We start from the raw sequence: 288,358 nt of genomic DNA on the forward strand, positions 1-288,358 counted from the left end.
TCCCAGATTCCTAGCCCCACATAGAGACGCTAATTCGGTAGGCCTGGGCTGGTTTCCAAGAATCCATTCAATCGTTCAGCAAATATTTAATAAGTTCCTACAACATGCCAAGCTCTGTTTCTGGGCCTGGGGACATGGGATTGAACAAATAGCCCTTTGCTGCCGTGGAGCTTACATTCTAGTGAGTGCGATCTGCATTTTTAACAAGTTGTGTATGTGTTTTAGGTGCAGGAAGTTCCAGATCATGCTCTAAGATCAATCAGCATGCTCGCATTATAGACGTGGAAGCTAAGGACCAGACAGGGAGGTAACTCACCATGAATTCCTCTGTCCTGACTGTGGGCCAGTTCTGCCAACACCAGCCCCTCCTCTTAGCCACACTGTCTAGAGCCATCCAAACATTTTGCAGATGAGACTTTTGTTTTAGTTACTCCTTTCCATATCAGAATCGAATAAAGGAAACACCTGCATTAGCTGTTAATCTTGTATGTCTGAAAATCAAACGACCGATGGTATGGTTGTCTGATCAGCAGTCACACAGCAAATCAACGCCAGAGGTGCCAAGAATGTGAAGGGTGTACTTCCCACCCTCTCTCAGAAGCGCAATCCCTCCCAGGCCGACTGCAGACTTCCTCTGGCTTTAGGATCACCACACTCATTGCACTGTGGCGTGGTGCAGCAGTTCCTGTTACTGAAAGGCTTCTGCAAAATGCTGATTCCCAGGCCTGCCCCCGCCATCTCTGGGGATGGGACTCAAGAATCTGTATTTTATAAATGCTCGCTGGGTAGTGCGGATGTTATTTCCAGGTGTGGAAACCACCAATAGAGGAGGAGAAGCACAAGATTGTATTATGTCAGAAAGTTACGGGATCAAGCCCCAGCTCTGCCACCTATTGGCTGCGTGGCCAGGGATAAGTTGTTTGACTTCTCTGAGATTCAGTTCCTTTATCTGTTAAAATGGAGTAAATATACCTCCCTCACAGAGTTGAGGGTGAGGATGAAATTTAAGAGTGTTTGCAGGTGTCTGGCAGGGGGCCCCGTGTGCAGTGGGGTGCAGTCAACAGCTACATTTACTGATAAATTGCAGCCCTGACCAGGCCTGGGAGTAGCTCAGAGTAAGGCTCTAGACCCACTCAACTTTGGGCAAGTTATTTCACTTCTCTGAAACTCAGCTTTCTTATCTTAAAATGAAGATGATGCTAGTCATCACAATGAATTATTGAGTTGTTTTGAAGATTAGACAAAGGGTGAAGCAAATGTTGACTGTTTTTATCCCATGCTCCTTCTGTACCATTGCTCATTCCATTAACTCTTTTTTTTTTGTATTTTTTAAATTTTTATTTTAAGTTCCAGGATACATGCGCAGAACGTGCAGGTTTGCTACATAGGTATACTTGTGCCATGATGGTTTGCTGCACCTATTGACTCATTCTCTAAGCTCCCTCCCCTCACCCCCCACCCCACAACAGGCCCCAGTGTGTGTTGCTCCCCTCCCTGTGTCCATGCGTTCTCTTTGTTCAACTCCCACTTATGAGTGAGAACAAGCAGTGTTTGGTTTTCTGTTCCTGTGTTAGTTTGCTGAGGATGATGGATGAAGCTGGAAGCCATTAACTCTTTTTAAAGCCTAACGATTATTCTACCACCTCTGTTTTCCCCAGCCGGCTGCAAGAAGCCATCAAGATGTAATGGGAAAACCAGAGGCTAAGGAAACCAAAAGTTCTGGGTTTGAATCTCATCACATGACCTTTGCAGTGTGTCTCTGATTGTTTTCGTAACATCTCTGAACCTCAGTTTAAATGCCATCAGTGAAACAGGCATACAAGGTTCTCCAGACTTCAGGAATAACCTTTCGATACTGGTCTAATGCAGTCTGACCCCTCTGCTATGACTTTTATGAGCTTCGTCTCTCATTGTATTCCTGAGAGCCTGTAGGGAGCCTTTGCATGTTACCAAAAGCAGCGCCTGCCGCTACTAGGCAGCCCTCACTTCAGACCCCTGAGCCAGCACCCCTGCTGCTCCCCTCTTGCTGTCATGCTATAATCATGTCTTCAAGCCACTATCCTCTCCATTCTACTGTGTCCCAAGCATTGGACATCCCCTTTCTATTTTTCCTGCAAGCACCAGTAGCATAAGTTGTGGTGTTTTTATCTTGACCAAAGGCCTGAACAACACATCAAGAAGTCTCAATATTAAAAAAGACCGTCAGTTTCTATCAGCTCTATCAGCTGCCGCTGCCCCCAAAATCCATCAGCTTTGTCCCTTCTTGGGGACTCCACTGAGAAAGGAAAAGGGACTAGAACTTCTTGGAGGATGGAGGGACGATGTCTAAAGAGGCCCCGGTGGTGGAGCAACAGCCTAGAACACACACACTTTGAGAGCTGATTCTGAGATTGTCACCCAAGAAAAAAGAGGGGTCTCTGCCCAGGAAAAGCTGAGTAAGGGGATCCAGAGAATGACCACTGCGGAGGCTTTGTGGAGGAGGCCCAGTGGCCACATGGAAACCAAGAACTCACTGCTGTCAATGACCACTGGCTCCACAGGCCCTATGGCTCTTGTCAATGCAGGAGAGGACAGGTCCCTAGCCACTGACTGTCCAGCCAGAGTGACACCTGTCCACGCCACAGCACTGCCTGGCATCATCCAACCCCCCTGTGAATACACAGGAATACCCCAAGACACCTGGGAACACAAAGGTTGATGGGCAGGGACATTTCACTGGGTGATGAGAGGACAGAAAGCCTCCCTACCTATTTCAAAGGGAATTTCACACCTCTCCTAGTGACCTCTATCAGGGGTTAATGACACCACTCTTTGTGTCTGAGGCCAGCTCTGCTCTTTCTCCACCCCACAGGGAGAAGCATCATTGTTCTCTGACACTGGGCACCCAGCAGACAAGGGCTCTAGCCAGAACCAATGTGCTGCTTGGCGGAACAATGTGCTGCTCGGCGGAACAATGTGCTGCTCAGCTCCCTGCTCTCAGGAGGTCTCTTGTTTCTGTAGGATATTGGAATAGTGGATAAAAGACATCACACATTTGACAAGAACTATGGAACTGTTCACAGAGTGAACTCTAACATAAACTGTGGAGTTTAGTTAATACTACTGTACCAGTATGGGTTCATCAACTGTAACAAACATCCCATACCGAGGCAAGATGTTAACAGTAGGAGTGCCAGCTGCAGTGGCTCACATCACTAATCCCAGCATTTTTGGAGGCCAAAAGTGAGGATTGCTTGACCCCAGGAGTTCAAGATCAGCCTGGGCAACAGAGTGAGACCCCATATCTACAAAAAAATAAAGCAGGAGGATCACTTGAGCCCAGGAGTTCAAGACCAGCCTGGCCAGCATAGTGAGACCCCCATCTCTACAAAAAATCAAAAAATTAGCCAGGCATGGTGGCACACACCTGTGGTCCCAGCTACTCAGGAGGCTGAGGTGGGAGGATACCTTGAGCACAGAAGGTCGAGGCTGCAGTGAGCCGTGATCCTGCCACTGCACTCCAACCTATGCGACAGAGTGAGACCCTTCTCAAAAACAAAAATAATAGGGAGAACTGGAGAGAAGAGGGCACAGAGAATATGCTGCAATCTCTGTATTTTCTGCTCAATTTCTATAAGCCTCAAACTGTTAAATTGTAAAAAGTGGGGGAGCATTGGCCAGGTGAGCTTCCCTTGCAATGGAACGTATGGTCTCACCCATCAGAGTAAGAATCAGTTTAAATGTCAGCCAGGCAAATATATAATCATCCCTGTGCAGAAAAATGAAGCCCACCTGAGCAAATACACACATGTGCACCCACCCCCTCCAGCCCTTCTGGGCCGTCAGCACAGTGGCCCCACAACCAGACCACTAATTCTGGGGGTGTGGGGCCACCCTTCATGCACTGCATCCCTGAGGTCAGAGAGGCCCTGGCACCTCCTTAGTTGTAATAAGCAGTAAAATCCCCACTAAATGCTCAGTTTCAAGTGTAAATGAACCAGCCCACAGGAGACCACCCGTGGGGGCTTTGTATTATATCCCAGCTGCTCTCAGGGCTGGGGATTATTTACTCATGAAGGTGAATACTTTCTCTGGGGCTGCTTCCCGCCAGCAACATTTCCCCAGGTCTACCTCCTGATAAATATGTACAGAAGATCGCAGCCGGAAAGTCTGCATGCCCCAGTGGGCGAGCCCCCGTTAAATCTATCCAGGGCTGATGAAAGCCACGTCTGCCCACCCTGACTTAGTCAATTTGTCGGCTCTAGGGGAAAAAAAATTACATGGAAAAGAATGGCCAATTTTAAGACAGAGGTTGCTTTTTCATTATTGTAAAACATTTAGTATACAGGGGTATTTATCACCCTTTGCTTACTGCATTCCGCTCTGCTTGCTAAAAATAAGGAGCACAATGTTCCCATTATCCTGCAGGTGGTTACGTTTGCCTTAGCAAAGCTACCAGGGAGTTGAGTGGCATCCCCCCTTTGCCAGGAACACGGCTGAGGGAAGTTTCTGTGCAGCGACCCCACCAGGCGCCTTAACAAACGCAAAATGACACCACCAGATGACAATAACCAAGCAGGAGGAAAGACTTTGGTGGTTTTAAAAAGATGAAAGCATCCCTAATGCAAAATTTTCCCTCTGTGCAGAACACCAAAATAAATATTTCCAGGAGATGCCTGTCCTCTCGGCGCCTCCAGATCACCCCTTTGCTCACCACTTTCCCGATGCCCCTCACACATTGCAGGTGGGTATAGGATTCTCCACTCTCTGCTCACATACGTGCCCTTATAAGAGAAATCAGTAGTGAGGCATTTACTACAACTTCCTCCCCGCCGTCATGTCCTGGAAGAGCACTGCACCTCACAGGTCTCACCCACAGACGATGCTCAATAGATATTTGTTGCCAGAGCAGAGAAAGGAGGAACAGTAGCAGAGAAAGGTGGGCAACTGGGGCACCATATACAGGTAGGGAGAAAGCAACTCTCTCCCTAAGCAATCTGGTCATGGTGACATCCCGGGAAAAGTGCTAGTGTCCGAGTAGGTGGCTAGGCTGACATGAGCAGGGCAGAAGAGGCACCCTGCCGTGCCCCCACTCCGGCCCCTGGCCACCAGGAATGTCAGCCAACCATCAGGAACTTATGGCCGGTTGGTTGTTAAACTGTCTCTGTAAAGTAACTGGTTGCTGCCACTGCCAGTGAAAGGCAGTCTCCTAGTAGATAGAAAACACCTGAAGCTGGTGATCAGCAGCTTCCCATAAAGATCTCAGCAGCTGGGCAAGTGGGCTCAAGCATGCACACTAAGAGGCAAAATGGCAGCATTTAACTGGTACATGAGCTTCCTCTAGGAACACTGAACTGGTAAGGGAAGAACACCTCAAGTGAGCACATGTACAATTTCCATAAACACACTGTGCGAGTGGCCTCTCCCAAGCACCGGCAGGCCACCACGCCTGTAGACAGCCTGCTCCGAGGGAAGAATCAGGAGAAGAAACACAAACCCCAAAACCACGCCAATGTATGAAACCCCAAGTCAAGGGTGGGATGGGACACTGGGATCTCTCTCATCACCCACACCATCCTCTCCCAAGCATACTTCGCTTCCTTTCATTCTTGCTCTAAAACTTGTTAATAAACTCTCCCCACTCCTCTAAAACCTGCTTTGGTCTCAACCTGCCTTATGCCCCTTGGCTGAACTCCTTCCTCTCAAGAGACAAGAATCAAGTTGCTGCAGACCAGTCCAGATTCGCCACTGGTAACAACGGAAGGAGACAGATACAACCAAGAAGACTGATCTGGCCCATGATCTCATAAAACATGGCTCCACCTGTGGACTGCTGCTGGCTTTATAATGAGATAAAGCAGCTACTAGTTGCAGTAATCAGTGCAGACCAGCAGACGACCTCTAACTGTGAGCTTAAGAGGCCTTCAGCACTGATAGATTTTTCTCAGGTGAATATATTAAAGGAAATGTCTCAAATTTGCAAGGTATCCAAAACTGGAGTGGTAGATACCAAGATCAATAATGACAAAAATAATAATTTTTATTAGTAGTCAAAGACCACCAGGAACACACTTGTGATTGGGTCTGTCAAGTCATTGCAAAGAGAAAGACAACACACCACAGAGGACCTATGCCCCATCTCAGCAAGACAGTGATAGAAAGGCCTAGTTTTAAGACTGGGGTTTGTATTGGGGGATGGTGAAAAGGTTTCAAGGAAGCCAGGCTTTGCTCTGGAGACAGCTAGAGGGAGCACTTGTGGAGCTCACAGCCCGGGGACATGGGCTCACGGGAAGACTCAGATCTAATCACAGGAGTATAGAACACTGCCCCTCCCCCAACACCTTGCCACGTCAATCAGAGCTGGAGCCACTTAGGAGAGTGTCAGGAAGTGGGAGTAATTCTGTGATTGATTATCCTCATCTAAAAGGCAGGAAGAACAGGGTTCCCTAAAGACACAGCAATCATTTGCATTGGCCAGGAATGGGGAATGATTGGTTGTTGGTTGTGGTTTGGACAATGTCCTCACTTTGCTCTCAGTCTCATCTTGGTCATGATTTCTTAGGGTCATAGCATGGCTGTGTTGTCTGCTGTTGATGTTCTGTGAAATTGTCTGTGTTTACAGGGAGAGCACTGTGGCCCTGTTTGAGTGTCAGGCCAACTTCTGGCTGACAAGAGCTGCATTTTTCTTTCTCAGCACCACTAACGACTACCATTGAGTTATTCATTCAACAAATATTTACTGAGAACCCACTATGTGCCAGGCACTCTTCTAGGCACTAGGAATACAGGACCAAGAAGACTAACAAGGTCCCTGCCCTGTGGAGTCTGTAATCTGGTAGGGAAGAGATACAATTAACAATGAGCAAATAAGCATAGGTGAGTATCATGTAAACCTAAGCGCTCAAGAGGAAAATAAAGCAGGATGGGGCTAGAGAGAGACATAGACTATTGTCATGATCAGAGGAAGCCCCCAGGGGATTGACATTAGGCAGAGCCTAAATGAAGTAAAGCAGTCAACCATGGGAATGCTGGGAAAAGCCATCTCCACAGCAGAACAAACAAAAGCAGAAGGCCTGAGCATGGAGCGAGTGTGGCATGTTTGGAGAAAAGCAGTCACCAGTATGAGTAGAGGACGGTGAGAGGAGCAGTGTGGTAAGAGGTGAGGACTGGAGACATAGGGGTAGGCAAGGGCTAGGTCAAGGCTTCAGCCAGAATTCTGACACTGCACTTAGGGTCCTGCTCAACTGAGTCTTTAGTGACTTGCATCTTGTCACTCTCTGTTCTCAACTTCTAAAGATTTCCATCACAAATAAAGCTTGAATGGGGCAGGAAGTGGAGCATCCTGGATTAACGAAAATGCAAATTTTCAAAAGGAACCAGGAGCAGATTGAAATAAGTTTGTTCGGTTCAACTCTGAGCCCCACATTTAAGAAGGACAATGGCAAATCAGAACACAATCAGGGAAGATGACTGGGGTGTCAGAGAAGAGTCTAAGAAATCAGATTATGTGAGAAGCTTGTCCAAATGTTAGAGGCGTGTGAACCAGAGTAACTCTATCTTGAATAGGGACTAGGTAAAATAGGGACTAAGACCTGCTGGGCTGCATTCCCAGACAGTTAAGGCATTTTTAGTCACAGGATGAGACAGGAGGTCAGCACAAGATACAGGTCATAAAGATCTTGCTGATAAAACAGATGGCAGTAAAGAAGCAGGCTAAAACCCACCAAAACCAAGATGGCGACGAGAGTGACCTCTGGTCATCCTCACTGCTACACTCCCACCAGGACACGACAGTTTACAGATGTGATGGCAGCATCAGGGAGTTACCCTATATGGTCTAAAAAGAGGAGGCATGAACAATCCACCCCTTGTTTAGCATATCATCAAGAAATAACCATTAAAATGGCTAACCAGCAGCCCTCGGGGCTGCTCTGTTTAGGGAGTAACCATTCTTTTATTCCTCTACTTCCTTAATGAACTTGCTTTCACTTTACTGTATGGACTCACCCTAAATTCTTTCTTGTACAAGATCCAAGAGCCCTTTATCGGGGTCTAGATCTGGACTTCTTTCTGGTAACTCAAGTACCTGAGGCTACTTATTTTAAAAAGCAGAATGGGTGTAAAAAATGGAAATAATCCCTGATCCTGTGCAAGCAGAGAAGTCGGTGGACCGGAGAACTTCTCTTGCCTCTGACTTAAACTCTTGCCCAAAGACACCTACATCTGTTGGGTATCAATGGGACAACCAGCTTGCAAATCCTATCTTATTCAATCTCAACCAGCTATTATGATCTCGTCATCCAGATATCAGAGAAACTACTTGAAGAAGTTCATATTACCATAACAACAAACATTGATTAAGCACTTATGCTAGGTCAAAGCATGTTCTAAGCATCAGTCAAAAATCATTTGCTCTTACCACTTTATGAGGTGAGTTCTTCTGCTGTCCCCATTTTAGAGACAAGAAAACTGAGGCTTAGAGGAGTGGTAACTTAGAAATAAGATATGGTTCCAGGATTTGAACCAAGGCTGTTGGATTCCGGGATCCTTATTCACAGCCACTAAGCAATACCGCTGCCTGTTTGGGTGAGGGAAAAGGGACAAGATGGAGGAAGGTGAACAAGATGGAGCAGTCCCTATTGTTTCCGGGTTCTTCATCACAGATTTTCCCGCGACCGGGAAAAGAACCAAATCAACTGAGCATGCGCAGAATGACGTCAAGCCGGGGACACCGAAATTCAAGAAGCCACTCCTACACACACGCCCCAAACTCCTCCCCTTCCAGCTCCCAGGCACAAAAGCCCGCCGCCGGCAGGAGCCGGCCTGACTTCTTCGGCCCCCCACATTCGTGGACCGGAGAACATCACCCGAGAGCGCCAGCGCGACTTCCCTGGCCCCCTACACCTGAGGACCAGAGAACCTCGTCTGAGAGTGTATGCATATTTGCAATAAAAGACTGCCACTTTCTTATGTACTTTGGCCTCATGTTTAATTACTTAGCTCTCCTAAATTAAGTTACATTAAATTAAATTAAATCAAAACACTGCCCATAAGTGGAGGGAGAGTGTTAAATTTGGAGCCCTAGAGTAGCTAGCCATCGTCCCTTCACTCCTCCCCACTGCCTTCATGCCAAGTGACTAGCTAGTCACCATCTGATTCTAAGAGTTCTAGAAAGGTTAATAGTCACGGAAAACGGGAATGGGAGACGGAAGAAGGAGAAGAAATTTAAAAAGAAAAATAGCCCTGTATGGTTAGTGGTTGCCCAGGGCTGAAAGGAGAGTGGTGCTCCATGAACATGGGGTTTCCTTTGGGGATGACGGAAATGTTCTAGAACTAAACAGTGGTGATGACTGCACAACATCGTGAAGGTATAAAATACCACTGAATTGCACACTTTAAAACCGTTAAAATGTTCAATGTTCTGTTGTGTGTATTTTATCACAATTTTTTAAAGCATGGCATGCACTCATTACTAAGCACCTTCAAATTCCTGCCAAGTCCTTTCTTGCCCTGTAATTCTTCTCCAGTTCCCTCCTTAGGCTGCGAAAGAGAAGCAGTTGACTCTTCATCAGGCTGGCTTCCGCACCATTTCAGGAGTAGTCACCAAGACCCTAGCAGAGTGGGCAAATGTGGGCTGGACAAATGCACAGAACAGGAGTCCTGCCTTTCTTTTAAAAATGTTTGGAATTTGCTTCTTGCCTTAAGATATGATGAACAGTTTATCCTATTAATATCCGCATAATATTCCATTTTGGGTTATATCTCAATATGCCTTAATGTTCTGTTTGGTTCACTTTTACAAACGCACTGCAGTGAACATCATCATATACATCTTTGTGCCCTCCTCTGGATATTTTTAGGCTCTTTTTCATGTCTACAAAAGAGCCAATCTCCTTGGACTCTGCCATCTGTCTTCCCCAGTTCCCACCCAACAAGGAGCCCAGAAGCTCACTTCGGCTTGAGCACACAGAAGAAGACCCTGAGAGATTTGCGCAGAATTTCCTGTCAGCCCTAGTTCTTCATTGACAACTATAGTCATTCTTTTAGAGGGCATTTATTGATCTTCATTTGCAATTCGAATTATTCATTTAGAAAGCATTTGCACACATTGTTCTAGGACATTAAACCAGGGCATGGGCAGCAAGGAAGGTAAATCCACTATTTAATCAAAGGAATTTAATCAAAGGGGAAAAAAGGAAAATTATTTTACTGGGGGTTCCCTAAGCTCACTGGACAGTTTCTTTCTTTGTAATAAATTCATCTGAGAATTGCACTCAGCCACGGTCGTTTCTGAAGCTCTTTTCCTTTTAAAAAGAAAAAGGGAAGGGGATGTGCGTTTTATGCAATGAGATCGCTGCAGAAGGTTTGTATTCGTTCTGCTCAGTGCTAATCCCCACATTCAACCTCCACGCTGCTGTCGCTGAGTCAGCGCCGTTCCTTTAGGTGACCTGATTCTGTAATTCCATTATTAATATTATGAAAATGGCTTTCCTCTACACTATTTTCTGCTATCAATGGAAAACCACAGTTCCAAAATGCATTAGCCGTTGCAGGCTCCGGCAGGATTATTTGCATCAATATAAACCGAGTTAATCATCGGCCCATTTGAATAATCAGTCACGTGGCGCCCGCCCCTCGCCGGTGGCTCTGCGGCACCCGCCGCGGGGAGACGGGGAATTTCATTTGGGTCCCGCATTCTCCTAAGCACTGCAGATTTTCCTGCTCGCTATCGCGGCAACATCTTGCCATTTACTTTGCAATTTTTCCTCTGCTGCCCTGACAGCGATGTAAGCCCGTTTCCAGCCCCCTAATCAGTGGGTCGGAGGTGGTAAATGGCATGTGTTAAAACCGATAAGCGTAAGGAGAGAAAGAAACGTTCATTAGGAAAAAATAACGAGTCCGGGAATAATAAATGTCAGAACAGCAAAGATCCCTCTTATTTTTCACGGTATTAAATTGCCCTTGCTATCTGAGGCTGTGAGCTAATACTTAACTGATTTACAATTTTTCAAAACCAAAATTAAAGCAGAAGGGGATCTGGGGCAAGGTGGAGGTGCAAATTAGACAGAGAGGGAGGCTTTTGATGCGCTCCCACCTAGACATCTCTCCTTGCCTAAGCTTCCCTATATTGCCAGGGATTTGCCACCGACAATATTGTTGGCAATTATTACAAAATTAGGGAGTTGAAGGCTGGGGAGGAAAAAAAACCAAAATACAAAAAAACCCAAGAGCCAAAGAAATCTTTTTAAAATGCAAATCAGATCACTTTACTCCACTTAAAACCGTACTACAAAGTCCCATCGCTGCCACCGTGGAATCCAAAGCTCTGCACAAGGCCACATGGGCTGCAAGATTGGAAGCCACCTGTCTTTCTGTATTGCTCCACTCTGTGCCCCTCCACGGCCTCCACAAAGCCTCTGTGTTCCAGGCACGCTGGGCTTGCCTCTTACCCTGGGAGCTGTTTGCTGTCTTGGGCCTCTGTCTTTCTTTGGGCCTCTCTGCCTGTCTACAATTCAGCAGGGGCTTACTCAGTCTTCTGCTTCCAGATGATACCACTTCCTCTGACGCCTAAACAAGGGGTTGTCCCACCAATTTTTCGAGCACCCTGCGAGTCCCCTTTGTAACCCTCTCCACACTAACCAGTGTTCACCCTCTGTAGATGGTGGAATGGTGGCTCCCAAAAAGATTTGTCCATGTCCTTACCTCTGGAAACTGATCATATGACTTTATTTGGAAGAAGGGTCTTTGCAGATATTTCTCTTAAGGAACTCAAGATGAGATCATCCTGGATTATTGTGGCGAGCCCTAAACTCAATAAAGTGCCCTTACAGGAGACACACAGAGAGAGGACGGAAAACACCATATGAAGTCGGAGGCAGAGACTGGAGTGATGCAGCCACAGCCAAGGAATGTCTGGAGCCACCAGAAGCTGGAAGAGGCATGAAAGGATTCTCCCCTAGAGCCTTCAGAAGGAGGATGGCCTTGCTGACACCTTGATATTGAACTTCTGACCTCCAGAACTGTAAGCAAATACATTTCTGCTGCTTTAAGCCTCCAAGTTTGTAGTAACTAACTTGCCAGACACAGACAACAAATCTACTCTCTCTCTTCCACAGACCATAAGCTTCTTGAGGCCAGGTTATGTCTACACTGCTCACCAGTCCCTCTGAGGGGCTAGCACAGTTCCGGCACAGAAGTGACTCAAATTATATCTATTTAAAATCGATGGATGGATGGATGGATGGATGGATGGATGGATGGATGGATGGATGGATGGATGGATGGATGGTGGATGAATGAATGAACAGTGGTAAAGTGCACAGTAATATAGAAATAAATCATTTTCTTCAGTATAGATCTCCAGCCTATATGTATCTAAGTAGAATAATTGAGTACCCTAATGGAAAAAGCTATTTTGTTTGCTAGTGACAGAAACTAACCCAAGCTATGGGACAATGTCTTGAGAACAGAAATGCAGCCAGACCTCAGACGACCCAGGAAGAGGAACTGGGAGCAGTGTTATTGCACTATCTCTCGTCTCAGCATCCCCTGCCCCAAAATACACACACATAGCTGCTTCATCCTTCTCTCTTGCAACATAAGTTTTTTCTGCTTCTTCCTAGGAGAATCCGCCAAGCAAACATTTTCTTTGGGGCAATCCAACTACCAAAAAAGAGTGACTCTCTTTCTCCATCCCAATGTACATTCTCAGGGAAAAATCTCTGGTTGGTTAAACTTGGGTCAAGTGTTCACCTTTTGTTAATCAGGGGCAAAGAAGCAAACATGGCTGTAATGAGTGGCCCACCTTTGCAGTTCTTAAAACAGAGGGACTGGGCAGGTAATGCAACAGACGCCCTCTCCAGCTACTCTGAGCTTGTCCTATATTGCAACTATCTGGGTGGCCTAACGTCTCTGGAGGCACCACAGCCTTCACAAGATAGCAGTCGTGTGAACAGACAGCCATTCAGTACATGAGAGCAGACTTTGATAGTCAGCTTGCACTCAGCTCTAATACACCCAGACTTAGGCATGTTACCTTTGAATAACTGCAAACCACAGCGGCACATGCGGTGAGGACATGTTGCTTGGGAAATCTCAAGGAAGCTACACCCAGAGCTGCACCAGCCTGAGCAGGAACTGGAGGCCGGCCCTAAAGCTGGAAGATGATTTCCTCATGCACGGCACACTCACGGTTAACTGGCCAGTGCAGAGTGCAGGAAACATGACCCGCAAGGGGACATGCTGGAAATGATGCCTCCCTGAGAAATGAAACCCCCAGAAGCCTTTGCAAAGGACTAAGAGTGAAGTTAGTTTCTGTCCACACAAGCCAGAGACTCAGGCTTTTGCAGGTATGATTACACAATAGGCAAAAGCCACATTAAAAAAAAAAATCCAGAAAAAGAGGAAACAACTTATAGGCACTTATCATGATGAAGCTACATTAAATTACAACAAATAGATATCCTCTTGAAAGAACGTGCACAGATAAAAGTCCTCAACTGGCTGAGGGAGACTAAGAGTGTCAGAACCAGAAATGTCAAAACCAAAAGGGAAACTAACAGGAATCTAATTCAGGGGCCTCGTTTGACAGATGTTGAATTTCCAAGGGGATGAATGGACTTGCCCTGTCTCATAATAGCTAGCGAGAAAGCCCTGGTTAGAAGTTAACTCTGCCAGGTCCCCAGTGGGTCCTATTATTACCTCTCTTCCCCCATACAACAGTAAGTAAAACCAAGAGAGAGGGTAATTAAAGAGTGTTAAAGCAAAGGAAGAACAAAAACGAAGTGAAAGCAAACAAACTCATCCAAACAAACCAGAATGTAGTAGTCAAGAAATGACATAGTTGTTCCCTCTGAAACCAGCCTGGGATATGGTAAGTGTGCAGGGAAGAGCATTTCATCAATTGCTAATTGCTGGTACAGGGTAGGGCTCATCGCATACACACAACAAAGTCTCTTTTGAAAGGACGACAGTCAGCTTAGAAGAATATTCCGTAAGGTCATTTTCTCTTTGCTTCTTTCACAAAACAACTATGTTCTTTTATGCGTGAAGACAAAGACCAACAAACTCTTACTAGAGGGAGGAGTGGCCAGCGGAGGGGGCTCTTTGAGGGAGTGCCCGAGCCATCCTCCCAGTACGCTAACTCTTGATGACCTTTCCAAAGAAGATAGGGCAGGTCCTCAGTGTGGACGGTTGTTCTACATTAGCTGAATTAAAACAGGAACACCCCCAACCCAAGCCTGTTCCAGCCGGTCATCGCCACTGGAATCATGGGTCAAGATGAGTTAGCTAATGAGCTGCATGAGCCAGGCCTAGACATGAACTAGGAAATGTGTCCATAGAAATTAATGTATCCATTTTCACCAATGAAAATTTAAAACGGTTCACTCCAGTCATCAAATCCACTTGGTGCACACTGATCCTATTGCCTTCCAAACCAAACTTCCCTCATTTCTCTTCCGATTAACTTCCCAGAGGGCAGCTGTGGTTTGGGTAGAACTTCAGAGAATCAGCTCCTCTCTAAAACCTAAACAGAACACAAGCTGAGCTCTTGTCACTACATTTTGCCTGTCTGGGAGTCAAGGCTGCACACACGGAGATGAGAAGGAGAAGCTGCCACCAGGCCCTGTTCTGTCTCACGTTGCACAGACACTCAGGATAGTTGGGTGTCAAGTGTACAGAATAGGAAGGCACCATCCGTGTTGTGTCTGGTGCTCTGGAAATAGCCCCCTTACTCCCGTATCTTGCTCCTAAATTTCTGGGTCCCATTCTCTTGGCACCTTCGTTTTAATTAAAGAACTAAAGCTTAATGAAGGTCCTCAACATGGAAAGAGATAGGACCCCAAGGAAACAGAAAAAAACCAGATGCATTTGGATGGGCAAGGAGAAGCAGGGCCAGAGGATAGGAGGTCAGCAGGCACTAGAGGGTGTACTCACAAGAGAGTGGGAACAGACAAAGCTAATGGGGTTGAAGTTGTGAGTCTACCCAGAGGCAGATGGAAGAGTCTGACTGTCAGGAATCCTCTTCTGTGCTGTGCAGAATGGAGGTGATAACCTGTGAGGCGCACTGGGGCCATAGAAGACCACACAAGGGCAAAGAGAATCATAGGAAAAGTGTATCTTACTTTCTTGCCATCCACAATAGGAAGGCGGAAGATGCTGCTAAATCCCATACAAGTTCCAGGTCAGGTTCCAGCAACCATGACATCTCAGATCCAGGATGACCACGCCTGATTCTTCCTTCTTGATCCTGGCTGGCCCACTGATCCCAGGTCTCCAGCCTGTTAGTAAAATTTTTCAAGGACCCTGTTGCCCTTCACTGTCCCTGGGCCTTGGTTGGAATCACCCTCCCCTAATGTCAACTTTTGAGCAACAGAAGTTGAAGTATGGGTGCTCTAATGCCCAGAAGGCAGCTGGACTGCTTGTCCATGCAGGCACCTCTCCTCCTAGAACTATGAAGGGGGAGGCAACATTTGCCAAACGCACAAAACAATAGTTATAACCAACTCTCAGGAAAATGGGAGTGTCTTCCCATTACTGGTTCTGTGATCCCTGGATCTATCAAAGAAAACAATCTACTGAGTCAGTTTTCTTTTTTGCCAGATGAAAATAACAATAAATAGTTATTTTGTAAATTTGGATGAGATCATCCATGTAACGCACTGAGCACACACATGCTCAGTGAACGCTGGGTATTATATAAAATGCTGCATCAGTCCAAGCGCAGTGGCTCATGCCTGTAATCCCAGCACTTAGGGAGGCCCAGGCGGGTAGATCACTTGAGGTCAGGAGTTCAAGATCAGCCTGGCCAACATGGCAAAACCCTGTCTCTATTAAAAATACAAAAAAATTAGCCAGACGTGGTGGTGCAGTCCTGTAGTCCTAGCTACTTGGGAGGCTGTGGTGGGAGGGTTGAGGGAACCTGGGAGGCAGAGGTTGCAGTGAGCTGAGATCACACCACTGCACTCCAGCCAGGGTGACAGAGTGAGACTCAGTCTCAAAAATAAAATAAAATAAATGCTGTATCATTATCATTCACCTACAGTTGCGTTCAAAAGACCCTCTGCGAATGAAGATCTGCTTCAAACTGGCTTTATGCCTCAGACTATTCCTTTCGCAATTGGCATCTTCCCTTAGCTAACGCCTGTCCTCTTCAACACATGTGCCAATTAATGGCCCCAGCACCCTGGCTACATCAAGAGTTAATGCAGACTTTTCACTAGATTGCTGTCTGGAGGTTATGCTGCATATCTATGCACTTTGCCATTCATTCATCTCTGACCCCCTTCCACACTCACAAGCACAGCAGCTACTTAAAAAAGAAAATAAATGAAAGGCTTTCAGGAGACAGAAAAAATGTCTCATGTAATCCCTGTTCTAGTCTCATGATGCACTGACGCAGAGGAGTGTACTGGAGCCCATGTTTAAGTCCATTTGAATTAAATCGTGCATTTGCTGTGTCTCTGTATTACCTAGCACACAAGGGTCTCTGTCCAATAATAAAGGTTGCCCACACTTCTGTAGTTCAACCCTGGGGATAGCAACCACTTTGTAAGCGTCCAGGATCACCTATGCATTCATTTATCTCCTTACAAAATAGGTCCTTTGCAACTGTCACTTAAATCTGATTAGGATGGGGAAATAAAAGGAAGCCCGGATTTAAATAGGCTAGTGAGCTTAAATGAGATTCTATCGAACACACAAAATCATTAGCAAATGTGAATGTGATTGATGTAATATTGCATTAGGAGCTGTTTTAAAAAGGGTTCATTTTGCAGTGTTTATTTATGGGAAGGCCGTTGGTCTCCTTCCCCACACATTCCCTCCTCACCACCCACTTCAGTGTTTGATTTGTTTTCCCTCTAAGATGTTGATACAAGACAAGCATCATTCATTCTAACTAGCTTCTGTTAGACCCCTGTGATATGCTCTGAACTGTGCCATCGCTGAGACCCAGAAATGAAAACATCACGGACCCTGCCTCATCGGGACAGTGGTGGAGTGTGCAGTTGTGCATGCTAAGGGCTAGAATGCAGACATAGGGAAAATGTTTGGGGTTGCAGACAAGGAAGTGTGGCTCATTTCAGAATGCTGAGAAGCCATCACCGAGAATACATTTCAGAAAGCTTTCAGGGGTGAGGAGTTCACCAGGGAGAGAAGAGGCCTTGTATGTGGAGGAAATAGTAGAGATTTGAAGGAGAGAAAGGGCTTAATGTTTTCATGGATGGCAATCCCAACAATAAGTCTAAAAGGAAAGCGACTCACGTTATGTATCAGGTAAGTTAGTGACCACAAGTAACAGGAAACAATACCAAAAGTAAGTTGCTTGAACCATGAAGACAATTATTGTTTCTTTAAGAAACAATCTGGGAGTCCGTGGTTTCTACCTGGTTCCAGGGTCCATTCTGTGCCTCAGCTGTCATCAGATACCCAGGCTTTGACTATTCTTTTCTTCTACCATCCTCAGTGTGTTGGCTCTCTGCCTTCTTGCTTTTAATCTGCACTTGCCTTGCTTGTCACCTCATGATTTCAAGATGGCTGCCACAGCTGCAGACATCACATCCTCGTGCTACTGCCCCAAGAAGGAAGGAAGTGGTGGAGCCAATAGGATTTTTTTTTAATCAGAAAGTAAAAGCTTTCCAGAACCATGACCTCCTCCTCCAACTGACTTCTTCTTAGGTCTAAAAATAGAAAATACAAAGGGAGAAGGGATAAATGAGTATATGGCAAAGGGAAATGGAATACCGTGACTGGATTGGATCAATCCTGATTTGTCCCTGAGGGGATACATGTTTGGGCTGATAACCAACAGTGCTGTTGAATTTATTATGGAATATCTAAGACATAAAAAACAGCATGAAGGATAACGTAATAAATAGCCCAGGATTCATCATCCACCTTCAAAACTAATTCATTGCCAACATAGTTAAATCCCCCATATAGGATCCTTCTAGATTTCTCCCCTGTTTCTTTCCTCCCAGGAAGAACCCCGTCCTGATTTTAGAGATTTATCATTTGTTTGCATTTATTTTTTTCTTCTTTCTCTCTCACTCGATAGCTCTCTCTCTCTCTCTTCCATCTGTCTACCTATTGAGAGAGAGAGAAAGATCTCTACTCAACTTACAGGATTTTTGAATACATTGAACTTTCATGTAGATATTATACCACAAATATTTATTTGCAAATTGCTTTCTTTAATCAACATTATGTCTGTGTAATTAGTCCACACTGATTCATGTAAGCTCTAGTTCATTCCTTTTCACTGCAATATGAAATTCCATCATAGAGCTTAATTTATTTCTCCCCGAATGGACACTAGGAAGTTTCCAATATTTTACTATTGTGAATCATACATTTATGATTATTATTTTTAATGTTTCCTGACACATATGTGTGTGTTCGTGTGTATATATATATGTCTATATGTAGATATATGTATAGGTATGCACATGTAGCTATATGAATATGTATATATGTATGCATGCACAGTATAGATATCAATTCATATCAGGTATGTATCTAGAAGTATAATTCTTAGTAATAGTGTATACATATCTTCAACTTTAGTGGATGTTGCCAAATTTTTCTCCAAAGTGGCTGTAACAATTTTCATTTCCAACAGCAATGGATTAGATGTCCTATTACCCCACATCCTAACCAAAACTTGATACTGTCATACTTTTTAGTTTGAGTTTTGTCAATCTGATGGTGTGAAATAATGTCTAATTTTAGCTTGCTTGCTTGTTTTATTTATTTATTTATTTATTTATTTTTGGGCGGGGGACAGAGCCTCGCTCTGTCACCCAGGCTGGAGTGCAGTGTTGCAATCTTGGCTCATGGCAGCCTCCACCTCCCGGGTTCAAGTGATTCTCCTGCCCCAGCCTCCTGAGTAGCTGGGATTACAGGTGCACGTCATTACACTAGGCTAATTTTTTGCGTTTTTGGTAGAGAAGGGGTTTCACCATGTTGGTCAGGCTGATCTCAAACTCCTAACTCTGGATAATCCACCCCCCTCGGCCTCCCAAAGTGCTGCGATTACAGGTGAGAGCCGCCGTGCCTGGCTTAATTTTAACTTTCATTTGCATTTTCCTTATTACTCGTAAGGTTAGCCATCTTTACACTTGTTTATTAGCAATTGATGTTTCCACTTCAGTAAATTATCTCTTAACCGTTTTGCCCATGTTAACTAACGTGTTTGTCTTTTGCTTTTTGAATTTGAGAAGTTCTTTATGTATTCTAGGTATTAATTATTTCTTCCCGTGAGTTATCTTTTTATTTTCTTAAAGGTAACTTTTGACAAACACATTTTGTTTCAATGCAAATCAAATGTTTCCATTTTCGCTGTGGTTTGCAAGTTTGGAATGTAACGAAATTCTTTTCAACATTAAGTTTACAAAGATGTTCTACTTTCTTGTAACCATATTTAAAGTTTCATATTTAAGTCCTTCCATAACTAGGTCTTTAAGCCACACGATGTTAGGAATCTCATTTGATTATTCTCCATATTAATAACCAATTGCCAAGAAATAAAAACACATTATTGATAAATGCTCAGTTTCCCACCAATCTGTAATGCCCACCACACATGCATGGAATTGTGTCCAGGTTCTCCCTCCTGTGCCAGTGACCTAGTTACCTGTGCCAACACCCTTCGTCTGTACTCCAGATTCACCTCGGTCTTGCTATCTGGTAGGAAAACTCCCCAGGCCTTGTTCTTCCCCTTCATAGTTGTCTTATTCAGGCGTGGCCTTTAGCACAGACTAGAATGTGGAGGCACCCCTGTTCCCATTCAGCCTCTTCCAGCAAGTCTCCACCACTCTGGCTTCTTTACCGTTTAACCCATTAAGAGCCTCCCTCACCTTTTCATTTGCACATTAAGCAAAGAGTAGGTCATTTTGTACTTCTTCAAGATGAAAGATTCGTTTCCCATTTGAAGCCCCATCTGAAAACCTACCCCATAAGCAGAACTGCATTCACCAGTACAACGCCAGCATAGCAGTGAAACATGGCCTGAGCTCACTAGTGAGAATTCAGGAGGGGAGTCTGAATTCTCTCATGCTTAACTGCAGCATCCCCCCACAATAGCCAAGCGAAGCCACCGTGTAGGGGGACTTCAGGAAATCTGAGTCAGATGAATAGCAGGAAGGAATGGGGATTGGAGTGGAGGAGTTTTATTGCGACTCCATGTTTCCTCTCTGTCATCATGGGCTAGCCCAAGCCCTACCAGCACCTTCAATTCGCTCTCTCCACATTTCTTCTTTTACCTGATTGGGCAAGAAAGAACTTTCGGGTCTACCTCTTCCAGGCCACCCCAGGATGTCCAAGGTCTCAGGATCTAATTTAATGTACAGCTTTTCTAATCCGGTTCCCTACCGTTAATCTCTGTTCAATTCTCCTAAGAAACTCCTCATTTCTGTTTATGTATTTCTAACTTCTACTTGACAAGTATTCAAATTATAAGCATCTTCCAAAATGTTTTAGGGGAAGAAGGTATAATCTAGATACGTGTTCCATTTCACAGAGAAGGAGCTGAGCATCAGGGACATGAAGCAACTTGTTCCAAGATTTGTGACATATCCGGTGCTGGAATGTCCAGGCCAAGCTCTTTTCTCTTCTTACACATCCCTCCTCTCTCGTTGGCCTTCTGGCCCAGGGAACAAAAACTCCTGGGCCCAGTTTGGCTGACAAGGACCTGCCATGCCCTTCTTTGCTAAGAGCTTTCCAGGAAACCACAGTGAAGTGGAACTTGGCTTCAAAGAACAAGGAACTTGTTGCCCCAGCTGTGCGGGGAGTGTGCGTGCGTGTCGTGTGTATGCACTTTCATAATTAAGTGTGTGCCTGAAACTCTGCAGCAATAGTGACCCCTCACGCCAATTCCCTTTTAATTCCTATGCCCTTAGCACTCCACCTAAGGCAAGGAGTTTTTTAAGCTTTTCAGGCAAGGAGGAAAAATCTTGACACCAACTTCAAAGCTCTATTTACCCAGCAGGAATCATCATTTTGCTATTGGTGCAGAAACCTTGACTGATAAGCAGGGCCAGCCGCCCTGTCCAGAGTTCAGAAGCAAGAATTGTGAGGTGTGTTAGCGCAGGTGACAAAGGTCGCAGGGCAGGCATGCTCAAAGAGCTCAGCGGCCGCAGGTCGGCTCTCCCAAAGGGCAAGCAGGTCGAACTGGTTGCAACATGTTCATCCCAGCAAGGGCAAGGTGGTCCCTTCTCGTTTGTGTGTGTGCAAATGGTTATCAGGTTCCCCAGCCCCGAGTTCCCTCTCCCATGTGCATCTCGTGTCTAGTCCAAAGGGCTTGGGGTGAGGTCCAATAATTTGCATTTCTAGCCTGTTCCCCGGAAAGCAGATGCTTCTGGAACATGAGCCACCCTGTGAAGTCCACAGCTCCAATTAATCCAATTAAACATGATAAGCACCTCAAATCTGATGATAGCTCTCAGGTTCCGTGGGAACAGATAAAAAAATAGGACACAGTCCATTCCTCTGGAAGCCTCAAGAGTCAAACACTTCCCCTGTCTGCTTGTGGGGTTGCTTCTTATGCTTTTGAGATAAACCTGTGTTTCCAAATCCCAGCTAATCAAAAGAGTCATCCAGGAAGTGAGTCCATGAGCAATTATAAGGGTGACTACACCTGTGAAGCTTCAAGGGGTCTGAATGAGGATAGGCATCATCCTTACAAACTAACACAGGAAGCTGATGGCCTGATGGCCAGGAAGCTTGAAAATACACGGAAGCCCAGGCTTCTTCCAGAAAATACAGAATTAGTACATCTGTGATGGAATCTGGGAATCTATATTTTCAACAAGCTCCCCAGATAATTTTCATGATAGTGAGAATTTAAGACAGACTTGATGACTGGGTGTGGCGTCTCATGCCTGTAATCCCAGCAGTTTGGGAGGCCGAGGGGGATAGATTGATAGGCCGAGGTGGATAGATTGATTTGAGTTCAGGAGTTCAAAACCAGCCTAGGCAACATGGCAAAACCCCATCTCTACAAAAGAAAATTAGCCGGGCATGGTGGCTCATGCCTGGTGTCCCAGCTACTCAGGAGGCTGAGGCAGGAGAATTGCTTGAGCCTGGGAAGCAGAGGTTGCAATGAGCCAAGATCATGCCATTGTACTCCAGCCTGGGTGACAGATCAAGACCCAGTCTCAAAAAATAAATAAATAAATAAATAAAAGACAGACTTGAATTAAGGCACAGTGTTTTTAAAAGCCCAGGACTTCTACTACCAGGAATGTTTTAAAGTAACCCGTTGGTACTCTCACTTCCATTATCTACTACCTGGCATGAATTATTTCTCAAATAAGCTAGATCCTTCCCCTAAAATAAAAATCATTAATAAAGAGCCCTGGAATAACAGGGAGAAGACAAAAAAAAATGGGTGAGACCAAGGATAGGTAACTCTTAGTAGGCCTGGGTGGAAGGCACTGAGAGTGGTGTCCATAGGTCACGTGGTAGATTACAGATGGCCACAATGCTTCAGAGTCCCTCCCAAAAAGAAGTGAAATCTACCCACCCCTTGAATCTGCAATGTTCTTGTGACCTGCTTTGAGCAATTGAATATGACAGAAAGGACACTGGATTAAGTTCCAATCCTAGGTCCCAACAGGTCTGACAGCTTCCCTTTCTGCAGGACTTGAAACCCTGCTGTCACCCTAGGAACAAGGCCAGGCTAGCCACTGGAAGATGAGCAAGACCTCATGGGGAAACTCCAGTCAAAAACCACCCTGATCCTTCCTAAGCCAGCAAGCCCCAGCCTCCAGCCACAAATGCTTGAGCAAGATGGACCAGACAAGCTGGAGCCCAGTCCGAATTACCGCAGAGTCAGGAGCTACATGGACGGCCCTTGTTTTAAGCTACCAAGTTCTGGGGTGGTTGTTACATAGCATAAGTTGACTGATACAGGAAGGAGGCCAGGGAATGTCAGGGCAACCCTGAAAACCAGTTCCATCACTGGACCATTTGCCTTGGGCCAAATCTAAGCATTGTGCCCCTGCTGTGTGATAAAACCACCCTCTGGGTCTCCCACTCCTTGCTTCCCCAAAAGTTCAAAGCTTTTCTCTGAGTGGTAAACTGGAAAACCCATCCTTCTAATACCCCAGCTTGCTCATTGCCCCATTGCCTTAAACCCAGCCATAAGATTCAGGAGAGAAGGGAAACAGCAGCCATTACACCACTTGCTTCAATTTCCATGTTAGAAAATAAAGCAGGTCTGTCCCCCAGTATACACACATATGAGTGTCCTGCAGCTTCTAGTGTATAACTGAACCCTCAAAGATTCTCCATGCAGTGGGGCATTCATGCTAGGCTAACTCTTAGCAAATGGGATTGCTGCCTAAGTAGATGGCAAGGTGATATGGTACAGTAAGCAGTGGACCAGGGATCTGGAAACCTGGGTTCCAGTCCTGCCTGTTATCTTTGGGCTCTCTGGATGGGCACTTACCCTCCCTGAATTCCAGATCTTCAATGGTTGGATCTGATCACCAACACATTTCTAGGGTACTGTAGAACAGGACATGAAGCTCAGGTCAGAGATCTGAGGCCCAGTTCTTGACAGAGCTGGCTTTGTGTATGTGCAACTGTCATGCCAGGCCCCTGTTGATTCCAGCAGGGATGGCACCATGTCCAAGAGGCCAAGGAAGAGACCTGGAGCTGGCAAACGAGACATAGGGTATAAACAGTGCAGTCCAGGACCAGCAAGCTGGACAGGAAAACCGCTCCTGTTTGTAAAAAGCATGCAAGTTATATGGCATTTTCACTTAGGAACCTCCACCTGGCAACTTCTATTTAACCCCAAACAAAGGGCCTCAATCCCCTGTCCAGCATGTGTTCCAAGGGATGGGCCTTAGGAGTTCAGATGGCCTTATAAATAAGGAGTGAGTTCCTGGGTCGGTCACTCCTGGATTCCTTAGCTCAGAGCTCTGAACCCACATTCTTCCAAGACCATAGGGTCATTCTCAGGGTATGCTTGAGTTATTGCTTTCAGGTGTATCTGCCATACAGTCATCCAGGCAAGTTGCACAGGGCTCCGGGCTCAGAAGATCCCCATACTTGGTTTAATACCCAATTGTTGCTATCTTATAATCTTAGTGATTTTATCTTTGAACTTATTTTTTTTGTTTGTTTGTTTTTGGGGGTTTTTTGTTTGTTTTTGGTTTTTTTGTTTTGTTTTTTGCTTTTTTTTTGAGACAGAGTTTCGCTCTTGTCGCCCAGGCTGGAGTGCAATAGCACAGTGTTGGCTCACTGCAACCTCCACCTCCCGGGTTCAAGCGATTCTCCTGCCACAGGTGCCCGCCACCACACCTAGCTAATTTTTGTATTTTTAGTTGAGATGGGGTTTCACTATGTTGGCCAGGCTGGTCTCGAACTCCTGACCTCAGGAGATCCACCCGTCTCGGCCTCCCAAAGTGCTGGGATTACAGGTGTGAGCCACCGTGCCTGGCCAGAATTTGGGTTTTATAAGTTAAGTCTGAAGAGACAGTAGAGCATGCACATGAGCCCAGGAAACACATGAAATATGCATATCTGCCTCTGTTCCTTGATAGCACATTTGCATACAGTGTTCATGGTTCCCTGTGAGCACAGAATTCCAGTGCATCCAAGGTATGTGGGACACCAGCAAAACTCAGGTCTATGAATATGGGAGACACTGACAGCCCTGAGAAGTCATGCTTTCTGTTCAAACCACAACTTGCTTCAAGAACAGAAGGAAAGCAATAGTGTTTTATGACACCCAAACAACCAAGGAGCTTGCCATGGGTTAAATTGCGTCCCTTGCTCCCCCAGAATTCATATGTTAAAGCCCTAACCTTGAGCACCTCTGAATGAAACCTTCTTTGGAAACAGGGTTTTTGCAGATGGTAATTAGGATCAATTAAATCAGGATGAGCTCATACCAGGATAGGAGGCCCTAATGCAATATGGCTGGTGGCTTTAGGAAAAGGGGCAGTGTGAGCCCAGCACATGGACTGGGAGAATGGTGTGTGAAGATTAGAGTTATGCTGCCACAAACCAACCAACTGCCAGGAGCTAGGAGAGAGACCTGGAAGATCCTTCCCTATCCCCTTCAGAGGGAGCAAGATCTCGTGAACACCTTGATCTCAGATTTCTAGCTTCCAGATTGTTAGACAGTAAAGTTTGGTTGTATAAGCCACCCAGCTGATACTTTGTTATGGCAGCCCCAGCAAACAGATGCAGAACACACTATTTTTTCTTCCTCACATTACTTCCCTGTTAGGCAACCACTAGTGCAGAAAATGATGACACAGAAGGAAAGAGAAAGACATGCAGCCCATAAATCCTTTTCCTTTCTGTCCTTCCGTAGGCATCAGTAAGCAAAAGGTGGAGAGTGTCGGTCGAATGTGTGCATATCAAACAGTGAAATAGCCAGGTGCGGTGGCTCACACCTGTAATCCTAGTACTATGGGAGGCCGAGGTGGGTGGATCACTGGAGCCTAGGAGTTCGAGACCAACCTGGGCAACACAGCGAGACTCTGTCTCTACAAAAAATCAAAAAACTAGACGGGCATGATGGCATGTGCCTGTGGTCACAGCTATTCAGGAGGCTGAGGCAGGAGGATCACTGGAGCCCAGAGGGTCAAGGCTGCAGTGAGCCCTGATCCCACTGCTGCTCTCCAGCCTGGGCAACCAAGCAAGACCCTATCTCAAAAAAAGTAAAAAAAAAAAAAAAAAGTAAAAAGTAAAAATTAAAAAAATTTAAAAATTGAGTTAGTTTTGTGCAGCATTTCTACTGTACTGTTGAGAACAAAATATATATGCATTTACAAGCTATGAACGAGTTATATAATTTAAGTGATTCTACATTCAAGCTAAATGCTATTATGTTTGCATTTAAAAGTGGCATGGTACAATATAAAGATGAACAGTCAAATTCATGTGAATAATGCAACTTTTAATTTTTCTTTCCTTAGAACAACATTAAAGAGCAAATATGAAACCCTGTGACAAGTTCAAAAAGAGACCAAGGAAGACAGGAAAAAGCTTTTTCTATTTCACTACTTTTAACAGCACACTTGCCCCAGCTTTTGAAAAGGGGGACCTGCATTCCATTTGCACTGGGCCCTTCAAATTATGTAGTCAAGAACTGTAGGAGGGTCGGGTGCAGTGGCTCATGCTAGTAATCCCAGCAATTTGGGAGGCCGAGGTAGGCAGATCACCTGAGGTCAGGAGTTCGAGACCAGCCTGGCCAAGATAGTAAAACCCAGTCTCTACTACTAAAAGTACAAAAATTAGCCAGGCATACTGGCAGGCACTTGTAATCCCAGCTACTCAGGAGGCTGAGACAGGAGAATCGCTTAAACCTGGGAGGCGGAGGTTGCAGTGAGCCGAGATCATACCACTGCACTGCAGCCTGGGCAACAGAGTGAGACTCCACCTAAAAAAAAAAAAAAAAAAAACAAAAAAACAAAAAAACAAAAAAAAACACACACACACACAACTCTAGGAATTGCTGTTTCTACTCAGGTGCTGTAAACTTTGCTCTTCTCCACCTCCTAAGTCTGGATCTTTCTGATTTTACCTCTTAATAACTTTACATTCATATAGAAAACAACTGTTAAATAATCACAATGTTCAGGTGTGCAAAAATTCACATTTTTTTTATTTCTCCATGACTGATACTAAGTTCTTGAGACTCCATTTACCATTTAATGATAGAGGGAAAAAAAGTTGAAAACTCAAAGAAACTCAGTGATGTGGAGATTTGAGTTCGGTCAATTCAGGATACTCTCTCTTTTGCTATTTACATGAATTTCACTGTTCATCTTCGTATTGTAAAATGCCACTTATAAATGCAAATATAAGAGCATTTACTTGGATGCAGAATTACCAAAGTTATATAAATTGTTCCCAAGGGAGAGATTAAAATCTGAGATGAAATCCCTGGCCTCCCACATTTATCCATGCTGATTTATGTTGAGATCTACAATTCCAGTTAGCCTATAGTCATCAGTCCCCCTGCCACCGCAGATGTGGTGAAATGCTCACATCCTGGTCTGTGCTCCAGTCCGCCCAGGTCCTCTGCATCCTTTTCTCGCTCACTGAGAGGCCAGATCCAGCAGTTTGTCTCAGCTTCTTCTCGCTTCCCTTGGGTCTGTTAGAGATTCAGGGGTTTGACTTAAGTCTTCCTATCCTGGACCAGCGGTTGGCAAACGATTGCCCAGGAGCCAAATCTGGCCCACTCCCTACATTTATAAATAAAGTTTTACTAGAACACAGTCACGCCCCTTCATTTACATTTTGTTCTTGGGCAGCCATGGACTACAACTAGTCCCTACAACTAGAGTTGCAACTGAGACTATATAGCCCACAAGCGTAAAATACATATCATCTGTCTCTTTATAGAATAAGTTTGCCAGCCTGTGACTTAGATACACTGACTGTTATTTTACCTACTATCATTTCAATGAAATAGCTCTTTTCTTTAGGAAGCCTTCTGCTTCCTTGAGAAGCAAGACTTAAGTTTTTTTACTTTGCAGAATCCTACAGACTTACCAGAGTTTTCCATCAACTCTAGGGACATTTGCCTATGTCCCAAGATGAGGAACCATCATTGCCTTAACCCGAGTGACATTCTCTCTGCCTGTCGTCTATCACCAACAAGTCATCAGGTCTTTCTCAACACTTTGGACAAGAAAACTGGCTTTACATCACTGTGCATTGGGCACTTGTATTAGTTATCTATCGGCATATAATACATTTACCCCAAAACGTAGCAGCTCAGAAAAACAAATGCTAATGATCTCATGGTTTCTCTGGGTGAGGAATTTTGCATGACTTGGCTGGAGGCCTCTGGGGCTCATTGTCTCTCATGAGAGTGCATCAATCTGTTTTTGGCCCTGACACCATCATCTCAAGACTCCATTGGGTGAGCATCTGCTTTCAGGACTACTAGCAAGTCTCAAAAGGTCTGCTTCCAAACTCACTCACATCTTCTCTCCACAGGGCTGCCTCGTGACACAGCAGCTGGCTTCCCCGAGACAGAGAGACAGCTCCCAAGATGAGAGCCACAGTCTTTAAATACTCTACTCTTGATGTGACATCCTGTCACTTCTGCCATGTTCTATTTGTTAGAAGAAAGTCGAAAGTCCAGTCCATACTCAAAGGAAGGGGAATCGAGCTCCACTTCTAAAAGGAAGGCATATCAAAGAATGTGTGGACATGGTCTTAAAACCACCACATCCCAGCACTCTTAGGCTCATGACCAACTCTGGCCTCAAAACACCTTTTCCAAAAAACCCTGGGCTGTCAAGACAATTGTGTCTACCACGATCTCTAAAAACTCCATTCAGAAACCTGTTTGCAAACCATTTCGGGGCATCTTTTTTTTTTTTTCTTTTTCTTTCTTTTTTTTTTTAAGTCAAAGTGTGGCTCTATCACCCTAGCTGGAGTCCTATGGCATGATGTCGGATCGCTGCAGCCTCTACCTCCCAGGCTCAAACCATCCTCTCACCTCAGCCTCCCAAGTAGCTGGGACTACAGGCGAGCACCACCATGCTGGCTAATTTTTTTTTTTTTTTTTATAGAGAGAGATAGGACTTCATGATGTTGCCCAGGTTGGTCTCGAACTCATGAGCTCAAGCAATTGGCCAGCCTCAGCCTCCCAAAATGTTGAGATTACAGGCATGAACCACTGCACACAGCCCATTTGGTGACATCTTAATGCTCCCTTCATCTCACTCTTCCCATAGAAGCAATGAATAGTTTGGGGGCCAAAAAAAAAAAAAAAAAAAAAAAAAAGCCAGCAAGAAGAGCCTTGGTTATTATCTTCTAATTTTATCCTATGGTATTTACTTGAAAAAGCATTTTGGATGTCTAAAATCTATCTGCTCAGACAAAGAAATCAAGCTGATAAGATGAAATAAATGAATACAGGTAGCCATAGCAATGCACCATAAATCCTCCACAGTTCTAAGCACATGACTATTTGAGTAAACATTTAGATCCACATAAAAATATTAGCAAGCCAGTCTTTCAAAATCAGATCACTGGAAAGAATTAACTGAAGAAAATCAAAGCCACTGTTCAAATAGAGTCCATTCTTTACAAATATATATATTTTCTTCTGTCTTCCAGGGTACTTGCTCAATCCCACAACAAGGACCCTGGAATTGTAAAAGTTTCATAATGTCCAATTTTAAGATCTCAGCCATGATTAAGACTAGAGTAATCAAGAAGATTAAAAATACGTCTTCACTTTCCTCCTTCTAAGTTAGCATAAAAGTAATAGCTGCTAATTCCTATGTGCATGTTACCAGTTACTTTGTTAGGCACTTTACATACATTATCTCAAGTAATTCTCATCCTCACAACACCCGCGCCAGAGAAATATTGTTATCTTGTTGGGTTTTTTTTTTTTCAGATGAGAAAACAGGCTCAGATAAATTAATTTCTTTTCCCCAGGTCACATGCTATAAAATAATGAAGCCAGATTTCCAACCCACATCTATCTGAGTCCTGAGTCTATTCTCTTTACAGTATTACCACACAAGGAATAAACCTGATACATACATCTTCTTGGAACATCAGTAATATATGAAGATGAAGGGGGAAATACTGTTTCCATATTAAAATAAATATGACTATATTATGTATAGGAAAAATTAATATGCATTAAGATCAAATAAATGTCATGCTTTCAGCCTGTGGATTTGGACCACACATCAACATCTCTGAAAAGATTGGTTTCCTCTGGGTTGCAGTAGAGGTTTCCTGCCAGAAAAGAAAGATCAAGAAGTCCAGCACCCCACACCTCTCCCAAGTAAGTAAATAGCAAACTGAGAAGAATATCAAGACACTACATAAAGTTTTCTGATTTTTCATTTTAAATACTGTCTTGATTCCCCATGGGACTTTCCCAACGCGGAAACAGCGACGACTGTACAAGGGAAAACAGATGATTGTTTTGCTCACTCCTGTCCCATCCTGCCCTTCTTGCCTTTGAGTTCTCATGCAATCCTATTGGGATCTTTGCAGGGGAATGAAACATTTTGATTTGCTTGTTGATTTCAAAGGCAGCTCCCTGAGAAATACGACAGCGATTGTGTTCAAATTCACCTGAGTAAAATGTTTTTGCTTATTAGAAAACAATCTTTGCAGCAGGAGCAAGTCATACATGAGATGCAGAGATCAGAAATGAGAGTCTTTCAGAAGGTTACTAATATTTCCTGAGATGTGCTAATGTGTCATATTTGATAGGAAAGTGAAGAGAGCGAAGTGGGGCCACCTGAAAGAGCACAACTCAATCACTTAGACCCCCATTCACTGAAAATGCAGACGTGCCTGAGCTAATAGACAACTGCCTGCCATTTGGAGAATAAGGATGTGTTACAAACACTGCAGACATGGACCTCATCTATTCCTCATGACAACCACTGTGGGGAAAGAATTGCCATCCCCATTTTGCACATGAGGAAAACCATGTGTTAAAAATGATGCAAGAGATCTGGGAATTTCCATAGGTCACTGAGCTAAAAAGTAGCAAGGCTGAGCCCCCAACTTGTTCTGCAGGGCCATCAATCACAGAGGCCTGCTAGACCCCAGAAGGTCCTGTATTATAACAGTCATGGCATTCTAATTTCTGATTTAATTGGAAGTCTTTCCTACCAGAGGCTTTCACACCCCTTGGAAGGCCTGGGGAAGCAGAGGCCAGTGAAGCCACAGCTTCAGTTCCTGAACCCATGAAGTGCCAGAGCCGTGGAGAAGCAGCAGGCAGTCCCTGGTGTTGTCACCACCAGGGCAGTGTATTTTCATGGCAACATCCAATTAGGAGATAAATGCAGATTTGCTGTTCTAAACAGAATGCGCTTACACCAGCACTCAGCTCTCCTTCCCTTAGCAGCTGAACAAATTCTCAGGGAAAGCTACTGGGTATAGAGGAGCCTTTGCGATCACTTTCAGGTATTATTTGGTGAGTGATTCCTGGAGGCTCACCCAGAAGCTGCTGCAAACCCCATGCCGATCCCACACTTCTCCTGACAGTAACCCTGAAGGATGATAGCTTCACCCTTTCTTCCACTTTCCAGACCTCATTCCAGTGCCTCTGATTGGCTGAATATAACCCAAAACCATGTAGGGAAAAGAACTGGGGGGAATGTAAGTAGTCCCTGATTCTTCCTTGTAATGCAGAAGAGAGTGGACAAAGAGGCAGTAATGGTATTGAGTTGACCATAGCCAATGGTATTAATAAATAGTATATGCATCACCAATTTATTATCCCAATGGATAGGTCTGGGAGTGTTAAAGGGAATTTTTTAAATGGCTGCCACCATTGTATCATTAATCTATGGCTGCATACGAAACCACTAAAAAATCAGTGCCTAAAGCAACAACTGTTTACTTGGCTCACAGTTCTCAGGGTCAGCAACTTGGGCTGTGCTCAGCTGGTCCCTCTTGTGTGCCTGTGATCGGCTTCCATAAGTCAGGTGGCTACATTTCTCAGGGTGCACGTCTGTTGGCCGGGACAGTGGGGATACTGGGCCACATTTCTCTCATCTTCCAGAAGATTACCCAGGCTTGTTCCCATAGAAGCTGGCAGAGTTCCAAGGGTGTGAACAGAAGCTGCCAAATCTTTTGAGGGCCAGGCTTAGAATTGCTATCATGTCGTTTTTGTCATATTCTACTGCACAAAGTGAGTCACAAGGCCCACCCCACTTCAGAGGACAGAGAAACAGACTCCACTCCCTGAAGAGAGAAGCCACAGACCCACATTCCAATGGGGTGGCATTCACTGAGTGGAATCATGGCGACTTTTGCAAACATTTTGGGAAAGACTAAGGTAAATAAAGTTCAACATGTTTTTCAAGCCCCTTGCAGGACTTTTACATATGGAAATAAATGATCAGCCTCCAAGAAGAAGGCGTAATGTGTAGAGTCCCCACAACTTAGGTAGCCACAAAGCCCTTTTGGTTTGGGGCATCTTGGGGGCCAGTTGCTCTGGGAATCATCTCTGCGAAATACCACTCAGCCGCATTGTGAGTTTCCAGTCTGAATTAAGGAAGAGATCTATTTTCATCACTGAGGGGGTGGAACGTCATCAGTGGGGTAGAGGTTGTGTGGGGAGAATGCCTTGTTTCATAGCAGGGCAGAGTGGGGAAATAAAGTGCCCTATAGGACCTTAACCTTTGGTTTCCAGCCTGGAAAGACCACAGCATGTGCTCAACAGCCTCCCCGAAGTCATTATTGCTTCCGAGCCAGCTGAATTGCTCCATAATAACAATTCTTTGCACTTATGGAATGCGTTTCCTCCGAGGAGTGCCAAGTAATTTAGAATCACTTATTAATTAATCCTCAGCCCCCACATGAGATGAGGATGGGTTATGATGCATCTTTAACAGATGTGTGAAGTGGGCAAAGGGAAACAAAATGACATTAAGCGTCTGTCCAAGGTCACTGTGTTGTCAAACTCACTGGACATCCTCCCAGCTGCCTAGATCTCACTCATCATTTTGGGCGCCTCTCTCACAGTGGCAGCGGAACTCCTCCGAGCTGGGCTCCGGCCATTTCAGCAAAGTCTGTGTTTACTGAATCAACCATGAGGATTTCGCTGTTTCATTTCATGGCGGGGGAGTGGGGGGTGCGGGGGTGGGGAGGAGTGGGGGCTTCATTTTTACCATTCCGCTTTTGGGTTTAGTGTTGATCTGAAAATCTAGCGTTCGGATGTCCAAGAAGAGCTGATTCTAATTGCACGTATCTTGCATTCTGTTCACAGAGACATCACTTACTCGGGGAGAATGTGCGTTCCTCAAGCTGACACAGGATGCCGCTGTCCACCGCGTGCGAAAGCGGGACTGAGAAAGGAGGAGGGAAGCATGTGTTTTCTCCACCAGGGCCGTGTATTTTCACAGCACCATCCAGTTAGGAGATACACGCAGACTGGCTTTTCTCTACAGAATGCACTTACCCCAGCGCGCAGCTCTCCCGGGGTCCACTTCCTTTAGCAGCTGAACAAGTTCTCAGGAAACCCCCGACCACGGAGGAGCCTTCGCCATCACTTTCAACCACCGTTTCCCATCTGTTTCCGAAAGGAGTTCTTCCCTAAATATGTGTTTTTCCACATATACAAACCAAAACAACATTAGTGGGTTTATTTTTGTAAAGGGAAGGGAGAACCTGCCACATCGAAATAGCTACAAAGCCCATCGAAAACTTAGACGCTGTGAGGCAAATATCCCCATGGCCAGGTAATGAGAGCCAGGGCCAGCCCTCTGAGCTGCACAAAGCTGCAGCTACCCCTGGTGAATGAGAACAGGCACCTCAGAGGACACAAAAATCTAGGAGCCGGTAAGGAGCACTTCTTGCACATGGTCACTTCCAGGGTCAACTCGAGGGAAGAAAATTCTGTAACGTTTAGTACTTGGAGAAACACTCTTTTGATTCGAGGCGGTTTAGGTTGTGCAGACTGAGGGAACTGCCTCTGTCCTTCATTCATTCCCTCTTTCATCAAATGTTTATTGAGCACAGCTTTGCTGAAGACCTGGCTCTAGGGCTCTTGGAGGATGGATCCAAAACCTGCGGCCTGGAATGAAACATTCAACGAATTCCTTTTCTCTCTCTCTTCAGGCCTCTGTGCCAGGCCCAGTGCCAGGCTCTGCCTGGGTACCTTATGAGTCCCACTCCCAGAAGCTTAGGGTGTAAATCAGAACTGTCTAGGAAGCAATCTAATTCAGGCCTCCTGGTAGACCCAAATGCCCCGGGTCTCAAAGGAAGAAGACAATGATGGTAGAGTAGGAGTTAGAAGAGTAGAGTCCCCCGTGCGTCCAGATCGTGATGTGTTGTAAGAGGGGATCTCAGGCAGACGGGACACTAGAGGGCCAGGGGACAAGTGTGTCATTGTGCCTGAGGACTGGCCTGCAACTAGCAGCTGTTGGCTCACATCGTGAGCTTCCCACGGGACTACACCAGCATCCTTTCATACTTTCTCTCACTGTGAACCACAACACTGCTTTTTTTGTTCCTGGGTCCTGAGATTAATCTTGCATGTCTGTGTGTGACAGGCGGAAGTATGTCCTTACACGTGTTTTAACTAATGGCTCATTACTGGCTGAAATTTATCATCTTTCAGCCCATCCTTGTCCCTCCCATCTGCCTTCACCTGCTAAATCCTCTTGATCATATTCCAAAGCTATATTTTACTGGTTTGAATCTTGTCTCTGCCACCGCATGGCCCTGGGTAAAAGACTTAACTTCTGAGTTTCACCGCTTGCATCTGATAGCATTGTGAATAAAAAATGAAATCACCTACATAAAGCACTTGGCACAGAGTTGGTGGCCAGTAAGTGCTAATTCTTTTTTATCCCCCTTCCAACTTCTTCCTCTGTGTTCCCACCACAGGTTGCTCATCCAGCTATATTTGACTTAGGTTAGAGGCTGCTTTGTATAAAAGTTAGTGACAACTGGTCCTTTACATTGACGATGAATAATTTAAAGGGAAGAAGAATCTATATTGACTATAAGGTAACAGAGATAGAAATAAAAGCACAGCCTTGGAGTGGGGAGCAGAGCGGGAATCATAGCTGATTTGCATATGTACATTCACCAGGGAGTTAGAACCAGTCATTTGTTTATAACCCAATCCTATAATTTTGAATATTTACAAAGCATTCATCAAATCATACACAACCCTATTTTAGAAGAAAATCTTCCGGACATTGGCCACATAAGAAATTTACTCAGTGTTCTAAGGGACAAAGGTAAGTGATGGATGATGGTAAAACAAATTGCTACCAAAAGGGGATATAAATGTGGAACCAAAGAACCCACAAGAGGATGAACATGTGACACTGCTGAAGGATTTGCTGGCTTTGGCTGGATCCCCAGGTGACTGCCAACATCAGTTATATGTAAGTTACTAAAATATGTACCACATAGAGTGCAAAGTGTGGCAGACACCTGAGAAACAGCAACTAGTGGATAATGAATTAACACATACACCGTTTGGAGACAACTCCATTTTTTTTCTGACCCATTTGGAAATGAAGCATTAAAAAGGAGATCCTGTAAGAAGCAAAGAGAAATGCCAGCTCTCCACCGATGTTCTCTTTCAAGAATTCTTCCAGAATTTAGTGTGTTCATGACTTGTTAAAAATCAAGTGACCCAATATAAGACTTCACTTACCTCCTAGTCTAATTTTTCAAAGACCACCCGTTTCATGAACCAAGTTGAAAAATATCTTTCCCTTATGAGCAAATAAGACTATTTGGGGAAAACGATAAGGGAGTAAAAAATTTAACATCTTTTTTGACCCCACTTTTTTTTTTTTTTTTTTTTTTTTTGAGACGGAGTCTCGCTCTGTCGCCCAGGCTGGAGTGCAGTGGCCGGATCTCAGCTCACTGCAAGCTCCACCTCCTGGATTTACGCTATTCTCCTGCCTCAGCCTCCCGAGTAGCTGGGACTACAGGCGCCCGCCACCTCGCCCAGCTAGTTTTTTGTATTTTTTTTAGTAGAGACGGGGTTTCACCGTGTTAGCCAGGATGGTCTCGATCTCCTGACCTCGTGATCCGCCCATCTCGGCCTCCCAAAGTGCTGGGATTACAGGCTTGAGCCACCGCGCCCGGCTTGACCCCACTTCTTACACCATGAAGAATGTTTTTGCATCTTCAGCAGGGGAGTTCCTGGTCTAAGTCACCAACCAGGTGCCTAAAGCCAGAAAAGTATCACAGAAGGACTAGCCAGCACCTAAATTATCCACCAGCCGCTCCCTGTAACTGGCTGGAGAAAAACCAGAAGCAAATCTTCAAATATCTTCCCACTCTGAGCCCCGCTCAGCACAACAGTATTGCTATAATTCCATGCACTTAGTTGAAGCAATGTACCTTCACCTGCATTTTATTTTGAGCCAAATACACTTGGGGCAATCAAAACAGATGATTGTTAATTGCCCCCACCCTCGCAATGTCTTAGGGCTTAATTAAGAACAGTAATGGCTCCGGGGATAGAAAACATGTTCGAACTCTTAAGTCATCCCTAGCTTAACATGTTCCCTGACCTAACAGGAATCAGGAAAAATGGTGAGATAGCAAGACAAGCCACAAGGTCACCAGAAGGCAACCTTCCAGTTGGAGGAAGGTGACCACCTTTCAGTGGCGAGGGAGAGGTGACCACCTTCCAGTTCTAAAGAGAGCAGCAGAAAAAGCGCGAATCAGCGGCTGGTCATTCACAGAGCTGAACTTATATATAACCAGGGAGACAGAGACACACAAATTACAGATATACTCACACGTGTAATACACACGCTTAGCAGTGTGAACCACAATAAGGGTATCCCTGTTGGTAAGATGAGTGGGCCACACACACACACACAGAATTCATGCTTTCTGATACACGCACATGTGCACAGATCAGAAACATTTTCTTTAAAGAGATGTTCATAAATGAAGAAATACGCTTTGTCTCTGCAAATTTGGACCTCTCTGACCTTTGGCATTGAAGGCATGGTATGACTGATCTAAGCTAACGCAAGCCTGGTCACGTTAAGGGTGTGTGCCAGCCTCAGTTCCGGGACCTCCACATTTTCCATAATAATAGGAGATCCTTATATCGTTGCAGCTGTACTTAGCATTCGGGGTGTCAAAATCCCCTAGGATCCCCAAGCCCCCCTTGCTGTCACTTATCACAGTGTAGTGGGGCCAAACGTAATAGATTTCATCCAAACCAACAGAACAACTGGGAGATGGTTTTTAAATTTTATTCAGTAATGAGAGGGGTTTTATTGTTGTAGATACTGGAGGAATACAAATCAGCCAGATTTCTCGTCCATAAAAAAAGCCAGCATTCGAGTCGGGACGAATGTGAAGTTGAAAAGAAGAATTCTTCTCAAGATTTATGTGTAAATAAAGTTAAAGCACAAAACAGGGAAACCGGACTCTTTAATATGGCTCTCCTTTAGAAATATTTATACAAGCCTTTGAACCGAGCCCAGCAATTCGGAGTTGATGCCATGCGGTGTTCTCAACATCTTATCAAATATTAAAAACCCCATTCTGCAGAACAATGACACTTTACATGCCAAAAAGGCAAAATAATATTTAAGCAAACTCCCCTTTGTTTTCTACCAAGAGAAACTTAAGCACTTTTTTTTCAACTTTTACGTTTTCGGAAGAGACATGTTTTCCTGTGCTGCAGAATCTGTAAGAAGCTGGCAACCTGGAAATGTTTATTGCACTCATCCTGGTTCTCCCCACGGGACCTCAGGATCTCAGGCTCTGAGCAGTGCTTGAGCACAGTCCCAGGGCCTGGGCCAGATATGGAGGAGGCAACTGGTCTCCACAGCTGTGCTGTCTCCTGTCCTGTCTCACACAGTAAGAATGAGACAGGTGCACTGGGCGCGGTGGCTCAGTTTGTAATCCCAGCACTTTGAGAGGCAAGGCGAGAGGATCACTTGAGGTCAGGAGTTCAAGACCAGCCTGACCAACATGGTGAAACCTGGTCTCTACTAAAAATACAAAAGTAGCCGGCCATGGTGGTGCACATTTGTAATCCCAGCTACTTGGGAGACTGAGACAGGAGAATTGTGTGAACCTGGGAGGCAGAGGTTGCAGTGAGCCAAGATCGAGCCACTGCACTCCAGCCTGGGTGACGGAGCGCCTCTGTCTCAAAATAAAAGAACGAGACAGGTAACAACAGTGAAAGTCACTGTGACCTGAGATGATCTGGGAAAGCGCTCTGAAGAAGGCAGGAATGTAGCTGAGCCTAAAAGCAAAGGGCGTACCTAGACAGCTGTTTCAAATTCCACTTCTTATGTATAGTATTCCCTCTACTGAACGGCCTCTTTTATCTTCTCAGAAAACGCCTACGTAAGTCTAAACTCAGGACGTCTCTCCACTGACCTACTTCTCAGCCCAGTTCTTCCCTTCCTGCTCCCTCCAGCCATTCAACTTTTGCAAATTCTGCCGATTACACAGTGAGCATTTTGACAAGAGAGCTGGATTTCACATGGGGCCTCCAGACCTGAGGTGAGAGGAGATTGTCCCCAGGTGGAAATAAAGATCTGGTGCTTCCCATAATAAGTTCTCATTAGCCAAAGGCTATAATGTTGAAAATACATGCTATGTATAAAAGGTGACTTGTCTTCAAATTTTTCTTGTAACTAGAAATGTCGTCAGAATTTTAAATGTTCCACCAGCCTAGCCAACATGGTGAAACCCCATCTCTACTAAAAATACAAAAATTAGCCAGGCATGGTGGCGCACACCTGTCGTCCCAGCTACTCGGGAGGCTGAGGCAGGAGAATCACTTAGACAAGAAGCCGGAGGTTGCAGTGAGCGAGAGATCCCACCACTGCATTCCAGCCTGGCAACAAAGTGAGACTGTGTCTCAAAAAAAAAAAAAAGAGAGAGAGAGAGAAGAATGTGGATAGTTATTGGCTTGAATTTAGAATCCATTTACCTGGAGTTGAGGCCTATGAAAACCTGGACAAAAAGATCACCAGGCCGCATGCCTGTCGATGGAATCTTTGGAATGGTCACTAACGGGGTGGGGCTGGGCGCTGGAGGCACTGAGCGGAAGGAGAAATTCTGTCACAGAGACAGAGGTGTGTCCAGGAAGGCTTGGTGAGAGACACACAGATTCGGCACGGGTCCTGAAGGACGCACAAGGGGGAGGGTGGCGGAGAGGAGGTGAGAAGGGCGTCTGGAAGGACCAGGAACAATGCGGATGGGTCGGCATGATCCCTGGTCAGGGATGAGGGAGGAGCCTGTGACGAGATTGGGCTGCTTCTCCATGTTGGCAGACTGGGCTGCTGCTCTTGCTAACAGGGGACATGACCGAGAGCAAAGGTTACTTAGGACATTTTTCTAGGCATCTAATATGAGTGTTGCCCAACTGGAACCACAGGCCAGAGTCCAAGTAGGCTGTGAGAAGAGGGGGATGGCCATAGTGGAACAATGGAGAAAACTGTCTAAGATTCGGGGCATTTAACTTACAGGTAGAGAGGAGTGTCGCCCTGAACCCCTATTCACTCCAGTGGGGACAGTACCAGGTTCAAGAGGCTGGAGAGGAGACCCAGCGCCAGCAAACGAAACATGAGATTTGGGGGGGAGGTTTTGAGACAGAGTCTCCCTCTGTTGCCCAGGCTGGAGTGCAGTGGTGCCCTCTCGGCTCACTGCAGCCTCTGCCTCCTGAGTTCAAGCAATTCTCCTATCACAGCCTCCCAAGTAGCTGGGATTACAAGCGTGCGCCACCATGCCCGGCTAATTTTTGTATTTTTGTGGAGACGGGGTTTTACCATGTTGGCCGGGCTGGTCTCAAACTCCTGACCTCAAGTTATCTGCCTGCCTCGGCCTCCCAAAGTGTTAGGATTACAGGCGTGAGCCACCGCAGGGCCCATGGGATTTTATTCGAGGCTTACATATAGGGGAGAAGGTCCAGTGGTCGTGGAGTGAACAAGAAATCTGCCTTCCCTACAGTAAAGTGGTGGCAGCTAGGCAGGAAAACCACAGCTCCTTGCAAAAAGCACGCAGTTTATGTAGCATTTCCACTTAACACCTTCCCCCCTTCCCCCGAACAACCGCCACCTGGCAATCCTCATTCAACCTGAAACTCAGGGCCTGGATCCCCATGTTCCATGGGATGGGCCAGCGACTCAGATGTTCCTGATAGACATGGAACAAATCTCCGAGTTCGCCACTCCTGGATTCCCTAACTCAGAACACACATTCAGGTGCATCTGCCATGCAGAGTCCTTCTCAGAGTACACTTAAATTATTGCTATCATGTGCACTTACCCACGAGGAGTCAGGGTTCAGCAGAAGTAAGGATGTCTTTCTCATAATAGAAGGGCCAAGTCATGGCAGACTTTGCACCTGGGTTAAGTCGTTTCGATGAATCCAAGAAGGCAGAGAGGTTTCGTCTCATGTACCATTTCTGAGGAAATCATAGCACCTGCCTGGAGGGCTGTGCTGAGAAGGACATCAGCTCCTCAGACTTTCCTACAGACCTCTGCATAAACAGCCCTGTTCCCCTGCCTGACTGCATTTCCCACCACTGAGCTCAGCTGGGCTCACCATGGGGAAAAATGGCCCAACGGTTAGCCCTACCCCTCAGTGGGGCCATCTGTACGTTGACACAATGCCAACCACAACATTCCCATCCCTGAGCAAGTTTATGCAGCGACTGTAACACTTGAGCCCTGGCTGGGAGAGGTCCTTGTGGAGTTTTTCCAACTCTAACATTTTAGGATGGAACCAAGGTGATAAAAACACAAAAGCTTAAATCCTACTTAGGTGGGTCCAAGATGAAATTGACCGGGCTTTGATAACAGAGAACTACAGCGTCCCTGTTCACACTCAGCTGTCAAGTGGATTAACCAGGACTCAAAAGGTGTTTCAAAACTCAAAGCGCCACACCAAAGAATTCAACCAGTGAAATATTAACGGGTTGTGCTGGAAGATAAAATTAAATACTTAGTATTTGTCGAATACCAAAGCAAATTACACCAAATAACTCAAAATGAAATATTTAATTAGCTGCTCTGAAACGGATTTGTTCTGAAACCATTAATCTCATTAACACACACAACTTCCCTTTCGCAGTACCTGCTTTGTTTTTGTATGAGGCTGACACGCAGCTCACATTTGTCTACTTGTGTATGTGGATATCTCTAAGAGCCTCCTCGTAATACAAACTGTGTTTCTGCTTCCTTGCTTCCCATATTTGTGGGTAACATTCATTATCCACAAAACAAAATAAAGAAATTGCTCCAAATGAGAAACAGTCGATGTTTCCAACTGCACAGAGAAGGGGCTATTTTTCCAGCATGCACTGCAGATGTGGCAGCTGAATGCATGTGCACACGAAAACGCTAAATGAACAGCCCGCATAATCGTGACAATTATACGTTGCAATATGTTCTGTTTCTACTCATCAACTCGGGAAGTTCCAAGGAGGGGTAAAAAGTCGGTCGTTCTGTTCTCTTAAAACTGCAGTTTTGTGGACTCTACCTGCTTACTGATAAATTTGACATTATTGAAAAAATACTGTAATAAATTTAGAAACAAAGATTATTCCCACTGAAAAATTACATAATTAACATTTGGAAAGCAGCTGGAATTGGGGAGTATTGGAAAAATAACAATACAATACTGCCATCTAGAGGAAATTAGGAGAAACCACAGCCCTTTTTTATTTTTCTGATTGCCATCTTCCAGTTGTAAAATCAGCAGCGTAATACAAGGGTTTGCTGGCTGGTATATGTGGTAACGATGAGGAAGGAAGACTCACAGTTCCAAATAATGCAATCTTTAAATGAGAGATTTCAAAATTTTTCTTCACGTCCCTGAACTCTGAGGCGTCGGAGAGGTTGAGGAGGGGCACGTTAACCAGAAAAAGAGGGGCAAACTCAGACCTCCACAAGGCCCGCCAAGAGCCTGCATGCATGCGCAGCCCAGTCTTAGTACTGCCCTTCCTTTATTTTTTATTTATTTATTTATTTATTTGCGTGTTTTGGGTTTTTTTGTTTAAGGAAAGCTGAAAATATGTGCATATGTGTGAAATCTGCAGGTATTTTAATTTGGCAACTTCTAAAAAATTTAGCTGCGCTGTCTGAATAAAACATGTCTGAGGACCAGCTTCGGCTCAAAGCCAGCCAGTTTGTGACAGCCAGTTTGTGACCCTCGGAATAGAAGAAAAAATATTGCCAGTGAATACTGACCAAATGAAACACGAAGAGAGAACCCAGGGGCTGTTACCAGCTTAGAAATGTGTCCAGTGCTTATGTGCCACACTGAAATGCCAGTGTAGTCAAGTGAGAAGACAAGATTCAAACACAGCATTGGCTTTAGCTGTCCTGCCCTCTGTAATTTATACACTTGTGCACAGTAAGGCTTAATGAAACCATGCACCGTCTTTTTTTTTTTTTTTTTTTTTTTTTTGGAAGGAGTTTCACTCTTGTCGCCCAGGCTGGAGAGCAAGGGTGCGATCTCGGCTCACTGCAACCTCCGCCTCCCAGGTTCAAGTGATTCTCCTGCCTCAGCCTCTCGAGTAGCTGGGATTACAGGCGCATACCATTCACGCCTGGCTAATTTTTGTATTTTTAGTAGAGACGGCGTTTCATCACATTGGCCAGGCTGGTCTCGAACTCCCGACCTCAGGTGATCTGCCCACCTCGGCCTCCCAAAGTGCTGGGATTACAGGCGGGAGCCACTGAGCCCGGCCTGTGCACCATCTATCTGCAAATGCAGTAAGCTGTTTCCCCACTCACATGCTGATTCATTAGTAGGTTAGGCCAGTCATTTCTCTAACCCTGATTACGCCTGAGAAATCTCCCCCAAGAGTTCATCACCAGGTGATGGAAGACACAATGGGGAGAGCAACAAAGGAGAAGAAAGCACTAAAATAAAGTCAAAGACAGAAATTGCCAAAGAAGACAGACGCTATTGTTCTGATGTTTTCAAATAATCACATCGTTAAACAAGGAAAAAAATCATAACTAACAATGGCCACAATGTCAAATAACCAAAAGAGACTGAGAGAAAAAAATGTGTACGAAGTGATGCCAGGCTCTGTGTGTGTCTCTGTTGAGTAAATAAATTTTTGCTCGTAGGGAGCACAATGCCAAACAAGTTGAGAGGTTGCCATTGATTTGCACTCTCAGCTAATTTGCACCGAGGTGCCCCAGCTTGTTTTCCCTCTTGGTTAAATAATTGAGGGGTTATAACTGTCCCAGAATAAAGAAAACCATGACATGTGCATCACAATTTTTATATCTGATTCCACATACTTCTGATAAACAGATTAAGGAAGGACATTTCAAATATGTATGAGAGAGCCTGGGAAGGGAAGGTTCATGGGGCATAGCAGTCAGAGAGGTGAGGGAGGGGCAGCCTCCCAACTTGCCCTTTTCCTTCTTGTTCCATTGTTTCAATGTACGAAAAAGGAGTGTTGAAATGTACTCTTGTAATTGTGGATTGGTCTGGTTCTTGCCTTAATTCCACGAGTTTTTGTTTCATGCATTTTGAAGCTCTGTTATCATGTACTTCTTATATAAACACACGTATTTAGGATGTTTGTGCACTGTTGGTAAATTAACCCTTTCCTCATTATGAAATGTCCCTCTTTCTATGTAGTAATAATGTTTGTCTTAAAGGCTACTTTGGGTGAAATTGATATAAGCATACCAGCTTTCTTATGCTTACTATTTTCTGATACATAATTTCCCCTCCTTTTTTACATGTCTATTTATACTTAAATTTCATCATTTATGGGCAACACACTATGGGTCTTACATTTTTATTCAGTCAGAAGTTCTCTGCCTCTTGAATGAAGAGTGTAGTCAGTTCACTTTAAGTAATTATTAATATGACTGGGTTTAATTGTATTATCTTGCTATTTGTTTTGTGTTTTTCCAGTCTTTTTTTTTTTTTTCTCTTTTTCTGAGACGGAGTCTTGTTCTGTCACCCAGGCTGGAGTGCAGTGGTGCAATCTTGGCTCACTGCAACCACCGCCCCCCAGATTTAAGCAATTCTCCTGCCTTAGCCTCCAAAGTAGCTGGGATTACAGGCACGCGCCACCACGCATGGCTAGTTTTTGTATTTTTAGTAGAGGCAGGGTTTCACCATGTTGGCCAGGCTGGTATTGATCTCCTGACCTCGTGATCCGCCCAACTCGGCCTCCCAAAGTGCTGGGATTACAGACATGAGTCACCGCGCGTGGCCTTTCCATTCCATTTTGTTTGTTCTTGTTCCTCCATCTCGTCTTGCTTGCTTTCTTTTGAATTAACCACATTTTTAATATTCTGTGCCTTCCATTGAGGTTTTAGGTATGTCTTATTTTTTATAGCAGCTGCTCTAGTGAGCACATTAACCCTTACCTTACCACACACTACAGAGTAATATTCCACTTCATGTGAAATGCAAGGTGCTTTCAAGAGTACAGTTTCATTTTTCTCCCCTGAGCTATTATTGTCATATTTTATTCAACATATATTATACATTTCAAAATGCAATATTACTTTTGCTTCAAAGTGTTATATGTTTGTTAAAGAACTTGAGAAGTAAGGTCGGGCATGGTGGCTCACTCCTTTAATCCCAGAACTTTGGGAGGACAAGGCAGGAGGATCGCTTGAGGTCAGGAGTTCAAGGCCAGCCGGACCAACATAACAAGACCCTGGATAAAATTTCTTTTCATCTTCCAATTGATCTCAACTTTTAAAAATATAAAGAAAAAAGAAATTGAGAATAAAACAGATAGTACTTTTTATATTTATCCATATATTTAAAACTTCTGGTGCTTTGCTTTACTTTCCATAGGTCTGAGTTTTCATCTAATATCATTTCTTTGGAGGCTAAAGAACTTCTGTTAGCATTTCTCTTAGTGTAGCTCTGCTGACAACACATCTTCTCAGCTTTTTAGAAATGGATCTGCAAATCTATTTTATTCTAATTTTTGAAGGATATTCATGCCAGATAAAATTAGCATGAAAACACCTGTCTTTGTGACAGTTTTCCTTCTTCTTTCAATGAGTTTAAGAAGTTCTTTTGGCCGGGCGCGGTGGCTCAAGCCTGTAATCCCAGCACTTTGGGAGGCCGAGACGGGCGGATCACGAGGTCAGGAGATCGAGACCATCCTGGCTAACACGGTGAAACCCCGTCTCTACTAAAAAATACAAAAAAAACTTAGCCGGGCGAGGTGGCGGGCGCCTGTAGTCCCAGCTACTCGGGAGGCTGAGGCAGGAGAATGGCGTGAACCTGGGAGGCGGAGCTTGCAGTGAGCTGAGATCCGGCCACTGCACTCCAGCCTGGGTGACAGAGCGAGACTCCGTCTCAAAAAAAAAAAAAAAAAAAAGAAGTTCTTTTATGTCTTCTGGCCCTCATTGCTTCCTAGGAGAAGGCATTTGTCATAGGCATTATTGTTCTCCTGCGTTGGATCTTTTTTCTTTGGCATCTTTTAAGATTTTCTAAGTGGCGTTCTCTGTGTACTTATCTTGCTTGGGATTTACTGAGTGTCTTGGATAAATATTAATTTTTTTCTACCCAATTTTGGGGATTTTCAGGTATTGTTTTCTCAAATATTTTTTCTGCCCATTCCCTCCCTTCTCCCTTTCTTGAATCCCAATTATGTGGATGTTAGACAACTTAATAATCTCACATGATCACTAAGTCTCTGTTCGTTGTTTTCATCTTTCCTATTTTTTTCTCTTTCTTCTTCAGATGGAATAATTTTTATTGATTTCAAGTTCACTGTACTTTTTCTTGTGAAGTCTCCAATCTACTGTCAAACCCATCCAGTAAAGTCTTCATTTCTAACAGCGCACCTTTCAGTTATAGAATTTTCATTTGTTTCTTTTTATAATGCTTATTGCTCTATTGAGGTTTTCCATTTGAGGTTTTCCACCTATTCACTTACTGTGTCCATTTTTTCCTTTTTACCCCTGAACACATTTGCAATGGCAATCTTAAAATTTTAGTCTTTACAACATCTGAGTCATATAAAACTCTACTCCCATTAACTGGGTTTTGTTCCCTTGATCGTCAGTAACATAATGCTAATTTCTTATATGTCTAGAAATTTTTTGTTCTATACTGGGTGTTGTGTGTGATACATTATGAAGAGTCTGGATTATGTTGTCTTCTTTAAAGAACATTAGTTTTGTTCTGCAAAGCAGTCAGTTGCTGCCAAGTTCCCCTACTCTGGCTTGGTTTTATTCCTTTTCTAGGGTGGTTCTGTTTTACATTTATTCCTAGTCCAGGACATTATTGTAGGAGTTGGCAAATATTGTCTGCACAGGACCAGGTAGCAAATATTTTGATCTTTGTGAGTCAAATATGGTCTCTGTCTCATTTTCCTTCTTCCTCTCCTTTCCCCTCTTCTCCTCTTCCTTCACCTATCTTCTCCTGATGATGCTACTTCTAAAATGCAGAATTATTCTTGGCTTGTAGGGTGCACAAAAACAAGCCCATAATCCAGATTTGGCCAGTTTTCTGACCTCTGCTCTAGAGCATGATCCTACTCCTAGCATGTGGCCTTTATGAGGTTTGAAGCATTCATTGAAAACGTTCCATCTGGTCTGGCCAAAACTCCAATGTCTCACAGTACCATACAACCCCTAGCCAATCAAAAGCCACTCTCTGCTAAGCCTCATGAAGGCTCACTCGGTGTATGTACCACCTAGCCCTGAGCGAAGGACCCATAAGAAACCCATATCCTCCTTACCTGCACTAAAGTTCAAAAAATGCACCAGACAGAAAGCTGCAGTGACTGTGTGGTTCACTTGATGTGTTTCTCTTCTCTCAAGGAATATGGTTTGGCAATTTGTTTTTCAGTGTGTGAAACTAACTTCCTCGTATGTACTGACCTGTTTTATATTTGCTTATGGCAGAACAGTTAACCCTTATCAGAGTCAGAAATGGAAGTCCCTACACGTTATGCTTCGAACAGGTTGTGTTTTATTGACTCTGACACCTACAAGTGGAGCTGTATGGAGGGCAGATTATGAGGAATGGGCGGGATGTATAAAAATACAAATTGTTAGTACAAGACACTTGACATTACATCAAGGGGTAAAATTTCACTGGGTAAACACACAATTGATAAGAGAAAAGGGCTAAGGACTGGATCAGGGTCAACATAAAGATGAGAGCTACCTGAGAGCTAAATGGGGAGAGTTGTCCAGTGGAAGAGAGCTCAGCTTTCTCTGGCTTAATTTTTTTCTCAGAGATTTTATATTTTAGGAATGTCCCAAAGAGTTTTGTGTGTCCTCACTTTCTGTAATATGTCCTTACCCTCAGGGGGACATAGCGATGCAAATCTTATAAAATGGTTATCCATTGCATCTTTGCAAATGATTTTGCTCTCTTCCATTCCAGTATGATCAATCACTGTAATAAAAAGAAGTCCCACCACCATTGAGTCCTATCATCAACTTCTGGCTTTTCTCTCATACTTCCCTGAAGGTTCTGCTACAAGCCACAAGCTGAAAAGTAGTCTTTGAACAGACAGACATCCTCAGAACCTCAACGAAAAGGGTGAGGTACTTTTACCCATCAATACTTTTAGTTAATAGACTCATTACTTACATGAGTACAGACTTCCAAGCAGATACCACTTAAACAACTACAGATTGCAGCAAGGGAGTCAGGATTTTTAGGGCTCTGTTTTATTATGGAAGCAGCAACTTTGTAAAAGCAGAATATAGTTTCAAGAGCCAGTGCAAGTAATAATTACATGAGACTGAATGAACTGATAAAATGAATATAATTGTGATTGTTTGTGATATTTTTAATTTACTTATTGTGTATTAGCATTATTTTTAATATTCTATTTTATTATAGGCATACAGTGAGCCCTTTTTCTTTCTTCTTGACCTATCCCTGGCCTTTAAACTAAGAGTCATTGAACTATGGTCCATGGGCTAACTCCAGCTCACTCCACGTCAAATGCAGCCCATGACAGGCAAAATCCAGATATGCCCCCTTTTTACATACTGTCTATGGCTGCTTTCATGTTACAATGGCAGATTTGAGCAGAAATCTTACGTCAGACACTCATGGCCTGCAAAATGCCTGTAGTCCCAGCTACTCAGGAGGCTGAGGCAAGAGAATCGCTTGAACCCAGGAGGAGGAGGTTGCAGTGAGCTGAGATTGCACCCCTGCTCTCCAGCCTGGCGACAGAGCGAGACTCCATCTCAAAAACAAACAAACAAACAAAAAAACTGAAAACATTTATTATCTGGTCCTTTACAATAAAAGTTTGCTGACCTCTGTTTTAGACTATGCTTTCGCACACTAAAATGAAATATTATTTAAATAGTATTATATTCTCACGGACCCCTCAAAATTCAGGGACAAATAGTTTTAAGTCTGTTTGCCTTTAAAAGCAAGGTAGTTTTGGCAAGGAGCCAATAAGAAGCTCTTGTTGTTGTTGTCGTTAATCAAGATAAAGTGAGGGAAAAAATCAATTGTCTAACCAAAGCCTTAAAGTGTTATATTAGAATAAATCTTATTTAAGCAGGTATGGCAAGCCCCCATTGATAACAGGAGTTGTGTTTCATATGTGGAACCAAGGCTCACAAAACCCTCCCAGGAGATTGGTCTACTCTATGGCTTTTGGAGTTCTGGATATTTAGTTAGAGGAGAGAATCACTTCCTGGCAGACTAAGTACCTTAACAGATTGGAAGTGGGAGGAGGAAGAGGTCAAGAAAATAAATTCATCAACATTTACAGGTACTCCAAGCAACACTGGTAGAAATTAATTTCTCGGGGTTGGTTTCCTAGCTTCAGGACATGAGCACAAATAAGAGTGATACAAAGTTCTCTGGAGTAATACAGCCTGTTGAAAACACAACACTAGATTCCCTGTTAGTTCTTATGACAGAGGTTAATTTTTGGCCTTAATAGTTGACTAACACTATATGGCACTGAATGTGCTGACCATAGTTCAAGGAAATTTACATATATTAATTAACACTTCTTGCTGCATTGTTAATTAACAGGACAAAATAAAATAACAACAGCTTTTGAGATCAAGAATAATATTCAGGGATTTTTTATGATCACAGAGGATGGCTGTTAGAAAAGTGTCCAAGAAAGAAGAAAAATGGCAGCTAGGAGGCAGGACTGTCAGCCCCCACTTGAACAGATGGAACAGTGTGTGGAGACTCACATTGTGAACTTTGACTCCAAGAACTACTGCAAGAACATACCAAGAAAACCAAAATAATTCACAGACACTTTGGAGGAAGCAGCTTGCTGCTGCAAACTCCATAACTAGCCATAAAACTGTGAGCACCCAAAGTGTGAGAAGGGGAAGGCCTGCCTCCAAACACACAGCCTTACTAGAGGACCGGAAAATCCAGATCACCAGAGAAGGATTTAACCTTACCTAGAGCTGAAAAAAACTTAGAGAGCCCAGTGAAATATAAAGGTAGAAGAAGCAGTGAGAAGAGCCCTGTGGGCACTCCCAGTCCCCAGTGAAGCCATGTCTGACTTTGTCTCACAGGGGTCCTTGGGGAGGGCTGCCAGTAGAATTGAGGAAGGACCATAGGCAGAAGGAAACTTCTAGATGAATTTTGTAATAATTTCATGAGCATGAACCTTCCTGGGCAGAACCTTCCAGGGCAGCAAACAGGAAGTGCAGATATGAGCACAGAAACAAGTGGGGAAGGGTGGGGCCTGAAAGCCCTGCCTGCATTCTCAGTGGGGAGGCTTGTAGCCTGGGGTGAGATCTCAGCCCTGCTCACCCGCTGCCTGGATATAAATTTGCTGCTGGTGGCGAGAGTGAGACTAGCCGTATGGTTGTGTGGGAACTGGGTGAGGCCTATCACTGCTGGCTTTCCCCCACTTCCCTGGCGACCTGTATGACACAGCCAAAGGCAGCCATAATCCTCCTGGGAACATAATTCCGTTGGCCTGAGAACCATTCCCCCATCTCCCATAGTGGCCACAGCAAGCCCCACCCAAGGAAAGTTGAAGTTCAGGCATGCTTATCCCTGCCCCGACTCGATGGTTTTTCTCTACTTGCTGTGGGTAGCCCAAGACAAAAGATAGAATCTCTTGTGATTTCTATGACCCTGCCCATTACCTGAGAAACCTGAATACTTATCCAGGTGACCTCAGGGCAAGCTTGTATCCGCTGATGCCCTCTTGAAAGCAAAACCACCTGGCTGGAGGCCAACCAACTGCTACCACAACCAGCCTTTGAGAAAACCAGTGCACAAAACAAAACTACAACCAAGGACCCTCACAGAGTCCACTTCACTCCCCTGCTACCTCCACCAGAGCAGGTGCAAATATCCACAGCTGAAAGACCTGAAGATGAATCACATTACCAAACTCTTAGTACCAGCCCAGAGCCCTGTAGCTCTGCTGTGTGGTAGACCCAGAAAAGCAATAACAATAACTGTAGTCTGGTTCTCAGGAAGCCCCAACCCTAGTGGAAGGGGGAGAGTGCCACATCAAGGGACCACCCAGTGGGACAAAAGAATCTAAACAGCAGCCTTTGAACACCAGATCTTTCACCTGACATAGTCTACCCAAATGAGAAGGAAGCAGAAAAACAAATCTGGTAATATGATGAAGAAAGGTTTTTAACAATCCCAAAAGATCAGACTAGCTCACAAGCAATGAATCCAAACCAAGAAATCTCTGAGTTGCAAGAAAAAGAATTCCTAAGTTCGATTATTCAGCTATTCAAAGAGGAATCAGAGAAAGGTGAAAACCAATTTAAAGAATTTTTTTAAATAATAGAGAATATGAACCAGAAAAATCTCCAGAGAAATAAATAGCACCAATAAAAAAAAAATCACAACTTCTGGAAATAAAGAAACACTTAGAGAAATGCAAAATACACTGGAAAGTCTCAACAATAGAATTGAACAAGCAGAAGAAAGAACTTCAGAGCTCCAAGACAAGTCTTTCAAATTAACCATTCTGACAAAGACAAAGAGAAAAGAATCAAAAGAAATGAACAAAGCCTCCAAGAAGTTTGGAATTATGTTAAATAACCAAACCTAAGAATAATTGGTGTTCCTGACAAAGAAGAAAAATCTAAAAGTCTAGAAAACTTATTTGAGGGAATGGTTGAGGAAAATTTCCCTGGACTTACTAGAGAGTTAGGCATCCAAATAGAAGCTCAAAGAACATCTGGGTAATTCATTGCAAAAAGATCATCACCTAGACACGTAGTAATCAGATTATCTAAAGTCAAGACAAAGGAAAGAATCTTAAGAGCTGTGAGGCAAAAGCATCAGGTAATCTATAAAGGATTATCAGATTAACAGCAGATTTCTCAGCGGAAACCCTACAAGTTAGGAGGAGTAAGGTCCTATCTTTAGCATCCTTAAACAAAACAATTATCAGCGAATAATCTTGTATCCAGTGAAACTAAGTTTCATAAATGAGGGAAAGATAAAGTCTTTTTCAGACAAACAAGTGCTGGGAGAATTCACCACTACCAAGCTAGCACTAGAAGAACTGCTAAAAGGAGTTCTAAATCTTGAAACAAAGTCTCAAAATATACCAAAATAGAACCTCCATAAAGCATAAATCCCACAGGGCCTATAAAACAATAACCCAATGAAACAAAACAAAACAAAAAACAAGGTATTTGGGCAACAACTAGTACAATGAACAGAATAGCACCTCACATCTCAATACTGATGCAGAATGGCAGAATGGATAAGAATTCACAGAAATTCACAAGTATCTGCTGTCTTCCAGAAACTCACCTAACACACAAAAACTCACATAAACTTAAGGTAAATATAAACTTAAAGGTAAAGGTGGAAAAAGATATTCCATGCAAATGGACACCAAAAGCGATCAAGAGTAGTTATTCTCATATCAGACAAAAACAGACTTTAAATCAACAACAGCAAAAAAACTCAAAGAGGGACATTGTATAATGATAAAAGGACTAGTCCAACAGGAAAATATCACAACCCTAAATATATATGCACCAAATACTGGAGCCCCCAAATTCATAAAACATTTACTACTAGACCTAAGAAATGAGACAGATTGCCACACAATAAGTGGGGAAGTTCAATACTCCACTGACAGCACTAGGGAGGTCATCAAGACAGAAAGTCAACAAAGAAACAATGTGCTTAAACTATACCCTGCAACAAATGGACTTAAGAAATTTTTACAGAACATTCCACCTAACAACTGCAGATTATACATTCTATTCACCAGCACATAGAACATCAGCATATGGTCTCCAAGATAGACCATATGATAGGCCACAAAACAAGTCTCAACAAATTTAAGAAAATCAAAATTATATCAAGTACTCTCTCAGACCACAGTGGACTAAAATTGAAAATGAACTCCAAAAGGAAGCCTCAAAACCATGCAAATATGTGGAAATTAAATAATCTGCTCCTGAATGATCGTTGGGTCAATGATCTCGAAATCAAAAAGGAAATTTAAAAAACTCCTTGAAATGAATAATAATGACACAACCTATCATAACCTCTGGGATACAGCAAACGCAGGGCTAAGAAGAAAGTTCATAGCATTAAATGCCTATATCACAGAGTCTGAAAGAGTGCAAAAAGACAATCTAAGGTCACACCTCAAGGAACTAGAGAAACAAGAACAAACCAAACCTAAACCCAGCAGAAAAATAGAAATAGCCAACATCAGAGCAGAACTGAATGAAATTGAAACAAAAAAGTACAAAAGATAAATGAAATCAAAAGCTGGTTCCTTGAAAAGATAGATAATATTGATAGACCATTAGTGAGATTAACCAAGAAAAGAAAACACAAATCCAAATAAGCTCATTTAGAAATGAAACAGGAGATATTACAACTGATACCACAGAAATACAAAAGATCATTCAAGGCTACTATGAATACCTTTAAAAGCACAAACGAGAAAACCTGGATAAGATGGATAAATTCCTGGAAATATACCACCCTTCTAGATTAAACCAGGAAGAAATAGAAACTCTGAACAGATCAATAACAAGCAGTTAGATTGAAATAGTAATAAAAAAAATTGCCAACACAAAAAAAGTCCAGGACCAGATGGATTCGCAGCTGAATTCTATCAGACATTCAAGGAAGAATTGTTACTAATTCCATTGAAACTATTCCAAAAGATAGAGAAAGAAGAATCCTCCCTAAATCATTCTATGAAGCCAGTGTCACACTAGTACCAAAACCAGGAAAGGACATAACAAAAAAAAAGAAATCTACAGACCAATATCTCAGATGAATATAGATGCACAAGTCCTCAACAAAATACTAGCTAACTGAGTCCAACAGCATATCAAAAAGATAATCCACCATGATCAAGTGGGTTTCATACCAAGAATGCAGGGATGGTTTAACATACGCAAGTCAATAAATGTGATACCCCACATAAACAGAATCAAAAACAAAAATCACATGATCATCTCAATGGACACAGAAAAAGCATTTGACAAAATCCAGCATCACTTTATGATTAAAACCTTCAGAAAAATCAACATAGAAAGGACAAACCTTAAGGTAATAAAACTATCTATGACAAACCCACAGCCAGTATTATACTGAATGGAGAAAAGTTGAAAGCATTCCCCTGGAGAACTGGAACAAGACAAGGATGACCACTTTCACCACTTCTATTCAACATAGCTCTGGAAGTCCTAGCCGAGCAATCAGACAAGATAAAGAAATAAAGGGCATTCAAATAGATAAAGATAAAGTCAAACTGTCGCTGTTTGCCAAGGATATGATCATATATCTAGAAAATCCCAAACACACATCCAAAAAGCTTCTAGAACTGATAAATGAGTTCAGCAAAGTTTCAGGATACAAAATCAAGGTACACAAATCAGCACTGCCATACGACAACAGCAACCAAGCTGAGAATCAAATCAATAAATCGATTCCTTTTACAATGGCTGCAAAATAAAATAAAATACTTAAAAATATACTGAACCGAGAAGGTGAAAGACCTCTACAAGGAAAACTACAAAACACTGCTGAAAGAAATAGATGATACAAACAAATGGAAACACATTCCATGCTCATGGATGGGCAGAATCAATATTGTGAAAATGACCATACTGCCAAAAGCAATCTACAAATTCAATGCAGTTCCCATCAAAACACCATTGTCATTCTTCATAGAACTAGAAAAAACAACCCTAAAATACATATGGAACTAAAAATGAAGCCACATAGCCAAAGCAAGACTAAGCAAAAAGAACAAAGCTGGAGGTATCACATTACCCAACCTCAAACTGTAAGGTGAGAGTCCCCCAAACAGCATGGTACTGGTATAAAAATAGGCACATATGGCTGAGCACAGTGGCTCACTCCTGTAATCCCAGCACTTTGGGAATCTGAGGAGGGATGATCACCTGAGGATGCGAGTTCAAGACCAGCCTGGCCAACATGTTGAAACCCCATCTCTACTTAAAATACAAAAAGTAGACTGGCATGGTGGTGGGCACCTGCATTCCCAGCTACTCAGGAGGCTGAGGCATGAGACTCTCTTGAATCTGGGAGATGGAGTTTGCAGTGAGCCGAGATGGCACCACTGCACTCCAACCTGGGCAACAGAGTGAGACTTTGTCTCAAAAATAAATAAATAAATAAATAAATAAATAAATAAATAAATAAAAATTTAGAAATAATAATAATAATAATAGGCACATAAACCAATGGAACAGAACAGAGAACCCAGAAATAAAGCCAAATACTTACGGTCAACTGATCTTCAACAAAGCAAACAAAAACATAAAATAGGGAAAACACAACCTATTCAACAAATGGTTCTGGGATAATTGGCAAGCCGCATCTAGAAGAATGAAACTGGATCCTCATTTCGCACTTTATACAAAAATCAACTCAAGATGGATCAAAGACTTAAATCTAAGACCTGAAACCAAAAATAGTCTAGAAGATAACATCAGAAAAACCCTCTAGATATCGACTTAGGCAAAGACTTCATGATCAAAAACCCAAAGGCAAATGTAACATAAACAAAGATGAATAGATGGTACTTAATTAAACTAAAAGCCTCTGCATTGCAAAAGAAATAATCAGCAGAGTTAACAGGCAACCCACAGAGTGGGAGGAAATCTTTGCAAACTGTGCATCCGACAAAGGACTAATATCCAGAGTCTACAAGGAACTCAAGCAAGTCTCCAAGAAAATAATAATAATAATAATAATCCCATCAAAAAGTGGGCTAAGGACATGAATGGACAATTCTCAAAAGAAGATACACAAATGGCCAACAAACATATGAAAAATGCCCACCTTCAGGGAAATGCAAATCAAAACCACAATGTGACACCACCTTACTCCTGCAAGAATGACCATGATTAAAAAACCAAAAAATAATATATGTTGGCATGATATGGTCAAAAGGCAACACTGTTACACTACTGGCGGGAGGGTAAACTAGTACAGCCACTATAGAAAACAGTGTGGAGATTCCTTAAAGATCTAAAAGTAGATCTACCATTTGATCCAGCAATCCCACTACTGGGTGTCTACCCAGAGGAAAAGAAGTCATTATATGAAAAAGACACATACACACACATTTATAGCAGCACAATTCACAACTGCGAAAATGTGGAACCAGCTCACAATGAGTGAATAAAGAAAATGTGGTATATATATACCATGGAATATACACCAGCCAGAAAAAGGAAACAAGTAATGGCATTTGCAGCAACCTAGATGGAGTTGGAGACCATTATTCTAAGTGAAGTAATTAGGAATGGAAAACCAAACAGCATATGTTCTCACTTTTAAGTTGGAACTAAGCTATGAGGATGTAAAGGCACAAGAATGATTTAATGGGCTACGGGGACTCGGGGAAGTGTGGTGGGGGGTGGGGGATGGTGCGGATAAAAGACTGCACATTGGGTACAGTGTACACTGCTCGGAGGATGGGTGCACCAAAATTTCAGAAATCACCACTCAAGAACTTATCCATGTAACCTAACACCACCTGATCCCCAAAAACCCATTGAAATAAAAAATATATTTTAAAAAGAAATTGACATAGGAGCCTAACATCTGCCCCCTCCAAATCTGGAGTATAGGCAGACATGGATGTCAGGTGGGGAAGTGGTTTTCTCTAAGTGGCTGTGTTGGTCCGAATTCAGATTTCCTTTACTGAGCAGTGAACTTTGGCCGGCTACTAGGATTCATGGAGTGGCTCCTCAACTCTACATTTCATTTATAAAAATGCTTGCAGGTTGCTTCATCTCAGAGAATTTTGAACTGGAAAGAAGCTTATGAGGTCATCCTTTTCCCTTACCCCAATGTCATCTTTTCATCTTTTGGAAGAATTTCCATTTAGTGGTCTCTGACCTAGAGTCACCTGTACTTTCTTCTAAGATCTTCCTGGAAACTGATGTGCAAAATCAGCAGCAGTGGCAGCAACTCACCTTTCTCCTGTCCACATTGGTGCACATTCGAACATTTTACCGAGTAGCTCCATAGCTATTCTTTTATCTAGATTAAAGCAATTTTTTATTTTTCTAAAAAAAGAAACAGCATCCAAAACCTGGAATTAAGCAAAAGAGATTTTTACATGTCCTTTTAGTGCGTGTTGAACATTGCATAGCAGGCCTGCCTGGAGTTCTGATTCTCTAGGAGTGTATGCTTTATTTGACTTGCTATTTACTATTTAGGATATTTTTCAACTTTGTAAGGGTGGATGTTAATTGTAGAAAGCTGATAGAAATGTAAATTATTCTTGTTCAATAGGAAGGAAAATGAAACTCATCCCTGCAGAGATGCAAATGAAAATATTATAACCCAAAGGTTATAGTTTATTTTGTATGTAATTAAACTATCTTATTGCAATTACTTTATATGCCCAGTCCTTTATATTTTCTTTAATTCAGTTTTACCATGCTGCTGGCCCTTTCATTAATAAGTTTAATGATTCTTTGACACCACTTCCCTTAAAATAAAACTTAGATATATAATCACTGGCTATCTTCCTAGGTGCTTAGATAAGATATGAAAGCAAGAAAGTTAAGAGTTTTTTCCGGCCAGGCGCGGTGGCTCAAGCCTGTAATCCCAGCACTTTGGGAGGCCAAGACGGGTGGATCACGAGGTCAGGAGATCGAGACCATCCTGGCTAACACAGTGAAACCCTGTCTCTACTAAAAAAAAAATACAAAAAACTAGCTGGGTGGGGTGGCGGGCGCCTGTAGTCCCAGCTACTCGGGAGCCTGAGGCAGGAGAATGGCGTGAACCTGGGAGGCGGAGCTTGCAGTGAGCTGAGATCCGGCCACTGCACCCCAGCCTGGGTGACAAGGTGAGACTCCGTCTCAAAAAAAAAAAAAAGAATTTTTTTCTTTTAAGATAAAGATTTGAACTTATTTCGAGCTTATTTCATAATGTGAAAAAAAGCCATGGAAAGAGAGATGTTAGAGGAACAGTAAAGATAGGACAATTAATGAGTCAAATCCCAGAAAGAGCAGGAGGGCAAAAAATTCAAAACACAAATGTCTGGATGACTCTTGGTTACAGAAATAACTTTTCTTCTGATAGTGAAGAAAGGAGGAAAGGCTGGCTGTGTGTATACACACACACACACAAATTTTGTAAGTAAAGGGCAAGAATTTGAAGATGTTCATACCAAATGAGCAGTCTTACTGAGAGTCAGGATTGGGTGGTGCAGCAGATGATGTGAAGAGATCATATGGATTTGAATATTCACTGATGGAAACAGGAAAGAGACCTATTGGAACAACCGCGGAGTCGGGGGTAAAAAGGGAGTTGGCTGTACTCATCTGTGGCGGGAAATCAGGGATGTACAGGAAAAGCTCGGGTGCTTGCAGTGATGTGCTGTGGGATTGAGGTAGGTCAACGTAAGGAGGAAAGCCAGCGTGTGGCGAATGGACACAGAAAACATGGGTGATATCAAGAGTAGGATCCATGACAAGGCTGAAAAGGAGAAGTGGCAGCAAAGGAGTTGGCCCCTGGAAGAGTAGGCAGTTTTGGCCAAAAAGGCACAGGAAGAGGTTGGCGATAATGAGTCCACAGGTAGACAGTTCCAGAAGATGACAAGATTTCCATGTGAGCATCATTGGTGTCTGTCACTCAAGTAACACAAAGGTCTCATCTCAACCTCTCAAAAGATTTTGGGAAGGGATGCAGGGACAGGCTAGGACATATGACTTCATTGAATAACATCAGTGTGACATGGAGCTCTCACACACTGGTAAGGAGTAAGAGGTGCTTTTTTCATAGAGTCAGCACTTGACCTACCCTCAAGACATTCCATGTGACACAGGGCTGAAGATCACAGGGAAGGGGAGAAGGGTTCAGTCAACTTACTTGCAAAGGACCCACTTGAGAGGGACCGAGCACTGCGTTAAGCCTTTCTCAGGCATCATCTCATGTAATACCCATAGCAACAGTGAAGCAGCATTATTAGCATCCCTACTTCATCCATGAGAAAACAGGCTCTGAGAGGTAAGTTATTTGTTCTATTTCATAGGTAAGAAATGCCAGGGGTCTCGTGCTCAGAACTATCAGACTCCAAAGTCTATTTTCATAATGACTACAGCACGTAATCCCCACCCCCCACCCCCCCCAAAATAAGGAAACAGGATTCAGAAGAGGGAGAGAAGTGGGAAAAGGCACTTAACAATTTATCAAGATGAGCATTCAGGCACTTTGTTTTTTCCAAAGGGGGAGGAAAGCCCTAGCAAAGGGCACCCACTACAGAGGTGCCCTTCTGCACGTAGTGAAACTGTACCCGTGTCCACAGGAAGAAATAGTGTTTTTAAAAATGGAGAATCCATTAAACAAACATACACCAGGAATACAAAGTAAACCCAAAGGCTTTGTACCTGTTGTTCCTGACTGTTCCATCTCTGCCTGGGATGTTCTTTTCTAGGTGTTTCCATGACTGTCCCTCACTTCCTTCATCTTATTACTCAGATCTATTTCACACAGGTCTTCCCTGACCACCCAAGTTAAAACTTAGACCCACTATCTCCACCATCACTACTTGGACACTCCCTGTGACCTTCATCTAACATATTGCATATTTTGTTTACTGTCTGCACCACTACATGTAAGCCCCATGGGTGCGGGGCTTTTTGTCTGTTTTGTTTACTGCTATACTCCTGGCATCTAGAAAGATTTCTGGCCCATGATAGAAATGCAAATATCTTAAAATTTATCTCAAGGTCAAGCAAGTGTCCACTGACACCCCTACATTCATGCACATGCAGTCATGCACACACACTTGTCCTGAAGAGCAGAGCTCCCAGGTAAAGCTAGACATGAGAACACGGCTTGTGCCTGTGGCATACATTTCTAACTCTACTCAAAATCCTCTCCCTCCTTCTTTCTTATCAGTAGAACCCAAATTATGTTTGAGGGCAGAAGCATACAATCAGTCAATCAATGAATCAGTGCTAACCCGCTATATTTATCAGCTTCTCTAGCTGAGAATGACTGCATGGCATCTCAGTTCTGGTCAACAAGCTGAAAAGTATGGTTTTCGGGTGAGGCTTCCCAAAATGCTCTTTACAAGGGAGTAGCATCCACTGACACGCACCACCCTGCCTTTGCCCTTCTTCTTCCTGCCATGTGAATGTGATGTCAGCGGTTACCTTGGGCCATCAGGCAATTCAGGATGGATAAGTCTGCTTAGTTGTGTTTTCTGTGACTTGCAGCTGAATGCGATCCTGTCAAAAACCCTGAGGTCAAAGCTGTGCTTTCCACTCTTATCTCTTTAGCACAAATGCCACTTCCTCAGCAAAACCCATCCCTGCCTTCAAGTTAGGCCTCCTTTAAGTAATCTCACAGCCCTGTGAACCCTTTGTTCATAGCACTAATAACAAGCATGGTAATTTAATTACTTATGGATTTAACAAAGTAGGAAAGGGCTATGCTTCTTGTATTGTTTGCCCTGCACACAGCACATTGTATTCTCTCACTATATAATTATTGAAATAAGATCGAATAAGAGATCACATTAATTATCAGATATGCAGCATAGCCATTAAATGCTGAGTGAGGGAGAGGTGGTAGAGACCAAGAGTGGATAGGCTAAATCACTTTACTAAGCAAAAACCTGAAAGGAAAGAATGTGTTCCTCCTATTGAGCCTATTCAGACATCACTCATCCTTCAGAGTTCAGCTCTGAAAATATGTTTCTCCAAGAAAATATACTGGACATACTAGTCACTTTATGCCACTTTGATCTCCTCCTTTCTTGGAATCCTCCCATAAGACAATGAAAATAGAGTATATACAAGTGAAAATAACACTCACTTGTATTGGGTAATACTCTTGAACTGTTTTCTGGTCATTCCATTTGTAATGGCCTTTAGCAGCCTGGCGCTGGAAGGCAGCAATAGTGTCTGTTGTTCATTTATTCACTCATCAGGCATGCAATGTATTCAGTGCCTACCTAAAGTGCCGGTTCTTGGGAGTTCGAAGCTACACAAAGCAAAGTCTCTGCTCTTATGTAATTCAGTCTATTGGGCAAACAAGTAAACAGGTCATTGGAATATGATGTGTCAAGTGCTGCAATAAATACAGTAAATTCCACACATTTAATGGCTTCAGTACAGGAGTTCAAGACTAGCCTGGAGAGCATGGAGAAACATCTCTACAAAAAAAAGAAAACACAGCAAAGACGTGGGTTGGGCAATGTGCCCTCACGCCTGGTAATCCCAGCACTTTGGGAGGCCGAGGTGGGTGGATCACCTCAGTTCAGAGTTCGAGACCACCTTGGGCAACAGAGTGAAACCCCATCTCTACTAAAATACAAAAAAAGAAAAGAAAATTAGCTGGGCATGGTGGTGCATGCCTGTAGTCCCAGCTATTCAGGAGGCTGAGGCAAGAGAATCACTTGAGCCTTGGAGGTGGAGGTTGCAGTGAGCCAAGATCGCGATTCACTTGGCTTAATAGAGGAGACTCCTGTCTCAAAAAAAAAAAAAAAAAAAAAGAAAGAAAGAAAGAAAGAAAGAAACTGGGTGTGTTGGCGCACACCTGAAGTCCCAGCTACTCGGAGGCTGAGGTGTGAGGATCACCTGAGCACCTGGGGAAGTTGAAGCTGCAGTGTGTCATGATCGCGCCATTGCACTCCAGCCTAGATAAGAGTAAGACCCTGACTCAAAAAAAAAAAAAAAAAAGGAAAGAAAATTCTGCACATCACAGAAGTGGTATCCCACCCAGGTTGGGGGCATGCATGGAAGGCTTCCTAGAGATATGGGAGTTGAAGGTTCAGCATTAGTTGCCTAAGATGGAAGGGGACGTTCCAAGCAAAAGCAGCAGCTTGCCTTACTTCAGAAATTGCATGAAGTTCTGTGTGACTGATTATGTCCACAAAAGCCATGAGGCCAGAGGAGTAAGCCGGGCACAGAATATCAAGGACCATTGCTAGTCTTGGTTAAGTTTGTATTTTATCCCACAGGCAACAAAAGGCATAGAAAAATTTTATTCAGAGAAAATCCACTGTGCAACTTAGCGAGCTCACCAATGAAAGGATGAAGCAGGTGGTGAGGCTGGGTTCAGTTTGCTTTTTGAAGTGAATAATATGAGAAATGGAGAAGGAAAGTCCCAGGGCAGTAGGTAAAGAAGTGGGGCATTCACTGAGATATTCGGGGAACAAAATGGACAAGATTTGGTGAGTTGACAACAAATGTACCCTTCTGCTCCTCTCTCCCTCCCAAGGTCTCATGCCCAGGCCTATTTACATGTTCATTTTCTTACCTTTAAGTCAAAGGCAGCCTCTAGCAGAGCAGTTCACGGTTGCACCCAGGCTCCGTTTTACACCCCACACTCCCAACACCCCTTTTCATTTCTTCTCATTGTACTTTTTGCTACAGATAAACATCTTAAATGATAACAGAAAGCTTTTTTGTGGAGAATAATCAAGCAACAAAGCCACATTTCTTATTCTGGAAACGTTTTCCAGTACCTTAGAGCTGGTGACTTTCAATTTCCCTAAAATCTGATGCCACCACACCCTAAAAGCCAGAGGTCTGTAGAAATATTTCAGCAGTTGACATTTTCACACACGGGAAAATTAGCCTATGTAGATATTTTAGAGCATAAAGAGGTGCTTAAGGAGTACACAGATGTTCTTAAGAATGAGAACTGCAACACTGGATGGCTGCTAGCAATAAAACCCTATCAAACTGAGTGAACCTGAAGCACGAGATGAAGTATTTTGACCCACATAAGATTTCTGAGTCCCACTTTCACAGGGAACTAGAACCTGGCAGGGCAAAACAGCACCATGTGGGAAGCGGATGCTTGGCTGTTGCTTCAAGGACTGGCGATTGAGAATGGCTGAGCCACTGTGACTTCCTGGGGCAGAGCAGCTCTCACCAGGAGGAGGTGAACTGCACTCCTTCCCTTCAGCTCACTGCTCTCCGTCACTTTTGGAGGTTAATGAAGACACTGCAACATATCCAGTAAAAACTGAATCACCTGGATGCTGGAGACTCTGGCCATCAAAATGCTGCAACTCATGAAAGACTGTGAGGCGTCTGTCTCAATCCCATCACACTAACAGGAAATCAAGATGTGGACTGAGGCTTCTCCATGATCTATCTAGGCCTACTGCCCTAGAGAAGACCCTTTGAGAGCCACTTCAGACTTTGCAGATACCCAGAAAAGCCCAATCACGGGACTGAGGTCAAATCCTGAAACTTGGCCCGAAGCTCACTTGACATCAGCTGAGTAAAGATAACATCAGGGCTACCCTGACAAATCTGAAGGGCAGTGTCTTTCAACAAAGTCTACCCTGTTTGAGAGCTGGGAATGTGGGGAGGGAACTCTCTTTAATCAGTATTATCTGGGTTTACATGATTGCTCAAATGCGGTGCTTCTGGCAAACACTTTGCTCCAAAATAAGCACCCCCACAGCTAGCAGCAGGTGTTTCCCTGGAGCTCAGTAACTGCAAGCTCATTTGCCAGAACCAGACCACTAGTGAGTAGAAACCCTAAAACCAACTTGCCCTTGGTCCTGTATGTCTCTGTCACAGCCAGTCTCTCCATGTCCTCGACAAAGCAGCACCATTAAATTATCCTTGATTTAATACATACTTCTGAACTATACAATCCCTCTCCCCACTGGGTCCCACCTCCCTGATATTCACTTTTCATTTCTATCACCCCACTCATTACAAGGACTTCTGACTGATCTGTCTCCTCCATTAGATGCCAAGTTCCTTTAAAGAAGGCACCTGCCACCTTAGTCTTTATACCTTCAGAGTTGATCATGGTGCTTGGCATGTGGTAGGCTATTAAACATTTGTTCGATGAGTTAAGCAGATCCCATATTGTCTCTTGCCTGTAACTTTTTGGGGAAAACCCACCTTGACCATATCAACAAGGTGAAACTCTCCCATTCAAGACCCCAAATCAGGAGATCAATAAGACTAAAACTTAAATCTAGGTTTTCTTTCATTTACTTCTAAAATTGGTAAGAAAAATACACGTATCATTTTTTGAAATCACTGATTAGTTAGCAAATGAAGAATATAAGAATAGCTACATTTGAAAGACTAGCTAACTGTGCAAAAGATTTAGAAAAACAGTAGGACCCCAAGAACTTAATGGGCACAAAAACAATTCACTAAAATAAAAAATACACAAGGCTAAGAAAATATGAAAAAACTTTCCAATCTTATTGGACATTATTTGCCTATTAAATTAACAAAGTTTTAACCAGAATGGTAATTGAGAAAAGGTAGTGTGAAGTCAAAGGGCACTCATACACATTCAAACATTGAATGGAGGGTGGTTATCAACATGGCTATATGAAGAAACCTTAAAACCAGCTATGTCCAAGGCATGTGAGACTACATGTGTGTGTATATATACATACCTATGTACATATATATTAAAATTTAAGCTAAAAATCTTATATTTTTCTGTAAACTTCTAAAATCATATGCCCTAGGAAACCAAAGTGTTGATTAGACTTTACGCAGTATAACTTAGAAAATAAGAACATGGCTCTATCACTAGCTATATGACCATCAGCAAGTTGACTTTTTGGGCTTAGTTTCATCAGTAAAATGGTAATAATAATAAAAGAACCTACTTGACAGAGTTGGTGTAAAGATTAAATGATAATATAAAAGTGTAGAACAGTGCCTGGCATACAGAGTGCTCAATAAATGTGAAATGCTCTTACTCCACATATCAGAAATTTAGAAACAGCCAAATGTTTAATGACAGAATACTTCAAAAGATTATGGTAAATCCATACAATAGCATATTAGTATACAGTCATTAAAATGTTGCTCATGAAGAGTTTTTTAATGATGTTGGGATAATGCTTATATTAAGTGAAAAGGCATGATATAAAATTGAATATATAGTATGATTTCAATTATGTAAAATATACATCAATATGTAGAAAAAGATCTAGCAGAAAGCATACTAAAATATTAAAAGTGATTATTTGGGGTAGCAGTATTTGACCTGCTTGCTATTTTCTTCTTTATACTTTTCTATCATCGACTTTTTTTCTTTTTTTTTTTTACAGTAAGGAAAATATTACTTTTAAAATCAGGAAAACACCGTAATTTTAAAATGTTAAAGTAACAAATGGATAATTTTGAAAACTTATAGAAATGCCCAACTTTTCACATATAAATGATGTAACACAGAAATTACTGTAGCTTTCCAAAACTCAATTATTTCCTGTTGAATTTACAAATGTGTATACTCCATTAATGCAAAATAATTATCACAAGCAACATAAAGCAGTAAATATCCCTTGGTTGAATTTGTTTATAAATGAATGTCTGAAATTGAGCACAAACAATGCACGTGCTCCCTGACTAAAAACGACCCACAGTCCCTTCGGCCAGCCTCCTCCACTCTAAGCAGCAGTGCTGGCCCCCAGCTGGTTCTGCTCCAGAGCTCCCTTCTAAGCCAGGAGCAGCAGTGGGCCTTGCTGGCAGCTCCTCCCATCTTCACTCCGTGCTCTGGCAACTTTTCCCTTTTCTATTCATCCAACTGCAAGGTTCTCATTCCTTTTGCAATTTTCAAAGGGAAGAACGCCTCCTGTCTGGTTATAAGAAAAAGAAGGTTAAGGTTTTCCCTTCACTCTGAGTAAACACTCCAGAACCCTTTTCAGTTCTTTATGCACTTTTCCCCTCCTCAACAGCTTTCAACCCTGTGTTCCTCAACCCTACCTCTCAGGTTATCTTACCTTATCATTAGTGCAAAACACTATGTTCATTTCAATCCGTTTTTGCCCTTACAGAACTCAATCTATTAAGTATATAAATATCAGCCAACACAAACACCAGTCAAGTTTTTAACAATAGTAATAAAGAGAATAAACAATCACAATTTACAGGAAACATCAGGAAATTGTTCATAGTCTTACTAAAGCATTTCTTTGAAGCAAATCTCAAAAGAAACCTCTTGTTTATCAATTAGGATTTTCACCTAAATAGCACTGGGTTAGACATACATTTCAGCCATAATGCTGAAAAAGTATTCTAATTAAAATGTATCAGTTGTTCATCCAAACATCCATCTGCATTGCAGTAATCAAATCATTTATGATTGCATATTTTTAAAGTGCTATAAGCGCAACTCCCTAGATGTTAACATACTTTGTTGCTATATGGAACTTAACTCTCTACTGTCTTTTTAACAATAAAAGCTACCCTTACACAACCCACCAGTTTAATGAACACCATACTTTATAAATTAATACAACACAATCTAAATGCACCATAAATTTATATTTGTTAATCTTGATATTAGAACATTTATACATTTCAAACTACATAAAAATAGGACAAACAATATAAAATAGAAATTTGTTGACAACTTACGTCCAAAACATCACTATTTCTTATATTGCAATTAAGCAACAAGACAGCTTACACAGCTCTCCAGAAAACATAGTGTTTTTTGTGGAGTGTTATCAACAAAAATCAGGACAATCCCACACAATAATGTCTCCAATTTATTATCTTTTCCACAGTACACATTTTTCACAAATCATAAATCCTTTGCGGTTATTCAAAGTGTGTAAACAATTGCCTGAATCCCCATATCTCCCCACCTCGGCTTAAGGTTATGAATGTTTTAAGTCCTTCAATCAAGTTTCAACTCTTCCACTTGCATAAGGAATCAAGAGCCTTCTCTCTTTAAATTATGTATATTTTATCATACAGCCTGCAATGCAGTAAATCACAGTGAAAGCCCTGGGGAAAACAAAACATGATCTTTACAGCGGGACTTGAAACTTCACAATAGTAAAAGCAGTTAAAGAAGCTTCCCATAGTAAAAGCGTGGGTTTTCATTTCCAGAAATCAAGTCAATTAGAAACCCTAGGTTCTACTTAAAAACCCATTTTGATCTAAAAGTGAAAACAGTCCCCTATCCATAGTCATTTTATAAACTCTACACAGTTTCACTCGCAGAGATTTTTTTTTTTTTTCCAGTCTGGAAAACAGTAGTGCAATTAGTTTTACTTCTTATAAGTTATTTAGTCCAGGATGTAAATAGCTCTGTGGAAAGATAAGAAGATGCTCTGGTAAACAAGAAAATTTTTGCAAGCCCATGCTGGCTTACGAGTCCATTAAAGCTTGTAAGTCCATAGTGGCTTTCAACAAAATGTTGTATATACATCACTAATAACAAAGCAGAAATAAATAGGCAGAAATGACTGTAAACTGTCTCATTTCAATGATTTTTCGGTAATAACTGGCTTGATGAATTGATTATATATAGTCACTTAAATAAGCAGACAGTAGACAGTCGCCCTCCTGGACGTTCCACTCTGGCATCTGGCCTGGAAAGCCCCGATGGAGTTACATTCCTAAAATTAAAAGAAACCCAAAAAAAAGTGGGGCGTGGAGGGCGGGGAATAATAGTTTACAGATGCCATTTGAATGGGATTCCATCAAGTCAGCCAGTTCACTTAGATTTCTTCTTAAAAAGGCTTTTGATTTTTGATGACTTTTTGCTTTTCTCTCCATTATGACAAAGGTCATGTGGGATGCTGCTTATTCTGGCAACACTTGGGGCTTCCTGAACTGGTTTACTGTCATTGCCAGCTGAGGAACACGATGTGTGGCGAGGTTTAGGCACCGGGATGCCACTGGAAAGCTGGTTCATGCTACAGGATTTCTCCAAAATTCCATTGTACACTTTGCTTGCAGGACTGAAGATCATACTCTTAGTTTCTGTCAGACCTACACAGTCGGGAGAACCCCAAGACACATCCGCAGTTACAGGCGAATCCCCTCGGGAGGAGTCCTCTAGGGACACCTCATCTCTTGATATCTTTCGAGGCGATAATGTTTGGTATATCTCGAGGCTTAAAGGAGGAGACTGTTTCCTTCCAATGGAAGAATTTAAGGAGTCACATTCTGAAGCTGTGTCTGGCACTTCCCTGAATGGAAACACAAACAAAGGTACAAATTTTAAATCAGTATGTTCTTAAGAGTACTAGCAGACATTCTAACTAAAACAACTTTCGTTGCTTATTGAAATTTAAAAGAGGGAAATGATACGATTCTATATACATTTTAGCAAAATGAGAACATTACTTCTTTAAATAATATGGCTTCTCAAAACTCAATGTTGGATTTTTAACATAAACCATAATAATGAAATCTTACAAACTACAGACAATATAAGTTATACCTTCTTTTTGTCAAATAAATTAAAATGTTAAATTTTACAGGTGATTCAGCTATCATCTCAGCTACTTTTATGTTTTATTTCAATACTATGTTTCTTTCTAAATCGGAGTTGACACTATTTTAAAAGATGAATTTTAGTCACTGCCTCTCCCTTTTCATTAACTTGATGAGCTATAGCTTTGTTAGGAAGGAAGGAATATACATGAAAGGAATTATACTAAAATATAAGTTCTACCAAATTTAAAAGGGGGCAGGGAATCGAGGTGCATCAGAGTATGGCAGTGGAGGAGGGGGCAAACATATGATGCTATTTAGAAAAAAAAACAGACATTCAGTGAATTCTCACAGCATTCTTACTCTTCAATGTTTTCCTCCTTTTCTCCACAGTGGAAATATAAATTTTGTAACCCCACAACCAACATATAGTAAATGCCATCACCCATTCCTTCAAATCTCTCTCAAATCCACCATTCCTTATTACGCCCCCTGCTCCCATTCTTCCTCTGAAACAGCAAGGAACTCACCTAAATGATTGCAACGGCTTCCTAACCGGTCTCCCTGCTTTCATTCTCGCTCTTCCCTCCCAGTTACTTCTCCACACAGCCATTAAAGTGATTTTTTAAAAACTCGAGCAAAATATATCATTCACTTACTTGAAACTTCCCAGTGCTTTCTCTCATACTCAGAGTAAGATCCAAAGCCCTAGTCAAAGAGTACCAGGCTTGTACATGTGGTCCCTGGCTATCTCCAACTGTACACTCCCTCGTGTTCCTGTAACATGCCACCCTCAAGACTCCTCAGGGCCCTGCACTTGCTGTTCCCTCTGCTTGGTGTTATCTACCCTCCATCTCCACATGGCTTACTTCTCCAGGGTATGCAGGTTACTCCTGCCTCCCCTAACCACCTTATCTGGAACAGCATTCTCTTTTGTTTTACCTGTCTTTGTTTGCAACCCCAAAACTTACCAAAACCTAAAATGATATTTTATATTAACTTGTCTATAGGCAGTATCCCCAGAAAAAAGGAAATAAATAAGGACAAGGAGCCTTATTAACTTCTCTGCACTAGAAGAATGGCAAGCTCACGGTGGGTACTTCATAAATATGTGTTGGACAAATGAATGGAAGGGTGGGTGAATGAATCAATGAACAGAATGAGATATTAAAGAACAGGGATCACATCTCACTCACTTTTTTTTTTTCTTGAGAGCTTTACTACTTAGTCTCATTCACTTTTGCATGTACGGAGCCCAAGGTGAATACTGTTCACTCCATGAAAGGAAATGATTAAGAAATGAAAGGGAGAGTCAAGGTAAAAAGTGGCAAAAGAAATACGGTGTGAGAAGGGAACAGAGCTGAAGACAGAACAGAAAGGCAAGAGTACACATGACTATAACCCAGCAGCTGGAACCAGGCTAGGGCCTTGTCTCACTTGTCTTGGCAGCTCATGCTATTGGCAAAGGCACCTCTCATAGCAAGGACTAAATTCGTATTTAGGAAATGAATAAACTGAATGATCTCTTACCTTAGATGGCCTATGAGTACTATCATTTTCATGTTATTGATGTACACATTTACTGGAGGTCTGGCACTCACTTTTGATGAATATTCTATGTTAATACCACATTTTAGATACAGACTAAGATTGCTTAGTCATTTCTATGTACTTCACTCACACATGTCTATGAAGATTGTCTTTACTACACTATAAGCTCTCAAAAGGTACACAACCCCCTAAAGACCTAACTAATGGTTTCATATAATACACCTGCGTGTGCTGCATCATTCTCAAATGCTTTTACAATTCGATAATGGGTAGTGCTAACAGAAAGTAAGCAGCAGTTCAGGTATGAGGAAATGATCAGACTCAGAAATCAATCATTGGTAGAGGCATTTCTGCAAAGCTTTTTTTTGGAATGGCTGTCAATTAATTGAGCAGAATATATCATGTTCCCTGGAGCTGTTCAGCTTCCAAAGAGCAGAAGCTGATTTAGTTACAATTTTACGAATTTATTTTCTTTTCTGTTATGTGGCTTGGCTGCTTTGTGCGTGAAATTCTAAGCTAGGCTAAAAATATTTTAAAAACTAGCCTCTAAACTCTGAACAATGTGTGAAAAGAATACTGATTTAAGTCAGGAGACTTGGGTTCCTAAGCTGGTCCTACCATTAATCAGTTGTAAAAGCCTCAGCAAATCACTTGGTTTCTTGAGGTCTCAATTTTCCTATCTGTTAAAGTAGGAAAATTTGATTAATCACTAATGTTACCTTCTAGTTCTAACATTTGAATTCTGTAATGACAAGAATCCAAAGTGTTGCTGCTTCTGCATAACTAATCTGACTTGGATAATAAGATTTAATACAACTTCAAATTTTATTTTCTTGCAGAGTACATATTCTTTGAAATGTTGAACTTAACTATGTGTACCACTTATGCCATTTTTTCTATTTCTTTTTTCCCCAGAGTGACATGGAGTTGAATTCACACTATACTTGTATAAGAAAACTTGAAGTGAGGTTTAAATGAGCATATATGTGCATAAGGCATAGAACATTAAAAAATCAGTAAATATTTAACATTATTATTTTGTAAGAATTCTGGTGGTTCAATAGAGGACAGACTGAAAATGAAAAGGAAGAAAAGTTTTCCAAATTCAAATTCTTCTCTTATTTATGACAGCTAGCTATGAAATTTTGACATTGCTGTTGAAATGAGAACTGAACGCTTCATCAATGCAGAAAGTTTGATGAGACAGTGCAGCTCTCGAGTTTTCCTTCTGATTTCCAGAAACCACACAAGATCAGTTCTGTCAGTAAGTCATCTTGCTGGTGACTACGTTCATACTGCAAAGACAGACGAAAAGCTAGTCATAAAGTGTTAACCAAGCAAAGCTGCATCAGATTCTCCAACTGCAATGAGGGTACAAAACCTGCATTATCTCCTTAGGAATATGCTGCACTGATCACTTGCAAATCATAACATTTCTTTTACTACTAGATAGTTAGGAATGAAAAATTATTATTTGATGATAATGTCGCCTAGAGTCACACGATAAAGAGTGTGGACCACTCCCTTTCACTTCTCAAAGAAGAGGGTAAAGCCTTTGGGGCCACATAGCTACTAAGTGTCAATACCTGAAACTAACACTCAATACCATACTGCTTTTAAAGAGGAATGCAGTTCAAGAACAGAGATCCTCAAATTAACAGTTTCATGGAGCATTGATGTCATTAAGTTGGACTGAAATACACTGCTGCTACGCCCATTTTGTTATTAATTTACTTTTCTCCTTTAAGTTCCTGACATTTTCTTAAACCTTTGGCATATGATACTGCTTATGTGTTAGCAAGCACCAGCACATAACAGAATAAATCATTAAGTGACAATAAATATTTTTAAGTCAGTCATATTTGATATTTCTTTGTGTTCAAGTATATTTAAGCTCATGCTTTTCTATTTTACATATAAAATTGTTCTCATGACAAGTTTATGCTCTGAGATCTGAGTCAACTGTGTCCAGTGACCTCTAAGCAGTTACACCTCAAAATATCTACCTACATGTCTGTGGCAGGCAGAATTCTAAGGCGGTTCCCAAATTCCCAGCCTCTGGTGTACACCCACCTTCTTCAAGTTTTCCAGTCAAACATAAATATAGATGCGGCTGTAAAGGGATTCTGAAGACAAAATTAAGGCTCCAAACTAGTTAATCTTAATATAGGGAGATTATTATCCAGGTGAGCCTTTGAAATTTTAGTCTAGAGATCAGAGAGACAGAAGTTGGAGACTCAAAGCAAAGGAGGAATCTACAGCAGGGAAATTCTCTGTTGCTGGCTTTGAAGATGGAGATCCTGTGGCAAGGAACAGTGGGCAGCCTCCAGGAACTGAGAGCAGCCGCCATGCGGCTGACAGAAAGCACAGACACGGGGACCTCCGTCCTGGAGCCACAGGAAATGAAGTTCACCACAATCACATGAGCTTTGAGAACTGCAAGCTCCAGATGAGAATGCACCCTGGCCAACACCGTGATTTTACCCTTCTAAGGCCCTGAGCAAAACCCCCAGTCACACCAGGCTTGGAATTCTGAGGTACAGAACTAAGAGCTAAAACATGGGTGATGTCTGAGGCTGCAAAGTCTATGGTACCTTGATATGCAGCAACAGAAAACGGAAACAATGCACCACTCCTCCTGACCCCTCCTCACACCTTACCCCCAACCCAGCCCCAACATGCCCTGCAGATTATTCACTGCCAATACCATTGCTTTTCAGCAGAGAAGTAAATGGCCTCTTCCTCCTCTTCATTTCGATAAAGCGCAGGGCAACTTGACACTGAGAGGATATCTGGATCAGGGGAAGGCAAGGAGTGCGGCGTGTGCTGGGGGTGGTGAGGGTGCCGGGGGTGTGACGGGTGGGGGGCGTGTGGAGCAAGCTGAGCTCGCTGAGGCTGAGGCGAGGACGGCACGATGCTGCGGCGCGAGCGGCACAGGCTGCTGCTTCTGGCTAATGATCCAGGAGGTTTAGCCATGGTCCCTGAAAAACACCAAGAAAGAAAGATGCTCATGAAGTCCAGGGTCCCCTTTACAGTCACCACAAATACATACACACAAGAGAACTGATGTCACTAATATGTCACTATTTCATCTCCCTTTATTGAAAGTTACTGTACAGTTATTACTATTCTCTACCACCTACACTCAGAAAGTTAAGAATAGAAACAAACAAAAAAAACAGGTCTAAAAAACAAACAGAAGTGAACATAAACATGAGGCTTTAAGAGAAAATCTAAATGTACTAACCAAAAAGGCTTAAAAATTTACCTAAGACAACAAATCTTTAAATTTAAAAACCTGTATTGTATCACAAATTTTTATGACTGTTAACACAAAGACAGGACAACAGAATAAAGTGGACTTTTACCAATGGATATCTCTTGAAATATCACAAGTTCTTTGAACCTCAATCAGTTTTAAGTCAAGGAAATCACTTAACTACTGTATGCACAGTCTCACAGCTGGTGAGGCAGAGCTCAGACCAAAACTTGTTTCTTGAATACCCACTACTGTGGAACTAAACAGAAATCTTAGATCCAACTGTTTCCGCTACCAGTCTCAGTCGAGACTCATGCAGGTGGGTAAACAAACTTCCCCTACATCTTCAATGTCCTCACTAAATGGGCATTCCATTTCTTACTCTTAACTGAACGAACATAGTTCACCTAATAACAACCTTCTCAAGCTGAAGCTGTTCGCTCCTGCATGGTTCAGATGCTATAGCATCAGGACAAAAGGTGGGTGGCTTTGCTCCCTAGTACTGTCTGCATACCCTTACTTCTGCATCCTTTTATACAAATGCATTCGTGCTGAAGCGAACACTATTAAGGGACATGACTGCATCTTCCACCTCCATTTCACTAGTCACTTCCTGGATGGTCTCTGTCTTACCGGTCCTTACAACCCATCATCAACGCGGGCAACTTCACTTGTAAGACCTAGCCAACACCCTGACCAATCAAGGTTTCACCTCTTCTCCCCTGACCTTCACTTCTGCACCACCACACACTCTCATGCCTTGTCCCACCATCATTCAGAACTGTGCTGTCTTTGAATATAAGTCAGACTGGGCATGGTGGTTCACACCTGTAATCTCAACACTTGGGAAGGCCAAGCAGGGAGAATCACTTGAAGCCAGGAGTTTGAAACCAGCCTGGGCAACATAGCGAGATCCTGTCTCTACCAAAACAAACAAACAAACAAACAAACAAACAACAAAAAGACATTAGACATTTAGATTCTGACCATGGTCCACCTTTCCATTTCATACAGTGTGTTCCCTCCACTTATGTATCCTACTGTCAACCCATGCTCAAGGACCTTACTCTACTGGTTATTCTTTCTCTTGCCTTGTCATTGTCTGCCTTTCCCCCTCTCACAGCATTTAAAAGCAAATTCTGAAAAGACAAACGTAAAGAATGAGCAAATGACAATAACAGCAACAAAAAACCCCTCTACCCCAGACTGATTTTCAGCTGACATATCTCTGTTCCTGTTTATGAAGAATTGTCTATGTTACTGTCTCTACTATTTCATCTTCACTCATTCACCAAAGAAACTGTACAGTGCTTACTTACACATTCACAATTTCACTGAAACCATTCTCAACCAGATCATGATCTACCTCAAGGTTGCTAAATTCAATTAGTACTTCAATCCTTCCTTGACATCTGATCAGCATCTAACAGTGATTATTACTGTGCCCTTTGCTTGTCTTCTCCGAGCATATTCTCATCTCCTCTTTCACCCATCCCTTGACTGCTGGTCTTCTTCAAAGTTCTACTCTAAGCCTTGTTCTGTTCTCGTTCCACTTAATCTTCTGGAGTAAGTTCATCTACTCTCATGACTTCAATGATCATTTGTGGTCTACAAAAGCCCAAATCTGTAACTCCAGGTTTAATCTTTCTCCTGAACCCTTATATCCAACCGCCCAATGGACACATGAATGTGCCACACGTGCCCGAACTGAATTCAACATTTTCCTTCCCAAACTCACTCCTCCTTCTGTGTTCCTTAGCTCAGTAAATAACACCACCACCTACTCAGTCATCAGAATTGTCAACACAGATATTCTTGACTCTTCTTCCTCCACCATAATCCACCTCTAGTTAACCACAGGGTTTTTACCTCTCTAATATCTTTCAAATCTGTCTGCTCTCCTACACCCTCACTGCTGATGGATTATATTGGACTACTGTACCCATATTGTATTATAAAATCCTGATTTCCCCCCTCCAATTTATTCTCCAAACTGCACCTGCAAGTTCACTCTAAAATGGAAAAGGAAAATGAAAGTGTATTGCTTAAAACTCTTAAAGTGAAACCCCTTACCACGGACCAGACTGCCCTCCTTACCCAGCCTCTGTTTTAGAGCTCGTGTCCCTCTGTTCTGTTACAGGAATATTAGAAGCAGTATATCTCTCCCAGCTCCTCAGAGGTATCACATTCTCTCTCACCTCCACGCCTCCTTTCCCCAACTCTCCCTTGACCTACAATTTCAGGTCTTGCTTAAGTGGCATTTCCTCCAGGAAGGTTCCCAATCCCTCCAAGTTTGAGGTCAGTGTTTTCCCTTGTGTCTGCCCAGCAATACCATAGTATATTTCCCTATTGCATAATTTATCTCAATGCACCGCTCCACTAGACTCTAAGTTCCATAAAAGCAGTCACTGTGTATCATGTTCAACTTTGCATCACAACACCAGTCTATCATAGTGCTGGGTAAAAAGTAGATGCTCAGTAAGTATCTGCTCAGTAAATCAACGAATGATACAAACAGAAAAAGCCACGGAAATAACGTGATGAATTGAAACAAAGAAAAATAAAGTAAAAGTAAAATAAAGTATAATTAAAAGGCTTTTTCCAAACACAAATAAATATAATATGGAAATATTTGTAATTTAGCTGGCAAACAGAATTTTCTCTCACTTATTTAAAGGATTCATAGATTAGAGAACTATAGGGCTCCTGTAAATCTTTAGTCGGATGTTTTCTCTCTGCCAAAGAAGAAAATATATCTTGTAAATACTAAAAAAAAAAGTGTCCAATGTCACATAGATAATTAAATTCTACAATTCTCGACATATACTGCAGTCATCTGAGTAATCACTCATTACTTGGAATATACAGTAAAACCAGCAAGATTCAGTCATAACTGTAAGTATGGTGGGAGAGGAATCAGGTCTGCGAGGAATCAGGATTCGCTGCTTGGAAAAATGAATACTATCCACAGAGATATATATATATATATATATACACACACACACACACATATATACACACACACATATAGATATATTGCATAAGGAAGTTTTAAAAAGGAAATCGTTTATGTAAGAAAAATTCTAAGTAATGCAATAAAGAATATAAGAATCAGTAAATTTGTCACATCTGTAAGTTGTTTACAACTTGACAATCTTTTCCAAAAATATCTTCTTACATATTTTGCCATCTCTTTTGCCTTAAAAAATCTGTCCGTTAAGAGTTATGCACACTTAAGAGTTGAGGGTTGTCCTTCCTCCTTGTTGCTGCTGGAAGAAGTCTATGTAGGGCTGAAAACATTTGCAACATCACAAACTTTATGGAAGATTAAAAAGCAGTGCACTTTGGCCTTGTAACAAGTTATCTTTTACATAAAGCAAATATGAATCTCTTATAATACTTCCAGGCCATTAATCATTCCTAATGCAGATAAACATTCATTCATGTCTGTGATTTATCACAGTAGGTAAATGACACATTAAAGGTCACTGTATAGGAATCTATTTCTGGGATAACTTTTCATTCTAATATTGATAATTACCTATAGAAGCAGAGCAGTTTAATATGACCCTGTATTTATAAACTATATTTTGTGATGTTTCTTAGTTGAAGAGGACAAAATTTTGTTTTCAATAAGGCATTCCCCTACTGACAAGAACCAAAAATAAACAATGTATATACTTCTGGTTCTAACAACATAGCAGTCAAAGGTAACCTGACAATTATCTCCCAATATCCAACAACACAGTTCAAATACCCTCAAACATTCTTATATAATGGATAAAATATAACAATTGCTTTAAACACATAGCTGAGTTTGTAAGGAGAACAGAAAACTCTCAGAGGCCAAAACAAAAACTAAAAGTAAATGCTAATATGATGCAACTGTTATGGGAGGTTATCAGTCTCATTAATCTATGGGTTTGGGGTTTAATTTGGGGACAAAAGATTAGGCTTTGGGCCTATGTTAGGTATTGGAATAGTGAGTCAGTGTTCTGGATAAACGCCTGGACCTAGAAGGGCTACACTCCTCTGTGAAAGGGTAAAATTCTAACTAATGAGCAAGCAAATTTCTTTTATTTCAAGATCTCTAAATATAGGGATTTTAAAAGGGCTTCTGTGAAAAACTCAATACTCTGGGCCTATATCTCATATGAGATTGGAGTGCAAGTTCATACTACCAAAAGGGTCTATGAAACTGTATTCCAAAGAGTTAACATAAAAAACTGGTCCCAACTTGGTGATATCCAAGTTGAAACTACTGCAGGAAGCAAAGAAAGGCATTTGAGGGGCACTTTACTACTTACACAGTTTTCTCCAGGGTGGAATAATGGCAATCTCCTTAAAAATAGCTACGTAAGAAATTATAAAACAGGAGAGAGAAAGCAATCTGCTATGCAAACACAGGAAACTGCTGTAACAATTGACCAAGAATACCAAATATGAGGATGATCAAATGAAAACTAAAAAATAGGGATTCTTTTTACATCATGAAACTATATAACAATAAAGAGAAAATATGAGAAAAGAAAGCATTAAAACATAGATTTGATGAAAAATCAAAGAGAACTAATAGAAATGAAAAACAATAATTAGAGTTAAAACATTCAGAGGATGAGCTAAAACAAAACTAGAACTGAAGAAATAATCAGTAAGCTAGAAGGCAGATCTGAGGAGATGTCTCTAAATGCAGTGTAGATAGATAAAAAGACTATAAAAAGAAAAGTTAAGAAATGTGGACGACAAGATGCAATATATAACTAATAAACTAATACTAGTCCTAATATTTCTACATAACTAATATTCCAGAAGGCATGAATAGAAGAAAAAATAATATTCAAAGAGATAATGGCTAATGTTTTTTTTTTCCAGAACTGATAAAAGACACATCCTTCAGATTCAAGAAACACACCAAATATTAGCAAAAAAACCGGTTAAAATCCACACCCAATCATATTACAGGGAAACCACATGACAACAAAGACAATGAGAACATTTTTCAAGCAATCGGAGAAATGGCAGCTTATCTACTAAAAAGAACCTGAACCAAGCTGACTGACTACAAACTTCATAACAGCAACAATGACAACCTCAAAATAACTGAGAAATAATTATTGAAAACTAATTGTTAATCTGGAATTTTATATCCAGATACATTATTACTCTCAAGTGAGACAAAATAAAGATATTTTCAGGCAAAGACTAAGAGAATTTATCATTCCCAATTGCTCACTGAAGTAGCTTTTTTTTTACTGAAGAACATATTCTTAAGAAAGAAAAAAAGAAATGAATAACAAGCAAAATGCAATGATAAACAGAGAAATAAACACATAAGTATATGTAAATTATGACTGAAAGAAACAACAAAAACAGTGACTGTTTTGAGAGACTTTCAAAACAAAACAAAATACTAGACAACGTTAACACATGATTTAAGATGGGAGAGCAGTGGCTAAAATTAAAGCCTCTGAAGATGCTGAATTGTCCAAGAGAATGAGAGAAGATAAGAAGAGGTGTGTAAAACAGAAACCACAAAACAAGATTGCAGAGATAAATTCAAACAGATCAGCAAGGAGAGTAAATAATATTTGCATTAAATTTGCCTTAGCCAGCAACATATTCTCAAATAGGATACAAAATAAAACCAGTTACTGCTATTTCTTGTAGAGATATATCTAGTGTCTAATAATGGAAAAATTTAGAAGAAAGTGAAAAAGATACGTTAGGCAAATATTAATCAAAAGAAAGCTATTATAGGTATTTCAATATCAGGTAGTATAAACTTAAAGGCAAAAAGTATTAGCCATAAAGCAGTGTCCACGTAACTATAAAAGGAACAGTTAATCTGTAAAGAAGATATTATACCTGAACTTGTATTCATCAAATAACTTAGTACAAACTATATAAAACAGAAATGGGCAGAATTGTAAGGAGAAACTGACCACCATGGGAGCAACCGATAGAAGAACAGACAAAAATGTGTAAGTATACAGAAGATTTTTATCATAACACCTGATTTAACAGACTGTATAGTACCCTGTAACTAACAATTAAAGAAAACTAATTTCCCGATATAGAAAGAACCATTAAAATATATGACCAATAAATACTAAGTCACAAAGCAAGTATCAGGAAATACAAAAAAAGTCATACTGACCTTTTCTCTAACCACACACAAGTAGAAATCAATAGGCAGAGATGTTTTTAAAAACCAACAGACAACAAAAAAACAAAACATACATGCATATCTGGAAATTAAAACATATGCTTCTAGGTAATTCATATTGCAAGGAAGTGACAAATTAGTAATTAAAAACCTTTTAATATTTGATGATCATAATCAAATTAATATGTCAAAACTTGTGGAGGTGGCTAAGGTGGTTCTTAGAGAGAAAATTCATAGCCTTAAGATAATATGAGAGAAAACAAAGACTCAAGATTCCTGTGGGAGGTGTATAAATATTAAAACAAACAAGTAAAAAAGTAAACTCCAAGAAAGTAATAAAAGAGCAGAAATAAACAGATAATATTAACAAAACAAACAGGCTTTTGACAAAAGTGAAATAAAACAGACAACTGCCAGCCTGACAAAGGAGACGAAAGAAGATATAGATAATTATTAGGAACAAAAAAATTTTAAAATGTAACTGAGATTTTTAAAATCATATAAAATAGTATAAACAACTAAAAGCCAATAAATTTTAAAATTCAGATAACACACAATATTCTAGAAACATGTAACTTCACAAATCTACACTTTTAATCATTAAATTAAATTAATACTACAGTTTAAAAATCTGTTCCTTGCCAAAACATATACATCAAGGTCAATTCATAGGCAATGTATTTAAAATCCTCAAAGAACAAATAATCCATACCTTATACTATTTCAAAGTATAGAATAAAAATCATACAATTTACTGACTGATTATTGTAGCCCAGGGGCTGGTTCCAAGTGTCTTACAGGTACTACTTAATTTAAATTTTAACATATCTCCACAAAGTAGGCTACATTTTACAGAAAAGGAAGCTGAAACTCAGGAAAGTGCCTCCGACTCAGTGCCCGGAGTAAAAGGTAATACAATTACTACAAGGTGAAGTAAAGAATCAAACCCAAGCAGTCTTGTTCCAGAATTCCACATCTTAACCCTACTTTATATTGCTGCCTCTCTAAAAGCAGAAAAGAATGGAATGAAAGAACAAGGAGTATAGTATTCCTCCTTATGCTTGGCAGATGCATGCTAAGACCACAGTGGATGCCTGAAACCATGGATAGTCCCCAACTCTCTACACACTATGCTTTTACTATGCATACATACCTATAATAGAGTTTAGTTGATAAATTAAGCACAGCAAGAGATTAACAATAACTGATAATAAAAAAGAACAATTATAATAACATACTGTAATAAAAGTTAAGTAAATGTGGTTTCCAAACACCCCCACCTCGAAATATCTTATTGTATTCTACTCACCATTTTCAAACCACAGTTGACCACAAGTAACTAGAAACCATGAAAAGCAAAACCACATATATGGGCAGAGGGGGACTACTCTTTGATTTATTTTATGATGTTAATATAATCTTGATACCAAAATCCAAGATAGTGTCAGGAAGAAAAATTACTGGCTAATCCAATGTGTGATTACAGATGCAAAAGTCCTAAATAACAAACCAAATCCAACTCATTCTAAAAATAGCACATTGTGACAAACACAGTTTCACTGACATTTAAAGGATTTACTTAAACAGATAAAAACTCAGCAGAATAAAAAATGAATGATCACCTAAAATTATGCAGAAAAATAATTTGGTAAAATTTAATATCCACTGATTAACAAAAAAAAACATTCTTAGCAAAACAGAAATAGAAATGACTTTCCTTAACTTACAAGTAATCTACCAAAAACATAAAAAAAAAAAATACTTCCTGGTGAAATTCTGGCAGCATTCCCTTCAAAGTCAGAGACGGCAATCCCTATTGCCAGCAGTCACCACTTTCATTCAATGTTTTACTGGCGGTCTTAGCTTGGGCAATAAAGAGGAAAAACTTACTAGTATTAACATGAAAAAGCCAAGACTACCATAAAATACTTAAATATATGTTTCTGTATTTAGTATTCTGTATTCAGCATACTAAATCCAATGGCATTTCCTCATCAGCAACAAGCAATCTGAAATACAGTTTTATAAGAAAGGTAATGTATATAACTACCAAAAATTTATTAAAGTACCTAGAAATTAATCTTTTTTTAACAAAAAGCAAGACCTGCACAGAGAAAAAAAATTATCAATTTTATTTAAAGATATAAAAGATCTCGATAAATGGAATTTATTAATAATTCACTGCATACAAATTCACAAATTCAAAAAAAATTTTTTTAAACCCAATGGAGCCTTTCATGGAATTTCATAAGCTGATCTTAAAATTCAGAAGATTAGTTAAGAGTAGAAATTCTGAATTTGAATAATAAAGGAAGACTTGGTCTTATCAAATATTAATACTTTTTACAAAACCCTAGAAACTAAAGCAGAACGGGGCCAGTGAAACAAAATGGGAGAGCTGGGAGCACTTATGTATCTACGGAGGGAAGTGGTATTATAAGTCAGCAAGGATAGAACAGGAATGAAGCTGAGACAACTGTTTACCCATACCTCAAGAGATATATTTAGATTCCAACTTCACACCATGAACAAAAATAACTTCTAGGTGGATTACAGGACTAATGGATTAAAGAAAAACTTAAAAACTCTAAGGAGTGCAAACAACAATCTATCATCTTCTGAAAAAGACACAAAAAGCACAAATTAGATTCACAATTTGCCATTAAAAAAGCCAAAGTCTGGAAGATATTTGCAACCCTCAAATAACCAGGAAAAAAAAAAAAAAAAGAACACTTCCACATCAGTACGGAATCTTGCAGGGACTCCACAGCAAGAACAAGCAACTCAGGGAGGAAGAAATCTGAACAACAAATGCCAATAAAGGAAATGGCACTCAACCTCAACAGTCATCAAGGAAATAAAAAGTTTAGTAATTGTGAGGTATCATTTCATACCCATTCGAGTTGCAAAACAAGAAAATCGGATTATTCCAAGCACTGATGAGGATACAGGCACACAGGCACTCTTATAAAACAGTGTAAACCATTTTGAAAGCAACTTGGCAATGACTAGTAAAAGGTGCCTTCCCAATGACCCAGGAGTCCATTTCTAGGTGTCCACACAGAGAAATTCTCAAAGTTATGCACAAGGAAATACAGGTAAAGATGCTTGTTGCACATTGTTTGCAAGGGTCAAGAAAGTAGAAAGAACCTATGTCAGTAGAAAAACGGACAAACTATGGATTTTTAAATACAAAAATTAAATATATAAGTTATGGTTAACTCATTAAGCAGTGACTTTAATTCATCTATACATAAACATGAAACATGTTTGAAATGTTAACTTTTGAGCAAAAAAAGTTGTAAAATAACACCTAGTTTGATAACATTTATATACATTTCTAAACACGCAACAATTGTATATAATGTTATGGATATATATGTATGTAATGAAAGTACAATAGGCTTTAGCATAAGTCACAACTTCAAAACAGTGGGGAAAGGGAGGCAATGTGGTTTAGGTGTATTTGTAATAGTTTATTTCAGAGAAAAAGATAAAGAAAAATGTTGAAATCTGTTTATCTTTTTGGTAGGTGGGTATATTATTCTCAGTCACTTTAAGTGTGTGTAGACGACTTTATAAGAAAGTTTAAATAAATTGTTATCACATTCTCACCAAGGAAAGCACTTAGCAGATATTTAAAAAGTAATAGGAAAAGATATTTTAAAAAGTAATAGGAAAACAACAATCACCCATTCCCCTAACTACACAGAGTTAACCATTGATATTTCCATATAATTAAACATAGACAATATTATTCTATGTATATTGTTACAATCTTTTACTGTGTTCTTAACACACTACAGGCATGTTTCCTTGTCATCATTTCAAACTTGCAAAATTTACACAAATCCATGTTAAAAAAAAAAAAAAAAATTTAACTGCTCAGGAGGGTATAGAAATGAAGAGCCTTCGTCCTTTCCTAGACTTCCATTGCCGAGAGTTTTCCATTTATCAGGTCCAGAAATTAGGCTTTTCTAACTAAGCAGAGTGGAGTACCTCTGTGGTGCCACCGGGTGGAGGCAGAGCTCTCAAATTGTAATCTTTGGCATGAGTTATTTTTCAGAGATAATAAATTTGATCACGCATTTCTTTTTGAGACTGGGTCTCACTCTGTCGCACAGGGTGGAGTGCAGTGGCACAATCTTGGTTCACTGCAGCCTCTGCCTCCCGGGTTCAAGCGATTCTCCTGTGTCAGCCTCCTGACTAGCTGAGATTACAGGCACATGCCACCACGCCCAGCTAATTTTTGTATTTTTAGTAGAGACAGGGTTTTACCATGTTGGCCAAGCTGGTCTTGAACTCTTGACCCAGTGATCTGCACTCCTCAGCCTCCAAAAGTGCTGGGATTACAGGCATGAGCCACCGCGCACGACCTGATCACAGCATTTCTAAAACATTAAATTTATAACCAACTCTCGTACTTTTTTCTTATTTAAAAGTTTAAATTTGCCTATATGACACAATCACTTACAACTAGAATAATTATTCACATTTAGTACAATTGTTCCTTTTAACAGACATATGGATATCCAATACCTCTGCCCCCACCCCAAAAAGTGTTTTTAAAAAGCAAAGAAAAAAACTAGTCAATCTAGAGAATGCACCTTCAGGCACAATTCAGATATTAAACATGGATTTTAAGGAGGAAATTCAACTTTTAAAAGCTACAGTTTTCAAACAAAAGCATATACTTATGAATCAGTGTTGCATTTGGCAAGCTTAAGGGCATATAATTCAAATAAACAAATACAAACTGACAATATTCAAACTGCAGAGCTGGCCCAGATCTAGACATGACTTTGCAACCATCACGACCTCGCAGTATGGAGCAAGCGAAATGAATGCAGTCACACACTTCTAGTTTTGCTGTATTTACAATCTGTCCACTCTTCTTGTCTCCTTTAAGAGTTGAGTGCCGCCTCACTCTCCTTGCATTAACTGTCTGCCATCAAACCAGAGAAGTAAAACCAGCAAAATAATACAAGTACATACCTAGAGTGAGTGAGTGGCAGAGCTAGGATTCAAATCCCTGTTTCCAAGATCTTCCCCTAATTTTTATTTCTACTACACATTAAGCGGCCATTTGAAAGGATATTTTCCCCAAAAGCTCAGCACTTCATTCCCATACGGATTTGGCATTTATCATGTGCTATCTTTACCGTCAATTATGTTTTTATGTGACTCCTCATTTCGATTTAATTACAAGCATCGTTTTAAAAAAAGTCTTATATTCAACACTTAATATAATGTTATATGAAACACTTGCTCAAACATTTAATAATCAAATTTATAAAGCACTCAGATTAAAGTGTGTATAAATATATAATATAAATATACAAAAAGTATTTATATATGCGTTTCACATGGTTTTCTCAAATCGTAAATATTTAAATTACTAACAAAAAGAAAGAGAAAATGAAGGATAACCCAAATTTTTTCTCATAGATTTCAAAGTACATGATTCCTAAAAGGACACAGGGGAAAATTACTATAAAACCTGTATCAACACTTTTTGTTGAACTCACCACTTACCAGGAAATTGTGACACTATTGGGGGTGTGTCTTCATCTAAGTCATCAACTCCTCCAGCAATTGGATAGGGTGGAATGGAGACTCTGGGCATCACCACCCAGCTGTGATCAGAATAAAGGGAAGAGGTCAGGCTGGGGAGTCCTGAGTTATGGGCTATCTGAAAGCCACAGATCTTCTCAATTTGTTGCCAGCGAAAAAGTCGTTCTCGTAAACAAGTTGTCAACTCAGAGAGGGCTTTCCTGGAAAAGCCAATAAAGAAATTACTTACTGCATCAAAAGATCTTTAATATGGCACTGAAAGAAGGCAATACATGAACAGACCGTGGCAATTAACTAATTTCAAGAAGAAATAACTCACTTTTAAAACTAATGTAATTTATGTAATTACATAATTAAATGATAAATGTAAATTGTTTATAAATTACTCATTTCAACACAATAATAATAAGGCAAATAAAAACTAAAATAACATTCTTACTTTGCTTCCAGAATTTTGTGGTCTACCTCATCTAGGGAGGAGCTGTGTGCAACGTGCAGAGTCCCAAAGACTGTGCTTCTCTTCTTTTTAATTTTTTCTGCCTAGAAACCGAAAAGGAATAAAATAAGGCTAGGTTTGAAAAAAATACAAACATTTTTATATACATAAAATAATAAAGTTTATTTTGGTTTTTAATATATTAACAATCATAAAACCAGTAGAGAATTACTAGCCAAGATATCCCTGCATTCCAAAAAAGAAAACAGATGAGGGAGAAAATGTGCTTTCCTAAGCCAATCGATGTAATTCAAAACTTGATTCTGGAGAATTTTTCTTTTATTTCTATGGTTCAGGAAGACCCGAATCTTGTACTAAAAGTAACAGAAAAACATTAACTATATCCTACTATAATGGTGCTAGTGAGTGAACTAAGCTTTTAAATTCTTTTGCTAGAATTCAGATTAACACTTATTCTCATTCCACACAATGTAAGTGTCAAAATTAATTTCCAGTAACTACTAACCTGAATCAGATATGAAGCAGCAACCTAAAGGAAAAAAGCTCTGTATAAAACTTTTATGATAATGATAAAAAAAAAAAAAAAAGAATGTTTAAATCACTAAGGTCACTTCGAAAAGTACCCAAATGCAGTAATTTTAATTTAAAGCTTATGATTACTAGAGTCTATTTACACAATAAGTTCCAGTTTGAAAAAGGAATCTGCAATAATAAAACTTTTATTCAGATCTGTGTATCCCAGTTGAGTAATCCCTCTAAGAATGCAGCCTAAGAAACAAATTTAGTAAACTTTGAAATACAAGAGAGTACCTCATCTTTAGCAATAGCTAGCTGCATTTCAGCGTTTTGTCTTTTAATATTGTAGTATTGCACTTCAACTTCATGTGTTAACTGAAGCCATTTCTGAAGTGCATCTGGAACAGACCAGCTGCTTCTCAGTTCAAATTCTTTTTCCGCCTTTTTCAGAGCCATGCGAACCTAGAAGAAGGAAAGGAAAGAGGCAGGAAAGGAGAGAGGGAAGAAGGAAGGATTAAAATATTTTTTAGTACCCAAACTAAAAGAAAAGGCTATTTTAATTACGCTCTTTGTAAACATCGTTTTAAACTGCAAAGTCTAAATACAATAGATTTCTAGCATTAAAATTAAGGCTGAGCTTCAAGTGCATCTTAAATCCACGAGGCAAAGTCGTGAAGTCAAGGAGGGCAGAGAGGTCTTATTTATATCTTAAGTTGCAATATTTAGTTTTGTATGTTATGAAAACCAGACTGAGGGGGAAATAATCAAGACTATATACAAACTAAAACTGATCATATTTTTCCCATAATGCATATTTCATTTATGAAGTATTATATAAAGAAGTGTCCAAAATTGGGTGGATACACGTTCTACTCCTTCTCCAAATGTTTCCAAAAGACCCTACTGTAGCTCCTTCAGTATACACTGATTTTTTAAAAATTGTATTTTTCTGTAGTTTTTCATGACATCTTCTTTATGGCTAGTTATTTCTTATTGTTGCCAAGTATATCTACCTATTATTGTCTGTGTTACCACTTCTGCTACATAATTCCCTGCTTTGAATATACCAGAAAGTAGCTAAGTGAACATCTGCAGAGCATGTACAGATTGTGAGGAAACAGATTCTGAGTGAGAATCCACTTGATTTTTTCATGAGAAACTATGCATAGTCTTCAGTATAAGGATGTCATAGTATTTCTTCCACCTGCCATTTAATGGAGCCAGAAAATAAACAGAAAAAAACCAAAAATGCGTGGTGGTTAGTTGATAAGCACTAAGAAAAAGTATCATAAGGAAAGCCTCACTAAGGAAAGACACAGAAGGAATAGATGATTCATTCTTGGAACGATTTACTTAAAAACTAGCAAGAGTTTTCAAACTAAAGATGTGTAAAGATACAGGATGTAATTTATGAAATTGTGCACACTCACTCACACTCAAGACCTTGAGGCAAAGCAACGAGCGACTACAGAGCATCCTGCGTGTCGAGCACCACCCCACAGATTAATTTTCCCCAAAGCTAACTAAGGACACTGAAGAGCAAAGGAATGTTTGATCTGAACAAACCCAACTTATTTGAATAAACTTTATAGTGTGCCAGAATAAACCAGCAAGAGTACTATATACAAACTTCTGATAAAGAAAAGGAACAGCTGTCAGTTAGTGTGAAAACAAAGAATTGTGTAGAAAAATATCTTTTAAGATTCCAAAATTAAAAACAAAATTCACAATGCAACACTAGGTAACAATTCAAAAACACATTAAAGTAAGGGGAAGAGCATTAACTCACTGAAAACAAATCCCAGGCAACATATCTGCCTACATAACTAACTGCAATGGCTTGGGACAATACTGTGTTTAACAAGTCAGTTGGGTAAGCTGTGTGGCGTTCCTGCTAATCTCTCAGGAAGATAAAATTTAAGCTCACGTTCATGCAGACCTGCATAACACCACAAAATGTATGTACACAAGCCCTTTTTCTCAGAAGATTTTAAAGTTAAAATTTCTATACAATTTTCACTTCCAAGGAATTATACAGAGAATCTCAACAAAATTCATTCAAGTTATGCTCTTTAATCATAGATTTTTCTTAATATTTCCATAAATGTATTTCCCCTAAAAGAGCTCAAACACATTTAACATAAAAACTACTTATATATATTTTTAGCATAAATTGAAGATGAACAATGTTTAGATTGATTGCCAAATAATGACTCAAACTTGTGGAAAGTCTGACCTTCTGATAGTAGCAACTATTTAACTGTTTTCTCTGCTATTACTCATAAATGTTTCATTTAATCTAAATCCCAACCCTTAGTTTAAATCACATTGTTGTTTATAGGGGAATGAACACAGAAAAAATTGAATAATAAACAGCTTTTGCAAACAATAAATAACTGTTTAAAATGTAACAATTATTTACATAATTTTTGTATCTTAGAATAAAACAACAGTAAGTAAAAACATGATGTCACAAAAACAGCCTAAATATCTGAAAACTTGGTTTCTAGACCCAACTGTATTATTTATCATCTGTGTAACCTTAGTAAGTTCCTAAGGCTTATTGTCTCATGGAGAATAGGGGTATTTCACTTGCCCTGATTAAAGGCTTCCTGAGACTTTTTCTAATAAACAAATTTGTGAAAACTATTTAAATCACACAAAATATAAAGTGGTACTTAGTCACCCAAAAGTCTCTGTTCTAGGAAAAATAACACTATATAAAAAACCTACCGGATTTTCCTGACTTCTAACTTTATGTTGATTATTCTCCAGACAAAATACAGTAATTCCCTGAACTATGTGGAATTGTGGGTTATGTCATACTATACATCATTTCTCAGTTAAACTTATTTCTACAAGCAAGGCTTTTAATAGCAGTATGAGAAGACACAGACTTTGGAATATGACACGCAAAATCTTGCCTTTACCAGTTAACAGCTGTGTAACCCGAGGCAAATAAGTTATCTAGCCTCTCTATGCAGCTCATTTGTAAATGAAGATAATATCTATGTGCTGTGAGGATTAAAATTTATGAGCAAACCACTGGCAATGTTTGTGGCATACACTTCTGGTACAGAGTAAGCCCTCAGAAAATTGTGTTTCTTATTAATATAATCATGCCAGACAGTGTTCTTTTTAAAATACCAATTTCCTTCCTTTAAATCACCTTTTATTGACCCAGGATCTAATGAGATTACATTCATACCAATACATCATATTTTGGTAACTTCAGGGTCTATTGAGATGTGCACGGTCTCTCTCCCAAAGCTTTAAGTTAGAATGTCCATAATTCTTGGGCCCTTTTTTTATATTGTCTCTTCTCCCTCACTGTGAGACAATCACCTGTGAAGTACTACCATCAGTTTATATCTCTGTAGAAGAATTCCAAACTACTGTTTTCTGATTCGCTCTTTCTTATGTACAAAGTTTAGAAAGACAGAAATATACCAGAACAAACTGCGAGTTGGACGTCTTGGTGGAAAAAGGCAGGAGGGTAAAGGGCATAGTACCCAATTCCTGGATACAGTATGATTTCGACTAGGTCTTTTTTGCCAACTCCCTGATTCTTTGCTACATTCTGTGCTGCTATGATTTGTTAGGTGAATGGGACATGACTGTAAAATACATCTAAGAGTTCTTAGAGGGAAGAGCTCCAAAACACAGACATCTAGGGGTGTCAGAGAAGGAGTGGTTAACAGTTATAAAAAAGATGGCTGCGTTCAGTCAGACATATTCTCATAAAATGGCGATCTTGAAGGAAACAGTAATGCACAGTGCATATTTTCTCCTGAGTTGACCTTAAGTCATTCATCACTTAATTTGCATTTCTTTCTTAGCACTCTATTAAGAAGGCAGCAACAGTGCATAAAATGAAGTGGAGGCAGAATACCTAAGTTCTTGCCCCTGCTTTATAACTGAGTCACCTCTAATTTTGAGCAAGTTTTATAATCCTCATTTTGTTCTTCAGTTTCATTATCAGTAACAAAATCATCAAAGTCAGAAGGAGGAGATGGGACCACAGAAGTAGAGGCTGGAATGACATACTTTGAAGACAGAGGAAGGGGCCATGAGCTGAGAAACGTGGGTGGGCTTTACCAGTGGAGGAGGCAAGGAAGCACATCCTCCCCTACAGTCTGCAGAGGGAAAACAGTCCTGCAGGCTCGCCTCAGCTCACTCTGACCTCCAGAACTTTACGATGATAAATTTATGTTTATTTAAACCACTAAGTTTGTGGCTTTTTTTTTTTTTTTTAAACAGCAGGAACAGGAAACTAATGCATCTGCCTATAATTAAATTCTCCCAGCACCTCACCCTCTCCAAAGGACTCTGTGCAATGCCTAAATGCCTATATTCTATCTTAAGTAACTGAACAGGAGAAGCAGGTATTGGAAAGGAGCTTCAGAATTTTTAGCAGATTATGTTCTAAAACTATTTAACAGGATTCAAATGGATGTTTAATAGAGATCCTTTACCTTTGCAGAGAAGTTCAAACCTAGATATACTTTATCTTACTACATTACAGTCAGAAACTTAAACATATTACAGATGTTAAACACCTTAAATTTACTCAAGACAATGAACATGGCAAGAGATAAGATTTCATGAATGAGTGAACATGATGGCAACTTTATCTTTCAGTTACTGTGTTATTTTGCTATATGAACTTTGATCAATGCTAACAACATAAATGATTCTTTTATCAACTGAGGAACAGTAGACAATGGAACTAAATGTAGGAAACTGAAGAAAAACAGGACCTGCCTCCTCAGAGTGGCAATGTTAACATCTTCACAAGTGACTTTTTTTTAATGTAAATACCTGTTCCAATTCCTGTTCTGCATACTGACGTCTACTCAATTCACATTCAGCTCCCTCCCTTAGCTCTCTCAGCCGACAAGCCTCCTCCTTTGCGTAATTGATTTCATCCATCATTTTGCGCTCTAAATTTTGCTTTTCTACAGCAACATTTCTGTTTTCTTCCTGTGCCTTTTCAAGCCTTATAGAACAATAAAAATAAAAATTCCTCACAAAAATTTCCAAAGTTTTATTTTTTACAAAATAATAAATACTGTGTCAAGCAATTAAATACATATTTCAATCAGAAATCATAGCATTTTTCATTAGCCCTAAGTTTGGCTAATAAAAATATCAGGCAACTTACTATACAGCTATTTTGGTTATCCTGGGCTCAAAAGACAGGGAAAACAGGGAAATACTCTTCCGCAAAAAGCTTTTTAAAAATTCATAATTATTTAAATCAAGTTAAAAATAAAACTTAGCTACACATCTAATCCCACTATATTTGACTTACCTCCACTGTTCTTCTAGTCATTTATTCTCAAGTACACACATTTATAATAAATCTGTAATTATAAAAATATACTTTTCTAAAAAAATGTGAAATCAAATATGCATATATTCCTGATGTGTATAATAACCTAAATATAAGTGTTTAAGCACATGCCCATATTACTTTTTTTACAAATTGTATTTGCCTACATACATAACATGAGTTATGATTTTTCTGAACTTACCTCTCTTGTAAGTCCATTAGACTTTGCTCTGCAGTTTGTAGGCTCTCTAAATCTTTCATCATTTTTGCAACATGTTCTTTTGATGTCTTATTCTGCGTATAAGCAAACCAGCACCCTCCAACACCAATTACTATAGAAACTGTGAGGATAAAATCTTTCATCCAGTTATGAGGTGGGCCTATTAAGAGAATTACAGACGATTAAATTAATCTTTGAATAGGACAGGACCTCAATACAAAAAGACACTTTTTAAGTAGTTATCTAAAATAAAACCAAAAAGTGGAGATCTCTTTCCTATGCACAAGCTCTAGCCTTTTAAAAATTCTTTCTTCAAATAATGACTGTGCTTCTTATAACTCTTTGATATACTAGACTTATAGAAGGGTAGAGGTAAACTCATAAGGACACACCATGCCCCTGCTGGTCTTAGACGGAGTGGCTAAAGTCATGGGGACCCTTGAAAAAGCAATCGCACCTCCAATCATATGCTGCCAGAATGGTCCTCTGTGGGGTGAAGGGAGCCATCAAAAGTATCACCACCATCATCCCAACTCCCTTCCTTCAGTGAAGCCAGACAGCCGTCACGTTTTTGACACACTTACAAACCTGATCACTCACCAAAATGTATTTTCCCCAAGGAGGTAGCCATATAACTAATTAGGTTAGGTTAATCAGTGGTTCTCAAGGCTGGTGGTAATTCCTCACCCACCCCTAGCAGACATTGGACAATTTTGGGTTGTCTCAACTTTGAGGAGTGGTTACTGGCATCTAGTGGGCAGATGCCAGAAGTACTGCCGAACATCCTACAGTGCACAAGACAACCTCCTCCCTGTGTCCCCCCTGCTGATAACACAGACTTATCCAGGAACTATCCAGCCCAAAGAGTGACTAGTGCTAAGGCTGATAAAAGCCTGGGTTAAATAGTAATAACAATTACTCAATTTTAGGTGTCTATATGCCAGAGATACAGGGGTTACTGGCATGATGCTAACCCCCAGCCGTATGTCTAAAACAACAAGGGAGGAGCCAGGGCCTACTGCCTTCGGTGATACAAAACACAGAAATCACTATTCAAATTTCCTAATTCAGCCCAGTCAGTACACACTAATTTTCACGGGGCTCTCTGGAACAGAGACACAATGATAGCTAATATATTATCGTAATGCTCCAAAGAGATACAGCTCACAGTGAAAAACTGCCTAAATGGCCAGGCCTCCAGCAGAAACATATTTTGAAGTGTGGTGACATAAAGAATTCTACAGAAATCCCAAGTTCCTAGGCTGACAAGTCTGGGGTTTGGCTATGTTTGTGTAGTATGATACGTAGCATGCTCTACATCGGAGACTCAGTTCTCCATATTGCCAGAGTGCACACCCTCACCCTTCCACCTGTAGTGGAAGAAATGTACTGCTGAAAGCTACAATCTCAAAAGCATTTTTTATTTCTGCCTCACACTGAGATGTTCAACTCAGGTTCTCCTTCAACTATGAGCTCTATTCTCTGACCATAAATAACAATAAATAGATAAATAAGGTCCCACACTCAATAATAAGCACTAGACTAGAAAAGATTTTAAAGAAAAAAAAACTCCTTTAAAATGTATCTCTGTTCATTTCACAATGTTGGTTTTTAAAATAAATCTAACATAAGTGTTCTCACTATGGGGCACATTCACTCAACTAATCATTCTAAGACAAACATTTAAAATCATTAACTTTTTAAATGGTTTACTTAAGTATTTGTTTACAATCTTTTTGCGACTAGTTTGATTTCTTTTCAAATGACTTGGTAATATAATTTTTGGGGCTTAGAAAGGTGTTAGTTCCAAGATTAATAAAATATTAATATTCCTGATCAAGTTGTAAATAGAAACAAATTCTATACTTTAATTCCTATTTTTACCAACCACTCACATGAGAAAAATTGGACAGAATCCCACAGAAGACAATCCCCCAATGGATTCAGTCTGGAAGTGAGGACAAGGAAAAGGTTGGAAAGGGCATCATCTCTATGGAACGCTCGGCATTTCAAGTAGTGTTCTGTTTCCTAGGGTTTGTAATTTCCACCAACTCTCATAAGGGGAGTTCCAGCTGTTTCACCAGCTGCTCTTTTAGTCCAAGCCAAAAAAGAACCACCAGTAAAGTCATGAAATCTATTCAACCAATTCTAGTTACCCTTTTTTAGAAGGGCCATTCCCAAGATGGTATCATAGAAACCGGAAAATCTAATTCCAAGAATTCAGGGAGAATAAACATTAGTTTCCTACTTTATAACTTGTGGAAGCCATTTTTCTTGTATTAATTTTGTTATTCTTTTTTGACTTAAAAAAATAATTCCTTTAAAAGGTGTACTTTTCAAACACTTTCTCCCAAAGCTTTCTGAAAAATTTGAAATTAAATAAAACAAACATATTAAACTTCTCTTCTGGGGAAAAAAATATTCCTGTCAAAGTAAATAAATACAAGGTTTATTTTCTTTACAGATATTGCATAACACTTTCTCAAATGTTTCTCTTCAAAACAATCAAATAACATTGCCTACTTCCTGCTCCTGCCAGTATAGTTCGTTAATTTATAAAGCTTCAAGTGAGTCTTTGCTTTCCATCTATATCTAAAAAACCCTTTTCTTAGTACTTAGTGAAACTGTTAGGCTCTATTGCTTCATGCCATCAAGATGGTTAGATTGTGTTATTTTTTAAGAGATTCCTCAGTGAATATCCAATTACAGTAACAGCAACATTAAAACTGCTCCAAAGATCCAAAGTTTTAAACCTAAAAATTCTAAATTAACTGCTAAATATAGTTTTTTTATATATAACTTCTTACATTAGTAATCAGCTTTGAAAATTTCACACTCATGTTTCAGTGACAGAAAATCCCATCCTATAAATCTTTTAAGAAAGTATTAAGTATTATACTTCTTTCACAGCTAATAGATGATTCTTCTTAGAGGCCTACTATCTTATTTTTTTCTTTCCTTAAATAACACAGAGATGATCAGGATATTATTTTACATCATCCTCTGAGTGAGAGAGAATACTAACGTGTTAGAGGTCCAAACAAAACCACATCCAATGCCTTGAGCTGAAGTTTTTGTCTGTGACTCCGGTCACTGATTTTCAACTGGGAGATCATAAATGAAGGTTCGTGCACTGCTATCCTGTTTAGTTGAAAAACAAATATATATATTAAATGAAAATATTTCTAGTACATAAATTTAAATATTTGAGCAACACATTTAATACTTTACATATTACTGATGATGACTGTTGGAGCTCATCCCTGTGCGATTTAATAATTTGTTACACGTTTCAAAAACCTCTTCAGAGCAAGCTTAGCTACAGAAAGACTCCTGTATGTTAATCATTTAGTAGCTACACTGAAAAAGTTTTTATTTTCTAAGGTTACTTTCTGTTATGACCTACTATGATTTAGAAATTTATAAAGTTGAAAAAAAAAATATTTTTTTTTGAAACAGTCTCACTCTGTCACCTAGGATGGAGTGCAGTGGTTTGATCTTGGCTCTCTGCAACCTCTGCCTCCCGGGTTCAAGCGATTTTCCTGCCTCAGCCTCCCGAGGAGTTGGGACTACAGGCACCCGCCACCACGCCTGGGTAATTTTTTGTATTTTTAGTAGAGATGGGGTTTCACCATGTTGGCCAGAATGGTCTCGATCTCCTGACCTCGTGTTCCACCCGCCTCGGCCTCCCAAAGTGCTGAGATTACAGGCGTGACCCACCGCGCCCAGCCTAAAGTTGAAAATATTTTATAATCATTAATTATTTCTGTCATTTATTATCCTTTCACAAAGGATAATAAAACCGTAAATAATTTAACATCTACAGCACACTTTAAAAAACAGTTTTCAATTTAGAGCATATTGATTCTTTTTTAAAGTATCAAAAAATCTGTATCTTTAACATTCTAATGTTTAAACTGTTTAAAAATTGAACAAAGTACATTGAAGTCACAAGTGGGAAATAAAAAGCCTTCACGGATTGAGGTAGGTGGGTAAAGGAATTTATATAATAAGAAGTACTAAACCATTTTATTAGCTATGAAGAAAGCATGTAGGGGGCACAGGTAAAATAAGGAAATAAAATCACTTTATTATGGACTGTAAATACAAGCAGCCCAGTACTCAACTAAGATTTCTTAACCACCAAGTATGATGCTAGTAAAGATTTCATTACAGAAAGTCTAATAATAATAACAATGACAATAAATACAGACATATAATATATGCTGGGTCCTGTACCAATGGCTTCATAGTCAAGAAAACCTTATAACAGTACTTCCATTTTATAGCTGAAGATACTTGTGAGAGATTAAGTTGCCTAAGGTTACATAATTAGTAATAGGTAAGGCAAGAATTCAAACCCAAATACGTATGATTCCAAAGACTACTCTGAAACACTACATTTTGTAGAGAAAGGTATCAGTACTCTCTAAGTATGGAGAAATTACAGGAACTCCTATGAGGCTTCTATAAAACCTTAAAGAGCAAAGAACTCTAACATTCCCTCTCTAAAATGCCTTCCTTTATCTTCACAGGTACTTTCCTATAATGCTTCCCTTACACCTTTAACATGACATTTATCAAACAAAGGCAAGGCCTATGTCTTATCTCTGTATCCCCAAAGCCTAATGTAGTACTTGCCAAAAGTAGAAGCTTGATAAATGTTTGTATAATAGCTGAATGAATGGATGGATGGATGGATGCATGAATTAATAGCAAACTATCAATAGGCTAAGAAAGACAACAAGATGTAGTAAAAAAGAAAATATATAACAAAATTTTATGCAAGATTCAATATGAGTCCAGAGGTAAAAATGATTCCACCTGAGTGGGTGAGGGTATCAGGGAAGGCATACAGGCCTGAAAGAAATGAGGTGGTATGTGTTGGGTGAAGAGAGCCTTAGTATAATGTTTGGTAGTAACAATTACAGAGTAGAAAACACAGTGAAAGGTTTAAGATCACCACTACAGTCAACATAAAACATAGTTTTGGCTACCTTTAGCAGATGTAAAGGGTTTTAACGTCACAGAAAAGAAACATCATAATGGACTGTTGTAGGCCAACTATCTAGAATACGTAATACATTTTCTTATACATTCTTCTAACTAGCTCTTATGTCTACAGATACCATACAAAGAGCTCTGGAACTTACATAATAATTGAAATTAATAGATATTGCTCCTTTAAGCTGACTCATCTAATTTCCATGACTACATAACGGGGGCTTAAGAAAGAGTTTATTGTTTTCCTTTCTCCTCCCCTAAAAAAGGTTCCAATGGGCTGACCTGAAAACTGAGCTTATAATGTTTTTCTATAGTAACATGTTCACTGTTTAAGGAGTTATCTTGACAAGTGTGCGATGTCACAATTTTACCAGAATTGGAAGCATCTCTGATCATCTTTACTTAACCAAAAGAAATGATGTAGCTATAACATTGATTGTCAAAACACAGATTAGCCTATTTTATTTCATGTTGTTGTTATATAAAGAAGTTTCTCAAAAGGCAACAAGGAAATTCCTACTGTTCCTCATACCCAGGGCAACATATATAAACTAAAAAACTCTAATTTTATTTTAATGTTTGACTCTGTTTTAAGAACTTGTTTTAATTAAAAGAACTATATTTTATTTGATTTTTGTCTTCTTTCGAACATCTAGTTGTACTATAAACATGAAAGATATTCAGGAAGTACTTATCAAATTGACTCTAATCCCCATAATTTCATCATTCTAGTCATGTATATAATAAAATCAGAAATATTCATGTTGGTGTTCAGAATACATTTAAGAGAGATTTGAAAACTTTCAACTTGATCCAAAATACAAAACTCAAAGCAACAAAGGATACTTATCTAAATAGGGCATGTAAGGAAGTTGACTAGGGACACAATGTATATATTTCATTACATATAATGATCAGATTGTAATAACTGATTAGAGTCTTTTTTGATGTAGGAAATCATCCAGGGAAAAATAAAACTTAAGAAGCAATCTTGTAAGGGTAAAAAATTCTGGTAGAATTATTGCAAATTTTGACATTTAAATCCTTCAAAATTATTAAGTTAATTAAATTAATTAGAAATTATAATTTCTAAATTATATCATTTGGTATTTGCAAATGATACAATTTAGATATAATTTAGAAAATAAAATTTAGAAAACAACTAGATTCAGACATCTAAGGGAAAAACTGGCAACCTGGACTTTGCTATCAAATCTATCTGGGTTTAAATGCTGCCTTGGGCGAAATGTTTAACTTGTCTCTGACTTGGTTTTTTTAACCTGTAAAATGGGAAGGACAATATATAGCTCATTTTAATCATGAGGGTTAAATGAGATAATATAAAGTACTTGAATGTAACATACATTTTTAAATGGCTGCTATTTTTTATTAGTTTCATTTTTAAAATTCAGGTATAACGTATAGACACCATAACTCGATGGTTATTGTCATTTAAAATGTCACAAGAAAGAGATGCACATCAATCCATTCAAGTAGGTGTGTTCACAACAATGAATCAGTATCAAATAAAAAAGTTTTTCTTAGATCGGTCAAAAGTTGACGTTTGATGTTATTTACAAATAATATAGTTGACCCACCATCTGAAACTCAAAATCATGTTCCTTGGAAATAATTTTTTTCAAGAGCCTGATTATTTAGACAAGAAAAATTGATTAAAACTTGAAAATGCATTATTTAGAAAGATTAAAGAATGGATACATCTATATTTCCTTTGTGCCCTCAGTCATGGAAGTAACTTGTAGATTCAGTATGGGAAAAGACATCTAGCATATAACTCTCCCTGAGAGGAAAATACATTTGCATAACAAAGACTCACCTGGGAAGTGTCGTTCCTTTGACATTGTTGTCTCTAAAATTCTTCTCATATTGGGGTAGTTCAACAAACTCTATCAACCACTGAAGAGTGTCTTCAAGGGTCCAATTATGAACTGCAGGAGATAAAAGGGGAATGCGTATTTTAAACACACCTGCTTTCAGAAATACATATTCTATAATTTCAGAGAATATAAAGATGTTAGATTGCATTTTCAATTTAATCAACATTAAGTACTAAAATTGTATCCAGCACTCTATAAGAGAAGAAAGCCTTACAATCAAAAACAGAAGTGATAGATAAAAGCAATTAGGACAAAGATTAGCATAATTAATTCTAAAATAAACACCTATACAAAGTTTGTAAGGATGAAATAATCTATCATTCTGGTTGTAGAAAAATTACCAGATACATACTTGTTCATTCTTTCATCTAGCCATCCACCCATATAGTATCGTAATACTGAAAACATTCTGAATACCAGATTCCATTCTAAGCACTGGGCATATGGCAGTGAATAAAATGGATAAAGTTCTTGTATGGAAATTAAATTCCTTTGGGTTTGGGGAGGGGCACTTTATGAAAGAAGGAAGAGGAAGGGAAATTTCAGACAGTGATTAACTTAAGAAAAGAAGGAAAGATGTCAGGGTAAGCCTCTCTAAGGAGTTGACATTTGAGACCTAAAAATTGCAAGGAGCCACATTGTGAAGATATGGGTGAAAAATATCCCAAAGAGAGGAAAAGGCTAATAAAAAGAGCCTTCAGATGGAATGAACTAGCAGAGTTTGAGAGACTAGCAGAAAGTCAGAGAGGAGCTAGGTCATGAAAGGCTTTCAAGAACTCTGGATAGTTTTCTAATTTCAATAAAAAGAAGGGGAATAATCTTTTTTTAGAATATTGTTCTTCAATGTGGAGAATGGATTGTTCAAGGTAAGACTAAAAATGGTCCAGTCTTATCGTGAAATACAGAGAAATAAGAAGACCATTCATTACATAATTGCCTAGGACAGGAAAGGATTATTGTCTTAGACTATGATGGTAGTAGATAAGATGACAACAAGGAGTCAGATTCAGGATATATCCTGGGGATAATGCTATTAAGATGTGCTGATTAAATGGACAGGGGCTGGTAGCTAAACAAAAGCCAGAAGTACAAAGGGTGCTACCATTAACTGAGATAGAAAAGAATGGGGAGGAAAAGATTGGGGAAACGAGCAGGGGCAGGTGATAGAGATCAAAAGTTGTTTTAAGACATGTTATATCTGAAGTATGCATCTGACATTTAAGTGTAGATAATATAGTAGCAGTCAGACCTACAAGTCTGGAGCTTAGGAAAAAGTGAGGTTAGGAACAGAAGTATTAGTGGGAAGTCATCAGCATATAGACAATCTTTAGACTAAATGACATCAACCAGAAAGACAGCTATTAATAGATTCTAGAAGACTGGACTTAAATCAAGAATAAAATGATAACTAGCATCTCTTCTCCTGAATATTTATTTTAAATTAAGTCCTTTGTATGCATTTTCTTACATCTTAAAAAAAAACTTATGAGGTTCTAACATATTTATCTTTATTTTAGAAGTTAAAAACTAAAAAAACTAATGGAACCAACAAAGTAAGTAGCAGGACTGGATTTGAACTCAGGGACACTGTCCATAGAACAAGACTTTATACTACTCTGAAAGTAGTAATACTAAAAAACAGTAAAGATATAAACAAGCAGTTAAGCACTGGATGCAGCTCAAAGGTTTCTGCTTATGAAGGGTAACAATGAGTTTATGCAAAGGGAAGGATGCAAGTGTGCTTAAAAATGAGAAGTTCTATACTGTCTGCATTTAATTTGAGGGTTTTGGAAAACATGATGCTTATAGACTACAGAAGAGGTCAAAGGAGAGTGAAGAAAACGTGAGCAATAAAAGCAGATCTGGGAATCTATCTGTATATAAATAAATCTGAAAAAATCTTTCTGAGAAGCTACATAAAACTATGAATTCACACTTGCAAGCAAAGCTAGGTTTCCATCAATCTGCCTTTTTTATTAAGTGTTCTTTAGAGAAAAAGCTTAAATCGACCACAAACAAAAACCAAAAACATTTAAAAACTAGATGTGGTAACTGATAGTTTTATACTGAAACAAAGCTTTCACTGTTCTCCCCTTCATGTGTTCCTACCATAAAACCTGGACATGGGTCTGAGGCTGCTGTATCCATTTAACCAAATAACAGGATGTCAGCAGAAGGTTCAGGCCCTGGGTGTTTTCCACTGAAGTTAGTGCATTCAAAGTAGACTTTTTACTCTTAAGTTTCTTCCTATTCAAGATGAACTGCATTGAGAAGTGCCCTGTCCTGACTGCCAAGAAACTCATGGTGCAGCTGCACCTCAGACACCCACACAAAATCCCCAGCCAAGAAAACAAGATAAGATTCTCTCTTTCTGTGACTGTTCAACAGTGAAAATTACTGATCTAAACACTTCAGCACATCAAAGTCATCCCTCAATTTCCAGTAAGTCAGTATAGAAAGGAATAAAAATCAAATGAAAAAGAATACATTAAAACTGCCCAAATCTTAGTAATACTCTACTTAGCAAATTAAAAATTGTAGTGTTCTTGACAACGAATCTTTGAAACAAAATTCTAACAGCACAGTTTATTTTGGGGGGAGATTCACTTCTCCTTTTGCTGTGGTTTCCTTGGTGATACTTAGTAAACACCTTCACTTCTCTTCTCATGACTGGGATTTGCATTTTTTATTAGCTTTCTCTGTTCCAAATACTCTAGTTGTCTTTCAATTCTTAGGACAGATCATACTATGTCCTTCTTCAGGGCCTCTGTACGTGCTGTTTGCTGAGTATAAGCTCCTTTTCTCTATCCCTCCACCTTTTTGTTTCATTAAACCTTCATATCTCAGCTAAAACTTTAACTCTTTAAGTGAGCCTTTCTGAACATTACTATATAACCTTTTTTTCTTCCTTTTTTATAGGGACGGGGTCCTGCTGTGTTGCATAGGCTGATCTGAATTCCTCGGCCTCTCAAAGTGCTGAGATTACAGGCATGAGCCACCACACCTGGCCCCTGATTATTAATCCCTTAGTAGATTTTATGCATAGCATTCAAATAACTATAACTACTTATTTGTATGATTATTACTTCAACAACTGTTTATTTCAATAAAGTATAAGTCTTCTGCTCATCACTTTAACCCCAGCACTTGGTATAAAGGCACTCAACAAACGATTTGTTGGATGCTGTTGAATGAAGTAGAACATGTTTAATTAATAAGTCTTACAAAAATATATTTTTACATTTTGGTGGTGAGACAAACAGAAACAGGGATTTGTATGTATAAAGAATTCTTTTTCAACATTAAAAATTTCAATAGCTTTTGGGGTACAAGTGATTTTTGGTTACATAAGAAATTCTTGATGGTAAAAAAGTTACTCATTTAAGAATTATCTGGTTCCTTATTACCTGCCTCTCACTGGTCTTTTACACACGCTGTTGCTAAACAGCACTTCCATCAGAGGGCACGCAGAGAGATACACCATTCCTTTTAAAGGTATCTTTCCCAATCTGCAGAGCTACAGAAATGCCAGTTTCTAAAATGTTAACTTACATTGTTTCTGCTTGAAATTGTGGCCAGTGCTATAGGTCAGTGTCTCAAAGCAATTTTTGGCAGTTATTTTTAAGACTAATGAAAAAAACTCTGGAATGGAAACAGACCCGATTTTACCCCCAACTGTGCCACCGATTCAGGATAATATCATAGCCACATTATTTAACTACAGCTCAGATTGTCTTTTTAAAATTGACATTATACTTATTTTGGGAGTACATATGGTTATTTTGATACACGTATACAATGTGTGATAATCAAATCAGGGTAACTGAGATATCCATCACCAACTTTTCTGTGTTGGAACCATTATAATTATCTTCCAGCTATTTGGAAATACACAATAAATTATTGTTAACTTTAATTTCCCTACTTTACTATCAAATACTAGAACTTACTCCTTCTACCTAACTGTATTTTTGTACCCATTAACCAACTTCTCTTCATTCTCCTCTTCCCTTCCCAGTCTCTGGTAACCACCATTCTACTCTCTACTTCCATAAAATCCACTTTTTTAGCTCCTACATCTGAGTGATAACATGTGATATTTGTCCTTCTGTGCCTGGTTTATTTCACTTAACATAATGATCTTCAGTTCCATGTTGCTGCAAATAACAGGATTTTGTTCTTTTTTATGGCTGAATAATATTCCATTGTTCTTTATCCATCCACCTGATGGATGGATTTTCTTTATCCATCCACCTGATGGTGGACATTTCTTTATCCATCCACCTGATGATGGACACTCAGGTTGATTCCACATCTTGCCTATTGTGAATAGTGCTGCAGTAAACATCAGAGCGTAGGTATCATTTGAAATAACGATTTCCTTTCTTTTAGACATATATTCAGCAGTGAAACTGCTGAATTATATGCTAGCTCTATTTTTAGTTTTTTTGAGAAACCTCCATACTACTTCCCATAACAGTTGTACTACTTTACATCCCCACAAACTGCATTTAAGAATTCCCCTTTCTCCACTCTTTCGAAAGCATTTGTAATTTTTTGTCTTTTGGTAAAAGCCATTCAAACTGGGGTGTGATGACATCTTATTGTAGTTTGGATTTGCATCTCCCTGATGATTAGGTATGCTGAGCATTTTTTCGTATACCTGTGGGCCACTGGTATGTCTTTATGCCTACTCAGGTCTTTTGCCCATTTTTAACTCAGATTGTTTTTCTGCTACTGAGCTGTTTGAGTTCCTTATATATTCTGGTTATTAATCTCTTGTCAGAAGGACAGTTTGCAAATCTTCTCCCACCCCACAGGTCGTTTCTTCACTTCATTGTTTCCTTTACCATGCAGAAGATTTTTAGCTTGATACAATCCCATTTGTCTGTTTTTGCTTTTGTTGCCCATGCTTTTGAGGTCTTAACCCCAAAAACTTCTTGCACAGACTAATGTCCTGAAGCCTTTCCTCAATGTTTTCTAATATTTTCAGATCTTACATTTAAGTCTTTAATCCATTTTGAGTTGATTTTTGCATATGGTGGAGATTTAGATTCATTCTTCTGCACAGAGATATCCAGTTTTCCTAGCACCATTTATTAAAGAGACCATTCTTTCCTCAAGGTACATTCTGGGTGCCTTTGTTGAAAATGAGTTGGCTGAAAGTGTATGGATTTATTTCTGGGTTCTCTGTTCTGTTCCATTGGTACATGTGTCTGTTTTTATGCCAGTACCATGATGTTTTGGTTATTATAGCTTTGTAATATTATTTGAATTCAGGTAGTGTGATGCCTCCAGCTTTGTTCTTTTTGCTCAAGATTGCTATAGATGTTTGTGGTCTTTTGTGGTTCCATACAAATTTTAGGATTTTTTTTTTTTTCTATTTCTGTGAAGGATATAATTGGTATTCTGATAGGGATTGTATTAAATCTGTAGATCACTTTAGGTAGTAAAGACATTTTAACAAGATGAATTCCTCCAGTCTGTAAGCACATCTTTCCTTTTTTGTGAATCCTCTTCAATTTCTTTAATCAGTGTTTCATACTTTTCTTTGTAGAGATTTTTCACCTCCTTGGTTAAATTCATTTCTAGGTATATTTTTTGGTACCTATTGTAAAGAAGATTGCTTTCTTGATTTCTTTTTCAGAGTGATCTCTGCTAATATATAGAGATGCTACTGACTTTTGTAGGTTGATTTTGTATCCTGCAACTTTACTAAATTCATTTATCAGTTCTATGAGTTTTTTGGTGAAGTCTAGGTTTTCCTAAACATAAGATCATGTCCTCTTCAACCAAAGATAATTTGACTTCTTCCTTTTCAATTTGAATGCATTTATTTCTTTTGCTTCATTATTCTCGCTAGGAGTTCTGGCATTACGCTGAATAAAAGTGGTCAAAGTGGGCATCCTTGTCTTTTCTCAGATCTTAGTGGAAAGGCTTTCCATTTTTCCCCATTCGGCATGAAACACACGGCTTTTGGGCTTGTCATATATGGCCTTTATTGTGTTGAGGTATGCTCCTTATATATCCAATTTGTTGAAGGTTTTTATCATTAAGGGATGCTGAATTTATTATATGCTTTTTAGCATCTATTAAAAAGATCATATGATTTTTGACCTTGATTCTACTGATGTGAGGTAGCACATTTATTGATTTGTATGTTGAACAGTCCTTGCATCTTAACAAGCAAAACAATAAAATTGAACTAGATCACTTTTAAAATTCATTTAAACTGGGCCGGGTGTGGTGGCTCATGTCTGTAATCCTAGCAGTTTGGGAGACTGGGGCGGGTGGATCACTGGAAGGCAGGAGTTCGAGACCAGCCTGGCCAACATGATGAAACCTTGTCTCTACAATACAAAAATCAGCCAGGCATGGTGGTACATGCCTGTAATCCCTGCTATTTGGGAGGGTGAGGCAGGAGAATCTCCTGAACCCAGGAGACAGAGGCTGCAGTGAGCCAAGACTCTGCTACTGTACTCCAGCCTGGGAGACAGAGTGAGACTCTGTCCCCCACTCCAAAGAAAAATTTCATTTAAACTGTTTCTATGATTCCATTATAATAAACAAGCATTGGTATTTATTAATAAAACATTGCTAACTAAAGTGTTAGCCTAGAACAGTAGATTACAGAATACTGAGAGGGAAAGAATGGCCCTAAGAACTTTTAGGATAGCCATGAAAACTGCTAGCATTTATTAAGTGTTCATTAAATACTAGGAGATTTGCAAACATTATTTCAAATGATCATTGCAATAACCCTTTTAAGTAGAGACTTTTATCATCATATTGAATCTAAAAGTTTATGGAGGTGAGGTTCTTAATTAGGTATAAAAGATTCGTAAATAGTCAAACCAAGTTTCAGACCAAACCTGTTTCTAGAGTTGTTAAACATAGTGCAGTCACACTGCCTCTTCAAAATAAGATACGTGGTCCTAATAATCAGATTAGGTACCACAGATAGTTTATGGTCTAGTCATACTTGCAGCCATATTTCCAGCTTTCTGTACAATATTCCCCCAGGCCCCACTGCCTCTCCTTCAATGTGGAATGTCTTTCCTTTCTTCCTTCTATGCCAGGCTTGCTCTTCTTTAAGACTCAGATAAGAAACTCCCTCCTTCATGAAGTTTTCTCTATCTACCCATTTCCAGACTAGAGCTGCTCTTCTTTGTGCTCCTTGATCACCTATACTTATATTTGTCATAGGATTTATCATATCCCATAATTGTCCATGTTCATCTTATTCTCTGGATGATGAGTTCTTAGAGGGCAGGAACTTGTTGTTTTACCTAACACAGTCATTATTAACACACACAAAAATGCCACAATCCTTTGGGACTATGGGGCTTTATATTTTACTATACATTTTTACATACATTCTCATTTAACCCCCAACAACTATCTTTGAAAGGTACCTATTATCTCTACATTCTATACAAACAACCTAGGCCAAGAGAGGCCAAGTGATCACACACATGGTCACACATCTAATAACTGAGAGAGCTAGAACTGAACTCTAACCTTCTGACTCTAAGTTCATTACTAATATAGACGGCTGATTTAGAACAGCTCACTGTTTAAAACTTGAAACATATTTTCTCTCAGAAACAAACCTTTCAAGCATATAGTACTAACAGTAATGCCAAAGTTAAATGTTATATATGAGAAATCTGCCACAGGCAATTACATGAATGGACTCTTGATTCTCCTAAAAACATCAAGTATACATTGGGGCCTACTAAAGGCCTGGAGGGAGTAACAGAAAAGCTCAATGGAGCTATGTCAGTTCTTCATCATGGAGGTGATTCCTACAAGTTGGAAGAGGGGCTCTAACAGCCTGAAAGACAAGATTTCAAACAGCCAAGAGATTCAGAACTGCAGCTCGGCTCTGGAACAAAGGAGATGGTGGGGGATGGGAGAGTGGGGACCGGATGGTGTGTGGAACCAAAATTCCCGGAGATGAGAGGGTACGGGGAGGTAGAATATGGGGAAGGGCGGGACCATACATTTGTGGATTTCACAGGAACAGAGTGTTCTCCTTTTCATTACTCGTCACCCATGCTGCTATCGAAAGGGCAATTTCTACAACAGAGAATAAGATTCCTGATTCTGCACCCAGTTTCCCTTTCTTCTGCCCATCTACTTGCTACTTTCAGTCCCACCACCATGTCACTATTTTGGATCAGCGCTTAAAAAGGGATGAAAACTGTGCCTAAGAGCAGAAAGCTTTTTGACAGCAGTGGGGTCCTAAACACGGGGAGAATGAAGAGATTGTAAGGGGTGAAAAGAGCCACCAATAGAGAAGAGAGGCAACTGGCTATGGCCACCCAGCTGAAGCAGCCTTCCAAAAAAGACACGAGTCATGCATAGGTACATCCCAGTTGTACAACTAGGTTATAAGTGAATGAAGTACTCTAGCTGAAAGCAATCTCTTCCTCCCCTGAATTACTGTAGTGCTTAACTATTTCTACCAAATGGCACATCATACGGGCTGCCTTACTTTGTAACTGTTTGCTTATATCTTATGTTCCTACTATACTGCAAGCTACTATAAGACAAGGACTGTAGAAAACACGTCAAGTTGCCATTTAAGTATTAGCTGAATGTACAGCTGACTTTTTGTCTTCCTTAAATAAAAGAACTTGTTTTGTTTTTTAATTATCAATTTGCTATCCCATAGTTGTGTGAAAGATAAACAATACTGCCTGCCTGATATCTCACTTTAAAGCAGCATTGGTGAATCCTTGGCTCCAGAACAGAACCAATGAGTTACAAGTTACAAGCCTAAAAATACAAAACAGCCTAGTGAAGTACTGCCATTAACTTTTCATTTGTTATATTTAATATAAGTATATACTATCCAAAATATCTTTAAAGATGATCTGTGAAATCACCTAAATACTGTGGGGGGGGGACCTAATTTCTAATAATAAAGCACTTTTGTGTATGAGACACGTTAATAATAGTAGTACCAAACATTTTGTGAGCACTCGGCAATTTCCAGTAACTGTGCTACACGCTTTACACAAATCATCTCATAAAACTCAAAAACCCTATGAAGTAGGTATCAGATGTAGTATTATAATCCTTGGTTTATAGATTAGGAAGCTGAAGCTCAGAGTTTAAGCCACTTGCTCAAATTCACACACCAAGTAAGTAGTGGAAACAGGATTTAGAACTACGCCCACTGAGTTCAAAGGCCAACTCTTAACCATCTCCTGCGTTCTGAGGAAACCTCAAACCTCAAGATACAGCTGTATTCACCATCAGCTGTGGCAGACCTTGGATATAACAAACATACTCATTACATGTATTCTGCTCTTCATGTTTTAATAGCTTTCATACTACTTTTTAAAAACTGCTATGTCCTAAATGAATGATTTTTAAAACATCTGTAATGTCTTTCTTACTGTTAAGAAAGCAACTGGCTTGTTAAGAATTTTTCTAATTAAAAAAAAAGCAACTGGCATAAAAGTTTCTTTGGGAAAATTAATGTACTTTAGGGAAATCAACTTCTGATATCCTGAGATAAGAAAGTAGAGTTAAAAACAGTACAGACTGTTACAAACAGCATGTGTTACAAACATATACTGCCTTCTCTTAAAGCATGAAAACATCTTTATATGCACCAAATGGTTTGGTAAGGGGGTCAGGGAGAAGACTGACTAAACATTATGAATAAAAGTAACTATATTTAAAGTTGGCTATATGAAATGTTTATAGAAGCTAAAAACGTATTAGCAGTTTGAAAACTATTTGTGTTATTTGAATATTTATATAAAATACCATACTCTAAAACACAGGTGTACACCAGTATTCACTACTTTTAAACCCAATTTCAATTGAGTTTTACAAGTTACAAAAATCTCAGTTTCTCTTTACACTGATACACATAATTTGTCACAGGAAAACTGAATTAACCTAAGGTTCAATATTGCAGGGATTTAAAAATAAGAATTTGTAAACTAATATAAAAGAAATAAAATAATAACTTTTCAAATCTAAAAGTTGAGTAAGTTTCAGGCCTTTCACATTTCACCCTAACTCAGCTGGTTTTACAGACTTCCTGGTGTCACTTCTGAACAAGACTTTAGATGCTCAGCTGCTCAGCACAGTCAAGACAGGCTTATGTTTAGAACAGTGCCAGAATGTGAGCTCCTCATCTGCACAGTGGTCAGCAGGGCATGTCTTTGTAACACGGAATAAATTCCTGCAACATGCTATATTTGGATACCTAAAGCCACACCCTGAACTTGAGTTCAGATATTAGTAATTGCACCATAGAGAAATACACACTTTTGCTCATGAGCTCTTTTTCTTTAATTATGCAATAATTACATGTAATTTTTAGAGACGCTAGGTAGATGCTGGCAAATGTTTGAACATTCATAACTTAAAAATTACCAAGGTGTTTTGCTCCCAACAGTGGTACAGGGGACACTAAGGGAAAGCTTTACTACCTTTTCTATTATAAACTCCAATCTTATTATCAATGAAACTAAGTGTATGATCAATACCAAGTTCAATGAAGATGGTGAGAAATAACAAAGATGTATCTTAAAATTAGAAACTGAAAGCTGGGTGCGAGTGGCTCATGCCTCTAATCCTGGCACTTTGGGAGCCAGAGGCAGGCAGATCACTTGAGGCCAGGAGTTCAAGACCAGCCTGGCCAACACAGCAAAACCCCATCTCTACTAAAACTACAAACAAAATTAGCTGGGTGTGGTGGCACGCACCTGTAATCCCAGCTACTCAGGAGGCTGAAGCAGGAGAACTGCCTGAGCCTGGGATGTGGAGGTTGCAGTGAGCCGAGATTGCGCTACTGCACTCCAGCCTGGGCAACAGAGTGAATGAGACTCCATCTCCAAAAAAATTAAAAAGTTGGAGAAATAATGGGTTTCAAAATCGTATGGCTGTTCTGCAGACAGTGTTTCTTATTCATTCTATAGTCCCAACATGTTATACAATGCCAAAAATACAGCGGGCACTTAACAAACATGGAATGGCAGGTATATAGTAGGAACTCAATTCGTATTTATGGGGTGAGTAAATGGATGACAAAATGATTCTGTTAACCAAGACTGCCAAGGAAAATGTCACTTTCATTGATTCTTTTTAGAATCATTTCTAGATAAAACAAACTTTCCAAAGTGTGACTAGGCTTCATAAAATGAAGAGAGTGCTATTTTCCAAAGTATAACAATAAAGAAACATTTCAATTACAGCTTTTCAATTATAGCTTTACAACTGTTTGTTTTAATTTTCTGCTGTTAACACATTTTTCTCTTAGAATTTGAAACTTTCTTCAAAAGATTTTCTGTAGGCAACCTGAAATTCCTTCATCCAGCAAATATTTACTGACTGCATAGTAATTACTTCGGGCACTGGATTAAATAAATAAAACATCAGAGTCAAGGAATTATTACCAAGACTACCAGAAAGCATGATGTAATAAAACGCATTAACTTTTAGAGGGAGTTCAACAAAAAATGAATACAAAAGCCTAGTTAATAAATACCTTCTTCATTATATCAAAGGCCTGCTAAAAAATTGAGCTTTCACTGCTAGTTGCCAAAAAACTTCCAGGTAAGAAGATACACTACATTCAAAACTTGTAAACCTTGGTTTCTTCAATAATAGAAAAATTCGCCATTTCCAATGGTAGAAATATTTTCAAGGCAATTTTACTCAAAAATTTGTTTGATCTTCAATTACATATGATTTTTCCTAGTGCATTTAGCATTTAAAAATCTAGTAATTCACAAATATTACTAGCTACATTTACCTAGTATATAACATTTTCTAACTTGGGCTTCAGCTGGTATACATAGTAGTGGTTTAACTAATATTATCAGTGGCAAAAATAACCTTTAGGAAAGTTTAATTGCAGCACTGACACAACGGTTAAAGGATTAAATTACTACATAGGCTCCCCATTCATAGGGGACCTTTGTCAACAGCCAGAGAATTACATGAGAAAGGCAAAATGTGAATAATGTGCTTCAGTAATCAAGATAAACTCATAAAGACTGACTCATTTACACCAAGTTGCTGGATAGTGTATATTCAGATTTTTCTCCCAAGTTTTTTTTTCAATTTTCAAACTCATTTCAGTGTCTTTCAATTGCCCAGAAGTAATCTGGTCCTACATGGGGATGAGATAGGCTAACAGCAGCCAGTGTCTCTATAATGCGGACAACACGGTGGCAGCCTTGTGAAGGCCAAGGCCGACATAAGGCAGGCTCTGGAAAGAGGTAGCAGCCTATGGGGTTAGGACCCTGGCTATGTACAGAGGGACTGAGCAACTAAGTAAACATATTAAGATAACAGACTCAAGTTTTCACTGTCAGTGAAGGGAAGTACAAATAGAAAAAGGAGTTAAGCTAGAATTAACCCAAAGTGTAGGACTGAAATTGGAGTTTATCAGGTATCAGAGTGAATTCATGATTTTCAGCATAAAAAAGAAATACAAGGTGTGTGCATGTTTCTTAACTCTGTCCACTGAGGTCTGGGAACAACAATATCTCAGCAGCAACAAACATACCTAGGGCCTAAATATTAGTTTCTAAATAGCACTTCAGCTAAAAATAACCAGGGTTCCTTGGAGAAATGGCTGTTTCCAGGATTGAGGTTAAGAAGTAACACAATGAGCCTGGAATACCTTTTTGTGCCTAAAAGTAGGGAAGGGCTAAAAAAAAAAAAAAATGATGGATATAGAAGGATATATAAAAGAATAAAGGATATCCTTTACCTTTATAAAAGGATATAGGAGGATATAGAAGCCAGTTAAAAAATGATATTTAAAAGAGTATAGAAGCCAGTTAGAAAGGATATAAAAAGATACAGAATCCAGTTAGTAAGGCCTCCCATTAACTAAATTTCGGACAATTTGAGCATCAAAATCATAATAGTAACAAACCCAAAACTGACTGAATAAAATAGGACATAAATGAATAAATGCAGAAGATCAATCTTCAAAGCATTCATAAGTTTTTGAGAATCAGTCTTTCTCCAATTCCTAGTTTCAAAATATGTCCTTGTTATCTCCCATCATCTTCACGGACAAGATGTTGATATACACTCTGTTTAAATCTCTTCCTTATAGTAGAACGTCAACTAATAAATAGAAGGAATGATGGAATTTAAAAAGTTACCATTTAACAACCATGTGAGTAATAATTAAGTCAGGCAAAAAAATATTTATAGATGCTAGAACTAAAAAGTGAAATAAGGAATGTGATTTTAAATAGTCTTCGAGTATCACTCCACCAAAAAAACACAAAGTATTAATTACACATTTGTTGGGCGTGGGGGAAATACCTTTATAGTAACACAGCACACACTATCTTCATCAAACGACAAAGATAACACCATTGGTAATAAGGTAAATGATACCAAGTGGCACCCAAAATGATACAATAAAAAGAATCACTACTGTGACAGTCCAGCCCAAAATGCATAACCTGGGTCTAACAATGTAAAAATATCAAACAAACCCTAATTTAGTTATTTACTACAAAAGTGATGTTTTTGAAGATTACTGGCCAACGTCGTGACAGTCCAGGAAGTATTATGAAATTTTTCCATACTGAAGACAACTAGAGAGACAGGAAAACTGGGTACAATGCATCATCCTGCATCCTTTGGCTATAAAAGGCCATTATTACAGCAAATGGTGGCACTGGAAGGGGAGGGGAGGGTATCTAGACATAGTGTATATGGGAGTTCTTTGCTCTGGTCCTGCAACTTTTCTCTAAATCTGAAATTACTTTCAATTAAGAAATTAAAATTTTAAAAAGAAATCTTTCAGTTCTTCTTCAACTATGCAGGTAGAGAATTCTACTAATTGCTAGCTTCTCCATTACTTTGTAGCTTGTGATTTTCTCCAAGAAAGTATGGTAGCCTTTTAACAACACTAATAACAGCAAACGTTAGGCTTTGTTAGCTATCAAATACTGTTCTAAACTCTATATACTTGTTGACTCATTTAATCCTCAACACAACCCTCTAAGGTTGGGGGTGGGGTGGGGGCGGGGTACTTATTAGCGAGATTTCACAAATAGGGAAAGTTAGGGACAGAGAGATCAAGTTATTTGTCCGATATCACAAATCTAGTAAGTGTTATGTAGAGACTTGAATACAGGCAGTCAAGCTCTGTGTTCTTACTCACTTCTGGATTTTGTCTATCTGGGAAAGAATAGCTGTAACTTGGAGTTTCTTATTAGTATTTAAGAGGCCTCAGAATCCCTAAGTTTACTTGTTGCTGGATATTCATTTAGTTCAAACATCTTTTCGTGCCAGAAAGGAAGGAAGGGCTCCTTATCCACAATATTAGAAGTAAAGCTTCTAATCTGTAATCTCGTAAACCCACAATATTGAAAAAGCTTCTAATATGGATTTAAGATGTTTATCTAGCAAAAAAATTAATAAAGCATTATAAAAATATGTATGATACCTTTTGAAAACTAGCCTTTAAAGGAAACCTGATTTTTTTTCTTGACTCTGTTTGCATGTGGAAAAATCTGAAATTTTAGTAGTCTTTTTAGAAACACAGAGATTACATTAGTTTAAATTACTAAAACACTTAAACTTTTCCATTTCTCAACTTTTATGGGCTAGAATTTCTAACAATCTTCCCTCAACCTGTTTCAGATTATTTTTCTTTTTCTAATTGCCTATTCAATAATTCCCATTTATATTCCTTGGTAATTCTTTGTTCTATGGCAACTGATTTATTTCCCAGATCCAGAGGTACGATCTGGTTTTAACTTTTTTTTTTTTTTTCCAAGCTCCCAGCTATGCTAATGAGGAAGAAAGTATTCTACTTACTCTAGCCTAACAATGTTGGAGACAAACCAACAAGTTATTAACAAATAATTAAATTCAGAGTCCTTTTGAAAGTATAAACTGCCCTTTCTTATATTTGATGTTATTATGCAAACAAAATCTTTATTATCTAGGAAGTAATGATTATTTGTTTTAATGGAAGTGTTGACAAACTATAAACGATCTCTAAATCCTGCCTGAACAATTTACTTGCAAAATAAGCAAATTCTTATATTCTATAAGACAAAGATAAGACCTATTTGTAATTTATACACGCCTTTAGTCTACACTAAATACTGTACCCATTTGGCATTTTAGATAATTATGATCCTCGCATTCTATTAATTTAAAGAAAAGTGAGGCTGGGTCCAGTGGCTTACGCCTGTAATCCTGGAACTTTGGGAGGCCAAGATGGGAGGATTACTTGAGGCCAAGAGTTCGAGACCAGTCTGGTCAACACAGCGAGACCCCTATCTCTATAAAAAAATAAAATAAAAAAGAAAGATAGAAAATGTTCATAATAACATCAAATGAATTTTCAAAAACATACTACCCAAATCTTTCATTAACAAATACAGAAAATGAAGACAGCACAATAAACTATAAAACTACCACTTCTTACAGCAAGTGAAGTCATATAAAAGTATTGCTTTTCCCATATTTGAAAACAGCAAACTATACTTAAAATTTAACAAAACTCTTTGTAATTCCATAAAGACATGCCCTCCTAGATAATTATCTGGATGCCTTTATATGTTTTAATTATACTTGCTTTAAATGAGTATATTTAAATATACTCACTTAAATATACTCTCTAAATTTTATAGTTGTTCCTTTTCCTCTTGAAAAGGCCTCATTTGGCAAAAATTCACCAGAAACTCAAACGACAAGAGCTCTAGTACAGTATGAAGACGTGGCACTGCAAAAACCTTCCACGTTCTTAAGCTTTATTGTAAAGTATAATAGTAGTTGGTATTCTTAGATATTACTAAAGTGTGAAAAACACTGTTTCTCTTTTGAGGGTGGTTAGGTCATGAAGAATCATCTACTCCTCAAATTTACCAGTATTCAGAAAGCATCTCTTTCTCAAGATTTCCAAACTAACTCAGCACAGACAGTGCCTACTTTTTGCTGCCTCAAATTCACTTTTCTCCTCCTCCAATGGATGCTTTTAAAAATACCTATATTTCATCTTTAACAATGCAGACATGTTTGGAGATTCTAGGTAAACTCACCTAGGGTTTCAAAGTAAAAAGTACCAGGCAATAGTACAAATCTGTAACAGCCAGGAAGATTTTGGAAGTTTCCAGTGGTGAGAGTTATATTAGCTCATTTCATTAAAATACCAAAATGGGATTTAATAAAATGTCTCTATTTAGGAAATGATCCACTCAATTACCACAAAATTCAGAGTGGGACCAAAAGAGGCCTTTGAGAAAATCCATTTATAGTCCAAAAGTTTTGAACTGCAAGTTTCAGGAAGTTAGAGATGTTCTGAAAGAGTAGCTATATTTTGTATCACATGACCCATGCTGCCAGATACCACCCAACCCTGCATCCTTTCAAAGTTTTCTTCTACCTGCTCTTCTCAAAGACTAGTGATTCTTAGTCATCAACCTGTAATGGCTGGCTGGCTGCTAGGTTACTCCTCTTCTCTCTTCCTTCTTTGGAGACAAGACTCCTAATCACCTGGGGTAGGCAGATGGGGAAAGAAGTAATCACAGGATCCCATTCTGGAGGTCACAGCAACAGATCTAGATTTGGCCACATGACCTAAGCCAGTTACTTTCTGGCATTTCTCTAACTAGAACAGGCAGGGAAGACTCCTAGTTCTCTTTGGCCATGATCCTAGGAAAACATAAGCCTACAACTGCCACCAGCCACAGAACTAGCCTCTAGGAAACACAAGAGGAGAAAACAACATCAAAATCCAGAAAGAAACAGAGAAAGAGAGGACCTGGGCCAGGGTGGATTAAGCCCCTGACTATACACCAGCACTCTCCTATTAAATGAGGATAGTTTTTAAATTAAGATAGTTTGATCTTCTCCTGTATCAATTATTTCTTAATTGGGTCATTCCATATATCTATACACACACACACAGACACACACACACGCAGAATGTGTATATATATATATGATTTAAATATATATATGTATATGTATTTATGATGAAAATCTCCCATCATTTAAAAAATTTAAAAAAAAATCATTCCCATCATTATCTCCCTTCATGTATCAGAGTTCCATTTCTTGACTCTTCTTTTTTAAAGTCAACAATATTTACTGTCTTTACTTCCTGTTTAATCCATTCCAATTAGACTTTTACTTCTACCTCTACAGTGAAGTGAAGATCAATAAACTTAACTTCGACTTTGCCAATCCAATTGTGAAGTCTCTGTTGTCATCTTATTCAGATTTCTGGAACATGTGACATTGCTTTTTCTTAAAATGCTTTCTCCACTAAGCATCTAGGTCCCCACATTCTCCTGGCTCTCCTATCTCACCGGCCATTTCTTCCCAGCCTTCTCTCCAGGGTCCTCCTCTACTTCTTGACCTCACAGCACTCAGTCCTTCACTCTTTGCATCATGATCTCAATCAGTATTTTTCAGTGTTTTCCCCCATTATTAACAACCTCCCCATGAGCCTGTTCAGATTTCTGGGTTTTTTCCTAATTACTCCTATTCCCAAGAAATTTCAATACCAAACAAAACCTAGGACTCAACTTTTATTCCTGTCCCTGGCCCCCACTAGCATCCTGAGTTCAATTCCACAGCAAATCCTGCCAGCTATTTCTTCAAAATATATCATGAATCAGACTTCCTAGCCATTTCCTTCTCGCCAGATTACCATCACCTCTCACCAGTTCACGTGGGGCCTCAACAGGTCTCTACTTCTACTCCTGACCCCTTCTCCTCAAGAGTCTAATATTCACACAGTAATTACAATAATATTTTGAAAAATAAATCACATCACTACTTTGCTCAAAACTCCTAAATGGAGTTATACTTGCAATATACTTACATAATCCATATAATAAATCTCATATTCCTTCTTGGCCATACCAGGTCCTATGAGATTTGGCCCTGTCTCCCTGATCAATTTAATTTGTCTCCCACCACTCTCCCCATTCCTTACTACTTTATAGCTACATGAGCCTTCCAACAGTTTCCTAAACACTTTAAGGTTGTGCCAGTCATAAGCCTTGGCCTGGCTGGTCGCTAAACCTGGAATATACTTCATCCAGATTGTCTCCTGGCTCACCCTCTAGCGCCACTCAGATCTATAACCAAAAACTTCTTCTTGGGGGACTTCTTCCTTGACCACATTCTCTAACTAGTCCTTGTTCCATCTGCTCACTAACTATACTGTTACCCTGCTTTATTTTTTCACATAAATAACCCGTTCCAGCAGTTGTGTGAGTGTATATTAGGCTACACACACACATACATGCAAACTTGTTCACTGTCTGCTAAAAGAGTATTAACTCTGTAAGGGCAGAATATCTATTTTGTTCAATGCTCTATACCCAAAGCCTAGAATAATGCCTGTCCTGTCTCACAGGAAAAATATTTTTTTTTTGCGGGGGGGGGGGGGGGGGGGGGGTGGGGACAGAGTCTCACTCTGTCACCCAGGCTGGAGTGCAGTATTATGATCTTGGCTCACTGCAACCTATGCAGCCCAGGTTCAAGCAATCCTCATGCCTCAGTATCCTGAGTAGCTGGAATTACAGGTACGCACCACACCCGGCTAATTTTTGTATTTTTAGTAGAGACAGGGTATCATGTTGGCCAAGCTGGTCTCAAACTCCTCACCTCAAGTGATCTGCCTGCCTAGACCTCCCAAAGTGCTGGGATTACAGTATAAATTTTTGATTACACATAAATAAAGCAGGTAAGTCTGATTTTTGTAACTTACAATCAATCAAATCATTGGTGATCAAGCATCTTTACAATGAACTTCTCATTACCTGAGGTAATTTGAGTCTCCATCTCTTGTCACTAAAAGAAAAAAAAAAGACTCCCAAGATGGCCGAATAGGAACAGCTCCGGTCTGCAGCTCCAGCGTGATCAAGGCAGAAGATGGGTGATTTCTGTATTTCCAACAGGTACCTGGTTCATCTCATTGGGACTGTTTGGACAGTGCGTGCAGCCCACAGTGGGTGAGCTGAAGCAGGGCAGGGCATCACCTCACCCGGGAAGCACAAGGGGTCAGGGGATTTCCCTTACCTAGCCAAGGGAAGCCATGACAGATTACCTAGAAAAACGGGACACTCTGCCCAAATACTGCACTTTCCCCAAGGTCTTAGCAACCGGCAGACAAGGAGATTCTCTCCTGTGCCTGGTTCAGCCGGTCCCACGCCCATGAAGCCTTGCTCACTGCTAGTACAGCAGTCTGAGATAGAACTGCCAGGTGGCAGCCTGGCTTTCGGAGGGGCGTCTGCCATTGCTGAGGTTTGAGTAGGTAAACAAAGCAGCTGGGAAGCTGGAACTGGGTGGAGCCCACTGCAGCTCAACAAGGCCTACTGCCTCTAGACTCCACCTCTGTGGGCAGGGCATAGCTGAACAAAAGGCAGCAGTCAACTTCTGCAGACTTAAACATCATTGTCTGACAGCTCTGAAGAGAGCAGTGGTTCTGCCAGCACAGCGTCTGGGCTCTGAGAATGGATAGACTGCCTGCTCAAGTGGGTCCCTGACCCCCGTGTAGCCTAACTGGGAGACACCTCCCAGTAGGGGCCAACAGACACCTCATATAGGCGGCTGCCCCTCTGAGACGAAGCTTCCAGAGGAAGTATGCTGTTCTGCAGCCTCCGCTGGTGATGCCCAGGCAAACAGGGTCTGGAGTGGAGCTCCAGCATACTCCAACAGACCTGCAGCTGAGGGACCTGACTGTTGGACGGAAAACTAACAAACAGAAAGGAATAGCATCAACATCAACAAAAAGGACATCCACACCAAAACCCCATCTGTAGGTCACCAACATCAAAGACCAAGGGTAGCTAAAACCACAAAGATGGGGAGAAACCAGAGCAGAAAAGCTGAAAATTCTGAAAATCAGAACACCTCTTTTCCTCCAAAGGATCGCAGCTCCTCGCCAGCAAGGGAACAAAGCTGGACGGAGAATGACTTTGATGAGTTGACAGAAGTAGGCTTCAGAAGTTTGGTAATAACAAACTTCTCCGAGCTAACGGAGGATGTTCAAACCTATCGCAAGGAAGCTAAAAACCATGAAAAAAGATTAGATGAATGGCTAACTAGAACAAACAGTGTAGAGAAGACCTTAATTGACCTGATAGAGCTGAAAACCATGGCACAAGAACTTCATGATGCATGCACAAGCTTCAATGGCCAATTTGATCAAGTGGAAGAAAGGGTATCAGTGAATGAAGATCAAATTAATGAAATAAAGTGAGAAGACAAGGTTAGAGAAAAAAGAGTAAAAATAAACGAACAAAGCTTCCAAGAAATATGGGATTGTGAAAAGACCAAACAAAGTCTTTTCACAAAATACCTGAAAGTGATGGGGAGAATGGAACTAAGCTGGAAAACACTCTCAGGATATTATCCTGGAGAACTTCTGCAACCTAGCAAGGCAGGCCAACATTCAAATTCAGGAAACACAGAGAACACCACAAAGATACTCCTCGAAAAGAGCAACACCAAGACACATAATTGTCAGATTCACCAAGTTTGAAATGACGGAAAAAATGTTAAGGGCAGCCAGAGAGAAAGGTGGGGTTACCCACAAAGGGAAGTCCATCAGGCTAACAGGGGATCTCTCGGCAGAAACCCTATAAGCCACAAGAGAGTGGAGGTCAATATTCAACATTCCTAAAGAATTCTGAACCCAGAATTTCATATCCAGCCAAACTAAGCTTCATAAGTAAAGGAGAAATTAACTCCTTTACAGACAAGCAAATGCTGAGATTCTGTCACCACCAAGCCTGCCTTATAAGAGCTCCTGAAGGAAGCACTAAACATGGAAAGAAACAACTGGTACCAGCAACTGCAAAAACATGCCAACTTGTAAAGACCATCAATGCTAGGAAGAAACTGCGTTAATTAACAGGCAAAATAACCAGCTAACATCATAATGAAAGGACCAAATTCACACATAACAATATTAGCCTTAAATGTAAATGGGCTAAACGCCCCAATTAAAAGACACAGACTGGCAAATTGCATAAAGAGTCAAGACCCATCAGTGTGCTGTATTCAGGAGACCCACCTCACATGCAAAGACACACATAGGCTCAAAATAAAGAGATGGAGGAACATCTACCAAGCAAATGGAAAGCAAAAAAAAAAGCGGGTGTTGCAATCCTAGTCTCTGATAAAACAAACTTTAAACCAAGAAAAATCAAAAGAAACAAAGAAGGTCATTACATAATGGTAAAGGGATCAATTCAACAAGAAGAGCTAACTATCCTAAATATATATGCACCCAATACAGGAGCACCCAGATTCAAAAAGCAAGTTCTTAGAGACCTACAAAGAGACTTAGACTCCCACACAATAATAATGGGAGACTTTAACACCCTACTGTCAATATTAGACAGATGAACGAGACAGAAGGTTAACAAGGATATCCAGGACTTGAACTCAGCGCTGCACCAAGCAGACCTACTGACATCTACAGAACTCTCCACCCCAAATCAACAGAATATACATTCTTCTCAGTATCGCATTGCAGTTATTCTAAAATTGACCACATAATTGGAAGTAAAGCACTCCTCAGCAAAAGTAAAAGAACAGAAATCACTACAAACTGTCTCTCAGACCACAGTGCAATCAAATTAGAACTCAGGATTAAGAAACTCACTTAAAACCGCACAACTACATGGGAACTGAACAACTTGCTCCTACTGGGTAAATAACGAAATGAAGGCAAAAATAAAGATGTTCTTCAAAACCAATGAGAACAAAGATATAACATAACCAGAATCTCTGGGACACATTTGAAGGAGTGTGTAGAGGGAAATTTATAGCACTAAATGCCCACAAGAGACAGCTGGAAAGATCTAAAATCGACACCCTAACATCACAATTAAAAGAACTAGAGAAGCAAAAGCAAACAAATTCAAAAGCTAGGAGAAGGCAAGAAATAACTAAGATCACAGCAGAACTGAAAGAGATAGAGACACAAAAAAACCCTTCAAAAAAATCAATGAATCCAGGAGCTGGTTTTTTGAAATGATCAACAAAATTGATAGACCTCTAGCAAGATTAATAAAAACCAAGAGAGAAGAATCAAATAGACACAATAAAAAATGATAAAGAGGATATCACCACCGATCCCACAGAAATACAAACTGCCATCAGAGAATACTATAAACACCCCTACGCAAATAAACTAGAAAATCTAGAAGAAATGGATAAATTCCTGGACACATACACTCTCCCAAGACTAACCCAGGAAGAAGTTGAATCTCTGAATAGACCCATAACAGGTTCTGAAATTTAGGTAATAATTAATAGCCTGCCAACCAAAAAAAAGTCCAGGACCAGATGGATTCACAGCCAAATTCTACCAGAGGTACAAAGAGGAGCTGGTACCATTCCTTCTGAAACTATTCCAAACAGTAGAAAAAGAGGGAATCCTCCCTAACTCATTTTATTAATGAGGCCAGCATCATCCTGATACCAAAGCCTGGCAGAGACACAACAAAAAAAGAAAAGTTTTTTTTTTTTTTTTTTTGGAGACGGAGTCTTGCTCTGTTGCCCAGGCTGGAGTGCAGTGGCCGGATCTCGGCTCACTGCAAGCTCCGCCTCCCAGGTTCACGCTGTTCTCCTGCCTCAGCCTCCCGAGTAGCTGGGACTACAGGCGCCCGCCACCTCGCCCGGCTAGTTTTTTGTATTTTTTAGTAGAGACGGGGTTTCACTGTGTTAGCCAGGATGGTCTCGATCTCCTGACCTCGTGATCCGCCCGTCTCGGCCTACCAAAGTGCTGGGATTACAGGCTTGAGCCACCGCGCCCGGCCAAAAGAAAAATTTAGACCAACATCCCTGATGAACTTTGATGTGAAAATCCTCAATAAAATACTGGCAAACCGAATCCAACAGCACATCAAAAAGCTTATCCACCACAATCAAGTTGGCTTAATCCCTGGGATGTAAGGCTGGTTCAACATACACAAATCAATAAACATAATCTATCACATAAACAGAACCAAAGACAAAAACCACATGATTATCTCAATAGATGCAGAAAAGGCCTGTGACAAAATTCAACACCCTTCATGCTAAAAACTCTCAATAAATTAGGTATTGATAGAACGTATCTCAAAATAATAAGAGCTATTTATGACAAACTCACAGCCAGTATCATACTGAATGGGCAAAAACTGGAAGCATTCCCTTTGAAAACTAGTACAAGACAAGGATGCCCTCTCTCACCACTCCTATTCAACATAGCATTGGAAGTTCTGACCAGGGCAATCAGGCAAGAGAAAGAAATAAAAGGTATTCAATTAGGAAAACAGGAAGTCAAATTGTCCCTGTTTGCAGATGACATGATTGTATATTTAGAAAACCCCATTGTCTCAGCCCAAAATCTCCTTAAGCTGATAAGCAACTTCAGCAAAGTCTCAGGATACAAAATCAATGTGCAAAAATCACAAGCATTCTTATACACCAGTAACAGACAAACAGAGAGCCAAATCATGAGTGAACTCCCATTCACAATTGCTTCCAAGAGAATAAAATACCTAGGAATCCAACTTACAAGGGATGTAAAGGACCTCTTCAAGGAGAACTACAAACCACTGCTCAGTGAAATAAAAGAGGACACAAACAAATGGAAGAACATTCCATGCTCATGGATAGGAAGAATCAATATCATGAAAATGGCCATACTGCCCAAGGTAATTTATAGACTCAATGTTATCCACATCAAGCTACCAATGACTTTCTTCATAAAACTGGAAAAAACTACTGCTCATATGGAAACAAAACAGAGCCCACATTGCCAAGACAATCTTAAGCAAAAAGAACAAGGCTGGAGGCATAACACTACCTGACTTCAAAGTATACTATAAGGCTACAGTAGTCAAAACAGCATGGTCCTGGTACCAAGGCAGATATATAGACCAATGGAACAGAACAGAGGCCTCAGAAATAACACCACACATCTACAACCATCTGATCTTTGACAAACCTGACAAAAACAAGAAATAGGGAAAGGATTCCCTATTTAATAAATGGTGCTAGGCAAACTGGCTAGCCATATGTAGAAAGCTGAAACCGGATCCCTTCCTTACACCTTATACAAAAATTAATTCAAGACAGATTGAAGACTTAAGTGTTAGACCTAAAACCATAAAAACCGTAGAAGAAAACCTGGACAATACCATTCAGGACATAGGCATGGGCAAGGACTTCATGATTAAAACACCAAAAGCAATGGCAACAAAAGCCAAAATTGACAAATGGGACCTAATTAAACTAAAGAGCTTCAGCACGGTAAACGAAACTATCATCAGAGTGAACAGACAACCTACAAAGTGGGAAAAAAGTTTTGCAATCTACCTATCTGACAAAGGGCTAATATCCAGAATCTACAAAGAATTTAAACAAATGTACAAGAAAAAAGCAAACAACCCCATCAAAAAGTGGGTGAATGATATGAACAGTCAATTCTCAAAAGAAGACATCTAAGCAGCCAACAGACATATGAAAAAATGCTCGTCATCACTGGTCATCAGAGAAATGCAAATCGAAACCACAATGAGATACCATCTCACGCCAGTTAGAATGACAATCATTAAAAAGTCAGGAAACAACAGATGCTGGAGAGGATGTGGAGAAATAGGAATGCTTTTACACTGTTGGTGGGAGTGTAAATTAGTTCAACCATTGTGGAAGACAGTGTGGCCATTCCTCAAGGATCGAGAACTAGAAATACCATTTGACCCAGTCATCCCATTACTGGGTATATACCCAAAGGATTATTAAGTCATACTGCTATAAAGACACATGCACACGTATGCTTACTGCAGCACTATTCACAATAGCAAAGTCTTGGAACCAACCCAAATGTCCATCAATGATAGACTGGATTAAGAAAATGTGGCACATATGCACCATGGAATACTATGCAGCCATAAAAAAGGATGAGTTAATGTCCTTTGCAGGGCCATGGATGCAGCTGGAAACCATCATTCTCAGTAAACTATCACAAGGACAGAAAACCAAACACCACATGTTCTCACTCATAGGTGGGAATTGAACAATGAGATCACTGGGACACAGGGTAGGGAACATCACACACTGGGGCCTGTCAGGAGGTGGGGGGCTGGGGGAGGGATAGCATTAGGAGAAATACCTAATGTAAATAAGTTAATGGGTGCAGCAAACCAACATGGCACATGTATACCTAGGTATCAAACCTGCACGTTGTGCACATGCACCCTACAACCTAAAGTATAATTTTAAAAAATAATAAAAATACATATATACACTAAAACCAAAACAACATCCTAAAACAGATTGGATACAGAAGCAGCTATGAGAATCTAACTACCCTCCAATGAGTCAGACATTGAAGAGGTCTGCAAAAATGCAAGACAAAGTTAGTCTTCTCATTATCTTTATTTTGGAAAATATAATTTATTTTAAGTAAAAAGATTACTCATATATTTTAAAAGACTTAGACAAACTGCTCAAATTTTAAAATAAAACTTTGTAGTAAAAAAGAAGATATACTCTACTGTAATTTCAAGCCACTCAACAAAGCGTGTTGAACCATCAGTTATGCACAGGAATTTATTAAGCATTTAGTTTTGTGATAAATTCAGCCTCCTGTACTTAATATACTGTAGTTCCATTAGAATCTAGAGTGATTACTCTTTTGGGCATTCTTGAAAACCACTCAAAGAATCCAGACACAGTCCTAAAGCATACATTCACTAACTGAAAACTTCACCTTCCCTCATTCAAAAGCTTCCAATTACACATCTAAAAGATAATGCAGTCTAAGGATACCAACAGATTCATGCAGTTGAGCATGCTCATTAAAAACAGATGACAGAAATTTAGACCACTAACAAAGCAGATCAATCTTCAACTATCTCACACTGCAATCTGGGATATGCTTACCTTTGCTAAGGTCACAGGCTCTGGATCAGTGGGAATGCAACTAGCACACAGAAACCTATTATTATTCATTGCAGTAGAGCTGTAGCACTATCATTAAAAGTCTCCCACAAAGTATTTGGTACTGGTCAAAACAGGGAAAATAATGATGTTAGAATTCTATATGCTTACAATATATAATTCAGAAACCAAACAAATGCATAAGCCAATTTAAAAGTGAAGGAATCTCTTGGGCCACCCTTCTCTAATTACTTGCCCCTTCACTGCAGCTCTCCCCATCCTGCCTCTATCCCCTTCCACAAAGTTCAAGACATTGTTCAACAAGGATTGTCACACAAATTCATCACAGAAAATGAATTCTAAGAAGGATTTAAAAATTGTTAGTGATATGCCTGTGAGTCACTGCCATCCAGCAATGGAGAATTATTCTGTCAACAAGTTTCTTGCCTGTCTGAGTTTAAATTATTTTATTAGCCTAACAAAATCTTTTCAATCCATAAACTGATACAACTATCCATGAAGAAAAAGAAAGCTGACATGAAACAAAATATGTAATAAGGCTGACATGAAACAAAATATATAATAAGACTACCTCTAATGCATAGTAGGTGTTCAAAAAGTAATTGCTGAATTATTTTTTAATGTTCAAGTTTAAAAATATCAGTCCAGTGCTTCCCTTTTGTCTTTTAAGTAGCCTAGATCTACAAGTTCTTAAGAAAACTTTCTACTTGATCAGACAACCCATTTAAAACTACCATTACATTTCCCTCCGTTTTCTCGCCTATTCCTTAAATAGGGGGTCACCCACTGTTTCTACTTTGTACACACTCATTCTCTTAAATCCTTTCATTGTGGTGAAATACCCATAACATAAAATTTACCATCCTAACCAATTTTAAGTATACAATTCAGTGGTATGAAGGATATTCATATTGTTGTGCAACCATCATCACAATCCATCTCCAGAACTCTTTTCAATTTATTACACAAAACTGAAATTCTGTATCCATTCAACAACTCTCTGTTCTCTCCTCCCCACAGACCCTGGCAACCAACATTCTACTTTCTGTCTCTATGATTCTGACTACTCTAAGTACCTCGTGGAAGTGGAATCTCACAATATTTTTTACGTGACTGGCTTTCTTCACTTAGCATGATGTTCTCAAGGTTTATTCATGTTGTGCATATGTCAGAATTTTCTTACTATTCCCTTCTATGTATATTCCACATTTTGCTTATCCATTCATTCATCAATGGACACTTGGGTTGCTTCCACTTAAATCTTCCTCAGGATTTGAGTGTGTGTGTGAGTGTGCGTCTCTGTCGCTCCATTCCCCATACCAATATTTAAATTTCCTGAAGGTTACTGATTTTTTTTTTTTTTTTTTTTGATACAGGGTATCAGTCTGTCATCCAGGCTGTAGTGCAGTGGCACAAACATGGCTCACTGAAGCCTTGACCTCCTGAGTGCATGTGATCCTCCTGCCTCAGCCTCCTGTGTAGCAGGGACCACAGGTGCATACTACCAAGCCTGGCTAATTTTTTTTATTTTTTGTAGAGATGGGGTCTCACTTTGTTGGCCAGGCTAGTCTCAAACTACTGATCTTCCTGCCTGTTAATAATAATTTTATTCTTCCCAAATCTAATGGGTTTTTTCACATACATAGTATTTCTCTGTGTCAAGCTACTAGCCACTCTTCATCTTTCCTCTCTCTAACCCCCACTTGTTGGAGGAGAGGGGTGGGGGAGGAGGAAAAGGGAGAAAAGAAATCACTTACGAAGATGCATACAATGCAAAGAAAATAAAAGATGAAAGATGTCGCTGGACCAGAAAGATAAAGTGAAGCTCCGTTAAAGGCACTTACAAAATATATGAGATCCTTAATAACAGTTACAAAAGGCAGACAAAGGAGGAAACAAAATCAGTCACAGCATTCACAATATAAACACAAAACGTCTGCTCAGCAGTACATCTATTCTTACTACTGAGACCTAAATGAAGAATTCTTCAGGAGGACTCTTGGCAGACACTTTGCAATATGGTAAGTCTATGCGCCCTACTATATAACCGTCTGTCCCTCCCTGAAAACACTCCCCTCTCTAAATGCTGACACTGTGCCTTCCTGATTCTCCCTCCATGTCTCCGATGGCCATTACTGATTTCATTCATCAATTCTTTGCCTTTGCCTTAATGCCAGTATTCCCCAAGGCTACTCTCTCCCTTTCCTTCTTTTAGTGAACTCTCAATTTATATGACTTGAATTATTATACCTTTACGTGAGGGAATCACAAATCTCTGTTTGATTTTAGAACATTGCCCTTATGCAACTATAATCTCCTAGTGATAAACACCTGTTTTGCATTTTTTAAGCTGATTACTTGGTAAGAAAAGTTGATGGAAATAAAAATTATAAATTTCCTTCTATGAAAACTGCCATTCTGTTTCATTTTGTCAGACTGATCTAGATGCTTAATTTCAAACTAGTAAGTAATTATCTGATTAAAACACTGAAATCAAAAGTATCTAAATGATCTATTATTTTCAGCATCCTGAAAGAATTAATGTTGATGCAAAGAGTGGGAGAAACAGAAGATTATCCAAGGGTTGGAAGAATGCTTTCTGAGGACCTTTTATTGAAGAGGTTCTTATCTTTAAAATATAAAACCAGATGAGATGAGAAAGATAGAAAGCTATAAGTTTTATTAGTGCTATTCTATGCAGAGTAACCATCCAGAGAGTGAAACGGTTTTTAAGATACAAAAACATGCTAAGTGATTTATTCTATTTTTTATCATTCATTTCCCCTGAGCTATATATTTCTATATGTAATATATACATAAATACACATATCAGAATCATAGAAATGTTTAGAATTTTTAGAAAGAGCAAAGGTCATATTCAAATTGAAAGGGCTGGCTAATACCTTGGAAAGTTTTAGTTTTCATTGTATTAATATTTGTAATTTACATTATTTCTATTACGGTCGCTACTAAAATGCTAAGTAACATTCAGTTAAATGGGGGGAAAAGACTCAAGTAAGCGTAAGATTTGTCTGAAAAGAAAAAAAAATTTAACTGACCATCTTTGAAGACAATGTCATACTCAACAAACAAGTCCCTTATTCAAAAGCAGTGGGAATAAAATATTTGTTCCACATAAAGTAGAATTTAATATAGTGACTCTCCTGCAATAACATATATTTGAAAATCTAAAACAATTTCCTGAGTCCCTCCTTCCCACCCCTTTCCCAAAACAAAGACGGATAAAGGAAAATGTAACATATATGCATATGCAACTGTTTTCCAACTATCAGGAAAAGGGTAGAAAGGACAATATGATGTCCAAAAAAGGCTACTGTTTTCTAGATAGTCCATCACAGTGAAAAGTGGACAGCCCTCATTTTTACCTTCTGCAGAAGGTTCTGTTACTGTACTCCAACCTTGAGGTATCCCTTGAGTCTGTGAACATAGCAGAGAAGAAATGTAGAATAATTCAGGTGTATAGAAAACCATAAGGCAAACTCACCAACAATCTTAGAATAGTATCTCCTTAAATCACAAGAAAAGCTTCATATGTTGAATTATATACTGGAAAACTTGTTATGTGAGAAAAAACAAGGCTCAAAACATTTATTTCACGTGTTCCTACAGAATAGAATTGTCAAGTTTTCTACAGGACAGAGAGATGTGATAGGTAGTTGGTCTCTGCATCTTCTTCTGAGGGAGTCTCTATTTCAGAACAAAACCAAGAACAATCTATGTAAAGAAGGCAGGATTGTCTCAAAGTTAAGTATCTTCCACAAACTAAAAAGACAGAATTAATCCCAGCAAATCAGTATATGCAATGATCCAAAATCTCCAAAACTCAAGTGTACTTAAGTAAAAGAGGAAGAGCTGACAATAATAAAACAGAAAGAGAAAGAGAAAAAGAGGAAAATTAATAAAACCGCAACAGCCCTGATGGGTAGATTTGAAGTGAAGGTAATAGAAACTAAAAAGGCAACATAAGATCATGATTAAGAGCAATGAGCAACTTACTGTGAGTGCTCTGAACTCATTTGGATAATTTTACGATAAAAAGAAAGCTATTTGATAATAAAGGGAAAAGGGCGCAAACTCTGTATGAAGTACAAAAATCCATTCTAACTAATGATTAATACAGAACACTGTTTGCCAAATTTGTAAATTAATCAAGAAAGACTTACACTATTTTTCTAGCAAACCCATGTTAAAATCCCTTAAATGTTGGTTGACAGAGCGAATGAGCAACATACTGGTGTCACCTATTCTCTTCACAGAAGAAACTTGGACTATTAAAGACCTTTTGTTAGTGGTAGAAATGATGACATCTGTTATTCTGAAACTACACTCTACCTCAAGAATGGGCCTTCCCTTGCATAAGCTCCTTTCTGTGAACAATTAAAACTCAATCCCTCCACTGTGGCTATAACAAGAGCTTCTCCTAAAGATAAAAGCACTGTAGGAAAGCTAAAAAGTGTTAAAACCTGATTTACTAAAATAGCACAGGTATTTGTAGCATATTAACAGCCTTGAGTTTTTTCAATGCGCTATATTAAGTACAATTATCCTCCTAGCTATTAATCTAGCACAGTGTCTCTCACTGAAGGGGTGACAAGAGAGGAAAAGTAAATGTCCCTTGATGCAGCTCGTCTGGCTTTACTTCTGCAGGTGGATGGACATGCTTTTCTTCTTATTATCTCATAGTGCCTTCTACATAATCTCAGTAGCACATCCCTTAATTACTTGTTAAAAGATCTTTCTCCAACGGACTGTAGACAGGTGGAGGACAGAGAACATATTCTTCATCTGTGTATCTTTTGAACCTAGGACAAGGACTTTCTCATAATAAGTATTTACTAAAACATTTTTCCTGTGTGAATCAGTTAAATAAACTCCCCTCCAAGCCCAGTGGATCCAAAAATCACAGGGAGAAAAAAACTGGAATTCATTCTAAACACAAGGGAAAAGTTAACCCAAATCTTCCTTTAAGACACTGCTCAGAATTCACGTTTCATTCTTCCCACTCAAAGCCACATTATATTCAACTCAATGCTAATGTTCCTGCCAACAGTGAATTTGTCTTTTTATAACTCTTCTACATTACCAGGCCTTCTAAAGCAAGAAGCTATAGTAGCTCTTACAACGATGATAAAACGCTAAAGTACACTACCACCTCCCACACAGTAAAATACTGCTAATAGATAATTGCTAAAATAATATCCTTTTTTGCTATCAAGACAGATACAGACCAAGCTTCCTTAATACAGTGCTCCAGGGAATCACTATGGACTGGTAAACACTGGAATATGAGTGGAATCATACTTGCCACTCTTGGAGCTGCTCATCAGATTTACACAGAGACTCACTATAGTCTGGTCTCTTTTTCTGACCCAATCTCCCAGTATTCTCCAACTCAGCTGCCTCTTCCAGCAATATGAGTCTGCAATATCCCATAAATGTGCCATGGTCAGATTTACCTTACAAAAACAGTAATAACAGATATCTGTTCATCACTTACTATGCGGTAGACAACTTTTACTCCCATTTAACAGATGACAGAACTAAGACACAAGATGGTTACACACTACATGTTAAGAGCAAATGACAAAATTTTAAGTGTTTATTATTATCTCACATACACTAAAAACGTATTATCTCTTGTATAAATTATGCTTATTGAAGGATTTAGCATTTACATCTAGACTCATTTTAATGTGCTAACTTGTATATCCCTCTCTTTCTTATTTCTATGAAAATTTTATCTTTCAAAGTCCTGTTGAAGAGCCATCTCCCTAATGAAGCCTTCCCTGTAATAAATCTGTCCATTCTCTTAGATTCCTACAATCATGTCATTTACATAGTATTTAATCAAACCTTCTTGAATTGCTATTTAACATTTCATCTGCATACATGCAAAACATTGTTAAGCTCCTGGAGGAGAAAGGTTGTCTCTCATACTTCCTTATTTTCTACTAATGAGTGTGATGCATGTTGTAAATATAAAAATAAATATTTTGTTGATGGATGCCACAAAGGTAACACTACCTTATTATCTGCAAAGCTTATGTTTTGAGTTACTCTTCTGATAATGTTAAACAATACACACTTTTCTATTTATAATTTTTTTTATTCCAGTCTCATTGTAACCAACATCATACACTTTAAAGAGCTGCTGGATTTTATCAACACTTAGAAATCCCTTTATACTTTCACATCCAGAAGAAAAATCTTATGGATATAAAGGTTCTATATATTTTTTAAATATTTATAACTTCCCTTACTTTTAGGAATTTTGTATCTATGGTCAGAATTTTTTTTCTTTATATTTTCTTTTATAAAATACTTATATTTTCGCTGTCCTAAACAAAAAGAAAATACTCTTGGTCATTTAATCTCTGGCTAGCCTTTAGGTACTCTTGAATATAACCACTATTAAGTGCCTGTATCTTTCTTCTCTCAGACTATTTCAGTTCCTTTAAATTTTTAATCCTTAAAAATAAATAAATAAATATTCTCTAAAATTTCCAAATGTCAATTCAATTTGTAAAGCCTAAAATTAAACAGCGACCTTAGGTAGGTTAAGATTTGTGCTGAACAGGATGGAAAGATTACCTCATGGTTGTCACATGTTATAATAACTAACCCAGTGACTTTTCATTTTAAAAACAGTATATTACTTAATCAGTTTTTTATCTATTACAGTTCCTAAATCTTGTATATAACCAATAATTTTCTATCTATATTTTCCTGCATTAGGTATCTGGCTACTATTTAAGTACATTCAGTAATTCTCACAACGTATCTAGTTTATCAAAATCTATCTGAAATCTAATACTAGTTTTTAAATGGCTGTCATTTGCATTAGACAGTTGCCATGTGCAACTTGACCAAGCATTCTCTCTACACACACACACACACACACACACACACACAGAGCATTAAAGTCACTGTTGAAATTCTATTTGAGGTCAGGATCAACTTCTGCATACAATAATTTTACTTTTCCGCAGTTGACAATATTCCAGAAAGATTTTGGGTACATTTCACTGTCCAGAGTTTGCACACAACGATGGTACATATATAGCTTAGTCTGTTCATTTCATAAATATTGTGAGACCAAGTCAAAAACAGTATAAAACTTTGAATATGGCTGAATTTTTCAGTTTATTTCACATTATTACTGAATGAGAGAATCAACCTTTACTACGTGCCTAACAGGTGCTGCCAGAAATTACACCAGGTACTTTTACTACATTACTCATTTATGTCACACAAGAATTACATTTTATAAGTGAATTTTCAAAATCTGTCCAATGTCTCACTGTTCATAAATAGAAGAGCCAGAATTTAAAGCGGTACAGTTTGAAAGCCTACATACTCCCTATAGCATGCCACCTCCACTTTCACTTCTAGCAAATTTTCAGGTAACTAAAGAAGGAGGCTGGGTGTGGTGACTCCCATCTGTAATCCTAGCGCTTTACAAGGCCAAGACAGGAGGGCTGCTTGAGGCCAGGAGCTGGAAACCAGACTGGGCAACATAGTAAGATCTCATCCCAACAAAAAACAAAAAATAAGCCAGGAGTGGTGGTGCACGCCGACAGTCTCAACTACTCCAGTGGTTCACTTGAGCCCAGGAATTTGAGACTGCAGTGAGGTATGATCACACCACTGCACTCTGGCCTGGGTGACAGAGCAAGACCCTGTATATTTCAAGAAAAAAAGAAAAAGATGCCATGGAGGAGCTACCATTTATGTTCTACTTCTTGTCTCCTTCTAGAACTCCTGGGTCAACCTTCAGAGCCCATCCCAAACGTTATCTTCTGTGTATAATAGTGAACTAATCACTCCCTCCGGTGAGCTACCTCCATACCCTAAATTTACTGCTATTATTGTACATATCACCTTATAGTGTAATTATTTTTTTCTTTGTCTTTCCTACTCAGCAATTTGCTCTGTATACCCCAGATCCACGTTTAACTCATCATTAATCCCCAGGATCCAATGCAATGCTCATTTAGCACCTAATAGATACAGTCTATTTTGCTGCATGTGCTTCTGTAACATGAATTAGTTTATGTGCCACTAGTAATCAGGGGTCACGTCAATGCAAAAGTCATATTATTTCATATGTGACTTTTCCAAACACGGTTTCATTTCACATCACCAAGTAATATCAAATGGATGCAAAGTATACTAACTGCCAATACAGCAAGCTACAAACAGGAGCTTCCACTTACCCTCCTTCTTCATCTTTGCTCAATTTGGCCAGAGCCTCTGTCTTGGAAATGATTGTTGCTCGGTTCTCACCTTCATGCACTTTGCCCTTGTCTTCATTTTTTAGCAACCTCAACTCTACTAGAACGCCCCATCCATCTTTCTATAAAGTTATCTTCATTATTTTTAATGTAAATTACTCCATCTACTATATAGTATGTATTGATTAGGAATTTAAAATTCTTTTTAGTGGTACTAGTATATACATATGTTTTTTGAGATGGAGTGTAGTAGCACACTCCCGGGTTCAAGTGATTCTGCTGCCTCAGCCTCCCTAGCAGCTGGGATTACAGGAGCGTGCCACCAAGTCTGGTTAATTTTTGTATTTTTAGTAGAGACAGGGTTTTGCCATGTTGGCCAGGCTGGTCTTGAACTCCTGACCTCAGGTGATCTGCTCGCCTCGGCCTCCCAAAGTGCTGGGATTACAGGCATGAGCCACCGCACCTGGCCTGTACTAGTATTTTTATTACTACTGTTAATGCTATGGCTAACAAGGTTTTGAATATTCTCCTTCAGTCCCATTTTTCCCCTAAACTGTCATTTTTAAGTTCATAATTTTAAAAAACAAATATTTTTAAGAAATGCACGTAATGTCTTATAACAGAAACGCCTGTACTCAAAACATTTGACCAACTGAATTACTGAGCATCCAATACTTATCAGGCATTACACTTTCATTCATTCAACAATGATTTACTGAATATCAAAGTGAATATTCACTATTGAATACTAAGTGAATGCACTGCGCTAGGCACGGGAGACACAACAATGATGAGCAAAGAATGAATGCATATATTTGCACGTGTGTGTATGTGAGTGTGTGTTATATACATACACACCCATACGTTTTTGTATATATTCAAGTAAACAACCTTGAATTACCTGTTATTGTTAGGTGTACATTCTAATCTGCAGTTTTCAAACTTTTTCAGAAGAACTACTTTTCGTTTCTCAAGATAAATTTTAAACAGAAACTAAATATAACAGATAAAAGCAGAGCCCTGCACACTCAACATGCCCTGTCCCTGGGACTCCTCCTGGAGCCTGAGTGTTCTAAAAATCAGTGCTATAGCAACAATGCCCAACCCTTACATGACCCCTTTAATAAACAGAGTCTGACATGGGTTGAGAAAAATCAACTAGGTCATTATAAAACTTCTAGTGAAAGTTTATTATTACTTGACTCCTCTCTCTTTCATCCCATACAGCTGCATTAGTAGGAGTCCTGAGACTACTTCTCCCAGGCTCTGTAAGGTTATATAGCCAACTGGGGCTTAGAGAAAAGGAAGCAGAGAGGAGATAACTTAGGCCAACTGTTTGAACTGGGGAAATCCCTCATTATCATGATGGTCAGATCTCAGATTAAGGTGAAAGCCTAGGGAAAAACGTTTAAGAGGTCATTCAGCTTGAAAAGGCCTTAGCTTAAAATAAAAAATGAAAAATAAAAAAAAACAAGCAAACAAACATTCTCATAGATCACAAAAGATCTCACCAAAGTCACTAGGGTGGGAAAACAAAAAGGAGTTTAAGAATAGAGTCCTCTTTATTTAGGATACATTAATAAACAAAACACACAAAGTTCCCCTGCTCTATAAAACTTATTCTTGGGGGTGAAGCAGAGAGAGAAGGGAGATATATATATAATGAATAAGCCAATTATATAGTATCTTAGAAGGTGATACATGATAGGGGAAAAGGAAAGTGTGAAGCTGAGTAAGAAAGATCAAGAGTACCAGGAAAAAAAAAATGAGTAAAAGGGGAGGTTAGCAATGTTAAACAGGGTGGCCGGAGAGGTTTCACTGAGAGCATAGCCCTTGATAAAGACTTCAACAAAGGAGGTGATGGAATTAGCCACGAGGAAGTGTGCATTCCTGCATTTGTGGAATAGCAACAGGTCCAGAATGAATGGAGCACAGTGAGCAAGAGAGATGGATGGAAGAGAAGAGGTAAGAGATGAGAGAGAGGTGGAAGTAGAAGGCAGAACATGTAGAGGCTTACAGGTCTTTGTAAAGATTTGGACTATTACTCTGAGCTACTACAGGGTAATGGGCAGATCTAATTTACATTTTAGAGTACTCTGCTAGGTGAAGAAGAGACTACAGCAGAGCACAAATGCAGGGAGATGAATTAGGTTGCCACAATTATCCAGGCAACAGATGATGGTGGCTGAATAAAGGTAGTACAAAGCTAAGTGGTCAAATATTTTTTTTCTTCATTCAAACATAGTCAAGTGGGTTCCAATCAATGTATTACATATTTTAATCCTTAAAAAAATACTAATAGCAATAGACTCTGTAATAGATCTCCACCTCCCTTCTTAGTATCTATGGATTGCTGAGCCATATCATGTCAATAAGGTAAGTTTGTTGCTGAGTTCCCCACCATTTTCACTTTTCTTCATGAAACTGGTATTTGTTTATTCCTATTCCTATCCAAGCTCATGTTATTTTTAAATGGTGTAGGGAAGAGAAATGGAGAGGTTTTTTAAGTCTATATATTTTTCTTTTAAGTCCTTAATTGTTTTCTTCTTTCTTCCCCTAACTCAAGTATATTTCAACAGAAAAACATGTAAGCAAGCTATCTACCATCTTTTACACTAAGAAAAACACTGAGCATTGGTGGGACAGTTTTATTTTCCCACTTTTAAATGTTATCATAATGACTCAAGTAAACTTTATTATTTCTTTACACTCTTAATTGGTAATCTGTCCCTTTAATTTCCTTTAATTATTCAGAGAAAAATATATGCTTACAATATAATTGCTGACTTTCATGAAAGAACAGAAGCATTAGAAAGAAGGAATTTTAGTTGAGTTACTGCAAAAAAAAATGTAAGCTTAGTGGACTTGTAAAAATTTTTTTTATTTTAGTAACTGCCTAGTATTAGGAACCAAGTTGAGATTTTTAGATCACAGACTTTTCTTGTACTAAACAATTACTGTCCATAATACAGCTTGAGAACTTCACAGTAGAAAAGGGAATAAAATACCAATTATCCAATTTTATCATGCAACTATTACGAGACGTCGTAAAGGATTTACTTAAGAAAAAGCTGAACAGTAATAGCCTCCTAAAAACATTAGGAACTATTCTCCACAACTAAAAAGAAAACTTTGTGTTTCCGTATATTTATTTGCTAAACCTTTTATAATAATGTCATGTAATAGCTGAAATAATGCTTTACAACTTTAGGCTCTCAGACATGCATTATCTTATTTATTCTACTATAATTATATAAGAACAGCCTGATGCTTAATAACTCTCAGAAAGACAAAAATCATCTTTCAAAAACAAGAAGGGAAAATTATTTACTAAAATTTAAATATCCTCACAAAAATGTTATTTTGATTTTTTTGGTAAAAACATACGCATAAGTGAGTTAACAACAACTAAGCAGGCTAGATGTGCAGAAGGGGAGGGAGCCAGATCACGAAGGCAGTCTTACCTTCTGATGTTTTCCATCGTTTCCACAAATCCTCAATTGTTATATGTTTATCTTCTCTGTGCAGATGGCTGTGTTTATTAGTAGCATCTTTATATTTCATATCTTCTCTGATGAACTATAGAAGAGAAAACACTAAGATAAATATAAATTCACTACCTTACTCTTGATAACTGGAGAAAAAAATAAAATCTGATATCCAGGGGGTGGCTATTTTCAAACAGTAACTGGTAAATTTTTGGTATTGTAGTCATATTATTCATACATGTTTGTAAAATGTATTTAATGAAATGTCTTCTGCTACTAATCATACCACCACCACCAGCAGCAGCAGCAGTAAAAGTACTTAATTCAATGTTTATTATTTACCAGATATTATTCTAAGTTATATAACAAATAGATGTCTACAGTCACCCCCTCCATATCTGTGGGTTCAGTATTCGTGGGATTGAGAATATTAGGGGAGAAAACGGATGGCTGTGTCTGTATTGAACATGTACAGAGTTTTAAAAATCATTATTCCCTAAACAATATAATACAACAACTATTTACATAGCATTTACACTGTATTAAGTACTATAAGTAATCTAGAGACAATTTAAAGTATATGGGAGGATGTCTGTAGGTTACATCCAAATACTGGAACATTTTATATATGGGATTTAAGTATCCATGGATTTTGGTATCCACAGGTAAGAGGGAGTCCTGAAACTAATCCCCCATAGACACCAAGGGACCACTGTATATCTGTCAATACAGTGAAAGTCATTTAACTTTACGACAGTCCTATAAGGAAAGTATTATTTTTCTTCATTCTATAGATGAGAAACCAAGGCCCAAGAGGCTAAGCAATTTGCCCAAGATTGAAAAAATAACGAATATCAGAGCTGAGAGTCCAACGCAAGCCATTTGGTTATATTCAACAGCATAATATACTGCCTCAATATCACTGCATTCATTTTTACCAAATACTTGGTGACAGGGATGTTTGAAAACAGAACAATCTTCTCAATTACTGCATCATATTTCTATGTTCTCCTGCCTTTTTTAAGCTACTGCTTTTAATTCAAAGACATTTGATTATGGTGTTTAGAGCTAAAGCATACTTTACAAAACTGAAGTACACCTTCTATTGGTCTTACTTTAAAATATATAGAGAGATAGGCTGAGGCAGGAGAATTGCTTGAGCCCAGGAATTTGAGGCTGCAGTGAGCTATGATTGCACCACTGCACTCCAACCTGGGCAACAAGGCAAGAACCTGTCTCTTAAAAAAAAAAATAGAAAGCATTAAAATTATCTTTGTTAAAAACTAACCTGTTCTATATTACTTTTTTAACCGTTTCCCATTGTCTAACAATAAAAAGCAAACTTCTTTTTGTGATTTAACACCATTTACTAATCTTATCTCTGAGAATCTTCTAGGCCTTATCTCTTGATACTTTCCTCATATGTACCCTTTACTCTAATTATGTGAAACTAATAGTTTTTAAATTGTTTATGCTTTTTCTACCTCAATATTTCTGATTTTTCTTGTTTCATTATTTTACGTGGTATCCTACCTCAATATTTCTGATTTTTCTTGTTTCATTATTTTACGTGGTATCTTTTTTGTTTTTCTATTGTTCCAAAACTGTAAGATCAGGTAAAATATTTCAGAAGTCCACAATGCAGAAATTGAAAATTCCCCACAGTTAAAAATGCCAGAGGCATATTTTTCTGACTTTTACACTAGCAATGAACACCACCTTCAGACAAAAGACCAAATTCTGCCTGAGTAGAGTTGCTCTCTACTGAAACTGAAAAAGAAAATTTTAACAGCTGTATAATATTGAGCAAATCATTTAACTTTTCTGAGGCTCAGCAACCCTGGGAGCAAAATAAAGAAATAATGTTCTAGGATCAACAACACTGTTGAACATGTGGTCAGCAGAGTAGTGTCAGCATTATGGCAATCAGAAAACACTTTCACAGCATCTGGGTCAAGCATGTGATAAATACGCTCACCTTGTCCACCCTGTACATATATACTGGAAATTAAAAATCTGGTCCTTCATCATCAAAAGTTTGAAAAGTACTAATCTGAAAAATCTATATAATCTGTTTTCTTCTTTAAATAGTGCCTTATTCCTTTATACTAAATGCTGCCTTAAGTTATATTTAAGGGGGCTGCCTGATTGCTCCAAGTCCTCCTGTCATCCAACTCTTCTTGACTGACACCTTCAAAATCCAGTAGCGACACTTGGAAAAATCACTACCAAAGAGATGCTCAGAAATTGTCTCTATCTTGGAAAAGGTCCAAGAGCTGGAAAGAAATTCTAGACTGAAAATCGTAATAATGGACTGAGCAGGGAGGAAATCTGTCTTGGAAATGGTCCAATCAGTTGGAACAAATGGCAACTGTTTCACTTATGTAATATATATTAAAGACAATGTCCTAAAAAAGTATCCTCACTACATGAACATAAACAATCTAAATGTGGAGTTCTGTGATTTCAGGATCAATATGTTTCAGAAAATAAGCAAATTTCCACATGACTAGATGTGGCATTCTAGCCACGTAACTATTTTAGAAAAGCCGGAATGAGTTTATGGATAAATGCCAAACAAACTTAACAAAATAAAAGACTTTTTTTTTTTTCTTTTTTTTTTTTTTTAAAGTTTTTTATACTTTTGAAGATACCTATAGCTTATCTGTTATAAAAGAACTATCTATTCCTAAGAAAGTTCGGTGAAAATTGAATAAACACAATGAATTGTATTTTCCCTGGAATTACCATCTAAAACTACTTCTGTTTTAAAATGAGAAGTATGACTCCAGGATATCACAATAACTCGTAACAAACCACATGAAATAAAAGTATATTCTGTATCTTACAGATCTTCAACATGCTGATCACAGAATGTGACTAGAAACCAGTATACTTAGAAATATTTTTGTTCGGAAAATGTTTAAATGAACCAAACACACTAAACATCATCAGGTTCTATGGAACCTTTTCCCAATATCCGAAAGAAGAAAAAAGCATATAATTCTGACTGCTCAGACTTTTCCAAAACTCTGTTAAAAACCCCCCCTCATTTTAGCAATGAAGTAGGCTAACTAGAGAAATTTTTAAAACAGTCACCAATAACTGAAAATGCATACACAAAAGACAAATACTCCTTCTTTGTATTCATTTGTCAAAAGACAAATACTTCTTATTTGCAATTCATGAATTGAGAAATCTGAAAATAGGATCTGAAATTCAACGAAGTGAGTCTTCAAATAATGTATGGCAAATAATGTAGCGTTCCCTGGTAAATACATCCAATTATATGCAAACCTACTATAGGGAATCCTAAATTGACAAGGTACATAAGGGAGTGCTCAGCAAATAAATGACAAATATTCTTTTTAAAAGATTCACTCAGACGATTCTTTTAAATAAACTCTTCTAGTACCACTGAAAGTAATGCTTTACATATCCAGTTTGGGGAAGTTAGTTTTCACATAATAAACTGATTTCAGTTTCTCACACCTGTAACTTCAATGTTGTATTTGTGCTGTTATTTTTATGACAGCACTTTAATAAAATCTGATATACGTTGTTATTATAGGCACATTCTGGGGCTCTATTCAGGCCATACCCTTTTCGCACACAAATACTCACCAGCATTAGTGTACATTCCTGTGTGTGTCTAGTCACCCCCTCTCAATCTACCATCCACAGCCACAGCTATCTGATCAAAGGATAGACAGACACCTCACCTAGAGGAAAACAATCCTGAGCCTATGCCAGGATGGCAGGATTCTCCTCACAGGAAATTATACTGAGATTATGAAAAACTGGACGACTTGGCCACAGCTCTGGACTTTTAGGGTGATAAACACACTGATGTTGAATGTACCATTTTATGAGTAGTCAAGATGGGCTAGGTGGTAAGGCAAACAGAGGAAGCCAATAAATATGCGGAAAGAGAAAATAATGAAAGAGAACAGAGGTGACCACAGGGAAAGACAAAGCACAAAGAACTGCCTCCGTTCTTGGTGACTTTCTACTTTTAATTCCTCGGGAGGCCTGTTTTGCACAATTTTTATCCTGATTTCCATGATATAAGTCTGTTTCCCCTTCTATTTTTAAATACATAATTTTAAGACCTCAATACTCAGGAGAGGTGATTTATCATCATAGTTAGGCATGCAGACTTGAGTCTGACATATACTCAAAACTTGACTCCACTACTTACTATAAGACATTTGCAAGCACTTAACTGCTCATTAGCCCCATTTTTCTCTTCTGTAGAATGAGGAAAATAAAATTGCCTACTATATAAGGTTACAAAGATTAAATTAAAATGCATACACAGGGTATGCAAGTGTTAGACAAAAATACTTTGAGTGGTTTTTATATGTTGGTGTTGAGTTACTGTCAAAGTTTAAAACATGAATAAATGAGTATCACTCTGATTATACTGGAAGGTTTAATACATGTTTTGGGGAATAACAGACATTTATGTAAGTTTGCCCAATACACCCATTTCAGATATCCTGAAACAAACTACATAACAGGGATGGAGCAGAAAACCACAGTTTCTTTACTGACAATGTAAGCAGACTTTCTCAAATGACACCTGTCATCAAAACAATACAATGTCCAAGGTCTGATATGTGAGTCAGTTAAAACAGATGGGTTCTATGGGTTTATATGGGTTCAATAAACAATTGCAAGGTCTTGAAAATACTACTAAACTAGCTTAGTATAATGTCTCAGCAGAAAAAATCCACAAGAAAAGTACCACTATTATTCCCCCCGCCCTTTTTTTTTTTTTTTTTTTTTTTTTGAGACAGTCTCACTCTGTCGCCCAGGCTGGAGTGCAGTGGTGCAATCTTGGCTCACTGCAAGCTCCGCCTCCCGGGTTCAGGCCATTCTCTTGCCTCAGCCTCCCGAGTAGCTGGGATTACAAGTGCATGCCACCACACCCAGCTAATTTTTTGCATTTGTATTTTTTAGTAGAGACGGGATTTCACCGTGTTAGCCAGGATGGTCTCGATCTCCTGACCTTGTGATCTGCCTGCCTCAGCCTCCCAAAGTGCTGGGATTACAGGCATGAGCCACCATGCCCAGCCTATTGCCACTTTTAAAGATGAAAAAACTAAGGCTAAGAGAGAGTCAGCAATGTATTCTATTTCATAGAGCTATTCAAAAGGAGACCCAATTCTGGAAGTAATTTTAAAGAATTCTAAAGTCTAAGTTCTTCACCACCATGCTCACCTGGATGTTCTGTAAAAATGCACGGATTCCTAAACTCTTAGATGTGATAACACGTTAATAAAGCATGAACTGCCCATGTTTCTCTCTTCATCTTAAAATTGTTATATCAAACAGCATAGTGTTTGAGAGCACAGACTTGGTCTAGACTACACAGATATCCCAAATCTCCTTTTTGTTTTATGACTGTAGTAAGTTACTTGACTCTCCGTACTTCAGTATTCTCAGCTGCAAAATGGTCACCTTCAAAGGGTTATGAGGATTAAGTTCTTTATTTTACATGAAGTGCAAAAAAAACGTGTTTGGTACATTAGTCGATATTCAATGTCAACTATTTTAATTTTATTGTAAATCATTTATTTTTCAAAATAATGAGCTGAATTTTTACCTTGATTTGCATATTCTGTATGATTTCCTGGACATGAATGAAGACAGTGTGAGGTACTACAAACACCAGCTGATAATCACTGATCTAAGAATTAAATCTACAAAGAACAGCAATACCAAATCTTGATTGAGACTCACAACCCAAGACACTGTAATTTGTATACAGATAGAGGTTACTACTAAGACATTCCTTGTTTTAATAACCTTGATCTTATCCTCTGATATGGTTTGGATGTGTCCCCACCCAAATCTCATTTTGAATTGTACTCCCGTAATTCCCACCTGTTGTGGGAGGGACCCGGTGGGAGATAATTGGAGTCATGGGGCAGTTTCCCCCATACTGTTCTTGTGGTAGTAAGTCTCACAAGATCTGATGGTCTTGGTCTTATCAGGGGTTTCTGCTTTTGCATCTTCCTCATTTTCTCTTGCCGCCGTCATGTAAGAAGTCCTTTCGCCTCCCACCATGATCCAGCCAAAATCTACCATTAGGCTTTGGCCTCTGATGCCAGAACTCTGCATACCTAAATATCCACTTGAGTGTTTCTTGCCATCCATTACTTAGACATGATCAATACTCACACAATCACGTAAGTTAACATTATATCCAATCACCATTACATCAATAATATATATAGCAAGTCATTGGAATTAATGTTAATATTCATGTTAATATTCACTTTAAGTAGGGGTAAGCATTTCAGATTTAACGAATGAAAAAAATCTCCTTCTGTGTTTTATTTGCTAAAATTTAATAAGTCAGAATGTGCATTTCCAGCAAAGATGAGGTTACAGGGACCGGATTTACCATACCCCCGGGCCCTCAAAAAACAACTAAAAAACAGACACAATATACAAATAACAGTTTTCAAGACACTGAACACAAGGCAACAAAGAACAGTGATCCCTGAGAGATCTGTGCTGTATGACTGACCTAAATGAGTTCCTGGAGAGAATTTCTAGGAAAAGGTGCAAGAAGAGGGAACCCAACAGTGCCAGGCAGTTTCCCTGAGTTGAAAAGACGGGACTTTGTGTGGGAAATGGCACATTCATACGTCTGTGGGAGTACAAACCAGTGTAACCTTTGTGGGGGGCAAATTTTAGCAATATCAATTAAAATGTTAAATGTTCATTGCCTTTAACCAAGAATTTCTGCTTTTCAGAATTTATTCTACAGTAATGCTCACATAACTGTATAAAAAGTTCAAGAGTTTTCATTGCAATATTATGAATAAAAATTTTATGACTATTCAAACTGTCCACCAGTAAGAAACATTTGACAAATTACGACACCATCAGGGCAAAATGTAAAAGCAGGTATATCCATTTACCCTTAATAAAAAAGAAAAGCTTACAATATAGCTATCTGATATTTAATAAAATTGCATCAGTTGAGTTTGATCACTCTGGAATTTTTTTCATGCTGATTAGAAGCTATGACAGCTGATCTGATACATTTTAAAAAAAAAGAACAACAAACCTATAAAAGCTTCTAATGTACATTTTCATACTCTCTCTTAACTTCTAGCCTAATGTTACTTGGATCCACCAAGGCGCTGCTTGGTAACTCCGAAGAACACAGAACTGGATCAAGCATCCCAGAGTCATAGGGTAACAACAGAGGAGGCATTCTATCAAAAGAACAGCTTGTCTTAGTCCATTTAGTGCTGCTATAACAGAATAACTGAGACTGGCTGATTATTTATAAAGAACATAAGTTTATTTTTCTCACAGTTCTGGAGGCTGGGAAGTCCAAATCAAGGCACCAGCATCATCTGGTGAGTGCCTTCTTACTACATCCTCATATAGCAGAAGGCTAAAGGGCATAAGAGAGCACCCACTCCCACAGGCCCTTTTTATTGCGGCACTAATCCCCTCATAGTCTAAGCACCCCTCATGAGTCCCCACCACCCAACACTGTTGCATTGTGGATTAAGCTTCCAACACATAAATTTTGGGGAACACATTCAAGCCATAATGCTTCTTCCAATCTGAATTCATGGTTTAAAAGAGAAATCAAAATTTATATCTAGAACAGGAGTGTGTAGATTGTACCACAGGTATGCAGCTTTTATAGATAAGAGAATACAGTAAGACAAAAATTATATATTTAAGAAGCTTTTAATTTCAACAGAATCAACTGAAAGCTATTTCATGTCATAAAAACGTAAAGACTACAATTAGTCTGAATGCTTAAAACATGAAATAGCTGTCACTGGTTCTTTTGGATACTAGAGCTCTAATTAAGTTGTAAAGCACTAGCAGTGGAAATATATTGCACATAAGATTATGTGTTATACGGAGGGTCGGGTAATTATTTCTAGTATCCATCACTGAGAATACGTGTGTTACGCTTACTTTCACTGTTTAGTGAGTACCTATAAGCGCTTAAAAGAAAGCTATATTGTATTTATAAAATGCAATTTAGAAATATTCTTCATCAAAACATCTTAAGTATTCAATTTGATTAATATTTTTATAAAGCAAACATTTTAAAAATCATATGTATACGTTTACATATGATTTTATGAACATAAAGAATGCTACAGGGGAAAAATCACAAGCAGTAACACTGATAATGAACAGGGGATGGGATGGGCCGTCAGGAAGATAAGAGGAGGAGCCAAGGAGGAAATACAATATTTACACATTAAACTGTGAGCACCTGCTTAAGTTAACACACACATACACAAATTCAACAATAAAGACCCTGAAGCAAGACGGAGGCATTTCAGAGTGAGACACAGGAAGCAGACCTAAAACTGTATCAGAACTGTTCCTAAAGCACAGATTAGAGGTTACTACCACTTTCTTTGGAAAGAGAAGCTGGATACCAATTTCATAACCACTATAGGGCCTTTATTTCGTTATACATAAATATAATAAACTACACATAGTTTTCACTGAAAAACAAACTTTATATTAGTACTTATCGTTTTAATGATGAGTTATATAGTTCATTTAGTCACCAATAAAATAATTTTACTACTTAACTATGTTAAAATACATACAGGACTGTGAGACAGAATAAAGGTCAATAATTTAGACCGTAAAACAGATTATGCCAAAGTAAATTCTGGAGTTGCTACTTTTAGAAATATTTTGAATGAACACAGACACCGATAATCATGAGAAAGCTTTGTGGCACTCAGCATTCAGAGAATAACTCTGACTATAAATATGGATAATATTAATAAAACTCAAAATATAATGTATGAAAATTAATTTGTCAAGACTTACTGTGTAATAGGATTGATAAGGAAAAATAAGAGACTATCTAAATAAAAAGAAAAGCAATTCTATCCTAAAACCGTAAAAAGTGAGATTGGAAGATTAAGATTGAAGAAAAAATAATCTTCTACAAAGAAACAAAATGACTACATTGTATGTACTGTGTCAGTTCACTAGGGTGTGCCTTACCTATCATCACCACTGAATATTCATTTTTCTGTAGTTCTCCTCATTTTTACTTCTCAAGGAAGCTAACAAGTATCTTCTATCAACCAAAGACTTGGTTTCTGAGAAGTCACTAGCCCTTTGTTACCCAATAATCCCAAGACTAGTAATGTTCACTGCAATATTAATTACAATTTTCTTTTTAAAAAAAAAACTATAGAATTAGTAATACATAATGTATCCCACAACGTCAGAAAATGAAGGCATTTCCAGAATACTAAAGACTGCCTCTTTTAGCACTAAAACATTCTAATTTTAAGCAATTTTAGTGGAAAACATTCTAAAATAAACTGCCTTATTAAATGAAGTTTTCGGGAGGGGTTAAAAAAAAAATTTTATAGAGACAACGTCTCACTATGTGCCTAGGCTGGTCTCGAACTCTTGGGTTCAAGCAATCCTCCCAACTCAGTCTCCCAAAAAATACCAGGATTTCAGGCATAAGCCACTGTGCCTGGCCAAATACAAGGCCATCATTTTGAACACTACTTCTTTTTACAATCATGTCACAGTCTCCCAGTTCCTCCCCTCTGTGGAGATGTATGTTTGAATTGAGGAAGCCTAGCCAATAAGACTATCCCTGTTCCTGTGGCCACAGGGAGGGGCTGGAGGTAGGCATGTGACCATGTCAAAACAATTAGAACCAATATGAATCCCACTTAGCACTTTCATTGGAACACCTGGAAAAAATAAGCTCTCTCTGCTGTGGCCACAGAAAACTAGCAGGATTTGACCTAGAGCTGTTGAGAGATACACAGGGAGAACGAGCCTGAGAATATGGCCAGTAAAGAAAGCAAAGCTGAGAGAAAGTGGCAGAATTTTGATGACAGGTGTTTGAGCACAAGAATCCAATCATACCTGAACAATTCTAGATTGTTCAGCTATATGACCCAACACATTTCCTTTTTGCTTTTGTAAACTAGAATGGAATTTTTTTCACCTACAACATCCCTATTATGGAATGTTTACAGCATATAAAAATTTTCCTGATTATAAAGAAAGATCCCTGTATATATATTTTTGCCAACTTCTGATTTCCTTTGGATAGGTTCTTAGAAAGAGACAGACATACGATTATAAGGCTTTTGATACACAGAGTCAAGTTGCCTTCTGGAACAACTTTTATTTATTTATTTTCATGTGTGCAAAGTATAGTTGTTATAAACAAAACAACAGAAACAGAATGAGGAGGCTGTGGTGTCTGTGGGGCAGTGCCAAAGCAGAGCCCCACGTACTCAGACCTGGGGAGGAAGGGCTTTATGCTCCAACAGGTCTAGGACTGGCAAGCAGGGAGACGGGGTCTTATGTGTTGGCTCTCATAGCAAAGAATGGAGATCTGGTGAGGCTGATGGAGGGCTGGAGAAAGCCTGATCAAGATGCGGCTGTGGCCTCAGCCCCCTCCTCCAAGTACCACACCTCTGACTGCAGATAATCAGGAAAGAGAGCCCTGGCCCGGCCAATTTCACCCCCTCCCCACACCGGTATTATGAGTACCTACGTCAAGACATTTTCACAAGCTTTATCATATATATATATATATATATATTTGTACCATTTGAAAAATAAAATGTAATACGTTTTGATATGAATTTATTATAATTTTAAGATTATAAATTCTCAAACTTATATTAACTATTTGTATTTCGCATGTAAACAGTTTATTCCATACTTATTTTACATATGGGAATCTGTCAGTGTCCTCTCTAATAAAACAGAGAAAGAGAGACAGAGATGAAAGAAGAACAGCATCCCTCCAATCTCCTAAGTTCTGATGTTATCATAGGAGAATACAACACTTGGAGCTACTGCAGCCATGTCCAACCATGAGTAGAAAGCCAATGAAAGAAAAGCTAACACAGAGACCTACACATCACTGAGCCTGTGTACGAACCTTAAAACCATTTAGCCCCTGACTTATGACAATGCATTTTCAAATATTAAACTCCTATTGTTCAAGCCACTTGAATTCAGGTATTCTATTACTTGCAGCCAAAATCATCCTAAAATATAATCAAATAAAACTCTAGCTTGCTAGTCCCCATCTCTTAGGTCTAGTATACAGGATCTGGAATCATTTAATGACCAGTAATAAGCAAAGATGGTTTTTGACACAGGGAAACAATGCAATAGACAGAGAATTATAAGAAACCACAAAACCAAACTGGTAAACTGACATGATAAACCAGATTATCCAACTGCATATTTTTAAGTCTATGCACCCTTTTTCTAAAGATGAAGGGATATAAAGTCATCCAAAATTTGTTTCAGCTTTGTAGGAAGCAAAAGGAAAGGGATATGACATCGAAAAATCAGAAAAAAAGAGTGCACAGAAGTGCAAGCACACAAGAGCATGTGCACGCACATGCGCGTACACACACACACACACACACACACACAAACTAGTCAGGCGACTGCAGCAGCAAATAGTGAGGCCCCTCACACAGAGAAGAAAGATATCTGGAAGTAAGAGTCAAAGCTATGACTTGAGCAGTTCCTCTCATCAGATTCTTCCTCCACTACTAATATTAGAGAATCAAGGTTTGATAAGACTACATAAGGGAACTGACAGGTTCTTATCAGAGGTTCCAACAAGTTCTATTAAGTAATCACCTATATTTTCTTCTAATTTTGGTACAGTTTCACATTTATCAATTTTTTAATATATCTAGTTTATTTTTGATATAAGGTGAAAGGTCAGAACTGAGTTTCATTCTCTAAATCTTAACTCATTACTCAAGCATGACTTATTGAAATAACTTTAATATTGCCAACAACCTGCAATGCTATCTTTATACAACTGAAACATGGTAGGACATCAATATTTTCCCATGGTTCAAGCTAACCATAAACACAGATAGTTCTGTTTCTGGGATATTCCATTTACTTTTTCCACGTTAATACTAACAGAAGAAAAATAACGATTTTTGCATGTCCAGCTAACATAAATCACATCATATACAAATGCAACAATTTTACATATAAGGCACATAGCACAAATCTAACCGACATCACTATAATGTTGTAAACATGCCATGGATTCAGAGACTTTATTTTCTAGAGCAGTTTTAGGTTCACAGGCTTGTTAAGTTCACAGCAACATTGAGTGGAAAGTACGAAAAGTTCCCAAATACAACTTAAATTTACAAGAATAAAACAAACAACCCTATTAAAAAGTGGGCAAAGGACATGAACAGACATGTCTCAAAATAAGACATACATATGGCCCATGAGCGTATGAAAAAAGCTCAACATCATTGATCATAAGAGAAATGCAAATCAAAACCACAATGAGATACCATCTCACGCCAGTCAGAATGGCTATTATTAAAAGTAAAAAAATAACAGATGCTGGAGAGGTTGTAGAGAAAAAGGAATACTTTTACACTGTTGATGGGAGTGTAAATTAGTTCAACCATCGTGGAAGAGAGTGTGGCCATTCCTCAAAGACCTAGAGGCAGAAATACCATTCAAACTCGTGTATCTCATTACTGGGTATATACCCAAAGGAATATAAATCATATCTATCATTTTAAAGACACATGCCTATGTATGTTCACTGCAGTACAATTCACAATAGTAAAGACATGGAATCAATCTAAATGCCCATCAATGATAAACCGGATAAACAAAATGTGGTACATTTAACCATGGAATACTATGCAGCCATAAAAAGAACAAGATCATGTCTTTTTCAGGGACATGGATGAAACTGGAGGCCACTATCCTTAGCAAACTAACACAGGAACAGAAAACCAAATACTATATGTTCTCACTTATAAGTAGGAGCTAAATGATGAGAACACATGGACACATGGAGGGGAACAAAGCACACTGGAGCCTCCCAGAGGGTAGGGGGTAAAAAGAGGGAGAAGATCAGGAAAAGTAACTAGTGGATATTAGGCTTAATACCTGGATGATGAAATAATCTGTACAACAAACCCCCATGACACACATTTAACAATGTAACAAATCTGCACATCCTGCATATGTACTCCTGAACTTAAAAGTTAAAAACAAAAAAGTTCCCAAATACTCTCTATTCCCACAACACATACTTCATTCATTTAAACATTCACCATGCACTATTAGATTTTAAAATCTTTATTGAATCACCTTCACAAATCCATATACATAAGAATACATACGCATAGAGTTAACAGATAGTGTTGGGGAAAATACTATTCATGTGATTGATGAGAAAAACACATTCAGTGGTTGTTAATTGACAAACAACATTTTCTAACTTTGTGTAAGAAACTTTTCACAAGTTACTAGAAAAGATTATTACACAATAGAAAACAAACTTTTAAAATACTAGTGTGAGCTCTTTGGTATCCTGTCACTCTTAATTAGAGTATTTAGTAATGGCTTCTGTTTTAACAAATTTTAATTTGCATTGAGATAAAACACCATGAATGCACAATGCAATTATTCACGAAAATATTTCCTGACTATCTATTATGGACCAATGGTGGGAACAGAGCAAGACAAAAGAAACAAAAATCCCTACCCTCAGAGAGCATATTTCCTAGCATGTGAGACCCAGAAATTAAGAAAACAAGTCAAATCAAAGGTATATTGTTACTCGAAGCAAGTAAGGCTAACCTGCTAAGGAAATAGAGAATAAAAGTATTTTGCTTGTATTTTAAAAATTGAAGAACAAGTAAACCATAAAATAAAGGGGGGAAAGGTAATCTTTAAAGGGATGGAGAAAATATGGTATATGAGACAAAGACAGAAGAGATACTTTTTGCATATACTTTGTTGCACAGACTGTGGAACCATATATATATTTGTATAAAACAATAATTATAAAAACAAAATTAATTTTAAAAGGTAATCCTTAAAAATCACAAGTAAAATAAAACAACTGAACCTAACCACATCATCTAGATAGTGGTATAACCATACAGTTAGGAACTATCCTCACTGATTTTAATCATATTTGCCTAGAGGGATATGTCCTATAAACAAACAAACAAAAAAAGAACTCCAAGAGAATTAAACTGTTTTTGGTAATTATACCACTGGTTTTAACATTAGTATTCTTATCCTTACTAGTTACGCTGGTATTGTTAAGAATCAAAATTTTCAGTGTGACTGTTGGAAAATACAGGGGTAAGACCAATCAAGTTAAATTAAAACCCTGTAGTACTAAATCTGAATCATAAATACCAGACTGAATTCATAGTGTATATTATCTTTGAAAGAAAGTAACAACAAAATATTTCTTAGCCCCATCCACTGAGAAGACATAGAAACAATGACTAACGGAGTGCTGCTAGCACTTGGATTGGGGTCTATCAGATACTGTTTCCCACTAAACAAAATTAAAGCTCCTTGAAGAAATAGCTGAAGAAAGTAGAACTCTGGGGCCAGAAATGTATAAGCTGGACATGGAACATTTTGTCACTGTGGAAAGCAAGAAACCTATCAAAGGCAAGGTTGTGCCTGAAGGATCCAGGTGCGAGCCTAAGTAAGTTTCCACTGGCCAAAACTGTGGCAATTTAAACAACAAGAAAGATAATAACATAGCCTGAAGCTCATTTAAAATCATGAGTTCATGATACTAAACATACACACAAGCATGCCTCTCATTGCCTTTAGAGGATCCTTGGAAACTACCTAATTATTTTGAATATGTATAAATACTGGGAATCAATCAATTATCTTTCTTGCCTTTCCTATACAAACAGGAAACCAAATAATTGATGTGTTAAAATGTCTCTTTAAAGGGTATTCCAATTAACGAAAAAAACGGATAGAAGTAAAATACTGGCATTTTTCAACCATTAATAAATTAATGAATCCCAGCAACGATCAACAATGGCAGATGAGATCACAAAACATCAAGGATGATGCCAAATTTTTGGGCCCACTCAAAGATTGTTATAATGCAGCTGTTTAAACAGCAACTCCATTGTAAAAAACAAAAACAAGAGAGAAGAGATTTGAGTCAAGTAGGAAATCAGGAATCAATTTTAAACCTTAAATTTAAGATGACTACTAGATATCTAAGCGGAGATGTTGATGCAGTTGGATATATGAAGCCAGAGCTCAGGACTCAGTTATAGGGTATGTAAAAGCCTCGAAATTAGGTAAGATAATCAAGAGGGTGAGTATAAATAAGCAAAGCAGTGTACAGACTAATATTTGTAGTTCAAGGAGATAAAGGGGAAACCAGCAAAGAAACTGAAAAGCAGCAACCAATACGGTAGAAATAAAATAAGGAGGGCATGGTTTCCCAAAGATTAAGTTTTTTTAAAAAGTGCTTTAAAAAGGAAAATATATTAAACCATATCATGACACTAGTAAGTGATACGAAGACTGAGAACTGACCACTGCATAGCCACATGGACATCACTAATAAGCACAATAAGAATAATTTTGGTGGTGTAATGAAGTCAAAAGCCTAAGTGAGATCAAGAAAAAACGTGAAACGGTACACAAGTCCTTTTGAGATTTTTTGTTTTCTAATCAAAGGAGGGAAGAATGAGGCAACAACCAAAGGCAGAAGGAGAGTCAAGAAGTTCTTTTGTTGTGTGTAAAGGTAAGAAAAATAATGCCAGGTTTGAACACATGATCAAGTTACAGTAGAAAAGGAAAAATATGGTTGCTGAGGAGAGAAAAATTGCAAAAGGACTGCCCTAGAGTAGGGAAAGGGGATGAGATCAAGTACACAGGTAAAGAAATTCACTTGGCAAGAACACAGACAGTGAATCCACAGGAGTCGGAGAGAAGATAAAGCTTGTGGACACAAATGCAGACGGTGAGCCCCAGTGGTTATCTGACACAGACAGTGAGAGAAAACACTTTCCAACCCCAATCGTAACATCTACAGGTAGTTGTCAGATCCCTGGGATAAGATTTTAAACACATCACAAAGTATGGGAAATAAACTAGCAACTGAATTTATCTTTAAATTAGTGACCAAACAATACATAACAGGTTTTATAGTAATACAAAGATTTCTCTTCATTGTCTTCTACAAAAGAAAGTGAAAGTTTTAAAATTTGAGAATCAAATCTCAATTGGGGTAATGGCTACATGAGTATGTAGTTTTCAAAATTCATCAAACTATACACCTAAAATCTCTACATTGAATTATATATAAAATATAACTCGAAAAACTTTAAGCCATTAATAATTTGAAGAAATTCATCATCTTATTCAGGCACAATTTTATCCATTAAAAAGATACTTACCTTTAAAAGGTACTGCTCATCTCTTAGGATCTTTAAGAAAGCCAATAATTAGGAGAGCCCATTAATTTACTATATGGTATAATTTTTAAATATCTTTTTTTAAGGGTAGAAAATAAGAGTTTAAATCTCACTTCCATCAGTAAGATTCAGGGTAATAACTATAACCCATTTTTTGAACGTGAAAATCCTCTATCAATATTCAAGGAATACTGGCTTATCAGGCCTTCTGGTTCTAATCTACAGAAAGAATTTCATTTCCTGCATCGTAACACATATGCTCTGTAACTAAAGTGGGACAAGTAAAATACAAAGAGTGAACTGGATAAGGGATGGAAATTGGAAATATGGGTCAAGCTAAACTACAAAGCAACAAATACCATAAAGGAAGAGTGCAATGCAAGAGATTACTTTGGCTTGGAAGAAGAATGATAAAAGAAAATACAAAAAACAAGAAACAGAGAAAAGATTCCACTTGAACTAATCTTTAAATTAATCTTAAAAGATGGTTTGACAAGCAAGATGAAACAAGAGGAGACTGAGCAAAATCCTAAGGGAAATGTCTGTATACTCATGAGAATACAGGATGTGCACAAAAAGTTGTCTGTCAGTCGTTCACTTTGGCTAAAGTAAAGAGCACATGAAGAAGCTGCACAATAAATGATCATGGACAGAAAGGCAGAATATGACCAGACTGTAAAAGATCATGAATGTCAAACTAAACAGCCCAAACCGTATTTGGAAGACTATGACAGCAGTTCTCAGAGCATGGTCCCTGGACCAGCAGTATCAGCATTGCCTGGGAATCTGTTAGAAACGCAAATTCTTGGGTCTCATCCCAGACCTATGGAATCAGAAACTCTGAGGGTGGGCCCAGCCATCTGTGTTTTAACAAGTCCTCCCGGCAATTTTAATGAATACTAAAATTTGAGACCACCGGACTATGGGGCTCTGATATAAATTTCTGAGTAGGGGAGAGAATAACAAAATATTATGTCTAAAATGTTTTAACCAAGGAATAATGTCAAAACGGATTTACAAAAAGGAAAAGATAAGCAATGGCAAGACCAGTTAGAAATCAAATAATAATAATAAAACTCAACTCGGAGAGGCAGACAAAGCAGCAAACAAAGATGAAGCTGGAGCACTGAGCCTCAGTTGTAGGTAAAATAGTGATATCACTAATAAAAACACCACCGCACTTAAAGAGAAATAAGAATCAGTGTTTTTAAGGAAGGCAGTGATTGGTCTGGCATGAGACTTTCTAAAAAGCACAGAGAGAAAACAATGTATTTCATGGCACTTAGGACACTGAGTTGGAGATCTGCACAAGCCAAACATGAGAATGGAATTGTGGACAGAAGAAAGAACTGAATATTTACAGAAGTGATCATTAAAACCACGGGCCTGAATAAAGTGTCCTAGGAAGTGAAAGAAAGAGGCCCGAAGACAAAAATCTTACCAAATACATACACTTAGGGTGGAGGAAAAGTAAAAACAACTAAGAAATCAGAAAAGTAGGCAAGAGCAGGAAGAAGGAAAACCAAGCAGGTTCTTTTCAATCCTATCCTCAACAACATTAAGACTCCAGTCAGACCGCATGATTCGCTACTGAGTAAATTAGCACTCGAGGGGCTTTAGTACTTTTTCCCTGTCCTGCCCCTATATCATGGCATGTGCTTCCTATCATCTAAACCCATGAAAACTATTCCCATTTCACAAAGTCCATCTTAACGACTCTAGGCAGAGCTTTGTTTGATGCTCCCCAAACAGATGTGCATCACAAGAACACGCCACGATTCATGTGTATTACTAGGATATCGTTTGCCGTGACATGCCTTGTAGTATATACATACATGACATTATATACCCTACTAGACAGTAAACTCATGGGGCCTATATTCAGTTTTTCAATCTGTCCCATATTTAGTACAGTGCTAAATATATAAACAAGAACTTCAAAACCTTACATGTGCTTTGTTTTTAACGAAGTAGTCAACAATGCCCTTAGGGCCTATTTCCCAAGTCCTTCCGGGGCCAAAGAAAACAAAACAAAGGGAAAATGAGAACAAAACAAAAACCACACATAAAAATTTTCAAACATCCCCAATGAACACTTAAAAGAAATTTTAGGTACGGGTATGATATTAAAAAATAATAAAGGTGAGTTAGCAAGGACTGACAATTAAAGTTAAAAGGCTCTTAAATACTATCAATTGTTTGTAACATTTTTAGGATCCAGACAAAATATTCTTTAATTTTAAAATGTTATATTTATCTGATTCAGCCCTTTAGATCCAGTGGGGTGGTACAAAGCATGTCATCAATACTTGGTAGTACCAATGCTAAGTCAAGAACAGTATCAGGCCAGACCCGGAAAGGCCAAGATAGAAAATCTAATACTGATTTAATAAGCAGGGGAGGCCGGGCGCGGTGGCTCACGCCTGTAATCCCAGCACTTTGGGAGGCCGAGACGGGCGGATCACAAGGTCAGGAGATCGCGACCATCCTGGCTAACACGGTGAAACCCCGTCTCTACTAAAAAATACAACAAAAACTAGCCGGGCGGCCGGGCGCAGTGGCTCAAGCCTGTAATCCCAGCACTTTGGGAGGCCGAGACGGGTGGATCACGAGGTCAGGAGATCAAGACCATCCTGGCGAACACGGTGAAACCCCGTCTCTACTAAAAAATACAAAAAACTAGCCGGGCGAGATGGCGGGCGCCTGTAGTCCCAGCTACTGGGGAGGCTGAGGCCGGAGAATGGCGGGAACCCGGGAGGCGGAGCTTGCAGTGAGCTGAGATCCGGCCACTGCACCCCAGCCTGGGCGACAGAGCGAGACTCCGTCTCAAAAAAAAAAAAAAAAAAAAAAAAGCAGGGGAAAGAGGCAAGGTGAATCCTCCAGCCAAGCTCAAGATGAGACTCAAGATAACACTTGGTAGAGTCCTTACAACGGACCTTGTGAAATGGGAATAGTTTTCATAGGGTTAGATGATAGGAAGCACATGCCAAGATGTAGCGGCAGGCCAGGGAAAAAGTAGTAAAGCAAGCCCCTAGAGTGATAATTTACTCAATATGGTAAGATTCAAACCAAAATACAGGGAACAAGCAGGGTATGAGGTCCTAGTAAATGAACTAAATACCCAGAAGTTTCCAATATTAACATTAATAGACCATCCAATATTAACAGAAACCCAGTTCAAGAATGTATGCAGAGAGCCTCTTTTAGCTTCCATGGCTCAAAACTGAATACAAGTTAAAAATTAAAAACTTAAAAAAAAAAAACCTGGAAATTATGCCTAAACATGTCATGAAGAATGAACAGTAGTTGGAACAGCTGGACTCTAATCCTAGCGCTCTTTACGTACACTATGTAACCTAAATAACTTAATCTCTCTAAGCCTCTGTCTCCTTATCTATAAGAGAGATAACACTTCTGTCCATCTCAAAAAAGTACTGCTGAAGATAACGTGAGACAGCATAAATGTGAGGTTATCTGAGGATAAGAACTATTTACCTTACACCTCCCTGATATAGCTTAGCACTTTACCTTAGGACAACCCAAACAGCTTTCTAGAGCAGAACTGTCTCCTGAGACTATGTGATCAGTGACTGCAGCAGTCTGTCCTTGGGGAACTTCCTGCAGGCTAAATGCTGGATACATAGGAAAACTCAGACTACTATATAAAATTCTTCAGATATGAAAACTTGGTTACCTTTGTTTTTGTGGTAAAAACACAAAAGATCTACTCTCCTAGCAAATTTCAAGTATATAATACAGTATTATTAACTATAGTAACTAGCTACACATTAGATCCCCAGAGTTTATCATCTTATAACTTTGTACCCTTTGACATGTGAGGTGATGAGACTGCAATAATAATCATTTCACAATGTATAAAGATATCAAATCACCACATCATACACCTTAAATATATACAATCTTTATGTGTCAAATATGCTTCAATAAAGCTGGGGACTTTTTTAAAAAAAAAAAAAAAAAAAAAAGAAAGAAAATTTGGGAAAACCGAGAAATATACTACTAAAAAAAAAATTCTAAAAGTCAATGAAAAAGTCAACATTATTTTAATATAAGAAAAAGTTTGGCCGGGTGCAGTGGCTCACGTCTGTAATCCCAGCACTTTGGGAGGCCGAGGCAGGCGAATCACGAGGTCAGGAGATTGAGCCCATCCTGGCTAACACAGTGAAACCCCGTCTCTACTAAAAATACAAAAATTTAGCCGGGCATGGTGGTGCGCGCCTGTAGTCCCAGCTACTCGGGAGGCTGAGGCAGGAGAATGGCGTGAACCTGGGAGGCAGAGCTTGCAGTGAGCCGAGATCGCGCCACTGCACTCCAGCCTGGGCGACAGAGCGAGACTCTATCTCAAAAAAAAAAAAAAGTTTACAGTATTTATTTCTAGAGAATAAAAAGACCAAAAAAATCACTTACCTGCAAAAAAGAAAAAGAAATGGAAAGTTGCTGAGTGTTTCTGTCATGTTAGTAGAAAACAAGCTGTACGATACAAAAAGACTCAGACTGATAAACCAAACTGAGGTAGAGTCAGGGTTTTTAGCAGTAGCACAAATCTTGGCACAAAACTTAGATCCATTTAATAACAACTTAGTGAGGGAGCAAGACAAAGATAAAGGTAAGTACAACTGAAGCGGGCTGATAAGCCACATGGCAAGGGTAATTACATGGCCCGTCTGCTTAGGACAGTCCTCGTTTACACCCTTTGGATGTAATTATTAATAACACTCTCTTTCACTCAGAAGAAAATGACAGTTTGGATAATAAATTATATGGCCATCCTATCTATAATAACAATAATACAAGACTAACAACATTAATGTTACAGTAAAGGCACAATTTAATTTGTTTGTGAAATGGGAATAAATAGGTCTGTACTCATCAAACATCTTTTAAGGTGAGATACTATGTGAAGTATCCTAAACTTGCAAAAAATATATTAAATCAACGCAATGCCGTGCTGTGATGCTGAAAACGCTGAGAGAAGGAGTGGGGAGACAGCAGGACTGGCAGTACCGTCAGGCTGGAACTGAAAAAGAGAAGTGCAGACACACTGTCCTGTCCTAATTCACACTCCTACTCCCACTGCTCTGCCCCCTTCCGGTCTGTAGCAATGTTTAATAGGAAATTCTTGTTGAGGTAAACTAAAAATTAGTGAAACAGAAATGAGAAATAATTTTTAATAAAAAATACATAATTACCATATGGTCTGACTAATGAAAGCAAAAAGAATTTGGGAAAGGGGCTAAAAGAGTCACTAGTTGAAGCAGGGGTTGTGGCAACTCCCAGTAAAAGGCAAAAGGCACCAGGCACAGTGGCTCATGCCTGTAATTCTAACACTGTAAGAGGTTGAGGCGGGTGGATCGCTTGAGCCCAGAAGTTCCAGACCAGCCTGGGCAACACGCTGAAACCCCATCTCTACAAAAAAATATAAAACTTAGCCAGGCATGGTGGCCCATGACTGTAGTCCCAGCTACTTGGAAGGCTGAGGTGGGAGGATGCCTGGAGCCCAGGAGGTCAAGGCTCTGGTGAGTCATGTTCACACCACTGCACTCCAGCCTGGGTAACAGAGCGAGACCCTGTCTCAAACAAAAAAGGCAAAAGGCACTGGGTTGAATGTTTCCATGCTCCATGATACTATAAAACGATTTCAGAAGTTTTTGGCTCTTCATACACAGATCATACACTACAGTCAGTTATTCTCAGTTTATAAGTAGGTTGCATTTAAGAGTATGCATCCACTATGTGAAGCATATCTTTCCACAGAAACTATGTTATTGTGTTTAACTTCCTAGTTCACCACAAAATCCTATTTAATCTGTACATAACTGAACTATATACAACCAACGGTGTTTCCCAAATGTCCTATGACTAAGATAGCCTCAAGAAGAGGGAACCCCCTATAATAAATCAGAACTCAAGCATAGAGATTAGATAGTCTGGATGGTAAGAAATAGTAGGATAAGAGAAAGTTCTTTGGTTTCTATTGTGGTTGCTTTGAGGGACAAGTAGATACATGACTGTAAACGCTCTGGGAGAATCAGCTCTTATCAAATGTCATAAACAAAAAGATAACTCAACAGCAGTTGGTAAATGAACTGGAAAAGCAAGAGACAGAGAAGAAACTCCAGTAAATAGGTTACTGTAATTGTCAGGACATAAGGCCATAAGTACTAAACTAAATAAATGCTGGGACCAGGTAGAAATTTCACAATTTAAGTAAGAAATATTCTAAGTATAATATAAAATCATGAGACGTTTTCTTAAGATCTGTCTCAATAACTTGCACAGTGATTCTTAACTATCTAGGTTACAGAACCATCTTACTTTAAAAAGCAAAAGATCCTCTTCCACATAGACAAATACAACGCTGCTTGTCAATGACTTCCTGTAAAACATACAAAGAAATTTTTAAGGTGGAACTTGGCAAAAGTCAAGTCACAAAATACAGGAGCTGAAAACAAGGTATCTTGCAAGAGCATCACAGTAGTATTTATATTTATAAATACTGTGCCTGAGATTATAAAAAAAAAATAAACTGCAAAAGTATAATGCAAAACAACTATAAGATTTATCAAGGTACAAAGACTAATTCATGAACCATATTTTCAAAGACCTAATCACAAAAAAATAAGATTTGTTACTGTGTACTCATAAAAAGTCAAGATAAAGAGCTTCTGGCTACTATCAGTGTCCTGAAGGTCTAGTGGTTCTCAAACTTCATCAGAATCACCCAGAGGACTTGTTAAAACGGATTGCCAGGTCCCATCCCCAAGCTGCTGATTCAGTAGGGTTGGTGTGGGGCTCCAGAATTTGCATTTCTCACAAGTTTTCATGTTAAGTTAATACCGCTTGTCAAGGGAGCACCAACTTGTTTATTCCTTAGAGCAATTTCTTGGAAATACATCAACTCCCTTTTCACCTACTTCTTTCCCTCCTTTCTCACTCTGTAAGCTAAATGAAAAGTATCAAGGTGGCCCTAACCTTTTTCTATTTAATATCTTGCTTCTAAAAGATGTATAGAGTGCCTATCTCATTTTGAATAATTTAAACTATAATTACATATAGGTAAACAAAGAAGAGGTAACCAAAATGACAAACAAGTATGTAATGCTCAGCACACTTTGGTGAGCTGCTGAATATCAAAATACCGTACACATACCCTACAAGATGACTTCCACCTACATCCAAGAATCTTTCTTCCAGAATCCTAATTAATGGTGTCCAAAATCATTACTTCCTGGATCTCTTCAGATCAACAGATATCCACACTCCAGATATAAATTAAATTTTAAAATAGAATTTGCAGCTAAAATATAAAGCCATAGTGGCAAGTTTATAAGATATATTTTTTTAAAAAAGTTTAATCATGTCTTCCCTTATCAAAATGATATCTACATTTTCTGCCTCACTCATTCTCTGCTTTTTTTTCCTAAAGTAGTATAAATAAGTGAACTTTGTTCTTTTTTTTTTTTTGGAGATGGAGTTTCACTCTTGTTGCCCAGGCTGGAGTGCAATGGCGCAATCTCGGCTCACCACAACCTCCACCTCCCAGGTTCAAGTGATTCTCCTGCCTCAGCCTCCTGAACAGCTGGGATTGCAGGCACGTGCCAATATGCCCATCTAATTGCAGGCATGTGCCACCATGACTATCTAATTTTGCATTTTGTGTAGAGACGGGGTTTCTCCATGTTGGTCAGGCCGCTCTCGAACTCCCGACCTCAGGTGATCCACCCACCTGGACCTCCCAAAGTGCTGGGACTGCAGGCATGAGCAACCGCACCTGGCCTTGTTCTATTCTTATATTACCACTTCTTACAGGTATCACAAGTAGCAGAGCTAATTTTAATCATAAAATGCACAGTGGACATCATTAAAAGATCAGTAACTAATGTGCTATATGATGAAGAAACCTGCAAAGAGTGACCATGAAAATTAGAGAAGAATAAATATTAACATTAGCAAGTGTCTCTAGAATTTGCTTTCTTGAGAAATTCTCACAATTGTCTGTTCTGATGAAAATGGAATGAAATTTGTGTGACTTATAACATGACACTGCTTTACAATTCATTAGTGCAACGGTCTCCAAATTTAGGTTTCCCACACCCAAAAAGGATGTATAATCTAATCCACTTGCGATTTCGAGAAAATATTAGAATTTACATTTACATTCAATTTTATCTCATTGTTTAAATTTATGTTTTTGTGGGTATTTTTTTACTTTTTCTTTTTTTGAGATAGTCTTGCTCTGTTGCCCAGGCCGGAGTCCAGGTGCATGATCTTGGCTCACTGCAAACTCCACCTCCTGGGTTCAAGCGATTCTTCTGCCTCAGCCTCCCAAGTAGCTGGGATTACAGGCATGTGCCACCACGCCCAGCTAATTTTTGTATTTTTAGTAGAGATGGGGTTTCACCAAGTTGGCTAGGGTGGTCTCAAACGCCTGACTTCAAGTGATCCTCTCCCCTCAGCCTCCCAAAGTACTGGGATTACAGGCGTGAGTCAACGCACCCAGCCATATTTTTGTGGGTATTTTAAAACATGTAACATTAGTACAAGAGTTTGAATGTGTTCGTATACAATATGTAATATATATGTAGCTATACACACCACTTACACACAGCTATTTATTCTAAAACTGTATCAGGAAACACATACTCAAAAACCTTTTTTTTTTTTTTTGAGATGAGGTCTCGTTATACTGTCCAGGCTAGTCTCAAACTCCTTAGCTCAAGTGATCTTCCTACCTTAGCCTCCTGAGTTGGCTGAGATTGCAAGTGTGTGCTACCAACCTCTGCAAAACCTGAAGCATATAATAAAAAGAGTCTGGAAAAATATGATGATGATAATATAAAAACAGTTTGGAAAAATGTAACAGTAGAGCCACTTTTGACCTACAGAAAGTCATTTTCTTTTATGGTGCTATCAAAAATGCTAATTGATTCAACAATGCCATTTGAAGGATTGTATTTGAACCACAGGTTTCTCCACATTTGCATCAAATCTACTAGGTATCCTTCACCTTTTCCTCAACTTGTAAATCTGTTCAGCAGAAGACTCACTTCTATACCTAAAATCCATAATTTTCTTCATCATAGAATAGCTTTTCTGTTAACTTTCCAACTTCCCCTTAATATTTATTTACCTTTAAAATAAGATAAAATGTTTTCATAAGAACAGATATGAAAAAATGAAGAATTCCAGACACTAACTTTTTTGTTTTTGAGCTCTCAATAGCAGTTCTGCAGACTAGCAGTGCTGGCCTATGACTTGTGTGCCCTCTGCAATAAGCGCCAATACATCCGGGGGTACAAAGACCTCTTACCTCAGATTCACTCTCCCACCAGCTCTTTTATGTTTTCCATTGTTGCCTTACTTTCTTGATACCCACAGATCATATCAGCATTAATCTGATGCTTTCTCATGTCTTTTCTCACTTCTAGTCTCTTATGTACACACTGATTCTTTATTACTTCTCAGTTCTTTCAGGACAAGTCATTATGCGTTTTTTCCATTAAATGACCAGATGCCTTTGTTTATCTTTGCAAAGCCAACATCTAGCACACTGTCTGGCAGACAACAGGTGCTCAATAAAAGACTGCTGAACCGAAGTTTGTTTCTTCAGCTCTTAATTATTTTTCTGTCGTTGACAAGGACTAAGCAGTTGCTGCTGCTGCTTAGCTCCAGAGAGTGCTCCTAACCCATGATCACCATGGGCTCTCCATGGTCACTTACAGGCCCAGGCCATTCCAAAAGTTTGATTTCCCAATATTCATTCATTAAACAAACATTTATTAGATGCTTATTAAGTACTCTTTAGACATTTATAGCCAAGATATACTGCCATGAAAAATTTAATAAATGCAAAGCAAAGCAACAAATTTAACAAATGATGTTCAATTTATCATTTGCTAAAATGACTTTATCTTTGATCAGATGCTAAAGTAAGTTTAGTGTCACTACTAATGAGTTATGTTAAAGTCACTAAAAAATCTATGTGGTGTTATTTTGGTAGCACTTATCAATTTTCAGGAAAAACATTCAATTAAACAAAAACTGATTGACCACTTACATTATGCCAAACTTATGAGACAGTTTGTATTACAAAAGTTCCTTGTCAAACAGACGTAAGATTTACCATCCTTTTGAAGATTAATAATCTACATTAACACAGAGAAACAACAAACACTAGAAATCAGGAACATGGGTTCTGGAGTCTGCCTGGCTTCAAAACTCCAACTCTATTATTTACAAGCTGGTGACTATAGGCATATTGCCTAACCTACCAAACTGTTTCCTCATCTGCATATAAGATAATAAGAGTAGATTCTTAGCTAATAGGGTTATTATAAAGAGTTCATACCATTTTACATACAAAAGTGCTTATACTAATGGTACAAACAGTAAATGCTCAATAAAAGTTATTTTAGTATATAAATTTATAAATTTAAGTTTAAGAAGTCCTACAAAACTAATCCAGCATTTCCCAATTTTGACCATGTAATCCATTTTCCTACAAAACACTTATTAACATTCTCTGCTACTTTAATTGTGTGCTGATTGCCATTATTTTCCAGAAAGAAAGTCTCTATTTTTATGGTATCAAGTTATATTAACTAAACAAATCATGAAATTATGAAAATTTCAGTATAGAGGAAAGTACCTCGGTAACTGGAAGTTAACAGACAGCAAGACTTCTCTAGCACCTACCTACGCCCTTCCCTTACCTTTGCCCTGCTTGTTCTTTCAGAATAATGTCAAGTGATCCTTCAGTGAAACAAATTACACTGGTATATTTGTGCATGTAATTAGAGTCACCATTCACTGCAAAGCTGTACTCAACAGATAACTTTTAATCAGGCTTTAAAATTCTACACATATCCTATTACAAAGATGAACACAATGGGTTTCATTGTGGGACATTTCCAAAACAAAGCCTTTTAAAGGAAGTTTTGTAACTTTACTGCTTTTACGATCTATATTTCTATGGCTTGAGAATCTCCCATCAAATATTTCTAGTTAGCAAATGATCAAAACAAACTGTGGTAAGCATTCTCTGAAATGGCTCCCAATGATCCCCACATCCTTGTATTTGTCTCTCCACGAGGGTTGGCTGGACCTAGTAACTCACTTCTCACGAGCAGAATACAGCAAAAGTGATGGGACGTCACTTCCAGCATTAGTCACAAAAAGATTACAACTTCCACATTACTGCCCCTTCTCTGTCTCTCAGAGCTCCGTCTCACTCTGAGCGAGTGAGACAATGGGCTGAGGGAACCCCACTGTCATGTTACAAGCTGCCTACAGAGAGACCTATATGGCAGAAAACTGGTATCTCCAACAGCCATTGAGGACCTGTGAGACTAACAGCTACATGAGTAGGTTTTTAAGTGGATCCTCTCCTAATCAGGCCTTGAGATGACACAACCCCAGCTGATATCTTAATTGCAGCCCAGTGAGAGACCCAGAGCCAGAAGACCCACCTAAGCTGCACTGAGATTTCTGACCCACAGAAACCATGAAATGAGAAATGTGTGTTGCTTTAAGCCACTAAGTTTTGGGGTCATTTGTTACACAGCAATAAACTCATACACAAGTTAAAAGTTAACCTTAGAAAACTTCAGCAAAAAATAGATGCATTTAATCTTTTGGACACAATACCCCACATAATCCAAAACATACTGTTCGATTTTAAATTGCATTGCCTTCTTTTTTGTCTAATCCTAATTTTGCCTATTTTCTTAAGTGACTCTCCACAGATACATGTGTTGTTAACTAAGCTTTCCCAGAGGTATAAAAATTACAGCAAAGGTATTGTGAAGGGAGCATACCTAACATAAGGAATACTGAGATACTAGGTACAATGGACTTTTCAGGTAAGTAGGTCTTAAAGTTGATTTTGTTTTATATATGTATATCAAACAAAGTGATAAGAAAAAAACCTCTAAAACTACCTATTCCAGGTGGTAAAATGAAAAAGAATAAAAAGAAAGAAAAACTAGAAAAAGGAATGAAGAAAATGTTCATTCAAAGAAAACGAGGGAAAAGTAAGAACAGAAAACAAAAACCATACACACTAGAATCTATGATAAAACTTTTCAGTCACAAAATGAGCAATAACAATGTGAACTCTACGGCCATGCTCAGGGCATCAACACCATTAATTTCTCTTATTTAAATTATTTGTTGATCAAATACCTACACTTTCCAAAATTTCACTAAAATTGACAGAACGTGCAACCTTGAATGCAATCAACAGTTCAATCTTAACGGGTCACAGATTCTGCACACATTGACATCTAACCTTTTTAATGTTGGTCCAGAAGACAATGACCTAGACAGCAAAAGTTTTATATCCTATTCCTGATCTGAAACACCCCAAGTACTCCAAATTCAGTTTTAACATAGCCCTGGAAAGTCATCAGACATTTATTCTCTTACTTGTCCAAGTACTGTACACATGATACCCTTTAAGTGTTACCCTCACTTTGCCTGCCCCCCTATAGAACATTACAGCCCCCATCATCTCTACCTGATAATGATCCCCCTGCCACTGCTTATTTATTTTGCTTAGTCTCCTTCCCACAAGCGCTACCAGAATGTTTACTTAAAGGCACAGATTTTGTCTATCTTGTTCCTGATCTATTCCAAGCAACTATTTGAGTATCTGGTATAAAATAGGCCATCAGATATTAGCTCAATATTAAATAAATTATAGAAATAAACAATCTCTCATATGACCAAAATGCAAAACAGAGGGTACTAAAGAGAAAAAAAAATGTTTTTAACCAGAATTTTCAAAAGCTAAATACTTTCTTAATTTTTAGAAAGCAACATTTCAAAACCAAACAATCACAAGAAATTAAGTACTTTAAAATTTGGGCTAAAATCACAAGAAATTAAATACTTTAAAATTTGGGCTAAGGTTTCCTATTAAACTTACAAAGTTTCCTAGTGAAGGCCAGTAAAGGTCCATAAAAGAATTATTGTTTATTTCTTTCAAAAAGACACTTTAACAAGAAATACAAATCAAAATGCACCTATATTGAACTGAAGGACTATAGTCCAAGAACTGCAGAATTAATAATTCTTCCTTAAAGCATACAAACACATCACACAGAGTCTAGATCAGTGCTGTCTAATAGAAATAAAATGTGAGCTACATACATAATTTTGTTTTCTAGAAGCTACACTGAGTAAAAACAAAGAAACTAAATTTTAATATCATATTTCATGTAACCCAATATGTCTCAAATATCTCCAACGGGTAATCAATATTTTCAAATTAGATATTTAATGTTATTCTTCTCATATAAGCCTTCAAAATTTCAAGTGTGTTTTATACTTTATAGCACACCTCAACTTCGAATGCTGAATAGCCAAATCTTGCTAGTGGCTACCACACTGGACAGAGGATTTCAACATTCTTTTGGGTAATAGTAAAATATAAAGGCATGTTGTGTTTGCATTTAAACAGTAAGAGAAATACAGAAAGATATCTTCTCTTTTTAAATATTAAAATTCACCTCTCATATCAAAGAATTCTAAGCTCTACTTTTTAAACCTAAGTTTTACTTAGTTCTGACTTTTATTACAACATGCCAAAAACTCCGCTGAAATTTAAAAGACTCAATAAGACTTCCACTGAAATATAAATTACACAGCCATGTATGCTTAATTTGTTTTGCAGAGTGGTAATAACACTTTGCACATGTGCATTTAATATCTGACAAAGGCTGGTGCATGCCTGTAATCCAAGCACTTTGGGAGGCCAAGGCAGGAAGATTGCTTGAGACCAGGCTTTTGAAACCCGCCTGAGCCACACAGCAAGACTCTCATCTCTACAAAAGTAAAAAAAAAAAATTAAAAATTAAAGAAGTATATCTGATGAGGTAAAAAAGATTAAAATAACTTGTAATTCTAAGAATTATAATGCAATCAATTACAAATAGGCTGTGAAATATCTGCAAAAGCTTCCTTGATACCTTCTTTGTGTATATATTATGTGCAATTTTAACTGCTCTTTCCTTTGAAGGTATTTTTAATGATTCAGGAAATGTAGATTTCTGCTATTTTTCATATTTAAATATTTTTGTAATTGTGGTGTGTTATAATTTGAATGTTTTTCCCCTCCAAAACTCATATTGAAATTTGCCATTGTGGCAGTGTTAGGAAGTAACAGGTAAACAGGGAGGTTTTGGGAGGTAATAGGGCCATAAGGGCTCAACCCTCAGGAGAGGAATTAATGCCCTTATAAAAGGGCAAGCTAGACACCTTTTGTCTCTTGGCCCTTCTGCTTCCACACCATAAAGAGAAAACAGTCTTCCCTCCAGGGAACGCAGCATTCAAGGAGTCATCTTGAAATCAGAATCACCAAACCTGCCAGCACCTTGATGTTGGACTTCCCAACTTCCACAACTGTGAGTCAATACATCTCTGTTCACTATAAATTACCCAATCTATAGCACCCTGCTATAGCAGCACCAAACAAATATATTAATACATAATTTATTTATATATTTATCATAGATTTTATAATTACATAGTATATATTTACATAATATTTTATTATATTAATAATATGTTAATATATAATGTATAATATGAGAAACATATTGGTCTTTGTCCTAGGTTCCAGGCACAGAGATCCTAAAACCCTGGAAATTTCCTGACAGGTGAGTCTTTTGTTATTCACTATTGCCCCATCCACCAACCTGAGTTTATGCTAACAAAGTGATTTAGGATGGGGCCCTAAATAGCTTCAGGTTAAAGCTGGCTACTAGAAAGAAAAAGTAATTAGAGGGTTGTAACTTTAAGTCCCACCCACTGACCTCCAGGAAAACTGAGCTCTACAAAAACTCGGTTACAAGATTCAGGATTCTAAGAGCTTCCAGGCTGGTGAGCATATCAAGGTGCAGGGAGGGTGGAATGAAGACATGGAAGCTCTGAGTGCACAGCCCCCATACCCTGTCCTATGCATTTCTTCTATTCGGATGTTCCTGAGTTGTATTCTGTGAGCCATTTTAGCAAGTCATTGAAACTGAAGAGGCTCAGTTTTTGGGTTAAAACCTAAAACTGCATAGAGTATTCATTTATTTAACACTGTATACGCTCAGAGTTGGCATGGAATTTGTTTGACAAAGCTAATCCTGTCATATTGTAAATGTCTAAGAAATGAAAAAACTGCTGTAATGTTCATATGGAACCAAAAAAGAGCCCGCATCGCCAAGACAATCCTAAGTCAAAAGAACAAAGCTGGAGGCATCACGCTACCTGACTTCAAACTATACTACAAGGCTACAGTAACCAAAACAGCATGGTACTGGTACCAAAACAGAGATATAGACCAGTGGAACAGAACAGAGCCCTCAGAAATAATACCACACATCTATAGCCATCTGATCTTTGACAAACCTGAGAAAAACAAGAAATGGGGAAAGGATTCCCTATTTAATAAATGGTGCTGGGATAATTGGCTAGCCAGAAGTAGAAAGCTGAAACTGGATCCTTTCACCTCTTATGGTAATTAATTCAAGAGGGATTAGAGACTTAAATGTTAGACCTAATAATTCATAAAACCGTGAGAAGAAAAACCTAGGTAATAATTATTCAGACATAGGCATGGGCAAGGACTTCATGTCTAAAACACCAAAAGCAACAGCAACAAAAAAGCCAAAATTGACAAATGGGGATCTAATTAAACTAAAGAGCTTCTGCACAGCAAAAAGAAACTACCATCAGAGGAACAGGCAACCTACAGAATGGGGAGAAAATTTTTGCAAACCTACTCATCTGACAAAGGACTAATATCCAGAACCTACAAAGAGTTCGCTAAAACAAATCTCTACAAGAAAAAAACAACCCCATCAAAAGTGGGCAAAGCTGATATGAACAGACATTTCTCAAAAAGATGACATTCATACAGCCAACAGACACATGAAAAATGCTCATCATCACTGGCCATCAGAGAAATGCAAATCAAAACCACAATGAGATACCATCTCACACCAGTTAGAATGGCTTATCATTAAAAGTCAGGAAACAACAGGTGCTGGAGAGGATGTGGAGAAATAGGAACACTTTTACACTTGGTGGGATTGTAAACTAGTTCAACCATTATGGAAAACAGTATGATGATTCCTCAAGGATCTAGAACTAGCAGTACCATATGACCCAGCCATCCCATTACTGGGTATATAACCCAAAGGATTATAAATCATGATGCTATAAAGACACATGCACACGCATGTTTACTGCGCACTATTCACAATAGCAAAGACTTGAATCAACCCAAATGTCCATCAGTGACAGACTGGGATTAAGAAAAATGTGGCACATATACACCATGGAATACTATGCAAGCTTCATAAAAAGGATGAGTTTGTGTCCTTTGTAGGGACATGGATGCAGCTGGAAACCATCATTCTCAGCAAACCATCGCAAGAACAGAAAAACCAAACACCAAGATGTTCTCACCTCATAGGTGGGAACTGAACAATGAGATCACGGACTCGAAGGGGAACATCACACAATCGGCCTATCACGGGAGGGGGAGGGGGGAGGATTGTGGACATTGGGAGTTATAACGGATGTAAATGACGGAAGGATGGGTGCAGTAATTAACATGGTGGCATGGTATATATAATGGAACCTGCAATGGAAAATATAAAATGGAACTTAAAAATAAGAAGGAAGGGAAGGAAGGAAGGAAGGAAGGAAGGAAGGAAGGGAAGGAAGGAAGGAAGGAAGGAAGGAAGGAAAGAAAGAAAGAAGGAGAAAATGTACAAAATAATTTAAGAAAATCTCTTTGGCTTAGAGAATAAACTACCTCTATAAATAAAGGTAATTTACCTTTATAAATTACCTCTATTTTATAAAAATATAAAGAGAGAAAAGGAGTAATGATAATGATGTTGAGAGAATGATTTATCCACTCAATATAATAAAACGGCCCACAATAAATGACAACTAGTTTACGTTGTTTTCCAGTAATGGTAAAACTCTTAATAATCCATCAATTTTACCTCACTCACTCTTCCTTATGTCCAACAGAATATATACTTCAAATACTTTTTAAGTTGGAAGCTATGTAAGATAGAATTATATAGTCTGCAGTTCTAGAAATAAATAAATTGGTCTACTTTGAACCAAAAGTAATGATTTTGGTATCACTGGTACTGACTAAGCTCTAATCAGAATGATTTTAATCACAATAAATAGCAGAAATCAACTGATGCAGAGACATTAAATATAAGACTGAAGATTTAATATCTGATCTAATAAGCAATTAGGAATCACTATGTTTCTTAGCTATCATGCTCTCAAAGTGATAATCATGACGGATTAGAAAGGAAAAACTTAGAGACAGTAATCTAGACACAAGAAAATGAACAGCTAGATTAGAACAGAACAAGCAAATAACTAGAATAGGTAAGAGGTAGTGGGGAAAGGAAGAAAAAGGAACATATTTTAAGAACACGAGAGCTTAATTTACAACAGGGGTTGGCAAACTACAGCATGCAGCCAAATATGGCTGCCTGTTTTTGCAAATAAAGTTTTATTGGAAAACAGCTATGCCCATTACTTCTTGTACTGTCTATGGCTGCTTCACACTATGGTGGCAGAGCTGAATAGTTACAACAGCAACTACATGGCCCACTAAAGCTAAATAATTTGCCACCTGGCCTATATTCGTTTCCATTCATTATAGGATTGCCATAATAAAGTACCATAAATTGGATGGCTTACAACAATAGAAATTTATTCTCTTACAGATCTGCAGGTTAGAAAGAAGTTCAAAATCAGAGTGTCCACAGAATCATGCTCTCTCAAAGGCTCTAGGGGAGAAGCTGTTCCATGCCTTTCTTTTAGCTTTGGTGTTGGCAGCAATCCTTAGCATTCCTTGATGTGCAGTTGTATAAAGCTAATCTCTGCCTCCGCTGTCACAGGGTCATTTTCTCTCCTGTTCTGTGAATCCACATGGTGTTTTCCTCTCTTAGCAGAGCACCAGTCATATCGAATTAAGGGCCCACCCAACTCCGGTATGACTTTATCTTAACTACATCTGCAATGACCCTATTTCTAAATAAGGTCACATTCTGAGGTGCTGGGGTTTAGGACTTCAACATATGTTTTTAGAGAACACATTTCAACCCATATTTTGGCCCTTTACAGAAAAAGTCTGCCAACATCTACTTCAGAAGAAGAATCGAGAAATAGGTCCAGAGGTGCAACTGAACAATGAGAGATTAAAATAGCAAAACTGGGATTTTGTTTTACACATACTAAGCTTAAAGCAACAGTAAGAGCCCTCTAAAAACAGGCAGAAAGCAAAGGGTCAGGAATCTGTACTGGCTTAGAGATAGAGGAATCGGGACAACTGAAAATGGATGGTCATTCTCAGATAAACGTTTTGTATAGCAAGCCAAGAACAGATCTTTAGAGAATGTCTCCGTTAGATAACAATGTTACTAGAGACTGTCACTGTTATATCACAAGATAATAATATAGAAAATAATGTAATTTAGTATTATATAATCTGAAAGAGAAGCAATTCAACAGTGACAAATCCAACAAAGGGACTGAAGAGACCTGAAAAACGACCAGGGCATTTGGTTAGAATGAGACAACACTCAAAGAAGACAACTTTTAGGGAGAAACTAAGGCAGAAACCAGGCCAGTAGGGGAAATGGGAATGCTGAAAAACTAAAGACAGTAGGTACAGTAAATTACCACCTTGGTGGTCTCCAATGAATCACATTTCCTGGTTATCTACATCTTTGTAGAATCTTCTTTCACACAGACTCTGAGCTTAGCCAAATGACTTGTTTTGGCCAATATATTAGCAACAATTGGCAAGCAGAGGCATGATAAACACTTGCACATGGAAACTTGCCTTCTTAGAACACTAGCTGCATGCTGTAATAAAGTTTGGGCTAGGCTCCTGAATGATGAGAGGTAACATAGAAAGAGATTATGCAGAATAAGAGGCTGTCTTAGATACTCCAGCCCCAACAGAGCTCCCAAGACAATGCACCTTCCATCGTGACCTCAGCCCATATCTAAGGGAACAGAAAAACTGCCCAGCTCAGCCCAGTGATCCCACAGAATCAGGAGAAATAATAAACTGTTTTCATTTTAAGCCACTACATTTGGAGTGGTTTGTAAAGCAACAATAGATAAAATACAGTGAGAATAGGATACATATTTGAGAAATACAATAACATGAGACTGAAAATTTTTATAAAACTGGGTAGACTTATATCTAAATGGGGAGAAAAACTGAAAAATCATGTAAATGTTTATAAAGGGTAAAATTAACATGTAAAAAGAAAAACTAAAGATGTTGAAGAAGAACGCAATGAGCCACATGAGGAAAGAGAAAATTGAAGACTAGAAACAGAAATGCAGTCATTCTGTTGTAAGACAATAGCAGGGAAAACATTTTTCCACCTACTTCATCACTTTCCTCTACTTCAATTCCACCATCTTTGTCATCATCCATTTGTTTATGTATTGTTTGAAGAGCTTCCAGACTAAATCTGTCTTCTTCTGTAAAGCATGGTGGACTCAGTGACATGCAAGGATCTGAAAGAGAACAAAGGGCAATTACTAACTTGACACGCCAAAACAAAGGCTATAGTTGAGAGTATAATTTAAAAGAAAACCAACAGAACTAAACTTCAGACTAAGTTAAACGAAGAGACTTCAAAACGTCTAGCAGAATATTCTTCACATCAAAAGTATAATATATGAACACAACTGACTAAAAATAAATAATCCAATTTAATTAACATTAGGCAACTACAACCAGGAGTTATGCCAGTACTCACTTCAGGTTATCTAAAATCTCTACATCTTTAACCATTTCTTCTTATCCAACCTGAATATTTATTAATCATGATTTACTAATCATTCCCCCCACCAAAAAAACAGATGCTATCCCTCCATTAAAAAAACAAGAAACACTAAAAATCACAGAATACAAAGTGCTATTTTTGCACAATCCAGTTTAATCAAAATGAGTCCTAGAAAATATCACCAAAAAAAAAGGAATGGAAATGTAGAATAGTCACATGACCCTTTTGTTTTCATTTTTCTATTTAAGATAATCTAACAGTCTACTCATATAGCTTTTTTCAAAATACATACGTTCCTAGGTTCAACTACGACAACAACAAACAAAAGAAAAAGACTAACTAGATTTTTAAAACTCTTGTTCTTCATGTTATCTTTAATATACACTTACTGGTTAACCCTTTCCCTATGGAGTATATGTGAATCCTCACATTCGGGTTGTCAAAAATTAAGCTGGAAAGCATGAAACATTTTTCAATGGCTTAAAATCAGACTGCTGGAAATTACTTCCTGTGCACATAACTAGCAAACAACCTATACACCAAAATGAGAAAGTATTGCCAAAGCTTCACTTACACCCAATCTGGCTGACTGGTGGACTGACAAAATTCTAGGAACTTACTTCTCTTCTACTAAGTCACTACAATAATATTCCTTTAAAATGTCATCAGAACCACATATATTTCCAGAAGTAGTACGGCCTTAAAGTTGAAAGTGGTTAGCGTAAGAGAAGGGTTAGCCACAGCTTAGTTATCTCATCAATAGTTAGTCTATCATCTGGCCCTGCTATCAATTACCTGTCATCAGTTAATTGTGGACAAATCACTTGTCCTTGTGTCTTAGTTGCCTCATCCCTAAAATAAAGCAAGTAGAGATGCTTACTAAGATCTATTGCAGCTACAAGGGCCTAAGAATATCTAATTCTGTGCTTAGAGGGAAAAAAGCTGGGAGAAGAGAAGCCAATATTTGAGGCCCACAGATAATTTTATTTTCTAAGAAAAAAAATTCAAACTGACATTACCTAACATGTTCCAATTACAGCTGAAAAAAATATTTCGGTGATTTAACATTTTTAATACTTTTAATTCAAAATCTAATTTTAATTTCTTTAGTCTTGGAAGGGAAGTAAACAGAAGAGAAAGGAAACTATAAAAGTAGGAAATGCAAGTATAAGTTCTGTGTGATATATGAATATGTGTACATACAAATATTTAAAACACCAGTTAAGATTTGTTAAAATCCAAGAACTTAGAAGCATAATGGTAAATTATGATCCCTAATTCACAAAACAATCAAGACCCTGATATGTCCATAAGTTTGAATTTATTTGCAATTATTTAAAAGATACAAAATAGAAGATAAGATCTCAGGTACCAAAACGACATATAGTGTAAAGATCTGTATATAATACGTAATTGCCTCCAGCAGACCTATTTTTTACACACAGATTAATTTGCAAAAAAAAAAAAAAAAGGTGAAGGTGTTCATTGCAACTGGTTTATAAGGAAAGGGCCAGCATCTCTCACTCTGATTAAATAGGTTACTGTTGTGAAAGTCTCTAACAGGAGTCAACAGTGAGGACTATATAACCATAGGAAGCTTTAAGAGAAATTAGGAGCAATATGACTTGAAAAAGTCATATGAAAATAAAATTGGTAATTATTCACTCAAATAGGCATATTTCATAAACACTAGCTAAATCTACCAAAATACTCTCTCAAGTCTACTTCAAGATGTTACTACATCTCCATGAAGTCTTTCATAAACACTATTTCCTAGTGATCACTTCCTTCTCTGCACTCCATTCAATCCACTCAACAACTATCTAATGAGCACCTACCACATGTCAGGCACCAGAAATAGCACGGTGAACAAAACAGACAAAAATCTTCACAAAATGTATATTTTACTGAGGACTATGAACCTAACAAGATAAATAAGTAAAAGGTATAGGCATGTTAGTAGTGATAAACACTTAAGGAGAAAATGAAAAGCAGATATGAAATGTTAAGGGATTTGAAATTTTCCATTATATCTTCATTTTCTAATCATTCTACCTAAGTCCTCACTTAATGCTGTACTTGATTAAGCTTTAATTACCTTATGTGTCATTTTTGTCCATACAGCTAAGATTATGAACAGGGCAGGGACCATGTTTCTCCCCCTCTCATAATACCCATTTTAGCTGAACATATTTTAAGCCTCTGATAAATTCTGTTACTTCATTTATTAACTAAATCACAAACTTCTAGGCTTCTATCCTGTGCAAGGCATTAGGAATTAGAGAGATAAGAGAGTATCCATACTCAAAAAAGCTCACAGTTTAGTGAGAAGGAAGACATGTAGACTCCTACAATCTATTATGTTAGGTAAAAGTTTTCTACAGGTAAACTTGAAGAATTTTAAATCATCTGTAGTTGATGACCTTGAGAAGAGAAAACAGCATGCCTAGAAGCAGCATCATACGTTCAGTGACATAAAAGAGAAAAAAACATAAAACATTCAGAAAAATGTAAGTGGTTTAACATGTCTGTAGTACACAGATACCAACATACAGAAAACAGAAGATCAGGTAGAGATGCTAAAAGGCCAGATCTCCAAAATCTCTGTTTTTCATACTAGGATATTTGGATTTTTTTCCTAAAAACACTGAGAAGCTATTAATGGATTTCAAGGAGGGGAATAACACAATCAGATTCATTTAAAATCTGATAACTCTGGTGACAATAGAATGGGATGATGGCAATTCACCAGATCCCTCTGGTGACAGTGGAATAGGATGGTGGCAAGACTGAGAGACACAGCTGACAGTCAGCCTGGCAGCACTCAACAGACCATGCCTCTAAGGAACAGAAACGGTAGATGATGAGACCACTACAGGGTTTGGTGTTTTGCCAAGTTGGAGCAGCAGAGGAAAGACAGGAGTTGAAGTTATGGCAACAGTGATCCATTTCTTCACATGAAATTTTATTTCCTTTAAAGTATGACTCAAGGCTATTACAAATCTAATTTAGAATAACTGTGAATTCTGAACTCTTATTACCTGTTCTAATGTCTCTTTTCATTTTTAGTTGTTTACCTTCTAGGTTAATTCAGCACATGTGATCACTTTAACTCAAATTAGCTGGCCTATATTTATTTTAAAATATTCAACTTCCTAAAAAAGGTTTGTGCCTAAAATTATAACGGTTTCAAAGGCAACTGCTACTAATATTGTTCTCCTTTGCTTATATTTTAGATACTTTCTTTAGCTACCCCAAATGCCCCAGTGCACATCAGGTACTCCATACTAGTACATCTTCCTCATCTAAAGAGAATTCACTCACTAATTTAAACATGATATGGAGTGCCTATAATATGTCAGGCTCTGTGCTTGGTGCTGGGCACACAAGGCAACAACTAAGACAAATGTTCTCCCCTCAGTGCCCTCACCTTGTGTTAAATGCAACATGGTGTGATATAGCTTTTGAGTATTATATGCTAATATATTATATTGTTAACAGCAGCACTTTGCACTGAGGGAAAAGGAACCAGTTGCAACAGAATGAGACCTAACCCAAGTCAGTTATCAACACCATTATTAAATTCCACCTTGTTTTCCTGTAACTAGAGCCAAATGCTCAGTATGGTTCTACAGAAATAAAGTAAAATGAATTAAAGTTATTTCACCCATTAAGAAATATCTACTACAGGCTGGGCACAGTGGCTCACGCCTGTAATCCCAGCACTTTGGGAAGCTGAGGCAGGCGGATCACCTGAGATCAGGAGTTCGTGACCAGCCTGGACAACATGGCGAAACTCCATCTCTATGAAAAATACAAAAATTAGCCGGGCATAATGGCACGCTCCTGTAGTCCCAGCTACTTGGGAGGCTGAGGCAGGAGAATTGTTTGAACTTGGGAGGCAGAGGTTGCAGTCAGCCAAGATCATGCCACTGCACTCCACCCTTGGTAACAGAGTGAGACTCCGTCTCAAAAAATATATATATAAATAAAAAATAAAAAAGGAAGAAAATTATCTACTACATTCTAGAAACCAATACTATTTTATCTTCATAATTTATTCCCTGCAACCCTGTATGGGGCAGATAATATCTCTATTTTCCAGATGAGGAAATAAGACTCATGAGTAACTTGCTTAAGATCACACTACTAGAAATAACAACTGGGATTCTAAGTATTCACAACTCCAAATCCATGTCCAAGTGTCAGTCTAACGAACATAAATGGGTCAGTGTCACCAGCATCAGAGAATTAAGTATCGCTATCATAGATATTGCCAGGACCTGGCTGAGAAGCTGACTGCACCAAGAAGCATAAATGTGCCCCGTGGAAGGAGATCATCAGACACTTGTGGAATACTACTCACAATCTAGAATACAGATCTATATGTCCTGCCTTACTTTTCCTTTAGATAATCTATCTCCAATTCACACTCCCCTTGAACAAACCATTAAATTAAGTATATTATATTGTATCATAACTTTTGTATCATAACATAAACTTAACTATTGTATCATAACATAAACTTGATTGAGAACATGCATTGTATTAATTTTTTATTCTCAGTATCTACCACAGTGACATATTTGTCAAATAGTTAAGTATATGTAAATATTAGAAGCCAAATGAATTAGCTTCTAAATACAATTCATTTATGTAGCAAATATCTAAATGGCAGAGTCTAGGGTACCTTTTGTGTACCCAGGTAAAAATAAATGAAATTAAAGATGGCAGATGCAATGACAGATACACAAACACACAATGGTGGCAAAACTAAGGGAATAGTCACGTCTACATGCACAGCAAGAAAGGCTTCAAAGAGAAAGTGACATTTACATTGATTCTTGAAAGATGAGCAAGTGTTCTCTAGGAAGACAGGTATAGGCAAGAACATAAGGTAACGATTATTATATAACAAAAGTTATAGTGATAATAACTATCAATATGGAGCATCCTTGTATTTATATTGCATAAAATATACATATATAAAAATTAAGTGTTATACATTTCACTTTGCCTACAAAGTAGGCATTATTCCCATTTAATTAGATAATTAACAGAAAAAGTATAAGCGAAGGCCAGATTATGGAGGGATCTACAGATTATCCTAAAGGAGAAAAAAACGTTAATAAATTATTCACTGAAAGCCCTAACTTGCAGTTTCCTCCACGTGCAAAGCTCTTTCTCCCAGATATATCCATGGTTGGTTAACTCCTTTCATTCCAACTTAAATGATCCTCCTCAGAGGCCGTCTTATTTCCCTATCTAAGATAGCCTTCTCCTTCACTCTTTCTACTTGTTTTTCTTAATAGCGCTTTATCACAGGACAGTATATGAGCTGATTCATTTGCTAACTAACTCTCCCGCCATAATGCAACCACGAGATCACAGGCTTTGTTCTGATCATTCCTCTTTGCCCAGTGCCTACACCAGCATTGGCACACCGTAAGTGCTCAAAATACATTTGTTTACTAAATTACTTACCTAACTGGACTTTCAATATAAATGTATTTGTTTACTAAATTACTTACCTAATTGGATTTCCAAAATGTTTGAAAGAAAAAAACTTTCCAAGAAATAATTTGGCTGATTAGAAAAGCAGGATGGAGAAATTAACAAAACTCACCTTTTAACACTGAATTTAAACCTAAGCAGTTAGTAGAAATCTAATAACATTACTATTCTGCTTAAAACTATTCAGAACTCCCCAGGCCTAAAGTAAATTCTATTGACTGTCAAATATTATTGTTTAAATACTTACTGAACAAAATATGCAACATACCATGCAAAAATAACCAAGGGGAAACTTTAAAATATTTAAGACAGTCAGTCCTTAAGGCTCTTATACTCTAGTAATAAAGTGAAAACTCCATGAAGTCAAAAATAAAACCTGTTTTATTGATTACTATACAATATTACAATGTATAGTTACTACATATAGTATAATATTATATTACTATATATAATTACTGTTATACATCTTATATGTAAATTACTATTGTATGCTACCAAATCTAATACATAATTTGCCTGACTTTTACATGTAAGCAATTGCATTTTCAGTGACCTTATGAAAGTGAAACTGAATTTTGGTAATTGGGAGTAGAAAAAGGGAAAAAGGGAAAACAAGAATAAACACAAACAGGAAATAAGACGAGCTCTGGAACCCACAATAATCACAGACTGGCCAGCAGGTTAGTTCTCAACTGAGAGTGGTAAGGCCTCCTCCCCCGCTCACTCACCCACTCTCAGCTGCTACTGGTGGTCAATGGCGGGGGTGTTGTGGAGGGCAAGAATACTGAGTTAACTGCCATGCCCAAGCCTGACAAGTCCCACACAACAAAGAACTGTCTTCTGCTATACCAACAGTACTCCCCAGTGGAAAGAAGAAACACTGGCAAAAGACAGGTGGAGCAGCAATCAAAGGTGAATGTGTCAGTTTCATATTTAATCTACAGCATATGTTTGCTACCGATGAATGCCTATCACAACAGTCTAGGCAGGAAGTAATAAATATAAACTACAGAAATGATAGTGGGGATAGAAGGAAAAGATCATACTGAAGTGAGAACTAAATATATTAAGAGAAAACAGACAAATATGACTGGCATTTCAGGCCTAAAAGTCATCCTAGGTAAAACAAAGGTACATTTTCACCTATCTGGCTGAGCCACACCAAACACAGAAATACAAATTGCATCAAATGCTATTCCCTTTGCCTTCACTAGAGGAACAAATATGCCATATTCTATACTTTGTCATCCTAGTCGATATATGGGGGCAATACAGTTCAGAAACTTAAAAAAGTAAGAGCTTAAGAAAGAAATCAAGCTGAAAAAGTGAAGTCTTCAGAGCTAGGTTCCCTCCTGAAATATTATTTAAGTCAGCAAATTTCATGTAGAAAGAACTACTAAGAAGGGGAGCCAGGTGACTCAATCACAAACCAAGGACTGCAGCCCGCTAGCAGTGTTTAACAGCACATGCCGCCAAGAACTTGGCTTACCACGCTGGCAGCTATTTAATGAATCTCGTGATTAGGATTTTCTTAATTACTACCACTAACAGAACTTTTTAAATAAGTATTGTTTGTATTTAGTACTTCCACTAATCGCTCATGCATTTATCAAATGAAATACTTCAGTACTTCTAATATTCAATATGAGTATTTTCAGAGTAAATTCTCTAGAAAATTTTCAGGTGTCATTTTTCAATATACCGAAGACCTGATTCAAACTCAAAAGGAGAGTGAGTAATGTCTTCCTTCTCTTCTGATACCCTCTCTAGGGCAAAGTCTATTTCATATTCCTAGTATTCCCTTATATTTCCAGTATCTAGCATACTACAAACACCTAGCACATAATAGGACTAATGGTTATTTCTCCAAAAAAAGTAATGCATAAATAATAAAAGTTGCTGCATATTTTTTAAGATAAAAATGAGTTTCAGCCTTTTATACATGTTACCTGTTACATGATGATAGGCATTCAAAAAATACTAACATTTTTTGAGAGCATATATTACATGCCAGAACAACAAATGAGAAAGGGAAAGTTGTAACTGGATTAGGTATACTAAATGCTATATCATGCTATAAAAATGCAGGCAAAGGACTCTACATAATCTCTGATACCTACTCAAACTTTTGAAAAGTTCAACAATTAAAGGAGAAAGACCTTACCAACAGAAGGCTGAGAAACCACTGCAGATGTTCTATAATTATGGCTTAAGTACTATTCTGAACAGAAAATACAGACCTTTGGTGAAAACGCCTTCTGACTGATGGCTGCCTCTTAGAACTCTGAATCTCTGTAATCACTCACTTTTCATAAAAAGTACCTGCTAATTTACCTGGACCCTAGCAAAAATAGTTTCCCCTGATTGTTAGCTAAAAGTTCCCCTAAATAATTGCTAACTTCATCTATACCTTTCAAATGTTTTATTTCATTTATTTTATTTTATTTTATTTATTTATTTATTTTGAAACAGTCTCACACTGTCGCCCGGACTGGAGTGCAGTGGCGCATTCCCGGCTCATTGCAACCTCCACCTCCTGGGTTCAAGCGATTCTCCTGCCTCAGCCTCCTGAGTACCTGGGACTAGAGGCACCCACCACCACACCTGGCTCATTTTTGTATTTTTAGTGAAGACGGGGTTTCACCATGTTGGCCAGGCTGGTCTCGAACTCCTGACCTCAGGTGATCGGCCCACCTCAGCGTCTCAAAGTGCTGGGATTACAGGCAAGAGCCACTGCACCCAGCCCCAAATGTTTTAAATAGACTATCATACAAAACTTAATTCCTTAGGTCCCTTCCCACTTTCCAGAGACACTTAAAAAGTTATCATATTCTGATTATTTCATTTCTACATATTTCCCCATCTGTACCCCACCACGCCACCACCAAGCAACTTAAATTCCTGCTAATCTCAGAGCCTCTCTAAAGGTGGGAACCAGAAGGCAATGCCTCTGCCTCAACATCTGTCTTATTAATATGCAATTCATTTACTAACGCACTATATCTAAATAAACAAGTAGGTGTATTCATACAGCTGTATTTATCTCTATATTCACTGACAGCTATCTAATTTTTTTATTTTAGTTTAGTTTGTTTTTTTGTTTTTGATTTTTGTTTGTTTGTTTTTTGAGACACAGTCTCACTCCATCACCCAGGCCAGAGTGCAGGGGCATGATCTCAGGTCACTGCAACTTCTGCCTCCGGGGTTCAGGCAATTCTCCTGCCACAGTTTCCCATGTAACTGGAATTACAGGCACTCACCAACGTGCTCAGATAATTTTTGTATTTTTAGTAGAGATGGGATTTCACCAAGTTTGGCTAGGCTGGTCTTGAACTCCTGACCACAAGTGATCCACCCAAAGTGCTGGAATTACAAGTGTGAGCCACCGTGCCCAGTCAGCCAGTTTTCTAATTTTCTCCACTGTTTTATGCTATAAATTCCTAGAAAACAGTAATGTTTCTGTATGTAACATTGTAGTATCTGTCATATCTTAAAAATAGTTGACTAGGTGCAAAAAAAGAAAGTAACCAGGTGCATGCAAATTTCTTGACTCCTGGTTTCCAGGGATGCTATTGAAAATATAATGAAAAATATCTTAAGCAAAAGATTTGGGTGCGCACATATATAGAATCACAGAAGGAATTCCCAACTTCTCTCCAAAGATCAGAAAAATCTCATTGACTTATACAAGGGAAACCAAAGTGACCAAAATAATCAAGAACCAGGATTCCAAGCAGCACTGGCCCTTTTGAGACCATGCTACTAACATTTTCATTAACAATGTTATAAGGACAGAGAAGTGAAAGAGCTTTGCTTACCTCTATTTATTTTGTGTTGTTTTGGAGGGCAGAATATGGTAATTCCAAGCTACAACCACAACACTGTGAATGTACGCGGTGCTACTGAATTGTACGCTCAAAAATGGTTAAAATGATCTATTTTATGTTATGTATATTTTACCACAATAAAAGCTACAAACAAACACAAGTTACAGTGAACAAAGATGATTAATACTATCTTAACTATATCAACACTACAGAAATAAAGAGAATATTGTTGTTAGTTCCAGGCACTGATTCAAGTGCAATACACTGTTTTACTTCCCTCTCAGTACAAGAACCTTTAACAACAATCATGCAAAATAAAATACGTACCACAATTTTACAGATGAGAAAGGTTGAATACTCTATAGAGAAAAAAATAACTTTCAGTTCATTCTCACCCTGCCACTTACTATATAACTTCGGGAAAGTTATAACGACTTTGCCTTAATTTCCTCACCTGTAGAATTGAAATAATAGCACCCTTGCAAGGCTATTGTTAGAATTACATGACATATCTACGTATAAAACACCTAACAGAGTATGGCATATATTTGTAACTCAAGAGATAACTAAATACTATCATGGAAAGAGAGTAGCAAGGTGCCTACAGTAATTAGTTAATAAATGACACAGTCGGAATTCAATGCTTAGTCTCCTGAAATCTAAGTCTAGCTTTTTATTATATTACTGTTACCTTAACAGTTATCAAAAATATCTTTTATTTTCCTAAGAGACAAGGTATCACTCTGTTGCCAACGCTGAAGCACAACAGTGCAATCAAAGCTCACTGCAGCCTCAAATGCCTGGGCTCAAGCAATCCTCGTGCCTCAGTTTCCCAAAGTGCTGGGATTACAGGCATGAGCCACCATGCCTGGCCCAAAAATATCATTATTTCATTTAGAATGAAAATGAGACTTTGTTCTAAATCTTTTGACGGATTCCAAAACCAAATATAGTCTAAAATACAAAGAGAGAGGATAAAAGCAGAAATAGAGCATTTACTGTATTACATATAACAATGACTGTGGCCAGGTGCAGTGGCTCACGCCTCTAATCCCAACACGTTGGGAGGCTGAGACGGGTGGATCACTTCAGGTCAAGAGTTCGAGATCAGCCTGGTCAACGTGGTGAAACTCTGTCTCTACTAAAAAGACAAAAACGAGCTGGGCATGGTAGCATGTGCCTGTAATCCTAGCTACTTGGGAGGCTGAGGCTGGAGAATCGCTTGAACCTGAGAGGTGGAGGTTGCAGTGAGCCGAGATCGCACCATTGCACTCCAGGCTGGGTGACAGCAAGACACTGTCTCAAAACAAACAAACAAACAAACAAACAAACAAAATGACTGGGTGCTTTACTTGATTATCTAATTCAAATGCCATGTTAGTCTCAGACTACCACTTCTCATGATGACTAAACCAAGGTTCTCATAGGAAAAGTAATTTGCCCAAGGTTAAACACCTGGTTAACTGTTTTGCTGAAATTCAGCCCAGGTCTGTCCAAATCCAAAGAACTCTATCTTTCCCTATATCTCACAACCTGTCAAGAAAAAGGTTTTCTAGTTTTAAAAATACCCAAAAAAGAATATCCTGAAAGTAAATTCCAAAACAGGAACTCTAAAAGCAGGTTCATTAAAGCTATCACTTCCTAGAAGTATAACCTCCAAAGCACTCTTTTTCAAAAAGGAAATGCTCATTTAAGATCTAAGTGTTGCTATGTGTTTATTGGATTTTTTTTGAACAATTATTTTAGAAAGTTCTTAATGTTTCTAAGTGAAAACATTTCCAACTAAGAAGCAGAGTCCCACCAATTTGGTCTCAGCTACAAAAATGGGTAATTCTCCTTCCATGTACTGTTCCAAACTAACAGATTTACAAAGCTATGCTACAATCATAAGGGAAGAGGGGAGAACCAGACATATGTGTACTGTGCCAACAGCACAGCAAGGGAAATGAGGCCAGACCAGGGACTTGATGTTCAGTGATATTTGTAAATTAAGTATTTTTAAGTTGGGAACTGCTTATACAACATGTAAAGAAACAACCAACCAATCCCTTTTCTCATGAATAAACCTCCAAAAATAGAAAGTCTCTGTTTTGTTTTTGTTTTGTTTTGTTTTGTTTGGGTAGAGGGAAGTCTTACAAAAACCCTTCCATATTAAAGTTACGATAATTTAGCTTCCAACACACAGGGCTCTAAAGTAATGAACAGTTGCAAAGTGTACTGAAATCTTCATTGATAATTAAAACATCAAAGCAGAAAACATAATTATGTCTCTCAATGTTAAAGAAACTATCTTCCGAGGTTTTTTTTTTAATAGCCTCTTTAAGACATCCAAAAGCAAGAGAGAGAAAATGGAGACTCCAGTACTTGTTAACAGCCTGCAAAAAGCCTCACGCAAAAGCTGAATCAGGCAAAGCATCTGTTTAATAGTTTATGAGAGAAGTGACAGCTAACTCTTAAGATCACTAACTTCATTCTTCACTATGGTTCTTTCTACCTATCCTTTTTCACATGATTTTTTCACACCATATAGTTCTAACTATATGTTCTAAGCACTATATAGTAGTTCTAAGTATTTACTTCAACTCTTCCATGATAATGATTTAAGGACTCACTCTCTCTCAACATCAAGTTTTACTGAAGATAACACTAAAAATAATGAAATAATTGAATCAATACATCAAAATATATGCATATAAGTTAATATTGCCCTTCCTATTCAAAAAATTCTCCTTAGGAAGATATCCGCACTTACTCCAACAACTCAGCCACTATCCCAAATGCCTGACACTCATTAAATACCCAAAACAATTACACCAAAGCACATGCAATGTTTTCTACATATTCTTTTTATTTATTTATTTATTTATTTTTTGAGACAGAGTCTCATTCTGTCGCCCAGGCTGGAGTGCAGTGGCACGATCTCAGCTCACTGCAAGCTCCGCCTCCCAGGTTCATGCCATTCTCCTACCTCAGCCTCCCGAGGAGCTGGGACTACAGACGCCCGCCACCACGACTGGCTAATTTTTTTGTATTTTTAGTAGAGATGGGGTTTCACTGCATATTCTTAATAATAGCATAATTTCTTACATTTAGTGTGCCTTTAAACTTTGGAAACTGCTCAGGCAATCAATCTACAGAATATCATTTCCAGTTCAAATGAGGTATCACGTGCTAGGAGAGAAAAAAAGATATTCTCATGTGTTCCATAAACTATAAAATAAATTCCAATTCATTAGGCCTCAAATTTACTTTCATTTTACATTTTTTGGAATATACTATTAATATCTTAAATTTTTTTGAGATGACACTGCATCTTCATTATGGTCACACTAGCCCAATCATTATATCACCTATTGCTGAAACATTGCAATAGCTTTAAAAAAAAAAAAAAAATTTATTTTGGGTTCATGGATACATCAGCAAGTTTGTTACACAGGTAAACTGTGGGTCACAGGGGTTAGGTGTACAGATTAGCATAATACCCAGGTAATAAGCAAAGCATCCAATAGGTGGTTTTTCAATCTTCACCTTCCTCCCACCCTCCACCCTCAAGTTGACCCAGTGTCTGTTGTTCCCTTCTTTGTGTCCATGTGTACTCAATGTTTAGCGTCCACTTATAAGTGAGAACATACAGGATTTGGTTTCCTGTGTCTGCATTAGTTCGCTTAGGATAACAGCCTCCAGCTCTACCCATGTTGCTGCAAATGACATGATCTTGTTCTTTTTATGGCCGCACAGTATTCTATAATCTTAATTTTTAAAAAATAATGAAGTAAAAATAACTTCATAAGTTTCTGGATTAAAGACATAAAACTGGCCATATATATATATATTTTTTAATGTCTATATATTTATGTGTATATGTGTGTGTATATATACATACACATAAATCGCCAACTAAACCAGTTATTAACAGTTAAACACAAGAACAATATAAGATACAGTAATCCCTTTTATCTCATACATTTTCCAAAATGCTATTTTCTCAGTGTGAACTAAAAGTAATGCAAGTTTTTGATGTATGTGTTCTGTTCAGTTCAACTATATTCCCACCTAGAATACTACCCGGCACATAGCACTCAGTAAGTATTTACTGAATAAATAAATCAGTATAGAAATGTAATACATGGCCACGGATGTAGCTGATTTATATTTTTCTGTGTTAATTATGCTACAAAATTTTCTCTTTTTATAAGGAACAATCAATAAAACATGACCAAGACTGTAAGAAAGGACTAAGCACGTCAGTTGACAGCAACTCCATTCCTAAAATTGCTCAGACCAAAAAAATCTTTCTCGATTATTTTCTCACATACATCCATCCAACTTCAGGAAAACTGGCTCTATCTTCAAAATATTATCCAGACTCTACCCTTTTCTAAGCCACCAACATCTCTTGCATAGATTTCTGTCCCTTACCCTTTGATGTCCTCTCTTGCTTCCTTTCACAGCTTAACCCATGGCCACTCATAATCACTCCCCTACAAACACCCTCGACTTCCTTGCCCTTCTCTTATTTCATCATACTTGGTTAGCAAAGCCATAACCTGATTAAATCTAATTCTTCAACTACTCTGTATCTCAATACGGCTAATCATGATGCTTTAAATAAATAACCACAGGCCGCAACTGCACCCTTAATGCTGCCAGTCAAACATACCATAACTCCCTGGTCTATTCACTCTCCCACTCTACTTCATACCTTCTGGATCCTCAACTCCAATGCCTCCTTCCTGTCCTTATTCACAGTGAAGACTTTGCTTCCTATACTTCACTGAAAGAAAATATTTTTCATGAAGCTATTTAAAGAGAACTTCCATAAACTCCCACAACCCACTCAACCACCTTCCATTGTCTATACTTTCAAACTGTATCTCTGCCCACTGACACAGATAAATTATCCAAGTTTCTACATAATGCCAATCCCTACACTTGTAAACTAAATCTCTTAGCCCCTCAAGGGCAGCGTTCCAGGAATTAATTCATCCTTTACATTTTTCCCACAGTGAATTTTTGCCATTGGCATATAAACATGCTGGGCTTTTGCTCCTATTCTTTGAAAAAAAAAAAAAAAATGCAAAACACTCTCAACCCCACTTCACTACTTCTCCATTTCTTTCTTCTCTTTGCAGAAAATCCTAAGAACATTCCCACTGACTGTCTCCAATTTTTCTCCCCGCTTTCTCTCTTAAAATCCACTCCAGTCAGGCCTCTGCTCTCACCACTCCAACAAAACTGGCCTGGTCAAGATCACCTATAACCTCAACATTACTAAATCCAATGGACAATCTCATTTCTCATGTTATTGTGCCTATGAGTAAATATTTGCCAGAGCTGATCATTTTCCTCCTCATTTAATTTCCAGGAGAGCACACTACCCTTGTTCTCCTCCTTACTGACTGCTCCTTCTCAGTCACTTCTAACAAAGGGCATGAGAAAACTTTTGGGAATGGTAATTATGTTCATTATACTGACTATGGTGATGGCTTCATGAGTACATACATATATTAACACTTAGCAAATTGTACACTTTAAGTATGAACCATTTATTGTATGTCAATTATACTTGAAAAAATGTTTAAAAAACGAAACAAACACACACACAAAAAACCTGCTGGCCTGTACATGCCATTCCTAGTCTCCAAGATTGCTCAGAGATCATGAAAACAGAATTATTAAAGTTGTTTTTAGACCCTAAGATTAAAAAAATTCCAGCCACTGAGAACAGTTAGCTCCTTTCTCATCCAATTATCTCTCAATAACGTGGCTCTACCATTTTCAATTAAACAATTATTTTCCTAACAAAAGAAAGAATCAGATGGGTGGTATCGAATTTGACATTCTTTTTGTCATCTATCATCATGACAGGATCAGAAATAACCTGCTGCCTTCTTTGTTTTTTCTCCAAACCTAACATCGGAAAACGTCTTTTATTATTCTTAGTATTCTTTGCAGGCCTCAGCTGAGCTAGCCTTTAGTATTACGAAGACGGCTGTCAAGAGATTTGTGCCATTTTCTTATTTATTATAAGTTATATATCCTCTTTTCTATCTTTTGATAATTTTATGCTCTGTCTCAATTAACATTTACCTGTACCAGTTACTTCAATAAATGTAATTAAGAAACAAGTAAATAAGTAAAAGAGTACTTGAAGCGTATAGAAATAACTAGTTCATTAAAATATTTTGCAAAAATCAAGTACATTTATGCACATGTGTATACACAAAACTGCTGAGCTAGCGAGACTTCACGGAAATCAAATGTCCAAGGAGCCTCTCCGGTTACAACTCCAAGCACTTAACAGAACTCATTAGCAATAAGAGATGCAAGGAGACATAGGTTGGACAGTGTCAGATTTGTATTTTGTAACAAATATTCATACAGTTAAGAGTGTGGATTTAAGGACAACAGAATAGAGGTACGGGGCCAAGTTATTTTATTATCCCAAGCAATAAAAGTCTAAACTAAGGCTGTGCTAATGAGGTAAGACCAAAAAAAATTTCTTTTACAAGGTACATTTCACGAATTCGTAGAACTCTCACTAGTTCCGCTACAGTATGCAGCCTTCATAATACAGATATGTCACCAAGCAGGAAAAGATCTTATTCATTATCAAGCATAAAGACAGCTACCATTTACCATTTCCCTTTGTATTTTGTAATATTAGAGAACGACACACCTAGGTATTTAAACTAAATTTCTGAATGATTAGATACTAAAAACTAAACACATAATGTCACAAACTTTTATTTTTGGCCCCATAAACAACAGGAAGTGTGTTCTTACAATCCAAGAAAACTCCACCTACCACATGGCAGACTGCAACTCTGCAATAACTCCACTCCAGCTCAGGACATGAGGAAAGGACAAGACGCAGTGTGGCATCAAATGGATAGAAATGGCCCTTGGAGGACACACTGTCAAAAGACTGACAATTACTGCATTCTTCCTGCAGAACTCAAATCAGTAATTTCTAAGAAATGATCTTGAATGATCTAGAATGAAAGAAGTCATTCATAAAACAGTGCTGATCATCTTAAAGTAATATTAGCTTTGCTTCCTGAACTGCTGTTACTGTGTAGGTCCTATACTGAAAAGTCTTATTCCATTATTACCATAGTCCAGGCATAAATTTAGCTTCCATCTAGAGACATGGCTTTGTCAAGAAAGATGTGCTTTCTCTCCTAAATGTAGCTATACTCTTAACACTTAGGATTAAAGTTCTCTGCAGATCAGTAATTTGAAGGTAATCACAAGACTAGGACAATCTTCTAAACACAAACATTTAGCTCTTAGTATTTCTGACAGGGAGAGAAAATAAGTGAGAACAACATCTGCATATTGTCTAATTATTAAAAGCTCAAAGCCAGTTCCCTCCTCTCCATCTCTCTACCACTTCCCTAAGAAACAACCTCACCCCTTCTCCCGAAGTGTTACTGTGATGGTCCCCCTATCTCTAGCACCACCACACTACAATGTATTTTCCCTTTACAGCTATCATATCTCTTCAGAATATGAATCTGGTCACATCACCACTTCTGTTGAAACCCTTCAGTGCCTCCCATTCCCCCAAAAAGAATAAAGACCAACCTCCACAGCATGAAATACAGGCACATGGTGATCCCTGAAGAATCACTTCGCCATTGATTCACTCTATAAAGCCATCCTGACCTTCCTGTCAGATGCTTCCTACTCTGCACTCCTAATAACATTTTATGCATAACTATTACAGTTGCAAGTAACTGTTTACCTATCAACCCATATCCTCCTCCAAATAATCAGTCTCTCAAAGAGATAAGCAGAATTTCACAAAGACCACCAAGTCTGGAGCCAGACCTAAACTCAAATCTCAGTTCCACTATTTACTAAGGATGTAATCTTCGGCCAACTTCTTAACGTCTTTGGATCTTAGCTTCCTCCACTGCAAAATTAGCATAAAATAGTCACCCTCATGGGTTCCTGTGAATAATTTTTAAAATAAAGAAAGAATAATAAATAGTTCTAGAAAAGCATAGACTTAATATAGCTAACAACATCTGTAAGGCCCAAAAAGGAACATTTATTTAAAGGACAAACTCTTCTCTGCGGCAGACACAAGTTATACCTTTGCAATGAGGATATATGTAATAAATGTTTTTAAAAGAAAATGTTCTGATTTTCAAAGGAAAAAAGTCACAAGCCTATTAAACAGCTAAACCAGCATTAAATCTTCCCTTCAGCTTCAAGTCAATAAAAGTATAATGAATTTAATGTTTATTGAATCCTCATAGGAATTAGTATTTAAACAGAAAGAACATAGCCTCAGTTCCTAGAAATTGTTTATCCAAAACACTTGACAAATTTAGCATTTGATGGTGTTACCTCCAAAAAAAAACTACAAGTGTGATGAAAATTACCTAAGTAAAATTTTTCAAAACTTACTGAAAATGTGCAAAACATATTTTCTACAAAGCTACACAGACAAGCACGCTTGGGATTTTAAAACTGCTTCTGCAAACTTATGCCCTTCCTTGTAGCGTGTCCTAGGTGTATCCCCATCACTCAGGCAGCAAACATCCTGGAGAGGAAATGCAAAAAGGGAAGGAAAGAGGAAATTCTTAAATGAGATCAGACACAGACCAGAGGACAAGGATCAGCAACCGAAATATGTGCTGTGCCTTTTGAAGGGTGTGGGGAGAAAAGACAATGCTGGAGGGAAGAGGGGGCTGTAGTCTGGGATTTCCTTTTCCTGCTCTTGGCTTCAGCAAGCTACAGCAGTGACAGAGAGGAATGAAGTCCCCTTCCGGGGGATAAGACACTACAAACACTGTGCAATATATCGAGCCTTCAATGCTGAGATAATAATAAACCCTTCCATTTGTAGTATCGACTTCAGGAATTTGAAGAAAATATTAATTTTCCAGAGTACACCTGGAGAAAATAAGGAATTAAGTAGAAAAACTGGATTCCAAGAAACTATCTCTAACAACTAGTTTGAAAGTTTCATGCCAATTATAAATTAAGATTTTACTAAAATTACACTGAATCGTTTTTAAAGTAAAAGTTCAACTGAATTTCTAGTACAAAGCCATGCTGTAACCACACAGGACTTTACTTCTTACTGTATTAGATGAATTTTAATCCCTGAAAAGTATAACAAGGCTCCCTTTGTCTAGATTCTGAGCGGGAAAAAAATTCAATAATTACTTTGACAGCAGTTTTAATTACTAGTAACTTAAGAAATGAAAGTCTTAAAATTCCTCTTTCCCCCTAATGTCATGTATACTTCTCTACTACACTCTTGAGGATAATACACTCAACTATGTACCTGGAAAAGCCAAAGCTTCTCTCAATTACCTCGTATTTCATCTGAGGAAAGGCAAAACTGCAAAAGCCCCCTACTTTGGAAAGCAGGAAGCCTGGGTTGCAAGGTCAGTTCTGTACACTAGCTACTTAGAGATAACCTTGGGCGTTTCTCTAGCTTCTGTGGTTTCTATTTCCTATAAACTGGAGGGACTCACACAGATTTCAAAGGCTCCTTCTACTCCCTCTCTTTGAACATTCAGCCTACATTCACTAATTTCAAAACCTTCCGTTTATGGTTAATAAAGGACTTCTCAGTTTATCCTCATGAAAACTATATGAAATACATACTTGTTTTACAAATGCAGAATGTGAGGCCTAGAAAATAAGAGACATACTCAAGACAGTAATTGGCAGAGCCAGAAGTAGAACCTAGCTCAAAAGCCCTTTAAAGGAATTCCTTAAAAATTCATTATTCAAAAATCTTAGAAATGTGAAAAGCTTAAAACACAAATCTAAACAATTGTATGAAAGTAATATATAGTACAAAGTCTATTTTTAAAATGTAATTTTATTCAATATGCTACATAGTTGCTTACAGACAAAATGTATGTAGCATGTACCTCAAAAAATAGACACAAAACAGATCAATTCAAACTACTCAGGAAAAAGTGTTCATCAGTGACTGAATTTTTCACTTACAACTACCAGCTCTGTCATCAAAGAAAGATGCTTTAACCATCTAAGAATTTCTCCCACAAAGAAACTTCTAAACCTTGATTGTTTCATTAGTGAGTTCTAACAAAAATCAAGGAAAGAAGAATTCCACTCTTAGACAAACTCTTCCAGAGATTAGAAAGAAAAAACTTACTTAAAAAGGTAGTGAAACACTTATACCAAAACTAACGGAACAGTACTAGACATGAAAATTATAAAGCCAGCCTCACTCATGAACATAAATGTAAAGCTCTAAAAATAATTGTAAATTAAATGTAACCACAAAAAGGATAATAATACATCGAGACAGCTGAGCTCATTCCAGTGACGGAAGATAGGTTTAACATTAGAAAATAATTTAATATAATTCACATTAACAGGTTAAAGGTAGAAAACTCATTTATTCATGGGAATAGACGTAAAACAATAGTCCATAAAATTAAACATTAATGCTTGGTAAAATGTATAGAAATATAAGGGAATACCTTAATCTTGATAATCTATAGCAAACCACACTCATTAGTGAGGAACAAGAGAAGGGTTTTATTATCTTCATTTCTATTCCAACATTTACTAGGGTTCTCTTCTACTACAGTGAGGAAAAAAAAGAAATCCAAGCTATAAAGCCTTGGGATTAAAAAAAAAAAAAAACTGTCATTTGCAGAGGAATAATCTAGAAATAAAATTAACAAGAATTTAGAAAGATTGCTAAATTTTTTAAATGTGTAAAAATTAATTGTATTTCTAAATGCCTGCAGACAGAAAATGAATTTTAATGTCATCAAAATGCATCAAATGCCTTTCTAAAAATTCACAAATTCAAAATGATACACAAAGAAAATGAAAGGAAAAATATCCCATTGGTGTCTTCTGTAGATTGCTAGGATGTCAACTCATTACTCTGAAAATTGATACATAAGGGTGAAAAAAAATGAGCATTTCTCCTGCCTTTCTTTATCAACTGTGTTTCATGAAAACCAAAATACTGATCAAAGTTCTTGACAGTCCAGCTAACAATTGCAGAATAAATCAGAAAATCACTATTTTGCAACACCAAATAAGTTGGATCTAGGCAACAATCACCAATAGTGATGATGAGATGAACGACTAATAGAAAACCACAGCCACTACATGAAGGATTAATGAAAACTTTTTAAATGGAGGAATGGAGTTGACAATACCTGAACTCACTGATCAAACTTAGTAATTCAAAAAGTGGGAAAACCAAACATTATGTGACTCCTGATGTAATATAACAGGAAGTACATAGTACTTCTATGAGGTATTCTTGTCTAAAACTTAAGCCCAAATCTAACCAAGCTGCTAAATCTTACTATCAGTTTAGAGGAAATGAGATAGAGCAACAAGTTAAATGATACAATAAGGAAGGAATCAGCCAAAGCCAAATTAGTCCAGAAGACAAATCAATTGCCTCAGGAAAAAAGAAGTGCTGTCTGAAAAGTGAACATAACTAAATGCAATCAATCTTATGTGAATTCTCATTTCCATCAATCATTTTTAAAAACACATATTTGGGACCAAGCACAGTGACTAATGTCTATAATCCCAGCACTCTGGGACGCCAAGGTGGGCAGACAGCTTTAGCCCAAGAATTCAAGACCAGCCTGGGCAACACAGAGAAGCCTCGTCTCTACAAAAATTTCTATAAAAATTAGTCAGCCATGGTGGTGCACCTACGGTCCCAGCTATTTGGGAGGCTGAAGTAGAAAGACAGCTTGACCCCAGAAGGTCAAGGCTACAGTGAGCCGCATTCACACCTCTGCACTCCAGCCTAAGTGACAGAGCAAGACCCTGTCTCAAAAAGTGATAAATAAAATATGTATCTGAGAGAGAAAATATAAATATGGACTAAGTATTAGATGATATTAAGGAATTATTGTTAAATTAAATATGATGCTATCCTGGTGGTTACAGTTTTCAAATGTCCTAATAAAGACAGAAATGCATATTGAGGTATTTACAAGTGAAATGTCATGATATTTATGTATCTGATTTGCTTTGAAATACTCTAAAGAAACAAAAGAGCAAAAATGTCAAAACGTTTGAAGCTTGATAATAGAAATTCATTATACTACTATGTCAACTTTTTGTATTTACCTTTAACACTGCTAGCCATAAGGGAAATTCAAATTATGACCACAATGAGGTAGCACCATAGGCCTATTACAACAACTAAAATAAAACACACAGAAAGAACCAAATGTTGGTGAGGATGCAGAGAAACTGTCTCTCTCATACTTTGCTGTTGGGAATGTAAAATGGTACTGCCACTCTGGAGATCAGTCTCGTAGTTTCTTAAAAAATTAAACATACACACCTGGACATGAATGTTTATAAGCATTTTATTTGTAAACAGGCCCACAGTGAAAACAACTCAAATGGCCTTCCATGGGTGAATGGTTAAACAAACTGAGGAACCTCCATACAATGTAGTATTTACTCATCAATAAAAAGGAACAAACGATTGATACTCTCAACAATTTGATCGGATCTTAAGAGTATTATGCTGAATGAAAAGGGCCAACATCAGGTTTCATAATCCAGGATTCCATTAACATAACATTCTCGATATGGCAAAGTATAAAAGTGGAAAACAGGATTTAGCAATAGGGTTTGACTATAAAGGGGAAGCATGAGGGAACCTTTGTGATGACAGAGCAGTTCTGTGTCTTAAAATGTGATGGTTATATGAATCTATATGAAAAATTATATACGAAGACATACCAAAATTTTAAAACCAATGCATGCAAACACTGGTGAAACTGAAGTCTGTAGTCTACTTAAGTGTATTATGCTACTATCAGTTTTCCCCGGTTTTGATAATGTACTATATTTCTGTAAGATGTCACATCTGGGGAAAACTTCCAATTTTAAAATTGGAAGATTCAATATTACAATGTATACATAAAATCGCTTGTGAGAATACAGTTAGTTCAAAATAAAAGCGTTTGAAAAAAAACCAATTCAGACAGGAAGAGTCAAGGCATCATCTCATATGAAGATATGAAATTTTCATGTATGGATGAGAGTGTGGAAGACAGAATTCTAAATTGTTCCCAAGATTCTTGTCCCCTGTTGATATGCTCTGTATAATTTAGGACTTGTGAATATGATGGGATTATCACTACTGTGATTATGTTACATAACACGGCAGAAAGGATTTTACAAATGTAATTCAGAGCCCTAATCAACTGACTTCACTTCAAAAGGAAATTTAACCCAGGTGGGGATGACCTTATCTAACGAGCTCTCATAAGCAGTCAAAGAGATGAAAAGTGTGGAAAAGATTCACCTGCTGGCCTGGAAGGAGCAAACTACCATGTTTTGGAGAGAGTCAGGTATCAGGCAACAACAGGCTATTCCTAAGAGCAACAAGTGGTCAAATCAAGCAACTGAAGACCTCAGTACTACAACAAGGAACTGAATTATCTCAACAATCTGAATGAGCCTGGAAGAGGACTCCATGATCCAGGTGAAGACATGGCCCAACCAACACCTCGATTACAGCCTTGTGAGAATCTGAGAATCGAGGTAAACTATGCTCAGACTCATCACCAACAGAAACTCTTCAATAACAAGCATATGATGTTTTGAGATGCTGAGTGTATGGTAATTCATTATGCAGCAGTAGAAAACTAACACACTGAGTTTGAGTATTACTCTTCTTCAAACATCCTTATAAAGAGAATGACTTTGAGGTAGTAGATAAGCCAAAAATAGATCCACTTACTTTTCCAAACTAATCTAAAATGTGTCTGAAACTTAAGCCCTCCTGTTTTGGCTGAACGTTTCATGAGAACAAACTACACAAAGAAGTTCCATGGTTTGGTACTACAACTCTAGTTTGCTCTCATAAATGAGAGAGCAAGATGGAGACTTAAAACTGATGAAACTGGGTTATGGCCAAATTCAACAACATAAAAAAAAGTTTTTTGCATTTCTCATCCCAACTTAAGGTCAAAATCTTGCCTTTCTCTAGCCATACTAAAAAATATCAGGAAAAGGAGGAAAATATTTGCAAGTTCATGCTTCCTAACATGCAAAAAACCTCAAAACGTATGGATCCATGATAGTATTTGTTATCGTAAAGATTGGGAACTGACAAAACCATTTTGAAAACAAAAACATTTATGTTATGAATCAAAAGATAAAGTACCTAAGAATAAATACAGTACCTAGGAATAAATGCAACAATCTGCAAGTCCTCTAGGGAAAAACTATAAAATTTTATGAGAGCCATTAAAACAGACTTAAATAATTATCAAATACTTATTTATGTATTTATTAATTTATTTTGGAGACAGAGTCTCACTCTGTCGCCTAGGCTGGAGTGCAGTGGCGCAATCTCAGCTCACTGCAACCTCTGCCTCCTAGGTTCAAGCAATTCTCCTAACTCAGTGTCCTGAGTAGCTGGGATTTCAGGCGTGCGCCATCACGCCCAGCTAATTTTTGTATTTTTAGTAGAGATAGGGTTTCACCATGTTGGCCAGGTTGGTCTCGAATTTCTGGCCTCAGGTGATCCGCCCACCTTGGCCTCCCAAAGTGCTGGGATTACAGATGTGAGCTACCGCACCCGGCCAGAAATAATTACCAAATTTTTAGACTGGACAACTAAATGTCAACTGCCTCCAAATCAATTTAATAGAGCCAGTGCAGTTCCAATAGGTTTTTTTCATGCAGCTTCACAAGCTAATTGCAAGGTTTATATGAATATGCAAAGAGCAAAGAATAGCCCAGTCTTGAAAAAGAACAAATAAAGCTTGCTGTACCAAATATTAAGACATTTAAGATGACAGTGACTTAAAAACACTGTGAGTATTGTCAAAGCAACAGAAAAATAGATCAGCGGAAAAAATAAAGAGCCCAGAACAGACCCACACACATACAGACACTTGCTATATGACACAACTAGCACCACAGATTGGTGGGGAAAATTCAAACTTGTTAAAAAAAAAAAAAAATGGTGCTGGAATTGGCTGAACATCCACATGGAAGAAAAAAAATGGAAATCAGACCTGATTCTCGAAAAACACAAACAATTCTCAGTGAATAAAAACCTGAATTTGAAATACAAACCAAATTAAACTAAAGACAATAAAAGAAGAAAAGGATTACTTCAGTAAGACACAAAAAGCATTAACTATAAAGGGAAAATCCAGTTAATTTGTCTACTCTCATTAAGAACTTCTGTTTATTAATATATCACATATATGTATGTATATAAAAAGACAAGGCAAAAATTCCTAAGAGATATTACAATTGTGATCAAATATAATCGAAATATAAAGAATTAGGCCGGGCACGGTGGCTCATGCCTGTAATCCCAGCACTTTAGGAGGCCGAGGCAGGTGGATCACAAGGTCAGGAGTTCTAGACCAGCCTGGCCAAGATGGTGAAACCCCATCTCTACTAAAACCACAAAAATTAGTCGGGCGCAGTGGTGGGCACCTGTAATCCCAGCTACTTGGGAAGCTGAGTCAGGAGAATCGCTTGAACCCGGGAGGCAGAGGTTGCAGTGAGCTGAGATCGTGCCACTGCACTCTAGCCTGGGCGACAGAACAAGACTCCATCTCAAAAAAGAATTATCTGTAAGAAAAAAACACACCGATTCAATCAAAAAAAAAAAAAAAAGGACAGATGACTTAAATAGACAATCTCCAAAAGAAGAAATCTAGATAATCAGTAATATGAAATGACGCTCAACTTCAAAAAAAAAAAAATGAATGTTTAATACCAACGTTCATGACACTGAAAAAGTAAACTGATACATCCCCTTTGGCAAATAATTTGGCATTACTAAATAAAGCTGATATCATCTAATCCAGCAACCTCTCCTTGGTTACACAACCTTGAGAAACTCACAAAAATGTGCAATAAAGAAATATTCACAGAATATTCATAAAATTTATGAACATTCACAGAACGTTTATAAAAGGTCAAAACTAGAAACAAAATCTTCATAAGAAAAGTGGATAAACTACAATGTATTCAAAATTGGAATACAGCAATAAAAATGAATGAACGCAGCTACAAAGAACAAAATGGACAAATATCACACTTTTTTGTGCAACAGCAAGACAGGCAAAAAGCATATACAATGATTTTATTAATATACAGTTCAAAAAAGACAAAACTAAATATTATTATCTAGGTAAATATACACAAATTTTAAAAAGTAAAAAGAAAGTATTATGACAGAAATAATGACAACTCTGGCAGTAGGAGAGGTTGTGATTAAGAAGAGAAATTATGGGGAGGGGGAGCTTCTAGGGGTGTTGATGAAGTTCTATTTCGTGACCTGAAGGTGGTTTAATGGTTTCCTTTATTTTTCATTAGACTACATAAACATTTAATGTTCTTCTCTGTATTTTATGTCACTCCAAATATGTTTCACTCTAAAACTGCATACATTAGTGCCACTATCAAGGGCCTGAAGGATGCAGGGGTAGTGATTTTAACACATTCCCATTCAACTCACCTATTTACCTCATGCAGAAAACAGATGAATTTTGGAGAATGACAGTGATTATAAACTTAACTAGGTAACTCCAATTCTAATTGCTGTACCAGATGTGGTTTCACTGCTTGAGCAAACTAACACATACCCTGGTAACTGGTTTGCAAATACGGATCTGAAAAATGCTTTTTTCCCTCAATGTGTGTTAATAAAAACTGCCAGAAGTAGTTTGTTTTTAGCTAGCAAGACTGAAAGGCAATACACTTTCAGTCTTACCTCAGGGTTATATCAACTCTCCAGCCCTATGTCATAATTTAATCCAGAGACCTTGATCAACTTTCCCTTCCACAAGACACCACACCAACCCATTACATTCATGACCTTATGCTAATTGGACCTAGAAAGCAAGAAACTGCAATTACTCTAGGCTTATTGGTGAAACATCTGCATGTCAGAAGAAATGAGTAAGACAAAAACCAGGGGTGTCATGGACTGACTATATGTGTCCCCACCCCAAAATTCATGTTAAGATCCTAACTCCCAATGTAATAATAATAGGAAGTGAGACCTTTGGGGGGTCTGTCAGTCATGAGGGTGGCACCACCTTGAATAGGATTAGTGCTCTTATGAAACAGGAGCTCACTCACTCTCTCTGCTCTCCATCACATGAAGATACAAAAAGACGGCTGCAAAACAGAAGAGTGCCCTCACTAGACACTGGATCTGCCAGCACCTCGATCTTGGATTTCTCAGCCTCCAGAGCTGTGAGAAATAAATGTTTGTTGTTTAGGCCACCCAGTCTTTGGTAATTTCTTATAGCCTGATGTATTAATTCATTTTCACACTGCTGATAAAGATATACCCAAGACTGGGCAATTCACAAAAGAAAGAGGTTTATTGGACTTACAGTTCTGCATGGCTGGGGAGGCCTCACAATCATGGCAGAAGGTAAGGAGGAGCAAGTCACATCTTACACAGATAAAAGCAGGCAAAGAGAGCTTGGGAAGAGAAACTCCCATTTTAAAACCATCAGATCTCACAAGACCCATTCACTATCATGAGAACAGCATGGGAAAGACCCACCCCCAAGATTCAATCATCTCCCACTGGGTCCCTCCCACAACACGTGGGAATTATGGGAGCTACAGGATGAGATTTGGGTGGGGACACAGAGCCAACCCATATCACCCGAATAGACAAGGAGCCTTCCACCTCGGTGAAATTTCTAAGGGTCTGGTGGTGTGGTACATGTTGACATATCCCTTCTAATGTGAAGGAAAAGTTGTTTTCATCTAGTCCCTCCTAAAATCAAGAAAGACAGAATGCCTAGTAGGCCTCTTTGTATGTGGAAGGCAACATATTTCCCATTTGGATGTGCTACTCTAACCCATGTACTGAGTGTATCATTCAGGGTTTTCTAGAAAAACAGAACCAACAACCAATGGGGGGTGTGTGTGTATGTATATACAAATGTTTATATGTATATATACATGTGCAAATACATATATATGTGTATAAATATAGAGATTTATTTTAAGGAACTAGTTCACAAGATTATACAGGCTGACAAGTCTGAAATCTGCAGTGCGGGCAAGAGTTGATGTTTTACTTGAGTCCAAATTCTGTCACAGGAGCAAGCTAGCAAGCTGGAAACTCAGGCAAAATGTCTAGGTTACAGTCTTGAGGCAGAAATACTTGTTTTTCAGGAAACCTCAGTTTCTGCTCTTAAGGCCTTCAACTGATTGGATAAGGCCCACTCATATCATCTAGGGCAATCTCTCAGCATCAACTAATTACAGACACTAATCATATCTACAAATTACTTTCATGGCAACATCTAGACTAGTGTTCGACCAAACAACTGGGCACCACAGACCAGCCAAGTTGACACACACAAAAAATTATCCATCACACAAACTGAACTAAAAAGCTATTAGTTCTGAATGTGGCCCAGAACAAGAAAAGGCTCCGCAACAGACTAGGCTGCCATTGTAAGCTGCTGTGCCACTTGGGACATATGATCCAGTAGATCCAATAGTGCTTCAAGTTTCAGAGGCAGATAGAGCTTCTGTGTGAAGCCTCTGCTGACATGCTCACATAGGTTAATCAGAGTGCAGACCCTTAGGATCTTGGAGCAAAGCTCTGCCATCCTCTCTGGAAAAGTAGTCTCCTTTTGAGAAAGAGATTTTGGCTTGCTACGAGGCCTTATTAGAGACCAAATGCTGAACAATGTGCCAAGGAGTTGCCATGAGACCTGAGCTGCCCATTATGAACTGGGAGATACCTGGCCCCACAATTCATAAAGTGGGGCATGCTTGGCAGTACTCCCTCACTGAATGAAAATAGAATATGAAAGATCAAGATCAAACAGGCCCTGAAGGTTCAAGTAAGTTATATGAAGAAGTTGTACAAATGCCCATGGTCCCCATTCCTGCCACATTCCCTTCTCTCTCCCAGCCCACACCTGTGACCTCAGGGGAAGTTTCCTACTATCAGTTGACGGAAGGGAAAAAACATGGGTCTAGTTTACAGATGACTGTGCACAATATGCATACACCATCACAAAGCGGATGGCTGTAGCACTAACTGCCTTTCTGGAACAGTCCTTAAGGATCGTAATGAAGGAAAACTCTCCTGTGGACAGAACTTGGGGTGGCACACTTGGCTCTCATTTTGCATGGAAGAAGAAATGGCTAGAGGTGCCACCATGTATACCAATTCACAGGATGTGGCCTACTGTTTAGCTGGATGGCCAGAGAATTGGAAGGACATAATTGGGAAAATGGTAACAAAGGGATCTGGAGAAATAATGTAGATAGACCTCTTTGAATGGGCAAAAAATGTGAAGGTATCTGTGTCCCATGTGAATGCTGACCAAAGAGTGACCTCAGCAGAGCAGGATTTTAATAATCAAGTCGACAGAGTAACTCATTCTGCAGATACCAGCCAACTTCTTTCCCTAGCCACTTCCGTCACGAACAGAGAGGCCACAGAGGAAGGTGGCTCAGCAAAATGAACTTCTATGTACCAAGGCAGATCTGGCTACAGCTGCTAATGAGTGCCCAATCTGCCTGTTACAGAAATCAATAATAAGTCCCTGATATGCCACCATTCCCCAGAGTGATCAGCCAACTGTTTCATGAAAGGCTGATTATATTGGACCACTGCCATCATGAATGGGGCAGTGTTTTGTTCTTATTACAACGGATACTCTGGATATGGATTTCCCTTCCCTGCATGCAATCATTCTGCCAAACCCACAGAATGCCTTATCCACCATCTAGGTGTTTCACACAGCATTGCTTCTGATCAAGAAACACACATTACAGCACATGAAGTGTAGCAATGGACCCATACTCATGAAATTCACTGGTCTTACTTACCATGTTCCTCATCATCCTGAAGCAGCTGGCTTAACAGAATGGTAGAATGGATTTTTGAAGACTCAGTTATGTCGTCAGCAAGGTGACAAAAACTTGTGCAATATTTTCCATGAGGCTGCATATGCTCTAAATCAGCATCCAGTATATGGTACTATTTCTCCCATGGCCAGGATTCATGGATCCCAGAATCAAGAGAGAAATAAGAGTGGTGCCACTCACTATTATCCCTATTGTTTCACTAGCAAAATTTTTGTTGCCTATTCCTTAACCTTATCCTCTGCTGGTCTAGAGGTCTTAGTTTCAAAAAGAGGACTGTTTCCACTGGGAGATGGAATGATTCCACTGAACTGACATTAAGACTGCCACCTGGCCACTTTGAACTCCTCATGCCGCAGAATGAACAGGCAAAGAAGACCCAGGGTTACTGTACTGACAAGGGTTGCTAGTTCCTAAGAAGAAATTCAACTGCTACCATACAATGGAGGTATGAAAGACTAAGCCCACAAAACAAGAGATCTTGTAATTACTACCATGCTCTGTGGTTAAAGTCAGTGGAAAACTACAATAACCCAATTTAAGGACTACTTAAATTGGGTATGCCCAGACCCTTCAGGAATGAAGTTTTGGATCACCCCAACAGGCAAAGAACCACAAAGAGCCAAGGTGCTTGCTTAGGGAAAAGGAAAAATGGAATGGATAGTGGAAGAAGGTAATCATAAATAAAAACCAGCTACAACCATGTGACCAGCCACAGAAAACTATAATTGTTAGGTCTTCCTTATTTTGTAATGAATGTATTTAGATATTAAGCAAGTATCTTTGTTTTCTTGCTCTTTAACCCCCTTATCATCTGACATAAGATATATTAATAATAGCTAACTTTACATCATGATATTTAAGTTACAGTTTATTAGGGAAAATGAACATTACCCAGGGACTCTGCATCCTCTTCTGGAGAAAGGGTTGGCATGTTTTCAGTTGTTTGAAGGATATTCATATTATGTTAGGCAGAAGTACGAGTTTCTTATTGCGTTCATTTGAAGATGAAGTATCATTTAAGAAGATGTGTATGGGCGCCAAGTTGACAAAGATGGACTATGACAGTTTTTATGTGTCAACGTGTATACACTATAGTATCCAGTTATTCAGTCAAACACTAACCTGGGTGCTACTGTGATGGTATTTTGTAAACACAGTTAACATCTACGATCAGTTGACTTTAAGCAAAGGAAATTATTCTTGGAAATGTGGGTGGGCCTGATCCAATCAGTAGGAAAGTCTTTTCTGAGAAAGAAATTCTGCCCCAAGACGGCAGCATCATCACCTGCCCAAGAGTTTCCAATCTGCCAGCCTATCCTACGCATTTTGGATTTGGATTTGGATCTCTTCAATCACCTCAGCCAATTCCTTGAAATAAATCTCTATGTTTTATCTATCTCTACCTATGCAGATATGTAGACATACGTATAAAACAATTATTTTAAGTTACATCTTTGAGTATTTTAAGTGCAATTAATTAGTAATATAATTACAGATATGCACTATATAAAATTATATTAATTTTTAATAATGAACATACACATTCATTCTTCTGGTTCTATTTCTGTATAGAACCCTGACTAATATGGGGTCTTTCAAACATTAAGAGAAAAAATAGCCACTCTTTGCTTCAATGGATATATCTAGAACCCAAAGAAAGTACTGAAAGATTTTAGTTTAATAGAACAAAGAACTTTTCACAAACCAGAACTGTCTACTAATGGAAAAGTCATTCAGGAGTAATAAGTTCCCAGTCACCCAAAGTATTTGAGGAGCTAATGAATGACAATCTATAAGGGATACACCAGAGAAGTTCCTGTAATTAGCAGACAGTTTGAGCATTAGGCTTTATCCACTTCTTTGAGTTCAAAGTCTGTAATTCTGTAACAGAATGGCGTGATCTTAGATTATTAGCAAGATACATCTTAACCCAAGTAGAAAATGAAAGCAATATCAACCAAAACAGTAAAGAAAAAGGCTCAAATAAATCCTAAGTTTTAAAGGGATCAGGGACAAGGCAAGAAGCAAAAAAAAAAAAAAAAAGTTTAACTATTTGGTTTGGTGTTTATTGTATCTTATAACATTCAGCATTTGAACACAAGTTGTTCCAATTTCTTAGCTTTTTAAATTATATCACACAAAGGTATAAGCTTTTATGCCTTTACTTCACAATAAAGTTCATATGACAACGAACTTGACTTTCAGGACAACAGAATAGAAAGGCTTTCACTGTATTTAATATCCACATATAGCTCCACCTATACCACCTATTACCACCTCCACTGCTAACAAGGGAGCTCTAGCACTTTCTCTCCCTGGACAAAAGCCTACTAATTGGTCTCCCTGCTCTAAGACTAGACCTTCTAGAGTGTCATTTCAGTGAAATAGCTGAAGTGATCATTTCCAAACATAAATCAAATCATGTCACACCTCTTCTCAAAAACCCTACAGTAGCTCCCCATCTCAGAGTAAATGACATACAATGACAATGTCCTTACATCTTGTAGATGATGTCTACAAGACTCTGTACATTCTAGCCTAGACTACCTCTCTGATCTATTCTATTACTCTCTCCACTGCTTACTCCACACCAGCCCTGTGGTCTCCTGGAAGTTTCTCCAAAAATCCAACAATGCCATCCCTCAGGGCCCATGCACATGCCATTCTCTCCACCTGAAGGGTATCTTATCACTCTGTCCCTTCCTTCCCTCTTCTCAAATGTCAACTATGAAGATTTTCCTGACCACCTTAAATAACAGCAAACACACATACACTTTCCCTACCACTCTCTTCCTTCTCACCCTAGTTTTATTTCCTTCATTGCATTTATCATCTCCTGATAAATATTTGTCGACTCATTAACTGTCGTGTCCTCACTGAAATTAAGCTCATTGTTTTCTTCATTGCTCCAATACCTACAATACCTGTAAGTGTCCAATGAGTATATACTGAAGTAATATATTAGCCTTAAGCTAAAATTTCAAACAATCTTCTCAGTTATATAAACATGCTCCTAAACAGAAAAAGCTTTAAGAAGGAAAAAGTTCATATACTGTCCTAGTTCTCCTTACATCCTTCTCACTGATTTGGTTTTACAGAGAATATGAAAGGAAAGTAAATGTTCTGCCTGTCACAGTTCTCCTCTGTTCCACTTAACCTCAAATTATGAGCTCACATAGCCACAACTTCCTTGTTTGTCAAATAAGAGGAACTGGCCTATGGTGATAAGCTTCTTAAAAATCAAGTATCTAAAAATCATTTTTGAAATAAGGTTTATATGTAATTTTCAATAAGCCATAATGGAATGTCTCAGTAATCAGGATAAATCAACACTGTATATTTACATGAATAGACATATATGTATACCCTATATATATATAACCTGAGGTGCTACATTTGACTTCATTCTCATAATGCAACTAGCACTGAATGCTGTATTTTAAGTTTTACTGCTCTTATAAACTACATAGCCTGATAACCAAGGTAAACAATTTGTATATCTGAAAGTTACATTCTGACTTCACCCAGGCAAAACACAAACCTGAAAAAATACTCAGAAATGAAAACTATGTTACAAATATCATACATTAAAATCCTATATGCTTTATTCAAAAGAGGATCCTTCATACCATCAATATTGACAACTCAAGCCTTGATACCCCTATTTTCCAGTCTTAGCAGATACCAAAAAATAAAGATACCTGTCCAGTAAATAAGCTGATATAATCATATGCTGATGACTCCATTTATTTACATTCAAAAACAGGGAAGCAAATCTATGGCATTAAAGTAAGGACAGTGGTCACTTGGGCAAAGGCACATAGCGATTTCAAGAGGGCATGGAGGACTTCTGGGTAAAGGTAACGTTACGTTTCTTGATCTGGGTGCTAATAACATGTGCGTATTCACTTTGTTAAAAATGGTTGAAATGAGCTGTATACTGATGATTTGAGCCCTTTTCTGTACTGTTATACTGTATTTAAGTAAAAAGCTTTTGAAAAACTAGATATTACAGCAATTCAAAACCATGAAAAATAACGTTGAACATGAACAGCGGAACACAAATCAACAATCCGTAAGAATATCTGTGTTTTTCATGTGTACCAACACTAAAATATTGTGCCTACTAACTGCACCCACTACATTCTAACTGCACCCACTACATTCTAATTAAGAAAGTAGAGAACTAAGTAACACATTTTAGAAATAATTTGCCTCCAAAATGTTTGAAATAAAGTAAGTTTTATAACTCAAAGGAGTCAAGGTTCAATTACTCAAGAGGCAAGAGTACTGGTTAACGATATGAATCTTGTTGTGAGAATTCTGTCTCACCCACTTGCCAGTTCCGTGAACTCGTGTTTAACCTCCCTGGGTCTGTGTTATATCACCTATAAAATAGGGATCTACCCCATAAGCTTGTGAGGACTAAATGAGTTATTTCATGTAAAGCATTCAGAGCAGGTGCCTGATATATGTAAGTACTCAATAAATGGTTGTTCACCCATGTGGGATACTTAATCCCCCAATGGTGCTAAACAGGGTGTTTCTACTACGGCCAACTGACAGATGAACACTGAAATGCAAAGAGCCCCTTCTTAAAACAGCTTGTACATTACCCTGCCTATACAACGAGACAACTTCCTGTTAGTTTACTTTATATTTAAATGTCCTAGAGTAGCTGCAGTAGAAGCAATAAGTTATTCTGGTTCTTTTCTAAACCTTTATTACAAACAGGCTTAAGAATTAAATAACCATTTTAAGTAGAGCATCATCATAGAAGGAAACTGTAGAATTTTAAAATACAGTAACAGCTAATGCTTTCTAAGAGTTACTATGTAGAAAACACTGTACTAAACATTTTCCTATACTGATCTTTATTGCTCACAACAACCCTATTAAGTAGGTATGTTGTTCACCCTCACTAAAATGGCCTAAGTCTCTTTTACTGGAGAACACATTTTATCTCATCTTTTTCACCTTCCTAACCAGGCGCACACAGTCTCCCACATCGAAGGGGCTCAGGACTATTTGCAGGAACTGGTTCGTTATAAAGATGATCGGCTGTAACTCTCAAGCCCAACTTGCATTTGGGTGAATTCTAGCGTTAGCATAAGGAACTCAGGTATCTAATCCCATTATTTCAATCCCATTTGAGATAACTTCCCTGGTTTGCTGAGAGGCTCATCCATTTGTGACATATTAATCCAAGTAACAACCTGATAATACTATTACTCACAGTAACTTTTCAAAGAGGAAGATAAATGCCAAGGATCAATTTCATGGCTATATAATATGAAAATAAGCTATCACCATCACACCAAAATACATAACCTTACAGATTTACATGGCTCACTCAGCACAGCCATGTACATAGTGCTTTGTTTCTGTCAATTAAAAAAGGAACATTTGATACAGCATTAAGTCTCCTTCAAAGAGATTAACAAACATAGCAGTAAATTTTCATTTGTAAATTAACCTTCAAAGAGTCTTTTCATACTGTAGTTTAATTATACAATTCTATTTTTACTGCAGCTGTGTTACAAAGAATGGATCTGTTAAACTGCTTTACCCACCATAATGTAACTTATTATACACTTTCAGTACCTCAGGCAATGTCCTAGCATATACTAGTATATCTCATTCCTGTGTTTCTATAATAAAGTAATTCCGAGACATAGTGCCAATCCTTCTATTTCCCAAGGGAAAAAAATACCTAATTCACTGAACACCAAATTACATACAATATAAGACAGGTATGTACGTACATGTTTTCAATTTAATCCTTACCATGACCTTTAAAGACAGTGATTCTCTCTTTATTTTTAACTCAAGGAGAAATTGAAGCAAAGGATTCTGAGTTAGCAAATAATATACAATTTATATGCAAGTTTATTTATAAAGCCTAGTTCATTCCTTTATTTCACACAGTTTTCCTCCCAACCCTCCCTCTTTCTCATGCTTCAGGGCAGGTTTCTCTGATCATCAGTCCCCATGGTAGAAAAGACACACAAGGCCGGGTGCGGTGGCTCACACCTGTAATCCCAGCACTTTGGGAGGCCAAAGTGGGTGGATCACCTGAGGTCAGGAGTTTGAGACCAGCCTGGCCAACATGGTGAAACCCTATCTCTAATAAAAATACAAAAAAAATTAGCCGGATGTGGTGGTGCGTGCCTGTAGTCCAAGCTACGTGGGAGGCTGAGGCATGAGAATCACTTGAACCCAGGCAGTGGAGGTTGCAGTGAGCCAAAATGGTGCCACTGTACTCTAGCCTGGGCAACAGAGTGAGACTCCATCTTAATTTAAAAAAAGACACACAGACAGCACCTGGATTTACATATAATAGTTCAAGTCATAACAAGAGACTAATGGGCCAGGCATAGTGGCTCATGTAATACCAGCACTTTGGAAGGCCGAGGCAGAGGACTGCTTGAGCCTGGGAGTTCGAGACCAACCAGGGCAATATAGGGGGATCCCATTCCTACAAAAAAAATATAAAAATTAGCTGGGGATGGTGGCACATGCCTGAATTCACCCCCAGCTACTAAGGAGACTGAGGCAGGAGGATCACTTGAGCCTGGAAGGCAGAGGTTGCAGTGAGCTACAATGGCACCACTGCACTCCAGCCTGGGTGACAGAGCCGGAACCTGTCTCCAAAAAAAAAAAAAAAAACAGAAAGAAAAACAAAAAGAAAGAAATTTAAGAAACTAGGTTTCTAGATAAAACCAGAATTACAAGGGGGCACTGCTTCTTGGCCTTTTGGCTAAGATCAAACGTAGAATTACGATTGGGGGAAAAAAATTAGCAACAACTGAAACTTTACAAAACTGGAAAAAATGAAACCGCAATTAACTTATTATTAATAGAAAGCTCAACCCTTTACATGATATCACATTTTTACAAGAATCACCATAAGAGAATGTCAGAAAAGAATCAGTCTTCATCTTCTCATTAGTTTTACACATCTTTTGCCAGAGCAATCTCAACCCCCAATTACAAGGGACAGTGTATTTAACAACATAGAAAAGGGAAATCAATCATACTCTAAATAATCAAAGAAATAAAAACATGACATTTCACTGAAAATACCAAAGATTCTTTTTCAATAAAAACGCTATTGGGCACTCAAAAACACAATCCTTCCAGAAAGCAATCTGTCAGTAAATATACACAAATATGTATTTTTTAAACCTTAAAATATTCATATCTTTTAATTTAATAGTATGCTTGTAGGAAGGTGCCCTTAAAATACAAAGTGCAGAAAAGATTCACGCAAATAAATGTTTATAACAATTTTTTTTTTTTTTTTTTTTTGAGACGGAGTCTCGCTCTGTCGCCCAGGCTGGAGTGCAGTGGCGCGATCTCGGCTCACTGCAAGCTCCGCCTCCCGGGTTTACACCATTCTCCTGCCTCAGCCTCCCGAGTAGCTGGGACTACAGGCGCCCGCCACTTTGCCCAGCTAGTTTTTTTTTTTTTGTATTTTTTTTTTTTTAGTAGAGACGGGGTTTCACCATGTTAGCCAGGATGGTCTCGATCTCCTGAACTCGTGATCCGCCCGTCTCGGCCTCCCAAAGTGCTGGGATTACAGGCTTGAGCCACCGCGCCCGGCCTATAACAATATTTTTTAAAGAAAACTCAAAACAATCTATCCAACAATGGGAATCTATCCAACAATGAGTAAGCAATTTATATCTTCCATTCCATTTAATAGTTAAGAAAAAGCTCAGGATACGTTGCATTTTTAAAAGATGCAAAATTCTATCTAAAAGGATTGCAACTTGTCTTAGTCCACTCAGGTTGCTATAACAAAATACCTTATACTGGGTAATTTACAAAGAACAGCAATTTTTTTGCTTATAGTTCTAAAGGCTGGGAAGTCCAAGATAAAGGCACCAGCAGATTCAGTGTCTGGTGAGGGCTCTCCTGCTTTACAGGTGGCACCTTGTTGCTATATCCTTACATGGCAGAAGGGAAGGGCAAAAATGGCTTTTTTTCTTTTTTTTTTTGAGATGGAGTCTCGCTCTGTCTCCCAGGCTAGAGTGCAGCAGTGCAATCTCAGCTCTCTGCAACCTCTGCCTCCAGAGTTCAAGCCATTCTTCTGCCTCAGCCTCCCAAGTAGCTGGGACTACAGGCATGCACCACCACACCTGGCTAATTTTTGTATTTTTTGTACAGACGGGGTGTCACCATATTGGCCAGGCTGGTCTCAAACTCCTGACCTCAGGTGATCTGCATGCCTCGGCCTCCCAAAGAGCTGGGATTACAGGCATGAGCCACCACGCCCAGCCCCCTCTGGCCTCTTTTAGAAGGGCACTAACCCCATTCATAAGGGTTTTGTCCTTATGACCTAATCACTTCCCAAACGCTCGACCTCTTAGTACCACCATCACCTTGAGGGTTAGGTTTCAACATATAAATGCTGGGGAAACACACATATTCAGAACATAGCACAACCACATAAAATAATACCACATATACATATAAAATAGAACAATACCAAAATGGTTCTTTCTGAAGAGTACAATTTGTTTTATTCTTGTCTACACTTCTATTTTCCAAGTTCAAAATAAGAAAACCTACGTATGTAAGAATGAAATTTGAGATAACATAGTACCCATTTCAAGAATCCTAAGGTCTTTGAAAAAAATCATTTCTAAAACATTTAAGTTATCGTATCTGGTTTAAAATGCATTAAATATTTCCTCTAGCTTAATTCTAATTTGGCTGTCTATTCTTAGGGGAAAAAAATTTACATATATATATATATATATATATATATGAAGGTTTATGCACAAAAGGTATGAACCAAGGCATTCATCCAAAAAGTTTTATGGAGTACCTACAAGACACTGTGTACTATCTAGATACTACATGTAGTAGTATACTACAAGGGCCCAATCCTTTTACAGCTTATATTTCTGTGGATAAGTACAGGTAACAAGTTAATAAGCATATTAAAATGTAATTTCTGGTTATAAGTATTATGAAGGAAATTAACAAAATACTGCTTATGTTTATCAGAGACAGTACAGACTGAGCCTGCTCCTATAGGAAGTCACCAAAAAAAGTCCTGAGAAAAATACAAAACCGAAAATATACTACATCCAAACATGCAAAAAGCTGAGAAAGAACAATCAAGACATGGGAAATCTCAAGTGCCAGGGCCCAGAAACAAAGAAAGAGTTTCACATACTCCAGCAGCAGAAAGGAAGCTGGATAGATGGAAACGGTAAAAACAGATGAAGCTACAAAGGTAGACAGGGGCCAGATCATGCAGTGATTTGCAGGTCAGTGTGAAAGGTTTCTATTCTATCATAATTACGTGAGAAGTCATTAAAGAGGGGGAGAAAATTACCCTATGTGTACAGTCTTCTGAGATTAGGCTGCAGAAGGTAAAGAACGGTAACAAGAAGTTAGGAAGGTACTGCAGGAATCCCAGTAAGAGGGAACGGTAGCCTAGACCAGAGTGATGGCAATGAAAATAGAAAAAAAGCAGAGAAACTCAAGACATAATGTAGTGCCTAGAACCCATAGTATTTGCTGGCAGGAGGTCAGAATGTAGGCAATGAGGGCCCAGAACAATCAAGTATACCTCTTAGGACTCTGGCTGAATCATTACTTACAAAGCTAAAACTTAAAGTGTGTTTCTAATAATAAGGAATAGTTATGTATACTATGAAGCATCCGTGAGATGAAACATTACTAATGTTTGTGGAAGGCTTGCTTCTCTTTACTATCTATGAGGTAATGGACACGATACTTATATAGTCCTTCAGTTTCCTCAAATAATTACTACAAATAATACCTATTGCTCTCATAGAGTTGTTGGGAGAATTAAATGTGAATCTATGAAAAACACTTAACACAGTGACTGTACTCGATAAATTAAAGCTATCAGAAGTCATAGTCATAACATCTCACCACCTAGAATAAAAAAAAAAAAAAGGGTATTCAATAAATGTTTTGTACATGAATAGAAAAGCAGATAAAAGAAATGGTATAATATCCCAGGTCATCTGACTCAATCCCATAATCCTTCTACAAAACTATGCACTCTTCACCACAGGCAGGTAAAAAAAGATTAACAGTTTCACAACCGTTAGACTGTGAAATCAACTAAGTGAAACCATGAAATCCTCATTAGAGATTTTTGGTACAAATTATACAAAAATGCAAGATCTACACTGTCATGTAGATTACACAGTTAAGTAAATACACAGTCAAGTAGATTAACTAGAATAATAGGTAAGTTTCTGAGTCACAAAAGTAATTGAAAAGTTTACTGGCCTACTTACAGGCTGATGAGTCAAGCTGAATGCAATACAAAAAGAGCACATGACGGGAGACAAAGCAGCAAGAAAACACAAAAATATAGTCAAAAGTCAGATGGTGATATGGTTTGGCTCTGTGTCCCCACCCAAATCTGATCTCCAATTGCAATCTCCATGTGTGGAGGGAGATCCTGATGGGAGGTGACTGGCCCACAGGGGCAGTTTCCCCCACGCTGTTCTCATGATAGTGAGGGAGTTCTCATGCGAGCTGATGGTTTTAAGTGTGGCACTTCCTTGCTCTCTCTCTCTCTCTCTCTCTCCTGCCGCCATGTAAGATGTGCCTTGCTTCCCCTTCACCTTCCGCCATGATTGTAAGTTTCCTGAGGCCTCCCAAGCCAGGTGGCAGTGCAAGTCAATTAAACCCCTTTTGTTTACAAATTACCCAGTCTCAGGGACTATCTTTATAGCAGTGTGAAAATGAACTAATACAGATGGGGAATACAAGTGAGTGACTAAATAAGAGAACAGAACCCGAAACCTGGAAGGAAAGGAAAAAGAGATATACCAAAAATCAGGATTAGTCAGAGTCTGAGAGACAATTACAGACTAGGAGAAGCAGGTAATTACCTCTCCCACCCACAACGCCCAGGCAAAGATCCACTGTTCCTAGGGGAGAGATAGAAGTAAAAGACTACTACACTTCAAGGACACAGAGACCCTCCTGACCCATGATCCCATACCAAAACTAAGCAGGAGTACACTACTGCTAGAGGAAGGACAGAAAACTCTCCGTCCCAAGTACTACCCTCAGTCATGAGACACAATTTGGCTGCCATGGGAGGGGAAAGATTAGGGGGAGAGGAGAAGACCGAAAAGGTTCTACTCTCAAGACTCAGGCTCACAAGCCCTACCTAAGACTGAAAGTAGACCAGGAAAACCAAGAACTTCTCCACCCCCATTACAAACCTACCCCATATAAAAAAGAATCCACTATAGAACAGGATGTTGCTGACAGCTGCCAACAGAGCAGTGTCTTAGTCCCTTTGTGCAGCCATAACAGAATATCTGAGACAGTGTAATATATAAAGAACAGCAATCCATTTATATTTCCTCACTGTTCTGGAGGCTGGGAAGTCCAAGATGAAGACACCAGCATCTAGCTACAGCCTTCTTGCTGAGTCACTACATGGCAGAAGGGCAAAGAGAGAGAGACAAAAGGGAGCCACGCTTGCCCTATATTTTATAACATTAATCCCATCTATGAGGGCAGAGCTCTCATGGTCAAAGTACCTCTTAAAGGTCCCATTTCTCAGTACTGTTACAAGGGCAATTAAATTTCAACAGGAGTTTTGGAGAAGACAAATGTTCAAACCACAGCAAGCAGGAACACCACTCAGACCATCCAAAGCACAAAATAACAGCAACCCGCCACCAGAGAAATTTAGGTCTGTGGTGCACTGAAGGTGATGATAGTAACAACAGAGCCATATCCAGCCCAAGTAATGACAAAACTAACTCAACCTACCATACTAACAGTGTGACAGAGGAGGTGTACCCATTTCTAGACACAGGTTCTTCTATCATTCGAAAATTATGAGACACACTTAAAGAAGGAAAAAAAAAAAAACCCATCGTTAAGAGATAAAGCAAACAACGGAACCAAACAGAGATTACCTAGATGTTGGAACTAATCAGAGATGCTAAAATAACTATGATTCAAAAATATGTTAAAAGAGGTAAAGGAAAAGATTAACATGTTAAAGGATCTGGACAACATAAGAACAGATACGAAATTTTAGTAGGGATATGGAAACTATAAGAGAGTCAAATAGGAACATTAAAATTAAAAAAAAAAGAATTTATCAAAGATGGAGAATCCCTTTGAAAGGATTATTCATGAACTTAGGTCAAAAGGAGTCATCCAAACTGAAACAGAAAAAAAAGGCGAGAGGTGTTTTTTTAAATAAAGAAACTGTAAGGAAACACCATTAACAAATAGTCTAACATATACTTAATTGTTGTCCCAAGGGAGACTAGAGAAAGCAAAGGAAAAAAGAATTATCTGAAAAGACAATGGCCAAGATTTTCCAAAATTAGCAAAAGACAACCAAGATCCAAAGAGGTCAGAAAGCCCTCTTAAAATTGGTTAAGTTATAGTTACCTTAAATCAGGCAAGTCAAAGCAAAAGGTTAATACAAAACAATATAGCTTGAAATAACTAACTATTGGAAAGTACATATGTAACAGATATTGTAAAAATATTTCTATCACTGATAAAAAGATGACATTCTATTTACCATCTCCACACGAAAAAAAAAAAAAACTCAAATGGTCTAAAACAGAAAAGACAGTAAGAGACAGAAAAAACCTGAACTGTAAATTATAATCCAATAATTAAACACATACTATAGTTTTCTGCCAAAAGCCACTAAACCAACGAAGACACTGACTACAGTACTTTGGCCAAAAAACTGTCAATTTTCAGCAAGTACATTAAATAAAGGAATTTGGTTATGAGTTACAAAAACGATTATTATATATAAATTTAGTAAGTCCTCTAGATGATAATTCCAATTTATGAAAATTCTAATGACCCACAAATTTATCTATGGTTTCTCATTTCCACTATTGTGAGAATTTTTACGTTAGAGTAACTGGAAAAGAAGGGATCTAGAGATTGATAAGAGTAACGCAAGGCAGAGACAGTTTTAATACTTTTAAAATGCAACCCTGAGTTAAAGGAAACCTAGGTAAAGTTCACTTGGCCTTAAAAGTGTATCCCTGTGACTCAAAAGTGGGAAAGTGCTACAATCCAAAGACCTACCTATGTGGTGGGAACAGAGCCAGGAGAGACTGTCCAACATCCTCATGTCTTAACATAAAGCCTCTAGAGGAAGAATTCTAATTTTACCAATACCCTGTTACTGAAGTGGTTTCATCCATAGTGGCGGAGAAATTAAAAGACTTCTTAAATAAGTTTACCCCAAACCTTTTCCATTTGATTCATCCAAATCAATCAACATTTCTGAGACCGTGTGGACTCCTAAGACATGTGAATCAACAATTCCAAGTAACAAAAACAAGACATCTAGCTTTTCAATGGATTGGACACTGAGCCGCTAATATGCTCCTTTGTGTACATACTATCTACTACAAGCGAACATGGGTTTTCAAACATCTCATAAGCTACAGAAGGAAATACTGAACTCTTCCTAATAATAAAAGGATGATAAATGGAAACTAACTTTTCTGAATTACTAATTCAGAACATGCAAATGATTACCATGGTACTTTCTTTTAGCAAATATAAATATTAATAAGGGCCTTTGTGAGGCTACGGACTGTCTGAAGCCTATTTTTCCCAAAGGTCTGTTTTTCAATTTGAAATTTTCCTTGTATAAGATTTTTCAAGAACATCCCCGTAATTAATTAGAAAGGAATTGTCTATAAACATATCATGTCTTGCTTGGGAATTTGTATTTAACTAAAAACAGCTCCCATTTATCCAGAAATCTTGAAGACTGACTAAATACAAAGACTTATTATCTTTTCATTCCTACAGAGTCTGTTCTCATGTTGTTACATTATAAATTAGAGGCCTGAGACTCATACCAGCTTCTTACTCTTTTACTAATTAGAACACGAAGAAAAAAATAATCCTAATTATTAACGTATTTAGGGCTTACGATGAATCTATCATGACTACCAGTCACCTGCCTGAAAACAAACTTAAAGACTTCAAAATGTAAAACTAAATTTTTAGTACACTATAAAAGTTACCAGATAATGTTATAAACACGTTTAAACAACTCATCATAGATTATTCATATATAAGTTTAGTTACATTCAGAGGACCAGCATATGTGCATATTTCTATGAGATTTTTAAACAAATCTCATAAAAAATACTATACAGCATATGGCAAAAATAACACAAAACTAGGAGTTAACAGATCTGACTTCTAATTCTAGGTCTATTACACTAAGTTAAACTTGATTGTAAGTTAAGAATATGGATATGCTTTGTATAAAACTCAAAGAGATTTATCATTGTGATTTGTATAACTGATATTATGAGTTAAAAGATTAATAAATAAAACCAATGTGCCATTCAGTTTCAATTAGAGGAATCTGCAAACTAGTGAGTACTGGAATGCGTAGCAATCATAATATGAAGAAGCTGCCAATTTTATTCTAAGACCACATACTGCACATAGCAAAACTACAATTGGCCAACAAACGACCACAGCATTAAAAGTAAAATTATGACAGCAGCAACTTCATTAGTTTAGTTTTCTCCTACTTCTCCGGCATCTAAAAAGTGTCTGCTGTCTAGCAAATAGTAGACATTCAAACATTTATTGAATAAATATCCTCCACAACTAAGTGGCACAATATAACCTCATAGTCTATGCCTAATACTTATCGATTTTACTACTTCCAATTTCATATTAACCAGCACTTTTTAATGTTCTTAAAAATCTGTGAGACTATAAATAAAATTGTAATATTTTAAATAATCCATTCTTTTATTTCCCTAAACTCGAAAAGATATGAAATTATCCGTTAAAAGAGGAGAGTTCATAACTTAAGCCAAATGAGTAATATATTAATAACTGCTCAGTTTATGTAAATGAAGAACTGAAAGCTGATCCTATAACATTTGTCCACTAGAAGTTACTAGTCACCAATAAAGATGTGCCACAGTTCTTCCCAAAAGTACTTAACAGTACTTAGTGTCAGGCGGACGTTGGGGGTGCTGGGGCCTAATGGTTAGACAAGACTCTTGGGCAGGCAGATGGCTTCTCGGTGGCAGGCTGTAGGGGCCTCTGTGCGCTGGAGATCTCTCCAGCACCAGGAGCAGCTTGAGGACAGCAAGGAGCTGCAGCCTGTGGCCAGCCATCCAGGAGACCTCTGCCACAGCCCTGGGTTCCCTGTGCAGACAGTTCCAAAGGAGGCTGTCCCCGACAGCCGTCAACCTCAACCTCTGGGGAGACCCCTCCTGGAAACACCTGGAAACCCCAGAGCCAGGGCAGCAGAGCCTCCAGGCTGCAGCTCGCTCAGCTAAGAGTGCCTTGGATGCCAAGTACCAGAGAATCCAAGAGACCTGACACCAAGTGGCTAGTGGAGACTCAGGTGAAGGCCAGGAGGAGGAAGAGAGGGGCACAGAAGAGCAGTGGATCCCCGACTCACAGCCTGGGCCAGAAGAGCACCCAGCTGTCTGGAGGCGCCCCTGCCCACTCAGCCGCAGACCTCTGGGAGAAGGAGCATCACTGCCTCTCTGCCCGGATGGGTTCACGTACCCACCCACTACGGCGGTTGAGGCAGGAGTCTGCCTTCCAGAGCCCTTACTCCTTGACAGAGCCCCTCTGCTCTCCCAGCGAGTCTGACAGTGACCTAAAGCCTGTGGAGGCAGAACAGCATCTCCAGAAGCTGTCCCAAGAGCTGGACGAAGCCATTATGGCAGAAGAGAGTGGTGACATGAGTGTCTCTCTCACTGATGACAGAGGAAGTGCCCTGCAGGAAACAAGCCCTGTCTGATCACCAAAACTTCATACCCAAGGATGTCTGTGCTTCCCCATGAGCTTCCTGGACAAAGGAGTCATTAGTAACCCTGGGCCACTGCTAACAAGGACCTAACAAGGGCCCCAGAGTCCCCCTGCTCTGGCCACATCTAGCCAAAATGATTTAGTTCAGAACTAACATGGCAGCAACGAGAATGGAAAGAACTTTTTTTTTTTTTTTCCAGATGGAGTCTCACTCTGTCACCCAGGCTGAAGTGGAGTGCAATGGCATGATCTCAGCTCACTGTAACCTCCACCTCCAGGGTTCAAGCAAGTTTCCTGCCTCAGCCTCCTGAGTAGCTGGGATTACAGGCACCCAGCATCATGCCTGGCTAATTGTTGTATTTTTGTAGAAATGGGGTTTCACCATGTTGGCCAGGCTGGGCTGAACTCCTGACTTCAGGTGATCTGCCTGCCTCGGCCTACCAAAGTGTTGGGATTACAGGTGTGAGCCACCACACCCGGCCTGTTACCCTCTGAATTAAACTCAAACATAAGGTAATAAGGTCTATGCGGCTCTGTACCATCCAGTCCTTCCCTTTTCTATAGCCAGATCTCATCCGACATTCCCCCTCCCTCAAGATGCTGGGTCAAAACGATACTCTTTCACTTCTTCAAATAATTCCAATTCTGTCTTGCCTCAAAGTCTCTGTCCGTGTGGAATGCTATTCCCCAGTTCTTCAGACTTGGCTCTTTATTGTCCTTCAAGATGCCACCTTAAATGTGACCTTCTTAGAAGCCTTCTCTAGCCTACCTAAATTAAAAACTGCCCCCACATTATTTTCTATTTTATGTCTCTTTTGTTCCTTAATAGCATTTCTCACAACTCAAAATAGCATTTGTATTTTCTATCTTCCCAACTGAAATGCAAGCTCCATGGGAACAAAAACCTCAATCTCATTCATCTCTGTATCCCCAATACTTATCACATGCCTGTAATATACTTGGCATTCAAATATTTACTAAGTAATTTCACATTTTTAAAAAATCACTCTATGAGCCTATTATTAAATATATCAATATGCATACATATCTATAAGATTGCAAAAAACAAAATTTTGATGTTATCTTTGTTTTTTGTTTTTGATTTTTGAGACGGAGTCTCACTCTGTCACCCAGGCTGGAGTGCAGTGGCGTGATCTCGGCTCACTGCAAACTCCACCTTCTGGGTTCACAACATTCTCTTGCCTCAGCCTCCCAAGTAGCTGGGACTACAGGCACCCACCACCATGCCTGGCTAATTTTTTGTATTTTTAGTAGAGATGGGGTTTCACCGTGTTAGCCAGGATGGTCTCGATCTCCTGATCTCGTGATCCGCTCGACTCGGCCTCCCAAAGTGCTGGGATTACAGGCGTGAGCCACCGCGCCCGGCCCATCTTTGTTATTTTTAGCTGTTGAAGTAGATGTATTTTCTATATTTACTTTTCAGTATGTTCTAAATTTTTTATAATAAACCTTTAAACTCATAAATTAAAGATTTTAAAGTCTAACATTTCAACTGCAAAATGCTTTAAATCTTTAAATGATATAAATAAAGGTACAAAATGACTCAGGCTTATGATACAATTAATTTTTTTTTAATATCATGGTGCTTCTCAATGTCACCGTCTATACTTAGCTTCATATTTCTAGAGAGTTTTAACTAATCTCGGACCATTCGTGGTCCAGTTATTTAGATCAACTAACTGCTTCAAACTATGTCTTCGTACTTTTTAAAATGCAACATAAAATATCTTAATGACACTCAATAAATCAAAGCGTATTTCTACAACTATCTTACCTCTGTATCTACAGATAAAAAGAAAAATGTAAGTCAATAATACCTGAATACTTACCCTTGCCAGGCTCTATTCTAAGCATACATAGAGTTATTCATTTATTCTTTGCAGCCCATTTTAGAGATAAGGAAATTTAGGCGCTAACAGACTAAATCATCTACCCAAAATTACAAAACCACTGTCAGACTGGGATTCAAACTAAGAAAATCCTGCTCTAGTCTAGAGGCTATGCCCTTCATCACACTATACAAAAGTGGAAACAGGCCAGGCATGGTGGCTCATACTCATAATCTAAGCACTTTGCAGGGCGAGGTGGGAGGATTGCCTACGCCCAGGAATTTGGGATCAGCCCTGGGCAACATACCCAGACTCTGTCTCTACCAAAAAAAAAAAAAAGGTGAAAACAAACTTATGGGCCAGATAAAAGTTCAAGATATAAGATGCTATGCTTCTTAAAAATTACATTCCATCATCCTTGTATTTATGAAAACAAAGCACAAACAGCAATTACGCATTTATCGAAAAGCCGAGTCAAACTGAACAAACTGAGTCAAAGTTTAATTTTAAAAAGGACAAATTACTGGGCCTCAGATATATTTTATAGGAGTCGTATTCCAAGATTTTGGAATATTTAATAGCAAAATTTTGTTATTTACCAAAAATAAATGAAGGAGGAACTCCTAAGGCCATTGGACAATAAAGATCTAGAATGTAAATTAATCACAACGTTTGTATCTGCTCCTTCTCCAGCCTCATTTCCTGATTCAACTCCATATATACCTTATGCTTAACATGAAGATCCTTGGCACTGGGGGATTTTTAAAGTACAAACTATTTGAGAGCAATCCTAAATTTCTGTTAGATGTACTAACTCATGGAGATAACCTCACAGGGATTCTCTAAGGATTAAATTGGATAAAACACACAAAATGCCTGGCAAAAATTTAAATCCCACATGCAAATATGGATAATGCTGCACTGCAAAAGGGCCCAGCATTGACTCTGTCATCCTGGGTATTTGGTAATTCACAATCATATTTAGCATTCTCAAATGTCAATGCCTATAATAATCGTCACTCCCCACCCAGCTTCCTCGCTTCACACCTCTGGTTTTCCACCATGCCTTTCTCCATCTGACAAACTCATACATTCTCGGCAGACACTTCTACTCTGGATATTTAAGAAAAAAAAAAAAAAAGGACTCACTAACAACCTGCATCTCCACATCAAAATTAGTAACTCCATCTTTGTAATTCAGTAAAATACAGCACATAGCCTTAGGCCCTTTTACCCTTATCACAACTATCATCACCCTTTAAGTGGATATGCCTTCTAGCAGACTACAAGGTAGGGTGAATATCTTACTGATCTTGAAATTCCAAACACCCGCTGGTATCTGGCACATAGGACTCACTGAAATTTTGTGTTTGCTTGCTTGTTTTTTAATAAAGTATACTAAAGAGTGAAAAAGCAATGATACCTGAAAACATGTACATCTATTATATACCAGTTAAAATTTTTTAAACTATATTTATAATTATACTTTGTTCCAAAGAAGGGGGAAGGGGGACTTATTTTTTAATACTTCCAATAAATATTCTTATATTTTGTTATAACTTCAGTGAGGCATAATGACAAAAAGTAGATATATTTAAGATATACAATTTGATCTGATATATGCATACAGTATGAAATATTCACCACAATGAAGCTAATTCACATAATCCATCACATCACATTCTTACCTTTTTTTTTTTTTTTGGTATGTTAAGAACTCTTAAGGTCTACCCTCTTCACAAATTTCAAGTACAGTATACGACACTATTAACTACAGTCATATTGTTGTACATTAGATCGCCAAACTTATTTATGTTGCATAACTGAATCTTTGTACTTGAAGTTTCAACACCTCTCCATTTACTCCTTTCCCTAGCCCCTGGTAACCACCATTCTACTCTGTTTCTGTAAGTTTGGTATTTTCAGATTCCATGCAGTATTTGTCTTTCTATGGTCTGCATTATTTCACTAAGCATAATGTCTTCCACATTCATCCATGTTGCCGCAAATGGCAGGATTTTCTTCTTTTTTAATGCTGAATAATCTTTCATGGTGCATGTGCATATGTATCACATTTTCTTTATGCATTCATTGATGAACGCTTAGGTTGTTTCCATATCTTGGCTATTGTGAAAAATGCTGAAAAGAACATAGCAGTGCAGATATCTCTAACAGGTATTTTCAGTAAATGTAGCAAGGATACTAGATAAGCTACCACAGTAGTGGTCTTTTAAGAACCAAAATATTTATATACATTTTCCTATTTTTAGATTATGCAATCCAATCTCAGGCAATTTTCAGGTTTACATTAAAAAAAAATTTTTTTAATTAGCCACCTGTGGTGCCTCACAGCCTGGGAGGCTGAGGCGGGGAGACTGACTGAGTCTAGGAGTTTGAGGCTGCAGTGAGCTATGATCCTGTCACTGCACTCCAGCCTGGGCAACAGAGTGAGACTACATCTCTAAAAATAAATAAATAATAAATGTTTTCAAATGGTCAATTTCAGCATCTTTATATTTCCAGTTACTCATACCATAGCTGGCACAAAACAATCACTAAATATTGTTTAAAACTCTATGCACACAGAGACATATTCACCAATGACTGACTTTCTCACTTTAACCTTCTATAGTTCTGTTTAGGACCCATATAACAGACCTAGAACCAAACACACTTTTTTTTTCCTTTTTTTTTTTTTTTTTTTTTGTTTAAGAGAGGGTCTCACTCCGCTGCCCAGGCCAGAGTGCAGTGGCCTGATCAAGGCTTGTTGCAGACTCAACTTCCCCCAGGCTCAGGTACCTGATTCTCCCATTTCAGCCTCCTGAGTAGCCAGGAATACAGGGGCACATCACCACGCCCAGCTAATTTTTTTGTATTTTTTGAGGAGATGGGGTTTCATCATGTTGCCCAGACTGGTCTCGAACTCCTGGGCTCAAGTGATCTGCCCATCTTGGCCTCGAAAAATGCTGGGATTACAGGCATGAGCTACAGCGTACGACCCCAAACAAACACGGAATAAACATCAGAGGGTATGCAAATTCAATTCAAAAACAGCCAGGGGTACCTACAATTGCAGTTTAGCTTTTCTTTCTTAATGTGGTACCCAGAAAAAAGAAACGGCGAGGATTAACACAGTCTGAATATGTGTGGCAAAGCAGAAATAAGAGCTAAACATAACAATGGTTCAAGGCATTGGGGAAACAGAGCAAAAATTACATATACATCATTAATGAAAAGGTTAGAGATTTATTGCTGGACAATAGGAATAAAGAAGGGGGATTAAGATTATCTAGTTATCCAACATCAGATTTTTTAAAAAAGAATAAAAAAGACAGTAATAGAAAACACGGGCCTGTGCAACTTGCAGTGTGCTGAGTAGGAGACAAAAACTTCAAACAAGGGTTTAAAAAGACTTTTTACTTATTGAGAATATTTTAAGAAACTACAAATCACTTTGACTACCCTAGGGGGTTTTGATGAGGCTGTTTATGATAAGGCTGTTTAGTATTCTGTAATCACATAAATGAGATACTCCCTTCAAGCATTTTTTTAAATTAAAATCCCAGCACTTCATTCAATAAAAGTTTTTGAGGTGTTTCAGTTCCATATAATGTCAAGTTTAGGAAGATCAAAGAGAGGCAGAGAAAGTGAAAATGACTAGAGGAAAAAAAGTTACACAGTGGCCAAGATCCATAAGCACACATAAAAACATTCATACACAAAAAGAAACACGCGGACAGATACAGGTACTTGGGCTCTGAGATGAATGTTAGTCCAAGTAAACTGCGCCTGCCAGGCTCTGTTGCTCCAATCAGCCTGTGTGTACTGGAGGGGAGTTACCACTATCTTATGAAAACACTGAATAGATATTATTAAACATTCTGCAAATGCTCCTAGCCTTAATCCTGAAATTGTTTCACTTTAAAGGATATGGCTGACAAGGCCCAGAAGAAAGGAAATTAGTCTCGGGACTGCAGCCATGATGCTTGTGCTGTATCACACCAAGGGCCAAAGGAAATAAAGCCAAAAATCAAATCAATCACTGGCTTGGGGTTCCCTACCCCCAATTTAGACCTTTCCTAGTAATGAAGTTCTCCGAGGAGGAAATGTTCAGCTAGACTAGGGGAACAGGAGGCTGAGAACAGCGACTTAAGAGGGAACCACCCTTAAAATCAGCAACAATGAAACTAGTCAAGGAAAACAGTTACAGAAGGTAGAATTAGAAAGCATCAAGAAAGACTGAATATCCAACATATACTAATATAGAGATCTAGATGGATAAAGAAAAGAACAAACCATTTAGATTTGGCAATAGAAATCATCATCTGTAGATTAAGTTTGAAATTCACACAGGAATGAAATTTAGAAGTTAATATTGAAATAAGTAATATGCCACTAGTCTGAAATATTGTTATTCACAGCTGAGGGGTCTGGGGAGCCTTCGATTCTTGACTTCTAACATTAGTTCAATCTGGAAACACTTACCCTTTATACACATGGAATTCTAAAAGCTTTATATAAGCATTTTATGGCAAATATATTATCTTCAGATATCAAAAGTTTTTTGGTTTTACTTATCAAACAATTGGCAAAGACATCTGCAACTGTTTTTCTGTAAACAACTTTGTAAATCATCACATACACCCAATCACATTTTTTTTTAAAACTAATCTTTATATTAAGAAATGGGCACATTTGAAATAAGATTCTCTATCACAAACAGTGTGTTTCTTCTTGGATTTATCAAGGGCTTATACTGATTTAAATCATTCTATAAACTCTGTATGTTTAATGCTAAAGATAATTTTTATTTCTTACACTTCATATAAATAGCCAGATTCCTTTCTAAGCTAAGAATATAGTCGATTTTACAAAATTTCATCTAAACATTTTCATAGCCACTACATAATTAGAATTCTCAAGCCCTCTTCTTCTAAATAGTTTCCTAACTGGCATCCTTATCTCTGTTATCTCCTCATTGCCATCCACCCAGAATTGGCTGTCTCAAACACAAAGGCCATGTCACCCCCTCATCTTCAAAAACCACAGTGCCTCTCACCTCCTAATGACAGGATATAGATTTGTAACTTCAAGAGTTTATTAACAAAACACTCTGAAAGTTCAAAATGACTTTACCTCAAAAATTAAAATATATGTACATTTTCCCTAACGTGCATATTTAGAAACCTTTAGTTGTATAGCTCTCAAATAATCTAATAAAATGCATATGCCAAGAAAATGTGTATTTGTCCTGGGTGTCCCATTCTTCCCAGTATACACATGAGTACCCCAGTTTTAGATGTGCTGACATTTTGATACATGCTGAATACACTAGTGTAAAGCTCTTGATAATTTGGCCCCAACCTTCTTTCTTCTTGCATTCCCCACTACTCTACATATACCTTATACTTAACTCTAAAGAAAAGTATTTACCCCCTATTCTTGGATATGTCTCCTCCCAGAAAGCCTTTTCACTCATCTCCGTAAGAAGTCCTATCTATACATCAAGGTCCAGCTCAAATCCTGCCCTCCTCCAGGTCCTCTAACAGCCTCTTCCTTTCTCCTACACTTTGCAGCCCATTGTGGTCTAATCACAATCCATCACATATTGTTTGTATAAGGACGCATACAACGTACCTGCTAAGAATCCAAGCGCTGGAATCAGAGAAACCCTAGACAACCTCTAACTCTGCTACCTACTAGATGTGAGCTTGGGCAAGTTACTTAAGATCATCCAGTATGTTTCCTAATCTACTATATGAAGATGAAGATGGCAACAATAGAAACTGAGGACTACTTGTAGGGGAGGTAAGGAGGAGGGCTTAAGGGTTGAAAAACTATTAAGTACCATGCTCAGTACCTGGCTGACAGGATCACTGGTAACTAAAATCTCAATATCATTTAAAAAACCCAGGCAATGAACCTGCGACATGAATCTAAAATAAAAGTTGGAATCAAAAATGAATCCAAAAGAAAAGTTGGAAGGAAAAAAAACAGTAGCTATCTAACAGGATTAGTCTCAGAATCAAAAACAGTGATGTATAATATAGAACGCACTTAGCACAATACTAACACATAGGAATAGTTTAATCAATGTGCCTATTATTACCTAGTCTGAGTCCAAAACAGTCAGACCTACATCTTCCTCTTTTGTTTAATTCTTTCCCACTTCTCTTTCATGTTATTCTGCTTGTGCTTAATAATTATTTAGTTAATAAAACCTCATCAATTCAGAAGTAAATTCCTAGGTAGATCTTAACAAGGTAAGGTCCAAATTCCAGTAAATGTCAAAAAATGGCTTACTATCCATACTATTAGCAGTTAGTCTTACTATTAGCTTAGCCAATATATACATTAACTATCATATTACATAAATGCAGATCTCCGACAATCATTGTGAAAGTGTTCACACCGCAATTATCATCAATGATTAGGCCACTATCAAAAATCCTTGATATCATTACGCAAAAAGAGTCTAAATTAATCTGAAAATACTAGCATGTATCCAGCCACAAAGCAAGCCTTTGGCAAGCTAAATCATCCTGTGTCCTCCTTTAGAATAAAAGGAAGCTAAATCTTGGATCCACTTTTCCAACTGGCCCTCTGAATTCTTCCTGTGCTATGAGATTCCCAACAGAGGCCAGTTCTGCCATGGTATTCTTAAGAGTACCAAGGTATGCAATGTTTCCAGACCAATTACATTACTACCAATTCTTAAATGTTCAGAATTGACTAGATCAAATGGATATGAACAGATTCTTTAATCCTGTAGTTAGCAACAATAATACAACTACAGCAATGACTAAAGACTGGTGAAGAAAAGCACTGGTAATGATACTAAAGGGAAAGAGAAAGAGGATACAGCAAACGATGGCTTTAGAAGTTCAGGAAGAGCAACATCACAAGAGGAACAAAGGTTTCTCGTGCCATCTGAATCTACTTTGAGTCTATGGTCACAATGGAAACACTAGCATGTGTAAGTTATTCATAAAATATTACTGAAAGCAACACATATATCCCACAGGCAAACCAACTACTAATTTAAAAAAATAAGGAATACAACTGATGTCATTAAAAGTTCCGTTTAACATTTTCCCAATGACAATCATGCTAATTTGAGATATTTCCATCTAAATTAATGAAAGCTCCACAATGCAGAGGTGTTTAACAGCACTGGGTAAAGTGGCTATTCTAAATGGTATTATATGTTGAACTAAGAATGTATTAAACTTTAATTGAGATTTTAATACTTCTAAGAGACATGTTTTTATATATGTATATTTCTAATAACATGCCAAATCAGTGAAATGGTACTACAGTTAAGATAAAACCTTCATATAGGCACTAAAGAATGTTACTTTAATTCCTTCTTTAAAAGGATAGAGGCAAATATGTTCAGTTAAAATTTGTTTTTAAAAATTCTGAAACAATTAATTCCATAAGAAATAATGTAATATTTCAATTATTCGGCATTTTGTTGTTGCTGTTTCGCTTTCATAAGCTATTTCTCAGGGACCCTATCTGGATGAGATCGGTCACTCCCCACCGGGATCAATTCATCAACTCTAAATCTGTTAGGCAAAGAATTAAAAAAAAAAAAAAAAGGTATTGTTTTGAGTTATTAAAGTACTGCTTTAGAACACAATCACCAAGCTCTCAGTCACCTATCCCTAACTTGCTTTAAATTTCAATCACTTTCAAAGTAAGTGCTCTAAATACATAAGTGCTGTATATGTCATTTAAAACCCTTACCATACAACGTTATGAATATTGGTTTCGTCTCATCAAAAACATTTGTACAATGAATTCTGAAAAGGTAATATCAAAAAAGGAAAAGAAAATATAAACCTGTATTCATTATGACAACGTGTCTGTTTATTTGGATGATTTGTATAGTTTTGAGCAATAATAGTTTATTTGAGCAAATAAACACAAGATAATTTAAAGGCAATTTATTCTTAGAGTACACTAAATCCCTAAAATAAAACACTTGAGAGGCAAACTGCAGTGAAAAAGAAAGTTTCATAGATTTTATTAGTAAAAGGCAAATTCTTATGGAGCCTCTAAAGGTAAGTATTAAAAATGCCAGTCTCGAGAGGAAAACAGAAAAGTGATTTTGGTTGTCATTTTGCAGAGCTATTAAGAATACTCACTGCTAAATCACAACTTGAATCAGAAGCCAAAGACACCAATTCTTCTCTCAGAAGGCTTTCAAAAATTTTCAATTTTCCAAATTCACGTGAGGTTTAGTTCTCTTATTACTGATGCTCTACTCCATCTCTATCCATTAACGCTGCCTAGAATATGACACCACACCACAGTCTTTTGTAAATCCAGTCTATGGTTTTACTTCCTGAAGTGTACACTAATGCTAATAAATTAGGTTCTAGGCTTTGCATAACATTTACAAATAGAACCATAAAAGAAAGCACTATTCATACAATCTTAAGAATGGGAAACAACCCTATAGAGGCCATATAGTTCAAACAAATTTTCAATATTCTCTAACTTCATCACAGATTTTCAATTTACCTTTACCAAGATATGAGTGCTATTGACTGTATTTACTAAACTTATTAAAATAACAATTTAATTTGTATATTGTGTAGTTTTATGATTTAAACTTTAAGTGGAAATGTTTAACTTGTTAAAAATCAATATTCTGATGAAAGGAAAGTAAAAGAACATTAGAAATAATTCCAGGGTATTCTTCTAGCAAACTTATTTTAAAGCCCTATGGCACAACTCTTTTGTGTGATACACTGGATTTTTTTTCCAGTAAGAATCACCTTTTTCCCCCAATGCCTTAAATAAGTACAGACAAATTTAAGTCTTAAAAAGGACTGTAAATAGCTTATTAAAATAAAATTTCATCTGAGCAATTTTCTTAATGTGATCTACACAGTATAAAATATTAGCAGTCAGTAAATACTAACTTTTCTGAATTGCTTGCCTTTTTACCAATTACTTTTTGACGGAGCATTAGCCAATTATGTATTAACCAAATTTTTCTACTACAGAAACCCAGAACCACTCTTACATCTTCTACAAACCTAAATATTTCTGCTCCTCCCCTTCCTGCATGAGGCATTAAATCTCCAAATTATAGTCTTATCAACTTTCTTAATAATCACTATTCTTCACTATTATGTTACTTGCCACATTTTTATTTGGAGAATAAATACTATTCAAGCATAAAGTTGTCTGGCCTATCTTCTCACTCAAACTATATTATGCTCCTAATGCTGATTATTTTATAATCACTTTATCCCAGTTATCCAATTGGTAGGTTTGATGTATCAAGTTCCATTTAATAGGGCTTGATATGCTTCAGGGTAAAGTTAAACATGCTGATCATTATGTTCTATACTCTACATCCTCTAAAACCTTTAAAGTTTACCAACATCCTTCTTCTCTCCAGAATAGTAAATATCCTATCATAGAACCCAGAGAAACTGCTTGGCTTTAAAGAATACAGTTTCTGAGCACTTGTCAGAGAAGCTGTTCGTAACTTCCAGACGTCCGCTGGACTATCACTTTGGTTAAATTAATCATGGGTCATCTTGTGCCTCTTTAAACTTTTTAGTCTTACAATTATTGTAGGAAACCTACAGATCTACTTTAAAACTAAGTGAAATACAAAAAAAAAAAATCATTATTTTAGCTCCATTACTTTTCCCAAAGAAATCATTTCAGGGTCCTTATATCATAACTTTTACTTAAACCACAACCCATCAGTTGTACATAACACCGGAAGACTTTAAAAATGAGACAATTCTGCACTTAACCTTACAAAGCACGTTTCCAAGTTCTCAATTACGAGAACGTTCTACAAAAAAGAAAAAAAAAAAAGGTGCTGGTGCAGTCTACCAGAACTGAGTTGCAGCTGCAAGCCCCGAGTATGCTGCACTTTGCAAATTTTAGGTATAATTTCTGGTTACCTGCTGCGGTTTCTGCACCCTTTGTCACCCAGTGATGCTCCCACCAGCAAACACTTTCCATCACTTAAAACGGCCTCCTTCCACCCCGCAAAAAAATGCACAGTAAACTTAGGCATTTCTGCATACAAACACGGAACTACTAATATCACTATGTATTATGGCTCTCAAAGAATCGTCTTTAGCAGCCTCCCCTGGGACGTTGTGCTCAGCGGGGCTTTGAACCGGTGAGACTCGCTGCCAGCTGCCTTTGCAAAGGCAGCACCAGAGGTAGACTCAATACCGCAATGCTGCTGCTGACTTTTTTCCAGCAGCTTCAAAAAAAATCAGCCCAGTCCCCTGCAGACCCTGCTGGCTCTTCTGCAGCACGAAAGAGAAACCACCGCATTGCTCAGCTTGGAAGATCTGAGAGCCCGACTGAAGGGAGGAGAACCAGTGCCGTCGAGAGGCTCGGCGAGGGTGGGGTGTTGGGGTGAAAAGGGAAGATGTCCGGAGTGCAGGGAACCGCGACGGAATAGCAGCCAGGGCTCCGCATCACGCCCGGCCGAGGTCGTGGAATAGCGGACGTCCGGCGGAGATGCTGGCCTCTGCACGGGATGGGGGGGTCCCACCGCGGCCGGCTGAGCCCCGCCCGCCGCCCCCCGGCCCCTCACCTGTCGTGAGCGCTGGGCTATCGCCGGCCGCCGCGGCGGGAGAAGAGGCGGCAGTTGTGGAAGAGCCTGTCGCCCGCCGCCCGCGGAGGTGCCGGGGTACAAGCTCGCATCCGTCCGCCGCTCCGGCTACCAGCAGCCCGAGCACCAGCAACGCAGCCCAGCGCCGCCGCCGCAGCCAGCCCCAGGCTGGGCCGGGAGTCGAGGCGGGATGAGGGCGCCGAGGAGGAGCCGGGTGAAAGCGCAGCTGCGTCCCGGCCGCACGCCTCTCGCCCGCTCCTCGAAGCGCCGCCACCGCCGCCGGCGACTCCTCCGGCCGCCCCCGCCGCCTCAGTCGCGGAATCCCGCCGGGCACCAGCCTGGTCCCGTCGGCACCGGCGGCCTCCGGAGCTCTGATCCCGGCTGCGTTCATTGGTTCCGGTTATTTAAAAAAAAAAAAAGTGGGGGATAGAAAGGTACGGCGTCTTCAGGCGGTGCACGACACCCGCGCTGCTGCTGCGGCGAGACCGGGATCCGCTGCTCTGGCGCCGCCAAACACCAGCCCCAGCGCCCGCGCCGCCGCCGCCGCCACCGCCGCCGCCGCCGCGGCGCATCCCCCCGCCCCCTCCGGCCGGCGCTGGTCGTAGTACCACGCTCCGCCGGGACGCCTCCCTCCCCTCGCACATTCGCTCGCATACCAATCCCCCGCCTCCCTCAGGCCCTCCACGGCGCAGGCGCTGCGCAGCTGTACAGCGCGTGCGCGGCACCCCAGCCCCGCCCCGGAGGCGTTCCCGGACCAACGGTAGTACGGCGGGGCGGTTACTAACGCTTTAGCGAGCCGCGAAGATAGGGGGCGGGGAAGAAGGAGGACGTGTACCCCTCCCTCATTCACTGCACCACCGCGAGGGAGAGTGGGGGGCTACAAGGGGGCGGAGAGAAGAGTCCAGACGTCCCACATCCTGAGGGCGAGTTACAGCCTCGTGGAGGGCAGCAAAAGTAATTGCATGGGTCAGGAAAATCTCGAAGTCGGAAAACGGTAGCGTCCCCGTAATTTCAGTATAGGTGGGGCTTACAAGTGGCTGGCTATTTAGACGCGGTTAGCATAGGTTAGCGCTTTATTTACTTGCCAAACATTTCACAAAGCGCGTGCTATGTGTGAGTGTACCAGGCATTGTTCTAACTGCTTTGCACATTTACATGCTATAACTCCAAAATTATCGTTATCCCCATTTTACGAATGAGGAGACGAAGGCCCAGAAATTTGAGCTAAGTTGTCCCCAGTGTCCCACAGCTAATTCATGGGAAATTAGCCAGATTTAGCAGCCACTGAAAGGGCCTATTTAAGAGAATTTACTCTAGCTTCTGACTCTCCTAGGTACAGATATTTACGTGAACTCATCACCTTCCCACCCCCATCCCATCCCATCGACTCTGTGCCGTATCCTGAACCGGCTGACAGAACAATGGTGCAGACTTGACTTGTGTTCGCCAACCTGGAATGAAGCAAAGTTCTTGGGCACCCAAGGTCTGCTCTCTGTTGTAAATCCTGTTCAGACCTGGTCTAATTGGTTTGGATAAAGAAAGAACCGGAATCTTTCTCATCCAAACCAGTTGCCAGCATATTTTTAAGGCCACCTCCCTTCAAATTTAAAAGGAAGTGTTGAATGTAATGTCACTATAAATTAAAAGCTCTGGAAATTCACACACAAGGAGGCATTCTCTCTCCCGGCGCACAAAATTGTTTAAAATTTGCAGATAGGGTTATTAAACACGAAGATCCTTTTGCTATTGGGTTCTGTTGGTTTGATTCTGTTTATTGGTTTGTTTGTTTGCTTTCTCAAGCCAAGAAGATACTCAAATTACATTCTCCTAAAGTATCTGGCCAAGATAACCACAAATACCGTTTATTGTAGAGGGGCAGATGCACGCTTCAGGATGTCTTTGAGGCTAAGTCAATCTATCAACAATTATTTCTCAGCAGACTTCTTGTGGGCATAGTGTTCAGGTGGCAGTTCTTTATAGGGCAAAACAAGGAGATTATCTTTCCCCTGATGAAAGGCACAGCGATGAAGTCACACCAGAGTGCTGAGTGCCCACCAGAGAAGATAATTCTGCTAGGGGACCAGAACAATATAAATAACAAGCTTGTTCCTGCTCTCCAGGAGGACTCATTTCATTTATTAAATGTTTACTGAGCACCTAGTATGCCAGGCAGGGTACTCAGTGGTGAGGGTTCAGCAAGAGAAACACTTGAAAAAGGCAATTAAGTCAGCAGTAGGGCTATGAGATAAACAGCACAGTCCCATGACTAAGGCATCTTACAATCTTTTTAAGGAGATAAAATTTACACCCATTAAACAATTAAAGGCTAATACAAGGTAGTAATCAGTTGCTAAATGGTGTAGTGCAAACTGTGTTATAGCAATAACAGTATAAAAACAACAAATTAACAAATCACAGGGGCCAGGCTTCTTTAAACAAAGATGATTTCGTATTTTTTTTTCTTCTTTTAAAGATAGTGAGGGTGTTGACATTGAGAGTGTGTTGGATTGGAGTTAGAAGTGTTTATTCCTCTCACTACTGGAACCAGAAAGGAACTAAGGATCCGGCAAGCACTAAAAAGACCAAGGTCAGGCAGGCCAGGGGCCAGGAATAAACCCTCCACCGCAGATCATCTTTGCCACAGGTATATAAGTTTCCAGCTGTTAAATGACTAGCCGGAATGCACCTTGCTAAACAGAGGTACGTGTCACTGTGCATCATAGCATAAACCCTAAGAACAGAAAGGAGAAAATTCATTTATTTGAAAGAAAACCCCAACCCTAGAATTATAGATGCTTCTATTTGCAAGCCAAACACAAACACAAGACTCCAAATGAGGCAATCGCTTTCTCCCCATGTTTCCTTTCCCACCTCCACGCTTTTGTTTTCCCTTTCCTTCCCCTTGTTCTCACCACCGGAAAGCTTTCTCTCCTTCCCTGTCGCCAAATCCCATTCAAAATCTACCCTGAGTTCCTTTTCCTTGGCACCTACCCTACTCCTACAGCCAGCCTATACCTCTCAATGTCCAAACCTCATGATATGCTTTTTCTTTTTTTAAGAGAACGTCTTCACTGTCCCATTTTTCCCAAATCATGACTTCAAACACCTGATGGGCAGCACTGAGCTCTAGAATCAGGCAAACCTGAAAGAAACAGCAATTCCACCACTTTTCAGCTTTGTTACGTGCAGACCGGTTAATCTGTCCTCAGTTTCCCCACTTTTAAATTAGGGATCCAACCATGCCCGCCCCACAAGGTTGTTAGCGGCGGCGGGAGAATAAAAGAACAAGGAAAGCCCTTGCGCGGCGCCCGGCACACAGGTGCGTTGCCATCCCTCGGGGAGAACTGGTTCTTGGCTTAGGATAAACGCATCGCACTTTCTATGCCAATGTTGTTTGATTGCATCTTCTTGCAAATCCCAAACTACTGGGACGCGCCCTGCACAGACACACAGCAGGATCCCTGCACTGCCTCCTCCCCATCCCAGAGGCAAGCCTGCCCTTTCCAAGTGTCGGGCTCCCTATCTCCCTCTTCTTCCCTCGCTCCCGCAGAGCCCACAGCACGCCACCAGCTCCGACTAGGAGAACCGGTTCCCGACCGGCGAGCGCGGCAGGGCGCCTGCGCCTGCGCCACCGCAGCCCTGCGCATGCCCGTTGCCTCCCGCCGGCTTCCCCCAGGTGCGCGAGTTCTCAGGCTCGTGGGTTCCGGGACGCCGCGCGCCGCTGCATGCCCGGCTTCCGGCTCCCACTATCTGGGCGGGGCGCCCGGCTGCCGCGAGATGACGTCACCGCGTGGGCGGGCGCGGCGGACTGTCAGTGGAGAGGGCGGTGGGCGTGGGGCGGGAGTAGGGGTGGAGGCGCAGAAGTGGGGAATTCCGGCGCCTGGCCCTCCCACTGATCGTCTCTTTCCCGCCTTAGACTTCCTCGCGTGGCCCTGGAATGTTGGGACTGACCCAGCAGGGTGGTCCAGTCTGTTTCGATTGCTCTTGATGGTGAAGCCCCTCGGAGAGCTGCCTTTGGTGGAAACCCTGTTAGGTACCAAGTTTTCCCGCTGACCGTCCACGGACGCTAACAAGAGACTCGAGGTGCTGAGAACTTTGGAAACACCTCTAAAGTGATATAGACAATGTGATGGCTCCATTCCATCAATGAAGCCCTAGCATAAAAATGGGGTCCTCAAATTGTTTGATAAAGCGCTAGGAATAGAAGTGACACTGTGGAAGTAACTTATTAGCAAGACCCTTGCTCCCTAAACCCAATAAAGCATGAGGTAGTCCTCAAGTGGTGTAGTGATGGTGGAAAAATTTATTGCTGCTTTCTCTGGGAGCAGAGGAAGGAAGTCTTTGTAAATGTCTTGCATCCAGGGTAGGAATTCAAAAACTGTAGATTTAACTTAGCTAACATAGTTTTTTAAAAGTCACTCAACAGAAGCAAGTCAACTTTGCCCGCTAAAGCCCAGTGCAGTCAGAGGGCATGTGGGGTGAGTCGTTTATGTTATTAAATAGGGTATGTTTGCTCTATACTGCTTAATTTGAGGTGTTACATGAATATTATTGATCACATGATAACTGACAGGTGCTAAAGCAGTAGGAATGTTGACATTTGCCATAAAAAGAGGACTAGAATTGTGATGGAGCTAAAGTAAAGATCATCACAATTGAAAATGGTGAGAAAATGATGGTTATCAAAAAGATGAATAAGTGTTGATGAGGATGTGGAGAAAAGGAAACCCTGGTATACTGTTAGTGGAAATGTAAATTAGGATACCCATTTTGGAAAGTGGTATGGAGGTTTCTAAAAAACTAGGAATAGAATTATCGTATGATCCAGCAACCCCACTTCTGAGTATATATCCAAAGGAATTGAAATCAATATGTCAATGAGATATGTGCACTACCATGTTCATTTCAGCATTATTTACAATAGCCAAGATATGGAAGCAACCCAAATGTCCATCAACAGATGAATGGATAAGGAAAATAGGGTATATACACACAGTGGAATAGTATAAAGCCTTAAAAAAGAAGGAAATTCTTCATTCACTGCAACATAGATGGAACTGGAGGACATTGTGCTAAGTGAAATAAGCCAGGCACAGAACGACAAATACTGTATGACCCCACATGTGTGGAATCTAAAAACAAAGTTCATCTCATAGAAACAGTATAAAGATGATTACCAGAGGCTGGTAAATGGGAATCGGGGGAGGGACTGGGGAAAGGGAAGATGCTGACCAAAAGGTACAAGGTTACTGTTAGACTGGAGGACTATGTTTTAGTGACCTATTGTACTTCACAGTAACCACAGTTAACAATATCTATTTCAAAATTGCTAAAAAGATAGATTTTTAACATTCTCACTACAAAAAAGGTTAAGTCGGTGAGATAATAGATATGTTAGCTCAGTTGAATTGTTCTATAGAGTACATACAGCTCAAAACATTGTACCCCATAAATATACACAATTAATATTTGTCAATTAAAAATTCATTTTAAAAATACAGTGTCTGTGAGTTGTGAGGCAGGAAGCTGCCAGTGGGTTCCCTACAGCACTTTAACAGATTATCTAAAAAAGAATTACCTACTTTCAATCTTAAAGTATACAAAACACCTACTTTAGAAAAAGATGCAATGCAACAAATATCAGCAAGGAGAAGAAAAGTGGGCCTGTTTAAAAGCTTCAAAGGGCTGCCTACCTCCCTCTGCTTTTGTGGAAAATCCATCCAGGGACTGGAAATTTAAACTCCTTTTGAATGTATTAAAAAAAAATGGCCATAAGTACAGCCATCTGAAGCCTAAACCCTTCATAAAGTGAAGAACTCCCGTATTTTTGTTCCAGTAAAACCAGGTCCTTATGCTAATACCTAGATAGAGGGTTGTTGTAAAGTAAAAATGATTGTAAAGGTGCCTGGTGCATAGTTAGCTATTATTATTTAAACCCTTAAGGGTATGAAAAACGAGAGTTCGTTTTGAGTTGAATTTTGCAAAAAAGGAAAGTAGAAAAAAAGAACACTTGAACAATCTACAAGAGCACATACAACAAAGGTACACACACAGAAATCTTTACAGGGCCATATGCCTAAAGTGACATTCGAAGGTTCTCTAGAAAACAGACCTGATGCAAAGGCTCATATAACAATTCCTTAGGGAGTCGGATTTCCTTCAACAATTCCTTCAACCCTGGGGAAGCAAAAGTGAGGAGAAGACATGAGCCACGCACAGAAGGAGGCAGAAAAATATCAAGGCGATACACCACTGAGCTGGCTGCTCAGTCTCTCACGATGTCTCCATAGTAGAGACCACTCTGTTTTGGAACAGTGTGAGAAGAAGGGAGAAAAATGGAACTTTTGGCTCCCATCAGTCAAAGGTTTCTGCAGGAGGTGCAAACTCCCCCGCACTTTTCAGTCATGCCACCTGCCGCTCCAGGCAGCTGCCAGAGAAGCCAGATCCCTGAACAGCATTGGCATTATACATGCATGAGCTGAGCCAGCAAGTGAATGGGTGCCAGGAGCACTCCCCACTGTCCACCTGCAGCCTGCAGTTTCCCAGGAGCGTCTACCACCTCTGTAACAAAAGGGAAGCCACAGGGGGGAAAAAAAAAAAAAGGCTGGAGATTCAAGGCATTAACCAGGCATTATTAAAGTTGTGCCCAAAAGCAGCATGAGAGACCTGGAGCAAGGGGACCATCACATCTTGGCCCCTACCACCGAGGCAGCCACAGAGCTCAACAAGCCACACTCCAAGAAAGATTGAAACATCCCTTCTGCAACCTGTAAGGATGCTGTTACGGTGTAAAGTTCCTGGATAGTAATAGTAGCATTCAACATCAAACTATTACCAGGTAAATCCAGGGAGGCACGTAAGCTGGGTTCAACTTTATGATAATGGCAAAGACATAGGAGAACCAAGGCATTGTGAACTAAGAAAAGCCCTTTGTGTTTATACATCAAATATTGAATTCATTTTAGGGTCAAGTGCTATATTAGGTGCTAAGATCAAAAATGAGTAAGATAATTTCTAGTCCAGAATCCAAGGACCTCACAGGCATACAATAGCACCAAAAAGATAGATATTTCTTTTATTTATGCTTTGTTAATTGTTTAAAAATATCTGTCACCATGAAATGCTGGTTCCACAGTCTCTGGTATGTAGTTAAATCATTTTAAGAAAATAGTTTATTTCAAGATGTTCTACCTCAAAATTTAATGTCAAGTAAATTTGTAAATGATCCCATATTTCATATAATGTAGTTGCCAGGAACTGGTAAAATCAGGCATTTGTCTTGATGTGTTTATATTTACACAAAGGTGTTTCAGAATGTGTTTTCAATGAGGAAGAATAATAATTAAAAGAGAGTTTGAGGACAAGCCTTCTGACATGGAAACGAAGGAAAACAGGAAGTCTGGAAATGTGGAGGTTTCAATTACAGAGGAGCACATTCCCAGAGCGTTATTGTAAATACGAAAGAAGATCAGATTTTAAAAGTTGTTTCTTGGCCAGGCGTGGTGGCGCACGCCTGTAATCCCAGCACTTTGGGAGGCTGAGGCAGGTGGATCATGAGGTCAGGAGGTCAAGACTATCCCGGCTAATACAGTGAAACCCCGTCTCTACTAAAAATACAAAAAATTAGCTGGGCGTGGTGGTGGGCACCTGTCGTCCCAGCTACTCGGGAGACTGAGGCAGGAGAATGGTGTGAACCTGGGAGGCAGAGGTTGCAGTGAGCTGAGATCCCGCCACTGCACTCCAGCCTAGGTGATAGAGCGAGACTCCATCTCAAAAAAAAACAAAAAAACAAACAAAAAAAAAACGGGTGCGGGGAGTGGAATTCTTGGTAAATTCTGAAGGTAGAATCAACAGGATTGATATTTATTTATTTATTTATTTATTTATTTATTTATTTATTTACTTCAGACAGGGTCTCGCCCCATCACCGAGGCTGGAGTACAGTGGCACAATCATGGCTCACTGCAGCCTTGACTTCTCGGGCTCAATTGATCCTTCCCATCTTAGCCTCCTGAGTAGCTGAGACCACAGGCTTATGCCACCACAACCAGCTAATTTTTGTATTTTTTTTGTAGAGATAGGAGTCTCGTCATGTTGCCTAGGCTGGTATCCAACTCCTGGGATCAAGTAATCCTCCCGCCTCCATCTCCCAAAGTGCTGGAATTATAGGTGTGAGCCACTGCACCCAGCCTCAGTGGGATTTATAGACCAACTGAATACATCGTGTGAGAGGAGAAAGTCAAGGATAACACTGAAATGTTTACTTTAAGCAACTGGAAGAATGGAGTTGCCATCAACCAAAATGTGGAAGACTGAGAAGAGCAAGTGATGGCAGAAGGACAGCAGAAACTCAGTTTTGCATATGTTCACTTTGAGATACCTAATAGGCATCCAGGTGGAAATGTCAGTGAGTACTTGGACATAGAGGCCAGGAATTCAGGGGAAAAGCCCAAGCTGGAGATTTAGATTTAGGAGTCACCAGCACATAGACAACATTGAAAGCAATTAGATTGTTTACAGTTTCCCCAGACATACCCTTTCTGTCTCATCCTCCATGCACTAATAAAAGAACTTAATAGCTGAGCATGGTGGTGCGCGCCTGTAGTCCCAGCTATCAGGAGGCTGAGGCAGGAGAATCATTTGAACTTGGGAGATGGAGGTTGTGGTAAGCCAAGATCGTACCATTGCACTCCAGCCTGGGCAACAGAGTGATACTCTGTCTCAGAAAAAAAAAAAACAAAAACGTATACTTCTCACAGCAAGGTACACATTTATAGACATCACTACTCATAGAAATACTGTAGTACAAAATAAGCATTTAAATAGCAAGTACGGTTTAGTTTAATAGCCGAAAATAAGTTTATGAAGGGGAATTCAGTAGCTTGAGTTTACATCTTTGGCACCTGAAGTTTGAGTGTTAAGGAGATCATTTCTTAGTAAAAGAAAACGTATTTGGAACCATTCAACCCTGGGATCAGTCCACTCTCTTTGCTATTAAGAAAGGAATTACATGTCTGTATTAGTTTGCTAGGCTTGTGTATTAGAATTCTCCAGAGACAGAACCAATGGGATGGATGGATAGATGGATGTATAAGAGGGTATTTATTAGGGGAATTGGCTCATGCCATTATGGAGGCTGAGAAATCCCATGACAGGCCCTCCACAATCTGAAGACCCAGGAAAGCTGGTAGCGTGGCTCAGTCCACATCTGAAAGCCTCAGAACCAGAGAAGTCAATGGTGTAACTCAATCTGAGGCTGAAGGCCTGTGAACCTGAGGGATTGGGGGGTGCTAGTGCCAGTCCCAGAGTCTAAAGGCTGGGAAACCTGAAGTTGTGGTGTCCAAGGGCAGCAGAAGAAGGGTGTCCCAGCTCTAGAAGAGAAAGAAAGAGAATTTGCCCTTTCCTTCCCTTTTTGTTTCATCCAGGCCCCTAAGTGATTGGATGGTGCCTGCTCACATTGAGGGTGGATCTTTTCCACACAATCCACCAACTCACATACCAGTCTCCTCTGGAACCACCCTCATAGACAAGCCCAGAAATAATTAATGCCTTACCAGCTATCTAGGTGTCCCTTAGTTCAATCAAGTCAACACCTAAAATTAACCATCACAGGCTGCCATAAAAGTTCCACAGACTGGGCGGCTTAACCAGCAGAAATTTATTGTCTCACAGCTCTGCAGCTACAACTCCAAATCCAGGTGTCAGCAGAATTGGTTCCTTCTGAGGACTGTAAGCAAGGGATCTGTACAGGCCTCTCTTCTGGGTTTGTAGATGAACATCTACTCCCTACATCTCCTCTCATCATCTTCCTGCATGTCTGTCTCTAAATTTCTCCCTTTTCTTTTTCTTTCTTTTTTTCTTTCTTTTCTTTTCTTTTTTTTTTTTTTTGAGACGGTCTCACTCAAGCTGGAGTGCAGTGGCACAGTCACGGCTCACTGCAGCCTCAACCCCTCTTGGTTCAGGCAATCCTCCCACCTCAGCCTCCAAAGTAATTGGGACTACAGGCATGTGCCACCATGCCTGGCTAATTTTTCTATTTTTTGTGGAGATGAGGTTTCACCATGTTGCCCAGGTTCTTTGGAGCTCCTGGGCTCAAGCGATCCACCTGCCTCAGCCTCCCAAAGTGCTGGGATTACAGGTGTGAGCCACTGCACCGGGCCCCAATTTCCCCATTTTATTAATATAAGGACACCAGCTGTACTGAATTAGGACCCACCCTAATGACCTCATTTTAACTTGATTACCTCTGTAAATAAACTATCTCCAAATACAGTCACACTCTGAGGTACAGGGAATTAGGACTTCAACATATGAATTTGGGAGAGGGCATGATACGACCCACAAAATGCCTAAGTAAAGCAATAAACCTAAATCTCAAGACTGCCTTGAGGCTTTAATGAGATACTTAGAGTATCTGATCCTGTACCTGGCATATAGCAGCCAACCAAATTGTAGAGTGGCAGAGAATACGGTTTAACCACCAATGGTAATCTACGTACAATCCCCAAAAAAAACTTTCTACTAACGTAAGCTGGCTATAAAAATAATGAAAAGGTTACTTCCTCTTAGAGCCAACCAAATGTTGCAGATGTAAGTATGTCTGGGCGACCCTAAAACCTGAGAAATGGATTTAGGATTTAAAGTTGGCATGATATGGATTTAGTGGTTCACCCAACAGCAAGAGGATCTTCATTTATCTGTGTGGTAATTTGAAATGAAAGCTCTTTCATTTGCAAAGGGCATTAATCTTTCATCATATATGTATCAAGTTACTACTAATGCCAGTCACTTGCTGGGCGTCTGAGGTTAAAGAGACAGATCGCCTGCTCACAAGAAATGTTCCATCTAATGATGGAGACAGATTAACAAGTATTTACAGTAAAAATGTGATAATCAGGGTAAAAATAGAATGCTACATAACCACAGTCCAACTGGGGCACTAGGGAAGATTTCTTAGAGGAAAGAGCAGTTGAGATGACTTTGAAGGTCAGGAAGGTATTACCAAATTAAAGGTTAACCAGAGAAAGAGGAAGGAAAGACATCCTAATCAGAAGTAATATCTGAACCTTTTTAAATATATAAAGTGAAAACTTTCTTACAGAAGAGTAAATATGCAGTCTTTGAAGAACAGCCATATTGTGTTCAACATTTTCATGTAAATAATTGGATAACAGATCTTTCTTGGCATCATGAGGCCCGTGTGTCTGTGTGTGTGTGCGTGTTATTTATTTTGACACGAAGGCTTGCTCTGTCATCCAGACTGGAGTGCAATGGCACAGTCTCAGCTCACTGCAGCCTCAACCTCCTGGGCTCAAGCAATCCTCCCACCTCCTCAGCCTCCCAAGTAGCCAGGACTACAGGCATGCACCATGACAGCCCAGCTAATTTTTGTTTATTTTTTGTAGAGACAGGGTCTCAAACTCCAGGACCCAAGCAATCTACGCACTTCAGCCTCCCAAAGTGCTGGTATTACACGTGTGAGACACCACACCCAGCCACTGTTTGTGTATTTTAATACTGAACCACTTGGAAAGCACCTAGTACACCATATTATCTGAAAGATATAAACCTAAAAGCCTATTTCTATATAATAAGCAATGTGGTTAGACAGATGAAAGAAACCTACATTAATGTGTACCAACAGGAGAAGAAATGGGTGGGACAGGATCTTTGGAAAAACTAGCTGCTTACTGTTATAAAGTAGAAGAAAGAAATTACATACAGCAAAAGAGCTTCTGAGAATTTGATAAACGGCATTTATTTTTTGGCTGCCAGGGAGCTCAAAGCTAACTTTGCTGTAAAATTTTAATAACCATGTAGAAACTTAAACCTATATAACAGTTTACTCTTTCCTCTCAGTGTTCATTCCTGTTCTATGAAAATGGTGGTTCTACACATACAAGTGAAGAATAAAACAGAAGAGTCTATTGAATTTGGGTTATGTTTAGTTGCACATGTCCTCAGTACATGTGCAGGAGCAAAAGTGCAGTAAGCATTTAAATGTAATACAGAGAGACAGAGATTTGGTGTAAGAAATTGGCTACATGATTTTGGAAGCTAAAAAGTCCCATAATCTGTAGTTGACAAGCCAGAGACCCAGGAGAGCCAGTGGTGTGGCTTAGTCTGAGGGCAGGAGAAAACTGATGTCTCTGCTCAAGCAGTCGTGCAGAGAGGGAGTGAATCTCCTTTTCCTCACCTTTTCATTCTATTCAGGACCTGGACAGATTGGGTGATGCCCAGCCATATTTGGGAGAGCAGTCTGCTTTACTCAGTTTACCAATTCCAATGCTAATGTTTAACCAAATATCTGGGCACCTTGTGGCCCAGTCATATTAAAATTAACCACCATATCACTCTATCTTAATGACTACCAAACCCATTACTCTAGCTTAGAGCTATCTTGTGAACTCCAGACTCATACTGATAGTTCTACTTGGATAGATAATAAGCATCTCAAATTCACATACTCAAAAACCATGCTCCTGATATTTTCCCCAAAACCTACTGCTCCTGATAGTCCCCATCTTAGTCAATGACTGCTCTATCCTTCTTCACATTCACCAAATCCTGTTGATTCTATCAATGAAATAGAAAAATCATCTGATCTTTTCTTACACCTTACAGCTACCACTCTGGTACAAGAAAACATCAATTCTTGCCTGGGTTGTTGCGATTTTCTCTTAAATGCTTTCCCTGTTTTGCCTGTGCCCTCCAGTGTCTGTTTCTGATGCATCTGAAAAAGGTCATGTTAGTTCTCTCTGTAAAACCTTTAAACAAGTTGCAGTAAAAGCAATAATGATCAACAGGCCCCTGCATGATCTGGCCCCAGTTACCTTTCTGACCTCATTTCCTATTGTTCTCCTTCTCATTCAGTCTGCTGGAGCCATTCAGTCTCATCACCCGTCCTAGAATAAACTAGGCACAACCTTTCCTCAGGGATTTTGCATTTGCTTTTCCTTCTGTCTAGAATGTTCTTTGAACAAATATTCACAACAGTTACTTTCTCATCTTTCTCCTTCAGCTCTTTGCAGAGCTGTCCCTTCTCAGTGGCGTCTTGTCTGACGACTCACTTTAAAATTGTAACCCTCACATCCACCCACAGTTGCTTCTTAACTTCCATGCCTGCATTGGCCTTCTCCATAACCCTTATCACTACCTAAAATATTATAGATTGCTTGTGTTTATAATATTGTCAGTCTCTCCCAGGAGAATGTGAGTTCCACGAGGTTAGCCATTTTATCCCCTGAGCCTAGAAGAGTGCCTGGTAGCATAGGCATTCAATTACTATTTGGTGGATATTGAACAAATCAATGACTGAACACATAGATTCAAAACCCAAGTAGGAGTTTCTGCCAAAAAAAAAAGGGGGGGTGTCATTCACATATGGGTGTATGGGTGGAAGCTGGAATTGTGATCAAGTAGCAGGTTACTGAGTGAGAGAGAATGTACAAAGAGAAGATTAGAGGGTTGAAATCCATCTTAGGAGCAGGCAGAGAAAGTTAGAATAAAGGAGCCTGAAAATCAGTAACAAGAGTGTAGAAGGAGAACCAGGAGAGAGTGAGCAACGAGAAGGTAGACATACTCTCAATGGGAGTGGTTGGCAGTGTCCAGTGTAGCAGAAAGTTTAAGACTAGCACTAAAAAGTATCCATAGATATTGCTTAGTTTTTAAGAAAATAAATAAATGGAGATCATCTTACACCATATATCGAACTCCAGATGGGTAAAATGTTGAATGCAAAAATTTGATAAAGAAATATAATCTTGATGAGAAAGAATTTTCTAAGCTTAAAATAAATTATATAATTTACAAACTGATAAATTTGACTCCATTAAAATGAAAAACATTCTCCATATTGAAAAGAAGCTCAAAATGAAAATGCTAAAATAAAGTGGAAAAATATGTGCAATCCGTTTGACAATGGAAGAATTTTTTATATTTAAAAAAGCTCTTACAATAAGAAAAACCTTAAGATTCTGATGCCTAAAAAGGTAAAAATATAAACAAACATTCCACAAAAGTATAAATATAAGCAGTTGAAAAATGATCTACTTGACTAATTAATGAAGTGCCAATTAAGACAATAAGATTTTTTTTCTCCTATTAACAAGGTTTAAAAATATAATCATGGCATACGAACTGAAACAGAATTACCTATGTACTATCAGTAAACCTAAATGTGTACAATCCATTTTACACAGTCATTAATAAGATATTCAGAATAGCCAAAAGGTAGAAACCACTCAAATGACCATCAACAGTTGAATTGATAAATGAAATGTATAGATTTAGATATATACACGATGGCATATTATTCAGTCTTAAAAAGGAATAAAATTCGGATACATGCTACAACATGTATGAGCCTTGAGAAACATTATGGTAAGTGAAAACAGCCAAACACAAAAGGATAAATATTATATGATTCCACTCATAGGAGTGATATTGTTTGGCTGTGTCCCCACCCAAATCTCATCTTAAATTGTAGCTCCTATAATTCCCATGTGTTGTGGGAGAGACTTGGTGGGAGATAATTGAATCATGGGGGCAGTTTCCCCCATACTGTTCTCATGGTAGTGAATAAGTCTCATGAGAGCTGATGGTTTTATAAGGAGAAATCCTTTTCACTTGGTCCTCATTCTTCTCTTGCCTGCCACCATATAAGATGTGCCTTTGCTGCTCCTTCACTTTCTGCCATGATTGTGAGGCTTCCCCAGCCATGTGAGACTGTGAGTCCATTAAACCTCTTTCTCTTTATAAATTACCCAGTCTCAGGTATGTCTTTATTAGCAGCATGAGAAAAGACTAATACAATGAGGTACCTAGAATAGTCAAATTTCTAGAGAAAGAAAGTAGAATAGTGGTTGCCAAGGTTGGGGGAGGAAGGAATGGAAGTTACTGTTAACAGTTAGAAGTTCGGTTTGGGATGATGAAAAAGTTCTGGAGATGGATAATAGTGATAGTTGCCCAACATTGCGAATGTATCTAAGGCCACTAAATTGTACACTTAAAAATAGTTTAAATTATCTATATTATATTATTTATTTTATATTTTACCACAATAAGGAAAGTCTTGAAAAAATATAGAAATTTACAATAACCCAGTACTTACACTTTTAGAAATGGCTCTTGTGGAAATAGACCAAAATTTAAGTAAAGATGTTTATCAGAAAGTTATTTATCATTGCAAAACAACTCTCAGAAACAATATAATGGTGAAATAAATGATGGCACATTCCCACTAACCTGGCAGCCCCAGGACACCAGGGACTTGGGCTGTTCTTGCTCTCCATCTCATCTCCACCACCTTCCTGTACTTGACACGTAGAAGATGCTCAGCAAATACTTGTTGATTTCATTAATATGGTGAAATGCTATGTAGGAGAATATTTATACAGGATTTTAATGATAGGAAAATGGTCTGTTATAATAGTGGAAAAAACAGGATAAGACTTGTATATATAATTTGATTTCAACTATACAAAGCAGAGGTTCTTCGCATGTGAAATAATGAATTCCCTCATTGTTTCAGCCAATCTGAACTGCAGTTTATAACACCTGAAAACATCCCAAGGGATCCTTCCACCCACACAAGAACTTTACTCATAAAGAGTGCTTATGCTTTCTTGTAGGTTATTAAAGAGAAAAGCGGAAAGTAGAAAAAAATAGTGGTACCATTAATAAAAGTGACTTGACAGCAAAGGAAAAAACAGGAAAATTATTTAAACAAAACACAAAAAAGCAACTGTCTCACCATAAAACACAGCTGGCTGCAGCCATTTAGCATAGGATTGCAGTTTTACAGACCTGAACAACGTCTTCAGCTATTCTTACAGTCATAGATATTTGTAATAATGATCCTGAGTCACTAATAAAAATATCCAGTTTGTACAATATATTTTGTTTGAGAAGATGGAGCATTGTATAATACAGTTTAGAAGGATTTTCATTACAATGCTTTAAATATTTCAAAGTTTTGGGACTTATGAAATTAAATTCTTCTGGAAAATTCACTTAGCTAGAACTTCTCATTTTCCCGATAATATTCAAGAGAAATGAAAAGCTATTTTATTTGACGATCTAAAATTCTTGTATTTATGTTGGAATTTGGGTTTTCCTAAGACCTGGAGTACATAACAGGTCACCTAGGATGGGGCAGAGGGCTGATTTAAAATGCAGTTTTCTCAGCTCGTCCCCTAAAGATTCTAGTTTAGTGGGTCTGGGATGACGTTTAAGTACTAGCACTTCTAACAGACACTTCAGATGTTTTGGCCTAGACCTGAAATAGTGGAATCAAGATATGAAGACTTGAGGAATTACTAGAGAGTTACCTGCTTTATTTTAAGGTTATACAGTTTGGATGTCCCCTCCAAATCCCACGTTGAAATATTTTCTCCAGTGTTGGAGGTGGACGTGGTAGGAGGTGTTTGGATTGCGGGGCTGGGTTCCTCATGAAAGGCTTGGTGCCATCCCCTTGGTGATGTGTGAGTTCACACGAGTTCTGGTTGTTTGAGAGTGTGTAGCCCTTCCACACTCTCTCTTGCTCCCTCTCTTGCCATGTGACAGGCCTGTTCCTGCTTCACCTTGTGTCATAAGTAAAAGCTCCCTGAGGCCTCCCCAGAACCTGAGCAGGTGCTGGTGCCATGCTTGTACAACCTGCAGAATCATGATTCAGTTAAACCTCTTTTCTTTGTAAATTACCTGGTCTCAGGTACTCCTTTATAGCAATGCAAATAACTGCTTGACACAAAGGTAATTGAGGATCGTATCTGTCTTGACTTTACCAAGATTATATGTTTCTGTTTTTAACAGGAAAGAACTCTTGCTCTGCTGTTAATAAAGTTTAAAATTTAGTTTGGGCTAACAACTTTATCTCAGATTTCATATTTACTGTTGATAAAATTGTGATATAGTATATGTCATTAATGGTCTCCGATGTTAATGCTACATTTTACCAGATGTCTTCACATGGTGCTTCCACACCATCTCTTCTTTCTCTGTTTGAGATGTTGAATCCCAACCTCTGATACCTAGATGAAGGATGGGTTATCTATAAGACACTGGGAAAAGCATTATGTGAATATGGAAGAGTCTTAATCAAATGTGTTACATGACTGAAAACTTTGGGGAGACATGGATTTACTTGGATATGACTTTTATATGTAGGGATCTTAACCAAACAAACATGAAGCTTTAAAAAGTGTCATGTGACCACTTTGCAAAAAATTTTTAATACAGGAATTATTTTACAACTCATTAATTCCATTATGTTTTATGTTTCTGGCAGTGGAAGAATTTTTGTTCCTGCTTCTTCTCCTTCCCCTTTTCTTCTCCATGACAAGCCTGTGCTCAGAAATAACCTCTAGTCCCCCAGATATCGCTAGAAACGTATCATGCATGCTGCCTGAAAGACCTGTTCATTCTTAAAACCACCGATCATATATTACCTCCTCCAATAGCCTTTTCCTAATTGCCCAGGAAGACTTAGTTCTTCCTTTTACTGTGAAAGAACAGAGAAAAATGAAAATGTTTCTACAATGTCATTCATTCATTCAACAATTTAGCAACTACTCTGTTATAAAAGAGTGTCTAGATGACATTTCATTAAGAAAGCATGGAACTAGGCCAAGCACAGTGGCTCGCGTCTATAATCCCAGCATTTGGGGAGGCTGAGGCAGGCAAATCGCTTGAGCCCAGGAGTTCAAGACCAGCCTGGGCAACATGGTGAAACCCTGTCTCCACAAAAACAATAAGAAAGAAGGAGAGAAAGAGAGAAAGAGAGAAAGAAAAAGACAGAAAGAAAGAAAGAAAGAAAGAAAGAAAGAAAGAAAGAAAGAAAGAAAGAAAGAAAGAAAGAAAGAGAGAAAGAGAGAAAGAGAGAAAGAGAGAGAGAAAGAGAGAGAGAAAGAAAGAGAGGGAGGCAGGGAGGGAAAGGAAGGAAAGCCAGGTGTGGTGATGCATGCCTATAGTCCCAGCTACCCAGTAGGCAGAGGGAGGGGGCTCACCTGTCCCTGGGAGTTGGAGGCTGCAGTGAACCATGATCGCACCACTGCACTCCAGCCTGGGTGACAGAGTAAGACCCTGAAAAAAAAATAAAAAGAAAGAAAGAAAGGAAAGAAAGGAAGGAAAGAGAAAGAAAGAAAGAAAGAGAGAGAGAGAGAGAAAGGAAGGAAGGAAGGAAGGAAGGAAGGAAGGAAGGAAGGAAGGAAGGGAGGGAGGGAGGAAGGGAAGGAAAGAGAAAAAGAAAAGAAATAAAGAAAGAAAGAGAAAGAAAGAAAGAAAGAAAACAAAACAAGGAAATGTAAAGGGAGAAGCACACTCCCTTTACATTTACATTGAGGGATGACGTCAGGTGAGAACATGTTGAGCTTGAGTTGCCTGCAAACCCCCCAGATGCAGCAGGTCTGTCGAGGAGATGCAGAATCCAGACTGAGGATGTAGTGGGGAGCCATCAGCAAAAGCAGGCCTGGGCAGAACCACGTATACAATTTGTGGGGCCTGATAAAAAATAAAAATGTGGGGGCCCTTGTTCAAAGAGCAGGAAAAAAAGTGCCATTAAAATGATTAAAGGTACTAAGGTCCTAAAATATAAAATATTCTCTTTCTTCCAAGATCTCTCTTTCTCTCTCAACATGTCATGGTGGTTTTTTAATTCACTATTTAATATTGCTTTAAATGAAGATTTTAAATTACTGGCATGAATTTTACTGTTCAGCTTTATATTGTTCAATGCCAGTTCTAGATGTAAATATTAGAACATTGAGCTCCTGTCAGAATCCCTGACATCACACCATTCGTACTTTATGGCTTGACCCCAGATGGTGCCTCAAGCTGGTCAGAAGAAATGAACACAAGCCAGACTCAGAGAAGCTAAAAGGAGAAAGAAAGGGTTCTCCCAGGCACAGAGTGGCCCAAAGGGTCCAAAAATACATTTAGGATAAGTTCAGACTCTCCCAGATGCTCTGGGTCCTGCCGTGGCACTTGGAAGGTCCATATGCACTTGAGCCTGACAGCTGCCATGTTCCCCCTCTCACCAGCCTGCATGCACCACACCTTAGTGAGGGGCTGGAAAGTCAAGTCAGGCATCTCCACTTTCCATGAGTCAGTTGTCCCAGCCCATAGCAGATGGGCAACCCCAAGGATATTGCAACCTCTGCATCAAGATGTGCTAGGTACTTGGATCACAGGTGGTAAAAGGCTGGCCCCCGCCAAGTCTTTTTTTTTTTTTTTTTTTGAGACAGAGTCTCACTCTTTCACCCAGCCTGGACTGCAGAGGCGCAATCTCAGCTCACTGCAACCTCTACATCCCAGGTTCAAGCAGTTCTCCTGCTCAGCCTCCCAAGTAGCTGGGACTACAGGCACATGCCACCATGCCTGGCTAATTTTTGTATTTTTAGTAGAGAATTTTGTATTTTTGGTTTCACCATGTTGGCCAGGGTGGTCTCGAACTCCTGACCTCAGGTGTTCCGCCCACCTCGGCCTCCCAAAGTGCTGGGATTGCAGGTGTGAGCCACTGCGCCCGGCCATGCACTCAGGCTAGGGTGAGGACAGCCACTGTTGCCAGGCCTCGACCAGAGATGCAGGTGCAAGGACCCCAACCTTTCTTGCACCTGCACTCAGCTTCCTGCCAGGGTGGAGGGTAGCAGTAGTCTTGCGGGGAAGGGTTAGAAGAGGAGGGCGGCAGGACCTGGGTGGGAAGGGCGAAGGAACAGGTGGCCAAGAACTCTTCTCAGGCTGAGAAGTGAGAAGAGGGGGAATGAGAAGGACAGCACTTGAGCTGAAATGCTAAGTCCGTGGCACATGCTCGCTATCCCATCATACTTCACTCACAAAACACAAATTCAGAGATAACGTTGTAAGAATTTCAAGACAGCAGCTGCAGAGCACTAACCCATGAGCATGGAGCCCTTCTGAATGCACAGCCCAGGACAACTGCACTGACTGCAAGCCCGGGAAGCTAGCCCTGGGTCTACGACATTTCCCACGAGGAGGAGAAAATAGAAGAGGACTAAGAAGAAACACAGGGAGCCTCAATATGATTGAGGTAGGTGTGGGGGTCAGGTGAACAGCAGAAAAATGAGCAAAAACAAATAGGTAGAACCTATAAAGAACCAGGCCCGGAGGCCAAGAGAACCATAGACTCATCTATAGTACAGGTTTCTCCTTGGAGGTCTACAGTGATGTCTACTTTCCTTATAAGCATTAAAAAAAAAAAAAAAAAATGAGCCAATAGTTAGAAATTAGAGGCTGGGTGCTGTGGCTCACACCTGTAATCCCAGCACTTTGGGAGGCCAAGGCAGGCAGATTGCCTGAGGTCAGGAGTTTGAGACCACCCTGGCCAACATGGTGAAACCCCGTCTCTACTGAAAATACAAAAATTAGCTGGGCAGGATGGTGAGCGCCTGTAATCCTAGCTACTCAGGAGGCTGAGGCAGGAGAACTGGTTGAACCCAGGAGGCGGAGGTTGCAGTGAGCTGAGATCGCAGCACTGCACTCCAGCCTGGGCAACAGAGAAGAGAAAGAGAACGAGAGACAGAGGGAGAGAGAGAAAGAAAGGAGGGAGAGAGGGAGGGAGGGAAGGAAGGAAGGAAGAAAGGAAAGGAAGGAAGGAAGGAAGGAAAGGAAGGAAGGAGGAGGGAGGAGGGAGGAGGGAGGGAGGGAGGTGGTGGAGAGGAAAGAGAAAGAAAGAAAGAAAGAAAGAAAAGAAAGAAAGAAAGAAAGAAAAGAAAGAAAGAAAGAAAGAAAGAAAGAAAGAAAGAAAGCATGGAGGAGGAGGAGGAGGGAAGGAGAGAGAGAGAGAGAGAAAAAGAGGAAGAAAGAAAGAGGGGGTGGAGAGTGGAGGAGGAATGGAAATATTCTATAAAAAGTAAAGTGAAATGAAATCAAAGATGACAGTGGTGGTGGGGTTCACATTCCTCCATGGCCAAAATCAACCAGAGACAGCAGCAGCTGTCTTAGAAGGGACACATGCCCACAGTTTGACAGGCTTCCTGTGACTCACCCTATTGTCTGCGTGTGCAGCTATACCGAACCCAGCTTCACCTGTGTAGACTGCAGCCAGCCTGTGGGCATGTGAGTTTGGAGCCTCGGGTCTGCATTGCGTGTGCAATGCCGCAGAAAGTCAACCAGAAGGAGACCTAAAAATAGGTCATTGGATCTGGCAAGGAGGAAAGCATTGGTGATCTTAATGAGAACAATCTGAATGGAGTTTTGGGATGGAAGCCAGATGGCAGTGGGTGGAGAAGTGAATGGGAGGTGACGAAGTTGAGCCAGCAAGGATAGAGACTAATTTTTTCAGCATTTTTTTGACATAAAGGGGGGGTGATGGAAAAGGAGATTGAACCCACCCAGCTATCCCTAAGCCTCCCTCATGCTCCTTCCCACACATCTTCTTTAACTAAATAAAGAAGGAAAGCAACATGAAATGAAGCAACAGCTCTGTTTGAAATTTTACACGTTAGAAATTGATTCAAGACCAGAAGTGGAAATTAACTGGGCTTTTACTGTGCCCTATTATAAGTGTCATACTCAGAGATATCAATCATAAGTATTTCTTACTGTTGGAATTGGTGGTTAGAAAAATAAAGTTAGGCTGCTTGAGACTGATTCATAGGTTTTAATTTTTAAAGCCACTTTAAAATTTTTATCCTATGATGACATCGTTTTTATGGCAAGTTTTAGAAAAAAACCCTTTTTGTTTATATCGTGGAAAGATAGCAGACTTGCACAGCTTAGGAGCTACTCTGAAAACCCAGGAAACTATTTGACAGCCCTATGCATGTTTCAAAATAGCAGGTAAACTACTTAAATCCTAAGATGTTGTATAGAATAAGCAACATTCCTCCATTCAATTGTTGAATAAACAAATCTTAAAATAAATGATGACATCTGTTTCCACCTACTGCACCGTTGTCTGGATGTTTCATGGGCTTGTTTGTTCATATAGAATGTAACTCGGAAGGCTAATATTTTATTATGAACATATTTAGGTTGGGATTTAGCAGGCTCTACATTTTATGAAGAGTCTAACTTGGTCAAATATTCCCTATCCCAGAAGTGGAACTTACCAGAATTATCAGTGCATAAGACCTCTTGCTTGGTGCTACTGGAAATGCTCTTTGATTTCTTAAAACAGATTCTGAAAGGTGATTTAGGTCAGGTTTTGGAATCCTTACGAAGTAATCAGATTTTAACTTTGACTTCCACTAGTGTGACAAAGTACAGGAAGTCTGCTCCCTCCCACTGTGGCCTACTGTCACCAACTGTTTAGAATGTGTTCTGCAGACTTCACCGGGGGCTCAGGAGATATGCAGCTTTCAACATATATAGTGTGTTGGTGTGATTTTATGACTTCTAGTGTATGTCAAGTACATAAGACAAGCAATGCTTTTTTTAAAAAAGGGAGAAAATTGTATAATTCTTTTATTCCTGTTTTTCATGAAGTCATATATGTCAGCCAGCCTTTGCTTAATAAACTGCTAGATGTCTTTAAGAAAAAACCTTGAGCTAGTGTCTACAACTTTAAGTACCAACCTTTGACACTAATAAATACTTTCAGCCTCTACAATAAGCTGATATTGGTCACACAGACTGTGTCTCTCTGAAGTCCAGACTCACAAGTCAGTGAGCCAGCTTCATATACATACGTCCAACAACTGGCTCATTCGACACTCAGATGTAGGTAGTATCGGAAGCTGCGTGGGTGAGTAGGCTGAGGGTATGAGGAGGGAAGGACTTGGTGGCAGACAGAGGAAATAGATGGGAAAGGGGCCAAGAGAATGGGAAAATGAGCCATTCTCATTGCCTTGTTTCTTGTAATTCAACCACTCTCTAACCACAAGAAATATAGATTCTGTCCCCACTTAATCATTGATATCACTGATATCTGCAAACCCAGTGGATTTTTATTCAACCTTTATTCTCCTTAACACCTTACAGCACGTGACAGTCATTTTTTAGGGGAAAAAATGTCCAATTTTTTATAAAATCTCCTTCTCTCTGGGTTATGTAGCACCAACTGTCTTGGTCCTCCTGCTATGAATACTTACTGTCCTCCTTCCTGAGCAGCCTTTCTCTTACCTCCAACATGTCATCCTTCCCAGCCTCACCCCCACCCCACATGCAATCTCGTAGGTCTGGCTTCTCTACTCTTGCCCTTAGTGATCTCATCCGGTGTCCTGTTTTTGCTTGTCTCCTCCATACAGATGATTACTAAATCATGTTATGTAGCCTCACCTTCTTTGCCAAGTTATAGATCAATATCAATGAGTAGTGGGAAGAGCTAAGAGATTGGAATTTAAATCAAATGACATCACATATGTGAAAACTCCAAGTTCTATACAGATGCCAAATATTATTCTCTGCCTTCCATAGCTTTCAAGCCACTTTCGTTCTTCCTGATATCTTCCTGACATCTCTAGTGGCCTTACCTTCCAGTTAAACGGGGAAAATTGAGGTTCCATCTTTGATTTTCCTCTCTCATTCATCTCATCCAACCAGTGCCTCTAAATACTACATTTTTGCCAGTCTATTGCATCTTTCTTTGTTTTTCCAACTCATCACACTCACCACTAAGCAAAATGGTCTTCTCCATGCCCATCTCCCATTATAGCACTTGACTCAGGCCTCAGTGAATCTCCATTTCTTACCAAAACCGGTACAAACTTTCCCACCCAGTATTGGAACTTCTCCATAATATAGACCTTTTATGCCTCTGTGGCTTATTTACTTGCCACTCTTCTATTCAATCACTATGCCCCAGCCAAATAGGTTGATTTTTACTCTCCACAACCCCTCCAAACATTCCCAATTATAGATACTTGTTCGGGGCAGTGTCTCCAATGGAATGCTTTTCTGTCTTCTCCCCCTATCCTGTCTTCAAGGCAATATGGGTCTGGGTTCAGGCTAGAAAATAGATCCCCACTCTAGATGTTTCAAAAACAGGGAATTTGATACAGGGAATTGGTTTCCAAGGTGCTGGGAGGTTTGGAAGAGTAAATGGGAGAAACAGAGGGGTTAAAGGAGCAAGAAAAGAAGCCATAGCTAAACTCCCTTGGGCTGAAGTCCCCACATTCACACCTGCTGCTGTGGGGCTTGCCAGTTCTAGATAGACAAAGGGAAATATGGCTGGAACTGCTGGAAAGGCACTGTCTCTGCCTAGGCTGCTGCAATGTGGAATTCTCCTCCTCCCTGCAACCCCTGCTTCTGCTCCAGCAACCTCCAGCAGTCTTCACTCTCAAAACTAGAGCAGGACTCTTCTCTCTGCTGCTGCCTTTGGATTTTCTGCTGGTCCCAGCTGGCAAGGGAGCCTACGAAATGTAGTTTTCAGACACTTGTTCGTACCTCTACAGAGGAGAATATAGAACGGCAGCTGGGGGTGCAGGACAACAGGTGAAAAGCTGGATAAGGGCCCAATACAAACACTACATATTCCCTGAAGAGTTTCTTTATTCCCACCTCACTCTGCCCCTCCAACACTATCAGCTTCGAAAGACTTCTCTCTCTTCTGAATTTTGTCCATGGGTCTCTTTGAATTCATTTAAAATACATTTGTTGAGGAACCCCTCTGTGCCAGGCACTGTGCTAGAAGCTGAAAATACAACTATGAGTAAGACAGACTTGGCTGCCATTCTTCTAGAACTTCATGGAGTTTAAAGTCTAGCTGAGGAGACATACTGTTAAATAAGCAATTACAGTGTAGCTTGATGAGCATTAAGACAGGGGAAGTCAAAGTGTGAGGACACATAAGAATGAAGGGTCAGGAAGTGCTTCCAGAGGAAGCCAAAGTCTGATACCAAAGAGGCAAGGGCCAGGGAGAAATTCTCTTGATAGAAACAAAATAATGTCCAAAGGCCCAGAAGTGATAGAGAGAGAGAGAGAGACAGAGAGAGAGAGAGATTGAGAACTTCTCATGCAAGAACCAGAATGCACGTGATATAGGCAGCATATGCATTTTGAAGAGGAGAATGGGAAAGAAGAGAATGGGGGGAGATAATGGCTAGGGAAGACAACAGGCATCAAAGAACACAAGCCTGGTGAGTCACATTAAAGTTTGAACTTTAAGGACAATGGGAAGCCATTGAAGGTTTACAGTAGAAATGTGACATGATCAGATATTCATTTTAGGAAGTTCATGTTGACTTCAGGGCAGAGAATAGGGTGAAGGAAGGCAGGGCAACTATTTAGGAAGCTGTTAGCGAAATCAAGAATAGTGACTGAGAGTAGGTTATGGCATTAGAAAGAGACGGTGGATTCAAGAGGTGTTTAGAAAGGAGACTTGATGTGTGTACCTGGGAAACGGGGAGTCAAGGATGGCTCTCACACTTCTACCTTGCCTTTACTAACTGCATGAACAGAAGTGACACTGCTGAGATGGAGAATGTAGAAGGGTGATGTTTTGGGAGTGTACTCACTTCTTACTGCTGCTGTAACAAATTGTCACAAACTTAGTGACTTAACACAAATTTATTATCTTACAGGTCTGGATGTCAGCTGTCCATGTGGGTCTCACTGGGCTAAAATCAAGGTGTCGGAATGGCTGCTTCCTTCTGCAGGCTCTAGGGGAGAATCCATTTCCTTGCGTTCTCCAGCTTCTACAGGCCACCTGCATTCCTTGGCTCATGGCCCCTTCTTCCATCTTCAAAGCCAGTAGAGTTGCATCTTTTAATCTCTATGACTCTGACACTCCTGCCTCCCTCTTATAAGGATACATGTGATTACATTGGATTCACCCACATAATCCAGGATTATCTTCCCATCAAGATCCTTAACTTATTCACATCTGCCAAGTAAGTCCCTTTTGCCACATAAGACAACATGTTTAGAAAATTTCAGGGATTAAGATGTGGACATCTTTGAAGACCATTATTCTGCCTACCACAGGGAGTAAGGGCTCAAATATGAGTTCAGTTCTACACTCATGGTGCTTGGTGAATATGGCACATCCAGGTGGTGATGCTGGGTAGAAAGCATGATAGCTGGGTCTGAACCTTGAGAGTGGGATTTGCTTGACCATCTAAATGTGAGCATCATCAAAGTATAGATGGAATTGAAAACATGGACGTAGATGGGTCTTCCTGGCAAAATATTTAGAGTGAAAAGAAAAGAGGAAAAACCTGGAGAAACATCATCCTTCAATGGGTGAGTAGAGAATTCTATGAAGAAGAATGAAAATGAGTAGCCAGAAAGGCAGGAAGGACTGGGGATGAGGAACAGTTTTGGTTTCTCTTCAGGACCCCAGAGTTTCCCATCTCCACTTCTTTGCACATCTTTCCTCAAACCAGACCTTCACTATACTGGTGTGTGCACCACCCCCTTAGCCACCAGCCCAGATTCACGATTGTCTTTTATTCCTAATTTAAAATTCCAGGAAGAAAAATCTGATGCCCCCAGCTTGAGTCTAGGCATTGATCCAACCCCCAACACTGTCCATGATACATCATGGGCACTCAATATTTGTTAAATGAATGAATATTTGTTGAATTAGTGAAGTCAGAGATTCACCTGTGGTCTAACCAGCTATGACCACAAGGCATCATCATAGAGCACACACATGGCTCTGAGAGACCAACCTGTGTTAGTCCATTCTCACATTGCTATAAAGAACTACTGGGTAATTTATAAAGAAAAGAGGTGTAAATGGGTCATGGTTCCACAGGCTGTACAGGAAACATGGCTTGGGAGGCCTCAGGAAACTTACAATCACGGCAGAAGGCAAAGGGGAAGCAGGCATATCCTACACGGCTGGAGCAGGAGGAAGAGAAGGAAGGGGGAGGTCCCACACACTTATAAACAACCAGGTCTCATAAGAACTCACTGACTATCATGAGAACAACAGGGGTAACTCTGCCCCCATGAGCCAATCACTTCCGACCAGGCCTCTCCTGCAACACTGGGGATTACCATTTGACATGAGATTTGGGCAGGGACACAGATCCAAACCATATCACCACCTCTGAGTGGGGAAGATTTCTACATAAAAGTATAGGCTGGGCAGACAGCCCAAAATATAGCCACAGCTCTAAAGCCTACTTAGTATCATTCCTAGCACAAGGCAGTCATCAGTAAATCTCTGTGAACCCACCTGCTGGCTGGGGCTTTGGTGACTCCCTGGCTGGCCATTAAGAGGCAACAGAATGTTTAGCGACACATTGTGTGGAAGTAACAAACCTGCACAAGTTCCATTATCCATGGCAGCTTCTGTAGCACAAGCTTCCTTTACCAACAGCTCCATCTGCTTTAAGATGCTTTAGAAACATTTCAGCTCTAAGAAGCTCCTCTTTGCTTGAGATTTAAATCTCACCTTTACTGCTACTGACTGAATGATTCCATTTATTTGACATTCTGGAAAAGATAAAACTACAGGGACAGTGGTTGCCAAGAGCTGGGGAGTGGCCAGAGGAGTTGACTACCAAAGACGGCAAGGGAATTTTTTGTGTTGGTAGAAATATGATTTCATGACTCTATGTATTTGTCAAAAGTCATAGAAATATACACTAAAAAGGGTGATTTTACTGCTCCTGAATTATACCTCAATAAACCTGACCCAGACTCCCAAAAAAGAACCCCTTTCTTCCTGCTGACTTTTGTGTATGCATTGCATCCCTGATTTTTCTTTTGTGCCACCTTCTAACTTGGCACTTGTGAAGTCTGATTCCTCATGTCAATCTAAATGTATCTGTTACCTGGCAATGTAAATTCTTCCTTCGCTTGTCTCTGTGTGTGTCTGCAACTACAATTTAACCTCCTTGTTGGCAGCCGGCAGAGCTTACTTACATTTTGACTGTTTTCCTTTTGTGGACTTAGCACTCACTAAGTTTGACGTGTTATATTTGTTTTTTGTTTTATTTTTTATTTTTTTATTTTTTTATTTTTTTGAGACAGGGTCTTGCTCTCTCATCCAGGCTGGAGTGCAGTGGCCCAATCTCGGCTCACTGCAACCTCCACCTCCTGGGCTCAAGCGATTCTCTTGTCTCAGCCTCCCTAGTAGCTGGGATTACAGGCACATGCCACCAAGCCCGGCTAATATTTGTGTTGTTAGTAGAGACGGGGTTTTGCCATGTTTGCCAGGCTGGTCTCCGGTCACCTGACCTCAAGTGATCTGCCTGCCTCGGCCTCCCAAAGTGATGGGATTATAGGCGAGAGGCTATGTTTTCACCCAGAAGAGTGGTTTTGATTTTGATGAACTTTTTGGTAGTCTCTCATTCATTTGGTGTCCAGTCCCGCTCCTTCCCCTTTTCCTCTGAAGTCACTTGATGACCTCACTAGATGTTATTGTACACATATGAAATGTTCGAACCGGACAGCATGTAAAACTAAACATTAAAAAGAGGACTGGTGTTTCTCCTCTTTTTTCTTGAAAAGGAAAGGAGCTGTAGACTTCTGGAGCGTTATAATTTCATTTCTCCAGAGTTGGACAAGCCACAGCCTGAAGCCTGGCAGGCCCAACATGCTTGTGTTTGCCACACCAGAGTCTATGATTCTAAAAGGTATCAGGTTTCGAGAAAAAACAGAATTCTACCTGTGGCGGGTCAGGGAGGGATTTCCCACCCAGAGTGAGGCCTTAGGGCAAAAGGATTGTTTTACCGCAGTCATTTGCCAAAAAATCTGATTTCCTTGAGTTGCATGAAAAGACAAATCATGGTTTAAAGAATACAGTTTTATTTCTGTCTTATCCTCTGGGAAAATTTGGCATGTGGAGTTCTTGATTTTAACTGTTAGGTGTTAAACACACCCACAGCTTGCCCAGCATGTAGAAATATTTGTTGAAATGACTTTCATTTTAACACAACAACCAACAGGGCAACACGATCAGGTATTTTGCTTTGCAAAGCAGCTTGAATTTGGTACACATCATGAACCTGGCAGATATGGGAGCCTTACTAATTTCAATCAATAGCATCTTTAAACCTTTAAGGAAGGGATTAGCTGCCGGGCGTGGTGGCTTACGCCTGTAATCTCAGCACTTTGGGAGGCCAAGGCAGGCGGATCACGAGGTCAGGAGATCGAGACCATTCTGGCTAACACGGTAAAACCCTGTCTCTACTAAAAACACAAAAAATTAGCTGGGTGTGGTGGCATGCACCTATGCACCTGTAGTCTCAGCTACTTGAGAGGCTGAGGCAGGAGAATCGCTTGAACTCGGGAGGCCGATCTTGCAGTGAGCAGATATCACGCCATGGCACTCCAGCCTGGGTGACAGAGAGAGACTCTGTCAAAAAAGAAGAGAAGAGAAGAGAAGACAAGAGAAGAGAAGAGGAAAAAGAAAGAGAAAAAGACAGAGATTAGCAAACTGCTGCCATAGGTCACATCTGGCCTTCCACCTGTTTTTGAAAATGAGGTTTTACTGAAAGCCCATCACACTCATCTGTTTCCGTGTTGTCTACAGCTGCCTTTTTTTTTTTTTTTTACTAGAACAGCAGAGTTGTGTACTTGCTACAGAGATCACCTGTCCTGCAAAGCTTAAAATATTTACTATCTAACTCTTCTGAGAGAAGTTCGATGACCCCTGCTCTAAGAGATGGCATTTCCCAGAGTCAGTTTCAGAATCCTGCACCAGGATTCTGCACCAGGCCTCCTTATTTTTGAAGATGAAAATGGAGAGATAGCATCTGCAGTGTGATCATCTTCCTCATAAGTATACAGATTTTATTTTCAATTAAAATACAAAAAAATAAGATTATGGAGGTTTTATTCCCTGGAGAAAACCTTAGGCAAAGTTTCCCGTTGGCCCTCTTTGTGATATATGAAATTTGTGTCTGTGTGTATGTCCACATGCAACCTAAATAATGAATCATGTAAAACAATTCATTGGAAAAAGCAATTACTCTTAAGCTTTTGGTGAGTTATAGACCCTTTCGGGTACCTGCAAAGATAGAAATATCCTCTCCTCAGGGCTAAAAATGGGCATATACACTTCACTCAAACTGTGGGTATAGTTGTAAGAGCTCGCAGAGGTCTGAGGCTAGCATGCTCAGTCCAGGCAAATTACTACTTTACTGAAGGATGAGTCTCTACAGGCAGAACTCCAGGCACTAAGCAGTTTGAGGACAGGTCACAGGAGGTGTTAGGACAGTTCCAGCATTCATACAATCACATCTCAATCACTTTATTTTATAAAACCGGAAGCCTTAAAGAGTTTTCAGGCCGAAGATGCCAGTTTGGGCCCTGGTTCTTTGTAATCTTAGGCACAAACCAAAGCTTTGAGAGCCTCTGAATTGTAGAAGCTTCAATCTGGTGGTTAGGAGATACCCAGTAACGGAAGATAAGTGCAGAGGTCAGAAGAAAAAAAAAATCCCAGAAATATGCAAACACTGTCTAACTCTGAGAGTTCTGTGAGCACCCCCACAGGTGCTCCTAAAACCTGTTGCTATGTTGAGTCCTGGCAGCTTTTTGTGATACATGTGGACAAACAGCATGGCTCACCCGCTAGCAGTGGGGGTTTGTATTCCCGGAATGACTTTAGTAAGCAACGTAAACTGATATAGGTGACGCCCCACATCTAATTACAAGGACTTGATTCCTTTCAGTTCTGTCTCCCCACTAGTAGTGTGAATGACAGCGGTTTTGCAGGAACATCTAGTCCGCAGAGGTGGGATGTCACCTACACTTAAAGGAACTAAAGCAATATAATGATTAACCAGCTGAATTAAAGATGGGAGCTGGGAACCGTCCAGTGGAGTTCCCCACAGTGCCCAAGAGTCCTGGCCATTCAAGGGTGTTTGTTATTTGCATAGTGCATTACTTATTCAAAGGCAAAAAGAGCGGGGAATTTGCAAGTGCCAGTCAAGTCGAGTAAACAGTTAGGTCATCTTCCTCCAAATTCAAATATGAGGTTGAGTACGGCTCTGGTAGGCTCAACTTCCTTCACTTTTATGGGACATGGTCACTGTAGGTCAGCAAACCATAACCCTACAGGAATGGCCAAATCACCAAGGTCCTAATCCCTCAAATCCAGCTCCTGATGGCTCCTGTACTCTTTTATAGGCGTGAAAGGGGTGCGGAAGCCATTGCCATTGCTTGAATTAAGATGCCACCCCTCCGGAGAGCCCTGTCATACCAGAGCATACTGGGCTGTCACCTATATCAGTTTACGTTGCTTACTAAAGTCATTCCAGGAATGCAAACCCCCCTGCTAGACGGTCAGCCATGCTCTCTGTCCACATGTATCACAAAAAGCTGCCAGGACTCAACATAGCAACAGGTTTTAGTCCTGATGAGGTGAAAAACAAACAAACAAACAAATCTTACCTGCCTCTAATAAACTTTTACTTTGAATACGCGGTGATTCAGATTCGTTGCTCAGCCTAGATGCTTTCTCAGCTCAGTTATCATTGCTTCTGTAGGTATGTGATCAGTTTATCCCTTTTTCTGTGTGAGAGAGGGGAAAAATGGGAAAATTCCACATCTTCATGTAGCAGCTTCCTTTCCTCCCTAACACTGACCCAAGACTGAAGATGAGTTAGAGGAAAAGGTCCTGAACTAGGAGTTAAAGAAATGGGTGTTGATTTGAGCTTAGCCAGTTGCTAAGTGGCCTTGGGCAAATCATTCTAGCCCTTTGGGGATATTTCTTCAGCTATAGAGGGCTTACCATGAGATGATTTTTAAATTCCCTTCTAAATCTGAAATGTGTTTTTGTGATTGCTTTGGAATACCTTGGGACATTCAAAGAAACTTTGACTCCCACAGCAAGGACAGAGACTCAGGAGGGACATGGTCTGTGTACTATTTAAACAACTGAATGGCGATAAGGTTTTTCCCATTAAGGCATTTGGTGGAGGCAAGCATTTTATAATAAACTTCCCATGAGCTCATTTAAAGCTCCATTTGAAAGCAAACATATTTTTCAAAGTGAGCTCCTTCTAATTACTTGTTATTTGAGCTTCATGTTTCCTTCCAATCTTGAGTTCTGGGCATCTGTGGATGCCCAAGGAAAGTCCATAGCTCTTAAGAAAGATAATTGGTTTGATAAAAGCTGTAAATACAGTGACTAAGGGGTATAAACTAAATGGATTTGTCCTAATCTCCCTTCCTGAATTCTTTCCATTCTCCTGCATCACAGCCTCCACCATATAAAACAGTCCAGTAAAAACTAACATGTACTCAGTGCCTACCAATGACCAGGCTCTAGTGTAAGGGCTAACGTTAAATACAGTACTTACAATATTTCAGGCACTGTGCCAAGTCCTTTGTATTTGTCAATTTATCAGTGTTTCCTTGCAGTCTTAGAAGGTAGGTACTTTTATGAGCCCTATTTACCAATGAAGAAACTGAAGTACAGAATGGTCAAGTAATTTGTTCAAGGTCACACAGCTAATAAGTGGCAAAAGCAGGATTTGAAGATGGGTGTGCTCCCGAGTCCACACTCTCAACCACTTTACTGTACTGCACTACAGTTGGACGTGCATAGATTTGGGGAGGAGTGTCTTATAACAGAAGTTTTTAAAATGTCATTTCGTCAAGTATTTTACCATTCAAGCACAGGCTAGTCCAAAGATGATTTGGAAATGACAAAATGGTCTCCTTTTGACAACCTTTCAACACAAAACTACCAGCTCCCAGATTCTGTGAAACAGCCAAAGTCGTCTCAGTACTTTCTTTTCGTCTCTGCTCTAGTAACGGAGTTCTTGCAAAGCTACCAGAAGAGCCTCCTTTAGGCCAAGCTAGAGTTCACAGGTCATGTTGCCTCCCTCCAAGGCAGTTGGAGCTGGAGCCTAAGAAGGTGAAATTCATGTTCTTCATTGACATACTTTAAGTCTACTTAAGGGTGGTGATCAGAATGGGCATCCCTTGTGTTCAAACACACAGCCCGTTGGTCCTCTGCCAAGCCCATTTAATAGAAGGGGAAATCAAGGCTTAGAGCACTTCATAAGCCTCCTGAGGACTACATGCCTAAGGAAAGCCAGAGCCAGAGCCAGAGCTGGGGAGTTCTGACTAGCAGTTCTGTCTACTGCTAGACAGTTTCCTTCTACCCTTTAACCCCATAGCTGTCAAAGCATCTGCCAAACGAGATCTTAGAGGAACCATTTCAAAGCTATTTTAAGTATCTGCAGGTACGGATTTTTCAGGTGGCCTCCATTAATCTCAAAGCCTAATAAAATAGCTGGGCACAGTGGCACACATGCCTGTAGTCACACCTACCCAGGAAGCTGAGGCAGGAGGATCGCTTGAGCCCAGGAGTTCAAGGCTGCAGTGTGCATTATTGCACCTTTAAATAACCACTGCATTCTAGACTGGGCATCTTCTGAGACCCCATCATGAAAAAAAAAAAAAAAAAAGCTCTAATAACTTGGTTCCATCCTCAAAAACATTTGCTTGAAGTTAGGGCTGAGTAGGTGAGTGCCAGCCTGATTTTGTTTTGTTTTATTTTGAGACAGTCTTGCTCTCTCACCCAGGCTGGAGTGCAGTAGCACAATCTTGGCTCACTGCAACCTCTGCCTCTGGGATTCAAGCAATTCTCGTGCCTCAGCCTCCTGTGTAGTTGGAACTACAGGCGTCTGCCACCATGCCTGACTAATTTTTGTATTTTAGTAGAGACGAGGTTTCACCATGTTGACCAGGCTGGTCTTGAACTCCTGGCCTCAAGTGATCCACCTCCCTTGGCCTCCCAAAATGCTTGGATTGCACGCGTGAGTCACTGTGCCTGTCCATGCCTGATGATTTTGACCTAAAGGATAGATTTGGTGATGAAAAAGAGAGATTCCTGAAATACTAATACCGTTAAAGATGGCTGTTGTAGTTAAGTGAAGATGAAAATAAAGTGTTTCCCATCTTTATAAGCATTTGCCACTTACTGTGATTGAATTTGTGTTAAGGAGCCAAGACAGGCTATGGAAGAGCCGCCTACATCAGTTCACCAGAAGTATCATGGGAAGGCCAAGCTATCATGGTTAAAAGTTAATCATTAGTTTCCTTTCTCCATGATACGATTCAATAAGCACATTAACAGTTTATAAAAGAGGTAGTGAAACCTCCTGAGGAAAAAAATATTATGTAATCAGTTTAGGAGCGAGACTTGCCTCGCCTCCCATCTCAGTGGGGGGTTGAACTGCACAGCGGGGAGGTTCTTTCCGGTTTCATAACAGTTATTATTTCTGGAAGGGTTTATCTTTTATTGCTAATAGCACTTCACTTTCCTCCATGCTCTGAATGTACGTCATCACCCACACCCGGAACCATTATAAACATCCACCCGCCGCCGGAGCAGTAACCCTCATGAAGTTAAAACAGTAGTCTTTCCTGCTCGCCAACAGCTATAGACCTTGAAATGCCATTAGGCCAAACTTTATTGGACTCTATTTATTGTTAGGATTGTGGATTATTGATCTAAACTCAATCTAAGTAAATGCATGCGGACATCAACTATAACAATGATTTTCAAAGAGAGAATTTTGAAAGGTATATTGGAGAGAGATGAGAAGTATTTTATGTTTGTAACAGCTCTAATATCTTAATAAGAATGATATCTTATTTTAGAGTTTAAAACATAGTAATAATGCCACTTATTTTTCCCCCATCTAAATAATGTTCATCTACTATGAGCAGACGGTAAGGGCATGAATATAAATCAACTTTAAACTGTTTGAAATATCCTCCCATTCGTGATTATTGCTATCACTGAATATGTATCCAGCAGCTGGGCAGCAATTCCCTGATACTAGAGTTAAACGATGGGCAGGCAGGATGTGAAGTCCTCTGTGCAATGGGAATTAAATTGTTCTTTTATTACAAAATTATGATCTTCGAATTTTTTTGCCACTTTTTATTTTTTGAGACAAGGTCTCTTTCCATCACCCAGGCTGGAGTGCAATGGCACGATCTCAGCTCACTGCAACCTCTGCCTCTTGGGTTCAAGCAATTCTCCTGTCTCAGCCTCCCATGTAGCTGGGATTACAGGTGTGCGCCACCACGCCTGGCTAATTTTTGTATTTTTAGTAGAGACGGGGTTTCGCCATGTTGCCCAAGCTGGTCTCAAACTCCTGACCTCAAATGATTCACCCGCCTCAGCCTCCCAAAGTGCTGGGATTATAGGCAGGAGCCACTGTGCTTGGCCTGATTTTTTAAAAATGTGAATATTCTGTCTTCTACATCCTCCCAGAGGTAATGTAAATGGGCTTGAGTCTCATTTCCACACATTGACAAGGAGACTTTAACTAACTTGTTTAACCCTTCTGAGGCTTCATTTGAATAGTTTCTTCATTAATAAAATGGACATAATGCTTAGCTTTTTCTTTCTTTCTTTTTTTTTTTTTTTTGTTGTTGTTGTTTTTGGATGGAGTCTCACTCTGTCGCCCAGGCTGGAGTGCAGTGGTGAGATCTTGGCTCACTGCAACCTCCTCCTCCCGGGTTCAAGCAATTCTCTGCCTCAGCCTCTCTAGTAGTTGGGATTGCAGGCACCCACCACCACACCTGGCTAATTTTTTGTATTTTTAGTAGAGATGGAGTTTCACCATCTTGGCCAGGCTGGTCTTGAACTCCTGACCTCGTGATCCATCTGCCTCAGTCTCCCAAAGTGCTGGGATTACAGGCCACTGTGCCCAGCCAGCTTAGCTATTTTTACATGCCATTACTAATAGTTAATGTTTACTGGAGGCTTAACTTGGACCAGGCCCTGTTTCAATGGCCTTACTCATCCTACTGATATTATAACAATGCTATAAAGGAGGTACTATTAACCCCGTTTTACAGTTGAGAAAAATGAGGCACTGAGATTTTTAAGTAATTTTTCTGATGTCACACAACTAAGTGGTAGGGCTAGGAGCTAAACCCAAAAGTCTGGCTCCAAACCCCTTTTACTTAACTAGTATAACCACACAATAGCGCCTCTTAGGTCATGCTACTTAACTAACTTGTGGCAGGTCACTGATAAAGCAAATTGGCAGCAAATCTTCCAAACAGTGAACAATGAGTGTTTCCAACCAAAATACATTCACCGTGGCCTGGATTTTTTTCTTAATGTCAAAAAGTTAAAGAAAATGTCATTGAAAAAATAAAAATTACTGACTAATGAGGCATGCCCTTATATACCTAGTTACTCCTGAAAGCAGAGTTTAAAAATCCTAAATTGGCCGGGCGCAGTGGCTCATGCCTGTAATCCCAGCACTTTGGGAGGCCAAGGCAGGCGGATCATGAGGTCAAGAGATCGAGACCAGCCTGACCAACATGGTGAAACCCCGTCTCTACTAAAATTACAAAAATTAGCTGGGCGTGGTGGTGTGCGCCTGTAGTCCCAGCTACTTGGGAGACTGAGGCAGGAGAATTGCTTGAACCAGGGAGGTGAAGGTTGCAGTGAGCCGAGATCGTGCCACTGTACTCTAGCCTGGTGACAGAGTGAGACTCTGTCTAAAAAAAAAAATCCTAAATCATTGCATATGAAGAGGCAAATCAAGAAAATATCAATACAGATAACCAACAAACATAAAAATAAAACATTCCTCTTGTAATTGAGGTGACAGGAATATCCAGTGTGTGTGGAAGAGCTGCCTTGGTATAAATTTAAATAACCTTCTGCAGAGCAGTTTGGCAATGTATATCCTTAAACAGGCATGCCCTATACCCAGCAATTCTACTTCTAGAAGTTTATTCTATACAAAGGAATGGATAAACACATTTACTTAAATGTTATATCTAATAAAAAATTGGAAAAAGTTTAATGAAGAACTTACTATGCATATGGCCATGTGAATTTATTCTAAGGAATGTCCAGAAATACATGCAAAGATTTCTCAACACAGATGTTCATAATATTAAGAAGTAAATAATAGCAAAAAAAAAAAAAAAAAAAGAAAGAAAGAAAAGAAAATGAATCCACTGTTAAAAAGAAGGAATTAATTAACTAAATTGTAGTGCACTAATAAAATGTGGAAACTATGTTGTAGAAGTTCATAAATATGTATACGAAAAAGACTCAGAGAACATACGCTCAGAAGTTGGTGGTCATAATTTCAGAGTTGTAGGACTAAAAGTGACTTTTGCTTTTTTGTTTTGTTTGGTTTTGTTTTGTTTTCAGGATTTTCTGCATTGAGCGTTCATTAGTTTTATACTAGTGGAAAATAGGAATATTATGGTAGAAAAATACTTATATTATTGTGAAAAGATACTTCATATCTGCGTTAATCAATATTTGAAACTGCAAATGACAGAAAATCCAGCTGCAGTTGTCTTTATAGGAAAGAAGTTACTGCTTCACGTGATTCAGGCACGGCTGGATCCAGGCCTCATGCACTGTTGCTAGAACTTGGTCCTTCTCTTATCATCTGTTTACCTTCTCTATTGTTGCATGTTCAGGAATGCTCTCCCCATGTGGTGGCAAACATGTCAACGAAGATGTTTAAATCCTCCCTCAGCAAATCCAGACAATTGCCTTTTCAGTAAGAGTTAAAATAAATTCCTGGATCTTATTTATACTGGCCATCTTGGGATCATGCACCCATCCCTGATCCAATCAAATAGCCCTGTGAATGGAATGCCCTATTGGTTATGCCTGGGCCACGTGGCCACTACTGGAGCCAGCGGTCAGGTGGTCAGCCTGCGTGGCTCGCTAAGAGTCAGTGGGGTGCTGTATAAAGAAGGAAGAGGGGAGGAATCCTGCGGAGGTAAAAACCATAACAAATAAACAAAAATACACCGACCACAAGTTTTCAGTTTCTTTAGATGCTGCCTAAGGTCTGGCTAGAAAGAGTGTTAGCAACCTTGAATCACTTAGGACTCTTGTGGTTGCAAGTGACAGAAAACCTGGAATAAGCTTAAGCAGCAAAGATAATTTGTTGGCTCACACAGCTGAGAAGTCCAGAGATAAGGCTGGCTTCTAGTGGGTCAAAGCCACCCAGGATATGGCTCTTATCATCTCTCCAGTGGTAACAGACCCATCTCCAGATTCCACACAAAGGCCCCTGCAACTCTGGCTCTCTCCCCACGGTAGCAAATTGCTCTGGCAATTCTATACCCCACATCTTCACACCACTCTAGGTGTGGTCTGGGGACAGAGAATCTCTTCTGTGTATCTTCCACACAAGCCCTGTTATTGTCACCTCTCTCGTTAACCCAAATTATATCACAAACCCATCCCTGGCCACTCAATGTGGCCTGAGGAATAGGTGCATTGATGGGCTTGAGATATATTTTGGCTACATCCCCACCCAAATCTCATCTTGAATGCCCACGTGTTGTGGGAGGTAATTGAATCATGGGTGCAGGTCTTTCCCGCTGTTCTTGCAATAATGAATAAGTTTCACGAGATCTGATGATTTTAAAAATGGGAGTTTCCCTGCACAAGCTCTCTCTGTTTGCCTGCCACCATCCATGTAAGATACGACTTGCTCCTCCTTGCCTTCTGCCGTGATTGTGAGGCTTCCCCAGCCATGTGGAACTGTAAGTCCATTAAACCTCTTTCTTTTGTAAATTGCCCAGTCTCGGGTATGTCTTTATTAGCAGTGTGAAAACAGACTAATACAGCTTGAGTCAATTATAGTCTATTCCTGGGCATCGTCAGTCTGGTCTGGACCACTGTTGAGAGTGGAAGGGTAGAGTTATCCCAAGGAAAATCAAGGTGGGGGAAGGGTGGGACTGGACCCCTGCTGGAGAGGTAACCAGCAAATGTCTATCGTGTTTCTACAAGAGTCTGACATGTTTTAAACTCTGTCTAGTCATTCATTTTAGAATGGGAAACATTTATTCAAACTATTTCCTGCTTGTGGCTTAGTGCATCCCTGCTGTTGCAGATTGACTATAGCTAATGTACTTGCCTAAATGAAGAAGTATACATTTATTACAGGTCTTCAACCATATCTCAATGTCAACCATTTAAACGAGCCTGCTGTTATCAAGATGGGTCGAACCAATCATAGCATTACGTAAAGGGCCCTACACAGCCCACCAGCAGCCGTCTTTTCTCTTGCGCTGTAATAACCCAAAAACAGGACTTTTCAAAAATATATATATTTCCATGGAACCTTATTTAGGGAAACATATGGGGCTTGGAAATGTCAGCACACTGGGAAGAAAGCAGGAAGTAAAAAGAGTTTTGTGCTCCTGTCTCTGTTATTAATGAAGTGGGTTCAAAGTCGTGTTGGGTTAGCAAGAAAAACAAACAAAATGATTCAGGCCTGCTCTGGGTGACATCTGTCCACTAGGACAGTCACTCGCATTTGGCTTGGAAAACTTTTCAGTAGATGGCACAGGCCAGGAAGCAGATGTTTTCTTTTCATCTCCAGAAGGAAGTTTGCACGAATCCCTTCAGAGCCGGGCTCTTGTGTGATAAATACATGTGTCTCTGCCAGAGAGAGTAACAAGAAAAACCCCGCGACTGACAACTTAAGACAGGGGTAAAAAATCACGATGGCTAATGTCATCACAAATGAGGGGCAGCTTTCAAGCTCGCGTGATTAGAAACGCTGTGCACAGGCAACAGCAGGGCTTGGCAGACGATGTGACTAAGTGGTCTGTTTGCCCATGTGGGGACTGCTGCAGAACAATTCCCCATCTTGTCTTAGATGAGTCCATGGAATTCTGCTAAAGTGTCATAAAATGTCAAGGAAAACATCTCTGCCACCAGGACTCAGGAGAGCACGCAGGTGGAAGTAGAGAGACAAGGGCCGTGGAGAGAAGTGGTCCGCCTGGCCACCAGAGGTCTGCCACACATAAAGAACGGGTACCTGCCGGCCTATGTGTGATGAGCAGATGGGGACAGGGACTTCAGCATGACCACGGTGAGCCCCACCATGGCTTCTGACTCCCTGGCGAAGTTACAGGACAGCCCCGCCACTGAACCACTGGGCAAGGACCTGCATTCGCAGGCAAATGCAGGGAGACTTTCTCTCTCCAGTCTCTCGTTCCTGCAGGACTACTTTATCTGCCGAATTTTCCAGGTCCAAGATCTAGGTCCTGTGAGATTTCAAGAGCCCAGAAACGCGGCTAAAGCCCAAAGGAAAATAATTACTGCCTGTAAAACACACAAGGAGTATTACAAAACCAGTGAAAATAAATACCTGTTTAAATGAATGCCCACAAAGCACAGAATTACCCCCATGTCATCAACTGTTGAATTGATTATTTAGAAAAATTTCATTACATTTGAAAACAATATTAAGGGTAGATTTTGTTTTACTTCAAGTGTGCATGATGACTGCAGAGAATCAGAGCCAATTGAACATTCCATGAGTTGTTCCTTGCCAAACGATTTCAAAAACAAAACGATGATACTCCTTTGAAAAAATCTCAGCCAAAATTCTGTTTCATGGGGAAGGTAGGAGCATTTAAATATCTTTGCTAAGATGTGGGGTGAGATCTTCAAAAGAAAGTGTGGCAAGGACACAAGAAGCTTTCATACGGTCTGGAACTGCTAATTGCTCTTCACGTCCATGCTTGATTGCAAAAGTCCTTTCTTCCAGGCACCATATTGGGACCCAAGCATCCTTACACTAAATGCAGTGCAGGGGCCAGAGGGACATAGAAAGCTGAGTCAAGTGAATACCGTTCATTTGGTAGCCAGTCAACAGATATTTATGTGCCCACTGTGTTCCAGGTGATGTTCTGGGCACTGAGAAGATGGCTGTGAAAACAAATCCCTGTACTGATGGAGCTTACAGTTTAATGGGGGTAACGATGACTACCAAATGAGTTAAACATTTAACATATTTTACGGAGCAGGTGCTATGGTGAGAAGTAAACAGAGAGAGGGAAATTAGTACCACCATTTTGGAAAGCACTATGGAGGTTCCTCAAAAACCTACATATAGAATTACCATATGATTCAGCAATCCGACTTCTGTGTGTATATCCAATAGAATTGAAATTGCTATGTCAAAGAGATATCTGCACTACCACATTCATTTCATCATGATTCACAACAGCCTAACCGCCCATCGATGGATAAATAGATTTTTAAAATGTGGTATTTATGTAGAATGGAATACTCTACAGCCTTTAAAAAGAAGGAAACTCTGCCATTCACAACAACATGATAGAACTGGAGGATGTTATGCTAGGCGAAATAAGTCAGGCACAGAAAGACAAATACTGTGTGATCTCAACTTACATGTGGACTCTAAAAAAGTCAATCTCATAAAAATGGAGTAGAAAGATGGTGACCAAAAGCTAGGGCCCAGGTTGGAGGATAGGGCTGGGCAGGTGGAGAAGGGAAGAGATGGGGAAGAGAAGATGTTGATCAAAGAGCTCAAAGTTTCAATTAGATGGGAAGAATAAGTTTTAGTGATCTGTTGTTCTGCATGGTAACCATAGTGAATAACAATGTATTACATATTTCATAATTGCTAAAAGCATAGATTTTTAATGTTCTCATCCTCCAAAAAATAAGTTACTAAGATAATGGATATGTCAATTAGCTTGAATGAATCTTTCTACAATGTACACATAGATCAAAACATCGCATTGTACCCCACAATTATGTGTAATTATTGTCCATTAACAAGCAAAGCAGAGAGAAAAATGTTGAAGTTTGCAATTTTAGAGTAGGAACGGGAAGGCCTCACTGAGAAGGGGTTATTTAAGAAAAGTACTGAAATTGGTGAGTAAGAAAGTCATGCTGATATCTGAGGGATGAGCATTTCAGGTCAAGGAAAGGGAAAGCACAGTGGCTCTGAGTCATGACTTATTTGAGTAGTTTGAGGTATCGCAAGAGGCTAGGGCAGTTGTAGAGGGGTGACTGGGGCTGAAACTAGTATTTGATAAAGTCAGAAAGGTGACTGAGAGCCAGACTGGGTAGGGCCTCATGAGCCACAGTAAGGAGTCTGGAATTTACTCTGAGTGAGATGGGAAGCCCTTGGAGGCAGAAGTGTGACATGATCTGATTTCAAGGTTAACAAGATTACTATAGTCACAATGTTGAGCACAGACTGAAGGTGACAAGAGCAGAGGCAGGGAAGCCATAGCTTTTGCCATGATGACGACTGTGGCTATTGCCATCATCTGGGAGAGAGTCAGTGGCAGCTTGGACCAGGGTATATGTGGTGGAGATAATGAGAAATGACAAGATGCTGGATCCGTTTAGACCATCAATTCTTACTTGTGCCCATGTGGATGCGTCCCTCCTCTCTCCACCATTCCCCTCTCTGTTGAGGGGAAACAGGCACAAAACAACCCCAGAGCTGGAGCAGGACTCCAGGAGCCCAGGAGCACTGGCAGACGCCTCGCAGTCATTCCCACCAGGGGACGTCCTACCTTCACCACCTTGATAGCTCACACCCCACTGGTGCCCAAACTTCAGGGGCCACGGCCCTGAGAGAGGAAACAGACACCCCAGGTGAGCAAGCTGCTCACAAACACAAAAGGGAAAGAGAAAAGGTCAGCTACTCTTTTGTCTTAAGAACCAGTTAGTTGCTGGGGATTTCTTTCGTCTTTGCTTCCAACAGCTGCCCCAGGAAGTCACTACCTGCCTTGGCCTGTTGAGAGTCAGTCTCCCTGGCATCCACTTCTTCGCAGATACCACAACCATTGTTTCCAGAAGCATAGACAGTGTTTGCACAAATAAGCTAAGCCCTGGGCTTTACCTTGCACCTGACATCAGGAAGGATGCACTTTTCCAGAACAGCCTTAGCACCGCTCAGGCTGCTGGGAACACTCCAGGGCAGCGGCGGGCCTGTGCTAACAGGATTGGGATGGGGCAGGTGTTAAAAAGACATTTTAGGGCTAGGAGTGGTGGCTCACGTGTGTAATCCCAGCACTTTGGGAGGTTGAGGTGGGGGGATCACGAGGTCAGGAGATCGATACCATCCTGGCTAACATGGTGAAACCCCGTCTCTACTAAAAATATAAAAAATTAGTCAGGCGTGGTGATGGGCGCCTGTAGTCCCAGCTACTCGGGAGGCTGAGGCAGGAGAATGGCGTGAACCCGGAAGGCGGAGCTTGCAGTGAGCCGAGATCGCGCCACTGCACTCCAGCCTGGGCGACAGAGCGAGACTCCGTCTCAAAAAAACAAAACAAAACAAAACAAAACGAAAAAGACACGACATTTCAGTAGTATAAAAGTGGTGCCTGCCTGCTCAAAAATATTCCAATTAGATGAATTTTTTTTAAAGTTCAAAATAAAAATCCCCACTCTCTAAGACAAAACCACTGAAAATAACTTGAATTTTGGGCTTCCAGATTCTAGGTGCTTCTGGGTCCCTCCCTATGCTACTTTAGTAGGAGCAGAGCGATGTACTATTAGGCATTTTAACAAGTTCACCAGGTGATTCTTATACACTCTAAAGTTTGAGAGACCTGTCATCTTTGACCTTTCTGTTAACACAAATTGTGTGTGTATGCATATAGTTTCACACATACACTCTTGTAGAACTTAAACCCATACCCACATGCCTAAAGGGATTCCTACAACACAAACTGAACGCTGCCTGGCTATTGACTCAACGATCTGTCATCGATACCCCCCGTCAGCTTAGGCAGCAACATCTCATGCTTTTACACAGCTATTTAATATTCCCTGGAAGGGATCAACAAATGTCCTTTAACCCCCACTGATAGGCATTAGCGTTGTTTTCAGTTATTTAGAGCTGGTTTTGGATCCCACCTTGCCCACTTGGTAACTGTATGCCCTTGGAGGAGCTGTTTAACTTTTTTTATCACTCACTTTTTTCCTGCATCTGCGAAGCAAGGCAGTCTCCCCCAGGTTGTTGTGGGGTTTGAAAGTGTTTAGCTTCAACGCTAGGGAAAGTGGACAACATGGTGCCCGACACAGAATCAATCAGGGATTCAATAACAGTTGAATTTCACTCATTTTCTGACTGGTCTCATACTTCGTTTAGGGTCTAAAATATGGTATTCTAGGCTGGGCACAGTGGCACATGCCTGTAATCCCAGCACTTTGGGAAGCCAAGGTGGTTGGATCCCCTGAGGTCAGGAGTTCGAGACCAGCCTGGCCAACGTGGTGAAATCCCATCTCAACTAAAAATACAAAAATTAGCTGGGCGCAGTGGTGCGTGCCTGTAATCTCAGCCACCTGAAAGACTGAGGCAAGAGAATCGCTTGAACCAGGGAGGCAGAGGTTGCAGTGAGCCGAGATCATGCCACTGCACTCCAGCCTGGGCAACAAGAGCAAAAACTCCATTTCAAATATATATACACACACACATATATACGTATACATATATATGTATACGTATATATGTGTGTGTGTATATATATGTGTATATATGTGTGTATATGTGTATATATATGTGTATATATGTGTGTGTGTGTGTGTGTGTGTGTGTGTGTGTGTGTGTGTGTGTATAGAGAGAGAGAGAGAGAGTATTCTAACACAAGGTCCCAGTTCTCCAGCTGGGATACTGTGGGGGTGTGGTTTGAAGCCCAGGCAGCTGCCATGTGAATAACAGGCCACAACCTAGGGGCTTCGCCTGTTGTAGGGCCGACTCTGGACCACTGTGTGTACTGCCATGACACAAAAAACAAGTTCAAAGCTGCTTTGGAGAACACATCTTCAAACGGTGTTGTAATTTTTTCTTTCAATTTTTATTTGTATTTACTTATTTATGTATTTTGAGACAGGGTCTTGCTCTATTCCAGGCTGGAGTGCAGTGGCACAATCAGTGCTCACCGTAGCCTTGTCCTCCTTGGCTCAAATGATCCTCCATCCTCAGCCTCCTGAATAGCTGGAACTACAGGCATGAACCACCATGCCTGGCTAACTTTTTGTATTTTTTGTAGAGATTGGGATGGGGGTTGCCAGGGAGAAGGGAGGGCCTCGCCATGTTGCCCAAGCTGGTCTCGAACTCCTGGGCTCAAGAAATCCGCCTGCCTTGGCCTCCCAAAGTGCTGGGATTATAGACATGAGCCATCACGCATGGCCTCAATTTATAATTTTGACATAATTTCGGACATATAAAAGATGCAAGAATAGTACACACTCTTTACTCATATTCCCCAAATGTTAACATTTACCACATTTATTTTGTATCTACACACACAAACGCACATTTTTGTCCTGAACCTTTTCAGTTGTGGCTACAATGAGCAATTCTTCTCAGTTTGTCTGGGACTTTCCTGATTTTAACATTGAAAGTACAGAATTTTAACATTGAAAGTACAGAATCTAGCCCCAAGACGTTTTGGGCAAACCAAGTCAATTGATCACCGTAGTTGCAGTTATGATGCCCAGGTACCCATAAGTACTTCAGTGTGTGTGTCCTAAAATCAAGGACATAACCACTGTACAATTATCAAAACCTGGAAATTAACTTTGATACAAAATTATATTCAATCTACAAACTTGCGTTGGTTTGTTTCTACACTGCTGATCAAGACATCCCTGAGACTGGGTAATTTTGAAAGAAAAAGGTTTAATGGACTCACAGTTCCATGTGGCTGGGGAGGCCTCACAATCATGGCAGAAGGCGAAAGGCACGTCTTACGTGGCAGGAGACAAAAGAAGAGAATGAATACTAATTAAAAGGGGTTTCCCCTTTATAAAACCAACAGATCTCATGAGACTTATGTATTCAAGACCTTTTTCAGATTTTGCCAATCTTCCCAATCATGTTCTTTATAAAAGCAAAATCCAAGATTAAGCTTTGTATTCACTTGTCATGTTTCTTTTCCTTTTCTTTTTTTTTTTTTTTTTTTTTTGAGACAGTGTCTTGTCTCACTCTGTCCCCCAGGCTGGAGTGCAGTAGCACAATCACGGTTCACTGCAGTCTTGAACTCCTGGGCTCAAGAGATCTTCCCACATCAGCCTCTCTAGTAGCTGAAACTACAGGTGTGTGCCACCATGCCTGGTCTCACTATGTTGCCCAGGCTGGTCTCAAACTCCTGGCCTCAAATGAACCTCTCACCTCAGCCTCCCAAAGTACTGGGATTATAGGCATGAGCCACCACACCCACCTTCTTTTCCGTTCTTTAATCTGGAACAATTCCTCCTTCTTTGTCTTTCAGGACATTGACATTTATTAGGTTGGTGCAAAAGTAACTGTGGTTTTTGCCATGAAAATCATGGTAAAAACTGCAACTACTTTTGCACCAACCTAATATGTAGAATGCCCCTCAACCTGGGTTTGTTTGATGTTTTTTCACGATTGAATCCAGGTTATTTATTTTTGACGGGAATCCCACAGAGGTACCTGGTGTTGGTTTATCACATTATCAGGTATATTAACTTTGATCATTTGATAGAGGGGATTTCTGCCAGATTTTTCCACTGTAAATTTACCGTTTTCCCCCTTTGGAATTTATATGCATGTTTTGGGGTGATAGTTGGGGATTATGCAAATATCCTGTTTTCCATTAACCTCTCCCACTTGTTTTCTTATCCACTGAAAATGTCTGCCAGAATCAGTTATTTTTACAATGAATTACCCAATGATTGGACTTCTTTTTTGAAAACATTTCATAGTGGAGAATCTTCGTGGGTTTGTGGAGGAGACAGGCAAATCACAGATAATTGTAGTGTAATGTACCAATTGCTCTATAAAAAAAAACACAGTAAAGCAAGGGATGGCAAGTTACAAGCCCCTTGGTAAAATCTAGCCCAACGTCTGTTTTTATATGTAAAGTTTTGTGGGAACACAGCCATGCCCATCTTCTACTCACCTAGTGTCTGTGACTGCCTTTGCACTACAATGGCAGTTGAGAGGTATAACCAAAGGCACGTGATTCACAAAGCCTTACAGGGTTGCTCCCTGGCCTTAGAAAAAAGTTTCCTGACCCTTGATACAAGGCCTGTGGAGAGAACTCGTCTGCATGGAGCTTCAGTTCTGTGGAACTCACACACAGCAAGCATTCATTTGCTCTGTAGGCTCTCGGGGGTATTCCAAGGCAGGAGTGTTCCTGAATTAGAACCTAATCCTATGTAGGCTTTTGCTTTTAGGTTAATACACACACTACAAAGGTGCCATGCCATCTCCTACTTAAAAGAGATTAACTCTGTTTTGTTTAGGTGTAACCATACATTACCAACAGGAAAGGAAATTATACCAAGTCAGAGCGATTAAATACAATTACCACAATTAGCCTGACCAAAATCTTTTCATGTCAAGGCACTGACAAGTCCTGTCAGAATGGCCTCTTTATTTCTAGTGCATATTTTGTACAACAAAACCCTGGAGAGGAAGAGCATTTGAACCATTCTCAGAGTGTGTAACATGAGCACAGAACCTGTTTTGGCACCAGGTCCGGTAAGGGTTATTGGGGAGGTTAAGAGTATCAGTTATTTACATGTGAAATCATGTTTATTTCCAGAATGTGTCTTGTTCACTAAAGTTCCCAACAGGATTAGGCTCAACTGAATGTATTGCTCAGAAAGCCATGTTTTGTGATAGGAAGAGGAAGTTCTGGAAAATCAATTAAGAACTCAGAGTAACTTAATCTTGTTGATTGTTCTCTTCTGTGGGGAACACCCATGTAATGCTAGAATGACCAGCTCCAGGAAAGCTCAGCGTTTTGGGCCAAACTTCTGTGATTAAAGGAAAGGAGAGAGTTAAATATATTTCTAGTGAATTTTGGCCACAAAAAGTTGATCTGGATTTTTCTAAAGCCAACGCCACAATTTCTTATTGGCAAATACCATCCACAGAAGATTCCTGTTTGACACAGTGTTGGGATGAGAAGGGGAAGATAATTTTAATGAGTGATATAGTTGGTATTAAAAATTATTGTTTTATGCTCTAGGGAAGAATGTGACTTTATTTACTTGTTTATTTTTGAGACAGGGTCTCACGCTGTCACCCAGGCTGGAGTGCAGTGGTGCAATCATAGCTTACTGCAGCCTCAACTTCCTGGGTTCAGGTGATCCTCCCACCTCAGCCTCCCACATAGCTGGGACAGCAGGCGCGCACTACCACATCCAAATAACTTTCTGAATTTTTTTGTAGAGACGAGGCTCTTGCCATGTTGCTCAGGCTGGTCTTGAACTCCTGGCCTCAAGTGATCTGCCCACCTCAGGTTCCCAAAGCATTGGGATAATAGATGTGTGCCACCATGCCTGGCTGCATGAAATTCTAAAGCAGATAAAGCTAGGAAAACACTGGACAAAATGCTAAAGATTTGGAAGGACATAAAGATGAAGCCCCAGATGATTCCAGAATGGGCAGAGGATGGAAAAGGAAAAGTAGATTGATCAGTTTAAGACTAAACCACGGCCGGGCGCGGTGGCTCAAGCCTGTAATCCCAGCACTTTGGGAGGCCGAGATGGGCGGATCACGAGGTCAGGAGATCGAGACCATCCTGGCTAACACGGTAAAACCCCGTCTCTACTAAGAAATACAAAAAATAGCCGGGCGAGGTGGCAGCGCCTGTAGTCCCAGCTACTCGGGAGGCTGAGGCCGGAGAATGGCGTGAACCCGGGAGGCGGAGCTTGCAGTGAGCTGAGATCCGGCCACTGCACTCCAGCCTGGGCGACAGCGCGAGACTCCGTCTCAAAAAAAAAAAAAAAAAAAAAAAAACTAAAGCACTGTGCTTCTGCCCGAGGCACTCACAGAAGGCACACGGAAGTTAAGCACAGACAGCAAATGACAGCTAGAAAGAAGAGAGGACCTTCCTTTTCTAGTCATCTACAGCCACATCTGGTCTCAGAGCAGGGCACTGGTATACTTACCTTTAAACAAAGCAAACACCCTTTTACCCAGAAGAGCTGGGGAACAATCAGAATAACAAATATTCTACTTTCTCAAGAGCTTTTGCATTCCTTGCATTTCTTAAGAGTTCCCGAGACATTTTCACGCATATCAATTTATTATCCCCGCACACTCTGAAATAGGTATTATTAGCCGCTTTTTACAGATAGGAAAGCAGAAAAGTAAGGTGACTCGCCCAAAGTTAGGCAACCCTCAATTCAAGCCTCTTGATTTAAAATCAGTGCGTTTTACAGGGCACTACAGGGACGGTGGTCTACCAATGTATCTGTTGTTGGACGTGTCGCTGGTTCAAATGGACGGACTCAAATGGAAAGGCTGCTCACGAGGTGTGGGCTGGCTACAGAGAACAAAGATCAAGCTGCCCAGAGGCCTGCAAGAGTGGGGGAGCAGTTACTACCCCTAAGAGCTGATGGTGCTCCCCACTCGCTAAGTGTTGTAGTGTGAAGTCGGGCTGCTTGGCAGGAGCTGGCATGAGGAGGGAGACAGGCAGTGCCAGTGACGGGCACTGAAGTGGGGAGGAAACACCCCAACTTACCGCTCTCCAGCCCTCAGGTCTTCAGCCAGAGCCTCCCACTGGCCATCAGGAAGCCTGCCGGCATGAGGCCATCCGCACGGGCTGCCTCCCTGGGCAATGGAGTAGAATCCAGGAGAGGCACGGGGAAGGAGCGGGACTGTAAAAATTCAGGAGAGGCGCGGGGAAGGAGCGGGGCTGTAAAAATCCAGGTGAGGCGCGGGGAAGGAGCGGGGCTGTAAAAATCCAGGAGAGGCGCGGGGAAGGAGATTTGGGCTTTCACAAAACTGGAAAACCCTAAAAAATGCCTAACACAAAAATTCAGTTAAACCTAATGCGTACAGGTTCAGCCCATAGTACCTTAACTGAAGCTCTGTGGGCCAGATGTGTTCTAAGATTCGTAATATTTTGTATTCCAAGAAGAAAACTGTGGATATAAACTATATATTATGTGGCACACCCCAGCGGGGTCTAAGACAGCACTTTATAAAAAACGCAGTCACATTTATTTACTGTGAGATAAATAATAATTATAAATAACTTCTCATTAATTTAGGTCACTGATTGCTATTATGAATTTTGGTGCTAAACTTGCCCCTAAAAATTGGATATCAGAATTTTTAGGATTTTGGAAGTGTGGAGGACGGATAAGAGATTATTGACCAGTCTTCTATTTTTCAAAAGACATTCAAGGATTTCTCTTTTTTTCTTTTTTTTTAAGACAGGGTCTTTCTCTGTCACCCAGGCTGGAGTGCAGTTTGCCATCTCAGGCCTCTGCAGCGAGTCTCTGCAGTGAGGCTGTTCACTGCAGCCTCAACCTCCCGGACTCAAATGATCCTCCCACCTCAGCCTCCCAAGAAGCTTGAACTACAGACATGAGCCATCACACCTGGCTAACTTTTACAAAGTTTTTCTAGAGATGAGGCCTCAGCATGTTGCCCAGGCTGGTCTCAAACTCCTGCATTCAAGGGATCCTCCCACCTTGGCCTCCCAAAGTGCTGAGACTACAGATGTGAGCCAACACACCTGGCCTGCTATTCTAGGATTTTATGGCATTTTATTGTCATTATTATGAATGCTGGTTGTCCCTGTATAGTCTTTCTTTTACTATCAAATTATATATATATATACACACACACACACATATTCATGTATGTATATTTATATATGTATATATGTATTTATATATATATCCTTTTCTGAATTCCAGAAACATGGGAATTTAACTTAAATAGCTTTAAATATTATTAATTAAAAGATAAAAGGGGACAGCAATTTACTTTGCGAAAAGAAGATTTGTCCTGGAAATGATTCATAGCAGCATTCCTCTAAATAATAAGCACTCTGGTAGTTACAATGTGGCTTTGTTGACTAAAAGCAGAGTTGCACACTCCTTTTCCTGTGTGGCATTGACTGCTATGTTAATAAAGGGTGGGTCCCTGAAAGTGAAGAGAACATCTCTGGGGCTCCATCCTTCTGAAGGGTTGGCGCTCTCCGGAATGCCCAGGTGAGCAGCGTGAGGAATCGTTTCTTGGAATTCTGTGGGGACCGTTCATGGTAATGGTGTTGGCAGGCATTCCTGGTCTCCAAAGCTCTGAAAACTGCAGTTCTCAGAACGACTTAACAGGAAGCCTCACCCACTAACAGAGGAAGCTGAGGAAGGAAGGAAAGATGGCAGTGCTGGGGGAGGGTCCGCCTATTGAACAATGAGCAAAGTAATGTGCCTTGGGACCAAGTCTAGATGGCCAGAGGAAGCACCCCCAGTCACATCTTCCTCACTGCCTTCTAAGGCTCTGCGAGGTCCCTGTGTTCCTGCTGGCCCAGATCATTCCTCATTTCCCAGGTTGACTCAGAAATATCCTTCCTCGGGACATTTATGCTCAGGGCTCTGAAGCGTTCGAGGCATTTGAACCAGAGCAACTCCATCTTGAATAGGAGCTGGGTAAAATAAGGCTGAGACCTACTGGGCTGCATTCCCAGTTGGTTAAGGCATTCTCAGACACAGGATGAGTTAGGAGGTTGGCACAAGATACAGGTGAAAAAGACTTTGCTAATAACACAGGTTGTGGTAAAGAAGCCGGCCAAAACCCACCAAAACCAAGATGGCGACGAGAGTGACCTCTGGTCATGCTCATGCTACACTCCCACCAGTGCATGGCAGTTTACAAATGCTATGGCAACATCAGGGAGTTACCTCATGTGGTCTAAAAATGGGAGACATGAATAATCCACTCCTTGTTTAGCATATCATCAAGAAATAACCACAAACATGGGCAACCAGCAGCCCTCGGGGCTGCTCTGCCTATGGAGTAGCCATTCTTTATTCCTTCACTTTCTTACTAAACTTCCTTTCACTTTAAGAATTCATCTTGAATGCTTTCTTGCACGAGATCCAAGAACCCTCTGTAGGGGTCTGGATCGGGACCCATTTCTGGTAACACTGTCTCTAGACTACTCTTCTCCCTGCTCCTCATCACCTCCAATTCCACTGCTCACTTATATCGTCCTTAATGACCTTCAAAGTCAATGCTCACTTCTTTCATGAGGGAGTAATTGCTGCCTTCTCTCCACTCTGACACCCACAAAGGTGGATTAGACTTTCCTCTTGATATTCATCATATCCCACCCTGTATTAGGAGAGTTGTCCTATTCCTGTCCAAAATTAAAAGTTTTGTTCATTTACTTTTTAAAAAGTTTTATAATAAATAGATTTTTTTTCACTTTAAGTTCTGGGATACACGTGCAGAATGTGCAGGTTTGTTACATAGGTATATACATGTTCCACGGTGGTTTGCTGCATCTATCAACCCATCATCTAGGTTTTAAGCCCCATGTGCATTAGGTATTTCTCCTAATGCTATCCCTCCCCTAGCCCCCCATCCCCTAACAGGCCCCTGTGTGTGATGTCCCCATCTCTGTGTCCCAGTGTTCTCATTGTTCAGCTCCTACTTATAAGTGAGAACATGCAGTGTTTGGTTTTCTGTTCCTGTGTTAGTTTGTAGAGAATGATGACTTCCAGCTTCATCCATGTCCCTGCAAAGACATGAACTCATTCTTTTTTATGGCTGCATAGTATTCCATGGTGTATATGTGCCACCTTTTCTTTATCCAGTCTATTGTTGATGGTCATTTGGATTGGTTCCAAGTCGTTGCTATTGTAAATAGTGCTGCAATAGACATACATGTGCATGTATCTTTACAGTAGAATGATTTATAATCCTTTGGGTATATACCTAGTAACGGGATTGCTGGGTCAAATGGTATTTCTTCATCTAGATCTTTGAGGGATCGCCACACTGTCTTCCACAGTGGTGGAACTAATTTATACTACTCACTTCCTTAAAAATAATTAATTCATCAAGAATTTAGCTAAAAACCTACCCCGTGTATTATGGTGCTAGACTTGGGATTTGAAGATAGAGTTCCTGCATTCTGGAACTTACTGTCTAATGGGAGAAAATAGACAGCATCAGAACAGAATGGCTTGATAGCACAGAAGAGGGACATGCGACCCAGCCTTGGTGTGTGCTCATAGAGGGTGGTCAGGGAAGTCTGAATCTTGAAGGACAAGGGGGAGGTGGGCTAATGAATGGTGGGAAAAGGATGCTCCTGGCATGGAGAACAGCATGGCATGGGGCAAGCAGCTGGAGGATTAGAATGTGTCCTAAGAACTGCAGTGAACTGAGTGTGGCTGCTATATGAAGGTCAAGCAAGAGTGTGGTGAAGATAGGACCAGAGAAGGGTCAAGCTGGATGGGGAGCAGAGGCCTGATCATAAAGGGTCTTGCAAACCTTGCTAAAGAATGAGACAGTTTAGTCCATAGTGCCTTGAACGTGACCTGGATAGATGAGGCACTCAGTTACATCACAGGTCAAGATACAATTAGCTGGTATCTGAGGTTGAGTTCCCCCAGAAGCAGATTCTGAGACAAAGATTCAAGTGCAAGTAGGTTCATTGGGAGATGATCCCAAGAGCTATTGGGGGAGTGAGGGGAAATGGGTCAGGGAAAGGAAGGCAGCTGATACAGTGTGCATTGATCAGTAGGTTGCTGCTGTGAGCACCTCGGCTCAGATTGCTGGAAAACTGTAAGACATGCTTCAGAGACATCCCGCTCAAGGGTGGAGGAGCCATTGTTTGGGGACTGCTCTCAGGGGCATTTATTCCCCATCACTGTGGCCTGCCCTGTGTGAGGGCAAGAAGGAGCCGCCAGCTGGAGAAAACCCACAGGCAGAGAGCTCTGGGTGTCTGAAGAAGCCCTGGCCCCTGGCCATGTACAAGAACAGTGAGTGATCGGGTGCGGTGGGGCTCAGCGTCTGCCACATCTGGTTATTCAGATGGAATAATGTGGAAAAACAAGGAGGGTTTGCTCCTTGGCTCTTGCTGTAAGAGTCAGGGCTGGAAAGAGGTGGCATGCTCAAGGGGGTAATGGAAGAGAGTTTGATGAAGGGACAATTCACAGAGGTGTGGGCGGGGGAAGTACCAGAAGCTAGTCCTCCTAGGCCCCAAGAGGAGGGAACCCAGCCTTCTCATCGCTCAGGTGGGATAACTCTGAGGCTGGCTCCCCACCGTTGCCCAGCAGTCTCAGCTGAGCTGCTCAGCCATACACCTGCTCATCAGCGCACCCTGTATTGGCCACATTTGCTCCTTCCTTTTCCTGATCCACTTCCCTACTACCCTAAGTAGTCCTTCTTGGGATCCCCTCCCAATTAACCTATTTGGTGGAATAGGGTGAGAGCCGGAGTTGAGGGAAAGAGGTTGCCCGACAGGAGTGTGGTCTTAGGTAGAAAACTGCAGCCCTGCCACATTACAGCTTGTTGGCAGGAACCGAGGGCAGAAACAGTGTCCGCTCTCTTGTCCAGTCCCTCAGCCAGAGGAACTGAAAAACAGAGGCCAAGGAAGCCCTAGCAACATGGTCTGTCCCGAGAGAAGCGTCTGTCCCGAGAGAGCCCAGCTGGAGGAGAAGACACAGCACGCCCTTCTCACAGCAGTGTAGCTTTTCACCTACCCTCTTCAGACCGGCTTCTACACCGCCAGAAAACTCACCACTTCATGGCAAAGCACAACTTTACCCAACAATGCCTTTTATTGGTGAGCACCTTACCGTTTACAATCACTTTTCACTGACCCTGTACTCCTTTTGCCACAAAATAACTGATCCGCTGGGCAGAGCAGGTGCTAATATCCATCCTCTGTTGAGCCAAGAGTTCAAATCTTATCTTTGGATTCAGAGTCCAGCGTTCTCTTTGTTATATCATGTCTTCCCAAGAAACAGGAAGTCAATGCTGCTCAGCAATGACCACATTATTCATCTTTACTGTGACATCTTTGAAATAGCTTAGTTGATACTTGGAGTCAGTTACCAAAGTCATAATTTCTAGAGGTCCCTCTTAGATACAAATTTCTTTTTATTTAATTTTTTTTTCTTTGAGATGGAGCCTTGCTCTGTTGCCAGGCTGGAGTGCAGTGGCACAATCTTGGCTCACTGCAACCTCTGCCTCCCGGGTTCAAGCTATTCCCCTGCCTCAGCCTCCCGAGTAGCTGGGACTACAGGCGCCCGTCACCATGCCCAGCTAATTTTTTTTGTATCTTAGTAGAGACGGGGTTTCACCATGTTAGCCAGGATGGTCTCAATCTCCTGACCTTGTGATCTGCCCACCTCGGCCTCCCAAAGTGCTGGGATTACAGGCATGAGCCACTGCGCCCGGCCAGCTTCAAATTTCTTAATATAATCATGATCTGATTTAATGTGTCATCTTAGAGGTGACCTAAAGTGGGAATATCTTAGCTCCATAACTGTGCAGTTCCATGTAAAATCTACTTACGCAGAGGGAGACTCACAGAACTAAAATCATTAGATGCCTACTACGTGCCAGGGAACTTGTGTACGTCATCACTTTGCAGATGGATAGTATCATCTGACTCCACATTCCATATTCCTCTGCTTCAATAAAGGTTGCTAATGGATTATGGCTAAGAAAATCCATGCTTGTTATTTTTAGAAACACAACAAACAAGCATAATGCACTCAGAGGAATCATTTTTTGGGTCATCAATGACGGCATGATGATGTCTCTTGCAAAAATGTGCCCTTCAGTTTTGCAGTTAGCAGTGGCTGGGAGCCGGGGCTCTGGAGCCAGACTGCCTGGCATCAGCCTCTGGTTTGTGACTTATCACTTTTTCACTGGGTAACCTCGCTTCATTCAATCTCCCGTGCCTCAGTTTCCCTGTCACCAAATTAGAGCTAATAATACTCCTTACCTGTAATAGTCATTACCCTTGTAATAAACATTGAATGAAGTTAATGGTGCCTCGCATAGCATAGACACCTCAGTAAGATCAATGGTAATGTTATTTATGTCAGCATTGTCCTATCAACCTGATACGTTCTGTAAATAAGTATGTCTTCCACCCCTGGCCTGGCCTAGAGAATGCAGGGGGTGACCTTAAAAGGCCAAGAATCCAGGGCATAGAGAGAGATCGAAAGGGGCTGGGGGCTTTTGTGCCTGGGCAAAGTGATAATGCCACATGCGGATGGGAGAGATGAACTCACCAAGCAAGCGGCACGCTGAGGGGTGGGCGGTTCTTGTCGGAAACATATTTTGGTCTGTGGTTTCTCTGAGCCATTTTTGTCTTTGCCAAATGAGCCCCTTGGGAAAACGAAGCAGCTCCATCTATATAAATAACCACCATTTGGGAGAGGAAGTGAGAGGTTTCCCTAGAGAGGGCGGGAAAGGGTTGTGGGGCTCAGTGTCAGGCCCAGCACCTGGCCCATGGGAGACACTCAGAACTATCCAACCAGTGGATGGGTTTCAACGGCTTTGTTGTAAAAGCCCTTCTTCCCTCCTTGGACAGAGGACATTGTCTTGTTGCGGGTGGTGGCGATGGAAGCTCAGGTTCTGTTGGGCTTCACCTTGGCTGAGTCAGGGCAGATACTGGTCTCCCCACCTCTAAGTTGAGGATGGGAGACTCTGGATCCCCGCTGCATCTCCTGAGAGAATGCAGGTTGCCAACACCCCTAACACACTCCGTAGTGATGCTACAGGGGAAAGCACAGGGAGAGCTCTTGCCTTTTCATGCGAGTCAGAGAGTGCTGTCGGAAGGGGGGTCTTTGATACATTCACTCACTCACTCACTCTCTCACCAGTAATTGAGTGTTATACTAGTTTCCTACGGCTGCGGTAACAACTGGGTGGCTTAAACCTTCAGACATTTATTCCCTCACGGTTTTGCGTTGGCAGGACCAGCCTCCCTCTGAGGCTCTGGAGAACGGCCCTTCCTTGCCTCTTTCTAGCTTCTGGCATTTACCAGCCATCTTTGGCATTCCTCAGCTTGCAGCTACTCACTTCGTTCTTGCCTCTGCCGTCATGAGTTTCTTCCCTCTGTGTCTCAGTCTCTGTATCTTCACATGACTTCCTGCAAGGACACCAGTCATTAGTTTTAAGGCCTGCTCTAATGGAGTATTACCTCACTTTAATTGCGTCTGCAAAGAGTCTATTTCCAAATAAGGTCACATTCTACGGTTCTGTGTGGACATGAATTTGTCAGGGGGCTGGTGGGAGCACACTGTTCAACCCAGTACAGGTGACTGCTTCATGCCGGGCACCCTGCTAGCTGGCCTGGATATGAAGATGAGTAAGACCCCACAATCTGACAGTCTACTGAGAAGACGGACACATAGTGAGTCACTTTAATTCCGTGAGATTAGCATGAGCTAATATCTTGCATTTATTGAGCTTTTACTAAGTGCCTGGCACTATTCAGTGTACATTTAAACTCATAATCCTCATAGCAACCCTAGAGGTATGTACTACCATGATCCCCATTTTACAGATGAGGAGGCTGAGTTCCAGGGAGGATGAGTACCTGCCACACGTCACAGGCTTGGTCTCCCTTCCTGTGGAAGTCAGGGCAGGCTCTTCTGAGGAAGTGGCACTGGAGTAGAGACTTGGATCAGGAGAAAGCAGCAACTATAGGAATGCTGGAGGGCGGATAGGGTAGGCAAGTGTTCCAGACAGAGGCAAAAGCCATGACAAACTTGGCAGGCTTGAGTCAGGCTCAAGCTTAGCAGTCATAGGGAGGTGAAGGAGGCATCTGTGGCTGGAGCCAGTGCCAGGCAGCAGAGTGGGGTGAGGTTAGAGAAGCAGAGCCTCTGAGGCCATGGTGAGGAATCTGGGTCTGATACTTTTTCTTTCTTTTTTTTTTTTTTTTTTTTTTTTTTTAGACCAAGTCTCACTTTGTCATCCAGGCTGGAGGGCAGTGTGGTGCAATCTTGGCTCACTGCAACCTCCACCTCCCAGGTTCAACCGATTTTCCTGCACGCCACTACTCCTGGCTAATTTAATTTTTGTATTTTTAGTAGAGACAGGGTTTCACCATGTTAGCCAGGCTGGTCTTGAACTCCTGGCTTCAAGTGATCCACCCACCTCAGCCTCCCAAAGTGCTTGGATTACAGGTGTGAGCCACTGTGCCCGGCCTGATTTGTTCTGGCTGGGAATGGAGAATGGACAACCGTGGGTAAGGGTGGAGGTGGGGAGGCCAGATGGGGTCTGGGTCATCCCTAGCAGGACTTGCTGATGGATGTGAAGGGTGAAAGGGAACGAGAAAGCACTCACGTTAGGCCTGAGTGACTGGGGGATGAGGATAACCTGAGGAAGATGGGAACGATGGAGTGGGGCAGGAGGCGTGGCCTGAGGAAGGACTAAGTCAAGGACTAACTCTGTTGGGCACCCAGTCAGTGGTCCTTGAAGCCTCGGGACTGAATCTGTATGAGGATGCTCCGGCTGAGAATCCTGCTGGTACCCATGGCAGGGGCTGGGGTTCCCAAAGCTGGCTGCCCAGTAGAAACCCCTGAAGAGCACATTCAAAATACAGATTCCTGGGCCTCATCCCAGACGGAAACTTAATATACGAGGGTCCAGGAATCTGTAGTTTCAACAGGCCGAGAATGATGTAGTAATAGCTTACTTTTACTAAGCACTTCCTTTTTGGATTTTTTTAAGCTCATAAGAATTCTGAGAGCTAGATCCATGTCTCCACCCATGTTACAGCTGAACACACGAAGGCTCAGGGCAGCTGGGTAATTTGCTTAAACTCGCATAGCAAGTTCCGGCATCTGTGGGAAGAGCAGCTGGGCCACGTGATCTCAAACCCTAAGCGGATTCCAGGCATCTCCTGAATCTTCAGGCTGCTTCCTTTCCACTCGGAGATTTCTTTATTGCCCGGGGCTGACTTCAGAAAAGCCATGCTCCGCTTGCTCTTCAGTCTGGGCTCCAGTATCTCAGCTGACTGCCGATCTCCTCTTTGAGTAAATATTTAAATAGAATTTAAATTTTCCCTCTTCAACCTTTTTAAATAAAAATAAATCTTGCCTTCTGGACTGTGTCTGCCGCTTCCCGTTTATTGGAGAGCTCCATTCATCGCACACAGCGCTCAAATCACTGACACCTGCGGCCTACAGCAAGCAGATCGAGCGAGTCCTGGCAAACCCGGGCCGCCGCCTCCGCAGCTACTCCCGCCCGCCCGCCGGGTCTGCGCTGCGCAGTCCTGGGCTGCGCCGGGTGGGGTCTGGGCCTGCGGCGTGAGGGCCCCTTTCGCTTCCTGGCTCTTTGACCCTTTCATTTAGCCGAGGTCCTACTGGCTCCTTCCAGGTGAAAGGCTAGCGAGGGGCCACGGTCACCATCAGCTGGAAGCTTTTAAATAACACAGTCAGGGCCAGGCACGTGTGGCTCACGCCTGTAATCCCACCACTTTGGGAGGCCGAAGCGGGGTGGATCACCTGAGGTCAAGAGGTCAAGACCAACCTGGCCAACATGGTGGAACCCCGTCTCTACTAAAAACACAAAAATTAGCCAGATGTGGTGGTGGGAGCCTGTAATCCCAGCTACTCGGGAGCCTGAGGCAGGAAAATCACTAGAACCTGGGAGGCAGAGGTTGCGGTGAGCCAAGATCACAGCATTGCATTCCAGCCTGGGGGACACAGCGAGACTCCATCTCAAATAAATAAATAAATAAAAATTTAAAAAACAGACTCAGCTGCTTGTTTTTCGTTTTGGATTTGGTTTTTTTCTTTATTTTTAAGGAGTTAGGTCCCTGGATCCTTGAGAGACAAATTCTCTGAGTGAGGAAGGGAGACTGCTGAGTTTGCCTGCCTATTGAATCCCATTTCGTTTCCAGAAAATTCCATGTTTCCTACCTCCATGCCCCCTCTCCCGTCCCCTTCCCTTTGCTTATAATTTAGCTGTAGTTTACCAAGACATACCAGTAGTAAAGATTCTTGTTCAGAAGGCCCTGCAAAATCAAAAATGTAAAAGAGACATTTCCCTCTCCTTTCCCCAGTCGTCCTCTCCCCTCCTTGTTCTGCCAGAAACCCCACCAGCTTGCCAGGAGCCACCCAGGAACAGATTTCCTCTCTAATCTGTTGCATCTGTTCACCCACTCCTACTCCCTGTTAATCCCTCCAAATGCACCGTTTGCCACAAATGGGCATGAGACAACTGGCAGCGCGACCTCGGGGCTGATGCCTGTGGCTCCAGCCACTCTCATTGGTTCTGTTTCTCTCTGAAATGCAGGGAGGCAGCCACCTCCGTTCTGCTCAGAGAAGGGACACTTGAGAACTCTAATCACAGGCCCAGTTCCAGTCTGTGAAGCCAAGCGTTTGTCATTTATATGTTTGTGCTCATCGATTTTACGCTGATGATTTAGTTATATTTATCTGGGAATGGTTCCGATTCAAGCCATGGGAAAGTCAGGAGACTTGGGTGGTATTTATGGTTCAGTAATTGCCTTGTTGTGAGGCTCTGGCTCAGGAAATAATCCTCTCGGAGCCTGCATTTCTCTATTTTGAAAACAGGGAGAAATCTTCCATGCAACAGCTATTTGTCA

At 39.7% G+C, this 288,358-nt stretch overlaps 1 protein-coding gene and 1 pseudogene across 4 annotated transcripts; one reads left to right on the forward strand and one right to left on the reverse strand.

The window, feature by feature from the left end:
* Positions 1-63,052: 63,052 nt before the first annotated feature.
* Positions 63,053-229,053, reverse strand: STIM2 (stromal interaction molecule 2). 4 transcript variants are annotated; one of them, XM_003898562.5, is made up of 13 exons: positions 228,371-229,039; positions 170,471-170,601; positions 134,702-134,816; positions 96,981-97,092; positions 93,165-93,280; positions 90,122-90,299; positions 89,406-89,583; positions 84,879-85,046; positions 84,574-84,597; positions 84,051-84,151; positions 83,573-83,811; positions 71,320-71,593; positions 63,053-66,814 (listed from the first exon to the last, which is right to left on the reverse strand). In XM_003898562.5, the coding sequence occupies exons 1-13, from the start codon at positions 228,777-228,779 to the stop codon at positions 66,337-66,339; spliced, it is 2,523 nt and encodes an 840-aa protein (XP_003898611.1). In that variant the 5' UTR covers positions 228,780-229,039; the 3' UTR covers positions 63,053-66,336. The 4 variants fall into 4 exon arrangements, with proteins under 4 accessions (XP_003898611.1, XP_031520542.1, XP_031520541.1 ...); XM_031664682.1 differs by lacking the exon at positions 228,371-229,039 and adding an exon at positions 227,721-228,316; XM_031664683.1 differs by lacking the exon at positions 63,053-66,814 and adding an exon at positions 69,021-69,907.
* LOC103884286 lies at positions 215,179-215,964 on the forward strand (annotated as a pseudogene).
* Positions 229,054-288,358: the final 59,305 nt, after the last annotated feature.

The sequence above is a fragment of the Papio anubis genome, chromosome 3, assembly GCF_008728515.1.
Source record: "Papio anubis isolate 15944 chromosome 3, Panubis1.0, whole genome shotgun sequence".
In the NCBI taxonomy this organism is placed as follows: Eukaryota; Metazoa; Chordata; class Mammalia; order Primates; family Cercopithecidae; genus Papio; species Papio anubis.

Excerpts from the sequence above, each read along its gene's own strand:
- STIM2 (XM_003898562.5), bottom strand. The coding sequence starts at position 228,779 with ATGAACGCAGCCGGGATCAGAGCTCCGGAGGCCGCCGGTGCCGACGGG. Across the intron at positions 170,602-228,370 it reads TAGCCCAGCGCTCACGACAG|ATCCTTGCATGTCACTGAGT; the intron begins GTGAGGGGCCGG and ends GTTCTCTTTCAG. Across the intron at positions 89,584-90,121 it reads CTAATGGACTTACAAGAGAG|GCTTGAAAAGGCACAGGAAG; the intron begins GTAAGTTCAGAA and ends TTGTTCTATAAG.